The 288,358-nt window shown below is 38.3% G+C and overlaps 3 protein-coding genes across 8 annotated transcripts in view; 1 reads left to right on the plus strand and 2 right to left on the minus strand.

Annotated features, from left to right (window-relative positions):
- Positions 1-11,901: 11,901 nt before the first annotated feature.
- On the minus strand, positions 11,902-154,190 carry alien (COP9 signalosome complex subunit 2 alien). 3 transcript variants are annotated; one of them, XM_067157469.2, is made up of 10 exons: positions 154,034-154,098; positions 91,607-91,666; positions 83,811-84,005; positions 65,349-65,474; positions 65,071-65,238; positions 48,890-49,064; positions 48,622-48,760; positions 48,356-48,546; positions 22,182-22,323; positions 11,902-12,367 (listed from the first exon to the last, which is right to left on the minus strand). In XM_067157469.2, the coding sequence occupies exons 2-10, from the start codon at positions 91,643-91,645 to the stop codon at positions 12,223-12,225; spliced, it is 1,320 nt and encodes a 439-aa protein (XP_067013570.1). In that variant the 5' UTR covers positions 91,646-91,666; positions 154,034-154,098; the 3' UTR covers positions 11,902-12,222. The 3 variants fall into 3 exon arrangements, with proteins under 3 accessions (XP_067013570.1, XP_068086543.1, XP_067013560.1); XM_068230442.1 differs by lacking the exon at positions 91,607-91,666 and adding an exon at positions 131,989-132,113 and having other exon boundaries at positions 154,034-154,076; XM_067157459.2 differs by lacking the exon at positions 91,607-91,666 and having other exon boundaries at positions 154,034-154,190.
- A 279-nt stretch (positions 154,191-154,469) lies between these two features.
- On the plus strand, positions 154,470-156,394 carry LOC136885074 (ubiquitin-conjugating enzyme E2 N). The gene has a single exon (XM_067157491.2). It carries the CDS (start codon positions 154,632-154,634, stop codon positions 155,085-155,087), a length of 456 nt encoding a protein of 151 aa, XP_067013592.1. The 5' UTR covers positions 154,470-154,631; the 3' UTR covers positions 155,088-156,394.
- A 63,696-nt stretch (positions 156,395-220,090) lies between these two features.
- LOC136885079 (uncharacterized) overlaps positions 220,091-288,358 on the minus strand; it is a 1,401,330-nt gene continuing 1,333,062 nt past the window's right edge. Inside the window, exons 17-21 of one of the 4 annotated variants that reach the window (XM_067157511.2) lie at positions 286,195-286,377; positions 267,701-267,913; positions 246,107-246,226; positions 239,924-240,064; positions 220,091-222,206 (exon numbers count right to left, since the gene is read on the minus strand). In XM_067157511.2, coding sequence (XP_067013612.2) covers positions 222,135-222,206; positions 239,924-240,064; positions 246,107-246,226; positions 267,701-267,913; positions 286,195-286,377 — 729 coding nt within the window. In that variant the 3' untranslated portion in view covers positions 220,091-222,134. The remainder of the gene's footprint in view (positions 222,207-239,923; positions 240,065-246,106; positions 246,227-267,700; positions 267,914-286,194; positions 286,378-288,358) is intronic. The other 3 variants (XM_067157504.2, XM_067157532.2, XM_067157541.2) reach the window with 3 other exon arrangements.

The raw sequence follows: 288,358 nt of genomic DNA on the forward strand, positions 1-288,358 counted from the left end.
AGGTCATACCAAACTTTCATCCGGTCACTATCTATCTTTAGGAGTTGTCTGGCATATTCGAGGATGTTGTTGAGCTGCTCTTCTAGCTGACATCCACAGACAATTGCTAATCGTTCTTGCTCCGGGGTTGTCCCATTTTTCTCTCTTGAAGACCATATTGGTTGGTGTCACAACTGTAATTCCACAAGTGGATGCATGGTAGGCCATCCTCTCTTTCCAGTCTCTCTGGTATGCTGACACCACCTTCCTCAGATGTTTCTCGCCAGTATTCAAGAATCACTCTACCATGCCATCTGACACAGTTGTGGGATAACAGGCATGACACCCACTGATCCCAGTATGCCTTGTATATTGGACTCTGCGAAGCCCTTCCATGCTGGTTGCTGTCCCAACTCGACTTCTCACAGGATACATCCAACATCCTCGTCCCCAAACTGCTCCCGTCTCAAGGCGGCACAATTACAGCCTTCTGCTGTCACAGCTCCCACAGCTCACATATCCCACTCTACCTTCCTGCCTCTCAACCTTCTGACAGTGGGTACAGTTCTCAGCGCATAGTCTCCTAGACCACAGCAGTGTTTCCTTCCTGGTTGGTGTTCAACAGAAGTCGTGTTCTTGTAGGCATTGTACCCACCAAGTTGCCTGTTTTAAGGTTCGGGAGTCAAGTCAAGGCAGAATAGTCTGTACATGGATGGAACTGCTGACCATACAGGTATTTATGGAAGTGCTCCAGCATCATCACGGCGGCCAGTAATTCATGGAAGGTCATGCAGAGGTACATCTCGGCCTGGGATAATGTCTTGTTGTAGTATGCCATCACCTCTTCCTGTCCATCCTGGTTCTGTGAGAGCACACTCCAGTTCCCACATTGCAAGCATCGATGTTGAAAAACTTTTCTTAAGGCTTGGGTTAATCCAAAATAGGTGTTGAGCACAGCGAATCCTTAAGTGACTGGAATACGATCTCTACCTCTGGTGACCATTCAAATAGCCTGTTCTCTGTGAGCTGCATGAGTGGCTTTGAGATGTTGGCAAAGCTGGCAATGGACCTCCTCTAGTAGTTATACAGGCCAAGAAAACTCCTCAGCTTCTGCTTGTTTCCGCATATTCCAGTCTCTAATGACTTCTGCCTTTTCCCGATTGATGGTTACTTGCTCTGGTGAGGCAATGTAGCCTAGATAGCATACCTCCTGCTGGAACAGTTGGCATTTCCTGGGATTTCCTGGAATGAGTATCCTACCATGATTGATGTCACCTAGTAGACCAGGCAGGAATCGTGTGTAAGCCTCTCAACGTGGATTCCCATCAACCGCAGGTGCGCTATACAGAGTCCAAAACGCATAGCAGTTAAAAGCCAAGCCGGTAGAGAACGCCATCTTCTCCTTCTCCTCCTCTGAATGCAGCACCAACAGCCAATATCCAGAATTCAGGGTCCAGGGTTGAGAACTACTGGACTCTGGATGTGTCCAATGAGCCGTCAATTCAGGGTAACACAGCAATCCTTCTTGGCAATGTCATTCAGCTTCCGATAACTGACGCAAAAGTGGAGCTCACCATTCTTTACTAGCACTATAGCGGATGACTATAGACTTGGATTCTCTGATCACCACAGCTCTTTTGGCTCTGGGTTTCTCCAAGGATTACTCCCCCTCCTACCTCCCTGCTCTTACACAAGCAGGCTGTGTTACAGTGATGGAGATAATGGCTGTCTGAATCTTACCAAGTGTAGAATATACAGTATTATTACAAGACATTTCTCACTGAAAAATGACAATGCATTAACTTCCTGGTGACCAAGATTGATTACAGCACAACAACATAATTATCTTGATATATTGTCTCATAAGAAAATCATAGCACGAATGAAATAAAATTTATGTAAGTAACGTACGCGTAACATTGTATATGTTACAATCACCCCCTTTTGCTTTACTCGAGTTGAGAGCAAAGCAAAACACAATTAACATTTTTATTGACATCTTTATAAAGTTACACATTTGGTTGATATCTCTGTATAGTCATTCACTCCATAATTTTACATAAATGAATACATTTTTTAGAAATTAACAATGTTATCAGTTCCAAGGAAGGTATTATCAACAAGTTCATATACGCAAATTCCGCTCTAATTTATGTATAGTTTACTGTCAGCATTAGACTGATGTGAAACACATAACAGAACTTTGTCTCCTGTTTTCGAAAAATCCCGTGCCCCGCCCTTCTGTTGTCTCACTTTTTCCCAGACAATTAAATTCTCCCTAGCTAATCCAATATATACCTCCTTAGATATCACCTCCCCCAAACTTAAATTTAGAATCTTACCTCACACAAAAACTTCCCACTCTTTCACATACAAGTGTACAGACATTCATTCAGAATGTACATAAATATGCAATGAAGACATCATGCAAATCATTCACACAACTTTCAGCGTTAGATATTACATTAAACACACCTTTGAATTGATCTCCTGCCATCTCATGCGCCTTTCCACTGCCATTTTCCTTAAACTTTCCCAACACGCATAGTCCTCAAAACAATCATTCCTCATAATATCTTCAAACCCTGAATAACCATACAATTTATCATCCCTCCTATGAATCCCATTAGGCACAAAATATGACCCACAATCAGTTTCATACAATCCTTCACAAACAACAGTTAAAAGTTTCAGTCAACTCTTATCAAATATCTCAACTTCAATTGCCTCTAGCTCATTCACACAACAAATTCATACATTCAATCACTCACACTCACTCTATTACTGAAATTACCATCATATCCACTCTCAGGATATACATTATTTCTACCCAAAACCCCAACAACTACATCATCACTATATTTCTACTGAAAACCCCAATAACTACTACACCATCACTACCTTTCATATCAACCACCCCCTCCCACCACTCACATGTCTTTTATGTCAACAACACTTACTATCAACCCTCTAACCAGAAACTTCACTGATCTCAACACCACCATTCTGATACATCACTGAGCTAACACTACTCTTCACACGTACCACAAAATCCACATCACATATTTTACTCTAAGACTCCTCATTTGCCAAATAACCTTCCTCACCTTCATGAAAAACTTCAGTTTCAATTTCTGTACCTTCCACAAAAGCAATGGGCCACTGTGTTATCACTACCAACACTAGCACATAGGTCATCTGACAAATTTTCCCTAATTTCTTTATGCCCCCTACTCCCAAAATACCTCCGATTCTCTTCCCTCTGATCACCAATGTCCTTGCTTAATTTATGGTAATTCTCCAATCATGAATTGGTCTTAATATTTGACCACAATCACTAATTTTCTTACTGAACTCTTTACCTTGATCATCAAATTTCCTACTTAATTCCTCATTACCTTCCAGAATTTGCTTTAGAACAATGTTCAACATGTCAGTGCTACCCCCATTATACTCTAATTAACCAGTGCCAGGTTTTCGCTAGTTATACAATATTCCAGGGATGGCAAACCTAAGACACACGTGCCAGAGGGTGACACGCAAGCACGACTTCTATGGCACGTCATACAACATACTAACAAATTTTAATGTCTTTTAACACAGATCTAAAATCTAGCAACATAGCATCTTTTAACATTACGCTCAATTTCTAATGCCATATTTTTTACAAACATAATTAAGTTAAAGCAAAACTATACCTTATTCTGAAAATTTACCCGGTTTTAAATGTAATTTTCATTTATGTTTGCACAATAAAATCATGAAACATTAAGACAAATGGATTTGTATGTATTGCAATCTAATACCTAAATTAAGTCAAATGAGGGGTTCCATGATGATTTTAAAGGAAAATGACTGATGGCTCACTAGACAGTAAAAAGTAATAAACAAGGCCTTAACTGACACACTATAGTGCTATCAAAACAATGTGTGTGTTCTGACAGCTCCCAGCATGGCCGTTACTATGGCAACCAGTACACGCCTCCAGTTTAAGCCACTCCCAGCTCAACACGCGCTCTCCCTTTTCCTACCCCTCTGTCTTAAAGCTCTGAGAGGCGATTGGTCCGAGTTCCACGTTGCCAATAAAGTATATCGCAGCACATGTGGCTGGGCTATATAGCAGTGTCTGCTTTGAGCGATATGATTATCTGTATAGTGTGTTTTTGAAACCAGGTAAATATTTATAGTACTATTGTGTTCGTGTAAATAAGTGTATCATTTTTTTTTTTTTTTTCTACTGGTTGTATGTTGCACTGACACATAGGTCTGAAGGCAACGATGGGACAGGAAAGGGCTAGGACTGGGAAAGAAGCGGCCGTGGCCTTAATTAAGGGACAGCCCCAGCATTTGCCTGGTGTGAAAATGGGAAACCATGGAAAATCATCTTCAGGGCTGCAGACAGTGGGGTTCGAACCCACTATCTCCCAAATACTGGATACTGGCCGCACTTAAGCGACTGCAGCTATCGAGCTTGGTATCGTTATCAAGGCTGGTATTTTAGTGTAGTGCAAATTTTAGTACTGTGTAGTATAGTGTCATTTTAACACCTTGTCATTTGCTGAACTATAAAATGTTGCAACCCGTACAGAGTGCCGATAAATGCCAATGAGGGCGACCAAAAATTCATTCCCTAAAAAAAAACAGGCGTAATGAAGAGGCGTGGCTTAGTTATTCTTGGTCAAGCCCGCGATATGCTGTGTGCCTTACACTAAAGGCTGAAAGGGTAAATGGAGGCCCATTGATACATTAACAAAGTTGTAGAAAGAACAGCAGCAGCGTTAAAGATATCTCAAGTTACAGTAATTAGAATAGGGAAATAAAAAAAAAGAAAAAAGAACAGGAGCCCTGCAAACAAAGTTGAGGGGAAAGAGAGGGAATGAATGTATCTGGACCATCACATGATTGTGTTTCCAGCACCCTTCAAAATTTTGATATTATATTTTATTTTGTAAAATAATAATTATACATTTTTCTTCTTCTGTGCTTCCTTCTCAAAGGTGGACAAAGCATGTGAGATTTTAGAAATGAAGAATCATGACCTGTAGTTAGATTATAAGGCTCTTTGCTTCGGATTTCAATAAAAAAGAGGTCCCATGACTAATGATCACAAGCAAGTTTAAAGGCACTCGAAACGACACGGTGAAAGATGGACTTTTACTTTTTACAACTCTAATTTCAATCATAGCTGGCATTTTAAATTGTGCCGACGCCTATGACAGGGTCCGACGAATTTCTCCCCTTTATTTATACAAATATCTCTTAGATATTTCTCCCATCCTCACCAGGATTTGAACCCAGAATGTTGAGTGCAGGCCAGTCAAAGTGCCAATCAGCTACTGAAATCTACCTAAAAATGAAATAAATCCTCCAGGGATAGACTGATAAAGGCCTAAGAGGAAGGGGAATGAGGAGCATGTCTTACGATATTTGAGCTGATAAAATATCTGCTGAGCTACCTTGGTATAATAGCAACAATATTTAATGTTATTCTAACACTCTCATAATAGATATTATTTTATGCAGCGCCTAGCACAGTGCGAGAGGCTTTCCAGCCGGATCATATGGCAACACAGCACTCCCACTCCTTTGCTCGGCACCACGTGCTGCGAGCTGTCTGAACACGCACGTTGTTTTAATAGGACTGTAGCCAATCAATCAATCAATCAATCAATCAATCAATCAATCAATCAATCAATCAATCAATCAATCAATCCTGATCTGCATTTAGGGCAGTCGCCCAGGTGGCAGATTCCCTATCTGTTGTTTTCCTAGCCTTTTCCTAAATGATTTCAAAGAAATTGGAAATTTATTGAACGTCTCCCTTGGTAAGTTATTCCAATCCCTAACTCCCCTTCCTATAAATAAATATTTGCCCCAATTTGTCCTCTTGAATTCCAACTTTATCTTCATATTGTGATCTTTTATAAACGCCACTCAAACTTATTCGTCTACTAATGTCATTCCACGCCATCTCTCCGCTGACAGCTCGGAACATACCACTTATCAAAAAGGTGAAAGATTTTCAATTATTGTAACTCTCTGTGACATACCACTTAGTCGAACAGCTCTTCTTCTTTCTCTCAATTCCTCTCAACCCAAACTTTGCAACATTTAAAGGTTTGCCATCCCTGCTATATTCTATAACACTCTCCTGATTTCTGCCTGCAAATCATAATCCAATTACCATGACAACTCATTGTTAATTTCACTATCATTATCACCCCTTCCACAATCAACATTAGTTTCACTTGCCTACAATCTTGTTACATAGCTTTAATATTTCAGACTCGCTACAACTTCTATAATCAGGAAACACACTTCTTATTCAATGTTGTTTGAAATACATAGATACACAAACCTTACATATACTGCCAGCCCTGTGGTGTAGGGGTAGCGTGTCTGCCTCTGACCCGGAGGCCCTGGGTTCAATTCCTAGCCAAGTCAGGGATTTTCACCTGTACCTGAGGGCTGGTTTGAGGTCCACTCAGCCTATGTGATTATAACTGAGGAGCTATCTGATGGTTAGATGGCAGCCCCGGTCTGGGAAGCCAAGAATAACGGCTGAGAGGATTAGTCATGGTGACCACATGACACTTCATAATCTGCAGGCCTTCGGGCTGAGCAGCGGTCGCTTGGTAGGCCAGGGCCTTTTGGGGCTGTTGCACCATGTGGTTTGGTTTGGTTTGGTTTTACATATACTACTTACCCTATGAATATATGCATTTGAACAGGTACGCCAATAAACTATCAGCATTATTATGCTTCATGTTCGTGCACCAATTGTAACAATTCTATCATTCTAGCCCCACTGTTGGGCATCAGAATGTATGTGTAACATGCTATATGTTACAGATTCTGTAGCAGCATGCAAAGATTATTGTTGTATACAAGGAACTCGATATACAAAACAAAACATAAAAGTTTATTATTTGTAAATCTTTACACAGTATATACAAAAAACGAAAACGGACTTGATGCTTGAAGCGCTGCACTCGTTAAATAATGGTCTAAACTAGTAGACTGATAGTCTGTGAAAAAAATACAATCATTTATATTAATATTCATATGTATAACGCTGTCTATCTTGATAAGATAGGACGCTTTAAGTAACCAATGTCCGTGATAGCTGATGACTATCTGTAGTTTGTAGAATTATACAGGGAACTTGGATTAAAGTTCGTGGTAGCAGAATGCTAGGCCGAAGTTAGAGAACTTGCAGGGAACTTGTGGTAAAGTTCGTGAGTAGCAGAATTCTAGGACAGGATAGATAGATAGATAGATAGATAGATAGATAGATAGATAGACATGATTTATTTTAACTGGCAAAGTTAGGGACACGTGTCCCTGTCTTACACTTAACCAGTGAAATACATAATTAACATAAAAATATATAACATACTGAATAAATGAAAAAAGAGACTGAAACAAATTACTACGGTACTATGCTATCCTGCTGTACATAAAAATAACTATTATAATACACAATATAAATTAACATTTTGCTTCCTGCGAAGAAATTAACATACAACAAAGAACAAATTACAATTTCAATAATAATAATAATATAGATAAACCTACTAATAATTACAATTAATTTTCTCCAATTCCAGAAGTGTATCACATTGACGAATGTTCAGTTTACATGTGTTTACTGTGGGTGAAAAACATTGCAAAATGGGGATAGGGATAAGGATAACTATGCAGGAAAACCACAGCTGAGTACTTTCTAACACTACTGAATAATAATAATAATAATAATAATAATAATAATAATAATAATAATAATAATAATAATAATAATAATAATAATAATAATAATAATAATAATAATAATAATAATGCATGTCGGTGATACGGGAGGCAGGATATTTGAGGCGGAGATGTCCTGAGGTGAAACCTCCCGACCACAATTAGTCCACCTGTTCAGAACACTTTTTAAGAGGGTACCTCCGTGTCTGACATACGGTGCAGTCTGATTACTGGACACTGTGGGAGTGCCTTCAGTGGAGAAGACGTTGCCCAAATTATATCCGCTGACTGACGTCACACACGATTACGTCAGCGCGCTGCAGTCTACACCTCGTGGTATCTAGAAGTGTCGATGCTGGGCAGGTTGCGGAGCTTGCAGGCGGCAGAGGACACACACAACAATTATGATGCATTTCTTGAAAGAAATGTATACTGTATTTTATTTTGAGTACATCATTATTTCAAATTAATTTCTTTTAAAGAAATACAAGTTAAAACCATCATTCTTCTTAACTTTCCCTCCTAAAAATTAGGATGCACAGATTATTATTCAATGGTGCAGAGTATTCATGTATATACGGAAAGCAAATATACTAACTCAATCCGACAATACGATAAAGCTGACTCGTTTCCACATCCCCTTATTGTCACAATGAGAGTCCCAAGAAGGATAACGCATCACCAAGTCTGTGTTTGAAAGTAGCTGACTGATTTATAACTTCAGAACTGTTTTTCTATTGCCACAGTAAACGAAGTTCAGCCACATATTACAGAATCTATGAATGCTGGACAATATGTACTAGGTTAAGGACAATATATTTTCAATATAAAACAAAAAATTCCAATAGAATTAAGTTAATTGCCCATTCATTGTGTGTTGGTTGTAGACAGAGGAGTCCATCCACATGGGGCAACTGCCCCTCAAGGGAACAAATGACAGTGAAATCCAATCCAATGAAACATTTTCTCTAGGTAAGAGGCAGATACAAAGAATGTCAGGCTCCATGTATGGAGTAGTCAACATAAAATCCTAGTAGGAGGTATAAAATACAGTACCTTTGCAAGACATAATAATGTTATTTGCTTTACGTCCCATTAACTACTTTGACGGTTTTCGGAGACGCCGAGGTGCCGGAATTTTGTCCCGCAGGAGTTCTTTTACATGCCAGTAAATCTACCGACACGAGCCTGGCGTAATTGAGCATCTTCAAATACCACCGGACTGAGCCAGGATCGAACCTGCCAAGTTGGAGGTCGGAAGGCCAGTGCCTCAACCGTCTGAGCCACTCAGCCCGGCCTTTTGCAAGACAGGCAGAATGCAGTGGAGAGGAATTACGAGGGGCGTTTGAGAAGTCCGTGCAAAAATAAAAACTACGTATGTGTTTGGGGTAAACCTTTTTTATTTTTCGACATAGTCTCCTTTTAGGCTTATACACTTTGTCCAACGATGTTCTAGTTTGTTGATCCCTCCTGAATAATAGGATTTGTCCAAGTCTGCAAAATATCCATTAGTGTTTGCAATCACCTCCTCGTTTGAATAAAATCTTTGTCCCGCCAGCAATTTCTTCAAATTGGGGAACAAATAGTAGTCTGAGGGAGCCAAGACCGGAGAATAGGGGGGATGTGAAACGAGTTGGAATCCTATTTCCATTAATTTTGCGACCACAACTGCTGAGGTGTGTGCTGGTGCGTTGTCGTGATGGAAAAGGACGTTCTTGTGGGCCAATCACGGGCGTTTTTCTTGCAGCTCGGTTTTCAAACGGTCCAATAACGATGAATAATATGCACCTGTAATAGTTTTACCCTTTTTCAGATAGTCGATGAGGATTATCCCTTGTGAACCCCAAAAGACAGTCGCCATAACATTTCCGGCCGAAGGAACGGTCTTCACCTTTTTTGGTGCAGATTCCCCCTTGGTAACCCATTGTTTAGATTGTTGTTTGGTCTCAGGAGTGTAGTAATGTATCCAGGTTTCATCCACAGTGATGAAACGACGCTTAAAGTCCTCCGGATTCTTCTGGAACAGCTGCAAACCATCCTTGCAACACTTCACACGATTCCGTCTTTGGTCAAGCGTGAGCAATCGCGGCACCCATCTTGCAGATAGCTTTCTCATGTCCAAATATTTATGCAAAATATCATGTACCCGTTCAGTCGAGATGCCCACAGCACTAGCAATTTCACGCACCTTAACTCTTCTGTCATCCATCACCATATCATGGATTTGATCAGCGATTTCTGGATTCGTAACCTCCACAGGCCGTCCAGAACATTCAGTGTCACTTGTCCCATATGGCCAGTCTGAAAATTTTGAAACCACTTATAAACTGTTCTAATCGAAGGTGCAGTCACCATAATGTTTATCAAGCTTCTCTTTAGTCTCCTGAGGCGTTTTGCCTTTCATAAAGTAATGTTTAATCACCACACAAAATTCTTTTTCGTCCATTTCTTGAAAATCACTCGATTTCCTTGATTCACACAAATGCCCAACACAAACAAATAGACCAATATGGCTGAAACTTGGTGTGCATTCATTCAAGAGATGCTACTAACTAAACATGACCTTGATACGCGCCGGTGGTGCCATCTTTCGGACTTTGCACGGACTTTTAAAACCACCTTCGTATAATGTCTTGGCCCAAGTATGTTTGGATAAGAGTAAATGATGACGAATATGACCCTTAGGTAAAAGCATTTACATTTTTGAAACAATTATCTTGGATATTGATATTTAACTAAGATACGAAAATGACAACTTGAGTGGAGATTCTATGATCATTTAATCTCGTCAACTGACTTAAATTTTTTCCTTTTGCATGTGTTTTAATGTCGCACTAGCACATTGAAGAATTCTGGCAACGCAAGCATGGGAAAAGGCTAGGATGGGGAAGGTACCAACCATGACCTTAACTGAGGTACAGCCCCAGAATTTAGCTGGTATGAAAATGGGAAACCACAGAAAACTATCTTCAGTGTTACTGACAATAGGATTAGAACCCACCATTTCCCAATCAGTAAAAATAAAGTACTGGTATGATTAAGTACTGGCCCCTCATATTTATGTCATCACAGATTATCTTCAGCTTGACATTAATTAAAAAATAATGAATTCTATCCCCTTGGTGACATACATTTTAATAAGAAATGTTATATTTATTATCCCTGCATGGTACATAGCACAATTATGAATTGTAAATCTAGTACATGATGATGATGATAACGCAAAAATATCTTTAAAAATCACAACATTAGAAGATGCTTATAATTTTAAAAAAGGATGCTTTTTTTTTTCCAAGATGCTTTACGTGTTATAGATGTTGATTCCCATAGGGAATCTGAATTATTTGTCCCGAAGGAGTAAATTTACAATACCAATATAATAGTCCGTTATTGGACATTATAAATTTTCCAGCTAACTCATTCCTGGTGCCAGCGTTTTGCCCCCGTGTGCTAGGTTGGGCTCATCAGTTGGTACCTAGCACACCTACCAAGACACTGGCTAGTGCATACCGTGGAGGCCACTGCGTAAGCTACTTGAAGTCACCGGCAGTGCCAATGCACTATGAGAGATTGTCTCATTACAAAAAATTGATGCCTGCTTGGCCATCAGTAAAAAGTCTCTCATAGCGCATTGGCACTGCCGGTGGCTTCAAATAGCCTATGCAGTGGCCTCCACGGTATGCACTAGCCAGCGTTTTGGTAGGTATGCTAGGTACCAACTGATGAGCCCAATCTAGCACACGGGGGCAAAACGCTGGCACCAGGAATGAGTTAGCTGGAAAATTTATAATGTCCAATAACGGACCATTATATTGGCATTATAAGTTGCTTTATGTTGCACTGACACAGAAGGAAGTGGCCGTGGCCTTAATTAAGGTACAGCCCCAGCATCTGCCTGGTGTGAAAAATGGGAAACCATGGAAAACCATCTTCAGGGCTGCCGACAGTGGGGTTCGAACCCACTATCTCTCAAATACTGGCCGCACTTAAGCGACTACAGCTATCGAGCTTGGTATGATGCATCTTAAATATCACGTGTTACCAAAGGAGTAGTCTACAAAGAGTTCTTTATCCAAACAGAACTGAGGAAGTTAAGCTCAATTATCTCAGAATGAATATTCTTTTGTAGATGTGATTGTCTTGCACTAGAATAAACTAACTGTATTTGCACGATTATTATCCATAATTATTTTATTTAAGAAAATAAGATGATGTATTTATACATAAGTGAATCAATGAAGATAATTTACAAAAGTTGACATAAATGAACTTTGTTTTACTGAAAATAGAAACTGACACATGAACATCACAATAAAATAACATTAACAAAAATGTTGAAATAAACAAATTTAAAAAACTATTATAGAAGCATTGTCCAAAAACACGATAATGTTCTATTTTAAAACGTCTGGAGATATATACATATTTGCAATCACTGATAGGCCAGTAAGATCTGTTTTCTGTTTTAATCAGTTCTTTATTGATTAGCAGTCTCTATGCCATTTTATTCACCACAGCCAAATGAAGAGTTGCAAGTTGACTAGTCCATTTATCCAATGCATTGTATCTTGCTGCACAAAGAGACTGTTTATCCAACTCCAATACTTGATTCACTTGGTCTATCCGCCCTCGGATCGTACTGCAATAGAGAAAACAAGGTCATGATTAACACTGAAGGCATTACTATAGCTTATAACTAATTCCCTATGCACTATCAACTTGGCAGCACGGAGAGGCAAACAGCTGGGCTGAGTAGCTTAGATGGTAGAATGCTGGCTTTTTGAGCCAAAGAAGGCAAGTTCGATTCTTAGTATACTTTGGTATTTGAAGGCCCTCAAATATGGTAGCCTAATGTTTATAAATCTACAGGCATGTACTGTACATTAAACTCCTGCAAAACAAAATACTGGCACCTTAAACTCTACGAAAAAAAGTAGTTAATGGGCCATAAAACCAAGAAAAGCAACAAGGCCCTGGATGGAGTCTAGCACTGATTTCACTCACCTAAACCAGGCTGATCACTGATCACATTCATCCAATTTCCCCTCGTAATTCTCCTCCAAACCTGATGGCATTAGTTTTGCAAATCCTATAGAATATTTTATTTACACACCTTTCATCACCCTTCCTTTCTTTTCCTGAATCTTTCATTCCTTGACTTTTGCTCCTACGATTACAATTGAAAGGGGAGGACTATCTTGTATCTCCCTTGACACAATAGTCTAGATTCTTAATGCACCACCAACTCCTAAGTAACTTAACTCTGGTTTCATTCAAGATTCCGTTCATAACCAATCCCTAATGACTGAAGACTGGTTACAAATCCATTTTGGTCACATTTGTCTATGATTAGGATACAGCCCCAATAGACAAGCCTCATAGCTTTGTCTTTACATTATTAGCACCTTGGATGTATTGGTTAAAATGCAGAAAAAGAAAATCTGAATCCTCTTGATGTTAAAATTAGTACATTACATTGAGTCATGGGCAGACACTAAATGTGATGTTAATAACGAGTTGCCCTACGCGAGCCCTCAAAACGGCAACAGTACGGCAAGGCATTGACTCTACAAAGTGTTGGAATTGTTCTGGAAGGATCTGGAGCCCGCATCTTGCATTGCTACCCACAATTAGTCTTGTGTAGTTGGTGCGGGGTTCATGGAGCGTACACCAGCATCAACAGCATGCCATAAATGCTCAATTGGATTAAGATTAGGGGATCTGGAGGGCCAATTCATGGTCGTAACTTCACTGGAGCGCTCCTCCAACCACCTGCGTGCCACCACAGAGCGGTGACATGACGCATTGTCCTACTGAAACATGGCATCTCCATCAGAGTACTCTAGGACCACAAAGGGATGCAGATGGTTTGAAAGAATGTCCACGTAACGTGCACCTGTCAGCGCTCCCTGCAGCCGGACAATGGGCCCTAATTACGACCATGAGAACGCCATCCAGACCAGAACTGGGCCACCTTCTGCCTGGACGCGACCTTGTTGACACGCAGGATCCATAGCTTCATGGGGCATACGCCACACTCAAGCGCCCATCATCTCGATACAACTGGAACCAGGATTCATCAGACCATACCATACGCTGCCACTGTTCCACGGCCCATTGCCAATGTTCGTGGGCTCATGCACATCATTGAGCTCTGTGTCAAGGTGTCAGCAAAGGAACACGAATTGGTCGTCGGCTGGTGAAGTCTATGCAGTGCAGTTGCCTCCTTACAGTCCTGGTAGAAATGTGTTCCTGACTCCCAACATTCAACTGGGCAGTGAACTGACTCACAGTAATCCGTTGAGCACCCAGTACGGTTCCGCGGAGGCGACATGATGTCTGTTCGGTGAACACTTGTGGTCTTCTCATGTGGCAGTTTACGTGGGTGATAACATTCTCTCTGCAATACTGAAGATCTACCCTCGACACTGTTGACTTCGGAATCCCAAATTTGCGTGTAATCTCCGCAATGCTGTGACTCGTGCGCCAATGATCATCCCATGTTCAAAGTCTGTTAACTCAAGACGTGTTGCCATCTTGGTATACAGATTGGAACTTTCCACCTAATCAATACTATTATTTGATACTCTTATTTTAAGTTTAAAAACGTCTCAATACTAAGTTAAGAGGTACTGTGTTTTGTAAAACTTGCGTCAATAGGAAGTTTAGTAATAAATGATCACATATCTCGATGGGCTTGTACAATGAGACAGGTGCAAGTCGTGTGTTTTGAGTGAACAAATTTAAAATCATCTTGTGGTTTGCTCAGGGTCAAGTTATCTGGGTTTGATGTCCAATTAACTACAGTGAGAATGTTCCCTGCTTCACAACTGCAATCTGTTGGACTGTGTCAGATTATTTGCTGTCTTGGCCTGTCATCTGTGTGATTGTCAGGAGCGTGCTGTGCACTGCCAGTCACAGGCATACTGCCTCAGATTTGCTGCCAATGCCAAACTTTGTCCTAAGGAAAGGAAGGCTGGTGAATTAGACCTTCAAGAGTTACGTTCTGGACTATATGCATGTATCAAGAGCGTCCAAGCATCAGCATATGGTGCAGAGATTCACGCATGCTCTTTGGACTACAAAGGAGACTAGTATGAAGAGCAAGCTTATATCCCTTAATTCATTCCTCTGCAAGCAAGGACTTCCGAGTTGGTGACAGATTACAATGATCGAAACTTCCTTTTAACCAACATCAGATAATCTTGCCCCCAAGTCACCATCTAACTAAATTTATTATAGAGAACAAACACCGACGAATGTTACGCGCTGGCTGCTACTCTCTTTTCTTCGCCAGCAATATTGGATACCAAACGGAAGGAATACCATTCGGAAAATCAAACACCACTGCCTCATCTAACATAATTACAAGGCAAAAAATGCACAACTAATAGGTCAGTTGTCAAACAACCGAGTTGAGTCATCAGTCCATAGACTGGTTTGATGCAGCTCTCCATGCCACGCTATCCTGTGCTAACCTTTTCATTTCTACGTAACTACTGCATCCTACATCTGCTTGTCATATTCAAACCTTGGTCTACTCCTACTGTTCTTACCACCTACACTTCCTTCAAAAACCAACTGCACAAGTCCTGGGTGTCTTAAGATGTGTCCTATCATTCTATCTCTTCTTCTTGTCAAATTTAGCCAAATCGATCTCCTCTCACCAATTCGATTCAGTATCTCTTCATTCGTGATTCGATCTATCCATCTCACCTTCAGCATTCTTCTGTAACACCACACATTTCAAAAGCTTCTATTCTCTCTTTCTTTCTGAGCTAGTTATCATCCATGTTTCACTTCCATACAATGCCATACTCTACACGAAAGTCTTCAAAAACATCTTTCTAATTCCTATATCACTGTTTGAAGTGAGCAAATTTCTTTTCTTAAGAAAGCTCTTCCTTGCTTGTGCTAGTCTGCATCTTATGTCCTCCTTTACTTCTGCCACCGTTAGTTATTTTACTACCCAAGTAACAATATTCATCTACTTATTTTAAGACTTCATTTCCTAATTTAATATTTCCTGCATCACCTGCCTTCGTTCGACTGCACTCCATTACTTTTGTTTTGGACTTATTTATTTTCATCTTGTACTCCTTACCCAAGACTTCGTCCATACCATTCAGCAGCTTCTCGAGGTCCTCTGCAGTCGCAGATAAAATAACAATATCTTCGGCAAATCTCAAGGTTTTGATTTCCTCTCCTTGGATTGTGATTCCCTTTCCAAATTCCTCTTTTGATTTCCTTTTACTGTCTGTTCTATGTAAACATTGAAGAGGAGGGGGGACAAACTGCAGCCTTGCCTCACTACTTTCTGGATTGCTGCTTCGTTTTCAAAGCCCTCGATTCTTATCACCGCAGACTGATTTTCATACAGATTGTAGATAATTCTTCGTTCTCGGTATCTAAACCGAATCACCTTCAGAATCGTAAATAGCTTGGTCCAATAAACAGTATCGAATGCCTTTTCTAGATCTACGAATGCCATGTACGTGGGCTTGTCCTTCTTGATTCGATCCTCTAAGATCAGACGTAAAGTCAGGATTGCTTCACGTGTTCATTTCTTCTGAAGCCAAATTGATCTTCTCCCAACTCAGCCTCAACTTGTTTTTCCATTCTTCTGTAAATATATGTGTTAAAATTTTGCAGGCATGAGATACTAAACTAATGGTGCAGTAGTTTTCACACCGGTCAGCACCGGCTTTCTTGGGAATAGGTATAACAACATTCTGCCGAAAATCGGATGGGACTTCTCCTGTCTCATACATCTTACACACTAAATGGAATAACCTTGCCATGCTGCTTTCTCCTAAGGCAGTCAGTAATTCAGAAGGAATATCATCAATTCCAGGTGCCTTGTTCCTATTTAGGTCTCTCACAGCTCTGTCAAACTCTGACCTCAAAACTGGGTCTCCCATTTCATCAGCATCAACAGCCACTTCTTGTTCCAGAACCAAATTATCTACATCTTTACCTTGATACAACTGTTGGATATGTTCTTGCCATCTTTCTGCTTTGTCATCTTTCCCTAGAAGTGGCTTTCCATCTGAGCTCTTAATATTCATACACCTAGATTTCCTTTCTCCAAAGTTTTCCTTGATTTTCCTGTATGCAGCATCTATCTTTCCCAGGACCATACAACCCTCGGCATCCTTGCACTTCTCCTTCAGCCATTCTTCCTTAGCTACCTTGCACTTTCTAGCCACTTGATTCTTTAATCGCCTGTATTCTTTTCTGCCCTCTTCATTTCTAGCATTCTTGTATTTTCGTCGTTCATCAATCAGGTCTAGTATCTCCTGAGTCATCCACTGATTCTTAGTTGATCTTTTCTTCCTTCCTAACATCTCTTCAGCAGCCCTACTGACTTCATTTTTCATGACTATCCACTCTTCCTCTATTGTGTTTCCTTCAGCCTTTTCATTTAGCCCTTGTGCCACATGTTCCTTGAAACAATCCCTCACACTCTTTTCTTTCAACTTGTCTAGATCCCATCTTTTTGCATTCTTTCCTTTCTTCAATTTCTTCAACTTCAGATGGCATTTCATGACCAACAAGTTGTGGTCAGAGTCCACGTCTGCTCCTGGGAAAGTTTTGCAATCCAACACCTGGATTCTGAATCTCTGCCTAATCGTAATGAAGTCAATTTCATACCTTCCAGTGTCTCCAGGTCTCGTCCACGTATACAGCCATCGTTTGTGGTGTCTGAACCAAGTACTGGCAAGGATTAAATTACGATCAGTGCAGAATTCAAGCAGCCGAGTTCCTCTTTCGTTCCTTTGTCCCAATCCGAATTCTCCTACTGTACTACCTTCTCCTCCTTGGCCTACCACTGCATTCCAGTCTCCCATCACAATTAGATTCTCGTCGTCACTACCAAGTATCACCTGTAAATCCATTCTTACACTCTGGGATTGATTACGCTGGCCTACTGTACATAAAATCAGGCACTCATAAAAACAGTGCAAAGTTGAAATGTTATGTGTACATTTTTGTATGTTTGGCTACTAGGGCTATTCACATAGAAATTGTTAGCAGCATGAATACCCAGGCCTTTCTTACTGCTCTCAAATGTTCAGAGATGCCAACTTTCAAGAAAGGCAATTCGTAATGCAGCCGCTAGAGCACAGGGAGGGTGTGGTGTCGTAGATTATTATTATTATTTTTTTTTTTTAAGAGATCTTATAACGGTTCGGAGTTTACATTAGCGCGGGATTCAGTCTTGTTCTTTCTCATCATGCACGTCTGAAAAATCGCAGCTACACACACTCCAAAACACGTGTGAATTAGATTTTGAGGAACGCAGTAAACAGGACCATTCTTTCGAGTATTCCTCCCCAAATTTTTGAACTATTTTTGGTTTATTACTAGCACCACTAGTCACGGTAACGTAATCACACGTATTTTCCTGCACAAGAAATCGCTTCATTATTTCAAACCTTTTGCATTTCCTAACACACGATTACCATTTATCGCAGAAGAGCAATATATGTAAATTTGGCAACTAAAATAGTAATAAATACTTCTTCAACAGTCACGCACACAGTATTCACAATTAAACAGAGTTTGTCCCCACTTTGCCGCCAAAACAAAGACAAAAGAACTCGCAGACTTGCATGGAAGTCTGATCATGTGACGAACAAAAACAACTACTCCGCAAGATATACCAGTTCACAGGTGCCTATATTTCCGGTACCGGAAGCACACACTGCGTTCGACACGTGAAAACTCGAAATATTCTTAATCAAGGGACAGGTAAGGGGTATAAATGATTACTGAGAGATCCGGAAATAGTATTCTGAGAATTCAAGCTGTAATGGCATTCCTTGTGTATTTTTGAATACTTCATACACTTAGATTTAAAAATCAACAAAAATCGTAATTTGTGGTGTGTGATTCGTAAAGGCGTAATTATGATGGGTAATTTGTAATTAACCGGGCGAGTTGGCCGTGCGCGTAGAGGCGCGCGGCTGTGAGCTTGCATCTGGGAGATAGTAGGTTCGAATCCCACTATCGGCAGCCCTGAAAATGGTTTTCCGTGGTTTCCCATTTTCACACCAGGCAAATGCTGGGGCTGTACCTTAATTAAGGCCACGGCCGCTTCCTTCCAACTCCTAGGCTTTTCCTATCCCATCGTCGCCATAAGACCTATCTGTGTCGGTGCGACGTAAAGCCCCTAGCAAAAAAAAAATTGCAATTATTACGATTGAATCGTAATAGTTGGCATCTCTGAACGTTTTATCTCACGACGAGGGAGACATGCGCACATATATTCGGACAATGGCAGAAATTTCGTTGGCGCTGACAGAACTTCGGGAACTACAGAGATTGTTCAACGAAGATCATCATCAACAAGAGTTCTCAAACTTCGCTAGCACTGAAGGCATTCAGTAGCACTTCATTTCGCCTCAGGCTCCATACTTTGGAGGCATTTGTGAGGCTCGCATCAAATCATTAAAGCATCATCTTCGACGAGTGATGGGAACGGCATACCTTACCTTGGAAGAACTCGGAACACTCACAACACAAATCGAAGCACGTCTAAACTCCAGGTCTCTAGTTCCCCTATCCGATGATCCCAATGACTAGTTACTATCACTCCAGGTCACTTTGTAATTGGAAGACCGATCACTACCCTCCCACCTGCAGCAGAGGAATAAATGGACACTATCAAACAATAATGTGCAACCATGCACATTAGTGATCGTCAAGGAAAACAACACCGCCCCACTGCGTTGGAAGCTCGAGGTAATTGATCAGTTTCACCCCGGTGCTGATGGACTAGTACGTGTTGTCACTATCCATACTTCTGGAGTATTTAAAAGGCCCATTGCAAAAATTTGTCCACTTCCCACTTCTCAAGGAGATGATATATGAACATTGTGTGTTTTATATTGTAGTTTTCTTCATGTTTGTTCGTTTATTTTACTTTGTATGTGAAAAAAAAGTGTTTAACCCTTTTTTTGGCAGACGGCATGTTTGATCACCAAACTTAACTTTGTTGCTTTGCTTTTACTTTAATATTTGCAGGTCCTCACCAGAGGTCATATTAGGAGAGTGCTCTTTTGTATACCACTGTCCACTAGGTATGGGAGGTGACTACCTCTTACTTACTGTTGGCACCCTTAATCAGGGAGTCTCTAGGACGGAGCGGTGATAAACGGTCGCATGACTCTAAAGTGTAAACTGGCTGTCACTAGACCCAAACTTGTTGGTTTAATCTACTACAGTATATAATCAACAAAATTATCATTCATGTACAAAGCAAATATTGCCACCCTGCTAACACCAGCTGGTAAATTCACTCCAGGACCCAAGCCACTAACTCCAGTAGTGGGTGCTGTGTTGGTGTCGGAAGCTTTTACTCCCAATCCCATTCAACAACATCCCCGAAACTGCAACCAGTGTCATCCATAATTTCATCTGCCGCTGTCGTAGTGCTGTCAAGTTCTGTTTCACTTTCACTTTCTGTTGCACCACAACGACTGAAACGTATATGCATATTATCACCAGGATCTTCCTCATCATCACTGCTACTATAAACAGAGCCTAGAAGTTCGAAATAATGCATTAATTCTTCTTCATCCTTGCCACTAACGAACACATGCTTCTGTTCATCAGCCATTGTTTCCAAACAATCTGGTTTGGAGATCGCAAGTACTTTTACAAGCACCAATCAAGTGAAATAGTTCTTAAATCAGCCCTCAGGTGCAGGCTAACTCATCTCCGGTAAACAGCTGTTAAGAACTACCAAGCAGTCGAACAGGCCGACCAACAGAAAGTAGCATATCTCGTTTTTGGCGGACAAATGAGCACTGTGTACTAGTACGCTTATGGCTATAGAGCCTTTTGATACTGATCAACTGTCAATACAGACCATAATGAATTTCTTAACTTATGATATAGAGCCCTTTATCGCGTCAACGTACTGGTACGCTTACAGATGCAGTTGGGTTAAGTTTCTGATCAGGCCATGTCATGGGTAAATAAATATAATGTTGAAGGATGTTCCTCCTAAGCAATACAAGTTCAAATGAATACACTGTTATATTATTGTATACATGATACTAGTTTTGGCCCTGCATTTTAGGCCATCTTCAGCCATATAAGATACCTTAAAAATGAATTTTTTGCTATTTGTTTTACGTCGCACCGACACAGATAGATCTTATGGCGACGATGGGATAGGAAAGGCCTAGGAATAGGAAGGAAGTGGCCGTAGCCTTAATTAAGGTACAGCCCCAGCATTTGCCTGGTGTGAAAATGAGAAACCACGGAAAACCATCTTCAGGGCTGCCGGCAGTGGGGTTCGAACCCACTATCTCCCGAATACTAGATACTGGCCGTATAAAAACTAATTAGCCTATTCATAAAAATATTTCTGAAAGTATAAAATTAAAATCTTTATCAGTTTGTTACATTAGTGCATGATTAAAGGAGTCTGTGCTTATGTTGATGACATTAAAATAGTATAGCCTACACTTAATTTTTTTGTCCGTTTGTTACATTATTGCTAGATGAAATGAGCCTGTGCTTATGATGACAACGTTTTAAGTGCAGGCTATACTACTGTATATTAATGCCATCAACATAAGCACCATGTGTATCCCTCTGCCATCTGTTCGACATTATCTATTCTGCCCATTGTTTTCTTATAATCAGCATAAACTACAATAATTATTTCCTTGTGGTTCTCTAGTATTGTGCTGTCATGGTGCTGGGTTGACAGAAGTAACACATTTATTTGGTTTTGGTACATATGAAACTAGAGCTATGATGTCAGTGAATGAAAAACAAGAGATTTTTCAGTCGTTTTGTTACTAAGAAGCTTCACGGGTAAATCTTCCTTGTTCTTTCTCATTGTTCTTGTTAGACTGTCCCTGTTAGAATCAGTTTATCCTGAAGAAACTCCAATTGCCCAGATCCATACATATAAAGAATAAAATCAATAAGAACTCTTTTCCCTTGCCCTTTCTCAGGTTGTGAACCAATTTTCCCCGAATACACCTGAAAGTTTACAATGTAATAATACTTCACATCTGCTAACACCCAAATTTTTATTCTGTATCTTTCAGGTTTTGATTTCGTGTACTGAGATTGCTTTTACAATTCAATTCATTCTGGGACACCATCTCCCATTGGTAAATATCGCATTTCCAGGATGAACACATGATTCCAAAAAATTATCCGAGGCTTGTTCTTCCTTCAAAAGCAAAAGAACATTCCTCTACTGAGTGGCTAGGATGAACATGAACATTTTCTTTTGGGTTTACTCCCTATCCTTTGAGGATAGCAATTTTTAGCATACAAACTAAGCAATTTCTCTACTTTTAGGGAAATGGCTTGGCACTTTTAACAGAGAACTATGAAATATACGCCAGCAATCAAAGAGTTAAAATGTCAGTTCTTAAAAGTTGGAGCTGCACATCCAATATGCTACCATTCATTCTTACCTATCAAGTATACAGGAGACTAGGAGACTTTCCACTTCACAAGCATCTATGTTCAGTTCCTTTGAGATGAATGGAATGTGGATGCGCGTATATGGCTTGATAAGTTTGATCAAAACTTGGGTGCGAATATTCCGTAGAAGATCTGCAAACCAGGGAAGTTTAAGAAATTTAGAAACACATTTGGGATATACACACATTAAATAAAATAAAAACAATTTTGCATCACCTCCGACCAAAGGGTTCCTGTCTCTTTACAAAAAAAGGAGAGGCATACAGAGGTACCGTATGATAGTCAATAAACCTTATGAGCATCATAATTAAAAATTTTCCCCGAAGGGTAATAATATCGTTAGTATATACAAGCAAGACCTTAAGTCTATTAATCATTTTTAATATATCAGACAAAATTATCTTTACATTGTTCTGTTTTCATCAGACTGTCGTATGGGAGTGAAAGCTGGGTGGGTTCGGGATATCTTATTCATAAGCTTCCCAGGTATGAAAGCTTGCTAGTGGCTATACGTCGCACTGACACAGATAGGTCTTATGGCGACGATGGGATAGGAAAGGCCTAGGAGTTGGAAGCGTCCGTGGCCTTAATTAAGGTACAGCCCCAGCATTTGCCTGGTATGAAAATGGGAAACCATCTTCAGAGCCGCCGACAGTGGGATTCAAACCCACTATCTCCCGGATGTGAACTTACAGCCGCGCGCCCCTAACCACATGGCCGGCTCGCCCGGTCAGGTATGAAAGTGACAAGAATATTTGCTGATGCTAACAGGTGGGAACAAAGGCAGGAGGGCACTTCTCCTGAATAATTAAAGGGTAAGTTAGGAAAAATAATTAAAGGGTAAGTTAGGAATGAAGTTGACAGCTGAAGCCATACATATGAACAGGTTTCAGTGGTTCAGTCAAGTGAGGTGAATGGAGGAGAACTAACCGAGGATATTTTCATGGTCATGGAGGGTAAGAGACACAAAGGGAGACCAAGCCAATGATAGCTACATTCAGTTTTTTAATTATTTAAAGGCAAGAGATATGGCATTAAATGAGGCCATGGAACTAGTTGAAATTAGAGGATTGTAGAGGGGCTTAATTCAGTCAAAGAGGCTTACAGACTGAATGCTCAAATGTATAACAAAGATATGCATATGATGTTATTGCTAACAGTGATAATTTCAAACCATTAGTTTATGATACAAAATTATCTAATAATACTGTAATGATGACAAACTAACAGCAAACTTGCCTGTAGAATGACGTGACAATTAGCAAATTATTTTGTAAAATTTCTGTAGTCTCAATAAAATAGTCTGAATGGCCACTACGGAAGAAATCATATTTATGGACAGCACCTACTTAATTTCACATCAAAAGGTAACCATGAAATTTAAATTATAGGCCTAATTATTTAGGAAGTATTCGTCAACTATAAATTTTCCTTGTTGATATAGAACAAGACATCAAAGAAGAACTGGTCCTGCTCGTGAGGTTTGAGACTGGCCCAGATAGAGAAACCTATTCTTGCTAATCCTCTTCTTAGAATTCGTGAATTTTGATACTCGTAAGTTTTGAGACTCGTGGGTTCTGAGACGACACACTGATGGCCAATGGGTATTCTTTCTATAACTTTTGAAATGAATTCTGTAAAATTTCATTCGGATAAGATGTAGGTTGGCTGAAATACAAAAAAATGGAAATAGAAACATCACTACAGTCTAACTGGGGAACAAAAACCTTTGCCAGAATTATGATTTATAATTAGACTGGAGCTCGTTCATATAGTTTTATCTTTGAAATCACCACTACAGTATTCACAGACGAAGACTAGTAAAATCCTGAGGGAATGATTACACTGCCGTTACTTTCTGTACAATAATGAATAAAGTCATAAAAATTCAATCGTTTGTGTTCCTGGGTTAAAATACATGCTTGTACTGCCAGGGAACTGCTCCTTCATTAACAAAATGATTCCTGAGACGATCCCTCATGTTCTTGGCCAACTGTGTCGAGTTTGTCCCCCCATATTTCTCCAAATTGCCAAGTTCTCTCAGAATTAATGCCGATGCCCCGAGTGTATCTCTCCTACTAAGCCAGCCTCTTACCCATTCCCTTTTTTCCTCATTTACTTCTTCTAACGCTTCACTAACCTCTTGCAGTAATATGTTTGTAAATGTTTGTAAACGTCTTTAAACACTTCCTTACGATGTGCTTACATCTTGACATGGTGCTACTACTGTACTCTACTCTACTGTATGACTCTACTCCCGTATGAACGATATGAGTGTCAACTCTACCAGACAGCGGTAGAGTAGAGTAACGTGGCTACTCTACTAACTAATCTACTCACCTCGCTACTCTACCCGTGTAAACCAGCCCTAAGTATGGTACACGATTGTTTTTGCTTTTTGAGGTATTTAGCAGTTCCAGAGAAGATTCCTGACTTGACTGTAATAGTTTGGTGCTTTCTGTGTCCTGCTGAGTATTTCCTGCCTAACAGTGCTGACTTTCGAGATTGTGCTTCCGAGGTACTTGAATTGGGAAACTGATTTGATTTTTGCTCCTTCCAAGAATATATTTGAGCTTGTTCCTTCCTTGTTGATGGTCATTTCCAATGGCTTGGTTTGGCTCATCTTCAGTCCAAAATTCTTGAATGTATTGTTCCATTTGTTAAGTTTGAAGAACTTCAGCTTCTGCCTCACAACATAAAAGGACATCATCAGCAAATACCAGGGTGTTTGGTTCACTGTCCATTTTCTTGATAGATTTTATGACCTTGTCCTTACTATTATGAACAGGAGTGGTGATAGAGCACTTCCTTGTTGGACACCTCTCTTTGTTTCAAAACATTTTGATCGCCCGTTGCCTACTTGGACACAGCTGTAGCACTTCTGGTATAGCATCTTGACTTTGTCAATTAAGTACTTTGACACCTTTAGATTTTCCAGACATTCCCATATCTTGTTTCGAGAAACACTATCATATGATTTTTCAATGTCCACAAATGCAAATCACAAGATTTCTTCCATATTCCCAGTACTTTTCTGTCAGCATTTTTACTGCAAAGATAAGAACCACAGTACTTTGACCTTTCCTGAACCCGTGTTGTTCTTCCTCAAGCAAAGGTTCCACTATTTTCCTAAGTCTCATTTCTATGATCTTTTCCAGCAGCTTCAGTGTGCGTGACAACAGCGTGATGCCTCTGTAATTTACACATTTCTGTCGGTTGCCCTTTTTGAACAGTGGGATAATTACTCCTTTACTCCAATCGTCTGGGATTTTGTTTCTTTCCCAAATCACTGATAACACTCTATATAGTCAATTAAAGCCCGCTACTCCAGCTGCCTTTATCATGTCTGAGCTGAGGTCATCAAAGCCTGGGGACTTCCCATTTCACATGCTCTTTAGTGCTGTTTCTACCTCAAGCCATGTTAATGTTTTTTTTTTTTTTTTTTTGGCTTTATCCACCCTACAGTCATTGGTGGTGGTGTTGCCCTCATCTCCATTTAACAGCATGTTGAAGTACTTCTTCATTTCATCCCCGATTTCTTCCTTACCAAGCTTGATAGCTGCAGTCGCTTAAGTGCGGCCAGTATCCAGTAATCAGGAGATAGTGGGTTCGAGCCCCACTGTAGGCAGCCCTGAAGATGGTTTTCCGTGGTTTCCCATTTTCACACCAGGCAAATGCCTGGCTGTACCTTAATTAAGGACACGACCGCTTCCTTCCAATTCCTAGGCCTTTCCTATCCTATCGTCGCCGTAAGACATATCTGTGTTGGTGCAACGTAAAACAAAAAAAAAAAATACAAACAAAGATCCCTTCCTCTGTTTGTATTAAACTGCCATAATCTCTGTTTCCAGTGCAAGGATGTTTATATACTCATTTCTTTTACTGTTTACTATTTTGTATAGTAGTTTCTTACTTCCTTGACAGTCTTCCTCTATCCTTGTAGTAAAGTCATCCCAGCACTTTTACAGCCAGTTTCTTTTTTCGGTATTCCTGTGCTAGATGTTCAATTTCTAATTAATTTTGTCTATCATCTGTTTTCTGTTTTTGAAGGTCTAATTTTCTTTTCAGTGTGTCGTAATGCTAATGCAATGAGCTCGCAGTTGCGATCAACAGTATTCTGTAAGAAGGAAGTCAGCTCCCAGACGAAACTATTTTTACATCGGTCTGTTTTCAGACCAACTTTGCTTTACGGGAGCGAAAGCTGGGTGGACTCAGGATATCTTATTCATAAGATAGAAGTAACAGACATGAAAGTAGCAAGAAAGATTGCTGGTACAAACGGGTGGGAACAATGGCAGGAGGGTACTCGGAATGAGGATATAAAGGCTAATTTAGGAATGAACTCGATGGATGAAGCGGTACGCATAAACTGGCTTCGGTGGTGTGGTCATGTGAAGCGAATGGAGAAGGATAGGTTACCTAGGAGAATAATGGACTCTGTTATGAAGGGTAAGAGAAGTAGAGATAGACCAAGACTATGATTGTTAGACTCAGTTTCTAATGATTTAAAGATAAGAGGTATAGAACTAAATGAGGCCACAACACTAGTTGCAAATCGAGGATTGCGGCGATGTTTAGTAAATTCTCAGGGGCTTGCAGACTGAAAGCTGAAAGGCACAACAGTCTATAATGATAACGTATGTAATGTATGTATGTATGTATGTATGTATTTCTACATTTACTGCTGTCTTCACTGGGTCATTCCACCAAGGTGTTTCCTTCTCTTTTGGTGTGGCACTTGTTTTTACGCAAATTTCTGTGGCTTCTTTTACAAGGGTTTCTTTGAATAAGGACCTTCTTCTTCTACTATCCCTTTCTTAGTTTTGGGTAATTTGGCTGTTACCCTCGCTTCGTAGTTTCCTTTCTTTTCCGCGTCCTTCAGCAGCCATGTCTTAATCTTTGGCACTTTCTTTTGTTTAAATTTTGGGCACATGGACATCTTTTAGGTCAGCTATTAATAGCCGATGATCGCTATCTAGGCACTCGCTGGGTATGACTAACATCTGTAACATGCTGACCCGCTTTTCTATCCATGATGATAAAGTCGATCATAGTCTTGAGCTTTCCATCCCAGCTGTATCTCCTTATTTTATGGCTGTCCCTCTTCTGATACCAGAAATCAATTAGGTTCTCTCCTTCAGAGTTTCTATATGAAGGTCAAAATAAAACAAATGAACTTACGGAAATAGATTAAGATAAAATAAATATAACCATTACAGTGGAAGGGATGAATAAACAATCAGATGAAATAAGAAGAGAAGATCTACAAATGTCGGATGTAGAAAAAGCTGTATTAGAAATGCAAAATGGCAAAGCTCTTGGAATAGATGACATCACGGTGGAAATGATTAAAGCTGCAGAACCTATTGGAATTCAGTGGCTGTATAGAAGAAGATAGTATGGACTGAGACACAGATTCCTGATGAGTGGACAAGGGCAATTATTGTCCTATTTTAAAAAAAGGTAATAAGGCATTTTGTGAAAACTACAGAGGAATACCATTACTATGTCATTGCATGAAGATTTATGAAAAGATAACCTCTCAAAAAATCAAGAACAAAATATATTCACAATTAAGAGAAGAACAACAAGGATATAGACCTGGAAGATCAACTATTGATGCCATATTTACAGCTAGACAAATAGTAGGAAAAAATGGGAATTTGGGGAAAGACATCACAGTTGTATTCATGCTTGTGACAGGCTTATGACACGATTAGAAGAGAAGAAATATGGCAAGGGCTGAATCGAACGGAATTGTCAACAGAAATGCAATTCAGAATAAGAAACTTGTATAACAAATGTCTAAACTGTGTTATAATAGATGGCAAAAAATCAGAACGATTTAGAATAGACAGAGGAGTTTGACAAGGAAGTGTACTTTCACTAGTGCTCTTTAATATAGTGATGGGCAACATTATGAGGAAAGTTCAGCAAGGGTCAACAGCAAATGATATGAAGCATATGCAGATGACGTATGGGAAGAAAATGAAGAAAAATTGGAAGAACTAAAAACATGGCAGAGGGCAATTGAAGAAGCAGGCATGGAAATAAGTTTAACGAAAAGTGAGGTAATTAAAATCAGTAGAGAAAACAAAAAATGAAGGATGTTAGGTGTAATGGAAAAATTCATAAAGTAGTAGTAGATGCTTTTAAATACCTAGAAAGTAAGGTAACTGGGAAAGGAAACATCAAGGAAGAAATTTTGGAGAGGATAGGAAATTGCTCAAAATTTTATTACTGTGTATCAGAAATAATTAAAAATTGGAAAGTACCTACCAAAGCAAAATAATATATATATATCATATTATTTGCCAATAATGACCTATGGATCAGAATGTTGGACTTGGACAAAAAAACAGCTGAGTAAACTACAAGTGAAAGAGATGTATTTTCTGCGAGGGATCTTGGGTAAAACAAGAAGGGACAAGATAAGAAATGAAACCATATGAAACACGCTACAGATCGACCTTCTAAAAGAAACTTTGGAGAGAAATAGGCTGAAATGGTTTGGCCACATCAAAAGAATGGGACAAGAAAGATTACCAAGAAAAGCTCTGGAATGGACAGATTCTGGAAGAAGACCAATTGGAAGACCACGAACAAGATGGAGGGATCAGGTGGAGGATGACATAAATCAGAGAGGACTACAGTGGCAGACAGTGATGAACGATAGAATGTGGGGAAAAAAGAGAAGATTGGAAGAGGCTCTGCGAACGACCTGCATAAGCAGAAAGGCATCAGGAAGAAGAAGTCAGATTACATAGAAAAACTAAACAATTCTTCAGAGACAGCACATTTTCTGTAATCAAAAGAGACCCTACACTAAAAATTCAGCATCACCTTAAACGAACATTAAAAAATGCAAATTGTCTATTAACAAAGAAAGAAATAAGTTAATTAATATGAATTCAGGCTAGTCAACTGACAAAGCACTTTTCAAAATACATAAAACTGATGTTCATATCTGACCCATCATTAATTATAGGCCCAGTCCTTTATATAAAATTTCACAGTTCATCCAACATTTCCTCAAAAGAAATTGCCATTTTTTATCTGAGAATTCCATTAAGAACACTAATGAATTGGTTGAAGAAATAAATCATGTTACTATTCAACCCAAATTTTCTCTCAATTCCTTCGATATTGTTGACATGTACCCAAGCATCCCGATTTCAAAAATTTGTCACAATATTCACAACAATTTAAATAAATAGAGTGGCCTGAGCCCACTGGCAATTCGAGATTTCATTTCTATTCTAAAAATGGTTTTGAATAACTATTATTTCACATTTGACAATACCATTTATCAGCAAAATGGGTTAGCTATGGGATCGCCAGCATCAGGCATCCTAGCTGAAATCTATCTGGATCAATTAGAACACACCAAAATTAATAATGAAAACATCTTCAATAATATTATTTTTGGAACAAGGTATGTAGATGACACTCTTGTGATCATGAACGAAAGTGCAAATCATGTCATCACCACTCTATCCAAACTTAATCACATCGACCCACATATCAAGTTTACACTAGAATCAGAGAATGATAAAAAACTCAATTATTTAGGTCTAACAATTATCAGACAACCTCGTTCATTGAGCTCCGTGATTTTTAGAAAACCAACGCAAAGCACTAACACAATCTATCAAGATTACATACACCCACATGCCCATAAATGTGCAGCACACCACAGTATGGTACACCGTGCTTTTAGCATCCCGCTGTCTAAAAAAAAAAAATTTAAAAACAAATTAAACACCACTCGCAGTTAGCTAAATTTAATGGCAACAACAGCTCCTTTATAGAGAAAATCATTAATAAACATAAACACCATCCTTCAACAACCTTAACAAAAGGAAAATCTCTCAACAATTCTTTATCTACTTTTACGTTTAATAATAAACAAGTCTACCAAATCACAAACGTATTTAAAAAGCATGATGTCAAAATAGCCTTCAAAACTTGTAACAGAAACACAAATATCTTATACAATACCAATTCTATTAATCATAGCAATAAGTTCACCAAGTCACATACAAGATACTTAGACCGTGTTAACACCCTGAAATATAACATTTCTGGCAATGGGACAGCATATGGGTGATACTAACCATACGTTCACAAATATCAACCAAGACATGAAAGTTCTCAAAGTTATAGAAAAAGGCCCCTGATCAATATTACGGAAAATTGTTTTATCCATCTGGAACAGTTTTTCAATCCTAACTTCGATATAAATGAAATTTCAGAGAAATCAAGCATTTTATTTGACCTTTTAATTCTCATCTTTACTAATCATGTCTCAGATAAAAATAATTCTTTGTTTTATAATCTCTTTAAATTCCCCTTTCAGCAGCAGTTTTTCTTTCCGCATCCTTCAGCCCCACCTCAGACACACCTTCTCTCCTTTCCCCCTCCCTCCCCCTCTCACACCCTTCTTTACCCCTTCTCCTTATCTACTCCGTTGTTTACATTGCCTGCTTCCTACAACAAGTCAGTGTTGTTCCCTATCCACTCCTTTGTTTACATGGCCTGCCTGCTTCCTCCAGCAAGTCAGTGCTTGTTCTACATCAGACATTAGAGGTGAGTCTCATAAATAATTCTTCTCCTATTTAATTTCTTTTCAGTATGTTTGTTCATTCCTAATTAAGGCTATCATTTCCACATTTACTTCTTTGCCTGAGATCCTAAGTCAACTTAAAGGCATCAAAATATGACAAGATCATAACCATAATTTTTGTTATTGTATGTATTTTAATGTTATAATTATTCCTGCAACATTGTCTTTGTCTCGTATATGTTTTTGTTATCACATAATCTGTTTAATTTTTATTTGGCTGAAGATGGCCACTAAGTGGCTGAAACTAGTCCAAAACTTTCAGCAGTGTCGAAGCTGAAGATGCTCTTGTCCTTTCCCGAAAAATATTAAAAGAAGAGCACCTGAAAAATGACTACTGTGAATTCATTTAATTAGACTCATGTTTTGGGGGGCAACTGTGGACTTAAATTTAAATGTAAGGCCGCCTGGAGATTTGTATCATTCAAGATGGATGGTCAAAGGAATTTATTCATTAAAGATGATCCTCTTATTCTCAGCTGTCCTTCAGTGTCAGTGAACTGGATGACCAACATAACATTTTTTTGTTTGTTTGTTTGTTTGTTTGTTTGTCGTAAAAATATATGCAAAGTGGCAATTTCTGAGTCCATCAGCAATTGGAGCACTTTACAATGGCTTGTGCTTTTTGAAAGAGTTAGAAGAGTATGAAAAAGTAAATGCAAGGGCCTTCAAGTGCTCTAAAGAAGTTCTGTCAGCACTTATGGTATTTAAATAGAGAGATTGTATGGTATTACTATTTGATGACAAGGTTAACAATGATGCAAAAACATGTATGTTTGAAATCTGAAGCAGGAAACTTAGGGAACGGAAAGTAGGTATACTGTTCTACCAGGTGCAGTGTCAAAACTTTTGGGTAAATTTTTTCATATATATAATTCTATCAATTTAAATTTAGCATTTTTATACAAGTTATTCAGAATATAAAAAAGTCTATATTACTGGATTACATTTTAAATCTTTTTATCATCATTTCAGGTAAGGGAATTGGCGAGTTCATTTCAGCCAGAGTTTATACATGTTGAAGTAGATACGAATAGATGACTCCGCAAATTCAAGCGCGTGGTATCAAGTTGTTTCAGATTCTAGGAGGAAAAGTGTACTAGACAAAGAAAACTTTTTAAATGATACCAAAAATAGATTTTCAGCTCTGAGGGATGTAAGAGATACGCAAGGACTTATCCATATGGGAAACAGCCAAACCGATAGCACTAACTCCGTTATGAGATGCGGCAAAGTTAGGCCTAAAATCCCACACAGTGCACCGGTGAAAGTGTCGAACATTCTTATATTTGGTGATAGCCAGGTGAGAGGAATTGCGATGGAAATCACCAATGAAAATTTTGCAGCATCGACCGTCACCTATCCTGGGGCCCCAACCAAGAAGGCACTGGAAAATACGGAGCAGGAAGCAAGAAATCTCGGAAGTCGTGAAGCAGTAGTAATAACCGGCGGGACGAACGATGTAGCTCATGCCACCACTAAGAATGTCAGTTCTCAACTTAAATGTATACTAGGTAAGTTGACTCACACCAACACATTTGTAATGAACATGCCCAAAAGACATCATTTGAGTAGAGACTCGTATGTGAACACTGAAGTGGACAAAGTTAATACAGATATGGTTAAAATTTGTAAACATTTTTGTAATACTCAGGTAATTGAATTCAGCAGTTTCGGGAGACACTGTTACACAAAACATGGCCTTCATCTAAACAAATCAGGTATACGAAAGATTGTAAATACTGTTCTCAATTGTATTAATCATAAGATATGTACTGTAAAAAAAGGCAACTTCCCTGGGTTATAATACCGACCAGGAAAACTAGTAGGAAGAACCAGCTGTACTTCAAGCTGGCTCAGTCAACTAGAAAATGAAACTCAGGAAAGTTATCCAATTGCAACAGTCAAGTTTTAGGGAGGAACGGGGTCTGAGATAGCTCTTGGTAAACTGTCAAAGTGTAGTAAATAAGCAATTAAAATTTGGTAGATTGATGGAATCTTATGAGACTGATGTGGTGATAGGAGTGGAATCGTGGCTGAGAGAAGGGGTGGGTAATAGAGAAGTATTTCCAGAAGGGTATACAGTCTATCGTAGAGACCGAGGAGATAAAATGGGAGGGGAGGATGTTTATTCTGGTGAAGGAAACTTATTGTTCACATGAATGGTTTACTGATGAACGGGATGAAATATCAGGGATAAAATTAGTTTGTGATAATATAAAGGAGGTGGAAATCGTAGAAACATACAGGCCTCGAAAACAGGAAAGATACATGGAAATATTTGAGAAAATAATAGATTATACTCGTAAAAACAATAATAATGATATGGTAATAATTGGGGGAGATCTAAATTTGCTTGAAGTTGAATGGAAAGGAGCTGCAAGTGAAGCCCATGAACAGAAACTGGCAAATAAGTTAATTTGGGAGGGAGGATTTACACAAGTAGTACAAGAACCGACTCGTCTCAATAACTTACTAGATGTATTATTGGTTAAACCATGGGAAATTGTTGATAAAACTGAGGTAATTGAAGGAATAGGAGACCATAGGGCTGTAATAATGGATGTACGACTGGTACCAAAAAGGCTTAAGCGGTCGCACAAGAGAAGAAATAGTACAGAAAAACTAAAGTTGATGAATTCGGACCTTAAATCACAATTCAGTTGTTGGATAAGTGAAGGGAGTAATGTGGATACACTCTGGGCTAAATTTAAAGGAATCACTTGGGAAGGAGAGAAGAGATTTGCACCTGTTAAAAAGTGTAAAATGATCTCAGACCCTGTTTAATATTCAAGGAAAATTTTGGGTATTCAGCCCAAAGGCTGGTTTGATCCTCTTCAGTGACACGTAGGCTATCTATGAAAACTGTTGGTGGAGCATACTAGGGAAATGAGGAGTGAGGTAATGAGACAAAATCTCTCGTAGTGCAGTGGCATTGTCGGTGGCTACCGCCTACGCAGTGGTCTCCACGGTATGCACTAGCCAGCGTTTTGGTAGGTGTGCTAGGTACCAACTGATGAGCCCAGCCTAGCACACGGGGGCGAAATGCTGGCAACCAGGAATGAGTTAGCTGGACAATTTATAATGTCCAATAACGGACCATTTATATTGGTATTATAAATTTACTCATTTGGAACAAATATTTCAGATTCCCTATGGGAATCGACATCTATATCAACTGGAGTGTGTATCGTAGAGATAGGACAGGAATGGAGGAAGAGGGAGTATTCATTCGTGTTTGTTTGTTTAGCGTTTGGCTGCACATATCAATATTAGTCAGAAAAAAAAATACGTATTTACATTATTTACAGTTTGACTTTCAAGTCGTTAATAAAGTCTATTACAGCTGGACCTGCTTCCACAAAGTCACTGAAGTTGCCACTATAGGAATATGTCGGGCAGTCATTCACTATGTGCCGTATGGTCTGTCTGGGAGCACCACAACTACATTCTGGCGAAGGTATATGTCTCCACTTGTAGAGAAGATCTGCACATCTGCCATGGTTTGTTCTTATCCTGTTCAGTGTTGACCATGTTTTCCGGGGTAGGTGAAAGCCACTTGGTGGTGTTGTGACGTCTTGCAGCTGACATGGAATGTTTTTTACTAATTCATCCTTCCAGGTTTGCAAGAGGTTGAAATTATTGTTCACCAGGTGTCTCGCTGTCTGGATGGAGGGGTTCCGCGAACGTAAACGCCTGGCTTCAGCAGCAATGATGTTCTGGTGTATTGGTAGCTGGTCGTTTGCATTTATCTTCTTATACTTCCGGAGTAAGGCGTGTTTTCGTTTAAGTTCCGCTGGTGGAATTTGACTCATTGCTGGTAACCAGAATGTAGGTGTTGATTTTACTGTGCCAGATACAATTCTAATTGCCTGATTCAATTGGGCATCGACAAGTTTGGTATAGCTGCTATTGAGCCACACTGGAGAACAGTACTCAGCTGTTGAGTAGACCAGACTGAGGGCGGTGGTGCGTAAAGTGTCAGCTGACGAACCCCATGTAGTGCCACACAGTTTCTGAAGTATGTTGATTCTAGACTTCAGTTTTTCAGCCGTTTTCTTCAGGTGTTTCTTGAAGGAGAGGGTTCTATCTAATGTGATTCCCAGATAGTTTGCTTCATTGGTGTGGGTCAAGAGATTTTTACCCAGGTACACTTCTAGTTCACGATTAGCTAGCTTATTGCATAAGTGGAAACATGTCACTGTAGTTTTGTTTGGATTTGGCTTCAGTCTCCATTTTCAGAAGTATTCTTCAAGAGTGCATAAGTCAGTAGTTAGGGTATGTTCTGTGTTTTCGATCTGTCTATCCTGAATAGCAATTGCCCAGTCATCTGCATAACCAAACTCTCTTGATATGGTTGCAGGCATGGCAGAGATATAGAGGCTGAAGAGAAGTGGGGCCAAGACAGAGCCTTGAGGCAGCCCATTGTCAAGTTTCTTCTTATTACTGGTGGTGTTTCCCAAAATTACTTGGAATCTGCAATTCGTTAACATGTTATCACACTTCATTCTGGTGAAAGAAGAATTTGTAAGCTAGGAAAAAGTTAAAGATGACATACATGAAATTCTAGGGGTATGGCTCCTAAAGAAAATAGGCAACTTGATGTCTTTGGAGTGCACAGACCGGGAAAGGGTAGCGCTGACACTGATTCCGAATTATTTGATAAGATAATCAAGTATATGGGAAACAACATGGAAAGGAATTTAGCGGAAGATCTGAATTTACCAAATGTCAATTGGGAAGGTAATGCGAACAATAGGAAGCATGGCCAACAAATGGCAAATAAGTTAATATGGAAAGGACAGCTGATTCAGGAAGTGATGGAACCAACTAGAGGAAAAAATATCCTGGACGTGGTGCTGATAAAACCAATTAGCTCTATAGAGAAACCAAAGTAATAGATGGTATTAATGATCATGAAGCTGTTTTTGTCGTAGTTAAAAATAAATGTGATAGAAAGGAAGGTCTTTAAAGTAGGACTATTAGACAGTGCCATATGGCTGATAAAGCAGGCATGATGCAGTTTTTAAAAAGTAACTATGATCGGAGGAAAACGGTAAATAAAAATGTAAACTCACTCTGGGATGGGTTTAAAGCAATTTTTGAGGAATGTGAAAATATGTTTGTACCTTTAAAGGTAGTAATAAGGAACGGTAAAGACCCACCTTATTATAATAAAGAAATAAAGAGACTAAGGAGGTGGTGCAGACTGGAAATAAACAGAGCTAGAAATGGCTATGGAGGATAACAAATATATTGGTAAATGATCTGCCTAGTCAATACTATTTATTAATTTTATTTACCTTTCACCTCAATATTATGTCTAGTACAGGTTTCGAGAATATATATGCATTCTTCACCTAGTGAATTAAAATTCCAGTATACAATAAGACCTAGTAAAAGAGGGGAGCCCCCATTAAGAAATCTAAAACTATGACCATTACAATGTAATATTTAAAAAATTTGAAGGATAAAGACATCTTGTCACGTACAATAAAACACAATATGATAATGATATTGTATAAGCTTTTGGGCTTGTGCCGTGTCAAGAAAATAAGACGAAATTCTTAACGTTTCGCAGAAAACTGTGCTCTGTGTCCTCAGAAGAATTCTTGACTGTCCACGAGAAAGGCTTCTTAAACAATGACACTTTTGAATTTGGAACGTTATAATAGAAGTAGAAGTGGAAATGGTACGTTCATTCATCAACAGATGGCCCCTAGGACGTGGCACAACGCTAGCGTAGGAAGCGGAAGCTGACCGAACCATCACAATCAGACTAAGTGGTTCACATAACGTGTTTCCATAACATATGACAGGTGTAAGACATAAGCCTGGAATGAAACATCTGGTGACGAGGAACGTAAGAATTTGGAAAACACCGAGACGAAATAACAATAGTGAAGGGGCAGGGAAGGGAGCTACGTACGTAATTTCTTAATGGCTGGCAACCAGATATTACTTAATTGATAGCCGGTGTCCCTGTTGGTATTGTTAGGATTACTACGTATTTCCACAGCTTCCGATATAATCCTGGACCTGTTATGTCTAGTGTGGGTAAGAGCTCGAGCATCTTGGAACATGACATCATGACCCGACGATAGAGCATGCTCAGCTATTGCCGATTTGTCAGGTTGGTTGAGACGAATATTACGTTCATGTTCTTTGATACGGGTACCAATGGACCGGCATGTTTGGCCGATGTATACTTTACCGCACGTACAGGGAATTTCGTATAACCCAGGATGTAAAAGTGAGGACAATTTGTCCTTGGTTTCACTCAGACTGTGAGCAATTTTAGTGGTGGTGTCAAACACCAACCATAACCCTTCAACCTAATGCACTTTTGGCAAGTTCGATGTGGAGTCCTTGTTCACTAAAATGCCGATTGACTCAGTCATGTCTCTCATTGAATACCTGTTCCCTGAGGACATTACTAAGCTATTTTACCACTGCATGATGTCCAGCTATTTCTTGTGGGGTGAGAATGTTTACGGACAGACTGACGGAGTGGCTATGGGAAGTCCACTTTCGCCCGTAGTAGCTAATTTCTTTATGGAGCATTTTGAGGAGGAGGCTATTGCTTCGGCGCCCGTCAAGCCTATGATATGGTGGAGGTATGATGATGATGTATTTGTGATCTGGACAGAAGGTCCTGAGAAACTTCATCTATTTCTAGACCACCTAAATCAGCAACATCCGTCAATAAAATTCACTATGGAGATGGAGTTGGACGGATGACTTCCTTTCTTGGATGTTCTAGTAAGAAAGAAACCGAACGGCTCGTTAGGACATACCGTCTATCGTAAGCCTACCCACACAAATCGCTATCTTCATGCAGATTCTCACCACCATCCAGCACAAAAACAAGGCATCCTCACGACACTCGCCAAGAGGGCGAGACAAATTTGTAAGCCATCACATATCCGGACGAAGATGGACACGCTCACGTCGTGTTTAAGGGTAATGGTTACAGCGATTTGCAGATTCATAGAGCCCTACATCCCAGAGAAACGACCAAGCAAATCTCACAGAAGGAAGAAGTGAAGGGAACTGCCTACTTGCCTTACATTCAAAACACCACAGATCGAATTGCCAAGGTCCTCCGCAAACACAATATAAAAACCGTGTTTGGCACCGCCACTAAAATTGCTCACAGTTCGAGTAAAACCACGGACAAATTGTCCCCACTTTTACATCCTGGGGTATATGAAATCCCTGTACGTGCGATAAAGTATACATTGGCCAAACATGCCGGTCCATTGGTACCTGTATCAAAGAACATGAACGTAATATTCATCTCAACCAACCTGACAAATCGGCAATAGCTGCGCATGCTCTATCGTCGGGTCATGATGTCATGTTCGAAGATACTCGAGCTCTTACCCACACTAGACACAACAGGTCCAGGATTATACGGGAAGCTGTGGAAATACGTAGTAATCCTAACAATTTCAACAGGGACACCGGCTATCAATTAAGTAATACCTGGTTGCCAGCCATTAAGAAATTACGTACGTAGCTCCCTTCCCTGCCCCTTCACTATTGTTATTTCGTCTCCGTGTTTTCCAAATTCTTACATTCCTCGTCGCCAGATGTTTCATTCCAGGCTAATGTCTATGTCTTACACTTGTCATATGTTACGCAAACACGTATTGTGAACCGCTTAGTCTGATTGCGATGGTTCGGTCAGCTTCTGCTTCCTACGCTAGCGTTGTGCCACGTCCTAGGAGCCATCTGGTGATGAATGAACGTACCATGTTCACTTCTACTTCTATTATAACGTTCCAAATTCGAAAGTGTCATTGTTTAAGAAGCCTTTCTCGTGGACAGTCAAGAATTCTTCTGAGGATGCAGAGCACAGTTTTCTGCAAAACTGTTAAGAATTTCGCCTTATTTTCTTGACACGGCACAAGCCCAAAAGCCTATACAATATCATGTCTATAAGTACGGGCCGTGAAAGCATTAACGGCAACAATATGATAATATCTGTTTGAATTAAAATGTTGAGTACAGCGTCTTGTTGTGATGTGAGTTCACAGTATCCTTGATGTTGCAATGTTATCTTGTAAAGTTCAAATGGAGTGGTATTAAGAATAAAATGAGATTGCACTAAAACTTGTAGTCCTGCCGATACCCTCCGTTAATGGGTGTGTTATGCAGCCAGTTTGAAATAAAGTTAAAATGGTCAGTAAGAAGGAAAGGAAATAGAAATTAACTGAAAGACTACAACATGAACAAAATGAGAATACAACGCGCAAAAATATTAAAACTTACCAATATAATGATATAAATAGTGTGTGTGGCATGCATCTATTGAGGAGATATAAAAGCAACTGGGGTTGTACGGTGACTGATTATGGAGTTGCAGTGGGATGCACGGTGAATGGAAAGAGGGGTGGAGAGTACTGCCCCTGATGCCATCGTGATACTTCCCCCCTTAACGCGCTTTTCCTCATTCTCTTTTGCCCTTTTTGTAGGGTATTGGGTCACCAATTTAAACAACTGGTTGTCCTCTGCCATGTGCTCGTTAAGGCTATTTTCACTATCAAATTTTTGTAACTTGTAAATTTCTAACTTCTCAAGGGCATTCATTTGTTTACCTTTGTTCAACGGATGTAATAAAACCATGTCCCGTTCAATATTATTGAAATGGTGATTGTTTTCGTGCATGTGCTCGCACATTGCAGAATATCTAGAATGTCTTTGTGCATTCACATGCTCTTTATACCGTACCAACTCACTTCTACCCAACTGTCCGACATACTTTTTTTCGTAGTTTTGGCAAGACAATTTGTATACTCCTGATTTACTGAACCTACTGTTGCTGTTTACGCTATTCGAATTGAACAAACTTTTTTATTATTATTATAATCATCATCATCATCATCATCTGTCCTGAAGGATACATGGATATTGTGTTTCCTGAAGAGTTTAACCAAGCCGTATGATTGTTTATTAATATAAGTGAATGTAGCAAATTTCTTCTTTTCTTTCTTATTTACCAGTAGAGTGTTAGGTCTATTCATGACCTTACTCTTTATCCTATTGACATAGCTTGTAGGGTACCCATTTCTTCTGGCAATATCGTGGATGATTCATATCTTTATTAAAATCATTTTTGTCTAGTGGTGTTCTTACTGCTCTATTGATCAAACTATAAAATGCCACTTTCTTGTGTTCTCCCGGGTGGTTTGGGTCTTTCCTGACAATAACATCTGTATGTGTAGGTTTTCTGAATACTTGGTAAACCAGGTTTTTATTGCCTCTATTTACTATTACATCTAGGTAGTTTGGACTTTTATTATCTTCCAATTCTATTGTAAACGATGTAACCACTAGACGAATCACATTCTTTACCCGATACCTCCATTTTTTACTCGTCGTTGGGCAGCCTAGTTTGACGAAATGGAGTCGCTCAGCGGATACCTCAGGGTTTTCTTATGGCAAGTAAGACATGTAATCTTACTTTAGAATTCGCTTTACGTGAGTTAAAGAGAATCCCAACTCACGGGTGACACCTATCGTTACTCACGACATAATAATAATCATCGCCGACAACCTTAAGAGTATTGACTTCGAGAGAACTTACCATGGTTAAATGAACACTTAATTACACGGTACCTTTCTTAGCCATTGATTAACTTACGAACTAGACAGTAATTAAAGAATTCATGACACCAGCAATTATAAAAAATAAAAATAAAAGATATTTATTAATAAAATATTAAGTTATTAAATTTCCATATTATGCGATGCATTATTTAAAATTGACTGAAAATAAGTGTGAGAATGAGTTAGCGCTGGCTCGCAAAATAAATGAAAAATAATATTCAGTATTTTAAAATATTAAAATGATCAGTTCCTTTGTGAAGTAGAAGTTCAATATTTACACATTTACAATAGATCACTGGACACATTTGAGGTCCACCTCGCAATTGGAATGTAAGTATAACATCGACACAATTAACTAGTTCTGTTAATTCACTTTCTTTAGTCTGATTAAACCAGTCTCACTTGGATACAATATCCAGTCGTAATGCATTTCAAATACACTAATAAGTTAAGTCTGACTAAATTAACATACATGTAAATTAAGCCTGAATAAATCAAAGGAAATCGAAAATAGATCTAAAGAAATCAAGATATTTTTTGAGTGAAATCCGAAGTCATGATTTTGTTGCAACGATCTTGTTGTGCGTGGATAACTACTTACGAACTAAGGCATTCTTTCCTAGTGCCTGGTAAATGCGGCTCCTACTCTAGCCTTTCCCTAGCTGAAGTTCGTTACAGAAATATACGTTCTAACGGAGAATATTAATCGATCTAGCTATCTATCTAATTTCAACATAATTCTTGGCTGTAATACACATGTCCTTTTAGGTTCAATGTCCCTTTCTTTAGTTATATTCCAATAACATTCAACTACAATGCAAGCTACTTTTCTCTTATGCAGTTACTATGAAGCGCTATGCTGCAAGGTTTAGAAAACATTATTTCATATACATTGGTGTGTCGAAATGCATCTGGTTAACTACAGCTATTCAAAGTATCGTAATATTCTAATGTTCATTATAATCATCTACACTGACATACGATTACGTCACGAGCATACATCTATACTAATAAATCCAGTTCGTACCTTGGCTTGTGTAGCTCCAGCGGTGGGGGCACTCTTACGCAAATAAATCATAAAATAAACTTGTAGTGTGGCATGACTTAACTTGCAGGTACACGATGGTCCTGCATCGCGTAAAAACATCTCATATCACTATATATATAACTCAAATCTTTCATCCAATTACCATAATCATATTCTTATTACAACATCCATTTAATATTAACACCGTAGCCTCCATAATAATATATCGCGTTCCCAACTTCACGACTACGTTAAAATACCACACAGTTTCTTAATAATATTTACAAATCGCAGATTCTCATAACCTACGGACGAGTTCAATGCCCTTTCTATGAACCAAACAATGCGTAATTCCATTTGTTTCTTTCTACACCGCGCACAACCATTCGTGACGTCAACTTTAAGCATTACTTCAATGAAATCTCTATAATCTCCCAGTATGTCATTTCAATCAGCTGTTTCACATTTCTCTTCAAACCTCACACTTCCTACAAGTATTCTGGTCGATATAGCATAAACTATTGCTATATTACTAAATCGTAACTACGAACTTAATTATCTCACACATCGTTGGTAATCCTCACTTGCATTGTCATATTTATCGGTCTACAATTAGCCCATCGGCACATACCTAAGGTACATGTGTAGGCAAACCAAAAATTATGCAATAAAATATTATGAATGACTTAGCTCGCTCATGGTTGTCCCTGGTCCAGCTGTTCCGTTCCCAAATGTATGTGGTTGGGTCTTCGGTTCGGTCACGGGTTAGACATCTGGTACGTCATCCGCTCCTTCGTTCTGGAAGTACTATCTGGATTCCTGTTGCCTTCCTTCGTCATGGCTCGGTCAGATGGTTACCCGTCGCCTTCCTCGTCATTGCCTGGTCGTATGGTAAGATGAATTGTTCCCAGGTTGGTCCATCATGTGAATTTAGCACATCATCTTGATCATCTTCTTGTCAGTCTCAAAGTTGAAGATTATATTGCAGTATACAGCCATTTATGCTATTCTTCTCTGACGTCTTTAATCCTTAATTTTATTTATTTTTCTTTTTCTTTGTAGCTCTTCGACGTATCCGCAATTTCGTATGTAACGACTTCAGTACGTCTATTTTCGATTGAACTGCTTTTGAATCTCGACGAAAACTTATTCCTTTGCAAAGGAGCACATGGCAGAGGACAACCAGTTGTTTAAATTGGTGACCCAATACCCTACAAAGAGGGCAAAAGAGAATGAGGAAAAGCGCGTTAAGGGGGGAAGTATCACGATGGCATCAGGGGCGGTACTCTCCACCCCTCTTTCCATTCACCGCGCATCCCACTGCAACTCCGTAACCAGTCACCGTACAACCCCAGTTGCTTTTATATCTCCTCAATAGATGCATGCCACACACACTATTTATATCATTATATTGGTAAGTTTTAATATTTTTGCGCGTTGTATTCTCATTTTGTTCATGTTGTAGTCTTTCAGTTAATTTCTATTTCCTTTCCTTCTTACTGACCATTTTAACTTTATTTCAAACTGGCTGCATAACACACCCATTAACGGAGGGTATCGGCAGGACTACAAGTTTTAGTGCAATCTCATTTTATTCTTAATACCACTCCATTTGAACTTTACAAGATAACATTGCAACATCAAGGATACTGTGAACTCACATCACAACAAGACGCTGTGCTCAACATTTTAATTCAAACAGACATCATAATATTGTGTTTTATTGTACTTGACAAGATAGAATTTAATTCCATGTCTTTATCCTTCAAATTTTTTTAAATGTTACATTGTAATGGTCATAGTTTTAGATTTCTTAATGGGGGCCCCCCTCTTACTAGGTCTTATTGTATACTGGAATTTTAATTCACTAGTTGAAGAAGAGAATGCATTGCATATATATTCTCGAAACATGTACTAGACATAATGTTGAAAGGTAAATAAAATTAATAAATAGTATTGACTAGGCGGAGCATTTACCAATATATTTGTTGTGATTAAGTCAATACGGATCCAATACCGGCCACTATGGTCAAGATTATTAATAGTGGCTGTGGAAGTATGGAGAAATTGAAGGAACTTGCTAGGAAATTGAATCTAGCACAGAAGTCAGCTAAGGATAACATGATGGCAAGCATAATTGGCAGTCATACAAATTTCAGTGAAAAATGGAAGGGTATGTAGAGGTACCTTAAGACAGAAACAGGTTCATTCCAGGAATCATTAATGAACAAGGGGAGTATGTATGTGAGGATCTTCAAAAGGCAGCAGTAAGTAAAGATAATGTCCAGATAGAGGAGGTGACTAATACTAAAAAGTATCAAAACTTACCTGTGATAACAATGACATTTACAATAAGATACAAAAGTTGAAAACTAGAAAAGCAACTGTAATTGATAAGATTTCTGGGTATATACCAAAGACAATGGGTTGGGATATAGCTCCATATCTGAAGTACTTATTTGATTATTGTTTGCATGAAGGAGCTATACGAAATGAATGGTGAGTTGCTATAGTAGCCCCTGTGTATAAAGGAAAGGGTGACAGACAAAGCTGAAAATTACAGGCCAGTAAGTTTGACATGCTTTGCATGTAAGCTTTGGGAAGCATTCTTTCTGATTATATTAGACATGTTTGCAAAATTAATAACTAATTCGATAGAAGGCAGTTCAGGTTTAGGATAGGTTATTCCACTGAAGCTCAACTTGTAGGATTCCAGCAAGATAAAACAGATATCTTGGATTCAGGAGGTCAAATATACTGTATCACGATTGACCTATCTAAAGCATTTGATAAGGTGCTAAGTCAGGTTGTGAGTTTTACAAATAAAAGTCCTCTCTGTTTTAATTACTGCATTGATGGGATGAAGGTTCCTTTTGGGAATCATTGTAAGTATCTAAGTGTTAATATAAGGAAAGATCTTCATTGGGATAATCACACAAATGTGATCTCTGCAAAGGTTATATTGGTGTTTAGGGGTTGTAGTAAGGATGTAAAGAAGAGGGCATGTAAGTGATGAGACCCCAACTGGAGTATGGATCCAGTGTATGGGAGCCTCACCAGTATTACTTGATTCATGAACTGGAAAAAAATCCAAAGAAAAGCAGCTCGATTTGTTCTGGGTGATTTCCGACAAAAGAGTAGCGCTACAAAAATGATGCAAAGTTTGGGCTGGGAAGACTTGAGGGAAAGACGACGAGGTGCTAGACTACGTGGTATGTTCTGAGTTGTCAGCGGGGAGATGGCGTGGAATGACATTAATAGACGAATAAGTTTTGTGTGGTGTCTTTAATAGTAGGAAAGATCACATTATGAAGATAAAGTTGGAATTCAAGAGGACAAATTGCAGGCAAATATTCTATTATAGGAAGGGGAGTTGGGGATTGGAATAACTTACCAAGGGAGATGTTCAATAAATTTCCAATTTCTTTGATATCATTTAAGAAAAGGCTAGGAAACAACAGATAGGGAATCTGCCACCTGGGCGACTGCTCTAACTGCAGATCAGTATTGCCTGACTGAAAAGAGTTTACAGCAATAAAGAAAAGAAATGTTAGAGGTCATTCGACCTGTGCAGGTTATTGTAAATAAATAATTTTTGTGGATTGTGAATCAATTAATTCCATCTATGGAGATTTGACAGCGGCTCTGGTTAAGACACAGCAGGTCATTATGCTTGTTAGGTAAAAAAAAAAAAAAAAGCAACATTAATTTAAATCTTACAGCAGTTGTATAGTATTATTTGAAGTAATTCCACATACTGTGTATATAATTATGTTTGTAAGTACAGATGATATGAGTAGAATTTTGTAAATATTTTAAATTTATTAAGGATGAGCTGTGTGTTAAATAGAACAATTGTTAGTGTAAATTGTATAATATTGTAGTTTAGGAAAAAGACGTCTTCTTTTGTTAATTTAAAATTTCGTGCTTGATAATAATGTATTTCTGTGTACCATTTGCCACCAAGGTGGACACCTCATTTGCAAATAAAGCGATTTTGATTTGATTTTTTGCAAAATGATATGCCAAATGTTTCTCATATATATAGACTGTAATGCCTTTCAGTGTTCTGTTTACAAGCCTTTAAATGAGCTAACTGGCCTCCAGAATCCCAATATGCAACCTGTAGAGTGACCTCTTCTAGTTATTCATCTTTGACTATGAAATCACTAAAATCCAAGTGTAACTAATCCAGATGAATGCTGCTGAAGCACTTCTGATCTTAGCTATTGAAAGGTACCATATCTAAAGATGATGTTTAATATAATACTTTCTAATTTTAAACAAGTTTTCTGAAATCCAACAAATTTCACTCGTCAAGTTGTATCAACTTTTACAAAACCTATGACAGTCAACCTAATGGTAGAACCATAACCTGAAATAGAGCAGCAATACAACTTCTGATTAATTACAGATACAGATTTTAACCAACTCGTGTTTTAAACTTTGAAATTAACCTGTTAAACATCAGTTTACAAAGATTCTAATAGCCAAAATCATGAGGAATCGACTGCATTCAACTGTACGTTATAATTTCAAAACAGCATCCAAATTTATGTTTCTATACTAATTGTCAATGGAGGTGAGTTTTCGCAGTGCACACACATTATCCATCCTTTGGTGACGCATCTTTCAGTGTACCCATATCCTCAACATTTAATGTAAATTTTAAATTTCAGTTTTTCAACTGATTGAAATTGTTGCAATGCTGACAAACTGTTTGACAATTAACTAATGATTAATTTAGTGATATACATAATCTTCAACTACTGTTTCAAAAATTTTATCGAATTCTAGACATATTTTTGAAGACAATAATATCCTTAATATATGTCTAATTTATTTATTTCATATGGCAAAAATTCATGTTTCCTCTATTTGCTGGGATATCCGCAAGAACATTTCTTTTGGTCCAGCAGCCAATGTTGTTGCTTACTTAGCACCACCTGGGGGATATGTGTAGGGCACGTTAAGGTTATACCTATGAATGTAAAGCAACGATGTCCATAGCCAACCTATAGTTGCTCAAAGTGATCACCATTTGCCTTCACACAATCTCCAAGTATCTGTGGGCACTTGTCAGTGATGTGCAGAGCCTTGAATAGAAAATCCGCCAATGCCTTCACCAACAATCATTTAAAGCTATCGATATTGGGTATGTCTTCTTACATACCACTCCCTCAAGTATGGCCCACAATTTGTAGTCCAGCAGATTAACGTCACAGCAGCTGCTGAGCCAATCTGCTGGTGAGAAGTCAGGCACATTGCCCTGAAGCCACTCCTGTGTCATTCTTGCCTTGTGTGCTGGAAGTGAATCCTGCTGGAAGCTCCACTGTTGGTTTCTGAACAGGGTATTGCTCAGAGGCTTCACAATAGTCTCCAAAATGTACCCTGGTACACTTGGGCAGAAATTTTTACCCTCTTTTCACAGAAATGGAGCTCTATAATACCACCGTAGACCACTCCCTACCAAACCATGACTGAAGCAGGAAGATGAGCCCTCAGGGTACTATGAGCTTTCTCATGAGTTTCTCGTGAGTTGGAAACATATACCCAGTCATTCTGGTGGTTGAAGGATTCCTCAATGCTGAAAATCTTTTTCAGCTGTAAAAGGAATCCTCTTGTGACCAATGTGGGTGTAATGCCAAAGCAGACATTCTGATCTGAGCTGCTTCTGAAGCTTTGGCTGTAAAATGAGGAAGCAACATGTACTGCCTTGATAAGCCCTAACATTCCAGGTCACTTTGAGCATATGTGGCATCGAAATGTTTCAAATGTTCAGCTTCCTCGCCATGATTGATTGCTTTCAGACAGGATTTCTCTGAATATGAGCTGCTACTGCAGTATCTAGCTTCGTGGTCCTTACAATGTGTGGGCAAACCTGCCTCAGGTGGTCATTAACAGTCCCGTCTCAATGAACTGCTGCATGGTCCAGTAAACAAACATTCCACTTATCTTAAGCTTTTCAAGAGTTGTTTAAATGACTGAAGCTAATATCCCAGCCCTACGAAGAGCTATTACCGCCGAACAATTTTCATAATCAGTCCACTCCATTGCCAACACTTCCAAAAAAACTTTCTATTCTACTGCTCAACTCAGACCAACACTCCTAATATGTTTTGCAAGGATGGTATCTGGCCTTGAAAACTGGTTGTACAATCTTTGTTAAAATTTTGAAACGCTCCTTATGATGAGATTAGGTATAGAGAGATACGAACTCTCTCTATATGACTTAATACGTTTTGTTCCTTTCCAGTACTAACAAACTAATTTATATTTGCAATAACAAAAAATTCCAACCAAGAATACTTTTTTGATTCAAGCTTTCAGTTCTACGTTTTTTGAAAATAACATTAAAAAGTAAGTCCGTGACACTGCAGATGCCATTCATTATTGGTTGTTATTTTCAGTTACAATTGCAACTCGAACAACTAAAACACAACATTATGGACAAAATTCAAAACAACTGCTATCGTCTTACACATAGCCGTGTTGGATCATGGATCATATTTGTTACAACACGCAAATGAACTCTGGAAGTATTTTCAAGCGTTGACTTCACTCTGCAATTACTCAGGATTGAATCAACGTATTACACTGTAACAAACACCATCATCAATCTTTCCTTTTCCCCTGCTTTCAATTGTACTAAAGATAATAGGGGGTTTACATTTAAAAATACATACCTTTGTGTTGAAAATTATACTTCCATACATTTTTAAATTAATTGTACCACTAATTTCATGAGCCTCTATCCTAAAGTTCTGCCTGTGAAAGTTTTTTTCCTTGTTTAAAAAATATTGCCAGTGGTAATATTATGTGACTCACCCTGTATGATTAGATGATTATTTCATATATATTCATAAAAGTGAGACTTTCAAAGAGAATAAAAATCTTACCTTCAATGTGCTCCCGGATAAAAGGATCATCCATTATATTCCTCCTGTTTTGTTTCAGAATTGTTTCGAATTCATTAATATCATTGTTCTGATAAGAAGAAACTAGGTTTGTCATGGCCAAGATTTCAGGATCATTTTTGTAAGGTTTGGCTTCCTGAGAGTCGAATGGGTTAATTCCTGACTTCATTAGCCTGGAAATATAAAATTTACAGTTTCAATCCGAAAACAAAATCTCATCCATTAAATTATCTAGAATATCAACTTACATGTTTGCTAGTACGAGGTACTTTAGACATGTTGTACGTCGTGGACTACCCGATTCATCATAGTTCTTAAAAGCCTCAAAGAAGTCGGTATGTGCCTTTTCAAATTCTCCTTCTCTAAGGTGCATCTTACCACCACATTCTGCAAACAATTAAAATATCATTCTTCCTCAAAATAGTGAAGACAATTAAGGGAGTAGACAACATTTTTAAGTTGATTATATTAAAGCACCAATAATCAAAGAGAATTTAAACAAATATTTTTTCTTACCTCTAATTACTCCCATTATAAGTGGATGTGGGATAGCAGACTTAATATGTAAGGACTGTTCATAAAGGGTTTTCAACTTCTTATTGTTTTTCTGGGCTGTATACATCTGAATTTCAAGAGCATAGATCTCCAACAGCTGTGTACCTTTCTTGAGGTCATCCTCACCTTCATCAGTCTGAGTAAAGATAATTCAAAATTGCCAGATGCACAATAGGATTGCAATAAAAATGTAACAGTTAGTTCAATATAATCAATTTAACAGGAGAGTAAATAAAATCTAAGGAATCTGGAAAGAACAATAAGAACATGAGGAGGCCTATGTAGGATTCACAAAAGGCATCAAGGGATAAAAAGAGTACATTACATAAATATACAAAAGAAATTTCCCATTTTTTGTAACAGTCAAATGGGGTATATATTAAACACTATATACTGCCTTTCAACTTTTACTCTCACTTTCTGTCAGCATCAATATACAGTGCCTCTTTAAAGAGCCATTTCCAATTGATTTCAACACATGACCTAAGACATTCAGAACATGCTCTGACAAATACAATACCCAGACATGATGTATACAAATTCAGAACACTCACAACTTAACATATTGCAAGCAGGATAGAATCTGTATACAAGGTACTTACTTCCTATTTAGGTACTACTACTGTATAAGCAAATGGGTTAGTTCCTGAATTAATTACACTGGAAATAAATCTCATTTACAGATATGTATGGTTATTGATAGGAATAAATGGGAACAGGTTTTAAAATTACAGAATACAGGATGTAATCCATATCAGTGTTCCTCTGAACAGCTCAGGCATGACACACAGAATGTTTGTCTCGAAGAAGCACCAACAAACCACACTTTGAAGGACGTTCTCTGCATTACACGTGTTGGGAAACTGCTTGTTCATTGGGTTCTGACTGACAATAAAAAAGAACATCGAGTTGTAACATTCACAACTAAGTACATGTTTCGTATATTATAAACATCTTCAGTCACATAACACTGTTTAGATCTTCTTATGTTAATTTTAAGGACACTTCCTCTAAAGCATTGATACTTTGTCATTATATGAATTTTTCATCTAAACAATGTTATATGGCTGAAAATGTCTGCTAGTTGCTTTACGTTGCACCGACACAGATACGCCTTATGGCGATGGTGGGACAGGAAAGGATTACGAGTGGGAAGGAAGCGGCCATGGCCTTAATTGAGGTACAGCCCCAGCATTTGTCTGGTGTGAAAATGGGAAACCACGGAAAACCATTTTCAGGGCTGCCGACAGTGGGGTTCGAACCTACTATCTCCCGAATACTGGATACTGGCCGCATTTAAGCGACTCCAGCCATCGAGTTCGGTGCTGAAGATGTTTATAATATACGAAACATGTACCACTTTTAACCAATAAGTTGCCTTAGGCAATTTAGTGTATCGACAAGGTGGAAAATAAAAAATACTTAGTTGTGAATCTGTGTAAGTGGGATACGGACCATGAAGCTGATTTTTTATTTTTGAGTTGAAACATGCCGTGTTTTGAAACAACAGCTTGAAACTGATCCACATTTTCTGTCAAAGGTCATTACTGGTGATGAGTCATGGTGCTATAGTTATGACCCAGAAACAAAGCAACAGTCAAGCCAATGGAGGACGTCATTGTCTATTGTTACCCCATCTAAAAAAAAAAATCACAACAATGCTGATATTTTTATGGGAAGGGCGTAGTTCATTCAGAGTTTGTTCCCCCCGGTCAGACCATCAATCAAACCTTTTATTTGGCAGGTTTAAGAAGATTGCAGAACAGTGTTAGTAAAAAAAGACCTGGTTTGTGGCAGTGAGGAGACTGGTTCGTCCACCACGACAATGCACCTACACACACACAGCCACCTCTGTTAGGCAGTTTTGGGTAAAAAATGGCATGGTTCCGCTGCCCTACGCACCTTACTCACCTGACCTGGTTCCGTGCGACTTTTTCTTCTTTTCACGTATGAAAAGGGGCATGAAAGGACACAGATTTGACAACATTAAAGAGGTTAAGAAGAAAACGAGGGAGGAGCTGTCAGCTATTTCTAAAGATGACTACAACAATTTTTTGAACAGTGGAAGCACCGGTGGGACAAATGTATTAGTTGTAATGGAGAGTATTTTGAAGGGGATAAGGTTGTTTTGTAAAAAAAAATTGGAAATATACAGCTTCTAAAAAATAATTCAGTTTTTTGGTTACCTCCTCGTATATTGGAACTTTTGTCTCCCAACCTACCTTTTCACCATCCTGCAGTCCACCGCATCTTTGCTAGATGGTCATTTATCTTTCAGTGCACATGTCCTGCCCATCACAGTTGATTTTTCAAGAGAATAGCCTATATAACTGTGAAGTTGACCCACCACAGAACATTCCTCACATAATCAATTCACTTGATGTAAAGAAGTGTACTAAGGCATCTCAGATGGAAGGGGTCTAACTTCTTGATGTTATATCAATATGGACACCAAGTCTCTGAGGCATAAACAAGAAGTGGGATACTAACAGCCTTGTACACATCCAGTTTGTTATGTAACTGGACATTATGAGACATCCAAATGCACCCGCTTCTGCTCCAATGCAGCTATCAATTTCTACATCAAGCTGATTTTTGACATCACAGTACTATGCAGATACCCAAATTTCTTCACGGACTTCAGATAACACCACTTTAACAAACCTTGGCCCAGCTGATAACACTAAAACAGGCCCCATGCCACAATAATGTTAAGTCCTCGAGGATGGGTTCAGTGGAGAAATCCTTCAGTGCAACAAAACTCTGTAGAAGAAGTGACTCACATCTCACTGAAGTAATGCAGAAGTCTAATGAAGCCACACTTCTTGCTACAGCGCCTTGAATGAACTTTATTGCCTGTGGCTGTATGAAGTACAAACAAATAATAATATGCTACCATTGATACTATCACGGCCTGTACTTATAGGAATGATGTTGGCTTTTGAGCTTATGCTGTGTCAAGAAAATAAGGTGAAATTCTTTAAGTTTCACAGAGAACTTTGCTCTGCTTCTTAAGAAATTCTCGACTGTTTACAAAGAAGACTTCTTCCTTGACTTCTTGACTTGGAGAAGTCTTCTTTGTGAACAGTGAAGACTTCTTCCTTGACTTCTTGACTTGGAGAAGTCTTCTTTGTGAACAGTTGAGAATTTCTTCTGAAGAAGCAGAGCAAAGTTCTCTGTGAAACTTAAAGAATTTCACCTTATTTTCTTGACACACCATAAGTCCAAAAGCCTATATCATATCAATAATGATTTTTTTTAATGCACACAATGTGCATTATATTTGTTTAGCATAGTCACACAATGATTTTGATCTCTTTGTAAAACTGCAAGTGGTATCTTCCATAACTCGCACCAAACAGTTCACAGATACATGCATCACAAGGTTCATGGAATCTCTTATTGATGCAGATTGCATGATGGCAACCATGGCATGCAAACCTGGTGACCACACGTCTCAACTCTTAGTTAGACTTAGTCCATTCCCTTTTTGTCATCGCGTCAGTGCTGTAAAATTCCCACCAAATATCAATTCTTTTTTGTTCTCATCTTCTTAATGTATGCTGAAAGGCAGCCGTTGAAGGTAGAAGCATTTCATTTCTGATCTCCTGTGTTAGATAGTCTTTTGTTAGTAGGTATACAAGTCTCGATCAAGTGAATTTTGATACACCGAGTGTTCTCTTGAAGAATGATGCCTTCACTTTCTTCAGGGAAGAGATCGTGGGGAACAAGACGTCTTGGGTAAAGTATAATATACAATTTCAAACAATATCTACAAGTTTTTCTATTCCTGCAAGTTAAGAAACAAAATAATTACACCCACAAACATAAATACCAGTAAGTTACTTTTCTTGCAGCTTCTTCACAATTGCTTCTGGCAAGAGACTTGACGAGATCTCGGACAATTTTAAACAACATTGTGTTTTTCTATTCCACCCTGTTAAAAACAAAACAAAAATTACACACACACTAACATAACTAAGTTACTTTTTTTTTGCAGCATACACATAGGTTGCTTCTTTGATTCTCAGAAAACTGCTTTTGAAGCAGATCGCACAGCATGATAACATTTTTGTTTTTTCCAATAGCAGAGCACTAATTCTCGTAATCATATTTGGTTGAAAGTAAGTATGAATCTTCTGAACAATACTGAATATTCACTCAGTTGAAGCAATGCTGTGAGGTATCATTAAAATGGTAAGCATCACCCGAGGAAGAACTGAATATCTAATGTTTCCAGAAGCATTTTGCAGATTCAAAATTTTAGCCCAGGCTACATCCAGTGTTTCAAAGTTTGAAATGTCTTCATTTAATAGGTAGGCTTGGTAGGAAGCAAACACCACTTGCACTTTGTCTTGGTCAGTGTTCTCAATTATGTTTTGAAACAATTCAAGAAAAAACAAACAAAAAAGCACTGATGAAAATGAAGTAGTTGCTCTCAATGAAACATCCACTACTTCTAGATGCTTTACCACAGAGTAATGAAAAGGGAATTTGTCCAAGATGTAGTTGCATGTTGTAGTGAAGAAATTTCTTACCAATTTGAAGAACTCTCCCATGTAATCTCCAGATAACCTGCCAGCCTCACTTCCTCGCTTGATCTACTGTTTTGTTGTAATTACCAGAACGCCATCATCTTTCTAACTATTTCTGCTGTTGAACTCTATATCAGTTGGTCTAATGCATTTCAAACTTGCTTTTAATGGCTTTCCTATCCTTTCAGCTTTCACAAACCTCACCATTAAATCCATCAACAATCCATTTTCCAAAAACAGCTCATTATTTTAAAATTTAGGAATGGACTATATACTACGCGGATGGACGAAGAAGGTAGTGTTAAGCAACTGAAGTCACGTAGTTTTGTTTACACTTCCTTAATCTCTGGTTGGCCACTGCTGGGTTCCGTGGATCAAATCTGGGTCACGCCATGTGAGATTTGTGCTGGACAAAGCAGAGGTGGGACAGGTTTTTCTCTGGGTACTCTGTTTTTTTCCTGTCATATTTCATTCCAGCAACGCTCTCCGATATTTCATTCATCTGTCAGTCATTAATCATTGCCCCAGAGAAATGCGACAGGCTTCGGCAGCCAGCACAATTCCTATCCTTGCTGCTAGATGGGGGTTTCATTCATTCCATTCCTGACCTGGTTGAATGACTGGAAACAGGCTGTGGATTTTCAACTGCATTCCTGGGATGATACTGTTCCCATCAAAATTTCAGTCAATGGCACTGCATCTTAACATTCGCGAAGATGGAAAATGATGTGGTGATGTTACTTATTATGAATAGAGCCAACTGGAGAACTAGCGCAAACCAATCCAATACCAATTGGTATTAAGATGGAAAGTATCGTGCAGTTCTTATAAATATAATATATAAATTAGGGTTAGTCTGGAGGGTCAATGGCTTTAAGAATGAATACATTTTCCTCTTACAAGTATCTGTACATAACTTCACATTTGGACATGATAAAATGAGCTAGGCCTATAGTGAAGTTTTACCTCACTGAATTCGTAAAATCCATAATAATCAGTACCGCTTCTGTAGTGCTTTGGAACATGTAAGAAATCCGTAGAAACTATGGAAAATACATAGTGGTTGTCATCTCTGATAAGATATGAATTTCCATTATACTGCTATAATTTTTATTTAATGAATTAATTAATGCGAGTAAATGCAATATAACATCTGCAGTAAATACTGTACATAGCAAAAATTATGTTGAAAGTATTCAATCCATGGATTGGTCTGCGCCAGTTCTCCAGTCCGCTCTGTTCATAGCTTTCCTCTTCATCTCTTCTGCATCCAACATCCTACATATTTACATACTAGCTGTTGTACCCGTGCTTCGCTAGAGAATTCTACATTGTATACAGAATTCTAGGCTAGGTAGTGTACACGTTGTGAGCAAGATTGTATTAATTTGCATAGCTCTTAACGTTACCCTAGAAACGGGATGGGGAAGTCACTAAACATCTTTTCTCATATGAAGACTGTGTTAGGGAATTTTCATTGTAATGATTGGCCCGCTTGCCTACCATCAGTCACCACCAGGTTGGGGAGTTTTCATTATAATGGCAGACACTCACTCTCCACCAGCCATTTTACATCCTCAGAAAGACTGTCTTAGTGGTTTTTTCCAACTGAAATGAACATAGGTCATTGCAATGACGTCAGTAGGAATGGCGCGATTAAAAGCAATACTTTCATATGAAATACTCCATCAAATGAAAGACCACACACTTTCTCACTTTTAACGAACAGTACTATGCTGGAATGACCAAGTCGCAGACAGTTCTGATCCGTGAACACTCTTTGTCTTTTTTCTGGAGTGGGGGGGAAGGCGAATAGTGAAGAGTCCCAGGGCAAAAACTATGCCTTTTTACTAATCTGTTTCCGAGGAGTACCCGATGAGTCGGAAAATCTCAATTCACTACAATGGGAACGGAAAAACCTATCTGATTTGGAGGCAATTTTTTCCCCATCTTCACTGCTAACTTGGAATTAAATTAATGTAGAATTTAATAAAAGTGAAGAGGAAGAAGCTTTTCTGAAGAAACGGCTCTTTTCAGGGTTGACTTTTGAGTTATTTAGTGAATTGTGGTGGTATAATAGAAAATAGGCTTAAATAGTAATTCTAGACCAGGTCATACTACTACTACTACTACTAAGTTAGCCTCTGCCGTAAGTGTGCATACAGCTCATTCAAAACAGCGCATCAGAGTAGGGATCGAATAACTGGAATACTATGATGAACCAGTGTGTTACGTACCTGCAGTATCAGAAAATGTATGAACCAGAGGAAAATGAAAATGAAAACCTACAACCTGTTTTCCAGTCATTGATCGGGTCAGGAATGTAATAAATGAAGCATATATATAGGCTGTTAGTATGATGGGTTTGCCACTCCCAAAGTGATTTATTAATGACTGATAGATGCTATGAAATGAGAATGGAGAGTGTTGCTGGAATGAAAGATGACAGGGAAAACCGGAGTACCCGGAGAAAAACATGTCCCGCCTCCGCTTTGTCCAGCACAAATCTCACATGAAGTGACCAGGATTTGAACCACAGTTACCAGTGGTGAGAGGCCGTCTGAGCCACGGAGCCTACATGAACCAGAGAAATGGCATGCTAAAGAAGAAAGTTTTCCAACTCCCCAGCTATTTCCCGCTGATGTTCAGTCGGGCTGTTATACTCGGTACGCAGTAGTAATCCCATCAATCAGAGTTGAGTGGGACCATAAGAAACAAAGAACATCACAATTGGTCAATGTAAAGTTACTGTTGATCAGTAACAAACAATGGTCAATGTAAAGTTATTGTTGATCAGTGTTATGCGCTTTCGATATTGTAGGCCTTTTGAAATACCACATAGTCGGTACAGTAAAACTGAATGAAACATAAATGATCGGAAATTGTATTGTCTATAACTTTTGTTATGTAGTACTTTTCAATAGCACCAATAACATAGGTACCGGTATTTAAAAATTAAATTTTAGGCGCCTTCCCCTAAACTACCATTTCATCTCCGGCGAATATAATTATTTACAGCCTAGACTGTAGTTTCTTATTCCCCAACTCTATATAGCGGTTTTCATTAAATTCTGTTAACCCATTTTCTCGTGGCTCGGCTTTGATATGGACTTAGCAACAAAAATACAAATTAATTAATATCTGCGTCATCAGATCCGGTACGGTAAAAATGTATGACATAATTGATTGGAAATTTAATTCTATATAACTTTAGTTATATAGTATTTATTGATAGGACCGCTAATAATATAAATATTCGAGAATTAAATTTAAGGCCTTCCCCTAAACTACCATTTCACTCGGCGTGAATAAAATTATTTATAGCCTAGATTGTAGCGGTTCATCCCCCGACTTTACATACCGATTTTCATTAAATTCTCTTCATCCGTTTTCTCGTGATGCGTGTACATACATACATACATACATACAGACAGAAATTACGGAAAAGTAAAAAGTACATTTTCTTTTTACTATGGACATGACTGATACAGAAATGCCATTCTTTTCAAATTCTGAGCAATGTACAGACAAAACTCTTATTTTATATATATAGATTGTACATATTGTAGGCGTGGTCTTCCTCAACATCTTTTGCCTTCAACCATTCCCTCCAATACAGTTTTTAACAGGCTATTGTGTCTCAAAATATGTCCTATCAGTCTAGTCCTCCTCCTATTTATACAGGGAGAATAACTGAAGAGTTCAGACTTCTGCTCGCATGCCGTGGGATTTCCCGACCGAGCGCCATATGGCTTGTGTTAACACTGGCGAGATAAGAAATGTTCACGGCCAGCGCACAGCTGTTTAGCACTATGTCCCTCAGTTCGCTAGAAACTATTGGACTTTTAAGGAGTGTTGTGAGATTATTATCACAATGGTTAAATACACTATAGAGCAAAGAATATTTCTGGTCGAGTGTTATTTGCACAAGAAGAAGAAACCAGTTAAAAGGTGCCTTCAAAAATTCCGTAGACAATTTCCCGGTGCGACAGTACCATCAAAACGATAAGTGCATCAGCTCGTTTACAAGTGGAATAGTACTGGTTCTGTAAGCAATAAGAAAAAGAAGCGAAGGAGAACAGCTCTCACACGCGAGAGGTTAGAAGATATACAGGCAAGACTCCAGGTCAGTCCACATAAGTCGCTTCGGAGAGTAGCTCAGGAAAGTGGTATTTCACCTTCTTCAGCACTTAATGCAACAAAATTGTTACATTTACGGTCTTGTCGGACTCATTCAGTCCATAACGTACTGCCTCCAGATTTCAATGCAAGAATACAATTTTGCAATTGGCTAATGAATCGTGTCCATGACGGATCCGAACTTTTTTTTTATGAGCGACGAAGCCTGGTTTCATTTGAGTGGATACGTCAATTCACAGAACAACAGATCTGGGATACAGACAACCCGCACATTTTAGAGCGAAGATCTCTGCACGATGTGAAGGTGGGTGTGTGGTGCGTTATCAGTGCCCGACGAATTATCGGTCCGATATTTTTTCAGGACACTATTACTTCTGACTGTTATATTCACAACATTCTCGAACCATTTTTTGCTGAACTGACTGAAGAAGAGAAAAGGTACAGCTATTTCCAGCAGGATAGTGCAACGGAACACACGGCGCGTAGCTCTAGGCGACGGTTATGGGAAGTGCTCAATGATGATCAGATCATCAGTAAAGGCTTATGGCCCCCTCGTTCGCCTGATTTAAGCACATGATTTTTATCTATGGGGAAATCTTAAAGGAAAAGTTTACAGGAATAATCCTCGAACTGCAGAAGAATTAAAAATTGAAATTAGGAACACTGTGCATTCTATCGGTGTCCATGAACTACAAACTGTGTTTCGAAATCACATTACAAGGTGTGAAGTTTGCACTGCAGTTGAAGGAGATCACTTTCAGCATCGTCTGTAAATACTGGTGAGTTCAGTTTAATTTCCTAGTTGATTTATTTATTTATTACTGGTGAGTTCAGTTTAATTTCCTAGTTGATTTATTTATTTGTTTATTCATTTACTTATTTGTCCAGAGCATCTATGTAGCCGGCAAGTTCAGTTTCGTTTAGTTTCTATAGGTGTAATCATGCCACTTCTTTGAGCCGACTATGCCTGCTTATCATTGCGGGCACTGTGCTCGTTGTCTCTGCTTCCCAGAGCGCCTAATCCTAAGCACTCCGCTATGAACTTTTAAATTAATCACCCTGTACTTTTCCATAAGGTATAATTTTCCTCCACCTTCTTAAACACTTTAGCATTAATCATTTATTTTGTCCAGTGAATCTTCAGCATTCTTCTATAACACCATTGTTCAAAAAAATTTAACTTCCTTTTTTTTTTTTCCCCAATTGTCCACGTTATGCAACCATAAAGGGCAATGCTTCAAACATACGCTTTCAATAATCTTTTTATTGTTTTAAGATTAATGGAATTTGTAGTGAGTAAACGTTTCTTTTTGTGAAATGCTAATTTGGCTTGTAAGATTCTACTTTTGATTTCCTTCTTGCTTTTACTATCTTTGGTAATTTTGCTTCCAAGATATTTACATTCATTAACATTTTCCAGTTTTTTGTTGCCCACCAATATTTTCATACTTGAGTCTGCTTTCTTATCGCAGACCATAACTTTTGTCTTTGTCTTACTTACTTTCATGTTGTATTCATTACCTACGATTTCCTCCATTTTTACTATTATTTGTTTGAGATGTTAACTGTCTGCAAATATGGCATTGTCATCTGCAAATCTAATCATATTTATTTGTTCACCCTGTATCTTTATTCCTATGTTCAAAACCTAATGAACCTTATTCAATGCATTAACACATTGATACCCGTAAGCGCCTTAAGGCGATAAGAACTTGGGCGCAAAAATTTCAAGTTAAAAGCCGGATCGTAGTTCCTTCATTCTTTCATAGATGGTAGTTAGATGAACGTTCTGACCTTTGTTAACATATGTCAAAACATTAATTCCCGCCTACAAACACCCAGCAAAAAAAAATTTTCCCGGCACATTCCAAGCCCGCGCTCTTGCCCCCAGTGTTGTTGCGTCAGAGCCACTAGCAAGACACAGTATGGAGTGCAGTAAGTTTATATCTGTTGAAGAGGCTGTCAAAATGATTTATAACGATGATTCCGATGATGAACACATCCCAGATTTAGATAGTGAAAGTGATGAGGACAAAACAACAATGCGCGATAATACTGAAATACCAGACAGTGTTCCTCTATCTGACACCTCTCCGAGCTATTCTCCCCTGTTACCCAAGTTTTTAGGAAATGTAGGCCTAAATGTAGAGGTTACAAACAGTGAAGATATGTCTTTTGTAAATATATTTATCAGTGACAGTTTTTTTGGCATATGTGTGTGAGCAGACTAACTTACATGCACAGCAGGTTATCAGTAGCACACCGTGTCCATTCACTAAATATTCAATCTCTCAAACTTGGAAATCTGTGTCAATGATCGAAATGAAACAGTTTATCGGTTTGATGTTAATTAAATTCTAAATTCCCACGGAGGGAATTGGATATTTTTCACCAATAGAGCATGTCAAAAATTCAGGCATTTGCTCTATTAACCAGCGTTTTGTCCTAGGTCTGACATTAGACTCATCAGAGTGGGATGTGTCAGACCCAAATCAGAACAGCCTCTCCAGCTCTCTCCGACACGAGATCACTAGCATCCACCCCACCGCATTCCATTCACCAGGTCTCCCCCACGAAGAGCACCAGCTAAAGATCCCCCATCATGTCTGGATGAAAAAGTGAAGACCATATTCTGCTCAAGTTTCCACCACTGAAAACTGACCCTTACCTGTCAAGATGATGTAGAGTTTGTCACAAGAAGAAAAAAGTATGTGGCACAAGGTGGTCCTGCAGGAAGTGTAGCATCCCCCTGCACCCTGGAGCATGTGACACCATATGTCACACCTTGAAATCATACTAGAATCTCTTCCCCAGGTATGTTCAAATTTTCACATTATTTCAAAGCGTAATATAGGAGTAGTAAATATTTTTGTTCCACAGTGCAAAAGGCAGGACTGGCAGGCAAGGACTTTTGAAAATGGCTGGGCTGGAGGTGTAAATGCCCTGGCTACTTCCTGGTAGTCAAAGTGTTAAAAAGCATGGGAGACAAAGCACAACTTTGCCTAACTCCTTTCCTTATTTTTGCTTCCTCTTGTTCATTCACAATTTTAATTACTGCACTTTCATTTTTGTACAAATTCCAAATTATTCTTCTATCTCGATACGGGACTCCTATGTTTTTAAGAATTTCGAACAATTTTATCCACTGTACATTATCAAAAGCCTTTTCAATAACCACAAAGCATAAATTTCGTTTGTCTTTTTCTAATATTTTTTTCAAGTGTAAGTCTCAATGCCAGCATAGCTTCTCTTGTACCCTTACATTTAACAAACCCAAACTGGTCTTCAGTCAGATACTCTTCAATTTGCTTTTCAATTTGTCTTAATATTATGTTGGTGACAATTTTTGATGCATGAACGACTAAACTGATAGTGTGATATTGCTCACATTGTTTTGCTGCCATTTTCTTTGGTATAGGGATCGTGACACTTTTTTCAAAGTCAACAGGTAGTTCCTTCCATGTAGATGTTTTGTACAAGTTTAAGCAATCTCTCCTTCATACGAGGTCCGCTTTTCTTTAGGAATTTAGCTTTGATATTATCAATGCCTGGTGCTTTATTGTCGTTCAGTTTTCGTCGAGCTAATTCAAATTCCTTTCTCAGTATGCTGAAGCCTAAATTACCTTCTGTAACTTCATCTTCTTCCTCAAGAACTTCATTTTCTTGAAGATTTACATCCTCGTACAGGGTTTCAATGTAATTTTTCCACCTCTTTGCAATCTCACTAGATCGAGAATTATTCCCTCTGCATTACTTATAGCATTACTTTTGTTACACCTCTTTCCAAAGAAAATCTTCACCATCTGATACGCAGATTCTACATGTCCTTTGATAGTTTTTTCTTCTATCATTGAGCATATACCCTCATAATAATTTTCTCTTGCTTTCCTGTTTATAGCAATCCGCAATCTTCTATATTTTTTGTCTTCTGATCTTGTTGAGCTCTTGAGTAACCGTCTTTTATCTATCATATCTAAAATTTCTTTAGTGATCCATTCCTTTGTAGGTGGGATTTCTGTTTTCCCCAAAATTCCATCAGCTGCTTCCATCATTTCTTTTTAAATTTGAGTCCATGAATCTTCTATAGTATTATCTATTTCTGCTTTAGTTATCTAATCAGTTTTCTGCTGGTATGCCTCAACAATATTCTCATCTTTCAATTTACTTATTTGCCAAGATTCAGCATTTCTTTTCTGTATTCTTTTAAATTTCAGCCTGCTCTTTCATCACAACAAGATTATGATCTGTTTCCACATCAGCACCTAGATAGCTTCTGCTATCTTTTACTTGATTCATAAATCTCTTTTTAACTATTATATAATCAATTTGATATCACCTGGTGCTTACCAAGTGTACCTTATTCTTTTATGGTGTTTAAACCATGTATTAGTGATTACAAGTTAATTTTTAGCACAAAATTCTAATAGTCTTTCACCCCTTCCGTTCCTCGACCCCAGTCAATATTTTTCTACTATGTTATCTTCCGCTCCTTCTCCGACTACAGCATTCATGTCTCCTAGTATGATAAGGTTTTCCTCACCTTTTGCTCTACTAATAGCTTTTTCCATTTCTTCACACATGTGTTCTATTTCCTGATCGTCATAACCAGTTGTTGGCATGTAAACTTGTACTATTATTGTATCTCTTTGTTCTGTTTCTGGTCTAACCAGTATTAATCTTTTACTGAATTGGACATATCCTTTCACTCTCAAGCCCATTTCTTTATTTACGAATATTCCTACTCCCGCTTGACCTGGTTTGTCAGATGATGTTCCTGAATGAATTATTCTAATATTGCCACTCCCGGCCACCTTACTTCCGACACTCCTAAAAAGTCAATCTTCGTTCTTTTTATCTCATGTTTAAAATCTTCCATCATTGATTGCACATTTTATGTTGCTATTCTTTTCTCTCCTCCACTGTAATTCCTTCACTTCATCTCTTCAGTTGTTCTCGCCCGGAGATCCAAATGGAGGACTATTCCGGAATAATTTACTAAAGAGCCTTCCATCATACTGCCAATACTTGGGAAATCTTAATAGATCATTAACTTTTTAAGTGCTTGGTTACCAGTTGATTGTTCGGTATCTGAGTTCCTCATTTGTATGTAAAAAAATTGTAGGAGCCTCAATTTTTAACTTATCAGTGAGATGATTAGCTCAAAATGTTTATAAATGTTGGTTCTTTGTAAATCTAAATCCAAATGTAAAATCCTACACTTATGTTAAATATTATCAATTATTAATATAAAATTACACTTTTTGTGCCCACGCGTACATCGTCTTGATACAAAGAAAAGAGCCCCAAATGAAATTATTTCCTAAAAATCTGTAGGCAAATAATGAATTTAACTCCTTATAGGTACATAAGTTGACATTTTAAAATACTTTCTAAACCTGGAATGCGGTGCCAGCTCAATGTTTTCTACCAGTTGTTTGTGATACTGATTTGTTTCATCAACAACCAGCTGCACCAACTCCACTGGCAGAGTAGTTTCAAAAAATAATCGATTTTTGGGGTTGTCATCAAACACTACTTGGCTCTCAGAGTCTGTCACATTTACTTCGAAATCTGGTGGAGAAAAGACATCCGTTCGCGACAAAAATAATAATGAAATAGCTTTCGAACTCACAGTGTTTTTCTTCCTTCGTTTTGAAGGAGGCTCTGTTTCCTTCTCACTTACAATATTTTCAGCACTTTGTGTATTACTCTGACTTTCAAAATCGCTTAGCAGTTCATTAAAGTCATCAATTTTATCATCACTTTCCACTGTGGTTAATAACTGAAAGATTCTCTGATCTGTAAACACATCACTGCGATAGCAACTAGCTTGTTGTTCAGCCTTGCTTGTTTACATCACAGATGAGCTCCACAGACATCTACAATAAGCTCTATAAGTTACTTCCCGAAGCTATAACCCGTGGTCAATTACTTCTACATCATGCCTAACAGATGGCAGAACGTGCCGGAGATCAAGTCGGCACTTGAGAGAGAACTGGGAAACTCAAAAATTTAAAGTTATTGTGCACCGTGTATAGACAGGCGAAGCAGTGGTGGACCAGCCGCGTCAGCCCATCTATAGGCGGGTTAATGAAGTAGTTTCCCGTTGCTTTCTCCATCCTATACTGTTGACCAGCACTAAAGTGGCCACATTAATCTTTTCCCCATGTAAATGATGCTTTATTGCATGTTTCAATTCTTTTTGCAAATAAATCCCACAGCTAGTCCAAGAACCACACCTGCTGCTTGCCTCTCTTCCATTTTAAAACATGCTATCAAACCTTGCCAAATCTTTTCAAATCTTGTCAAAACTTCAGCAATGTTGAACAATCTTGGACAAGATTTGAAAAATGTTCTTGTGAAGTATTGAATTTAAAGCAACATTTGATGGTGTACAACAGTCATAAGTCTTTGTTGTAATAATTTGTTTTGGGAAAAAGAAAGTGGATGCCCATTAAACTGCATACTGCAATCTAAGGTGGAGACATGCTACACAAGGTAACAATGAAAATTCAGCCAATGTCTTAAAGACTTCCCATTACAAATCAGTTATTGCAACCTTCTGAGGACAGCAAATGCACCACGGATGCAAGTAAGTTTTTAGTTCTACAGTCTGATTTACAGAATAAAGGTAAACCATTTGTTATTCGGACATATTCAGTAATTAAGCCAGTACAGGGAAGTGATGACATATATACGGTACTGACCCACCTCTTCCTATAACACAAAAACTTCCCAGTCAACTAGTATTTTAACATCTGAAAGAAGTGACTCATGGCAAGTTCACACATTCTGTAAGGTGAATGTATGGAAACTGTGGAGTCCCACCATAATAAGTGCCACAACAAGTGCGGAGCATCCAAATTAAACACACAAACGGTCAAGTCTTAAAGGCAACTGAGAGCAATTTTCCAAGTATACCTCGTGGCATAAGCCTCCGTGGCTCAGACGGCAGCGCGTCGGCCTCTCACCGCTGGATACCGTGGTTCAAATCCCGGTCACTCCATGTGAGATTTGTGCTGGACAAAGCGGAGGCGGGACAGGTTTTTCTCTGGGTACTCCGGTTTTCCCTGTCATCTTACATTCCAGCAACACTCTCCATTATGATTTCATAGCATTTATCAGTCATTCATAAAAAATCACTTTGGGAGTGGCGACCCCATCGTACCAATAGCCTATATATGCTTCATTCATCCTATCCCCAACCCGGTCAAAGCCTGGAAGACAGGTTGTAGGTTTTCATTTTCAACTCGTGGCATATACAAATCTTGATGTCTATAAACAAAAAATGAGATGAGGAAAAGTCTATGAAGTTCTAGTTGCCTAGTTCATGAAATTTGCAGTAAGAGTATATAGCAATATTCTCACAATTTTAAAAGGAATTTTCAGGCACAGTATCTTCAGTACACCTTCCTGTTATACTGTATCAGCACAGTATTATAGCACTGAGACAATTGTTTCACTTACCTGACAAGACTGATGCAATTGTTTCAAAATCTTGGCCAGTTTATTGAAGTCATTACGATCAAAATAAAGTTTGCCAAGCTTTGTGTTGGTTTTGAACCACAGTCGATCATTCTTTGCATCCTTTAATGCCTCAAGTGTAGTTTCATAGAAGTCTTGAAGTAATTCCATCTATTAGAGAAGAGAAATAAATAAAAAAAAGAAATTTTAAAATGTACTTTTAAGAAAACGGACATAAAATAATGCAAAATAGGCTAAAACTATTATTAATTTACACTCACATTTTTGGATGTAGAAATGTAATCCAAGATAGAATTGATAGATTTCTCACTATGATTTCGAGTAACTGCACTTTTGATGTATGTCAGCAACTGCTTGTAACGTGCCATCATTTCCTTGTAATTGCCCTAAAAATTTAAAATAAACATTTTAAAAATAAATACAAGCAGATTCATACACTTAATACTGAATTGTCATACCCACATCAACACTGTATTATATTTTTCAGTCATACAGTCTTCATGGGGTTCATGGCAAAACGAGGTCTTTGGTATGATTCTAAGTAAATCCTTGACACCTATATTAACCATGTGTCCCTCGTATACTATATGAACAAACTGCTAAAAAACATATAAAAATGAAACAAAACTCAACAAAAGTACAGAGAATTGGCCAAACAGATGACAAAAAGTATGGTATTGTGGAATCAGGAAGCTCATTTCAGGAAACTTATTGCCCGTAAAACAGTTCTTCACAGAACATGCTTCATTCAATCAACCACTACTGATCTGCATTTAGAGCAGTAGCCCAGGTGGCAGATTCCCTATCTGTTGTTTCCAAGCCTTTCCTCAAATAAATTCAAAGAAATTGGAAATTTATAGAACATCTCCCTTGGTAAGTTATTCCAATCTAACTCCTCTTCCTATAAACAAATATTTGCCCCAATTTGTCCTCTTGAATTCCAACTTCATCTTCAAATTGTGATCTTTCCTACTTTTAAAGACACCACGCAAACTGATTTGTCTACTAATGTCATTTCACACCATCTCCCCACTGACAGCTCAGAACATATCACTTATAATAAAAATGTTGATTCCTATAGGAAACCTGAAATATTTGTTCTGAATGCATAAATTTATAATACCAATATCGTTGGTCCACTATTGGACAAGTGTCTTGGTAGGTGTGCTATTTATCAACTGATGAGTCCAATTTAGCACACTGGGGAAAAACGCTGGCAACCAGGAATGAGTTAGCTGGAAAATTTATAATGTCCAATAACGGACCAAATATATTGGTATTACCGTATTTTCTCACGCAATTAACACACTTTTAAGATGAAAAATACAGGCGAAACTTCGGGTGTGTAAATTATTCAAGGAATTTGGATATTAAAAAATTATTTACAATTCATTTACATTAAAAGATACATCAAATATAACATACACACAATTGGTTAAACTCATTTAAAGTTATCGTCATTTGGGCATAAAATTCCAACATGTGATTTTTTCTGAAATATCAAAAAGGGTACATCAGGGAAGTTGGACACGTGGGTTTGAAGTACCGACACTGGAAAATATTCTTCCTGTTACAAACTGGCAATGACCTATCAACTAATAAAAGTACAATTCATGTAAGTCCATAATAATGACATACCAGCAAGAAAGGAAACTGTCCAATATGAGAAGGGCCGGGAGTTGAAGGAGGGACCCTGCTAGATTTCCCCAAACTGTTCGTACCCAAACTTGTATGAAAGATATGTCCATTCACCCTTTTTCTTCGATATGAACGTGGATCCGTCGCAGAAATTTTACTTTAGGCACTGTTTTTCGTTTTAGAACTGAGTTTTAGGAACTGTTTTTTGTTTTAAAACTGAGTAAGGTACAAGCTTTCTGCCATCACTTGTTACAGCAAGCATTGCAGCACATTGTTGATTTTGCTTCCGGGAGGGTGTACGGTAACACTCGATATCCCTTTTTTAAGGATTGTTCGACTTTGTTCCATATGGAAACTGATTGGCGTCTGTCCTGAGGTTCCTATTCGGGAGAGCAAATATTCCTTCACTTTACGCTTCTCAATGACAAAGCGATGAAAATCAAATACTTTTCGGTTGAAATCATCAGCAATGTCATACCGGTAATGTTGTTCTTCGAACAGAAAGTCTATTTCTCTTCCTAAAATTAATCATCCACCCTCGGCTAACCTTCAAATCCAAGACTCTTATTCCATGTGCAGCAGCTATTTCTTGTCCTTTAAAACACAGCATTTCGTGAGAAATTCCATATCCAACGCTCCGTAACGAAATCATCTATTTAAGCAGATCCTCCTCTACTTTCGGAAACTTGCCACTTTTAGGTCCGTCAAATGCTTTGCAAGACTTGCTGGTTGCTTGAAGTGCACTTCTCTGTTGTCGTGGTAGCACAAGCTCCATTCAGACACTGAATACTTGCGGCCCGCTGCCCTATGCACTTATGTTCCGGCATAACTGATCACCAAGAGTTTATATGATAGAGTATTACTCAAATTCTTGCTCTCTGTGGACTAACAAACAATTTTGAGATCACAGAAAACACATGTCCAGTACCCAAAACACTCATAAAATATGTTGTATCAGACTGGAGAGTGTCATAGTCAATTCTACGCTGATTCTCTCATTGAACTGGTGCAGTGCTACTTCCTACCGGCTGATAACACGTTGCCCAGTTTTTGGAATGCCCAGTTTCGCAATAGGAAGGTTGCTAGCTGACTAATTGACATCTTTATTTAGAAACGCATCCGGAGCTGTGTGATGGATGTGTCAAATACGTGAACATTTATTTTTCTCTAATTTGGGCCTAAAAATATTGGGATACATAAATTATGCAAGGGCATTAATTGTGCAAGAAAATGCGGTGTAAATTTACTAATTCGGATCAAATATTTCAGGTTCCCTATGATAATCAACATCTTTAACATCTGATGGCCAGGCAGGCATCAATTTTAAAAAATGAGACAAAGTCTCTCATAGTGCATTTTTTTTTTTGCTAAGGGCTTTACGTCGCACCGACACAGATAGGTCTTATGGCGACGATGGGATAGGAAAGGCCTAGGAGTTGGAAGGAACCGGCCGTGGCCTTAATTAAGGTACAGCCCCAGCATTTGCCTGGTGTGAAAATGGGAAACCACGGAAAACCATCTTCAGGGCTGCCGATAGTAGGATTCGAACCTACTATCTCCCGGATGCAAGCTCACAGCCGCACGCCTCTACGCGCACGGCCAACTCGCCCGGTCTCATAGTGCATTAGCACTGCCGGTGGTCCCAAGTAGTCTAAGCAGTGGCCTCCACAGTACGCACTACCCATGCATCTTGGTAGGTGTGCTATTTATCAACTGATGAGCCCAACTTAGCACACTGGGGTGAAACACTGGGAACCAGGTATAAGTTAAACTAGAAAATTCATAATATCAAATAAGAGAAAAACTATACTGGTATTAGGCCTACATACTACTTAGTCGAGCCGCTTGTCTTCTTTCTCCAAAGTCTTGATCATGCAGTTAGGTACGCGCAGCTGTGAGCTTGCATCCGGGAGATACTGGGTTCGAGTCCCACTGTGGGTAGCCCCGAAGATGGTTTTCCATGGTCTCCCATTTTCACACCAGGCAAATACTGGGGCTGTACATCAATTACGGCCATGGCCGCATCCTTGGCATTCCTAGGCCTTTCCTATCCCATCGTCGCCATAAGAACTGTGTAGGTGCGATGTAAAGGCAATTTTAAAAAAATCTCCAAAGTCTTCCCAGCCCAAACTTTGCAACATTTTAATACCACTAATCTTTTGTCAGAAATCACCCAGAACAAATTGATCTGCTTTTCTTTGAATTTTTTCCAGTTCTCGAATCAGATAATCCTGGTGAGGGTCCCATACTCTGGAACCATACTCTAGTTGGGGTCTTACGAGAGACTTATAGGTCCTCTCCTTTACATCCTTACTACAACCCCTAAAAACCCTCATAACCATGTGCAGAGATCTATACCCTTTATTTACAATCCCATTTATGTGATTACCCCAATGAAGATATTTCCTTATATTAACACCTAGGTACTTATAATGATCCCCATAAGGAACTTTCACCCCATCAATGCAGTAATTAAAACTAAGGACTTTTCCTATTTGTGAAACTTACACCTGACTTTTAACACCATTTATCATCATACCATTGCTTGCTGTCCATCTCACAACAGTGAGGTCATTTTGCAGTTGCTTACAATCTTTTAACTTATTTATTACTCTACACAGAATAACATCATCCGCAAAAAGCCTTATTCTGATTCCACTTCTTTACTCACATCTTATATATATATATAAGAAAATATAAAGGTTCAATAATACTGCCATGAGGAATTCCCCTCTTAATTATTACAGGGTCAGATAAAGCTTCGTCTACTCTAATTATTCGAGTTCTATTTTCTAGATATATAGCCAACCATTCAGTCACTCTTTTTTCTAGTCCAATTGCACTAATTTTTACCAGTAGTTTTCCATGATCTACCCTATCAAATGCCTTATACAGGTCAATCACGATACAGTCCATTTGACCTCCTGATTCCAAGACAACTGCTACACCTGCTGGAATCCTACAAGTTGAGTTTCAGTGGAATAACCTTTCCTAAATCTGAACAGCCGTCTATCGAACCAGTTAATTTTGCAAACATGTCTAATATAATCAGAAAGAATGCTTTCCCAAAGCTTACATGCAATGCATGTGAAACTGACTGGCCTGTGATTTTCAGCTTTATATCTATCACCCTTTCCTTTATACACAGGGGCTATTATAGCAAGTCTTCATTCATTTAGTTTAGCTTCTTCATGCAAACAATAATCAAGTACTTCAGATATGGTAATACAGTAAAACCTTGTTAAATCAAAGCCACTGGGATGCAAAAATCGGATCTCGAATTACACGATTTCAAGTTAACACCAACTCATAATTCAGAATTGCAACCCTTGCGGCGTCACAAAATATTCTAAAATCCGTTACAGCATGTAATTAACGTTGATTCACGGTTTAAACCTGTCAAATGCCATGGAAAAAAGAAAAAAAAACTATTTCAAAAATGTATCCAACAAGGTACATTTACAGTATTCAAGTAATGCACTTGGATAACTCACTGGCAAACATAACCTCACGCAATGGAAAAAATAAAAATAAAACATGATCAAAGACGAGGAGTACTGTAATCTTTACTGGCTCCCCTATTCAAGTGCTTTATTTGTTGGATTAGTGTACTGTAAGCATTTTAGATGCCTTGTACTTGCACAGGAAGTACCCAATGCCACTAAAACATTGTTGCGTTCCTTAAAACGCTAAATACACTAATGTCCAAAAGTTAAGCATAATCACCAAACGAGGCCATACCACTTGATACGAATGTCAGGCAGATTGCTGAACAAACAGAAGCTGACTTGCACACCATATGTTGCACAACTTGTATAAAAATAAAATAAAAAACAGTGTCAGAAAGGTTCTCATAGCTAAGGTATACCTTTGATAACAACTAACAAAACTTGGCAATGTCTTCCCCTAATGGCCACACATGCTTTGCAGCAACACGTAATGCTCTATACGAGATGGTCCAAGAGCTCTTGTGGCAGTCGATCCCATTCCTCCGAAAGGGCAATGTGAAGGTTTTGGAGGGTCCTTGGTGGAGGCTGACGGGATGCAGTTTTCCTCCCCAATGCCTCCCAGGTATGTTCTATAGGATTCAGATCAGCAGACCTCGCTGGCCAGTCCATGCGATGAATGTCAGAAATTCATCCACCAGAGCAGTGCAGTCAGACATTATGGTCCATTAAAAGGAAGTCTGGACCAACCACACCTCTGAAGAGTCGAACATGTGGTCTCAGTACCTCATGCCTGCATCTCCGAGCGTTAACAGTGTTTCTTGGACCACCCATGAAGATGTGCAGGTCCGTATACAGCCATTCAATACGATGCCGCCCCACCTCACTACTGGTCCCATTCCACGATGTTCCTGTAGTTGTATCGGCTACCCGGTTCTCTTGCAGGTTATAATTGCAGATTAATGTACGACGAGAATCGTTCTGCAAAGTGAAGCGGAATTCATCTGTGAAGAGCACATGCCTCCATTCATTCATGGTCCAGTTTTGATGTTGACAGTTCCATAGTAAACGGGCCCGTCTGTGTGCTGGAGTGAGCAGGACGCACACCGCTGGACATTGGGCAAACAGCCCTGCTGTTCTGAGCCTCTGGTACACAGCTTGCCGGGAAACGGCAACCCCTGAGACAGCTGCAAGCTCCGCCAACAATTGTCTTGCAGGTGCACTCTGATTTCGTCGGGCGGTTAAGGCCAGATATCGGTCCTGCTGTGGGGTGGTTACCCTTGGTCGACCTGTTACTGGCCTACGACTAACATCTCCTGTGTCTCAAAAAAAACTCCAAAGCCTGGAAATGACACTTTGTGGCACACTCAAGGATACAGCGACTTCAGTCTGTGTCAGGCCTGCTTCCAGGCGGCTGAGTGTTCTACCCTGCAAAATGGGATCCAAATGGCGTCGTCGTGCCATTGTCACGTTCACGACGAAGCTACACTCCGCACACTATAACAGAGCAAACACGACTGAGGGAATATGGGGTGCAGGCACTGGCTGTGTTTACCTTGTAGTTACGCCGCTAGTCAAAGCAGGGAACACTCCTTTCCTATACAGAGCGAACATGTAAGGTTGGTAAGTGCATATGTCATGCGATTTGTGGCCTATTTCCTGATGCCCTGCTTACTCTTAACTTATGCTTAACTTTTGGACACTAGTGTACAAATAATTATGATTTCACTCAAACTTAGGTCCGACTCGTTGGCTGAATAGTCAGCGTACTGGCCTTCGGTTCAGAGGGTCCCGGGTTCGATTCCCGGCCGGGTCAGGGATTTTAACCTACATTGGTTAATTCCAATGGCCCGGGGGTTGAGTGTTTGTGCTGTCCCCAACATCCCTGCAACTCACACACCACACCTAACACTATCCTCCACCACAAAAACACGCAGTTACCTACACACGGCAGATGCCGCCCACCCTCATCGGAGGGTCTGCCTTACAAGGGCTGCACTCGGCTAGAAATAGCCACACGAAATTAAATTACTCAAACTTAGCAAATATGAAGCACACTGTACACACGTCGAAGTGAGTGAAAGTGCAGAAAGCTACCCCTGCACGTTCCGAAAGACGCATTCTTTCATGACACGGAGCAATTTTGAATCTAAATTACACCGTAAAATACTTTTTTTGTAAATGTAAAGGCAGGTTTGAATTAAAAGTCTGAATTTCAGTAATGGGACCGACATTGTTTTTCGAATGACAAAATATCCGTATTGCGAATTAAACAATTTAAATAACATGCAAAACTGTATCTCATGTTTCCAGGAATGAGAGCTGCTTCGAATTAGGCAAGATTTTGAATGAACCGATTTCAAATTATCGAGGTTCTACTGTATATCCCAACCCATTATCTTTAGTATATCCCCAGATATCTTATCAATTCCAGTTGCTTTTCTAGTTTTAACTTTTGTACCTTACTGTTCAGTCATGGCACTGGTTACACTGTTTGAAGCTAAGGTTTCAGTCAATCAGGGAGATTTTCACAAACCATCTTCAGCAACTAATTATGATTATTATCTATGTGGCCTACTCAGCTGCAGCTTTGTTGTGGTTGAGACTAAACAAATTGTTCCACCACAAAATCATGACCCCCACAACTGACTTCAAGAACTTTACGAGGATTGGAATGTTCCTGAAAAGTTACTATTTTGCAATAAAATGTCAGTTTCAGTCAATGAACACTCCCCCACAAACTACTCATAATGTTGCAACATCTTACTAATGAAAAGCGCACAGCAGTCTTATAGATAAGTAAAATTAAAAATCCACCTTTTCAATACTAATATTAACTAAATAAGTTATAACATTTACTTGGAACTAGTTTTGACGCTGGTGAGCGTCATCTTCAGCCACATATGAGATCAGGCAATTGTAAATATACATATTATCATTAAATCAATGCACATATAAACACTCCTAATATGGGACTTACGATGCCCCTAAAAGTATCTGGAGAATAAAACTTCAAATAATCACAATTTCACAATCTTGCAGTCACGATTAGAATGACACTTACCACAATGTAATTCTTTTCACTCAAGTCAGAACTTTGAAAGTATTGAATTTGACTTAGAACTGTAAGATTCTCAAATAAATAAAAAGCCTTGTCATAAATGAAATGTTATACAAAAGTCGAACCACATATAGAGTTTCTCTGTAAATATGACAGTCACAATTAGAATGACAATTATTTTACTCAAGATGGAATCTTGAAAGTTTTGGGGGATATGTTTTACCCCTCGTTGTAGCTTAATCGTGGTAAATGGAGAATGACCATAGGCCAACAGACGATTGGGAAAACACAGTAGGTTACGAACACAATTTTATGAAAGACTCTGTACTTAAAATACATGCAATCAACATTCCACTGTTTACATGACTGATTAGGTTCAATTTACCATTCACAGAGTACATGTTTTTTGTTTTGTTTGTGACATCACAGCACCAGCACTGAACTCAAGACTTAACTACGGGATTGTCTTATGTGTGTTGTGTTTGAGTCACCAGTCAATAGACTGGTTTGATGCAGCTCTCCATGCCACCCTATCATGTGCTAACCTTTTAATTTCTGCCTAACTACTGCATCCTACATCTGCTCTAATCTGCTTGTCATATTCATACCTTGGTCTACCCCTACCTTTCTTACCACCTACACTTCCTTCAAAAACCAAATGAACAGGTCTTGGGTGTCTTAAGATGTGTCTTATCGATCTCCTCTTGCCAATTTGATTCTGTATCTCTTCATTTGTGATCCGATCTATCCATCTCGCCTTCAGCATTCTTCTGTAATACCACATTTTAAAAGCTTCTAATCTCTTTCTTTCTTTCTTTCTGAGCTAGTTATTGTCCATGTTTCGATTGTCTGATAAAAGCTAAAAACCACTGTCACTTGTTTTGTAAGTGCGGGTGCAAAGAAACGAGCTCAAGCTGTTGAGGGGGATGGGGGGGACGGTCATCTTAACTTTCACCAGTGTACACCAATTGGTGGAGTTATGCATCAACAGACTAAGCGCCATTTGACGAAAATTGAGATTTTAGCACTATCTTGTAGAGGAAAGCTTGAACTACCTATAATAAATTCCCCCTGCGTTACAAGAAGGCATTGGTTGTCAGTTAACTGAAAACTTAAGCGACATATAGCGGAAATCAATTAAACTGTAAACTGCATCAGTAGACTATGTGACGTTCCAGTCTGCATCATTAGACCACGCACATCATTCCTCACATTGTGTCACGGATGACAGCGAGGGAGCCTGTGTTTATGATAGTGCTAAGTTATTCAGGTGGTGATACATTGAGTGGTTTATCAAGTGACGAAGTTCAGCGATGTATCAAGAACTTCCAAAAGTAAGGAGAAGGACAATGCTACTAATGCAGCTTGCTAAAAAAAAAGAAAGACTTTATTGGAGAATCATTCTCTAGAAGAACTTTCTAAGGTTAGTATCAAAATGAGATTGTTGTGCAGTATCTACTATGGTAGTCTGCAATGAAAGCAATATTTCTCTATCAATATATTTCTTTGAAGAAGCTGCGAAGGCTTCACTCTAACGATGTTTTAACATGTTATCCTACGTAATATGCACCAAATCAATGAATTCCAGATCAAAATAATGAAAGTAGTGACTTAGCAGATATTGAGCGTACCCTCAAATTTCATCAGTGTTTATACACAGTAGAGGGCTACATAAACGTAACGAGAAATTGAGGGCGGTAAAATGCCATTGTTGTTCACCAGATGGAAAACGCGCCATCATTCATTTCAGTAGAACTTGAAGAAAATGATCGTAAATCAGAAAACTGATGTCCATGGTTGCAGGATAAACTGGCTAAAACTAAAAGAAATCCAACTCTTGAAATCAAAGCCATTCACTAGGTACGTCAAAACTAAATTTGATGGTGAATCTCAGGAAGTAAATCTAGATAAGTCAAGACTGGAACGACCATGGGAAACTACAGTTCCCTTTCATCAGGCATTAATACCGTTATTGCCAAATGGAAAACCTATCTTTGCACTTAATACCCGCAGATGCCAAACAATTTTACCAGAAACTTCAAGGAGATACTGACATCGTGGAGATGGAGATCCTGATTTTGAAATTGAATGAAGTTGAGAGCAACAATCTTATTACCTGTCCAGTGTTTTGTGTGAATTTATGGGAGCAAAAATGTTTAATCACATTTTCTGTTCCTATTATGTTCGACTGAGTTAAATAATTTAAAAATTCAATACTTCCTATTAGAATCGCTTCATTTTTCTTCGAATAAGGTAATGACAACTACATATACCGAATTTCATATCATTCACTTCGTTAAGGGACTGCTATTCTGATGATGATGATGATTGTTTAAAGGGGCCTAACATCTAGGTCTCTGGCCCCTAATGGTATGAGAGACTGCCATTCTACTTAGCAACTAATATGTGTCTAAAGCAAGACAAAACTTACCCATAGGCTTGAAAATATCACGTCAGTATTGTGCTCTCAGAACGTAATAGGCAGATCGTGAAGGAAAATCCATAAGGAAATATGCATTGCATTGTATAGACTACAATGGCTCATTTCTTACCATTTGTATTTGACTCAGATCAGTTGAAATTCGTCAAATCAGTAAGTAGTTATAGCAATGACTTTCGAAGAATAGATCCCTTTCTAGAGTTTCTCCATCTAAAATTTGAATAATGTGCCAGAGTTGTGGCGCGGCTCGCAATGGTTCAAGCACTTGGCGCACCTGTCCGGACAGTAAGAGATTCAGGTATTAATCACGACTACGGTCACATTATATATTTTAAGTCTTACTCAGTAGATACTCAACAAAAAAGTTTATTGGTGTAGCACTGTGATGCATTATTCGCACGTGAGATATACCTTAACCGTTTTAGGACCGGGTATATTCAAGGAGAGTGCGCCTAAAAAGACCAGCTGTTTAGCATGTGGTATGGCGAAAAAGACCAAGGCATTTGAGACATATTTTTTACATTTCCCTTCAGAAACCTATAACTTAGTCTGTAATAAATGTTTCTTCACAATTCTTTTTTCAAAATTTTGAGAAAACAACCCTTTTTCTTATGAGATGTAACCGGAGGCAGTTTGAACCAAATTAATATTTAAAAATAAATAATACTTTATACATATACTAAAAATGTTTTTTAAATGTTAAAATGAAATATCTGTAGCTTCTAAACTAAGCAAAATTTATTTATGGCAAATGTATTATTTACGTTCCATACTTCATTTTCTGTATTATCACAAATAATTTTGGAGTTCGGATTGAAATTATTTAACAAAATATTGTTATTGTCAACTTGATCTGAAGTCTAAAAGAACTAGCACAACAGTAAGCACACATTGTTTGCCTACACTTTGTAGATACAAACCCAGAACCTCGAATAACACTAATACACACCTACAATATAACACACTGACCCCGTTTCCAGTTGTTTTCCACACTTACAAAAATTTATTTAAAAATATGTTTTGCAATGCACACACCATGGCATCCTTTTTGGCATTTGGTACGCACGGTTCTTCAGCTGGTCCTACAAAGGTTTATTTATTTACATAGTTTACGCCCACATTGGAGCACTTAAATCAAACCCAAATACATTTACGTTAACAAAGAATTAACTGAAGATTCAGCTTGCATCATCTTCTTCCTTTCCCAAAACCTCTTCATTCTGGCTGACCTGGCTGCCCTTTCTTCATCAGATATGACATATTGTTTGTGTTGTACAGTTTTTAATGACAATCTTATTTGTTTGTTCTTGAGAATCCTTTTTTCTTCTCTATTTTCAATTTGCTTCATTGTAATATTCAGCTCTTCTAAATCATTCTGAACTTCTTTAAACCAATTATTTTTTGTTTTACTTTTCCAAAAGTAATTAAATAGTTGTTTTATTATCCTATTATAATTTAATCTTGAAGGATGACAGAAAAAGGCAATTCTTCTTTTTCTCATCGTATCTATCGTATCGTCTATAAACCACTGCATTAGACAATAATCTCCATTGTCCATCCACCTGATGTTTTTTATTAATGATTGTTCTGAGTATCCTTCTGTCAACCTTTTGCAGTGTATCAGTTGTTGCTTTGGTGTTCAATTTAAATAGTGTTTCACAAGCATAAGTCGCTTCAGGTTTAATGACGGAACAGTAATGTTGTTTAGCATTTATTGAAAGAGATTTTTTCTTGTACGTTGGCCATGTAATTCATTGTGCTTTTTTTAACTTAAATGTTCTGCTTTCTATTGATGATTTTTCATTGGTGTTCCAAGTTATAATTTCACTAAGATATTTAAACTTATTCACAATTTTAATTTGTTTGATATTGGCTAAGGTAATGGTTGGCGCTGTAACAGGGAAGGTTGACATTATTTCTGTTTTTTCATATGAAATTTGCAATCCAACTTTTCTTGCTATGTTATCAAGTTCTTCTATTTGCAATTTAGCTTCTTCCACATCATCAGCAAGTAGTGCAAGATCATCAGCGAATGCTGAACAATTGAGTCTTATTTTTCTGCCAATCTTGATGTTAGGTTGACACATCTTCTTCCAATCCCGCATGATTTTTTCCATCACACAATTAAACAATAATGGTGAGAGTCCATCTCCCTGCCGAAGTCCAGTTTAATACTAATAATAATAATAATAATAATAATAATAATAATAATAATAATAATAATAATAATAATAGCAACAACAATAACAATAATAACCACCTTGTGACATGAGGCGGCAAGTAACCTAGTGCACTGTTTGGCTCCATGACTAAATGGTTAGCGTGCTGGCCATTGGTCGCAGGGGTCCTGGGTTTGATTCCTGGCAGGGTCGTGAATTTTAAATATCATTGGTTAATCTCTCTGGCACAGGTGCTGGGTGTGTTGTCTTCATCATCAGTTCATCCTCATCATGATGCGCAGGTCGCCTAAGGGCGTCAAATCGAAAGACCTACACCTGGCGAGCTGAACATGTCCTCGGACACTCCCGGCACTAAAAGCCATACGCCATTTCATCTTCACCTAGTGCACTCTTCTCAGTTTTATCATTGTTTGTTTGTTTGCTAATTTACGGCATCTCCTTTCCAAGTGGATAATTGTTTTGAATGTTGCTTCCCGTTTCAACTGATACAGCCATCGCCTTTGTAAATAATGTTGTTGTTGCTATTGGCTTTACGTCGCACCGACACAGATATGTCCTATGGCGACGATGGGGCAGGAAAGGGCTAGGAGTGGGATCGAAGCGGCCGTGGTCTTTATTAAGGTACAGTCCCAGCATTTGCCTGGTGTGAAAATGGGAAACCACGGAAAACCATCTTCAGGGCTGCCGACAGTGGGGTTCGAACCCACTATCTCCCGAATACTGGCCGCACTTAAGCGACTGCAGCTATCAAGCTCAGTTGTAAATAATGAGTGTTTCTCGTAAACGTATGACACGTGAATTGTAGGCAGAACTCTACAAGAACTGTGACGATGACTTGTTAGATTTATCAGATTTCTGGAAAGAAGTTACTGTAAATAAGGAAGCAAACAAACAACCAATAAAATTGAGAAGAGTGCACTACGTTACTTGCCGCCACACGTGGTTTATGTTGAAACAGCAACAGCAAAACTGCACAGCTCGGCGATAAGGTTAGCGCGGACTGGCGAGCGCGAGGTGGCGCTCTTCATTAGATGTGCTGCACTGTACTTATTGGTGTTTATTTCGTGCTTTGACTCTCATACTCAATCAACTTTAATCTAACAGCCCCAAAAGATCTTCAAGACACTTAATATAGCATCATATTATTCATGTGTTAAAATATTTGGCCAACAGATATCCTTTTATTCCACTGACGAAATATCGTCAGCTGGACTTTTTAGCCAGTGTGACCATTGACGGTATATCGTCAGTTGGTCTTTCTCGCAAGGACTGTCACTGACGATATATTGTCAGCTGGTCCTATAAGGGTTAAATTGCATCAGTAGACTAAGTGCTGTTTTTTTTTTTACAAGAAAATCTATGTACTGCGAGTATAAAAATGTTGAAATTTGGTGAAAAGGTACAATCTATTATCCTACAGCACCAGGAATACCATGTTTAGCAAAATTATGTTTGCACAAAAATTTTAAACATAACCTAAAGTTAAATTCTAATATCTCAAAACCAACTTTTGACGCTTGGACTAATTATGCATAACGGCATCCAATTGTTCATGTCGCGTCATTTCTGTGAAAAGGGAGGCACGCAATTTCAAAAAACCCATCCAGTCATTCCTTGAAGTTCTGTTTAGTCTGGAGTTGGTAACAGTTATAGATTGTAATGCAGAATCCTTCTATGCAGTTTGTTACTAAAAAATAAGAATTTTATTAATGACTTTTTTTTTACAGAGTCGTACTTTGTACTGCATTCAATCTGAAACCATGTTGAATCAGACCATATTTAACTGGACATTCACTGTACTTGCAACAGTTAAAGCAGTTTAGCAACTCAAAAGTCTCCATAGATAGATGTAGTATTTGCATTTCACTCGCACGTCCGACTATTCGCTTAGCCCTCTTCTACCCTGATAGTCCAAAATGATGAATCTAATAAAATGATTGTGTGGTCATATAGTCAATTTTCCGCTCCTTCTGATGATGTCAAATGTAAAGCCTATTTTTCACAATTATGTTATTTTGGTGGAAATCTATATTTTTGCAGATAAATAACTTACCCTACAATATATTCATAAAAAAACAATGATCAAAACAGATACAGATTTTTATTTCCTGATGTTGATAGAAAATACTCTCTTTCTCTGGGCAATAAATTTTATGCTACAAGAAAGCTATATTTTTTATATTAAATACTTTTGAAAAATCTTGGAAGGTAACAGAGAAAAGTTAAGTAGCGGCTAACCTGCTTTGTTACTGATTGTACATTAGTGACTAAACTAAAAAAATGGAAGAAATATTTATAATGTATGAAATTGTTTTTAAAATAAACCAGAGCACAGCATCAAACAGCATTCATAAGTTACTGCAACTGTGCCCAGCACTGGATGTTGCAGTCATGATTCAGTTGAAAGTTTTCTTTACTGAGGTGTTCCTTGTCTTGTCCTCCGATTGCTTTTAATGAAGGGAAGGAGAAGATTCCGTATTCCTCAGTGTTTGGCGTGTGAGGTTCAACTGTGAAGTTGAGTGACTCTTGTGTTCTTTATAAACTGCTTGAATTTTATATTTTATTATTATTATTATTATTATTATTATTATTATTATTATTATTATTATTATTATTATTATTATTGTTATGTTATATTAACCCTTTAAGCAGGGAGCTTGGTACACACCAGCTCACTCTCAGATGGGGAGAGATTTCCCTGATTGAAGAAAATATTTAATTACTTGAATAAAAACAATCTTAGACTAAAATGAACTATTGAAGGGCCCAAAGAGAAATATTTACTTGAATATAATGTATTTAATTGTTGAAAAATTAGATTATTTTAATTTTTCAATACTTTGTGCAAAAACGTACTAAGTGCTTTCATACTGTGATATCGAGATTGCTTCTTCCTAACAGCAAAGCTCTGGTTTTCGTTTATACAGTAACTTTTACCTGAATATTTTAGGCAGTTTACTATCAATCTCTGCCTGGAAAAAAATGTTTCTGTATATGTAAATTGTAGATTTACAAAGTTTACGTGTACTTAAAAGATTTAAAATGGAATAAATTATAATACAAATTTTTTAAAAATGTTGGTTAGCACTTTCAAGGGATCAAGTTTATATAGCCATCCTACAATTCATAAGCTACACAAACGGACTATATTACACTACAATACAGGTAATATTTACAGTATTTACAGTCTTCACAGTGTTATGTCTTTTACAGCTGTTCATTATGATACACACAGAAGCAGATCATGTTATATAACCTGTCTCGCCTTTGCATAATTTATGTGATTCCATTCCGAAATGCGATTGTTTTCTTGGTATGTAAACTTTCCACCCTAGCCACCCATTCCATAGGAAGATGTTCTCGTCAACTGACATTTTGCCATGAGGGGTGTAAGCTTCCGAAAATTTTGCTAACAGGTGGTCAAATACTGGATTTATCTTGTATATTTTGGGAGGAAGTTGTGCATTATTCACCTCATTGTCCGAGATATGTAAAAAGCTGTGGAGGAAAATATAATAATAATAATAATAATAATAATAATAATAATAATAATAATAATAATAATAATAATAATAATAATAATAATGTTATTGGCTTCATGTCCCACAAACTACTTTTACGGTTTTCAGAGGAGCTGAGGTGCCAGAATTTAGTCCCGCAGGAGTTCTTTTGCATGCCAGCAAATCTACTGACAAGAAGCCAACGTATTTGAGCACCTTCAAATACCACCGGTTTGAGAGAGAATCGAACCTGCCAAGTTGGGGTCAGAAGATCGACCACTCAATCTGGCAAGAACAAGTCTCTTCTGTGTCATCAGCTCATAGAAAATAGGTGTAGTGAACAAGCGTCCTAATATAGGTTTCTGTACAATCCCCTGCGGCAACAGTATGGCCATAAGAAGCTTCATTTCGTCCTTATTTGTTCGGACACTGTCTTGATCTCGATTCCTACCTTTCATCTTACTAAACTGGGTTTTATATGTGATTTCCTGCTCGGCATCTTTTGTCTGTTCAGCTATGTTCTGGCATATATTGTCATAAAAAAGTAATTAAAATATTTCGCTCAGTTTTGTTTTTCCTAAAAACTCTACATTTACATCACGATGGAATTTTGGATCAAAGCGGGACTTTCTTTGTCCATTTTCAGTATAAGTTGACGAAGAACTTGCAATGGTTCGATTGTAATCAGTATTATCGTCGCAACTGTCACTGTCATGATCGCTACTTGAACTGGAATCGAGCATGTGTTGTCTCTTTTGCGACTGCTGAACATTCACATCAGCTAGGCCAAAACCCTGTATATTCGAGCCTGCACTACTTATTCCAGGTAAGTTCCTGTCACTTATAAATTCCCCTTTGGCAGAACTTACTTCACTAACATCCAATTCTCTCCACTAAATTCCAATATTTTGTTTATCATGGCCCATAAATCATCTTCCTCTAACAGTGCGGGCCGGTAATTCGTTATAGATATTTTAGTGGAAAAAATGTAAGAAAAAGGATCGAATAGAGCCCTGGTCTCTGCAATTTGGACGGAAATCAAGAAGCAAGCCTGTATTATAGATGCGTATGATAATAAAATGTTGTGTAACTCGCAGTAAACACACACTCCAATCGTGAAGGAAGAACTCAAACTGGGGATAATAAATCAGGTCACAGTTTTAAAATGTCATCAAAGAGGTCTGTTCAGTGTCATAATCTCTAGAAATCCCTTCTACAGCAATATTATTACATCCGAGGGACGATTAGGCGATGAGCTAAAGCTTCAGCGCGAAACTGTTAGGCCTTAGGTCGTTTTTGCCCGGACGTTAGTTGCGTTCTTTATGTTGCAACTCATGGATGACACATTGGTATTGGGAGAACATAGTTGAAAAAATGCACATCAGAGGGCAGAATCATCCAGAATACGCTGCTGAACAGGAAATAAACATCTGCAGGCAGGCAACTGAGAAAAAAAATATCCGCGTTCTCCACCGAGCAAGCGATTTGTAGCCGCAGATCTCGCTGCATCGCCCACCGAACGGGTTAATTAAGAATACAGAAACTAGAAAGCATAGTAATGGTAAACTGTGCAGTAGGGAAAGAATTACTATACTGAATATATTTAATTATTTCTTAAAGAAAATAAACATTGCCGAAGCAGTTAAAGAGAGAGCAGAAGCTACTGGGGGTTCAAAAAGTTAAATCCATTTTAACTATTACTTTGCTAATATAATGATATTTGTGAAAATGTTGTTATAAAAAATATCATTATTGAAATTAAATTTAAAAATTATAATGCACGCATTTAAATCATACTTTCAACTTTGCTGTATAATACTTAGATAACTGTATTCAATCTAAAGGGCACGAGGTACAATTATAAGCGACAAACAAATACATAGGAAATTTTTACGTTTTTCACTAAAAAGTTGCCTGTACCGTATAAAAGTTTTGTCTCATCATGTGCCTGGTGTTGCACAACTTTATATGTGCAGTGAGTGCAGCATCAGTGCACCCCATTTATGCGTACTGTATTTTAAGGTAGAAATGTATTATAGCTGCTATTCTTACCAGTGTATCCATGAAAATACTCTCTGCATAAATAACAATAATTAGAAAACAGAAGACCTTCCAGATTCCTGAGAATCTCAGCACTGAGAAAGTTCACTGTCAAACTGAAGTACTGACATATACGAGTCAAACATTAATAGGAAAGAAGTAGATAACTTACTTCAGCCACAACACAAAATGCATTTTACAGACTATGATAAACTAAAGAAATGCAAGAACAACTTCTGAAGTACAAAGTAATATCTAAATACTAGATATAATTTGTACATGGCCAATAAAAGTGTATCCATAAACATTCCTGACTTCTCTAAGCACTCGAAAATAAAATAAGGTAGCTCCACTCTGAAAATACATTTTCACAAGGGATATCAATGCTATAAAATTGTTAGAATGAAGGTGGCTTACCAGTTTAAAATTGATTTTAATCATCTGCTTGAGTGCTTTAAAGCCCCACTCGCCTTTCTCTCCCCCTTCCAAATCCAGAACTTTCTGGAAAGATGCAAGAGCTCCTTTGGGGTCATCTTCCTTCAATGCCTTTGAATTGTAGTATTGGTTTTCTAAGTCGACATCAGGTTCAGAGTTGCTATCTTCAGAATACTCCTGAAAAACAAATAAAAATAAATAAATAAATAAATAAATAAATAAATAAATAAATAAATAAATAAATAAATAAATAAATAAATAAATAAATAAATAAATAAATAAATAAATAAATAAATAAATACACTTAGGGTCAAATCTATTGTATGCTCTTTTTCATGTTCCTACTTTCTATATTTGATTTGATTTGTCACTTGTTTGTTTCTTCCAATTACAGTTGAAAATGGTTTATAAATAACCTAGTTGTACTTCCAAATTAAGTGTAGGATTTTTACAAGTCCCTGTGAAACAGCACGGTATTAAAAATATTTTACCGAGTTACACACAACCAATTTAAACATAATTTTCACTTATGTGCTACATATTTTGAATCTCAAGGTTGAGTTGTATGTACTGTTTTTCCATTCTTGTTCTCAAAATACAACACGCAAGCTGTCGTGCAACATAACAGAACTAGCTCACAGAGAAAACAGAAACAGCATTAATTAGATTTGTTGAGGTGCGTTAATGCCACCATTTTGATATTTGGGACCAAAGATAATTTTTAATAATAATAATAATAATAATAATAATAATAATAATAATAATAATAAAATTAAAGGTAATGGTATACAAATAGGGGACAAATTCTGAGAAGTGCCGTTTACTACAATATGCCTACATGATACCTACACTACATAATGCAGGTATAACAGTTTGATAATTTTCACATCAATATAGATGATTGCTCACAGCATCTACAGCAGAAACAAAGTGACAGGAAATACCATCTCCCTAGAAGAAAAAGTGAGATTTATTCAAGAAAAGGAAGATAGCCCATAAAAGTCCAAAGCATACAGTTTACTGCAACTGGTCTTGTTCTATTGCACATTTATTAGCAGATTTTTCTCTGAATTTAGGAAATGTTTAAAGAAATCTTCCATTATGTAGACTAAGCAAGTATCAGAGTGAAAATGGAAAGGTCCAAGGTCCACCATAATACCAGAGGTGCGAAAGTAAGTTTAAAATCTTCATGAAAGTAAATTTCTTGCAAGAGTTTATTTTTCTTTTCACGCCAAGGTACCGCTAAGTGCATGAATGTGGACTATCTGGGCTAAACGTGTGAAAAGTGGTGTTGTTGTGAATTAATATAAGTGAATACTTGTTTAGTCTAGTGCTGATACTTGACTTCATTGTTGGTAGTGTTATCCAAGTCTGATTTCATGGTGGTATAGTGATCTTGAGCATTAATTAGATTTGTTGAGGTGCGTTAATGCCACCATTTTGATATTTGGGACCAAAGATAATTTTTAATAATAATAATAATAATAATAATAATAATAATAATAAAATTAATAATAATAATAATGTTATTGGCTTTACGGCCCACTAACTACTTTTATGGATTTTGGAGACGCCAAGGTACCGGAATTTTTTCCTGCAGGATTTATTTTTTACATGTCAGTAAATCTACCAACATGAGCCTGACGTATTTGAGCACCTTCAAATACCACCAGACTGAGCCAGGACAAAGATAATTTGCCAAAGAGTAATCATCGTGAGAGTAAGATACAGTGTTATTCATAAATCAGTGTCACATTTGAATAACATTTTGATGTTGCTGTATGAGATATGCGAGTCCGAATCATGTACATGTGGAAACAGAAAATCTGCAAGTTTGTGTCAAATAAAGACCGTGCATGGTGATGCCGTTGGCCGCTAGGCAGCACAAGTGTAGAAGTGTTCAAAATGGCACTCGCAGGCAACAAGAAGGCATTTTGTGTGATAGAATTTGCGAAAACAGAGGCTACTGTGACTGTTCAGCAGTGATTTCACACTCGTTTTCACAAGGACGCACCAGATCGCATGATGATCATAACGTGGTATCAAACATTTGTGTGCACGGGTTGTCTGTGTCCACCCAAACAACCCAGAAGGCCGGGACCGTCAGAGGCCACTGTCTCACGTGCTCTAGAGTCATTTCAGTGCAGCCCTCGGAAATCAACAACTCGTGGTAGTCTGCACCTGGGAATGCCACAAGCGACTGCGTGGCGGATTCTTCAGAAGCAACTGAGGGTAAAACCGTACACATAGCAACTCCTGCAGGCGCTCACAGATGGTGACAAAGAGGTTCGCACAGAATTTGCCACCGACATGCAGGCTGCAATAGCAGCTACTTTTGGTGACAGACTCATCTTCTGTGACAAAGAACATTTCATGTATCGGGGAAAGTTAACCGTCACAACGTACGCATTTGGGGGACAACGCTCACATGAGATAATCGAGCATGTGCACAACTCCCCAAAGATCAATGTGCTCTGCGCCCTGTCAAAGGACAAGCTTTACAAGCCCTATTTCTTCGTAAAATCGACAGTGGCTGGCATCAACTGGATATGTTAGAACAACGGCTTATGCTGCAACTGTGCACAGACAGTGGCGACTTCATTTTCTAACAGGACGGGGCCCCGTCCTATTTTCATCGACTTGTGCGCGCACAGCTGAACAAGAAATTACCACAACGCTGGATTGGACAAACAGCTGACCATGACGTCACATTGTTGCAGTGGCCACCCTGTTCCCCAGACCTAATCCATGTGATTTCTTTCTCTGGTGACATAAGGACAGAGTCTACATTCCACCACTTCCTGCTGACTTGAATAACCTCCGAGATTGCATTACACCAGTGATAGCAACGATCGACTGTAACATGCAGGCACGGGTGTTGGTGGATATGGACTATCGCCTGGATGTCTGCTGTGTATCCAAAAGCACACACATAGAACACTTGTAAGGTATGTCAAACTTGGAGAGACATTTACAATAAGAAAAAAAAAAAAAAGCTGAAAACTAGAAAAGTAGCTGGAATTGATAAGATTTCTGGAGATATACTAAAGATAATGAGTTGGGATATTCTACCCTATCTGCATTATAGACATAAAGCTGAAAATTACAGGGCAGTCAGTTTGACATGTGTTGCATATAAGATTTGGAAAAGCCTTCTTTTTGATTATATCAAGACATGTTTGTGAAATTAATAATGGGTTAGATAGAATTAGTTCAGGTCTAGGAAAGGTTATTCCACAGAAGCTCAACTTGTAGAATTCCCGCAAGATATAGCAGATATCTTGGATTCAGGAGGTCAAATGGACCGATCTAAGGCATTTGATAGGGTAGATCATGGGAGACAACTGGCAAAAAAGAGTGCTATTGGACTAGACAAAAGAGTGACTAAATGTGCGGCTATATTTCTAGAAAACAGAACAAAGAAAATTAAGAGTTGACAAAGCTTTATCTGATCCTGTAATCATTAAGAGGGGAATTCCTCAAGGCAGTATTATTAGGCTTTTATGTTTTCGTATATATATATATATATATATATATATATATATAAACGATATAAGTAAAGAACTGGAATCAGAGGTAACGCTTTTTGTGGATAATGTTATATTCTGATATAGAGTAATAAATAAGTTACAAGATTGTGAGCAACTGCAAAAAGAACTTGACAATGTTGTAAGATGGACGACAGGCAATGATATGATGATAAACAGAGTTAAAAGTCAGGTTGTGAGTTTCACTAATAGTTTTAATTACTGCATTGATGGAGTAAATGTTCCTTATGAGGATCACGTAAGTACCTAGATGTTAATATAAGGAAAGATCTTCATTGGTGTAATCACATAAATGGGATCGTAAATAAAGGGTACAGATCTCTGCACATAATTACAAGGGTATTTAGGGGTTGTAGTAAGGATGTAAAGGAGAGAGCATGTAAGTCTCTGGTAAGACCCCAACTAAAGTATAGTTCCAGTGTACGGGACCCTCACCACAATTGATTCGAGAATTGGAAAAAATCCAAACAAAAGCAGCCAATTTGTTCTGGGTGATTTCCAACAAAAGAGTAGCGTTACGAAAATGTTGGAAGGTCTGGGCTGGGAAGACTTGGGAGAAAAGAGACAAGATGCTCGACTAAGTGGTATATTTTTCCTGAATCATGTATGATAGAATAAATAATTTTTAATCATTAAAAGTTTATTAACAAGGTGGACCCAACATAAACTAATTTAAATAGTTTCTTTAATAGATTTAGACAAGTCAATACAGGATCAAATAAAATACCTGTTATGGTTAAGTTTATCAACAGTAAGTGGTATGTTCTGAGCTGTTAGTGGAAAGATTGTGTGGAATGACATCAGTACATGAATAAGTAGAAGTAGGAAAGATCACAATATGAAGATAAAGCTGGAAATCAAGAGAACAAATGGGGATAAATATTTGTTTATAGTTAGGGGAGTTAGGTTTTGCAATAATTTACCAATGGAGATGATCAATAAATTTCCAAATTCTTTGCCATCATTTAAGGAAAGGCTAGGAAAACAACAGATAGGGAATCCACCACCTGGGCGACTGCCCTAAATGCAGATCAATGTTGACTACTCGATAATCCAATTTACACTCAAATTCCACACATACTTAGACAACTCTGTAGAGAAAAACATTTAAAAAATAAACAAACCATCACTTCCCAACAACTTGTCCTCCAACTTAAAATCCCTCCGTGACCTTCACGATCCCCCTTCTCCTACGTGTTCTCCTCATGCCACAACACACAGATACAACACGTGTCAAGCTAGAGCTGCCAGTAAAGCAAGGCACTATCGTGAAGCAAGTTGGCTGCAGAACTGTTTAAAAAGGGGGTCAAGTCTTGTTAAAAAGTTTCTTCTCCCTTCAGCTCCTATTATTTAATATACACTTATTTCTCTCCCTCATTTCAGATCCTGTACAAGATAAGCACTTTGTGTTCGATTTATGCAACTAAGACAACATCGTCTTACTCAAATTTTAAAGAAGTCCCCTTCTCCATACAACTACATATTTTTACGCTTTATCAATCTTTGACACTTCAATTTTATTATAAGTTTACTCAATCCCAAAGCAGTGGCATTACTTACCGTATTTACTCGTGTATTAGACCCCCTTCCCCCCCCCCCACTTTTACAGCCAAAAATAATAAAGGGGGGGTCCAATATGTGATAACCTCAATATTTTGTGCAGCGATATCATGACTTCTAGGTCATAAAGAGCTATACATTGTACATGTAAACATTCTATACTATTATTTAACAAACTTAGAATGTACTTATGTTATACTGCCTATTTTCATCGGAAGGCAGTATTTCTAAATGTAAAAGGACAAAAAATGGTTAACATGACTTTCAGGCCTATGGTACATATAAAAGTCCATTTTAGTTACTCATATCACGTCATTCGTTACATCTCATTAATTCCTCTGGCGAGGTTGACGTCAGGAAGGGCATTACGGCCGTAAAAACTCGCAACGAAGATTTGTCTCACTTCATACTCGAAACCCGTAGAAGAAAGGGATAAGGGTATCGTGTTATATAATTAAATATTGATACAAAAGAACTTAATGGCCAGTCATTTGTCTCTTATCAGTTCAACAGTAGGCCTACCACACGGTAAACCGGATTACTGCTTTCATTTGAATTATCGCCTTATACCGCCAACTTCCCTGCCTTGCTACCGGCGTTTCAGCATTCTAAGTGACGTCATCTTCACTGCTCGTCAGTCGCGTCAGCCATGCTTCATTCTCTTTGAGCCATGCACTGCAATCAAGAGCATACGAAGTCCCGTAGTTTTGAACTTTTTAAAAATAATTTCTTTCCTGACTATAGAGTCTAAATAGTGTAAATCTATTCCCAGATAGTCTCTCATATTCCCAGCTGGTGTATATGTAGCAGAAGCCACTCCTTCCGAATAAAGCCGTCCTGTCGAAAGCATGCCAAACCATCAGCTGATAACTAGTGTATGTTACGAGTTGTACTTCCGAATGTAATACATAGTAAGTGAAAACATTCTTTTGATAACTGCGGCTGTTGAAACACAGACCCTTATTTTTATTTCATGCTTGTTCTCTACATTTATCACATCAAGATTTGCGTAAACACCTGTCCATGAGATAAGGCCCCAAGACAGACCACATTGTTTAGTTTGATATATTATCGCCCCGATAGTGCCAAAAGTTCGACAGAAAAAATAAATAACAGGAAAATATACCACATTTATGGATATCTACAGGTGTGGCGGTAATGCATTTTATTATCATAATGTTTAATTTTGTACGTTCGTTGTCTCTTTTTTTATTAACGCATACCCTAGTGTGTTTTGTTTGGCATCTCCGAAAATTGGTTAAAGTACATGGAGACATAAAATTATTATTATTATTATTATTTGTTAGGTACGTTGGCGAGTAAAACAATCTTTTTAATTGGATAGCTTTTATTACGTTTTAAACTTACTTCCCTCCAAATATATACCTATATTGGCCCGAGTTATGAGATATTAAACGACCACTTTGTTAATGATCTCGCCTGCTGTATAAACAGCAACAAGCGCGAATATTTCTCAACTAAAGTAAACTTGTTTCCTCATCCCGAGGTGGTACAGTTCTTTTTAGACACACCCCTAGTGGAGGGGAGTTACATGTACTGCTTTTAGCGCATATAAACCTTCCTGCTATTCGTAAATCTCTGGCAGTACGGTACCGGGAATCGAAGTCAGACCCAAAAACAGCAACTAATTGTGCTAACCATTAACTACAAAACACAGACATACAGCATGACTGATGCATGCCTTCAATGCGCGGGTTGGACACGAAGCTAGGCCTATTCATCTTTTTTGTGCAACGTCATCTGAGCTGCAGTAGACCTATACTACAGAGGCGGACATTTCTTAACTAGGAAACACAGATGTACCGCATGAATTTGACGTGTTTTCATTGCGTAGGTCTTACGGATGAAACTATTTACAAATTCGTGCGGTGTCATCAGAGCTGCAATAAGACTTGTACCAGCTTCGAAGCGGAATCGTCATCGTTCTCTGACGAATTACGTTGGGGGGTCTTATAGGCGAGATTTTTTTCTCTTCATTTTCTTCGTCTCGAAAACCCAGGGGGGTCTAATACGCGAGTAAATACAGTATTTTTAAGGGCAGCCCTATACAACAACAGATGAATTATATGTATTTCAATAAATATTTGAAAGTCGCGTGATAATCATTTTTATTATTTATACAGGTTCACGTGGTCCTTTTTTTTACAAACTTTTTAGGTGATCTCATGTTCATGTCTCCTGTTTTAAACACATTTTGAAGAAAATACTGTCCTCAAGAATTTTTAAGAACGCAACCCAAGTAGCCCAGTGTTTTTTAGTGAATTTAATCTTATTCAAACAGCTGAAGATGCACGATAAGAAGGCAAAACATGTCCTGTTTTACTCATTTTAATATCTATATGTAATTTAAATTATAATATGTTGTATCGATAAGGTGGACTTATTTAAAAGGAAAAAATCGTTTTGAGTGGAGAGTTTGTGTGGAATAGAAGGTAGATGAATAAACTTGAGTGGAGCTTTTAAAAGTAGGAAAGATCATAATATAGAAATAAAGCTGGAATTCAAGAGAACAAATTGGGTCAAATATTCATTTATAGGATGAGGAGTAAGGGATTGGAATAATTTATCAAGGAAAATGTTTGATTTATTTCCAAGTTCTTTGAAAATATTTAAGAAACAGCTAAGTACAATTGAGAAGGAATCTGATACCTGGGTGACAGCTCTAGATGCAGATGATTGAATGGGCATACCAGTGCTGCTTTACAGTGTCTGAGAATGAACACCAAAGGCTTCATTAGTGATTAGTAGGGCCCGAATTTTTATGTACCTGTACTATCAAAGTGCAGAATATGTACATAAAAATGTAGTAAATGAAATATGTTATTAAGTAATATTAATAAAATATGTAATAGTATTACTGCACTAAATTTACAAAAATATTCACATATTCCTTTTATTATGACTTACGATTATGATACAGTAAAATTGTTTTAAATATCTCCATACTTTATGACAAAGTCATTGTTGTTGATTTAGATAATCTACATAGTCTACTGTTTTCTAATTTTGACAGTATTAAATAATTAAAGGATAATCAAATTAATTAAAATGAATGTTATGCATTATAAATTCTGGAGTATATTGAAAATGAACAAATAATTGTTACTAAGTTAATAGAGAATCTGGCTTTAAACCTCTATTAAGTAACACAAATAGTACGGTAACTTTTGTTGTAATGCACAATGTGTCACCAAGAAAAAATCCCCGATTTCCAGTATGATATTTTGGCGCTGATCCGATAAAATTCTCTTGTAGTAGTCTGAGAAAGACCGTTCAACATCGCGGGGAAATCACCAGGATGTTTTTTTTTTTTTTTTTTTTTGCTAGTGGCTTTACGTCGCACCGACACAGATAGGTCTTATGGCAACGATGGGATAGGAAAGACCTAGGAGTTGGAAGCGACCGTGGCCTTAAGGTACAGCCCTAGTATTTGCCTGGTGTGAAAATGGGAAACCACGGAAAACCATATTCAGGGCTGCCAACAGTGGGATTCGAACCTATCTCCCGGATGCAAGCTTACAGAGAACGTATTTTAAAAGATGAAACTAGCAGAGTGAAGTATCTTCGTGGGTCTCTTCTTGTTAGCCACTAATGATCTTGCAAACTGATAAAGAGCTTGAATAACCTAGATTTCGTTTCCAGACTGCATGGAATATGTTAGAAACCCTGAATAGCGAAAGATACATAGTGAGCCCTTATTGAAGGTAGAAACGGGGACACTAGGCATAACAGATTCAGAGAAAGGATTAGTGCTCTTGTATGCAGTTGAGGCACTCGGATCTACTGCATTTCAGAGGCAAAGGGTTGAAAATCCCAATTTTAAAAGAATTTTAAAGCCAAATTCAGGAAATGAAATTGCCAATTATTTTACTATAGTCCAAAAATTATATGAGCTGACAAAATTTTTTATTTTTTAAATAATTACCTAGATATGTACAAAATGTTGCATTCCTCAAATAATATGTAAAAAATATGTTATATTAGTATGAATATGTAAAATGAAACAGGTATAACCACCACCACCACAAGAAATGAATTTCATAATTCATCTGTATTGTCAGCCTCAACAAGATAGTAGGTCTTAATAATTGAGTGACTCCACCTTTACAATATTGTACAATGTTATTCCTTTATACACTGACTGACAGAGCAAATGCAACACCAAGAAGGAGTGGTTCGAAAGGGATGAAAGTTGGGGAAAAAACAGAGACGGCACGGACGAATAATTGATGTTTATTTCAAACCGATATGCAGGTTACACAATGCGCACGGCATTGACTCAGTAGGATGTAGGACCAGCGCGAGCGGCGATGCACGCAGAAACACGTCGAGGTACAGAGTCAATAAGAGTGCGGATGGTGTCCTGAGGGATGGTTCTCCATTCTCTGTCAACCATTTGCCACAGTTGGTCGTCCGTACGAGGCTGGGGCAGAGTTTGCAAACGGCGTCCAATGAGATCCCACACGTGTTCGATTGGTGAGAGATCCGGAGAGTACGCTGGCCACGGAAGCATCTGTACACCTCGTAGAGCCTGTTGGGAGATGCGAGCAGTGTGTGGGCGGGCATTATCCTGCTGAAACAGAGCATTGGGCAGCCCTTGAAGGTACGGGAGTGCCACCGGCCGCAGCACATGCTGCACGTAGCGGTGGGCATTTAACGTGCCTTGAATACGCACTAGAGGTGACGTGGAATCATACGCAATAGCGCCCCAAACCATGATGCCGCGTTGTCTAGCGGTAGGGCGCTCCACAGTTACTGCCGGATTTGACCTTTCTCCACGCCGACGCCACACTCGTCTGCGGTGACTATCACTGACAGAACAGAAGCGTGACTCATCGGAGAACACGACGTTCCGCCATTCCCTCATCCAAGTCGCTCTAGCCCGGCACCATGCCAGGCGTGCACGTCTATGCTGTGGAGTCAATGGTAGTCTTCTGAGCGGACGCCGGGAGTGCAGGCCTCCTTCAACCAAACGACGGGAAATTGTTCTGGTCGATATTGGAACAGCCAGGGTGTCTTCACATGCTGAAGAATGGCGGTTGACGTGGTGTGCGGGGCTGCCACCGCTTGGCGGCGGATGCGCCGATCCTCGCGTCCTGACGTCACTCGGGCTGCGCCTGGACCCCTCGCACGTGCCACATGTCCCTGCGCCAACCATCTTCGCCACAGGCGCTGCACCGTGGACACATCCCTATGGGTATCGGCTGCGATTTGACGAAGCGACCAACCTGCCCTTCTCAGCCCGATCACCATACCCCTCGTAAAGTTGTCTGTCTGCTGGAAATGCCTCCGTTGATGGCGGCCTGGCATTCTTAGCTATACACGTGTCCTGTGGCACACGACAACACGTTCTACAATGACTGTCGGCTGAGAAATCACGGTACGAAGTGGGCCATTCGCCAACGCCGTGTCCCATTTATCGTTTGCTACGTGCACAGCACAGCGGCGCATTTCACATCATGAGCAGACCTCAGTGACCTCAGTCTACCCTGCAATTGGCATAAAGTTCTGACCACTCCTTCTTGGTGTTGCATTTGCTCTGTCAGTCAGTGTATTTTATTTTAAAAAGGGATATTTTTCATCTCTTCCTTGCAAGATATCTTCAGCCTAAAATTATTTTTATAACAAACGCATGATATTCTTAATAACACTAAAAAACAATGACATCCTTAAAATGTTTTAGAGTCAAGATGACTCAATCTGTCATATGTAAACACAGTTATTAAATGATGAAAGTTCCATTGAGTTTGATACTCAAAATAAAAATTAATATGATCACAATGTTCTAAAAACGGAAATAAATCTTGAATTAGGCTGAGTATGTATGTGTCTGTTTAAACAGGGCTTGTTTTTCTACATGGAATTACTCAATATGCTGGTTATGTAGCCGGACAAAGCATGCGATCTATATATTATTGGTACCGATATGTGAAAGATTCTAAAAAAGAAGAAAAAAGGTAAGAGACCTGTGCAAAATTCTACGGTAAATGAGATGCTTATGACGTCTGAATACCTACTTCTCCGCCCTGTTTATCTCTCTCTTGTCCAGCCGGCTCGGGTGCGGTCCTGTGTGGGACTGCTGCTTACTGTTGATTGTAAGCTAGGAGCAGCATGTTCCAGAGCGGGGATGAGGGGGGTGGTAGTAGGGGGAGACAAGTGGAAGGGAACGGAAGAATTAGAAGCATTAGAATTGTTCGTATACTGGCAATTTTTTTTTTTTTTACGATATCTTCAAAGAGAATGTTATAAGTTTCAGAGATTTCATTTTGATTACTGTTGAGACTAATTCTCTGATCGATATTAATAAAAATATTTTCATGTATGTTGAGGAAAGCGCCTTTATTATTTTTAGGAGTGAAAGATCTTGTTTAATGTCGGAAAGATGTGGGACTACTCATGGCTGAGAATTTACAATATTTTTTTGCGTTAATGTGCTCTAGATAATGAATAGAGATGTAACTAGTGGAACAGTGGGTACAAGTCAATTTGTAGACTCCTGAATTTGAGAATTTAGATCTAGTGTTGATTTTATGACAATTAAAAAACAAAGTGGAATTATTGTTGACAGTCTTAAAAGCTATATTAAAGTTCTGTCTTTTAAAAGGATTTGTGATTTGATATATCATTCATCATCATTATCACCATCATCATCATGTGTCCCACTCCAGTTGCCCAGGTGTGGTTAACAAGCCTCTTCTACTCCTTCCCGTACTTCCACTTTTCCTGCTCCATTACATCCGCCACATCCAATCCAGCTTCTCTAATGTCCTTCCAAACCTGATTCATCAATCTTCTTGGTCTTCCAACTGGTCTCTTTCCCTCAACTTCTCTTTCCAATTCCCTTCTTGCTACCCGTTCCTTTCCCATTCTTTTTACATGTCCGAACCATCTCAGTCTTGCTTTCTGTAAGTTCTGTACTAACGGTCCTATATTTAGCTCTTCTCTGATTTTAATATTTTGAATTCTATCTTATCATTATTATAAGTAAATGTGATGTAGTTCTCTCTTCTTTTTTTGGTTCTTTCACAGGAGTAGTCACAGGCTTATTTCTGATTTTATTGACAATTTTGTCAATGAATGATTTATTGAAACCATTCTTGATAGCTAGACTATAAACTATGTTAATTTCCTTCTTTAGATTGCTAGCCGATAAAGGGACACCGAAAGCTCTATGTATCAAACTGAAGTTGCTCTCTTTTGGACTTCAGGGTGAAAAGAATCCTGACTTATGGTAATATCTGTTTGTGTGGGTTTTCGGTAGATGTTATAGGTAAGTTTCTAATTAGTCCTAGTGAGTTTAATCTAGGAAATTCAGTGATTTGTCAACTTCTGATTCTAGAATAAATTTTATGGAAGGATCTATTTGGTTCAAATGATTGAGAACTGTTTCACCATTAGAGGCTCTCTGGTGAATTACAGTAAAACCGTTATCTACATAACGCGTCCAAAAGACTGTCAACATAGATCACTGCAAGAGTGCCCAAAGAGGGTACTTCCATTGAGAGGCCTTCCTGTCTATAAATTGTATTATAAAATGAGAAATAAATATCGGAAAGGACAAATTTCAAGATATTAATAAATTCGTCCATTTCATAATGTTTGAAGAGCTGTGTTTGTATAGGTTGTTCAATTAGGTTAATAGTTTTGTTGACAGGTACCGGTATATTAGAATACATATTAGTTATAAGGATGTATTGTATAATGGTGCTGTAATATGAGGTTTGAGGGAATTTGGCAAAATTCAACTGAATTTTTGATGGGGGTTCTTATTAAAAAATCAAGTGTTTCTTCAAAAAATCATGTATGAATTTGGATGTTTTGTAGGTAGTTTCTGTAGTTAATTGGTCTTATAGGAAACCATTTTTGTGGGTTTGGGCATGGCCCTCTCTAATGAGGTACTTGGATACATACTAATTAGCACTCATTAGCTTCCGAGCTTCATGTTCAAACAGGATGAACGATGTGTTTTTTAAGGATTTGTTTTAAGCCTCTTTTGAACTTTGTTAGTAGGATCTTTTTTTTATCTTTATGAACGAGATATCTGAGAAAAAAATTGTTTTTTCAATGAAATTTTGTTTGTACATAATGACAGTGATGTTCCCTTTATCAGCTTTAGTAACTATGATTTTATTTTCTTTAAGTTTGAGATTCTGTAAAGCTTTGTTAGGAATTTGGGGAGTTTTTTGAATTATATGAATTATGAGAAGTGGATAGGTTGGGTAATTTTTTCCGTATGTCATATTTAGTCTCCTTGTATTTCCAGAGGTAAATTAGAAATATTCTGTTTGTTTTCTGCTACTATGGTTATTAAATTCTCTGGTTTGTTTGAATGGGGCCAGTTATATTTTGGACCTCTTTCCAGTACATTAGCTTCAATGTTATTAAAATGTAATTATGTTAAGTTTTTGATGGGAGGATGACAGTCATGTTCGTTACTCGAAACTTTGGAGTTGTTAACTTTTGAGGGTAGTTACTATTGGACTTTTTACTGTGCCAAAGTCATCCTAATTTTTTACTTAAAGTATCTTATTTCTTGGAAAGGATGTTCTGGATTCTAATATTTGGAAGGAGTCCCATTCTAGCGGAATATATGGATCACATGATATGTCCGGCTACATAACCAGCATATTGAGTAATACCATTTAGAAAAACAAGCCCTGTTTAACTAGACACATACATTACTCAAGCTTCCAACTTAAGATGTCATTCAATGTAATTCAAGATTTATTTCCGATTTTAGAACATTGTGATCATCACATTAATTTTTATTTTGAGTATAAAACTCAATGGAACTTTCATTATTTGGTAATTGGTCTTATGACAATTTTTAACCACATGAATGGTTTTATAACTGTTTACATTTGATGGATTGAGTCATCTTGGCTCAAACATTTTAAGGATAAGTCATTGTTTTCTTTTTAGTGTTAAGAATATAATGTGTTTCTTATTTTTAGGCTGAAGATGTTTCACAAGGAAGAGACTAAACATGTCCCTTTTTAAAATAAAATAGGAATAACATTGTACAGTATTGTAAAGGTGGAGTCACTATTATTAAGACCTTCTACCTTGATCAGGTATAACCATATCAGAACCACAATTCACCAATATTTTTCATTTTCAGTTGACTACTAGTAAAGGAATGGAATATGTAATTACATAAGAATCCAGGCCCTAGTGATTAGAGACCTTCAAAATGTGAATGTATCGCCAAATTTCAAAGATTGCATGGGTGGATCACGACACCGAGGAGGTGGTACTCAGTCGTGCCGGGAAATCATATGAATATGAAGTCTTAATCTTTGCAAAACACAGGAAAGCAGCCTATTCTGGTCATATATACAGCCCGATACAACTGATCATAGAAAGAAAATGTGGACTTAAGTGGAGAATATCCTGGATGCAGAACCTCTAACAGTAGTTCGACATCCACAATAAAGCAAATGATATGGGAAACATAAAACAGTAAAAATTACTCTAACACAATTGCCAACCTTCTGTCAGGGGGGCTGTACAAGAAAAAGAAGAAAAGGAATAAGAAGCAAAAGAAGTAGAAAGCCTCTAATCAAATTTTTTCTATTTTTTAATTTTAAAATAATGTTCATAAACCAAATAGCTATCAAGGCCCAAACTCATTTATAAAGGTTTTACTTTCTTCCATATACCTCTGTTAATTTAAATCCAAAGAAAAAAGTACCCAACTCTATATAGCCTGTGATTGGTGTATCTGGATTTCTGTGGTTATGATGGAAATTTGTGTCCAGAAGGACACGTAAGTCACCATGATCCATAAGCCTCAACCACAGAGATGCCATAATGAGAACCATTAACACAGATATGGGGTTTCTGATACCGCTGCTATATTTAGTATTGTTGCAGACTCAAGAAGAAAAAAATTAATATGAAAAACATTGTGTGGTGTCCTAAATTCCTTTGCCACATTAATAAAAATAGGGATGGAATATATTGCAATCTTTAACTAATAATTTCATAAATTCTCATTCTTGTGCAAACTGCTGCTTGCAAATGTATGAATTGGCTGCACACACACATCAGCAAAAGTAAATTAGTGGAAAAACATACATTCAACAATGAAGTAAAAATTGAAATAAACACTGACTTTCTGCGAAGGTCCTTGTCTAGCATGCTTTGTGAGAATAAAAGTAATTGTGTCAACACAGATGTGCAGTCTATGTGACCACTTGGAAGTATACCATGTCTAACATCTCCAGTACAACATGAAATATCTGAACACCATTAAATGCACAACTAACTTCCCAGCAGAGAGTAGATGTGTGTTCACATTCGTAACTAACAGAAATAGTTTGATTTACATACATGAAATAGCGAGGCGATCAGAGAGACTGCATGTCTGTGGCTGAAGGGTAATCAAACCATTTAACTTTGGCTTCTTAGTCCTTTAATGATGCAAGTCTTATGTACAAGGCCATAGAGGAATGCTATTTGAGTTAGATGCCCACATCTGCTATTACAAATTAAGTTGCCTCCTAGAAAAGGACTGATATCATTTATACAAAATCCTACCAAGTCCTCCATTACAACAGCAAGCTCTCCATCTTGTTTCCAAGCAAACACTTCCTCACGCGTCAACAAAGACTCTCCGAGGACACAGATAGAATATAACAATTACAGCATCCTAAATAAAAATTATTTTGAATCTATGCATGAGGTACCATATTATTGCTTAAACAATACTCTGCTGTAACCACGGTACTTGAATTAATCTGGTATGGCACTATGGCTGAGTGGTGGTGGTGATTGTTTTTTAAAAATTTGCTTTACGTTGACCCAACACAGATAGATCTTATGGCGACGATGGGATAGGAAGGGGCTAGGAGTAGGAAGGAAGCAGCCGTGGCCTTAATTAAGGTACAGCCCCAGCATTTGCCTAGTGTGAAAATGGGAAACCATCTCTCGGATGCAAGCTCACAGCTGTGCGGCCCTAACCGTATGGCCAACTCGCTCGCTGGGGATTGTTTTAAGCAGAAGTATAACTGGGCAACCATCCCCTATTAACAAAAGAGGGAAAAAGTCTGACGCTTCGAAAAATGAAAGTATCGGCCGAAGAATGACTAGATCCACGAAGGGTGTTAGAATGAAAAACTCCCTAAGCCTCGACATCTAATACCATCGGGTCTGAAAAATACAACAGCTGACCAAGGGAGGTCGGATAGGATAGATGAAAGTGAAGAGCTTTCCACAAATAAGTGGAAGCAATCTCAGGACTTGGGTAAGGGCCCTGTGGTCGCCAACCCACACTCAAGTTAACCCGGCAGTGGTATAGTGGGGTGTGACATATTCCGCTGGGCCTCAAACTGTGGACTCCACATCAGCAAGCATCACTTCAGACCACTTCCCGTCCAGTTCATTATTGTACTGCATGACGTCACTCTTCACCTCAGTTTCAAGAAAGCACAGTACACTTTCTGACTCTACTGTTCACCCTTCAATTCACTTAAATCCGATTTTGCTTGGTCCTGGTTAGATCTCAGTTCAGATTTCAGTTCACTGATAAGTTCATCAAACCTAATTAGGAAAATCTGGAGCTGTTCAGAATTAATTTTCCACTCACAGAATTACAAAAGACACCACCAGATTCTTGATTCTGGCACCAATTTATCACACTCGTTCATCCCACTTCTTGACACCAGTTGTATGTGTAAATGGGGTAAATAAATGAAGATAGAACCTGGTAGTGTTTTACTTCTAAAATTTATTATCAAGTTACGAAAACTACATGTTAACACACAGGATTACCAAGCTCACAACTTAAAACAAGTACGCAGGACATACACTTGCACAGTTCACGCTCTTTTGTTTATTCTCACTGTTTATTTACACTGATACACACAGAATTTGGTCACTAGCACTTCAGTCTAACTCAGCTACTCAGTAACACTCGTCACAGTCCACAACCTGCGCATGACAGTCTCGCAGCTCAGGAAGATCTCATATGATATTAGTTCCATTTTCCATATTGATGATTCTACAGTTCTCAAGTGAAATTAAATGGCGTACGGCTTTTAGTGCCGGGAGTGTCCGAGGACATGTTCGGCTCGCCAGGTGCAGGTCTTTTGATTTGACCCCCATAGACGACCTACATGTTGTGATGAGTACCAAATGATGACAACACACACCCCCTGTCCGAGTCAGCTAAATTAACCAACGACAGTTAAAATTCCCGACCCTGCCAGGAATCGAACCCAGGACCCCCGTGACCAAAGACCATCACACTAACCATTTAGTCATGGAGCCGGACAGTTCTCAATTATAAAGGTTTGATGTGTCCACCTAATCAATAGTCTATGTAGTGACAAATATATATTTATGTATTAAAAAAAGATATCACAGGACTAGTTTTGATCTACATAGATCATCTTCAGCTGATACTCATACTACTAACTAAAATAGCATTCACTTATTAAAATGTCACTCTTCTTGTCTTAAAAACTTTTACACACTAATTCTGTCTGCTGTTACAAATCAATGTCATGGTAAAATGGGTCATTAAAATTCTTTGCACCAGTCAAACACTTGTGAAGTACAATCATGTTGATTTAACTAGTTGTGAAGCGATGTGTGATAGGCCATTGCTAGTCGTTGCATTTTGATTAGTTCTGACTAGGAGGGAACATCTCACATTTTGGTAGTCTGTATTCTATTGTTTATATATACTGTAGATGTGAACTGTAGAATAAGAAGCTTGTATATTGCGTGAAGTATAATAGATGTGTGATGTCTGGAAAAAAAAAAAAAAAATGAAAAAGAAAGAAAAGGTAGTGTTGGAGAATGCCTTGTTCAATGTGAACATGTGTAAAAAGGAATACTAATTTTGAGATTTAATCCAGTGGACTTGCTGATGTTGCACTGCGTATTGCCTCTCGTTTGTAGCGAGCCATTGTTTGGAGAGTGTGAGAGAGAGTAGAGGAGGGAGGGGGTCTGAAGGGACTGAAGCAGATGTTTTCGTCATTGATTGACAATTTTATCAGAATAAAATATTTTAATTAGGAGGATGGTGGCATATATAAAACATTTGTTCTTTTGGTTATTTCATTAAGATTGTAGTTAGGATTTATCTAGGTATATAAAACATTCGGTGATATAGAGTAGGATTCCTTTTTATATAATTTTTAGGATTTCCATGTTTTGTTTGATATTAGTAAAGTTGTGTTTGAAATTGTCCATATGTTGTTCCATAGCTGAAAAAACGATTGAGTTTAATTGCATTCACGTAACGTGTGATGAAATTTCTGCCAATTTGTCCCATGTAACTAGCCTTGCTAATTGGTGCATTTCAATCAATATATGCTTGAATGATTGTTGGATTTATTAACTGATTTAGAGTTATGGAAAATGGAGGAATTATTGTTGGAAGTTTTAGATGCTATATTCAAATTACGACTTTTAAATAAGTTAGTGATGTGGTAGATGCTGGTATTATTAAAAGTAAAAGATGCATACTCATTTTTGGGTTTATCTTCTTTAATTGGATTGGATATGAGTTTGTGTTTAATTTTTAAAATGATTTTGTTTATGTAGTTATTCTGAGCTACTGTGGGAATTTTATTTATTTATTTTTGAGGTTTTCGGCAGACAGCAGAATATTAAAGGCCCTATGGATCATACTGTAATAGGCAGCTCTTTTTTGGACATTCAGGTGGGTGGAACTTTTTTTTTTTGTAGCATTTGAGGTTTGAGTTTGTTTTCTGTAAAAGTTATACAATGAATGGTTGTCATGTCTGGTAACAGTATCATCAAGGTAGTCCAGTGTAGGATTTCTGTTCCTATTGTGAATTTTGTGTGTTGATCTAGGTTGTTCAATAGTTCCAAGATGGTATTACCATTAGTAAAGCGTTCATCTCTTATAGCAAAGACGTCATCCACATATTTGGACCAAAAAAAGTCAATTTTGTCGATTTTGGAGCGTTCCAAATGATCGAGGTAAATTTCCGCTAATATCTCCGAGGCCAGCGATCCCATGGGAAGTCCATGTTGTTGGTACATGGTGTTATTGAAACTAAAGTAGTTGTTATTAAGAGCAAATTTATAAATTCTTTGATTACTATGAGACTCAGTTTACCTTGTTTCTTCAGGTTGGTTTCTACTAAACTTTTTTTTTTTTTTTTTTGTGCAGGAATGCCTGGATACATGTTGGTGATATTGCATGAGACTAATGAGTGATACCATTGAAATTTTAAATCTTTGGTGTTGTTACAAAACTCTATGCTGTTTTATACTGTCCTTTTTGAGAGAAATGAATAATGCTTTTTTCAGAAATTTCTCGATAAAATGTGAGATTTTGTACATGGGGTTAAGTCTAAAGTTTAGAACGGGTCTTATGGGAATGATAAAGATGTCGATTCCCAAAGGGAACCTGAAATATTTGTTCCGAATGAGCTGGAGAATTTATAATGTCCAATAATAGACCAACTATATTGGTATTACCTCATGGGGAACCCCCTGTGGGTGGGGGCAGTAGAATAACACCCACGGTATCCCCTGCCTGTCGTAAGAGGCGACTAAAAGGGGCCTCAGGGGCTCTGAACTTTGGAGCGTGGGTTGGCGACCACAGGGCTCTTAGCCGAGTCCTGGCACTGCTTCCACTTACTTGTGCCAGGCTCCTCACTTTCATCTATCCTATCCGACCTCCCTTGGTCAACTCTTGTTCTTTTCCGACCCCGACTGCTATTAGGTTTGCGAGGGCTAGGGAGTCTTTCATTTTCATGCCCTTCGTGGCCCTTGTCTTACTTTGGCCGATATCTTCATTTTTCGAAGTGTCGGATCCCTTCCATTTTTCCCTCTGTTTAGTGTTATATAGAGGATGGTTGCCCAGTTGTACTTCCTCTTAAAACAATTATCACCACCACCACCACCTCATGGGGATGTCGACCTTGTGGATTTTACGGTATGCTTTAGCTGTGGTAAGTCTAGGATTCATGGTTATTAATTTGGAGGTTTCTTGTTCATTTAAAAGGAAATTTACTATCTTAAAGCATTGTTTTTAGATTCCATTGGTGGGATCTTTCTTGATGATTTGAAATGTTTTATCTGAAAAAATTGTTGGGTTTTAATTAGGTACGGTATTCATCTTTTTAGATAATAATGGTTGTGTTCCCTTTGCCAGCTCTGGTTATTAATAGGTAGTTATTTCTAATTTTTTCTTTGATTTCTTTCAGTTGTTATTGTGTTATATTTTTTGATACTATTAATATAATTAGGCAATCTTTTCTCAATATAAAGATAAAAATTTCATAATGTTCCGTATTGAACTGTATCACAATTAAACTGAAATAAGAAATTAAGTGGTTCAACCTATTCAATACAAGTAAATAAGAAATGTAGTGTTACATTCTTATTTGGTTAAAAGCGGTACCGGTTTCGACCACCAATCTGGGTCATCATCAGCCGATTAAAAATACAAAAACAATGCATAGGAAAACAAAGAATTAAAGCATAAGTCTTTCACAAAAGCAGTTCAAGAAGCAATATAAGACAATATATTTATATACCTATTTATAAAATTTACAATTTCATAAAACTGCGCAGTGCTAACCCCTATTGTCTTATATTGCTTCTTAACTGCTTTTGTGAAAGACTTATGCTTTAATTCTTTGCTTTCCAATGCATTGTTTTTGTATTTTTAATTGGCTGATGATGACCCAGATTGGTGGTCGAAACAGATACCGCTTTTAACCAAATAAGAATGTAACACTACATTTCTTATTTCCTTGTATTGAAGAGGTTGAACCACTTAATTTCTTATTTCAATTTAATTGCAATATTTTCTTTACGGTGTATCTTATTTCATTGCAGTGTTCAACTGAAAGTTTATAGATAGCTAGTTCCATTCCTGTGGCTGTTGCAAAAAGGTTATTTAATGCCGAGTTACTGTCCAATTGTTTTGGTCCCCTACTCAATATGTCGATTTCTTTTTTGTTTTTGATTGGAGGATGTAATTCTATCTTTTTACTTTCAAGAATGCGTTAAACTGGTTTGGTTTTAGGAGTTCAATTGGTGTTTCTCGTATGGTTGTAATGGGGTTGGATTGCTTGAGCCTGTTCAGTTTTTTATTGAACTTGTATTGTATTTTAGTTACAATGTATTCAAGTTTTTGGTAGGTTTGCCACTAGAAGTCATCCCGGTAGGATTGGGGTAACTCTCTGGAAACTTCCGAATGAGTTTCGTACAATTTCGTGTTGAGAAATTGTTTCTTTCTACATAAAATTTTTATTTAGTCTCTTAGCCAAACCCTGTTAGTTTTTTATTGTGAGATTCGTGTTTGGAATGTATTTCTAGGTTTCTTATTGTGACCTTTCAAAAAAGTTGAGTCAGATTTTTGGACACGCATTCTTTCAAAAATGTGATATTTTATTTATTTTAATTCTCAGGTTCAGATATTGATAAGCTTTGCTTTTTGCCTGGTTGGCTTTGATCTCATATGATGATAGTTTCATTTTCCATACTGATGACTCTAGAGTTTTCATTTATTAAGGTGTGATGTTTCCAACAAATCATTACTATATGTAGTGATGTTTTCTTTTAACTCATAGGTCTAGTTTTGGTCTATGTAGATCTTCAGCTGATACATCATACTACTAATAACTAAAGTAGGATTCATTTATTAAAATGTCACTCTTCTTTTCTTAGATATTTTAAAAAATTAATTCTGCTGTTACAAATCAATGCCATGGTAAAATGGGTCATTAAAACTATTTGCACCAGTGAAACACTTGTGAAGTACAATCACGTTGTCTTAACTCTAGTTGTGGAGCAATGTGTGATTGCTCACTGCTGGTTGTTGCTTTTTGTGGTAGTTCTAACTAGGAGGGAACATTTCTGATTTTGGCAGTTTGGCAGGAGAATTGAATCAAAATGTACTTAGTCCATAATAAATAACGTTTCAGTGGAGATAAAAAAACGAATATCTCCTAAGCTTAGATGAGTGAAGCAGAGAATATGGTCTTGAAATCAACAATAAAAAAGATCAAAGTGATGATTGTAGAACGTTTTAATAACAACAGACCTGCCATAACCAGAATTGATGATTACAAGGTTGTCAGTCGCTTCGAGTATCTGGGATCTATTGTCACAAATACCGGAGACTGTGAACCTGAGATCCGTAAGCACATTGTGATTGTGAGAAATTCAACAGAAAACTTACTTGCATCTGGAAGGCCACCTCCATCACTTCCAAGACAAAGCTCACCCTTTTTCGAACTACGATCTTCCCTATCGCGACCTATGCAGCAGAAACTTGGACGATGAAGATGGCGGATTGCCGCAGGATTGATGCTCTAGAAATGTGGTGCTATAGGATATTACTGTGAATACAACAATGAACAACACACCATACTAATGAATCGATCCTGCAACAGCTCGGCATCAGAACAAGACTGTTGACCCTTATCAACCAAAAACAACTCTGATATTTTGGTCATAATGCCAGGAGACTATAGAAATACTTATCATAGAGGGAAAAGTCGACGGCCAAAGACCTAGAGGACGTGCACCGTTAGGACGGATGGACCAGATCAAGAGCTTGACCAGGACGAGCTTCCAGCAAGGAAGTCACCATGCCTAAAACAGACTCCTGGAGGCAGATCACAAACTTGTGTAATGCCACTACACCCTTACGAAGGGTTGGATTCAAAAAGAGAGATTTCCTAAGCTTGCCAGAATTTTTTAAAACTTGAAATACCTAGCTGTAGTGTGATTTTCATACACCTACATAATAGAGATCAGAAAATCACTTTTTGCTTAACACCGTGATTACTGGAGATAATAGCTTGGATCAGTGCATTTTGAACCATTCACACTGACATTATTTTGGGCAAAAAGAAGAAATATTTCCATTATACTGTATTTGAAAATTTCAATGCAATACAATGAAACAGATTATTTGAGCTATTTAAAAACAAATTTAGGTTCCAAGTTTTTCATTTGTCACTTCTAATCTGAAAATTAAAAGAGAATTTTTTCAAAGTTTAAATTATTTGAGATTAAAATTAGACATCTGAAGTTGAATCGACTTACAGCATTTCAGATTAATATGAACCTTGAATCTAGTCTTCTTTTACGGGCTTATATATTTTAAACAATACTAACTTCTTCCGAACAGTCGCATTCTAAGTCGTTTTCATCGTCGAGTCAAGGCTCTTCATCTAAAGGCTGGTCTCCACTGATTAACATTTAACAACATGTTAAAAGTGTTAAATGTTAACTGGTGACACCATCAACATGTTAAATGTTAAATACTGTTTCATTTAACATTGTGTCCACACTTAAAAAATAAGTTAAACTTGACCTCCTTTGTTTATATACAGGTAGTTCATCATATCTGTTTGCGGTAATACATTCAGGTGGTGTCTTGTATTGTCAGTTCATTGTATCAATTTGTGGTAATAGATTTAGGTGGTGTCTAGTATTTTCAAACAAGGATAATGGACTCAGACGAAGAGGATTTGGCCTTTATTATTGCTACTGTTGCTTCTTACAAGATCTTGAGAAGGAAGGAAAGGAGAATGTGGGTACCACAATATCTCAATAAAAGGCACAAGATGACATTCTGAATGAGCTAAAAGTAGAAGACAGGTTTGGATTTAAAAACTTTCTGAGAATGTCTGAGCATGATTTTAATGTAGTTTTGGAAAAAATCCTTCCTATGATTGGAAAGGAGGACACACAGTTACAAGCAGCTATTCCACCTCACCTGCGTCTTGGGATAACTCTGCGTTTCCTGGCCTCAGGAGATTTTTACACGAGCATCATGTGCTTAGTGAAAGTGTCCAACAAACAAATCTCAAAAATTATCCCCGAAGTATGCAAAGCAATTATATCATCTTTAGTGGAAAAACACATGCAGGTAAATTTAACACATTGTAATCAATGTGAATAATTTTATCGAATTTGTATTACATTTTCACCAAATACAAAACTATCCTTCATTTTTTTTGCAACGTACGTAATTTCAGTAGACGGTACCGCAGTTAACCGAGATATTTTTGTCTCAAGAAACAGTTTCTGAATATTAATTAAATTTCACTGTTTCCTGGACCACTTTGTCCTTCATCTCTTGCAGTTGAGAGGCAACAAACTCTCCGAAAACATCACATTCATCTTTGCTTCTTTATTACTCTTCATTATCTCAAGACCCACAAAGAGAACTTCATCTTGAGGGTATTTCCTCTTTATTGGATGCCTGACTAGGGTAGACTCTAAAAAGGTTGAGGATGAGCTACGTCCTCAGTTTCCCTTACTAGATGATCATCATCACCACTACAGTGTTCTCCCTAGGATGTTTTTAATGGGCAAACTGCCCTGCCGTTTTTACAGACCGTCCGGCTAGTTTAACCTTGATATGTTCTAATCACATAATATTAATACGTATTTGAGTCATTGGATGCTCCAAATTAACATGTTAATACTGTAAAACTGTTAATTTAAATGATAATTATTGTCAGAGTAACTGATCAATTACATTGGAGATCAAATGTTTAGCTTGACCACCACGCAATGTCGTGCATGAGCGAGATCTGGATTAGTGTGGAATTGCATGCGAGTCCTCTATTCCGCATGATGTCACAAACCCATATGGCAGTCCATACGTCCACAGCAACCGAGTGGTAGGTATAAGTCTGCTGTTACATGATTGGGAAGGAACAGTAGAACAATTGAAGTTCAAAATACTCCGTTATGTCTTGTTCGTGATAATGCTCAAATAGTTTAATTTTGCAGTTTACCTGTCTGATATTACTGTTAATGCCCAGAGGGCAATGAATTTTATTTTTTCGTATTGAAGTTTTATGTAGTGTTTCCCGCCCGGATACTCATTCCTGACACCCGTCTGACAAAAATTTCTGGGGAGAACACTGCACTACCATCACCTACCACTTCCATTCGGAGAGACTGTTTCCTGCATTACAAAAGGGACAACACAATTAATGCAATTACAGCTATATTAAATTTTGTACAGTATATGTATATGATGTATATATTTGTTTCAGGTAAAATTCTCAGAATACTGGTCGGAAAAGGAATTTCATGAAAAATGGTATCTTCCTCATCGTGTTGGTGCGATGGATGGAAAACATGTGGTTCTTCAGGCACCAATCAACAGTGGAAGTCTCTATTACAATTACAAGAATCACTTCAGAATTGTTCTCCTAGCACTCGTGGACACTTAATATACCTAAGTTCATTTTTGTAGGCATTGGCTGGCAAGGGCGAATTTCTGATGCTTGAGTATTCAGGAATACAACACAATGTATACGTCACTTGAAAGCAATGGCCTAAACCTTCCGCAAGAGAAACTACTACCAGGCAGGCTGAATTCTGTACCGTCTTAAGGTACTCAGCAGTAACGGTTCATGACATAATGCTTTGGCAGCGCTGTGTCGCCATCTCTTTCCCCTCCTCAATCGGTCCAGTTTTCACTGACGATACTTTTAGATAAATAATAATAATAATAATAATAATAATAATAATAATAATATGATGATACTGGGTGAATAGAAATCTGATTGCACTACAACATTAATTAATTACACTACAATGGCATTTATGCACACACATTAACAGGCTAAGAGCTAATGCAATCCCGACTACTATAACACTGCACTGTTGCAATGATCACAATCACAAGTGATGAAATTCACAAAAACAAATAAATAGTGCACTCCTGAATTTTCTCTCTCCTTGCTCAAATTTCAAAGCATGACAACGTATTTAACAATCTCATCACCCTCAAAATAGTGCCATCAAGTAATGGTTACATTTTGAATCTTTATCTTAGCTTCTTCATAGAACTGAATCGTTTTAGTCAGTATAATGGAATTCATTGTTTCGTAAAATATTTTGGAATTAATCTGTAACAATGTGATGGGAAAAAGCCTAGGTACCTTGCAAAGTGGTTGGCGATGTTGCTGAGGGCTCCGCCGTTCAGCGCTTACACCCACCTGCACTCTTCCTTCCCCTAACAAGCCAATATTATCCTTCCAGGCTCCTCTCGGACCCCGCACACTTGTTAACTCGTGGGACCTACTGAGGGCTCTGCCAGACAGACATACACCCGGCTGCACTCTTTCTTCCCCTGACAAGCCAACCTCGTCCTTCAGGCTCCCTCGCACCCTGCACACTTGCAAAGTCTGGGGACCTACTCAGGGCTCTGCTGCCAGTCTGAGCACCTCACAACTAAAGAGAAAACATCGTGCTTGCTGGACAGCAGCCAAGATCTAAAAGCCTTTGCTATTTTCTTGAAAATAGAAAAGGAAAACGTTTACAGCCGAAATAATAAAGATAACATTGTAGAACTGAATATCACACCACGTAAGTTCAACTTCGTTACATTTGTCCATCTCTTTATGTAATGAATTACAGAGTGAAATAAAGTTAAATGTTTTTAAAAAGGCATCGGGGCGGCGTCAAAAAATCCATGTACGAACCGCCACTGGTACCTAGTACATATAAACAGGGGAATTTTCATCTAACGTTCAGAAAAGTACTAATTTAGAAGAAACATTCTCTTCAGATTAGTGAAATCATACGTGATATTGTGTGATACGAGTGCATATTGAATGAAAATTAAACCGAATATTACACATATTTAGAACATGCAAGTTATTGCATTATGAGTTTTTTCTTTGTTTTACTTTCTATTTCAAAGATTATGCCATTTTTTTTTAAGTTTTCTCAAATGGCTATGTTTCATTGAGTGCAAGGAATTTTTTTTACAGTCAATCTGATACGTATGTGGAATGCTGATGCAATCTTTCTTCAAACATTGATTTCTTGTTCAAAAAATTACACACATTTTAATGTTATGTATGGAATATTAACAAACCTCATGAATGATGTTCATTCGTGTCTTGTTGGGACTATTCCCGCCCCTCATCATGCTCATCGCCTTGAACACAAACCACTTAGAAAAGTATACTTCATCCGCACCGCTCCCATACCAATTGCTTTTCTGCAATGTTTGTAGTTCCCAGCTATACTGAGAACTTCGGGAGGCAATATTTCTCTCCACAATTTCTCAGGAACATTGAAATAGGGTCTGCTGGGGTAATTATGGGACAGAAATGAACATTTTTAAATTCTAGGGCATTAAATCTCAAAGTGGAAATTTGGCACAATGTTAAATTATTGTAATTTGGTACCCACAGTTCATTCCCAGGAAGAAATTGTATTAAAAATCATAACTGTTTAGCAATTCCACAAAAACTTCGTCCTACAATTACCCCTTGGTTTGAACCAATGTTGAAACAGGTGTGGGGCAAAAGAGGGATACAGTATTAACTCAATAAGAAATTTTGTTTGACAGATAATGAGTCAAAAGTGGGACAGAGCTTATCACTTTTACTTACTACCAAAATAGAGAAAACTTGCAATAAATAATAACCACTGTCCATACATATTGATCAATTACAATATAAGGCAACATTGATATCCAGGAAAAATTCCAAAGAAAAGCAGTTGGATTTGTTCTGGGTGATTTCCAACAAAAGTGTAGCGTTACAAAAATGTTGCAAAGTCTGGGCTGGGAAGACTTGGGAGAAAGGAGATGAGCTGCTTGACTAAGTGGTATGTACAATTTACGAAATTCATCGAATAGATCCGTATTGATACAGTTAAAACTAAGAAACATGTTAAGGGGACAATTTGGGGCAAATATTTGTTAATAGGAAAGGGGATTGGAATTACTTGCCAAGGGAGATGTTCAATACATTTCCAATTTCTTTGCAATCATTTACAAAAAGGCTATGAAAACAAGAGATGGGAAATCTGCCACCTGGGCGACTGCCCTAAATAGAGATCAGTAATGACTGAAATACTTCTCAAATAAAAAAACTTCACTCGCTGCACATCATCGATGTGAAATGCCATAGGGCACACAATAAAATACAAGTTGGACAAAAAGTATATGCTACTATTATAGTCTACAATATGTCAAAGTAATCCAATGACCTATTTTTTCTCCATTACACCTATGGCCTCTGTAAATTCATAACAGATACGATTTCCAGTACACACAAATTTAGGTTGCGGCAGTTTCTTAATACTCACATGGCTAATTAATGTCACATATCAGGCCTGATTATTGAAACAGAACACATGCATACCTGCATTCATTGATTTTCTGCTTTCTTGCTACTTCAAATTTCACCAAAACAAAGCCTGACTTTATCCTATGAATGACCCTGAATGCCCAAAGAAATATCCCAAAATTGCCCCGAAAATGAAGAGAATAATTTCCTGCTTACTACTGATCCTACAAATACACTACTTTAGAGGCAATTTCTGAAATACTCTCTTGCCCTCTCATGCATAAATTAATGGGATGTAGATAAAAAATTTAAATACAGTGTTTGTGTAATATTTGGGTTCCAATGGATCACCCAAAGCTTTATTTCAGTAATTTACGCCACCATGGAAATAACACCATGTCCACTGAAGTGGACTTCATGCATTAATAGATTCAACCTATACATATCATTTCATGTGAAAAATGGCAAAGCAGCCTGGACAAAGCAACACATTACACTCAGTACAAATGTACTTTGTTTTCCACTTGCATCGCTCATCACGGCGCCGAATTGCCTTTTTTACATCCATAAGTTTCGGAAGTGACTTCTCTAATAAAACCTGACTTCTGGTGTAGTTTGACAGACTTCCTGGCATTTCACTTTAGGAGAGATTAGGCTTGGACAACCTCTCTTGATACTTTTTTGGTCATGGGCAACAAGACTAATCACAGATCTACAGAAGCTTTGAAATCCAACAAAGGCAGAGAAGGAATTTCCTGCTTATCTGTGCAAAAACCAACAGTTGATACAACAGTTAGTTCAGCTTCAGTAAGACAGATTTTCCTTCCTGTTCTGCATCGCATACAGATTTGTTTGGAACACAATATTTGGTAACAGTTCAGGAGAAGAAACTGAAGTACAAAATCTATTGGACGTTCCCCTTGGATGTCCAATTTATGCTCTCCCAGAATGGAGGAGCAAAACCAGAAAATTTATTGCCTGTCCTTGTCCATGTATACCTGGGCTTATTTTTCTTATTCTGAGAAGTGGAGGGGGCTTCCTGGCCGACGCGGTAAAGGCGCTTTTTTCTGAGAAGTGGATGCCTGCATTGGGGATGTATCTGTAGCAGGGAGATCAAAAAGTAGTTCGCTCTCCTCCTCACCTATTCCTCTGAGCTGGACTTAGGAATAATGACAATGCAAGGGGACACAGGTTGTTACTTCCCAGTCTTCGTTTGCATCACTATCAGCAGCAAATGTACAGTAAGTCATCCGAAATTTCTTCCATTATCACCTGTATTGGGAAAAAGGTATTAATAATAATACTCCTGTCACGACCAACTGTCCCCAAGCTGCCTCAGACCCCAGGCCCTGAACTGATGTCAATGCACTTTCATCACTTACCAAGGAAACAGACGACATGGAGATGCCCAAATAAAATAGGAGAATCCCAAATAGACCATGTTGCTATATCTCGAAGATAGAGTCCGGAAATCATGAACGTTACCATAAAAAAGGGAATAAACATAGACTCAAATTACTACGTATCAGTAATCAAGTTTCGGCCAATCCCTCTCAACAAAAATAAGAAAGAATCTACTATAATTTGCTTTGACACAAAAAAGCTCAAAGAAAGAGAGAATTAATTCAAAGAACTTGCCCAATCAGTGGAAAACTACTTCAACAGCACAAGAAAGCAGACGATACAACCTGCAAAAGGAGTGGCCGAAATCAAGAAGAGGAAGAAGCACACGTGGTGGAAAGATAACTGCGAGAAGACCTTATGGGATTGCCTGAATGCCTGGAAAAAATATTACACCTTGAAAAAAGAAGAAGATTGGAAAATGTACAAAACACAACAGGCACAAACAGCAAAAATAATACGCAGTGAGAAACGCAAGTATGAAAAGGAACTACTGGACAAGATTGAACAAGACTGATAGAGGTGAGACCCGTGAATACTTCAGAAATTTTAAAAAGAAGGTACAAGGATACAAGCCACCTTCCCTTTGCTTTCTAAGGAAAGATGAAACTCTTGCAACATCAAATGAAGAAAACTGTGAAATCTTAGCTAAGTATTTTAATGACCTTCTAAACTGTGAAAAACCATTTAAAGTTACAAATTTCATTAACTAGATCGGCCTTTCCGAAAACCTGCTTGGTATTCCCCGAGTTTGTGTTCAACTTGTTGTTCTAGTCTTTCAAGGATGAATAGTGACAGGATCTTGTAGGCTACTGACAGAAGAGAAATTCCACGGTAATTGTTCACATCTCTTATATTTCCTTTCTTGTGTAAAGGATGGATCCAGTCCTCTGGTAGTTGTTCTTTTTCCCATATATCTACAACGGTTTGGTGTAGGATGTCATTTGCTTCTTCCGGGGCATGTTTCCACAGTTCCTTAATTATTGAGTCTTCACCAGGAGCCTTGTTATTTTTCAGTCTCTTTATGTGGCGTTTGTTTTCATTGCGATTTGGTGGAGAAGATGGCAGGTATATATATATATACACACACCATACTAACTACAGAAATCAGAATCATCCCGAGTACTGTGCACGCATGACGTACACCACAGTGGATACGGGTAAGCACAGGGTTGTGACCATTCATGCATATCGTCCACCAAAGTGGACGTAAACATATAGCACAATACACATTCACGGAGGAAGTTCTGAAGAAAGGAAATGTCTCACAACACCATACATACTATGATAAGAGATAATATAATTTCTTACCATATCTTTACTTCTTGCACAGAAGGATTTTGTTGTTATTGTGGGACCATGAACACAGCCATCCTTCCTCCCCGCCATTTTGGTCACACACATGTAGAACAAAGGCACCTACTGCTACAACAGTTTAATTTTCCGCCACGAGAGCGCTGCACTGAACAGAGCACGTCCACCAGAGTGGACTTAATGCAATAGGGGATACGTATAAAGTGATACCGAGCTCTAATATCAGCCAATAGTAGCCGTCCACTGCAGTGGACATGATGCATGAGAGGGATTTGGATTAAAAGAAATTAATTGTATCTACAACAATTTTTTCTCAGATTACAAATATTTCTAACCAGAAAGCTAATTCTTTCATGCTGAAAATAAGTGTAAGTCTCTCATTATTTTTGCTGCTCATAACATGGTCATTTTGGTCATCTAGTCATTGTCTGCAATTCTTATACATTCTTATATCATGTACCTTGTAAAAGTAACGCAAGCAACAGATCTCAAAAATTATTCCTGAAAGATGAGAAGCAATAATATATTTCCTGAAAGAACACATGTACGTAGGTAACTTACAATTCCACAAATAAATTAATAACTCAAGAGAATTTCAACAAACCAAATTTATTGATCTTGGTCTTGAACGACATATGTTATTCCACCAGAAAGCTGGCCAATTTTTGCTACAAAAATTAACCTTTGTATGTTGAATTTCAAAGTCTCCCTTGCTATGGGATCTTTTATTTGCCTCAACTCTGAAGAAACTTGTTCTCGAAATATATCGCACTCATCCCTATTTGCTGTGTGCAACTTTGACATTCGACTTTCTTTCACACATTTCAGAGTCTCAATAGCAGTTGCAAGGAATTCATTCTTACTCTTCTTTTTAACGGGATGCTTTATAGGGGTGAGTGCGATCACAGGACTTGAACGGCTCCCAGTTGCCTCGTCCTCGTCTGCCATACCTACGGCACTGGCATCATCTTAAATTTCTTCCAGAGGAATACATGGAGTGTCCTCTCCCTGTATAATGAAAAGAAACAAACTTCATTTCAGTGTATGCCTATTCATTATAATGCAATCTGTACACCTAGTTTTTACCACTTTCTTTTCAGGTAGAGTTCAGTGAGGAATATTGGGATGAAAAGGAATAGGAATTTTGTGTGAAATGGAATTTTCCTTATTATGTTGGTGCAATTGACAGGAAACATTAAAAACATTATTAAAAGATCTCTAAAAAAAATTGAATTTATGACAAAGCATTCTTGTGAAATCATCTTACGGGCACCTAACATTATGACAAATTCGCCATCATTCTGGTAGAGACCAGTGATATTATGAACTTTACTGCAGGGTGGCTAAATTTTATAAGAGGGAGTGAATCTCGAGGAAGGGGAGTTGAGAAATACATTATATGATTCACTCCAAAACAACAGATTCAAACTGCATGAAGGCAAACCATCACCTGGCAGGCAGAAATCTACCATACGTTGTAGTTGCAGATGAAGCATTTTCATTGAAAAGGAATATTACGAAGCCATTTTCAGGGTCATTTGATAAGGGGTCTCGAGAAAGAGGTGTATTACAGACTTTCAAGGGCTCATAATATTGTTGAGAATGCCTTCGGAATCCTCTCATCGGTGTTCAGTTTTCAAGAAACCTATGTTTTTAGGTGGAGTGGAGCCTCTGTGATTAAGACAAATAGGCCTACACTTCTGCATAACATTCTTAAACAAAGCAGTGCATCAAGAGCTATTTAATTTCCACCAGGGCCCATTTGACTTTGAAGATATGGACACCAGTGTCACTATCCCTGGAATGTGGAGAAATGAAAGAGAAGTGGAGGATCTTATCCGAAGGGTTCCAAAGAAGAACACTTCCTCTGCAAAGGAGGTGGGAGAAGAGTTTGTAGCTTTCTTCAAAACAGGAATGGTAGCTTGACAGAACAACATAGCTTGAGTTTAGGTTAAGTGAAATTATATTTTAGGTTAAGTGAGATTATATTTTTATATACAAGGAATAGTACCTTGACAGAAGAATGGAAGTTAGGCTAAGTGAGATACAGTAAGTTTTCTAAATGCCAGTGCTGATCAAGTTTATTATTGCAATTAGGCCTAACAAAATGTTTCAAGCAACATTTTACACAAGATATTTCTTGTTTGTGTATGATTTAGAAATGCAATTAAACTTACCTCTGGAGAAAGCAGGTTGGTGCAAGTTTTAGTAGGCACATTCCCATCCCTCATCCTGCTCATTGCTTCAAACGCAAACCACTTTGAAGTATAAACTTGGTCCGCTCCTGCTCCAGATTTCCAAATTTTCTGAACTTTTCGCAGTTCTCTACTGTATTGGGAGTGGAGGGACGCTAGTTTTTTTCTTTTTCGAAACACTCACGGGAACAATTGTAGATGATTTTGAGTTCCTGGAAACTGTCGGCTTTCTCAGTTTAGTCTCTGTATTCCTTTGATGAAACATCCCACAAACAAGGTCTTTCTATGATATCGTTAATCAAGTCCAGAGTAATCTCCTTGCTCCACTCCATTTCTGACTATAAATTTTTGTATAGTGCAGAGCAAAGAGAGAACGACACACGTGTGCATACTGTATTTATTAACAAAGAGAATGAGAGTTGTGGAGTGTTGTAACTAAAATCCTACTTCACGAGAAGCACGTTACGTTGTTTGCGCCATCTGTTGACATGGAAACATCGCGGAAGTTGCCAAAGCTGTGCCGACATCTCACGAAAAACAAACTGACTTGACAGCTTTTCCACTTGGAGTGGAAAACACGCCAACATGTTAAAAGTGTTAATCAGTGGAGACCGGCCTTAAGACTTGAACTGTGAATTACAGCCGTGCCTCACTTCTCCAACCTCTTCTTTAGTAAACTGTCAATATCTGCTATCTTTGCATCATTAGCCCTACTTTCCAAGGGTAAGTACTAGAGCTCCACTAGGCTTTCAAACTTACTCCCCGTTTCATAGGAGACAAACAGTTCTGAGGAATCATCAAAACTGTAAGTTGGTTCAATTTTAATACAGACAATCATCTGCCTGTTATCATAGTTCTTCTCAAAAGATACGTTTCATTTCACTTATGCCTGTAACTTTCTTTAGCCAATTACCCAACTGTTTGACATCTTTCAGATGCCAGTCAACCCCTAGAACCTTTAAAATGTAATTAGCTGCGTAGTTATTTGAGCTCCATCCATTGTCATGTGATCTCCTTCTACGTCTCTTTGGAATGGAGATAATCATTAGGGATGGCAATAGTTTATCCTGTTCCACTTTATTTGGTTTATTATACATCCGTTTCTTTGCTTGCTGGAGGTAAAAAGCTGTTATACTGCCACATTTGAACCTCCCTTCTTTATGATGTCAATGTGGGTTGAAGTTCATAAGGTTTGGATCTCTACCTGAATAATAAAGAAAAATGGAGTAAAATATCTGTGCTGCAGTCCAAGGTAAAATAAATAGCAAGTTATTTTATTAACCTCTTCAGGCATATTATTTGAAATGAATAACAGATTCAGTTTAACTTACCTAATTTGTACCTCTTTACATCACTTCGTCTTTTTTCTTTCTTTTCCAATTTTAATATTTTTCCATCCAGCTACTGTTGCCTGCCATAGGTACTTCACTTTCCACATTGTATTAATATAGTTATCAGTCTAGCAACTCTTCCTCTATCGCATTACCTATGAAATCTCCAACTGAACAGATTGTTTCCAGTTCATTCTTGACTGTAGCCTAATTTTTGACAGTAAAAGCATGTGATAAGATAACAGCTGCCAATTCCACCAACTGCAACAAGCTCTCAAGTTTGTATTCTTACCAATTCACAGCTGTCAAAACATGCAAGGTAAAGACTTAATAATTTTTTTTTTTAAATTTAATGTGACAAAGCGTATTTTGTTCTAATTGTCTCAGTGGACTTGGCGTTTTCTGAACCAAACACTGTATTTCAAAACTATTTTATGCCAGGAACGAGTTCTTTATGAAACACACTGATTGCATAGATCAATTCAGCGCTACCTAAATAGGGGGAATCTGTATCAAACAGCATTTTATCCAAGGATGGACTGAGCATGTTTTGATTCAATGCTTCTCAAATATAGATGTGAATAGAATAACAAGCTTGTCTGTTATTATTCTACAGTTCACATCTATATATAAACAAATTCCAACTACCAAAATCTGAGATGTTCTCCCCTAGTCAGAACTATTCAAAAAGCAACAAAAAGCAGCAGTGGGCCATCACACATTGCTTCACAACTAGAGTTAAGGACAACGTGATTGTACTTCACAAGTGTTCTAACAGGTGCCAACAGTTGTAATGACCAATTTTACCATGATATTGATTTGTAATCATTTGTAAGACAAGAAGAGTGACATTTTAATAAGTGAATGTTACTTTAGTTATTAGTAGTATAATGTATCAGCTGAAGATGATCTACGTAGATCAAAACTAGACATGTAATGTATTTCTTTTAAACTCACTACAAAGAGTTTCGATTTAGTGGAAACATCAAACCTTTATAATTGAAAACTGTAGAATCATTAATATGGAAAATTAAACTACCATCATATGAGACTACAGCCAACCAGGCAAAAAGCAAAGCTTATCAATATCTTGTTGTAACTACAAAGAAGCACACACGCGATGCTGTCAATTGTGTACACTGTTTTATTTACAAATTATATACACATTACACACGCACCACCCCAATGTCCAAAAAAGAGCTACCTATTACAGTATGATACACAGAGCCTTTAATATTCTGCTGACTGCTCAAAACCTCAAAACAGAAATAAATTCACACAGTAGCTAAGAATAATGGTTACAATAGAGAATACATAAACAAAATTATTTTCAAAATTAAACACAAACTCACATTCAATCTAATTAAAGAAGATAAACCTAAAAATGAGTATGCATCTTTTACTTTTAATAATACCAGCATTTACCACTTCCCTAAATTATTCAAAAGCCATAATTTAATAATAGCATCTAAAACTTTAAGCAATAATTCTTCCATTTTCCATAAATCTAAATCAGTTAATAAATCTAACAAATACAATCATTCAAGTACTTATTGATTGAAATGCACCAATTGCAAAGCTAATTACATAGCAAAAACAGGCAGAAATTTCAACACACGTTACACGAATACAATTAAACTTAATCGTTCTTCAGCTATGGAACAACATATGAATGACTTCAAACACAACTTTTCTAATATCAAACAAGACATGAAAATCTTAAAAATTATATCAAAAGGAACCCTCCTCAATATCACTGAAGAATGTTTTATATAATGCTACCATCCTTCTAATTAAAACTTTTATTCTAATAAAACTGTCAGCCAACACCAAAGGGAGTAAGGCTCAAAACTAGTATTCCTTTTTACACATGTTCACACTGAACAAGGCTTTCTCCAACACCACCGTTTCTTTTTTTCATTTTGTTAAGACATCACTCATTTATTATACTTCACACAGTAGACAAGCTTGTTATTCTACAGCTCACATCGATATATAATTAAGAGAATACAGACTACCAAAATCTGAGATGTTCCCTCCTAGTCAGAAATATTCAAAAAAGCAACAACAACTTTTTTTTCCCTAGTTGCTTTACGTCGAACCGACACAGATAGGTCTTATAGCGACGATGGGACAGGAAAGGGCTAGGAGTGGGAAGGAAGCAGCCGTGGCCTTAATTAAGGTACAGCCCCAGCATCTGCCTGGTGTGAAAATGGGAAACCACGGAAAACCATCTTCAGGGCTGTCGATAGTGGGGTTCGAACCTACTATCTCCCGAATACTGGATACTGCCACACTTAAGCGACTGCAGCTATTGAGCTCGGTGCAACAACAACTAGCAGTGGGCCATTACACATCGCTTCACAACAAGAGTTAAGTCAACGTGATTGTACTTCACAAGTCTTTGACTGGTGCAAAGAATTTTAATGACCCATGTTACCATGACATTGATTTGTAACATCAGAATTAATTTGTAAACATTTTTAACACGAGAAGAGTGACATTTTAATTATTAGTAGTATGATGTATCAGCTGAAGATTATCTACGCAGATCAAAACTAGTCCTGTGACATATTTTTTTTAAACAAATATATACATGGCTTATCTGTGATGTTACGAACTTTACGGATGATGGAGGATGGCAAATGGATCAATTTGAGATAAGGAACCGTAGTCCAGAAACATTTGAGTCAAAAGTTATTAATAATAATCCAAGTTGTTTAACGTCCGTTCTTAACAGATGCCGGGTGTCAGAATTTCATCCCGCAGTGATTCTTTAACGTACCAGAAGCCAATGATATGGGGTTGTCACCTCTAAACACACTTAAAAGGCACCAACCTCAGTTGGGTTTGAGCCCGTTAACTTTCGATTAGTAGAACACCGTATCCACTACACCACTGCAATGACGCCATGCCTACATTGACACAGGGGGGTGCCATTTCGAACTTTTTTGTAAATGGATCAGCTTGTGAAACTTGTGCAGATAAATGGACTTAAATTAATAGGATTTTGTTTAACTTTTTACTCAATAGTTTCCAGAATATGGTTCCTTATGTCAAATCGATCCATTTGCCGTCCTCCATAATTTATTTATCACTACATATAGTATTGATTCACCAGAAACATCATACCTTTATAATTATAATCTCAGGAAGATGTTCACCGTTCCGATGGAACTCAGTTCACAACCCCATGATGACATTCCAGTGTTCTACAACAGTGTTCTGCTGTGATGCTCTCATCCTGCAGCTGATTCCAAGAGATACAACTCATGCTGACAGAATGAGTCCACAGTTCGACAGAGAGACACTGTACAGACTGGCACACTATGCTGAGGCTGTAACTTACATGATCCTCGCTGGCCGAGCTCACACTGAGCTCCTTGCTAACTCACTGAACTGAACCACACCGACTCTTGTCCATATATACACATGACCAGCCCTTCAAGATACGCTGGCAGCTCAAAGCTCGTGGAAGCCTCCAGATATGGAAGACTCTCAGCCTGCGGTACTCGTAGTGTCTACACAACGCGGTGTCTCACTGACGTAACGGCCAATGATGGCACTGGGAGTGGAGTTTAAACACTGGGCGCCAACCTTACCCCATTGGATTGGCTCCGCAGCAACAAGTGGTACGATGACGTCACACAGGGCGGGAACATAACGCACCACTCCCCCTCCAAGCCCACACCGCAAAACAGCAAACACACCACTCTACTATAGTGATACCTCCTCCTGTCACTGCAAGCCAAACCAGATTAGGAGCAATGTCTCACTGCACTCTAGGGATGTGGATTTCCAATGAATACAGATAAGAATTATAGATCGTTACTTTATTTCACAGTTTTTAAACTGTGTACTGAACTTTTTGATGTTTAAATCTTCCTGATAATTGAAAGCTCGGATGATTATTCAGATATTTTGATTACCCATAGCAAATGCATAAAAATTACTAAATAATAATGCATCAACAAAGAAAAATTATTTTAAAACAAAAACAATGTAATAAGCTATTCACATTAATAAAATTGCGCAAAGTTGAAAAAAAAAACTAAAAGTAAAAAATGGCAAAAAGTGATTAAGAGTTACAGTAATCAGGGGACCATGATCAGGTTTCATGTATAAGTTTGCAGTCTGTATGATGCACCACTTAAAAATGTCATCAAAATCTGGATCCTGATCATCAATCATCATCATCATCATCATCATCATCATCATCATCATAGCTCGAAAATCCTGGAGGCCAGGTCACCATGGTGACTGGAATTAAAAGTCTGAAGCCCAGCTCTTTTAGATGTTAGTATTCTCAATTTTTATCAGGCAGATCTGATTTTAATCCATGGATTAAAATCAAATTACACTAAATTAGTTATTTACTTCAAAGTTCCAAATTTAATTTGAACCTAAAATATATTTAATTCCACTGAGTTACGAGTGTTAATTTACATTGCTTGCATACACAAAAATCAACCGGCGAGTTACAGAACGGCCGTGTACTCTTATTGTACACTTATGTACTGTGATCTTCCACTGTTATGAGCATATTTATTGTGGTTGTAGCATTTGGCTGCAGACAGGAGCACAAAGAAAGTTTCATACTACTTCTTTGTTTGTTGAGTCATCAGTCCATAGACTGGTTTGATGCAGCTCTCCATGCCACCCTATCCTGTGATAACCTTATCATTTCTACGTAACTATTGCATCCAACATCTGCTCTAATCTGTTTGTCATATTCATACCTTGGTCTACCCCTACCGTTCTTACCACCTACACTTCCTTCAAAAACCAACTGAACAAGTCCTGGGTGTCTTAAGATGTGTCCTATCATTCTATCTCTTCTTCTCGTCAAATTTAGCCAAATCGATCTCCTCTCACCAATTCGATTCAGTATCTCTTCATTCGTGATTCGATATATCCATCTCACCTTCAGCATTCTTCTGTAACACCACATTTAAAAAGCTTCTATTTTTCTTTCTGAGCTAGTAATCGTCCATGTTTCACTTCCATACAATGCCACGCTCCACACGAAAGTCTTCAAAAACATCTTTCTAATTCCGATATCAATGTTTGAAGTGAGCAAATTTCTTTTCTTAAGAAAGCTCTTCCTTGCTTGTGCTAGTCTCCATTTTATGTCGTCCTTACTTCTGCCATCGTTAGTTATTTTACTACCCAAGTAAAAATATTCATCTACTTCCTTTAAGACTTTGTTTCCTAATCTAATATTTCCTACATCACCTGCCTTCGTTCGACTGCACTCCATTACTTTTGTTTTGGACTTATTTATTTTCATCTTGTACTCCTTACTCAAGACTTCATCCATACCATTCAGCAACTTCTCGAGATCTTCTGCAGTCTCAGATAGAATAACAATATCATCGGCAAATCTCAAGGTTTTGATTTCCTCTCCTTGGACTGTGATTCCCTTTCCAAATTTATCTTTGATTTCCTTTACTGCCTGTTCTATGTAAACATTGAAAAGGAGAGGGGACAAACTGCAGCCATGCCTCACTCCTTTCTGGATTGCTGCTTCTTTTTCAAAGCCCTCGATTCTTATCACTGCAGACTGATTTTTATACAGGTTGTAGATAATTCTTCGTTCCCGGTATCTGATCCCTATCATCTTCAGAATCATAAATAGCTTGTTCCAATCAACATTATCGAATGCCTTTTCTAGATCTACGAATGCCATGTACGTGGGCTTGTCCTTCTTGATTCGATCCTCTAAGATCAGACGTAAAGTCAGGATTGCTTCACGTGTTCCTACATTTCTTCTGAAGCCGAATTGATCTTCTCCCTACTCAGCTTCAACTTGTTTTTCCATTCTTCCGTAAATAATACATGTTAAAATTTTGCAGGCATGAGATACTAAACTAATGGTGCGGTAGTTTTCGCACCTGTCAGCACCGGCTTTCTTGGGAATAGGTATAACAACATTCTGCCAAAAATCGGATGGGACTTCTCCTGTCTCATACATCCTGCGCACTAAATGAAATAACCTTACCATGCTGGTTTCTCCTAAGGCAGTCAGTAATTCAGACAGAATATCATCAATTCCAGGTGCCTTGTTCCTATTTAGGTCACTCACAGCTATGTCAAACTCTGACCTCAAAATTGGGTCTCCCATTTCATCAGCATCAACAGCTTCTTAATGTTCCAGAACCAAATTATCTACATCTTTACCTTGATACAACTGTTGGATATGCTCCTGCCATCTTTCTGCTTTGTCTTCTTTCCCTAGAAGTAGCTTTCCATCTGAGCGCTTAATATTCATGCACCTAGATTTCCTTTCTCCAAAGGTTTCCTTGATTTTCCTGTATGCAGCATCTACCTTTCCCAGGACCATACAGCCTTCGACATCCTTGCACTTCTCCTTCAGCCATTCTTCCTTAGCTACCTTGCACTTTCTATCCACTTGATTCTTTAATCGCCTGTATTCTTTTCTGCCCTCTTCATTTCTAGCCTTCTTGTATTTTCGTCGTTCATCAATCAGGTCTAGTATCTCCTGAGTTATCCACTGATTCTTAGTTGATCTTTTCTTCCTTCCTAACATTTCTTCAGCAGCCCTACTGACTTCATTTTTCATGACTCTCCACTCTTCCTCTATTGTGTTTCCTTCAGCCTTTTCATTTAGTCCTTGTGCAACATGTTCCTTGAAACAATCCCTCACACTCTTTTCTTTCAACTTGTCTAGTCCCATCTTTTTGCATTCTTTCCTTTCTTCAATTTCTTCAACTTCAGATGGCATTTCATGACCAACAAGTTGTGGTCAGAGTCCACGTCTGCTCCTGGGAAAGTTTTGCAATCCAACACCTGGTTTCTGAATCTCTGCCTAATCATAATGAAGTCTATTTGATACCTTCCAGTGTCTCCAGGTCTCGTCCACGTATACAGCCGTCGTTTGTGTGGTGTTTGAACCAAGTATTGACAAGGACTAAATTATGATCAGTGCAGAATTCAACCAGCCGACTTCCCCTTTCGTTCCTTTGTCCCAATCCAAATTCTCCTACTGTACTACCTTCTCTTCCTTGGCCTACCACTGCATTCCAGTCTCCCATCACAATTAGATTCTCTTCACCTTTTACATATTGTATTAAATCTTCTATCTCCTATATATTCTTTCAATTTCTTCATCATCCGCTGAACTAGTAGGCATAAAGAGTGACTGAATGGGTTGCTATATTTCTAGAAAATAGATCTCAGAGAATAAGGGTAAGTGAAGCTTTATCTGACCCTGTAATAATTAAGAGGGGAATTCCTCAAGGCAGTATTATCGGACCTTTATGTTTTCTTATATATATATATATATATATATATAAATGATATGAGTAAAGTAGTGGAATCGGAGGTAAGGTTTTTTGTGGATGATGTTATTCTCTATAGAGTGATAAATAAGTTACAAGACTGTGAGCAACTGCAACGTGACCTCGAAAATGTTGTGAGATGGAGAAAATGTTGTGAGATGGACAGCAGGCAATGGTATGTTGATAAACGGGGTTAAAAGTCAGGTAGTGAGTTTCACAAATAGGAAAAGTCCTCTCAGTTTTAATTACTGCGTTGATGGGGTGAAAGTTCCTTTTGGGGATCACTGTAAGTATCTAGGTGTTAATATAAGGAAAGATCTTCATTGGGGTAATCACATAAATGGGATTGTAAATAAAGGGTACAGATCTCTGCACATGGTTATGAGGGTGTTTAGGGGTTGTAGTAAGGATGTAAAGGAGAGGGCATATAAGTCTCTGGTAAGACCCCAACTAGAGTATTGTTCCAGTGTATGGGACCCTCGCCAGGATTACCTGATTCAAGAACTGGAAAAAATACAAAGAAAAGCAGCTAGATTTGTTCTGGGTGATTTCCGACAAAAGAGTAGCGTTACAAAAATGTTGCAATGTTTAGGTTGGGAAGAATTGAGAGAAAGAAGAAGAGCTGCTCGACTAAGTGGTATGTTCCGAGCTGTCAGCGGAGAGATGGCGTGGAATGACATTAGTAGACGAATAAGTTTGAATGGCGTTTATAAAAGTAGGAAAGATCACAATATGAAGACAAAGTTGGAATTCAAGAGGACAAACTGGGGCAAATATTCATTTATAGGAAGGGGAGTTAGGGATTGGAATAACTTACCAAGGGAGATGTTCAATAAATTTCCAATTTCTTTGAAATCATTTAGGAAAAGGGTAGGAAAGCAACAGATACGAAATCTGCCACCTGGGCGACTGCCCTAAATGCAGATCAGTATTGATTGATTGACACTATTGTGGTGGGCATTGGTTTGGTGTCTATCTTGACGACAATAATTCTTTCACTATGCTGGTCGTAGTAGCTTATCCGCTGCCCTATGACTACTATATACAACTTTATTCTATGCGAAGTGAGGGGTTGAATTTTCATAGTCAGACTAAGTTTTTCTTACAAAAATATAATGGATGCAGAAATGTTCTCACGGAACTGGAGTGCGTATCGTAGAGATAGGATAGGAATGGTAGGAGTGGGAGTATTAATTCTAGTGAAAGAAGATTTTGTAAGCTACGAAAAAGTTAGATGACAAACATGAAATTATAGGTGTAAGGCTCATCTCTAAAGATAATAGGCAACTTTATGTCTTTGGAGTGTACAGAATGAGAAAGGGTAGCACTGACGCTGATTCAGAATTATTTGATAAGATAATCAGCTATGTGAGAAACGATAAGGAAAGGAATGTGATTGTAGCGGGTGATCTCAATTTACCAAATGTCAATTGGGAAGGTAATGCGAACGACAGGAAGCATGACCAACAAATGACAAATAAGTTAACATGGGAAGGACATCTGATTCAGAAAGTGATGGAACCAACTAGAGGGAAGAATATCCTGGATGTGGTGCTGGTAAAACCAGATGAGCTCTATAGAGAAACCAAAGTAATTAGTGTTCACAAAGCTGTTATATGTTATATCATGTTATAAGTTATATCATGTTCAAGATCATGCTTTCACATCTCTGCAGAGTATTTAAAATACAATTTACCGTTGGTCTTTTATAGCTATTGTTGAGAGTGAAGGAGAATTTCCTGTTGTGTATGTTTATCAGGAACTCAAGGGAGACTTCATTATTAGTCGGAACATAGAAAAAATGATGAACTCTTCTCAGAAGAACTCTTAAGGTTTCACCTTACTTTTTCCTGCCTGCTGGCTCTTCAGAAGTGTGTGCGCGTGCGTTTTGTATTCAGGAATCATTCAAGGCAAATATTTTCGCACTGCAAGATGTGTGGTTAAGCTTATTTTTAATATGTATAGCTTTTGCTTTCTCAACGATGCATTTGTTTCTACATTCGTCCCTGTTTTTATCTCCTCGTAAGATGTGTATTGTTTAATGGTACACCTTGTGTAAAAAATTGGGTTAAATGAAGAAGTTATATCATGTTTCAAGATCATGCTTTCACGTCTCTGCACAATATTTAAAATGAAATTTACCGTTGGTCTTTATAGCTATTGTTGAGAGTGAAGGAGAATTTCCTGTTGTGTATGTTTATCAGGAACTCAAGGGAGACTTCATTAGTTAGTCGGAACATAGAAAAAATGATGAACTCTTCTCAGAAGAACTCTTAAGGTTTCACTTTACTTTTTCCTGCATGCTGGCTCTTGAGAAATGTGTGCCCATGGGTTTTGTATTCAGGAATCATTCAAGACGAATATTTTCGCACTGCAAGATATGTGGTTAAGGTTATTTTTAATATGTATAACTTTTGCTTTCTCAACGATTCATTTGCTTCTATATTCGTCCCTGTTTTTATCTCCTTGTAAGATGTGTATTGTTTAATGTAACGCCTTGTGTAATATAAATCCCTACATGCTAGCCTATTTCCCACATTTTGGCTGATGATGACGCCAAACAGCGTCAAAACTAGTTCCAAGTGCAAATATATGTTATAAATATTTTTTTTTTTGCTAGGGGCTTTACGTCGCACCGACACAGATAGGTCTTATGGCGACGATGGGATAGGAAAGGCCTAGGAGTTGGAAGGAAGCGGCCGTGGCCTTAATTAAGGTACAGCCCCAGCATTTGCCTGGTGTGAAAATGGGAAACCACGGAAAACCATCTTCAGGGCTGCCGATAGTGGGATTCGAACCTACTATCTCCCGGATGCAAGCTCACAGCCGCGCGCCTCTACGCGCACGGCCAACTCGCCCGGTATGTTATAAATAAACTATAACATTTTTGTATTGAAAAGGTGGACCCTTTTAAGTTTTCCTATCTTCCATTCTCAGTTCAATACGGACAAAAATGAAATTCTTAGATTTAAATAAATTTTTAAAAAAGCTGTTTTTGTAGTAGTTAAAAATAAATGTGAAAGGAAAGTATTAAAATTAGGACTATTAGGCAGTACCATATAGCTGATAAAACAGGCATGAGGGAGTTTAAAAAAGTAACTATGATAGGTGGAAAATGGTAATAAAAAAAAAAGTGAACAGACTCTGGGATGGATTTAAAGCAATCGTTGAGGAATGTAAAAATAAGTTTGTACTTTTAAAGGTGGTAAGGAAAGGTGAAGATCTACTATATTATAAAAGAGAAGTAAAGAGACTAAGAATAAGTGCAGCTTGGAAAGAAATAGAGTTAGAAACGGCTGTGGAAGTAAGGAGAAAATTGAATCTGGCATAGTGAGCCAAGGATAACATGCTGGCAAGCATAATTGGCAGTCTTAGAAATGAACAATCTCCATCTGATTTTTGACCCAAAAGATCTTGGTACTTTTCAATCAGCTGCATGGAATAGGGATTCCAATCCTGACCCGTGCTTTTTTTAGCTGCAATGAGGGAGGACAGCCCTTACATACCAGTTGCAAAGTGTTAAGACATTTTCCCCCCACAGTCAACATCGCCCCATTATAGTGGATATTGGCGTCAAAATTCCTGTTGTACGGTCAATACCACATGCTCTGTGGAACTTCAGAAAAGCAAATTGGTCAACATTCACCACTGAACTGGATAAATGTGTTCGGTGGATTGCTCCCAAGCACAACAATTACAAGTGTTTCGTAGGTGCAGTTATGATGGCAGCTAAGAAGAGTATGCCTTGAGAGCATAGAAAAAAATACATCCCTGGTTGGACTGTTGAGACTGATGCACTCTATAACAAATATCTGCAGAGTGGTGATGAAGACATAGCTGATGAACTTCTTTCCACCATGGATACTACCCAGAGAGAACGGTGGATTGAAACAGTGGGGTTTTTACTCGAAACTCATTCCGGTAGAAGAGCTCGGGGGCTCCTCAGAAAACTTGGAGGAAGCACACTTTTGGTGAATTAACAGCCTGGAGTTACTCCGGATGAAGTAGAATCTCACATCGTCACAACTTCCCAAACTCCATCATATAAGAAACATACCAAATACATACAGCGCCAACACCAAACTCTGAAATCAAGAACACCACCCACATCAAGGTATTTACAACCGTTTACAGTGCAATACATCAATGCTGCTCTCAAAGACATTAAACCGAATAAAGCTCCATGTTTTCATGGCATTTTCATGGCATTACAGAATGGACAACTCTCGGCAGAATTCAAACAAACGAAAGTGATTTTCATCTTGAAACCAGGTAAGCCCGCCAATGACCCAAGCAGTTATAGACCAATTGCCCTTCTTATTTGCTGTTATAAGCTTTTTGAGAGTCTAATCGACAATAGAATCAGCGCAACTATTTTTCAGCATATTCCAGTTGATCAAGCCGGATTCAGGCCAAATCACAGGTGCTGCGATCAAGTGCTTTCACTGACATCCCACATAGAAACAGGTTTCCAGAAACAACTCAAGACCTCAGCTGCATTCATTGATCTTACATCAGCATTTGACACAGTCTGGAGGGAAGGATTAATTTACAAGCTTCTCCGGACTGTACCCTGTAGGACCATCGTGCAGGTTATAAACAATATGCTCAATAACAGAAGATTTCAGTGTGTATGGGAAACAGTATGAGTAGAGAAAGGAAGCTCAAAAATGGATTACCTCAAGGATCGGTAGTGTCTCCCCTACTGTTCAATTTGTATATCTCCGATCTCCCAGAAACATCACGAAAATTCTGTTATGCTGATGATATAACACTAGCCACTCAACATCGAGACCTTAGTGTGATAGAAGAAGTGCTACAAAGAAACCTGATTTCACTTGAAACGTACTTCAAGAAATGGCGACTGAATCCTAACCCTAACAAAACAGAAGTGTCATGTTTTCACCTGAATAATTGCCAAGCTGGCATTAAACTTCACATATGTTTTTGTCATCGTGAACTTCGGCACAGCTGGTATCCAAAATATTTGGACATTACACTTGATCGCACACTATCTTACAAACAACATCTTATGAATCTGTCCAAAAAGCTCAAAACACGTAATAATATCCTTGAGAAATTGTGTGGCTCAAGTTGGGGTTCATCATCAAAGACTTTAAGATCTGCTTTGGGACTGGTTTTCTTGTGTGCTGAGTACTGTGCACCAGTTTGGCTGAATAGCCCATATACAAGACTCATGGATACTCGAATGCTAGCATGCGGTTAATATCTGGTACTATCCAGTCCACACCCCTTTATTGGCTCCCAATTCTGTCAGGTATAATGCCGCCTGATTTAAGAAGATCAAATGCTCTCATTTGAGAGTTCAAGAAGATAGAAATGAACCCTCAACTGCTTGTTCTGGATGATATTCCCGTTCCAGATAACGAGGCTCAAGTCACGTCATCCATCTTTGTGTGATGCTATCACACTGGCTGATGGGAATTTTTACCCTTTAGAAGAATGGAGAAGTCGCTCAAAAGTTGCCACAGACAGTTCCTTACACAACATCTTTTCTGGTGAACATGTTCTTGGTGGACATCATCTACCGCGTAAGATTTGGACCACTCTGAATCGGGTGAGAACAAATCATGGACGATGCAGGGATGCCCTTTATAAGTGGAAATATATTTCATCACCAGAGTGCTACTGTGGTGCATCTCAGCAGACGATCCCCCATATCGTAAGTGAATGTACACGACCTTCCTACACAGGTAGCCCAAGTGACTTTTTGGAACCAACAGAGGAAGCCATACAGTGGAACACTCAACTGGACATTCTGCTATAAAACATGTTTCTTGTCTGTATATATTTGTAAATATTATATACTTGTATATATGTATCTAACCTGTTGCCATATGCCAATAATAATAATAATAATAATAATAATAATAATAATAATAATAATAATAATAATAATAATAATAATAATAATAATAATAGGCAGTCATACAAATTTTAGTGAAAAATGGAAGCGTATGTATAGGTATTTTAAGGCAAAAACAGGTTCCAAGAAGGATATTCCAGGAATCATTAATGAACAAGGGGAGTGTGTATGCACGGATCTTCAAAAGGCAGAAGTATTCAGTCAGCAGTATGTAAAGATTGTTGGTTACAAGGATAATGTCCAGATAGAGGAGGTGACTAATATTAAAGAAGTATTAAAATTTATTTATGACAACAATGACATTTCAGTAAGACCATCAGACGAGTGAAAAGATCTTGCGATCGGTCAAGACTGGAGAAGTTAGATGAAGAATTCAAAATGTACAACACCAGAAACTTTTATCGGGCCTTCAAAGAGGAACTCTTGGGGTATAAACCACAATGCCTCACTTTATGAATACACCTGTAACCGCAGGAACGTGGAACTTTTGGCAAACTACTTTGAGCAGTTGCTCAATTGCGAAGAGCCCTCGGAAAGATTACCTGTTGATGATCCTCCAGAGATACACCTCCCATCTAACCCACCAACAATGCAGCAAGTTGCTAATGCCATCGGACATCTTAAGAACTGCAAGGCACCCGGGGAAGACGGCATCATTGTGGAAGCTCTAAAAGCAGGTGGAAATAAGATCACAGAGGCCATAAACCAGATCTTGGTCAACTGCTGGGAGACTAGCAGGATCCCTGATCAGCTATCATACACTCTTTACATAAGAAAGGTGACCGCAGTGACGTCAACAACTACCGAGGGATATCTCTGCTGTCAGTAGCATACAAAGTGCTATCAAGGATTTTACTGGATAATGTGGAAAGCCAATGTGATTGAACGACTCGTGAATATCAAGGAGGATTTCGGCGTGGAGGGTAATGTACCGAGCGGACCTTCAACCTAAAAACCATTCTCCAACTAAAACAAGTAAGGAGTATGAACATCGCTGTGGTTTTTATCGACTTTAAAAAGGCTTATGATTCCATTAACCGCCAGACACTCTTCTCCGTACTGCAAGAACAAGGTGTCGATTACAACACATGCACCCTCATTCAACAGACTCTTACGGATACAATATCTAAGGTGAAGTTTATGGGAGAACTATCTCGGAGTTTCGAAATAAAAACTGGAGTACAACAGGGTGATTCTGTTTAATCTAGTGCTTGATAAAGTCATCACGAACTGGGAATGTACACTGAGGAGTCTAGAAATCAAATCAATTGCCAATGGAGCCAGGACCCGAAAGAATGAGATCAGGTGCCTAGAATTCGCAGATGACATTGCAATCCTAACCAACAACTCTAAGGATGCTGCCTTTGCTATCGAAGCCCTGCGTGAGATAGCGGTGAAGGCAGGATTACAGATATCGTACGACAAAACAAAGTACTTTGAGACTCGGCATTCCGGAATCCCCCCCCCCTCTCTTTGACAACCATACATGGAACAACTGGGAGAATCAATCGCTTCTGCTATCTTGGTGAATGGGTCCAATGGAAGAGAAGGTATATCCATCTTAGAAAGATGTAACAAACTCAATGCAGCGTACCAACTATCCCACAACCATTATAATAAGAGATGCATTACAAAAAATGCTGCGACATGTCACTAAGAAACTGTTGTCAGACTAAAGTTTTTGTACGCCTCAGAAACCCTCCTGATGAACTAAAAAGGCAGCATGGATGATCTAGATAAAGCCAAAAGACGTATCCTCAGGAAAATTCATGGACCGAGATTGCTCCCAGATGGACCCACAGAATTAAATCGAATTCTGAGCTGTATCGACAGTTAGAATTAGCCAATACCAGCTTGCGACGCAGCAGGCTTAAGTTCTACAGACACCTACAACAAATGGACAGCAACCGGCTTACCAAGATGACCCTCTCTTTGGTTAAAACCTACAAGACGGGAAGCTTGTGGCTTAATGAAGTACAGAAGTACCTGGATTCAGCTGGGATTTGAGACACTGATATAGAAGATCGTACCAAATTTTGTGCTATGGTTCAGTCTTGGACCCCACCACCTAGAGTCCCTAGAAGTCGAAACCCTTTTCACAGGAAATGGAGAAATCATCAGCAGGGCTCAAGAGATATTGGGAACGAAGAAGAGCATCGAGGAAGAACTAGTCACAGAAGAGGAAAGAAAATGTCCACCTAATCAATACAAATTTATTATAAGCTACTATATTACAGTACCGGTTTCGACTCCTCACGAGTCATCTTCACCTGTACATTATCTTTTACATTACTATGTTTGTGAATATTTTAATATGTTTATATATCTATATCATTTGAAATAAGTTGATCAACACGATTTTAGACTCAGACACACTCGACACTGGATGTACCGGTATATATAGCCGGCCTTTGTATTTTAAAATATGCCTAATATTACTGTTTGTTGCAACCATTTTACTCAGCAAGGTATCTTAACTTAGACTAATGTAAAAGATATAGTACAGCTGAAGATGACTCATAAGGAGTCGAAACCGGTACTGTAATATAGTAGCTTATAGTAAATTTGTATTGATTAGGTGGACATTTTCTTTTCTCTTCTGTGATACATGATAACTATCAATACGGGAAAAATGAAACTAATAAATCAAGAACTAGTCATCAGCGCTCCTTAGTGGGCTTAAATCAATAATAATAATAATAATAATAATAATAATAATAATAATAATAATAATAATAACAACAATAATAATTATAGTAAGATACAAATGGTGAAAAAACTAAAAAAAGCAGCTGGAATTGATAAGGTTTAGGGAGATATACTAAAAACAATGGTTTGGGATATAGTACCATATCTGAAGTACTTATCTGATTATTGTTTGCATGAAGTAGATATATCAAATGAATGGAGAGTTGCTATAGTAGCCCCTGTATATAAAGGAAAGGGTGACAGACATAAAGCTGAAAATTACAGGCCAGTAAGTTTGACATGTATTGCATGTAAGCTTTGGGAAAGCATTATTTCTGATTATATTAGACATGTTTGCAAAATTAATAACTGGTTTGATAGAAGGCAGTTTGGGTTTAGGAAAGGTTGTTCCACTGAAGCTCAACTTGTAGGATTCCAGCAAGATATAGCAGATATCCTGGATTCAGGAGGTAAATGGACTGTACCGCGATTGACCTGTCTAAGGCATTTGATAGGGTAGATCATGGGAAACTACTGGCAAAAATTAGTGCAATTGGACTTGACAAAAGAGTGACTGAATGGGTGGCTATGTTTCTAAAAAACAGAACTCAGAGAATTAGAATAGACGAAGCTTTCTCTGTCCCTGTAATAATTAAGAGGGGAATTCCTCAAGGCAGTATTATTGGACCTTTATGTTTTCTTATATACACAAATGATATGCATAAAGAAGTGGAATCAGAGAAAAGGCTTTTTGCAGACGATGTTATTCTCTACAGATTAATAAATAAGTTACAAGATTGTGAGCAAATGCAAAATGACCTCGATAATGTTGTGAGATGGACAGTAGGCAATGGTTTGTTGTTTCTTTTTTCCTAATTGTTTTATACTGCACCGACACAGATAAGTCTTATGACGACGATGGGATAGGAAAGGCCTAGGAATGGGAAGGAAGTGGCTGTGGCCTTAATTAAGGTACAGCCCCAGCATTTGCCTGTTGTGAAAATGCGCAACCACGGAAAACCATCTTCAGGGCTGCCGACAGTGGGGTTTGAACCCACTCTCCCGGATGCAAGCTCACAGCTGCACGCCCTTAACCGCACAGCCAACTCGCCCGGTAAGAGGCAATGGTATGATGATAAACGGGTTAAAAGTCAGGTTGTGAGTTTCACAAATAGGAAAAGTCCTCTCAGTTTTAATTACTGTGTTGATAGGGTGAAAGTTCCTTTTGGGGATCATTGTAAGTACTTAGGTGTTAATATAAGGAAAGTTCTTCATTGGGGTAATCACATAAATGGGATTGTAAATAAATGGTACAGATCTCTGCACATGGTTATGAGAGTATTTAGGGGTTGTAGTAAGGATGTAAAGGAAAGGGCATATAAGTCTCTGGTAAGACCCCAACTAGAGTATGGTTCCAGTGTATGCAACCCTCACCAGAATTACTTGATTCAAGAACGGGAAAAGATCCAAAGAAAAGCAGCTCGATTTGTTCTGGGTTTGGCTGGGAAGTCTTGGGAGAAAGGAGTCGAGCTGCTCGACTAAGTGGTATGTTCGGAGCTGGCAGTGGAGAGATGGCGTGAAATGACATCAGTAGACGAATAAGTTTGAGTGGTGTCTTTGAAAGTAGGAAAGATCACAATATGAAGATGACAAATTGGGTCAAATATTTGTTTATAGGAAGGGGAGTTAAGGATTGGAATAACTTACCAAGGGAGCTGTTCAATAAATTTCCAATTTCTTTGCAATCATTTAAGAAAAGTCTAGGTAAACAACAGACAGGGAATCTGCCATCTGGGCGACTGCTTTAAATGCAGATCAGTAGTGACCGATTGATAGTAACATGCAAAGGTCAGAAATTTAAGGAAGAATGGTGCAACGAACTGAAGTGGCTCAAATTTGACTCGACTGAAGCCGCTGCAAGACAAGAAGTGTGTTGTTTGTTTTCTTCTATTTCAAACAGCAATTCCAAAATTTTTGTAAGATTTTACCAGTCTGTTTGCATAGGGAACTATCAAAAAACATGATAAATCATTTAAACATCAAAAGTGTGTTGGCATGGCAGCAACTTCACCAGAATCTAAAGATCGGGCCAGCTAGGAAAACGTCTAGTCGCGCATGAGCTCTTTGGGCGATCCAACATAGCACATCCCCTCCTAACAGAGCTCCTGCTACAAGGACAGTTCACTGCATAAGTTTACACTCAGCTGTCACGCGCTGCTTTGTAATTTCTAGTTATGTAGTAACTGTGATTAGTGGTGGCGTACGTTAGGCCTATCTGTGACAATATGGAAGGCGTTAAAAGTAGCCTGCATCGTAAGGTGCTAAGAGTCAGACTTGTGCAGCAATCTTGAACGTTATAGACTTTATGGAAAGGGATGCAGTGGAAGAAAAGTTTGTGATAGATTGTAAGAAAGTGCAGGAAAGAGTAACAGCAGCTGTTGGAGCGTCAGAAGTTCTGTGGCACGGATTAAGAGCGAAAAACGAAAAGCGATAGAATTAGGAAAACCTACGGACAGTCTGTTTGATACACCAAACAAAAAAAGAATGCGCACAAAGAATGTTACTGGATTAGACGACTTTGACGAAGGTGCCATACGTCGTATTGTTAACAATTTTTATTTAGTTGAAAAATGTTTACCTACAGTTTCAAAAATTCGTGCAAAGTTAGAAAAACTCTTCAAGTTCAAAGGATCCAATACTAGTGTCAAGCAAATCCTTCGATCATTAGGATATCGTTGGAAAAAAACTAACACTAGTAAGCGCATCCTGATGGAAAAGCATGACAAAATATAAAAGATTTATTTATTTTCAAAAAAATGCCTAGTATCGGGCGGAAGATAGGCCTATAGTGTACGCGGATGAAACCTATATACATATGTCCCACGTATCCAGCAAAGGCTGGTCTGATGATTCAATATTCAGTACATCAGCGCCCATGTCAAAAGCTATTCGTGCTGGCGGGGAAATGGGCTTCATTGAGAACTGTCTGCTAATCTGGAAGTCTGGCAGCAAGAGTGGCGACTACCACGATGACATGAATAGTGACAATTTTTTTAAGTGGGTGAAAGGTATGCTTACTCCTAATCTTCCGCCTCGCAGTGTTCTCATGATTGACAACGCTTCATATCAGAAGGAAGGAGATCGTGCTGCAACCTCCAATTCACGGAAAGTGACCAATGATCTCCTGGCTAGTGAATAGGAACATACCACACCGTGATATGATGTACAAACAAGAGCTTTATGAGCTTATCAAATTGCACAAGCCGGCACACAAAACTTACGTCCTAGATGAACTCGTGGAATAGTACAAACACTTGGTCCTTTGACTGCCCCCATATCACTCTGAATTAAACAGTATTGAAATAATGTGGGCAGAAGTGAAAAACTGGGTAGTTTCTCACGTCACCTTCACTATTGACAACGTAGAGAAACTCGCTAGACAGAAATTCGCGTCAGTATCAGCCGAATACTGGAAGCGTAAATGTGAACACACAAGGAGGGTGGAGAAAGATTTCATGAGGGATGAGGAACCTCTTGAAGACATTATCGAGTCCTCTGTGATACAGCTGGGAGCCGAGGACACGTCATCCGGTGAGGACGACAGAAGTGATGACGGAGGACTCAGTGGAATTGAAGAGCTCTAGAGGACATTTAAAACGCGTATGTGCTCATTTTTTAAATATAGTGTCATTATTTTATTATTTATTATTTCAAGTGTCATTTAAGTTATCTTTTTATACGTACATTGTTGCCTTTTACTCAGCATATGTAGACCCTTTACGGTGTTTCTTTTTTGAATTTTTTATTTTTTTCTGAACCTGAAAACCATTGTATCACTATATATGTCATATCGTTAAGTCGCATTTCTTATTTTACAAGAGGGCAACAAAATCTTGGCAGTAAGGAGCTAGGGACAAACAATCATATAGTCTAACCCTGCTTCTTCGCTTTATAGCAAAAGTTATTATTCCTCTCTCTCTGTGTGTTGTTCTTTTCTTAGTGCCCAGTATTTCTTCATTATTTCTGACCTTCGTTTCCTCTCATCTTCCGAGATAATAGATTTGGCTTTTAATGTAGATTTACCGGGCGAGTTGGCCGTGCGGTTAGGCGTGCGCGGCTATGAGCTTGCATCCGGGAGATAGTGGGTTCGAATCCCACTGTCGGCAGCCCTGAAGATGGTTTTCCGTGGTTTCCCATTTTCATAACAGGCAAATGTACAGGCTGTACCTTAATTAAGACCACGGCCACTTCCTTCCAATTCCTAGCCTTTCCTATCACATCGTCGCCGTAAGACCTAACTGTGTCGGTGCGACGTAAAGCCACTAGCGTTGGTGGTTAATGTAGATTCGTCTTGGAATATTACATTTTCTTCTTTAGTTATTACTTTAGCTGTTCGACCGAATAATGAACTTTCTGTAATTTTTAATTCTACCAGGTCTTTTTCAGTTTCTTTGAACCAGTTCAGTTTTGTTTTGCGGTTACGGAAGAAGTCAAAGATTTGTTTGGGTAATCTATTAGAGTTCATTCTGAGGAGATGATGACCGTAAAAAATTATTCTCCTTTTTCGCATAGTATCTGAGAGTTTTTCAATTTTCTTGTAGTGTTTTCATTCTTGATGTATATTATCATCTTCTTCATATTATTATTATTATTATTATTATTATTATTATCATCGACTTATTTTACATGATGTGGCTCAGGTTATGAAGCCTGCTGTTATAGCAAACCATATTCTACACTGTGCATCTACATCGTCGTAAAGTTAATTTTACATTAAATTATAATTTAAAATAATGATTACACTAATTGATACATGAAAGCGATTTTCACAGCTACTATAATAAGATGTTAAATTATGTTCTCCTTAAATCTATCTATCATCTGTAACACTTGTAAATAAATTCATTTCGGTTAGGTATGCCTGTAATTTACAGCTGACCGGGCGAGTTGGCCGTGCGCGTAGAGGCGCGCGGCTGTGAGCTTGCATCCGGGAGATAGTAGGTTCGAATCCCACTATCGGCAGCCCTGAAGATGGTTTTCCGTGGTTTCCCATTTTCACACCAGGCAAATGCTGGGGCTGTACCTTAATTAAGGCCACGGCCGCTTCCTTCCAACTCCTACGCCTTTCCCATCCCATCGTCGCCATAAGACCTATCTGTGTCGGAGCGACGTAAAGCCCCTAGCAAAAAAAAAAAAAATTTACAGCTGGAAGAGAATTTCACTAACTAAAAATCTGCAGAGTGTTACGTATCAGTTATAACAAATATTTCAGCTCAACTGTACATCGCCACAACAATGAGCGAGAAGGGGAAGTCAGCGTTCTCGCTCCCACAGCTGTGCTTTCTCACTCGCACACTTCCCCTCACTGGATGTCTTCCTAGCTGGCCCAATCTCTACTCCTTTAACAGTGTGTGCAAAGAAAGTAAAGAAGAGATGTTGGAACATTTGAAGAATATGAAAATTACAGAACAACCATGTACTCTTGCTGTGCACTTACATACTGTGATCTTACGATGTTCTGAGCACATTTGCTGTGGTTGTAGCATTTTGCAGCAGACAGTAGCATACAGAGACGTTCATTCATACTATACAGTTAAGAATAGACAGCTATTCTCTGATTTTAAAGATTTGTTGACATTGGCAGGCAAATTAGGTGTTGAAATTAAAAGCAAGAATGGAAACAACAAAATATGCACTGAATTTATCTCCCACATTGATCAGGTGCTAAGCAAAGAATTAACTAGTGAACTGCACAAAGTAAACTAGGCTAGTTTAATGTTAAATGCATCTACAGATTCAACGTCTGTTGAGAAAGAGGTGCTCTATGTATTGTACATAAAGGACTATGGAGAAAGAAGGCTTGTTGTCTGTTGATCCTCTTAAAGTGTTACAGCCTTTTTTTTTGCTAGGGGCTTTACGTCGCACCAACACAGATAGGTCTTATGGCGACGATGGGATAGGAAAGGCCTAGGAGTTGGAAGGAAGCGGCCGTGGCCTTAATTAAGGTACAGCCGCAGCATTTGCTTGGTGTGAAAATGGGGAAACCACGGAAAACCATCTTCAGGGCTGCCAATAGTGGGATTCGAACCTACTATCTCCCGTATGCAAGCTCACAGCCGCGAGCCTCTACGCGCACGGCCAACTCGCCCGGTAAAGTGTTACAGCTGAAGGCTATTTACAAACAAATAAAAATAAATTGAAGACGCATGAGTTATCACACAGGTTAAGTTCCAATCACTTAAATGGTATTGGAACTGATGGTACTGCCAACATGATTGGTACAGAAAACCAATTTGTAAAAAAAAATTCACCCAAATTTGAGTCACGTGATCAGTATTCACTGCACTGTTCAGAGGTTAAAACAGAGTGTTCAAACGCTGTTAAAAATGCACAATGTATTGATGACATACAAAGGTCGATCAAATATACACAGAATTTTTGTTCCTGAACATCCAACAGTTGGCAGAACTGGCCCCGCACTTCTGCAATGCTTAGGCGGGACTGTTAGGAGTGGGAAGAGCATGCTGTTAGATTTTTATGCCGTTTCGTTAGTAACGCTCACGAGGTTGGAGCAACAGGTGTACCCCTCCACTGCGCAATGCATAATTATAACATTTCTTGCTTGTGAAGACGTTACAGCGGTGGAAATTTGCCAGAGATTGACTGCACAGTTTGGTGATCAAACATTGTCAAGGACGCATTTGTTTGCCTGGCATAAAACGTTCAAGGAAGGATGGGAATGTGTGGAAAATCAGCAACACGATCCCCGTCCTCGGACCAGCATTACAGACGAAAACAGGTGTGCGGTTAAAGACATTATTGCTGATTGATTTTTTGCATGAGCGATGCACAATCAATGCTGCTTACTACTGCAAGCTGTTGGACAAGGCAAGGGTTGCATATTGCCGCAAAAGAAGAAACCGACCAATTCAACAATGCACGGTCCCATACTGCAGCTTCAGGATATGCACTGAACCACATTTGATCATCCTCCTTATAGCCCGGACTTACGCCCTGCGATTTCCATTTGTTTGGACCACTCAGAGAAGCTCTAGGAAGGCAACGATTTGAAGATGACGAGAGTGTGGAAGACTGTGTGCAACTGGCTGGTGGCACAACCCTGTTCTTTTTATGAGGGCATCAAAAAGCTGCCCATATGCTGGGAAAAATCCATTTCCAAAGCAGGAAACTATGTGGAAAAATAAATTGTAATTGCCTTGTTTTTCAATAAATGAATTTTAATAAAAAATAAAACCCCATTTATATTTGATCCCCCCTCCTAGATTCTGTATTGAAAAATTCATATAAATATTATCAATATTTTCCAAAGAGAATGCACCAGTTAATAGATGAATCTGGAATTCTGCAGACGAAACTTCTGTAAATTCAATATTTTCATGCTGCGAGATGGGTTGCCAAAAAAGCTGGTACAATAACTGCCTTAGTTAGAGTGAAAATGTCTCAATTCATCTTTTCTGCAAAGACAAATGCCCCAGCAATACTAAAGGACTTCACGAAAAGCTCAAAGATTTCATGATACATTTCCTTCTGGATTATTTTTTTAATATTTAGAACAAATCTGTCTCTTATTTCAAAGAGAAGATCTGTTGCTGAGCACTAAGCACTTTTGTGTAAAGCACACGGTAACAGCTTCGACAGGACTTTTGGAAACCCCAGTGTTCATGAGCAAATGTTTTTGGACCACCCATCTCTTCAGGGTAAATTTCATTCTATGCAACTAAAGGGATTGAATAGTAGCTGCTTTTTGTTCAGGCTGACAGAGAAACTTTGTTTCACACTGGAGCAAAATACATAAAAGGACCTTTTTTTAAAAATACACCTCACACCAACACAGTTAGGTGATGCTGGGAGAGGAAAGGGCTAGGAGGGAGAAGGAAGTGATCGTGGGGCTTTAATTAAGCTACAGCCCCAGCATTTGCCTAGTGCAAAAAAAGGGGGTTTGAACCCACTATCCCCTGAATGCAAGCTAAGGAAGGGTTTCTCAAGAGTGATTATAGCAGTGAAATGTTCACGAAGGTATTTGATACTTTCGTCTAGCCAGAAGAGAAGGAACTTGGTTGTGAAAGGGATGAAGTTAAGCAAGCTTTTGAGCAGTTGTGTAAAACAAAGAGAGATTCCGGATTTTAGACCAGCTGTTTCATATTGCATCAGTGTTACCTGTGTCCAGTGTTTCTTGAGAGAGGTTTTAGTTGAATGACCCTAATAAATAATAAAGTTACCAGGCGAGTTGATCGTGAGCTTGCATCTGGGAGATAAATGGGTTTGAATCCCACTGTCGGCAGCCCTGAAGATGGTTTTCCGTGGTTTCCCATTTTCACACCAAGCAAATGCTGGGGCTGTACCTTAATTAAGGCCACGGCCGCTTCCTTCCAACTCCTAGGCCTTTCCTATCCCATCGTCGCCATAAGACCTATCTGTGTCTGTGCGATGTAAAGCCACTAGTAAAAAAAAAAAAAAGAATAAGTTAAGGTCATCAATGGGGTCAGACAGCCTTAATAATTCTATAGGTCTACAGAGGATTTTGGATCTATGCAGAACAGTGGACAATTAACATTTTAGTGCTCAAGCTACAAGACATGTTCATAGACATTAAACACACAAACCACACACTGCTGCTTGGTAAAACTTCACTTATATTGCCTTTAATTGCTGTAATCTTTGAGGAATAGCCTGTCCATAGTCGTATATGCTTTGGCCTTAAATTACAGTTATTGATATAAAAAGTACAAGTTTACCTTAGTGGAATTGAGCCTGGCACAAGTAAGTGGAAGCAATGCCAGGACTCATCTAAGGGCCCCGTGGTCACCAACCCATGATCCCGAGAGCCTCTGGGGTCCCTTTTAGTTGTCTCTTATGACAGGCAGGGGATACCATGGGTGTTATTCTACCGCCCCCCACCCACAGGCGGAAGCTCTGTCGGGAAAAGAAATATTCCACGTACTTTTTCAGACCTGGAAGAATCTCTGAGAAGAAAAGCATACTCTGCTAACTTATTCTGGCTGAGGTCTGGAGCTAAGGCATAACCTGAGCATTATTTTACCTTAGCCATAATACAACAATGAATACTGTGTTTATGTATCCACCTAATAAGCAGGATAATTTAATTTTGTACTTCTTTCCTGAATGTCATGGGAAAAGAAGTAGACTGAGAATACACAAGATTGGCCTTCCACAAGAAAGAGTGCTTGCACCTTTGTGCTTCAATATTTATATTCATGACCAGCCACTACCTGAAGGAACATGGAGTTTTATCAACACAGATTATTGTGCTATTACTGCCCAGGCCAACCATTAAGAGACTACTGAACAGAAACTGACTGATGCCTTGAGACATCACTTACTACAGAGAAAATCAGTTGTAACAAAATCGTAGCAAAACCTAGCTGAGGAAGAGACAAGCCAGCTCCACGTCTCCAGATCATATGGGAAGAACGGGAAGAATGCAAAACACAAAAATATCTTTGAAAACACTAGATCCTGCTCTCCCCTAACAGAAACACTGCTCAAACACCAACCAGAAAGAGGCAGCCAGGAACAATGTTGTATGGAAGCTAACAGGAAGATGAAGATGATTGTTGTTTAAAGGGGCCTAACAGCTAGGCAATCGGATCCTAATGGTATGAGGTGCAATGAAATGAAAATTAAAACTTCAAAATGTATCCACTGACTAAAATCTAAAACGAATGATGAAAAAATGACCATGAATCCAAATCAGTCAGTGGATCCAATTCACAATGAATTATTTTCTGAGATGATGCTTGTCCAAAGGGGTCCAAAATCCTGGTCACCGGCCCCTCATAATAGTACTGGTAAAGCAAAACCATGGAGTTCCTCCCACAGTGGTACTAGTCACAGATTACGTAGACTCATGGTGTTAAATCATAGGTAATGTAGACCCATGGCACCACTCACAGGTAACAGAGATCCATGGTGTTCCTCACATAAGGGTACTACGCACAAGCAACGCAGACCCACAGTGTTCCTCACATAGTGGGAAATCATGGCCGCCGGCTAAATCCGTGGTGTTCCTCACTTAATCACAGGCCATGTATACTCATGGTGTTGCTCACATAGTGGTACTAATCATAAGCAATGTAGACCCATGGTGTATCGCACAGTATGGTACCACCCACAGGCAACACAGACCCATGGTGTTCCACACATAATGATACTACTCTCAGACAACAAAGACCCATGCAGTGTTCCTCACATAGTGGTTCTAATGACAAATAATGCTTAAACCTGTGGTGTTCCTCACCTAGTGGTACTAATCATAGGCAACGGAGATCCCTGGTGTTCCTCAAGTAGTGGTACAACTCATAGGTAACGCAGACCTATTTTGAACACAGTGGAATCAACACGTCTGAGCGCAGCACCTTCTTGCACTAGACACTAGTCTGTGCAGCCAAGTGCCCCCCGCCTCGGTGGGACGCACGCGATGATACTAATGACAGGCAACGCCCAGGCCCATGGTATTCCTCACATAATGGTACTGCTCCTAGGTAACATACACTAGACCCAAGGTGTTCCTCATATGGCGGTACTATGAGCATGCAATGTCGACCGATGGTGTTCCTCAAGTTATGGTACTAATCACAAGTAGTTTCATGGTTAGGGCTCGGAAGTTGAGGAAAAATCTTTTTTCTTGAGTGCCTGAAGATGAGGCCTAAAATCAATCAATCAATCAAATCAATACTGATCTGCATTTAGGGCAGTCGCCCACGCGGCAGATTCCCTATCTGTTGTTTTCCTAGACTTTTCTTAAATGCTTTCAAAGAAATTGGAAATTAACTGAACATCTCCCTTGGTAAGTTATTCCAATCCCTAACTCCCCTTCTTATAAATGAATATTTTCCCCAATTTGTCATCTTCACATTGTGATCTTTCCTACTTCTAAAGACGCCACTCAAACTTATTCGTATACTAATGTCATTACGCGCCATCTCTCTGCTGACAGCTCGGAACATACCACTTAGTCGAGCAGCTCATTTTCTTTCTCTCAGTTCTTCCCAGCCCAAACTTTGCAACATTTTTGTAACGCTACTCTTTTGTCGGAAATCACCCAGAACAAATCGAGCTGCTTTTCTTTAGATTTTTTCCAGTTCTTGAATCAAGTAATCCTGATGAGGGTCCCGTACACTGGAACCATACTCTAGTTGGGGTCTTACCAGAGACTTATATGCCCTCTCCTTTACATCCATACTACAACCCCTAAACACCCTAATTACCATGTGCAGAGATCTGTACCCTTTATTTACAATCTCATTTATGTGATTACATAATATATGTTCATTCTGGGTCATTGTAGGCCAATAAATGGTGGGGTTATTTGTCTTTGCCTTTTTTTAAGTGTTACTGGTCTTCTTTTAAGCCTTTTTTTGGGTCTCAATGACTTTTTTTGCAACTTCACCTTCTTTCGACTACATTTTTACTGCCCATTCTCAATTCGAAGCCGGCCCCGTGGTGTAGGGGTAGCATGGCTGCCTCTTACACGGAGGCCCCGGGTTCGATTCCCAGCCAGGTTGGGGATTTTTACCTATATCTGAGGGCTGGTTCGAGGTCCACTCAGCCTACATGATTACAATCGAGGAGCTGTCTGACTGTGAGATGGCGGTCCTGGTCTAGAAAGTCAAGAATAACGGCCGAGAGGATTTGTCGTGCTCACCATGCGACACGTCGCAATCTGCAGACCTTCGGGTTAAGCAGCAGTCGCTCGGTAGGCCATGGCCCTTCGGGGCTGTTGCGCTATGGGGTTTGGTTTTTTATTCTTAATTCGAATCATTAGTTTATCCATCATCTCTTAAACATCTTTTCACTAGTAAATACATATTTGAACCATATCTGAAAAGAGAGAAAATGAAATGAAAAAGTGGAACGTGCTTGAAAAAAAAAAAGGTATCAAAACTATGTGCAAGATAAGTGAAATATTGAAAGGAGAAAATGCCGAGCATCTATTTTTGACAAGGAAGATCTCATTTATTCAAGTATGAACGTTTAACATCGGTTGATGTGAAGAGAAGTTTCTTGATGTTTTGCAACATGCTGTCTGAAAACAGACAATCCTTTACACCTAAGAACCTGGAGCTGACTATTCAGATATACTGCAAAGCCAACTGAGGTAAGGTTGTAAGGTTTCCAAATTCCCGTTTCTGTAACCCTAGTATGGTTAAGCAAAATGTGATTCCAGTTATACCAATTTCAATTTCTTTCTCCAGTATGTCCATTGCGGGTTCCCTGAATTCATTTTAAATTCTGCAAGTACTTTGTTAAAAAAAAAAAAAAATGAAATTCTTTTCTTTTAAATTATGTTAATCCTAAAACATATACTATCGGAAAGACGTATTTCACTCATATTTTTTCACTGTAAGTTGCATACCACCAGAAATTTTGCATTGTTTCCTTCATTAAAAATTAAATTAAAACTAAAATTATGAATGAATTTGGATCACATTTTTTTGTCATCTTTGCCAGTTTTTAGGTTCTTTTTTGGTTATTTGTAGGTCTTTTAAAGTTCTTAGGCAATTTATAGGCTTCAACTTCTGAGCCCTACTAATGGTTCAAAGTCCATCATCCCTTGGTTGCCCCTTACGACAGGCAGGTGATACCGTGAGTGTATTCTTCAACTGCGTCCCCCACCCACAGGGGGTGCTAAGAGGATCAACATGGGGAGCACATGCATGCATAGGTAGAATCTCTACCCTCTGCAACTGAGTAAGCATGTGTGGTGTGGACCAACTCTAGACATACCACATGTGTGTGGCACTTAATGAGACTCATCACACAATTATGAAATGTCTATGGACTAAACATCTGGAGAAGGTACACTTGTCTCGCTACGATTGTATATCTGACATCTAGTTAGAGCGTGAAAAGAGAGTTGAAGAAGGAGTGGTTATCAGCTCACAACTAAAAATGAAGGAAAAGCTTTCTGAAGACAACAGAAGCATTATCAGAGACACTATATTAAACTCAAATTGAAATGTTGAATGCAAGATATAAGAATACTATGAACTGGCTGACATCAAATGAGACTTTTCTTCCCAGTCATACAGACAATTCTGAAAACAATGCAAGTAGTTAGTGGGACTTAAAATCATTAACATTAATTATCACACTGAGAAATGATCAAAATGGAAGTCGCCCAACAGGTTATGCTCAGGTCTTATGTGGTATAAAAGCAACCGACAGAAGTGGGGTTTCCATGTGCAGTCTGATGTGTGGATGTGGAACTGATCACACATCTTCCTTGCTCCAATACAGAGTATGTTCCTCTACATGCACAAGCCAAGTGTAACACCAGACACACTGAATGTTGCTAACTTCAGGTGAGTGGCATTTTGAAAACAAGCAAGCTTGTCATGATCTTAGCAACCGGACCTCCAGTTTTACGTAGAACCCAAACAACTAGGGCGTAACTTTTCATTTCAAAAATCCCATTTGCATTGGCCAGGATTTGAACTACAGCCACCTTGGTGAAAAGCCTAAGGTGACATCACTCTGCAATCATGCCTTCAACATCCTGAAATGTACAATCAATATATACAGTATAAACCAGTATAAATTTAATTTACAATAGCCTGTAGGTTTGTGATTCTGACAATTACATTGTATTTTTATTATGTTCAAAACAATTCCATTGCCAACTATTCCACCATCAGCTGTCACAGAAAACCCAGGTGCCACTGGAGAGGTGTTTACTTGGGAACTGAGAGTGAGGTAGTTTGCTGTGGCTTTCTGCACTGGGTCAGAAGATATCACATATCAGTCAGGGGTTTTTGGAGATGAAGATAACAATGGGGGGAGTTTCATGTTTTAAAAAATCACAAGTTTAAAATTCCAATAGTGTTCTTGCCTAACAAACAGAATTATGCTCAAGTTTGTTTGGATTCCCAAATAAATTTCAATGGTGGTGTGGCGTATGTCCCCCAGAAACAACAAAGACAGAGGTTCCAGTACAAAGGCAGAAATTATGACACTTTACACATGTACTAAGGGCAGAGTTGACAAATGTGACCAAATATATGGCAATTATAATGTTGGTCATAGAAAAAAGGTGGCGGTCATTGACACTGTTCTACCATTTTCTGAATATTCCAGCAATGAACTCATATGTTGTTTAAAAGATGAACACTAGAGAGAAGATACCAATATGAACATTTCTGAAGAACCTTTGTAATGAACTACTATCAATTTCTTTGGAATCATTTAAGAAAAGGCTTGGAAAACAACAGATAGGGTATCTGCCACCTGGGCGACTGCCCTAAATGCAGATCAGTAGCGATTGATTGATTAATGGAGAACGATATCAGGAGAATGAGTTAACTCATATATCGGAGACTTAGAATCAGGTTATTTCTAATGGAGAGAGGCACTGAAGAAGCAGCAAAACAACAGCAAAATGAAGAAACAAGAATAAGAAATGAACCTATACTTCAGAAAAGGAAGAGATGTTATGTATACCCGAGTACCAATAACAAACAATCAACACAATGTGCTTCATGCATGGGACATACGGAAAATACACTGCAAAACTCATCATCATCACTTTTCCACTCCAGTTGCCCGGGTGTGGTTTACGAGCACTCTCCACTTCTGTCTGTCCATGTACCACTCTTCTCTCAAGACGACATCCCAGCTTTTCCTCTTGTTCCCATGTCCTCTTTCACTTGGTCCAGCCACCTCTTCCTAGGTCTTCCTACCGGTCGTTTTCCGGCCACGACTGTGTGTAGCCATTGTTTTGCTGTCCTTCCATCGTCCATTCGTTTGACATGGCCAAACCATTTCAAACGGGCCCTTGTCACTTTTTCATTCAGGGATGGGTACACACCAGCTTGCTCCCTTATTCTTTCATTCCATACCCTGTCCCTTTTTGTCTTCTGTACCATAGTTCATAGGAACTTCATTTCTGCGGCTTGTAGTTTGCTGTCCACTTGTTGGGTTGTTGTGCAGGTTTCTAGGCCATATGTTATTATGGGGGTGAAGTACGATTGGAATAGAATCTGCTTTGATCTTAAGGGAACTTGTTCGTTCCAGAGGAGGTTCCGAACTTGATGGTAAAACAGCTGATTTTTGAATGCGGTTGTTAATCTCATGCTGTATTCTGTTATCACTTGAAATGATGCACCCAAGATATTTATATTGGTCTACTGTTTCCAGTTGTGTACCTTCCAACATTATTTTTCCTTTCTTCTTCTGCCTGTTGACAGACATACCGTAGTAACAGTTTTCGATTTATTTATTGTTAATCTGTGTGCTTTCAAATGTTCATTCCAGGTGTTCAGCCTCTCTTGGACTTCCTTCTCTGTATTTCCCCAAATTACTACATCATCTGCAAATGCAAATGCATTGATGTCCATATTGTTCTTCTGCTTAATTTCTTTCATGACTTCATCCATGACAGTGATAAAAAGTAATGGTGAAAGGGTACTGCCTTATTGCACTCCTTGAGTGGTTTGGAACCAATCAGAATTACCGTTTCTATCTGTACGCAACTGCAGCAGTCTTCGTAAAGCATTTTAACTTTCTGGATAAGCCCTTTGGGTACATTCTTCTTTCTTAAACATTCCCATATAGTCTTCCTTGGAACACTATCAAATGCTTTTTCGAAATCCAAAAACACTAGTGTTAAGTCTTTGCCCTTCTCCCAATGCTTTTTTAACAGTATTCTAAGTGCAAATATGAGATCGGTAGTTGATCGGTGTTCTCTGAATCCATATTGTTCTTCCTGTAGTTGTGGTTCTATTATTTTCCTTAGCCTTTTTTCAAGTATTTTCTCAAATATTTTCAAACCATGAGACAATAAAGTGATCCCTCTATAATTGCTGCAAAACTATCTGAGTAAAATGTGGAAAATATACAAGGAAAAAAGCCCCTTCAGCTTGCTGTGAAGGAAGAGCATGGTTTTAAGATTTCCAGCTCATGTTTCATTTTCTTCAGAAGAAATTGAGAAGTTATAGATTTGTTGTTCTATATACTTACTGGCTCTGGCTTTGCCTTGCAATGCAGTTTGTTTTGTGTTTCTATGTGGGCAACACCCGTGTGCAAAGTGGAAAGAGAATAAATGGAAATTAATAACAACAGCATACTTATTCTATTCCACATTGACTGTTTATTTATAATTCATATGTCTGTAAAGAATCCGCTCACACTGTTAGATTATTGCAAAAGAAATTCCCAGGTGTTAAGAGTTCCAAGTCATGGAACAGTTCATAGATTCCTATTTGTGAAACTGGAAATATTAAAGATAAGAAGCCAAGAAGGTAACATACAGCGCTAACAGAAGAAAATCCTGAAGACAATGAAATGCCTGAAAAATTCTAAGAAATCTATGTCATCTTTCTCAAACAGAAATTTCTTGTGGTTTCGTACAAAGGGCTATAACGTGGCTTAAGTTAAAACGAAACAAAAAAAGTACAAACTCACTCTAAAAGATAAAAAATGGCATCATGAACAAGAAGCAGAAAAATTAGTCGAAGAGGCGAACAGAGACCTGTTCGTTATCTTAAAACGGAACAAAGCCCAGCAAACTACGACGATACAAATGGACGTGTGGGAAAACCATTTCAATAACATCCTCAACCGGAGATGCACCACTCCAACCACAAGTATATCAGCACTAACGGGAAGTCAACCAAAGTTGCACCCAATCCCAATAACGACTTATGAGGTGAAACAAGCCGTATCAAAAACCAAAAGCAGGAAAGCTGCTGGTCCTGATGGGATCTACAACGAACTTATCAAGGCAACCAAAGACGTACTCCTAGGAGTGTGGACTGAGTTATTTAACGTGTGTCTAGTCAGTGCACAAATACCTGGCTCTTGAAGATGATAAAAATGATCTATACAGGAAAAGGAGATAACATGGACCCAAACTCATTTAGAGGCATCGCCCTAGAAAACAATGCTTTCAAGATCTTTATGAGAATAATCACGGACCGATTAGTGAGGGAAATAGATCACCTCCTCCCTGAACATCCGTATGGCTTCAGAAAACATCACTCAACACTGCAGGCAATAACGAACCTAATAAGTGAAATAGAACAGGCCTTAAGATTTCCAAAAGGAAAATACTATTCAGTATTCATCTACTACACGAAAGCCTTCAACATCCTAAAGAGAAAAGTAGTGATTGAGAAACTAGCACAAATGATTGGAGAAACACACAGCATTACAATCCTTCTAAAAAACACCCTAGAATACAACCTAGTTAACATAAGTGATGGAATCTCTCTTTCCCAATATATTTACCAGACCAATGGAGTAATACAGGGAGACCCAATTAGTCCAATACTATTCAACATTGCAACTGCAAACGTATCAAAAATAGTAGAATTCAGTGGAACAGTATAACGAACACATATGCTGACGACATGGTGATTGGGTCAACCATCCTAGAAGACTTTCAGGAAGTAGTGAACAAGCTGAAAACATGGGCAGAAAAAAAAAAAAACTACAGATAAACAAATCTAAGACAGTAATGATGATCTTCAGAAAAGAAGGAAGAGCTGCACAAAAAACAAAATTAAATTTCAGAACAGAGACCTAAACAACGAATTCCTTCAAGTACCTTGGAATAACCTTACAAACGACAATTAACTCCTACAGAATACACAGAAAGGAAAGGACAACAACAACCATCAAAGCGATATACAAAATTACAGACCTTCAAAAACATTCTTTAAAAACAACAATAGAGCTATTTCACCGAGCTTGATAGCTGTAGTCGCTTAAGTGCGGCCAGTATCCAGTATTCGGGAGATAGTAGGTTCGAGCCCTGAAAATGGTTTTCTGTGGTTTCCCATTTTCACACCAGGTAAATGCTGGGGCTGTACCTTAATTAAGGCCACGGCCGCTTCCTTCCCACTCCTAACCCTTCCCTGTCCCATCGTCGCCATAAGACCTATCTGTGTCGGAGCGACATAAAGCAACTAGCACAAAAAAAAAAAAAAAAAAAAAAAAAAGAAAGCTATTTCATGCTGCAATAAGCTTAATTGCCACCTATGGCATTTAAATTATTTGGGAAAAGTTATCTGTGGCTGACCTCAGGGCTCTAGAGAAACTAAAAGCCAGATTTCTAAAGCGAGTATTAGGGTGTACCTACGAACACAAAGTCCAGATTAGTGTACGAGCTTTGTAAAGATAAAGTGCAAAGATACTTGAAAGAGATAAGAATGAAACGAGCCCAAATCAGGCTTGAATTCTATGCCACTGACGCCATGTTGGAGCGGAAATGGACAGAAGCCAACTACGAACAGCGACATGTAGTTACAAGGATGGCAGTCCATGGCTTCCACCATAAGCTATGCGAGACTAAGCGATTGCATGAGATGAACAATGAGTGCGTGTGCTCTCTATGTGAGGAAGTGTATGACTGCTACCACATACTTAAGTGCAAAAAAAAGAACAAGATTAATCAATCAGTAAAGACAAATAACTGTTAAACTCTTCGCACATTTGTGCACATTTCACTTATTATTAAGCCCTACATGTACTGTAGTGCAAAAACTTAAACTGGGTGATCCTGTGTGTAGGATTAGATTTAGTGAATGGCCTGGATTTTTATTAAAGTGAATGACGGAGTAATTGATTCCGATCTCATTCTCTTCTCAGACAAAGCATGGTTTCACTTACCGTGGGTATGTAAATTCTCAAAGCAGCCAATATTAGAGCGATGAAAAATATAATCTAATCTCCATGAGGAACCTATTCATGATGAGAAATTAGGTTTTTTAAAAAGCATTAGCACATTATCAGGGAGTCAGACTAGCTTGCTCCTGTAATGCCCAGCCTGCAGGCCTCAGTTACTGTTCTGGGTTAACCGGATGAATGAACAGTTCTATGCAAGACTGTTTCTTTCACTTCAATTAAAAGAAACCATTTCCCCTCATATTACGCCTTGAATAAACACGTACTATCTTTTCATTTGCAACTATAGATCAAAAAAGACCTGACATGAGTATTTACATACCTTTCGATTTGCATTACGTCGCACCAGCACAGATAGGTCTTACGGTGACAATGGAATAGTAAAGGCCAAGTGGGAAGGAAGCAACCAAGGTACAGCCCCAGCATTTGCTTGGTGTAAAAATGGGAAACCACGGAAAGTCATATTCAGGGCTGCTGACAGTCGGATTCAAACTCACTATCTCCCGAATATGAACCTTTCTGTCATGAGTATTTATGGGTTAGGTTTAAAAATGTAATTTTTATACAGATGTAGGTAGGCTTACAATGATACTCAGCTTTCAGTGGTATTTCTAAAACATTTTTGTTAATGCACTTTTCATAAAGTTAATTAGATTTTGTGGGATTGAATGAGATGTTAAAGCACATTAAAAAGACCAAAGGAGCATCATTCAAGTTCTAGGTCAAGGACCTAGTTGAGATAACTTGAACTTTTAAAAGTCCATATGCCATAACCTCATAACAACTAAATGTATGTCATTCAAAACTATACCCTACATCATGAACTTTCCGTGATACTTAACTAAGAAATACACCTAAGTTAACCACTCACAGAATTTATTTAATTATGCCTCACAATAAATTTAGTTTCTATACCATATATGCGCAATAAATATTTTAAAAATTGTACATTAAACTGCTAACCTGAAAATATTAAATTTACACCTATTACACGAGAACTGAGGAAGAGTAAAATCGTAAGGACATAAATATGATTATTACTTGTATTAAACAGAAATGAATCAACTCCTCCACATAGCCAAACCATGCTCAAAAGACAATTTCCCTTTTTCAGCACCACAACAGTACTTATTCTTAACTGCAATGTTTGTTTTTAACACCGGCATTCAAAACAATGAGGGGCAGGATTTATATATGCATTAGCTAGATTGCAAGCTGATTAATTTATATTACCAATCCATAATCCTCCTCTTCCTCGCACATAAAATCATCTTCAACATCAGACATTCTTCACTTTAGTTTGACTTTTGCAACTTCAATCGGAAAGACAGATGGAGCTCAAAACTACGGAGCTACGGAGACGAGCCCCCCACAAGAGATATAAATACTGAAGCAGTATAACTAGTTCAAAGCAATACAATAAGAGAGCACTGCAATGACATGTTCCAGTAAAGGTATGTTCCAATGATACGCACGAATACAATCCGTTAAAATTAGGACTAAAGCTGGGAAAATAATTTAGAGATAAGTCATTCATGTGACTTAGGACAAATATAGATATCAGATTAGTTTAACGTTAAATACATTCCACTCCTGACCTTCAGCCTGATATTCGAGCTACTTTGACCACATCATCGTTTTCCAACGACATCTTCGCAAAATGTTGGAACCTCACTGACAAAAAAGAAACGTCAAGTTTTGTTGCGAGTTGCGAGTTCCGAATTTCGTCACCTGGAAAACTACAAAGCGGTGACTAGTTGACCAGTGCAGGCAAGTGAGAAGCTTGATTGATATAAATTCTGGAAGTGTAATAAGCCAATTGTAGTGCAATATGACAGCCTTACCTCGGAGAATAATCAAGGAAACTCAGCGCTTACTTCAGGAACCGGTACCTGGGATTAGTGCCGTGCCGGATGATAGTAACGCCCGATATTTCCATGTAATTGTCACCGGTCCAGAAGATTCGCCGTTTGAAGGAGGGTTATTTAAGCTGGAGTTGTTTCTGCCTGAAGATTATCCTATGTCTGCACCTAAAGTGCGATTTATCACTAAAATATATCATCCGAACATCGATAGACTTGGCCGTATATGTTTGGACATTTTAAAGGATAAGTGGAGTCCGGCACTTCAAATCCGAACGGTGCTCCTTTCAATACAAGCACTACTCAGTGCTCCTAATCCAGATGACCCGTTGGCTAACGATGTTGCAGAACTGTGGAAAGTAAATGAAGCGGAAGCTATTCGCAATGCGAAAGAGTGGACCCGAAGATATGCCATGGACAATTGATATGGAACATTTAAAACATACTATGATGTAGAGTCCTGTTTGGGGTTTTTTATGATCACGTATTTCCAGTGAGCTGCTGAAATGCAAGTAACTTTTAAAATTGAGAAGATTTGCTATGCTAAGAAGTTGCAGGTAGCAAACAACCCATTCAGCTTAGCATTACATATTCCTACCAGGGTTATCTCTCAACCCATGCAGGGCTCTCAACATTTACTTATGAGGGAATAATGAAATGTATAGCGTATCTATAAAAAAAATGATTGGGTCAGTTGCAAATGGTTTAAGATTTGGTTGATAGTTAAGCATGTATCCAGTATAACATATGCTTTTTACTTGTTATTCTTGTATAGTTTTAATGCTAAGTCCAAACCATTTTAGTATGACATAATTCAAAGTGGACACAATAGTATGGGGTCTCTTTTATCAGTGATTAAGTTACTAGTGTTCCTGTCTTTTGTGTGCCTGCAGTAAGCTCAGCTGTTCATGTGTACTGGGATGCTTTTTTGCAACTGACTCCAGAGGTTACTTTCAGCAGTTCGATCAAATATTATTTCAGATTTAAGAGCAGGGCAGAAATGGACAGCTGGTGGATCTTGGGGGAAGATTTATATTGTCATTGTTTTGTGATTTTAAGTGCGAGTTATGTCTCTACTGTGACTTTCTCTAGGACCCTTAAACGTTTATCAGCATTACTATTTATATTGGCCTAGTGTCAACTGGAAAGAGAATCATGCTAGGATTGTGTTTTTTTATTATTTTTGTTAGCCTAGTGGCTGAATTAATATGTAGCCAATTCATTTGGAATTGGTTTTACATAATATTTACTGTATATACATTTTTGATTCCCTTTGAAGTTTACACTCAAATTGTATGAGTGCCCAGAAGAATATTTATGTATATTTACAAGTATTCACAGATAACTGACCTGCAATCAAGTGCTGTCTGTGGTTTTGCACTTGTATAGTGGCATTTGCATAATCTCGCACAGTTGCAGGACAGGCTGCTCAATGTGTGCACATGCAAGTCTTCGCTATAACACCTGGGCTTTCTTCCTGGATTGCTTATGGAAAAAAAATTGAAAAACAAAGAAAAAACTTGGCTGATATTGCACTTCTGAAACAGAGAAGGTATGTTTGATTCCTGCCATTAAGTTTTCATTTTTTTGTCAGACATTATTTGCAAGAGTTGATTTGGCCATGTATTAGCATTGTAGGCTGGTGTAATTTAAAGATACCAACAATATGTGCCTGGTTCATCCATGTTGTACAGTTCTTAATCATTTGAATAAACTAGCCATAGGAAATGAATTGGATCTCAGTTTTTACTTTCATTACCTTCATTGAACTTGCACTGTTTAATAAAATTAGGTTTATCTATTCAACAATGTTAATACAAGTTCGTAAAATGCCACAAGAGGTACTTTCCAGTTTTCAGGGCCCTTTAAAGTCTTTGATTGTAGGTTGCACAAATTTATAGTGGCTTAGGACCTTAGACTTTTGTACAGTATGCGCAACTTTTAGTGATACCTGGTTTTGTGGGGGTGAGGAGTAAGGAGGGACTCTTCTGGTTCTGGTAATACTGCCAACTGAATGGAAATGAAATGTGAATTGAATGGATAGTATGATCGATTGATTTTCTAAACCTTTATTATCTAAGTCAACTGTGTCACGCACACATTATATAACATTTCTTGATGCGAATTGTGTTCCTGGCATGAATTATATGTTTTGGCTTTGCTGTGTAAACGACAGTAGTAGTACATAAAGTGTAAGCTAGATGTCTCTCGGCGATGCATAATTGCTTCATAGTTTGTGTGTCAAAGGTTGCCAATACGAATCTCGAAGATAATAGGGGTCTACCGATTCAGCATTAGAGGGCCCAGGTATCACTAAAAGTTTAATGATAAACTGTATTAACATAACCTATTAATTGACCTAAATGCTTTCAGTATTTGCATCTTCCCAGTTTGGTATGACATACCAATTAAAATGTTACCTATTAGTGTTATTTAGCTATTGTAGGAAAAAGACAAGTTTTATGGACTAATGTGAAGCAAGAGTAGTTTCATGGTATTATTTTGATGGATTGGTAGTTATATTACTTGCAATAAGCATAAAAAGTAATGAATGGGAGTTAAGAACTATTTCCAAACAAAATTGAACTGAAAACATTTAGCATAAGATTTGACTCCTAGTCTCCTTATAGATAAGACGGTCTTAATCATTGCTTTTGGTACCCAATTTTCTTGTCTTAAATGAGAAAATGATGTGAAGTGATACCTGAAGTAGCAGTGAGGAGAGGTTCTTCTTTAATGCTTCCCAGGGATTTTCCAACCTGCCCTTAGAAGCATTCTTGGTGATATAGAAAATTAAGACCATCAGTCTGGGAAATACAACCCTAATCTGTGTTTCTACTGGTTGGATCATTTTGGTATTGTCTCTGATAAAGCCACAGGGCTGTCATATTCTGTGAAAATAACTGTGAAGTTTGAAAGTGCTGTGACATGTACTAGATGTATTTTGGACATGATCATATTTGGTAGGTACAGAAGGAGAGAAATTCTTAGGTTTATTAGGCAAACGAATGGACTTGTCACTCGCCAGTGGTCTAACCAATCCAGACTAGTGGTCTTGTCACTAGCCAGTACTGTTGCTGGGGATACTAGAGGCCTGTGTGTTGCTTCCCAGTTCTTACCTGGGGCTTATGTCCCCAGACCTATCCAGACCAGTGCTCTTGTCACTAGCTAATGGTCTACTCAACCCAGACCAGTGATCTTGCCACTAGCCTATGGTCTTGTCACTAGCCAAGGGTCTAATCAATCCAGATCAATCTTGTCGATAGTTGCACTGTAACAGCCATGTGTTATGACACTGTTAGAGCAGCACAATGTTGATTCCTAACCTCTCTTTTTGCAATCTCGTTATTAAAGTTTTTACCAATTATTGGTTAATATTATTCTCTGAAATCCTTTGAGAGACTACAAAATAAATTTTATAAAAGGCTGGTTTTGTGATACCAGTTGTTGGTTCTTCATTGCAGCTTTGCTGTTTGGTTATAGTGGTAAAATATTTTCTTCATTAACTGAGTGACTTTATTCCACAATAGGCTAAGTCATCTTTTGGCTACTCCACAAATCTGTATAGCCTATGTCGTAATACAATAATTTCCGAAAGAATTTTGGAATATTGGAATTTTTTAGATTATGTTGGAGGAAGGAATAGTAAATATCTGAAAAAGCAGACCCATGGTGTAGGGGTACCGGTAGCATACCTGCTTTTTACTCGCAGACCTAGAGTTAGTTTAGACTGGCCAGTTTATGGTTTTCAGTTCTAGACTGAGGGCTGAAATGGGGTTCATTCAGTCTCAACTGAGAAACTGACTTATGAGACACAGTGAATCCAGTCACAAAAGCTGGGCAATTTGGCTGAGAATGTTGTTGTGCTGACCACATGTGCTCTAATACCTGCAGGCCATCTAGGCAGATTCATCTTTGTAGGTAAAGGCCTTGAAATGTAGTGTTAAAAGTTGGTTTAATAGCATAGAGAGGCAGAATCTGCTGGATGGCTGTGGTATTTGGAGAAAGTTATAGGTTAGGTGAAAGTAGGTAGGTTTCATTAGTGAATATCCATTGAAGTCTTTATAGGTCTATCCTTTGAATCCTGAAATATAGGGGGTCACGAATTAATTTTAATTGATCTCCAATTTGAAGGTAGCAACTTCATCATTGTTACTAAAAATTTGCCTATGAGAGATTGTGAGCATACCACAGATACTGTGTAGGCCTATCCTGCATTGTAGAATTCCAGATTGTTGGAAGAATTACCTGCAACAACTAAACGTTGATTATTTTCCATCTGCACATTTCATAAAGGATTCTAGCATTTTACTCCTGATGTGAAGAATGGTGCAGGTATTAGGAAGGAACTTTATATCATTAAAGGATAAATTTCAGATTTCGTAGTTCCTTTCATTGGACCTACAGGATTTGAATTTCCTTTGACACTAAAGCATATCCCTAGCAGTATGTATAATTGTTTGAAAAAAGTAATGTTTTAGAAGATGTTTCTCTCTTCATTTCTCTACTTGCACAATGTGCAGTCATTCCACAAACTGGTTGAAGGAAGTTACAAACAGCAGGGAAACAAGTCTTGGTTGTATTGAATAGTTCTGGATTCTGTGGCCTCAGTTATATGCTGTACCAAGCTTTCTATTAAGTTAACTGTGAAAACCATAACAGCAGTTGTTTCTAGTAAGCATTCATGATTTCAGCACAATCTTTATAGATGATATGATATGATCTTAATAGTATTGACTATGCAGGACTTCCATATTTAACAGTGATTTCAGAAGAGGACAGATTTGTTAGTATGGACCACAAACAATTAAAACCGCAATGGTTAAAAAATAAGTACGTTACTCTTTTGTTAGAAATCACCCAGAACAAATCGTGCTACTTTCCTTCTGGATTGTTGTGGTTGTTTGTACATTGTAAGAAGTTTGAAGAATTACCTGCAACTTCTAAAGGTTGAATATTTTTGACTTGCACATATTGAAAAGAATTCTAGTAGTTTTCTTATCCTCTGATATGAACTTGAATCAGATAATCCTCATGGGGCTCCTTTGTACTAGGTCATTGGGGTCTTACCAGTGATGTATACCCCCCTCTCCTTTACATCCTTACTACAAACTTGTTAATATCAATGATATCAATGATATGTGTAAAGAAGTAGAATCAGAGATAAGGCTGTTTGCAGATGATGTTATTTTGTACAGAGTAATAAATAAGTTACAAGATTGTGAGCAGCTGCAGGGTGACCTCAATAGTGTTGTGAGATAGACGGTGGGCAATGGTATGATGATAAACAGGGTTAAAAGTCAGGTTGTGAGTTTCACAAATAGAAAAAGTCCTCTCAGTTTTAATTACTGTGTTGATGGGGTGAAAGTTCCTTTTGGGGATCATTGTAAATACCTAGGTGTTAATATAAGAAAAGACCTTCATTGGGGTAATCACATAAATATGATTGTTAATAAAGGGTACAGATCTCTGCACTTGGTTATGAGGGTATTTAGGGGTTGTAGTAAGGATGTAAAGGAGAGAGCATATAAGTCTCTGGTAAGACCCCAATTAGAGTATGGTTCCAGGATTACTTGATTCAAGAACTGGAAAAAATCCAAAGAAAAGCAGCTCAATTTGTTCTGGGTGATTTCCGACAAAAGAGTAGCGTTACAAAAATGTTGCAAAGTTTGGCCTGGGATGAGTTGGGAGAAAGGAGACGAGCTGCTCGATTAAGTGGTATGTTCCGAGCTGTCAGTGGAGAGATGGCGTGGGAGGACATCAGTAGACGAATAAGTTTAAGTAGTGTCTTTAAAAGTAGGAAAGATCACAATATGAAGATAAAGTTGGAATTCAAGAGGACAAATTGGGGCAAATATTCGTTTATAGGAGGGGGGGTTAGGGATTGGAATAACTCACCAAGGAAAATGTTCAATAATTTTCCAATTTCTTTGCGATCATTTAAGAAAAGGCTAGGAAAACAACAGATAGGGAATCTACCACCTGGGCGACTGCCCTAAATGCAGATCAGCAGTGAGTGAGTGATTGATTGATTGATTGATTGATTGATTGATTGATTGATTGATTGATTGATTGATTGATTGATTGATTGATTGAATATGATTACCCCATATATTAATACCTAGGTACTTACTGGTCCCCATGAGCTACTTCCACTCCACACTGTAATTAATACTTGATGAAACAGCCTGACTTTTCACCCCGTTTACTGTCTTACCATTGTCTGCTGTCCATTTTTGCAATCCCTCAGTCATGTAAATTGCTTATACAACATCGTCCTCTCAGTCATTGCAGGATCACGTGATGCTTTACTATTCTAATTTTCTTAATCGGAACATTATACACATACCAGATGGTGGGAAGGGGATAATCTTGAGAAGTCTGTCATAGAATGGAAAATAGATGGCACAGGACCATGGGGAAGGACTGCCAAGAAATGGATACGACAGATGATATCATTTTATTGGTTGGGCTCTCCAATGTGCCCTGAAGAGAGCTGAGGGTTGTCCTGATGGCGTTGTTATATCAGTGGGATCACAACACTCGGTAATGAGCTCGACGGATGATAAGTTGAGTGGACTTTATAAAAGCATTTGTAATTCACATTAATGTTATTTCTTATTACACTTGGTCAGTTCCTCCTCACTTTTATCTATCCTATCTGACCTCCCTTGGTCAACTCTTGTTCTTTTCCGACCCGACGGTATTAGAGCATTCGAGGCCTAGGGAGTCTTTCGTTTTCACGCCCTTCATGGCCCTTGTCTTTCTTTAGCAGATACCTTCATTTTTCAAAGTGTCGGATCCCTTCCATTTTTTCTCTCGGATTAATGTTAAGAGGATGGTTGCCTAGTTGGTATTTCCATACCACCTCACTGCCTCCATGATTGATATGGGCATTCTGTATACCTTCTGTTGTATCATGATTTGGGTAGATTGATGCTCTGCTTAGCTTATAAAGGAGAATTAGTATTCAAGTTAGATTCATATGTTATTTTATTTTCTTACTCTTCATGATGTCATCAGATAGATAAATTTATCTGTGTATTATTTAGAGTAGTTACAAAAAACAGGGGTGGATTATTACACAGCAAAAATTAAGGCTTATGTTATGTACTAATAAACCTACAAAATATATTCTATAAACTAGCTGATGTAATCATGCTTCACTATGGAATTCTGCATTGTGTACAGAATTCTAGGTTAAGTAATTTACATGTTGTGAGTAGGATTGTATTAAATTGGATAGCTCTTAATGTTGCCCCAGGAACGCGATGGAGAATTCACCGTACATCTTTTCTCATGTGAAGACTGGGTTAGTGAACTTTCATTGTAAACACAGGCCCTCTTACCTTCTGTCAGTCAATAGAGTTGAGCAGTTTTCATTGTAATGGCAGACACATACTCTCCATCTGCCTTTTTACATCCTCAGAAAGACTGTCTTTGTGGTTTTCCTAACTGAAATCAACATAGGTCATTACTATGAAGTCGGTACAAATGTCGCGATTAAAAGCGATGCTATCATGTGAAATGCTCGATCAAATTAAAAACCACACATTTTCTCACTTTTAACAAACAGGATTACGCTGCCGATCTAACAGTCCAAAGTTCCCTGCCTGGAATGACCAGGTCGCAGACAACCATGAACACTTCTCTGCCATTATTCCTTTAAAAGACACAATCAGAAAATTTATTCTCTGTAACTTTCGCTATGTTGTACTTTTTGATAGGACAAATAACATAGGTGTTCAAACATTTAATTTCAGTTACCTTCCCCAGAACTACCATTTCATCCAGTGTGAATAAAATTATTTACAGCCTAGACTGTAGTTTCTTACTCCAACTTCACATACCGATAAATGCTCGCCCATTGTCTCGTGGCTCGACATTGATGTGGACTTGGAAACAAAAATCGAAATTAATGAATATCTCAGTTATCATAGCCAGTACAGTAAAAATTTATAAGACATAAATGATAGAAAATTTAATTCTGTACAACTTTAGTTATGTAGTATTTATTGACTGAACCACTAATAACACAAATATTTGAACATTAAATTTAGGCCTTCCCCTAAAATACCATTTCACATAGCGGAATAAAATTATTTATAGCCTAGATTGTAGTGGCTCATTCCCCGACTTAACATACTGATTTCATTAAATTCTCTTCGGCCATTTTCTCATGATGTGTGTATGTTCGTACATACAGACAGGGAAAATTAATAAGTTCCTTGTTACTGTATTGTAGACACAACTGATAGAGAAATACCTTTCTTTTCTACATTCTAAGCAATGTACAGACACTCTTAATTTATATATCTGAGAAGTAGTAGAGCACCCTCTCTATTTCCTAGATCGCGGTCCATTCGCCTTTTAGATAAATCAGAAACTGAAGAAACCTTCCTATGTGGTGCACCTTGCATACAGGGCAGCCTCATAACGGCATATTGACGAAACATTGACCGCTGATGGCATCCAACGCCTTTTCCATTTGCGATTGCCCCGTGCCATTACACACCATTTGGTATCGACAAGCAGTGAAACGTACATTGCCTTTGATTTCCAACGGACATCGTGGATGTCTCGGGCTGCAGCGTTATCGGACAATATAACATAGTTGCCCTGAGTTATGAAACTTACTCTGTATAAATGCAACTTTGTCATAATCACTGCCACCATCATTATCATCATCATCATATTATGAAGGAAGCTTGATGTTTGGATATACTGTTATAATGTCCACCTTCTTCATGTCAGATTATGTTTCACTAAATGCATAAATATCCTTTGACATATCTATGTTAACAACATTAATGTGACTATTATTGGCACGAATGTGCATGAATAGAGAGTGAAAGAATAGCATGTGGTACCAGGTAATGAATGTCATGTACGCTACTTCATGGAAGACGTACAAAGCTCTACAGCTATTACGTGCATTAGAGTTCTTTTGAGTTGACAAATCAATGGACTGTCTTTGAGATGACATAAGATGACATAAATAAGTGAAGAAGGTCTTCAGTTTCTGAATACTTCCAACCTGTCATTGACAAATTGTTTACTGACAAATTAATAGTATTTAAACAAATGGGAGTCAATATTCCAGGTATAATTCAGCTATAAATCTACACAATGAGTACAATGAATTTGTTCTATGTTCATTATTGTTATTTCAATTCTATTTGTATAAGTAAAATTGGATTGGGCTCATCCACGACTCAGTTTCTAGGCATATTCATTACAATCTTACGTGTGCTGATCGAGTTGGTTGCGCGGATCGAGCAGTTAGCCTGCATTCGGGAGATGGTGAATTCAAACCACACTGTCGGTGACACTTTAAAATGATTTTGCGTGGTTTCCCATTTTCAAACCAAACAAATTCTGGAGTTGTACATTCATAAAGGCCAAGGTCACTTGCTTCCCAGTTTTAGCCCTGTCCTATTCCAATTTCGCCATAACACCTCCCTGAGTCGGTGCGACTTATAAAAAGTTGTACTGCAGAATCATTACATTGCCTTAACGGCTGTTGAAATACACTATATCATGAAAATGAAAATCCACAACTCATTTCCAGTCATTTGACCGGATCAGGAATGGAATGAATGAAGCCCCCTTCTAGCGGCGAGGACGGGAATTGTGCTGGCTGCCGAGGCCTGTCGCACTCCTCTGGGGCAATGATTAATGAATGATTAATGACTGACAAATGAAATGATAGTGGAGAGTGTTGCTGGAATAAAAGATGACCGGGAAAACTGGAGTACTCGGAGAAAAAAACCTGTCCCGCCTCCGCTTTGTCCAGCACAAATCTCACATGGAGTGACTGTGATTTGAACCACAGTACCCAGAGGTGAGAGGCCGGCGCGCTGCCACCTGAGCCCCGGAGGCTCCCAGGAATGCACTATATTATAAAAGCAAAATTTTCCAAGTTTATGTCCCCATATATCTGAAATGTGACAGTCAGGAACTTTGAAATATTTATATTTCTTTTTGGTATTTATATCTTCACTGGACCAGAATTAAGTGATTTTATGGTTTAACTTAATATTGATTTTTCTTCTCCATTGAACATTATTTCAGGGGGAAAATATTCCATAAATGTGTCTAATTCAGACAGTGGGAACAGAGAGAAAATAATTATATTCGTCTGACTGTACTGCATATACAGTTGACCACAAGAATCAAGAGTAGGTACAAAATTATTACAATTTTTCATAAAAACCTGATGTCATAACACCGGCAAATCAATTATAAATATGTGAAACATTCTCTGGTAGTTTAAAATACAGATGGTGGTGCAAAATATTCAGAAAGCCCCTTATCATAGACACGTCGATATCACGTATGAAGTCTTGAGAGAAACCTAATTGTGACAGGATGCCTGCCACACACAAATTTTCTCATCTGCTTCTTGCTCTGAAGAGTAATCCATGCACCTTCCATTCTGATGATGGTTCAGTGACACTTCAATTCTTATAAAGAAAAGATGGAATTTCCAGTACTATTCGCGAGACAGTGATTGAGACACTTTGAAAGTGTCATATGCTTGAAACTACGATGAAAGTGAAAGTAATTCATTACTAATACTGAAGTACTGAATTACAAACCAAATAGCTTGCTCTCAATGTTGGCATTTGTCACGATAATATTGCGAATGTAAGGAATGTAGCTGTCTTTATAAATTCATATAAACCATAGAGTTATTTGCAGGTTGGTTTCAAAAATGCACAGGTTTTTTAATAACAGCATGGAGAAAATACAGCTATTACTGTATAATGCTCAATATAATATTTAATCAACAATCTAACCAGAAAATTCTAAATTATTTTGATGAACAGAAATCTAGAAATGTGAAAATTACCATTTATTGTTTTTCTACCGCTTTTCCCACTCTTGTGGGGTCGTGGGTGAGACCTGTATCGCACATGTGGATTTGGCCCTGTTTTACGGACGGGTGCTCTTCCTCGTGTTAACCCTGTATGGAAGAATGTAGTCACTATTGCTTTTTTCTCTGGTGGTTGGTAGTGTGTTGCGTTGTGTGAATATGAAGAGGAAAGTGTTGGAACAAGCACAAACACCCAGTCCCCGAGCCAGAAGATTTAATCAGACACGTTTAAAATCCGCGACCCAGCCGGGAATCGAACCCAGAACCCTCAACGCTGACCATACAGCCAAGAATTCAGATGTGAAAACGGTCATCTAACTCCTTTTAACTTATTGATATTGGAGTTATATATCAAGACTGATGCTCTAATTAGTTCCATTGTCTATTAAGTGTCTGTCAAGACATCAGACTTAGGGAGGTTTGATTCTCACATAACTACACTCAGTATTATGAGGTTATATAGAAACAGCATAAACTACAAAAATGAAGCATGCGAAACAAAATGAGGAGTGATATAGTTTATCATTGCTTTCCTCACCTGGCCAGACAGTGCTATTTCAGAGCGACTGTTTCTATGAGTAGTGCCTTTCATGCATATGGACTCGCTAGTCATGCTCAGCATCATAAATGCTGCAGCGGATTTTATACTGCCATAGCCAAGAACGAGACTGAGGCTTAAGTATTGCCACATTTTGCTCTGGCCTGTGCCAGTAGACAAACAGAAATGCTTCATCCACCAAAATGCAATAAGAAATGAATCCTATACATATGTAATAAATTCTCTGCAGGTGTGTGTCTGTGTTTGTGGGCTAATCTTGAGAACCACAGCACAGATATTTGTGGTTTTAAATGTTGTATAAAGCATTTATCAAGGAGCGTTCACATGCATAAAACATAAATTTATAACGAGAGGCATCCAATAACTGGCCGTTTTAATGAAAGAGAGAGAAAAGATGTGAACATGCGAATGATATTCTGGCTTACGTTGCCTAAACCGTTAAAGATAAAACCTAAGTTTGGTAGGGGAACTCTTGGACATAAAATACGATGGGCTATATATCTAAGTGGTAGTCCTAAATAATCACTTTTATAGTTGCAGTAAAAAGTCAAAGTAGAAATTAGAAATAATATTTCAAAATTATTCATGTAATCCTTATCGAAAAAAATTGTTTTTCCACCTTGATAATCTTATTAAGATACGGGTGGTATATAATTAACATGACTGATTTAGAAGTTTTAGTCGTTGTAGTGAAAGCGCAGGAGTGGTTTACACATCACATGGGGAGAAAGTCCTGTACACTGATCAATAAGCAAAAGGAGACGGACAAAAAACAAAAAACAGAAATATAAGTAAACTTATTTTCAACTTTTATAATCCTGATCTGAGATAACGGGAGATGGTAAGGGCTAGTATATATATATATGGATTACTAAAATTTTCTTTAAGAACAAAACAGCAAAAATACAAGAAAGACCGGGTGAGTTGGCCGTGCGGGTAGAGGCGTGCAGCTGTGAGCTTGCATCTGGGAGATAGTGGGTTCAAATCCCACTGTCGGCAGCCCTGAAGATGGTTTCCCGTGGTTTCCCTTTTCACACCAGGCATTTGCTGGGGCTGTACCTTAAGGCCACGGCTGCTTCCTTCCAACTCCTAGGCCTTTTCTATCCCATCGTCGTCATAAGACCTATCTGTGTCGGTGCAACGTAAAGCCCCTAGCAAAAAAATAACACAAGAAAGTCCTTAAAAGTTAAAAGTGGTTGCACTAAGCAACAGATTAGTTTTATTCATACCATTGCCATAAACAATTACATATTTTTTTCCTAAATGTTCAGTCAGATTGTTCTCTTGTCGGAGAGAATTATTGTATGAACTAAAAATATTCTTTGTGTGTCACAGGAAGTTACGGAACATTAGGCCTATCTTAAAAGTGGTAATTTAATTAGCAGAGTTCTTGGACATTTCTTGCTTCGTGTATATTCCACTTTCACATTGAAAGTTCATTCCCACATCTCATCCCTTACTGGGTCTAAATGTGGGAATTGCTATACTAGTTAGTCCTGCTGCAATATCCTTCATCAAAAGATTTCTAGTAGTGTGAGCTTGAGCTCGGCTCAGGCAGATGTCACAGCTCAAGGTAGATCAAGCCGTACTTGTAGGAGAATGCTTAGCTATCCTTGTACCCAAATATGAAGGCTGATCAACAAAGACTGAGACATCTTTACTGTAGCTTCCATGATAGTTTCCTATATGTAACATAAATATTTGAAAAAAGCTTGTTTTTATGTATTATATATGTAGGCGGCAGCACTCTCGTAGCGGTAGGTTAGTATTAATGCTCTATTCTGTAGACGCTACGTGCATTTCGCATACCAGACAATGGAGGTGACGTAAGAGGAGCAGTACAACGCAATCAAATTCTGTTTTCGTTTAAACCATACAGACACTTCAACTTATGAAAAGCTGAAGCAAACGTACGGTGAAGATGCACTACCTCGTGCAACAGTGTTTAGGTGGTTCAAGGACTTCAAAGAAGGCCGACTTGTCTGTGTTAAGCAAGGTGGGCCGGGTGTTTCGGCTTCTGTTGTGACTGAAGTCGACATCAACACAGCTGCTGTAATTGTCCGTGAGGATCGGCGGATAACATTACAAAACGTCAGTGAAGTGTTGAGAATTTCATATGGCAGTGTCTTTACAATTATGCACGATCATCTCCATATGACCAGAGTTTGTGCCCATTGGTTGCCACGTCTGTTGACTCCCGAACAAAAGGCTGTGCGAATGGAGCCAAGCCGTGGGATGCTGCTTCTCTTTGCTGATGGAGGAGGTGCGTTTTTGAAATTATCACCGGTGATGAGTCATGGCTGCATCATTATGATCCTGAAGGAAAACAAGCCAGCACAGCGTGGAAATCGCCAGGTTCTCCAACACCAAGAAAGGCAAAAGTTGTTCCATCTGCAGGGAAAGTGATGATCAAATTTTTTTACTGTAATGGAATGATTTTACCAGCATGCAGTTCCCCCTCACACTACTGTTACAGCAGCATACTACATGTCAGTATTGGCTACACTGAGGAAGCACATTGCAAACAAACGACCAGAGCTTTCTTGGACTGGGTGGCGACTTCATTATGACAATGCACGGCTTCATGTCGCAAATCAGGTTGTGCAGTTTCTGGCTCGATTCAACATTATCTGTGTACCGCATTCACCATATAGCCCTGATCTTGCACCCTGTGATTTTTTTTCATTCCCATCACTAAAGGCAAAGCTTAGGGGCATTCAGTTTGAGAACTTTGAAGCAGTGCTCAAGAAAAGTGAGGCGATTCTCAAGGACCTGACAAAGAATGGTCTCTAGCATATGTTCAAGGACTGGCAGAGATGCTATAAAAAGTGCATTGAAGTAGGAGGGGACTACTTTGAAAAAGATCATGTAAACCTTGAAATGGAGTAGTTTATTTAAACATCTGTGAAAAAAAATCTGTCTCGGTCTTTGTTGATCTGCCCTCGTACCAAATCAGATGTGTGACACTCTTCTTTGGTAATAGTACTGAAACTAGTGTGTGTACAGGAACACAAGTGAATGGAATTTAAATATTTTGAAAGTACTTCACTAGATTACTCTAGCATGCAGTACAGTCCCATAGTGAACACGTAGTACAACGAGCAAGCTGCCAGCTTCTTGCATGTGGTCTATGGATTGAAATAGATTTTTTTCATTACTATTTTTCACAGGCCTAGGGCATTCTCAACTCTATCAATGACATACAACATATATATGGATGAAGACTTACGAAAATTTACCCAAATCTTAAACTGAAATGGCTCAAATGCTGGGTATTCCATTGTTATACCAAACTCATAATTATCAGTTATAACTGTACCCAAGTAGTTCTTGAAACATTCAAAGTTTAACGATAATTTCAGTTCATAGCAATAGATTTCCCAAGGAGAAGCAGATGGCAATACGCACAATAGTGAACCATTATTTTAAAATACATATGATGCATATCTTTAATGTGCTTGTGATTAAAATAATGTAAAAACTTTACAATAAAACAAACTCGCAAAAACACTACAGAGGAGAGTTTCAGTCCATGAATTTCAAGCTTGTGAAGCAGAAAGCTTGTTCATTGTGCTGTGTGTTCTTGGTAAAAATGTACAATGTGCTGCTGGTCTTGTGATGCACTCTCAAAATACCATATTCAAAATCCAAATTCTCGGAATTGGGTGGGAATTACTCCTTGAATTTTGAACCAGGAAAGTTTTTGCCATGGCTTGCACGTATATTGAAACTGAATAAAATCAGTGGGAACATGTTGGCAAGGTCTCCATGTCAGAGTGCTTCGAGGGCACGCAAGTTTACATCATGAGGGAATTCTGGTGTACTCGATCTTGCTCGACCAGGCTAGACTTGCTGGTTCGCGACGTCCGTACTCGAACCTACTTGAGCAAGCAGCACATCTCTTTCTAGTGAAGCCAGCAAAAACTAACCCTGTTCCTTTATATGTGAAATAATAGACAATGTAACCCCAAACTGAATTTGATCACTGCAAGCTGGCATTCCAATACCTTCTGTGTTGCAAGTACCGGTACCAGAGTAAGAATTCACCTACTTTCTCATGTATGCAGACTGCTTAGTATCATCAAATAAATGAGTCAGCATTACTACTGCATGGCTATAAAATGTACATACCGTAATTGTTTCTTCTACTTGTTTTGCATGTTTGACATTCTCCCATGGTTGCAGTATTATAGAGCCTAAATTCAAGAATATATCTCTTAAATCATTAGCTATGTAGGTAAGCGGTTTCTGGTACACTCAAAATAGCACTGTAATAAAACTTTTCATATAATCTGCTTTACATCACACCAGTACAGATAAGTCTTATAACAATGATGGGATAGGAAAGGGCTAGGAGTGGGAAGGAGTTCCCGTGGCCTTAATTAAGGTACAGCTCCAGCAATAAAATTTTTTCTTGACAGTCAAAATGGCTCTCTATTTCCTAAACTATGATGAACATGTATCTTCTCAGCAACTCCGTGGAGTGCATGAGCAAGGATTGTGAGATGCATTAATGTTGAATAAAAAAGAACAAGATCTTCCTTGCTTTAAGCATGTATATTACTCTGTTGATAACTAAAAGTTTGTATTCTCTTTCTACAGAAGTTTATAAAACTCCAAAAATATAGTGAATCTGTTAAAATGTCATTTGGAATTATCAATAAACTTTAACCCTGGAGCAGGCACATGGCGGGGGAGACAGATGTCACCCACATACTTTTTTCTGTATTCTATTGATAGTTCACTTAATCCAGGCTTGTGTTCCTTTCAGTACCTTTCAAAGACATTGTCACCAATAATGTCTGAAAATTATCCTCTTCATCGTTGCATTCGTATTATAACCAGAGGACATTGAAAATAATTGGGTGACAAATGCCCACCATATGCCTGTTTTAAATCATGGTAAGTTTTATTCTTATTTCACTTGATCATCCTCTTCGCATTTTCCCATTTCTGAGGGATCTGCCTTTTTGCAATGTTTACTCTACTTCAGTTGATCCATAGCATCGTGGGGACTGAGTTTTATGAGTCACATGTTATCTCTTACCTGTCCAGTCAGCATCTTTGAGGTCAACAATCCTCTTATGTTCAGTTGAAGGGTAGTCTTTGCAACTGAGGTTTCACTGCTATGGAGTACATGCCCATATCATCGCCGGTGTTTTACGCGTTTTCTCTGTGATTGATGTAACCTTAAACTTCACACATCATTCCTGTATGGTGTAGTAGTGTCAAGTAGTTGGTCCATCGCAGAATCTTCATTTTGATTGCATAGAGGGCCTGTTCATGCTTCAATGTTATAGGCGAGCATTCAGCTCCATAAAGGGCCACTAGATGGCTAGAACTTGTAAAAATATAGGGGAATAATCCTAGAAAATTATTACTGTCTGGTAGACTTCAAATTTTAGATGCAATGGAATTTCTTACCGCACAGGACTCCAGTAACTTGGCACCATTTCATTTATATGGCACTGACTCTTGTTTTGACATTGGGAATGGTACTGCAGTCCGAGGTGATACATGACCCCAGGTATTTGAATTGGACCCTGCATACGGTGATTGTGCTGTATGTTTGGTTTCATTCCAGGTATTATTTTTTCAGATCTAATTTCATCCCAAATTCGAGATGGATATTCCACTCCCTTACTTGCTCGTCAAATCCTTGTGCATTTCCATAGCTAGCTGGAGATCATCTGTGTATAATATTGTCCAGGCATGCCCCAGAAGTACGTCACTTGCGACGATGTTTATTTCACTTATATATTTTAAATATGAATTTTGACTGTACATTGCTCAAAATTTTAAAAAGGATTGCATTTCTGTTTTCCGTGGTTTCCCATTTTTACACCAGGCAAATGCTGGGGCTGTACCTTAATTAAGGCCACGGCCGCTTCCTTCAAACTCCTAAGCCTTTCCTATCCCATCGTCGCCATAAGACCTATCTGTGTCGGTGCGACGTAAAGCCCCTAGCGAAAAAAAAATTAAAAAATGCATTTCTGTATCACCCATGTCCACAGAAAGAAGGAAATGCAATTTTAAATTCTCTGCCATATCTATACAGCATGATTCAGCCACCCCTTCCAATGTAGTTTTATGCAACCTACAATATTAATTCAGTCCCAAAAACATCTGCACTGCTGGTATGATCAGACAACACAGCCGGATATCTTGGTATTTACCACCTCACCATGATAGGATGCCGTAATGTTATAATTGTATTAAACACTGGAAGACATGCGCGTGCCTTCTAGATCATATGAACCTGACATGCCAGCGAAACATTAAATTGATATTGTGACCGCAGTAAATCTAATACTTGCTATAAGCTGCCCAGTATACCGTACAGAAACGTAGTGTAGTTGATAAAGGCGTGGTGGAGCGAGCTTGCACGTCAGGTGGGAGGTTCGAGTCCGGGGCGAAGATTACAAATTTTGTAAATATTTGTTTAATATGTACTGCATGCGTAATAGATCGTCTTGCGCGCTGATGCATTCCAGGTGTAATTGCTCAGCAGGCGTCCGTGATAAGTTGCCGAAACTGGTTGGGGTTTTCTGGCGCTTGAGTGTAAATAACGTTCTTCAAATGTCCCCACAAGAAGAAGTCTAACAGCGTTAAATCCGGTGATCTTGCGGGCCAAGAAACAGGGTCTCCTCGTCCCATCTATTTCCCTGGCAGTTCCTTGTTCATATGGTTACGAACGAGCAAAGTCAAGTGTGGTGGAACTCCATCCTGTTGCAACCACATCGTCAAACGATGATCCAAGGGCACTTCCTCCTCCATCAGCAGTGGGAGTTCCTGATGCAGAAAGTGCAGGTAGCGTGGGCCCGTCCAAATGGTCCTCAAAGAAATGAGGTCCAATCAGGCGATCCCCCAAGATTCCACACCAAACATTCACTCCCCTACATACTTGATGGGCCGCCTGCCGCACTAAGTGAGGATTGTCCGTACTCCAATTGTGCATGCTGCGGTGATTAGCGTTCCCATTATTGTGGAAGCGCGATTTGTCCAAGAACAAGATATGCGATACGAATCCTGCATCATTGTCCAGCCTGACTAATAGCCACCTACAGAACTCCATTTGAGCTTCGAAATCCCGCCCATGCAGCTCTTGGTGTAGCTCAAGATGGTATGGGTGAAATTTATGTTCATTCAGTATTCACCAGATGGGTGGCTGGCTGGTGTTCACCTTTACAGGTCATTATCCTCATGCATACCTGCCAACTTTCCCGATTTAGGCGGGAGACTCCCGATTTTCGATAGCTTTTCCCGATTCCCCATTATTCTGTTATTTCTCCTGATTTTAGCTAATTTTTTTGGTGAACTTCAAACATTTGTTTTCAAATCCCACCATTTCAGCTTTGTACACCAGTTTCCGGAAGTCCTTCTCTCATTGGCCATTAGCAAATGAAATATTGACGTTTATTAATACGACAAATGCGCGCAAGTGTGCGATGTTTATTGAAACCTGTATATCGCGATGCGTATATCCATTGTCAATCTCTCATTCTCGCGTGTTATGTTTGTGTTCGTTCACATTAGTCTAGTCGATTCTAGAGACTAGCTGCTGGATTTGTAGTCTTCTTAGTAATTTAATGACAGAATTTCAAAAAAAAATAGCGACTATTCACTATTCTAGAGATTTTGGGAGGCAGTTGGAGACACTTCTGGCAAATTTTAATTTATTACTTGATAAAAATAGCATTCCACTTCACATAATCACGCGGGTGCGTGATGTAACATATTAATCTATGCATTTGCTAAGTAATGGCATCTAAGTGCATGACTGATCCACACATGTGGAGCAAGAGTTCATACTATTTCAGAAGGCTTATCAGAGACCGATTATCTCACTCACTTCTTGTGAGGGAATAGAGATGTGTAATTTTTAGCCTTGTAGCCTCGTCTAGCTATAGTCGGGCTTTGAGATAATAAGTGTTATAATGTGTACCATAGTACTCCTGTATTGTGCAAGACATGTAGAATAAGCAGTTTTGACCAACTAAATCTGATTTTTTTTGTTTTGTAAAGTTGGCAGGTATTCTCATGGTTATTCCATATTGAATACTGTTATTAACAACAATTATAATAGGGAATTAATTATTGTACACCTATTCAATACTATCCACCTTTAGGTGGTTACAGTTTCATACAGTTTTATCTCTTTATGGGACATGTTTTGCTCACTTAATGAGCATCCTCAGCCTTAAATTAATCTTAAAATAATGACCTTGAACAATAGTGAACATATTAAAAAATAAATTGTCAGTATTAAAATTACATCAGTCTCTAAAACTAATTTACATTACATCTAAAAGACAACACTAAACACTTCTTAAAAAGGTGATAACTTCAGTGATTATTACATTGTCATTCCAAAGCCTTGTGTCTGAAACGAATAATAAGGCTATGGATTGACAATGTGGTAGTTTTAATCGCTCAAGTTATCACGTTTTTAAGAAGTGTTTAATGTTGTCTTTTAGATGTAATGCAAATTAGTTTTAGAGGCTACGATGTAGCCTAATTTTAATACTGACAATTGATTTTTTAATATGTTCACTATTGTTCAAGGTTCTCATTAAGATTAAGTTAAGGCTGAGGATGCTCATTAAGTGAGCGAAACATGTCCCATAAAGAAATATAATTGTATGAAATTGTAATCACCTAAAGGTAGATAGTATTGAATAGGTGGGCAATAAATAATTTCCTATTATAATTGTTGGTGTTCACCTGTCATGCAGTCACCCTTGTGTTGATGTGTAGATTATTACGAGCTGCCTCCAGAACGTCCTCTTCTGTTTCACCCGATGTAACGGGCCTATCACGGACTGGTGGCTGGTTGGATGTCACGCCTGTTGTCCTTAGGTGTCTTTCAACATGGTGGAATGTCGTAGCAGCCGGGTGTCGCCTGTCGGGATACCGTTCCTGGTACACTCGTAGTGCCTCGCACGCATTTTGTCTTGCTTCCCCATAAATGAGGAGCATGTCAACGTATTCCTCTGTGGAAAATATACCAGATGACAGCAGAGATTACAGTACATTCAGACCCTAACCATTGGAGTATGAGCAGGGCACGAGGTGAATAAGTCATTCTACTGCTTGAATGCGGCAAACGTGGGCCTGTGTTTACGTATTCAAACATTATACCGATGTAAAAATATTTGAACGATATAGGATTCAAACTGCCGCTGGCACATTCCGTCGAACGCCTAGCCACATCCGCTATGCTACACTGCTGGAAACATGCTGTAGTATGACGAGAGGAGAGTACATACGCCATCCGGTTCAGTGTTTAAGACATTAATTACTGCACTGTTAACTAGTTTTATGCATTGATTCCCATTTTCGTTACACCCAGTCACGAGGCACGATACATTAACATAGTTACTTGATAAAAGGACGTTGCTACACGATTTCAAGGCGCCATGTTTTGCGAACGGATGATATAACATTTCGCTAGGGTTCAGAATTGAGTGCAAAATGTGCTCACTGAACATCAGTACCATTCAGTACGCCTGCAGGGGAATAGCACTCCCATAACCATGTGCACGTTAGTTGGGCTGCAACAGACTGTATTGGAAGGGGCTGCTGAATCACACTGTATGTATGTTTGTGCATGATGAGAAAATGGCTGAACAGAATTTAATGAAAAACGGTATGTAAAGTTGTGGAATAAGACAGTATAACTAGGCTATAAATAATTTTATTCATGCTGGGTGAAATGGTAGTTTAGGGGAAGACCTACATTAAATCTTAATTCTCAAATATCTATGATATTAGTGGTCCTATCGATAAATACTACCTGCAAAAGTTCCAGAATACAATTTGCGGTCATTTGTCTTAGGCCTAAAAAATTTTACTGTACTGGTTATGATAACAGTTATTCATGAATGTACACTTTTGTTGCTTAGACCATATCAACAAGGAAATGTTCAGTTGTTTAACTGGCAGTCTTGGTGGTTTTTGTCATTGTCTAACTGCATGGTCATCAGCCCATACCAGCAATGAAAATTGTGAAGATCAATATCAAAATGAGAATTTATTTGTGAAGGAATGATCACTTGAAGAATAAGATGAGGAGTCATGAAAATAGGAAGGACTCCCTGTACATTGGATACCCTAAGATCACAGTTGAAAGGAAACATGTGAATCAAAGAATTTAATTCTATGCTACCTTGGTCAATATTAAATATACAGTAAATAAAATAAACATAAAGTTTATTTCACATCATACATGTTTTGAGAATCGTAATACTCTTTTTTTTTTTTTAGCAAAAATCATAATCTTCCAAAATCCAGTGATTTGATTAGAATGAGTGTTTATTACGGTATATTTAATATTGACCGGACAGGTTCAAATTAAATTGCTTGATTTGTTGTAAGTAATCCATACGAATCAATATAGGCTGTAAATATGGTCAAGTTCATAGATTCTAAATCCTACAATGTTTGCATTGTATCATGGGTCAGGCCAGTGCAAAGTGTAGCTTCCACCAAAGTCCCAGTCTCATTCATGGCTATGACAGTAAGAAAGCTGCTGAGGTGTGGGTGGTGCCAGGTACTAGCATTTGGAGCATAGCAAGTGCATCTGAGTCTTATGAAGGGTACTACTCATAGGGCTGTTCATGCTGCAATAGCGCTTTCTGGCACAGTGAGGAAAGCCATGGCAAACTACCTCACTCCTCATCCTGCCTAGTATGCCTTACTTTGATGCTACCATCAGTTATTGTGATTTCACTATAACTGCATGACCATTAGTAGTACTGTTTGACCAGGCCAGTTGGCCATGTGGTTAGGGGCGCGCTGCTGTAAGCTTGCATACAGGAAAGAGTGGGTTCGGATCCCAATGTCAGCATCACTGAAGATGGTTCTCCATGGTTTCCCATTTTCACATCAGGCAAATGCTGTGGATATACCTCAATTAAGGCCACGGTCGCTTCCTTCACTCTCATAGGCATTTCCTATCCTATCGTCGCCATAAGATCTATCTGCGTCGGAGCGATGTAAAGAAAAAAGAAAAAGTGCTGTTTGAGGATCCAATCAGCCTTTGGGCTGTTGATGTAACAGACAAGTCCTTCAATATCAAAAGGTGATAAAATTGATCAACAGGAACATTGCATTGGCTATTATTTGTTGTGATGTGCTTGGTCTCTTCTGCTGCCACTCTCTCAAACAGATAGCATTACTGCTGCATCTTGTGTGACCAGAGTACTACAGCCTGCCTGAATATTGATGGTAAGTAGCTGGGGAGTTAGATAACTTTCTATTTTTAGAACCCCATTCCTCTGTTCTGAAAACTGATAACTACAGGTATGTGACCTACTGGTTTATCATTGTATTCCAGCTATTACGATCCCTGCTATGAGCCACTGATTACAAAATATTAAAATCACACCATATTGATGGTTTTCACTTTACAAAGGAAATGATTTATTGCGCCCTCCTATTCAATATATATATATCCATCTTTAAATGGAGTAATTCTAATCAGACATGTTTCGACTCATTTTTGAGCCATCTTCAGTGAATATATTAAAATCTATTTTTTAATGTGTGTGTTGAATTGGACAACACAACCAATCCTTTCCTTTGTAAAATGAGCCACTGGTACTATTGGGGAGTGTGCACACTTAATGGAAAATAGCAGAGCAGTGTTCACCACTGTCTGTGGCCAGGTCATTCCAGCACTGTAACTTGGCATTGTTAGAATGCCAGGGTAGTACTGTTCATGAAAAGTGAGAAAATTTGCTGATTTTCATTTTTGATCGAGCATTTCAGATGATAGCATTGTTTTCACCACGACATTCCAGTCGGTTAATATTGTATTCTGATAAGAATACCGACATCATTCTAATGACTTGCAGTATGTCGAGTTCAGTTTAATGTTTGTTACAGCACCACAGAAAAAATGGATGGGTGGAATTTAATGAAACATGGTATTTCAGTTTAGAATTAAGTAGGATCTCTTCTGTGTTGTCGTGATCCTAAAGACTCGGCAGGCTGGAGACCATGTGTTCGGATTTTCGGGAGCTTAATTTTAAAATAATATTACCTTTACACACTCATGTTCTTCCCTTCACCTGTATTGAATAAAAGACACACATTACATATTTACACATATACATGAAACTCTTGGTTAGGTAGTCCTTCTCAAAGTCTTTGACTAACCAGTTACATTGCATTCTATATTACAATAAAATCGTACCATACAAGCTTGGTAGTTACTTAGCTTTTGATTGAAAATTTCTTCAATCTTCGGCATCGCCTTGTCTCTTGAATTCTTCTCTGCGCCCTCGGTACTGTAGTTGCATTGAATGATGCGATGTTTGGCTCACGCGAACGTGTAGCTCCGGGTTTCGAATACAACACCCTCAGACTCCGTCATTGACCAGATTAGTCTTTCTCCCAAACAATTCTGACTACTAGGTTAGGTATGCTGAAAGGACAGGCTCGCTATGACACCTGGCCTTCCTGTCAAACAGTTCGATATTCATGTTGTTGCAGCTCAAGTCTTTGCATTAGTAACCTGCTAATTATGCTGTACACAGTGTTACCCTCTGCCTCGTGGAACTCGATACATTTTCTAGGCTGTTTGCTAAGCCACATTCAACTGATCCTGCGGCTCACTGCTACGTAGATAACCTACAAGTCCTGAACTTTTGTCTCACAACCACACACACATTACTTGTACTGAAACTAGGCAGTTTATCTCCCTTGTAGCGCTCGACCACAAACACACAAGTTGCTATCACGGTGGTTAGTCACATTCTCCCTTGTGGTGCTCAGCCACAAACACGCAAGTTGCTACAATGGTGGTCAGTCAGATTCTCCTCGATCTCCGAAGTATCATTCCGTATATCTTACATTCTGACGTTTCTCGAATCTTTTCCCTCTCTACTCCCGTAGAATAAGATGTTTTTAAGTCTGATTGGTTCATAAGATTTTCTCACTAACTGAAGGGGTGTGTCATAGAATTAACTCAATTTCCTTCTTGCTGCGTCAACAATCTAAGCGATATTTACTTCGATTTGCTTCTTGAAACATTTACAGAACTTCTTTTGCGTTCTCTGATTCACACTGATGTCGTGTAGCTGACTTTTGCGCAATGTTACACATAAACAGACTTCATATTGCACCAACTTGCTTCAAGTAAAACTTGTATCACGTCTTATGCTTTGAATACCTATAACTCTCTTCCACTAAATAAAATTATTATTCAATATTTGAAACACTATAACTCCTTGCCACTGTTACATGATCATATTAACCTTATATCAGTACTTAATATTCTTATTCTTGGAGGTCGCGGATTCGAGATTCGCTTGAGTCCATTCACTCGGCACGGAGACATGAAAGGGGCACGTCGTGACACGTGGTCGTGACAATGTGTCATTGAAAAAATTTCTGCAGGAGGGAATGCTTCAGAAGAGGCCTAAAGCATAAAGCTCTTTGTGCAGGGAGTATAGTTTAAGATTTCACACTTCTGTTCACAGGCTGCGGGAATCCCCAAACAGGCGCCATGTGGCTAGTGTCAAGCTTGACATTATAAGAAGTTTTGACAGCTGACGTAGCAGTTTGCTAGTAACTATTGAAGTTTTAAGGTGTATTATGAGGCTATTACCGCAATGGTTTAGTACTCTACAGCACAGGGAATCTTTTTGGCCAAGTGTTATTTGCACAGGAAGAAGAAACCAGTTAACAGGTGCCTTTGAAAATTCTGTAGACTTTTCTACAATACCATCAAAATATTACGTGCAACAACTTGTTCATACATGGCATAGTACTGGATCCATAAGTAATTAAAAAAAACAGTAAAGGAGAATAGCTCTCACGCAGGGGATGTTGGAGGATATTTAGGCAAGACAGCAAGTCAGTTCACATAAATTGCCTCAGAGAGTAGATCAGGAAAGTGGTATTTTTTAGATTCGACAAATTTGACCATTTTCGGTCATTAGTTGGTCCGTATTGACAAAGTTCATATAAATATACTACGTATAATGGTTTGGTCTGCCCTGTCAGTATATTACCAAGTTCCTAATTTTGTACAATTATTCCATTTGTACGTGTTTCAGGAACCCCAACTCCCTTCATGCACATTTAGATCTTATGATGTCTAATAATTCTATGGTATATAAGTTAATTCTAGGGAGTATTCTAACAACAAGGTGAAGATTTTAACTTTGGTAGTATATCGGTTGACTTTTAATACACTTAAAGTGGGCTACTATAGTAAACATTTACAGAACAAATAGTAGCAAGAAGTTTTGTCTTTGTCTCCTTTTTCCAAGGAAACGTAGCTCAAGTTTGCATATGTTTAAAAAAATGTTATATAAATTAAGAATAACCAGCTGAACTTTTCATAATTTTCTAAAAGTGTTCTATTACATAATAAATATTCTCAAGAAACGTTTATTGTGTGTGTATGTGTTAAAAATAATGTTATATATTGATAGTATTTTATGTATAGCTGAATGATGTTGGAATTTAAGATATGGGGAACCTTGCTTTATGAGGTAGAAATCGCTGATGAAGGAAGTTGGGGCACCCGAAACTTGTACGAGTGAAATAATTGTACAAAATTAGGAACATAATATGTTGACAGGGTGGACCAAACCTTTACCCATAGTACATTTATATGGTATTTCACATTCGTCAGCACGTAATACAACAAAATTATGATTGCTATCTTACCAAACTCTAGATGTAGCGTGCCTGCCTCTCACCTGAAGCCCCAGTTTGATTCCCAGCCAGGTTAGGGATTTTTGCTTGGTCCTGAGGGTTTGTTCGAGGTCCACTCACCCCACATGATTACAAGGAGCTATCTGATGGTGAGATTACGACCCCTATCTAGAAAACCAAGAATAACGACTATGAGGATTCGTCACACTGACCATGTGTCACCTCGTAATCTTCAGGCCTTTGGGCTGAACAGCATTGCTTGGTAGACAAAGGCCCATCAGGGCTGTAGTGCCAAGGGGTTTTTGTTTAAAGAATAGTGTCCACAATGGTGTCATAGATCTGAACTTTCTTTTTATGAGTGACGAAGCATGGTTTCATTTGAGTGGATACCGTATACCAGTTCACAGTACAGTAGGATCTGGATAGAACCCACACATTTAACAGAAGAGACCTCTGCACAAAAATGAAAGTGAGTGTATGCTGCGCTATTACTGCCCGTCAAATTATCAGTCGGGTGAGTTAGCCGTGCGCGTAGAGGCACACGGCTGTGAGCTTGCATCTGGGAGATAGTAGGTTCGAATCCCACCATCGGCAGCCCTGAAGATGGTTTTCCGTGGTTTCCCATTTTCACGCCAGGCAAATGCTGGGGCTGTACCTTAATTAAGGCCACGGCCGCTTCCTTCCAACTCCTAGGCCTTTCCAATCCCATCGTCGCCATAAGACCTATCTGTGTCGGTGCGACGTAAAGCCACTACCAAAAAAAAAAATTATCAGTCGGATATTTTTTCAGGACGCAATTACTTCCGGCCATTATTCGCTTTATTCTCAAACCATTTTTAGCTTAACTGACTGAAGAAGAAAAAAGATACAGCTATATTCAGTCGGATGGTGTGACTGCCCTTAGAGTGCATAGATCTACGCGACAGTTGTAGAAAGTGTTCGATGATAATCAGATTATCAGTAAAGGTCTTTGGTCCTTTTGTTCACCTTATTTAAGCACATGAAAATTTTATCTATGGGGAACTCTCAAAGGAGAAGTTCACAGGAATAAATCTGGAACTGCAGAAGAATTGAAAATTGAAATTAGGAACAGTGTGCATTCCATAAGTGTTCATGAACTGCAAAGTGTGTTTCAAAATCTCATATGACATGAAAATTGTATCACACCTCAAGGACAAAACTTTCAACATCTTCTACAAATACTGGTGAGCTCAGTTTCATTTACTAGTATATTTATTTATTTGTCCTGAGCATGAATATAGCTGGCGAGTTTGGTTTCTAAAGGTATAATCATGCCCTTCTTTGAGGCGGCTACGTCCTCTCGCCATTGTGGGCACACCGCTCACTGTCGCTGTTTCTCTACTCTCCTATGCCTTGGTACTCTGCTATGAAACCTTAAATTATACTCTCTGTATCTCTCATAGAGTAAGTTTTATACAAAAACAGCACCTGGCAACATATATTTAGAATTTTTTCTATACTTTTCCCAATACGCCAAAAAATAAGGGAAATATCAGTATCGGTGGCAGTGTGAAAGTTTGATGATGATGATCATCATCATCATCGTTTAAATGTGTCATCGGCCCCTGTGTGTAAGTTTGAGCCAGTAACTAACTATAGGCTGGAAAGGGAGTTGCTATAGAGATCGTTCCAGGAACATTTTAAAGGCTTTGTACATCTGTCAGTATTTTTAAAAATATTACCCTGATACTTGGCTTTTTTTTTTATCCAGGAAGGGAGAGATCAAATTAAGGTCGGTAATAATACAAATATTGGCCGAGCTGTTAGAGGCGCGCTGCTGTGAGCTTGCATCCGGGAGGTATGTTGTGGGTTCAAACCCCACTGTTGGCAGCCCTGAAGATGGTTTTCTGTGGTTTCCCATTTTCACACCAGGCAAATGCTGGGGTTGTACCTTAATTAAGGCCATGGCTGCTTCCTTCCCACTCCTAGTCATTTCCTATCCCATCATCGCCATAAAACATATCTGTCGGTGCGACATAAAGCAAATCATAAAATATATATAAAATTGCAAAGGGCCACGGAAAGAATAAATCACAAGAAGTCACTGATGGGGAGAGGCATGCCCGCTCATGGCCTCAGAATCTGGGGAACATTATGAGGTGTGGACAAAAATGTCATCTTGCACATGTTAAGTGATTGTCCTGTCAATGACAAGTGCTACAGCTAGTCTGTAATAAATCTAATGGAACCTAGACATCCATCTTAATCTCATCAATTTACACTAAATGTTAAGGTCCCTGTCTTTCTGCAGTCATGGTCTTGCATACTGTTGTGGTGGCATCAGCAATTTCTACTTCCTGTCATGCCAGTACCTAGGAAATTAATGAATAAATCCTGTAGTGATCAGGATGGAATTCCCTTTTGATGTGAAGAAAGTGGCAGTGAAGAGGAACATACAGTTATTGTTCATGGCCATCAAACGGAATTTCAGCAGGAAGAGGAGACGAATGAACACACGTCAGATGAAAGGAAGCAGGTTCAATTTTGGAGATTTTATATAGAACAGAAATGGAGAAAGGGAATGCCAATTATTAATATTCTAACCCACTGATACAATATAATAACACATTTACCGAATGTTAAGGGTAGTACTTAACGAGTATAACATAATTTGAACTTAAAAATTTTAGTGCTTAAATGAATTGGTCTATTAGAAAGGGGAATCATCACAGAGAACATCTACAGCCCAGTCTGCATCACAAGAAGCTACCCTGTCGACAACAATTTTGAGGTATCCAGGTTGGAGTAGGTGTACATCCTGTCTACAATTATCAACCAATTATACAGGGTTATTTGGCTAAAATGTCCATATCAAATAACTTGTGAACCGTTTAAGATACTGACATTCTGTTTTCACTTTCGTTAATGGTATTACGGGCCTCATAGTTGAACATGCAGTACTTTTCCAGGCTTTTGACAAAATTTATCAGCACACAAGTTTCCGTATGAGAACATTATTTCATGTAATAACTGCTGATGAAATACTATAAGGTTATGCTCATAGTTAATGGGATGTCACACAGACCACAGCACAGGAGAATCATTCTTGAGATTCCTGTGAGAGTCTTGAAATACAAGACATCAGGCTCGAGCAAGAGTATTGCCCATCACCTTTTTATTTAATTGTGTGAGTATAATGAAAAATAAAGTTAGTATAGTGAAAACTAAAGTAAAATGATAAATGTCTGTCAAGACATCCAAACAGAAGACATTTTACATGTTCCAAATGTTGTGTGTCAAACACCAATCATTTTTCATAGCCGTTCTGCAAATTGTTAATCGTAGCTGTAGTTGTGTCCCGTACTGTCATCGGCTGCAACTCGTATCCAAATAAACATATTCTTCAGCGGTTCACATTTTCATACTCTCATTGCTTTGTGAATATATTTCTTATGACTTGGTATAACTGAATATAATAAGTTTGTGTTCATTTTCAACTAACTGATCAATATCACAAGGCACCGGATCGTGGTAGACACATTCCTTCAGCATCCCCCATGGGTAAGCATCAGGTGGGGGTGAGATAAGGTGAGTTGACAGGGTAAGGAAGAACTGTGTAGTAATTTGAATCAGTTGGCGCAAACTTTTCCTCTTTTTTATTTTTTTTTAAAATTATTTGCTTCACATCGCACCAACACAGATAGTTCTTGTGGCGGCAATGGGATGATAAAGCGTTAGGAGCAGGAAGGAAGCAACCATGGCCTTTTTGAGTTGATGCACTGCTGAAAGAGATGCTGCACAGACTGTAATGAATTTCCTAGCAGTGTGTGATGTCAATTTGTCCTGCTGAAACCATTTTGTGACAAAACAGATTTCAAACCCAACAAAAATGTTTCAAATTACACACAGACCTTGAGATGACCAATTCTCCCTACCTCTCTTGAGTAACACTAAGTCAATTTCCTTGATCATCCTTGGCAAAGTAGGGATCAATTATGCCATTACCAGAGGTGGTACATCACACAGGAACTTTTGTAGATGAATAATATTAATACTTCAGTTGGTCATTCAAATCCTAGAAGGTGCACCACTGCAGTGTATGTAAGTTTGCTCCACAGTTCTTCCTTTTTGCGAATGATGTAAACTTGGAAACTGTTCCTGTTCATAGTATCTCTGGGTGGCTGCGTAAGAGTTCACCAATCAGAGTCACAGTTCTATGAAGCCAACACACAATGTGGCATGGGCTTTTATTCCACTGAGATACTCTCTCTCCACGTGCAAGAGAGACAGACATTTATGAATACTTACAATGTCCAAAATACAGATGCCACAAGACTAGAAGTTCATAAAACAGGTGTGAAGTCCTGTTGTGTTTAAGCAAAGAAACTAAAAAGTATGTGGCATGGGTATAGAAAATAACTTTTCTGGCTTTTATATCCGATACATTTCTTTTGCGTATTGCGTTATGTCGCACTGACAGATAGATTTATGACAATGATAGCATAGAAGTGGAAAGGAGCATTTTTGGTCTTGATTAAGGTCCAGCCTGGTGTGAAAATGGGAAACCAGAGAAAACCATCTTCAGAGCTGCGGACAGTGGGATTTGAACCCACTATCTTCTGAATGCAAGCTGACCGCTCCATGACCCAAACCGCACAGCCAATCACTCAGTAATGATACGTTTTTAATGTTCAAACTGTAATAATGGAGATATTCATGAATTTAGATTTCATTGCCAAGTCCATCAACAGCAAGCATTGTTGGTGAATAAGTATTGTTTATTTGGTATAGTAACAAACTGACAATGGTGGTGGTTGCCATGATTGTTTTTAAAAACTGAAAAACTGCCCCTATTGATCTGAAAGATGATGACTATCACATTGAGAAGAAAAACACGAAGGGACAATAACTCAAAGAAAGAATCTTCGGGAGAGGGAGGGACCTCAAATGCCCCTTACTAACAGTAACATTATACTGACTGAAAATTGTTGGGTTGTGCTTTGTCTTTTCTAATGCCATTTATCTCCACTAGGTAATATTATTGCTGCAATTACTGAAATTAACTCGTCAGTGATAGTCTTAAATAGATACTCTTAAAATATTTCTTGATTAAGTATACCAGATACACTCTGGAAAAGTATGATATGATATGATATGATGCAGAGTAAAATGACTAAAATCAGTATGATTTCAGACCACAAAAGTATCTGCATGATCATATTTTCAGCATGTACCAAACATTCTTGGTTATTCAACACTTTCTGCTCTGCTAATTTCTATGCAGCCATTAATATATGAAAAATAAGCAATAACAATAAAGGATGTTCCCTTCCAAAATAATAACCCTATGTTACGTTAATTTAGTAATAACACATTAACATCAAATAGGAGTGGGTACAGAACCTGAATATAGAATTCATTTTCCTACAAACATAATCAAAAGGACTTTTTAATAGATATTGTGAGCAAGTGTTAAGTACTTGTTCATTAATTTTTTCTTTTGCAATAGATTATTTATACATCACCTTCAATAGGTTTTAGATTTTTATGAACACTTTTATTTAGAAATGGCTTTACATTGCACTGACTCAGAAAGGTCTTATGGCGACGATAAGGATAGTCCTAGGAGTGGAAAGGAGGCGGCCATGGCACTAAGGTACAGCCCCAGCATTTACCTGCTGTGAAAATGGGGAAACCACAGAAAACCATCTTTAGGGCTTGCCGACAGTGGGGTTCAAACCCACTATCTCCCGGATGCAAGCTCACAGCTGCGTGCCCCTAACCGCATGGCTAACTCACCCGGTTTTATGAACGATACTATACCAACGAACAATATCAAGACAACCTGTACATTTTCCATATATGTGATTGTGGGAACATGTAATTAGAGAAAGTATTTTCACAACATGATGAACAATAGATTGCAAGAAACATGTTATGGACACATCGGTGATGAACATTTCTGTCAAGTATTCATTGTTTATGATGAAATTAAATTCTAGTGAAGTGTGAATTTTTAAAGAAATTTAAATATGTTTTTTGTATGTATGTGAGCTTTTTTTTTTTTTTTTTTGCTAGGGGCTTTACGTCGCACCGACACAGATAGGTCTTATGGCGACGATGGGATAGGAAAGGCCTAGGAGTTGGAAGGAAGTGGCCGTGGCCTTAATTAAGGTACAGCCCCAGCATTTGCCTGGTGTGAAAATGGGAAACCACGGAAAACCATTTTCAGGGCTGCCGTATTTGTTTTTTAAGTTTGTGTATGTTAGCTGAAGATGGTCCTAAATAGGACTGAAATTAGTTCTGAAATTTTAAAAAAATGGGCTATTTAATAAAACTGATATAGTGTTGATTAAGTGGTACATCCTCTAATGGACCTTCATTGAAATTAGGAAATCATGAACACGGAGCATAAAAATCATAAATTACGATAAAGGTTAATTACTCGGATATATAACAAATCAAATCTATCACTTACCTATAGCTCGTTCCACGTTAAGAAAACAGTATTGCTCTTATGGACCTGCAAAGAGTGAACACACCCTCTCCGAGACACCCATAATTCTTCGTGACTAAGGGACATTATACTGTACTTTATAATGTATTTTTAAAGACAGATAAAAAGGAGGAGGCATTTTTGCCCGTGAGTTATTAAAATAATTACATAACATTATCTTTTTCATAAATACAGTATATTCGTAGGGATGAAGCACAATGGCTGGAACAGCCATCGCTTCATTGCCTTCCTTCAGTTTCTTTCTTCTGACACAAGCATCGTGTAGTTCCTCACTTTGTGAACAGCCAGCAGCTCACTTCTGTAGTGGTCATCTACAGTATTTATTTGTTGCGTGTGTGGCTTTAAATCAGTGCGTACTTGTATTGAGCGAGAGTTAGTTGTACAACCTGTGACAATAAAGTTCGCTCCCAATGTTGTTCAGTTGAGCATCGTGTCTGTGCTGTTTAAGACCGGTTTGACACAGTGCATGTTTAGTGTGTTGGTTCTGAACTGTGAATAGAAACATGAACGACTAAAAGATTTTGACCCGTTTCATGAAACATCTCGCAGGGTACGACCCCAGTACGCACAACAAGTTTCATGGTTTCTTGTCCATGACAACGGTCGCCCACACACAGCCAATATTGTCAAACAGTTCATGCCAAAAAAAAGGGGTGGTGCAACTTGAACATCCCCCATACTCGCCAGATCTCAATACTCCAGACTTCTTCCTATTCCCACGACTCAAACTCGCTTTGAAAGGAAAGAGATTTGGCGATTTTCCTGACATCCAACGAAACGTGATGAGGCTTTTGAACACCATCCCAAAGGAAGCATTCTTGCAAAGTTTCCAGGACATGTATCGCCGATCTCAGCAGTGAATAATTATGGGAGGGGACTATTTCGAAGGACAGTAAGGTCACTGTCATGCATTGTTCATCTATGTTGATAGTTCAGGACTATACACTGAACTTTATTGTCACAGGCTGTATATTGCATATTATTTGTTTGTGTTCTATTATTTTCGTACTGTACATAAGTTGTTACTGAAGATTTTGGTATTGTGGTGTGCAGCAATACGTCATGGCATAACGTTTACTGATAAAACAATAGCCGTGTGTATTATTTGTGCTTGGTTTTGTTATTTAGCTGCTCTTTCTTCAGCACATTTTAATTTTAGCTTTTTTTTACCACCGCATTTAATTTTTACTATTGTTTTTGTGAACAATACGACAGCACAGTAGTACCCCGCATTGCGTGGGGAAATTTATTAAATGCATTCCTCAACCCTCGAGCCCGATTGTAGCAGGTAAAAGAAAAAAAAAAAGGCGTTCGGCTCGCCAGGTGCAGGTCTTTTGATTTGACACCCGTAGGTGACCTGCGCGTCGTGATGAGAATGAAATGATGATGAAGGCGACACATACACCCAGCCCCTGTGCCAGAGGAATTAACCAATGATGGTTAAAATTCCCGACCCTGCTGGGGATCGAACCCAGGACCCCTGTGACCAAAGACCAGCACGCTAACCATTTACCCATGGAGCCGAACATTGTAGCAGGTGATCTCAATTTACCAAAAGTCAATTGGGAAGGTAATGCAAATGACATGAAGCATGGCCAATAAATAGCAAATAAGTTAATATAGGAAGGTCAGAAAGTGATGGAACCAACTAGACAGAAGAATATTCTGGATGTGGTGCTGGTAAAATCAGATGAGCTCTATAGAGAAACCGAAGTAATAGACGATATTAGTGATCACAGAGCTGTTTTTGTCGTAGTTAAAAATAAATGTGAAAGAAAGGAAGGTATTCAAATTAGGAGTATTAGGCAGTATCATATGGCTGATAAGTTATAAAACAGGCATGAGGGAGTTTTTAAAAAAATAACTATGATCGGTGGAAAACTGTACATAATAATGTAAACTGACTCTGGGATGGGTTTAAAGCAATTGTTGAGGAATGTAAAAACAAGTTTGTACCTTTAAAGGTGGTAAAGTATGGTAAAGACCCACTATATTATAACAGAGAATAAAGAGACCAAGAAGGAGGTGCAGGTTGGAATGAAATAGTTAGAAATGGCTGTGCAAGTAAGGAGAAATTGAGGGAACTTACTATGAAATTGAATCTAGCAAAGGAGTCAGATAAGGATAACATGATGAAAAACATAATTGGCAGTCATACAAATTTTAATGAAAAATGGAAGGGTATGTATAGGTACTTTAAGGCAAAACAGGTTCCAAGAAGGACAGGACATTCCAGGAATCATAAATGAACAAGGGGAGTGTCTATGCGAGGATCTTCAAAAGGCAGAAGTATTCAGTTAGCAGTATGTAAAGATTGTTGGTTACGAGGAAAATGTCCAGATAAAGGAGGTGACTAATACTAAGAAGTATTAAAATTTACCTATGACAACAACATTTACAATAAAATACAAAAGTTGAAAACTAGAAAAACAGCTGAAATTGATAAGATTATGGGGAATTTACTAAAGATAATGGGTTTGGATATAGTACCATATCTGGAGTACTTATTTGATTATTGTTTGCATGAAGGAGCTACCCCAAATGAATGGAGTGTTGCTATAGTAAGCCCTGTGTATAAAGGAAAGAGTGATAGACATAAAGCTGATAATTACAGGATGATTTTCTGTGATTTCCCATTTTCACACCAGGCAAATGCTGGGGCTGTACCTTTATTAAGGCCACGGCCGCTTTCTTCCAGCTCCTAGGCCTTTCCTATCCCATCATCACCATAAGACCTATCTGTGTCGATGTGACGTAAAATAACCAGCAAAAGCAAGATAATTACAGGCCAGTCAGTTTGACATGCATTGCATGTGAGCTTTGGTTCGACAGAAGGTAGTTTGGGTTTAGGAAAGGTTATTCCACTGAAGCTCAACTTGTGGTGATTCCAGCAAGATATAGCAGACTAACTGATGTACGCATGCTTCGCAATGGAATTCTCAGAAAGACTGTCGTGGTTATCCCAACTGAAATAGACATAGGTCATTACAATGATGTCAGTAGGAATGTGGTGTCTAAAAAGCAATGTTATCATATAAAATATTCTATCAAATGAAAAACCGCACATTTCCTCACTTTTAACAAACAGTACTACGGTGCTGATCTAACAGTCCACATTTCCAGTGCTAGAATGACCAAGCCGCAGACTGCCGCAAACACTCCTCTGCCGTTATTCCGATAAATGTGCACACTGCTCATTCTAACCAGTACCTCAGAGTTGGGATTGAATAGCTGGAATGCTATGATGAATAAGTGTGTTGCGTACCAGTAGTATCAGAAAATTTATGAACCAGAGGAATGGCATGCTAAAGAAGAGAGAGGTCTAACTTCCTACCTACTTCCTGCCAAAGTTCAGTCAGGCTGTTATACTCGGTACACAGTGGTAATCCCAACTATTGGAGATGAGTGGCAACAGAAGACACAAAGCACATCACAACAAACAATAGTCAATGTAATGTTATTCTTGATCAATTTTATGAGCTTTCTATATTGTAGGCCTTCACATTTAGTTTTCTACCGACTCTTGATATTAGGGCATCTTATAAAATTATTTATAGAGTAGACTGTAGTTCCTTATTCCCCGATTTTCGTTAAAAACTGTTCACCCATTTTCTTGTGACTTGGCGCTGATATAGACTTAGCAACAACAACAAATAAAAAAAGAAGAAGAAATTCACGAATATCTCCATCATAGCCAGTAGAGTAAAAATGAATAAGATATAAATGTTTGGAAAATTAATATTATATAACTTAAGTTATGTAGTATTTGTCGATAGGACCATTAATAACATAAATATTTGAGAATTAAATTTTAGGCCTTCCCCTAAACTACCATTTCATTCAGCATGAATAAAAATATTTATGGCCTAGATTCTCGAGACGTTTTCCCCGACATTACACACCAATTTTCATTAAATTGTCTTCTGCTGTTTTCTCGTGAGGCGCGTACAGACAGGTAGAAATTATGGAAAATTAAAATTTCCTTTTAACAGTGGAGATGACCAATACAGAAATACCATTCTTTTTAAATTCTTAGCAATTTACAGACAAAACTCTTATTTATATGTATATATATATATATATATATAGGTACCTTGAATTCAGGAAGTCAAATGGACTATATCGCGATTGACCTCTCTAAGGCATTTGATAGGGTAGATCATGGGAGATTACTGACAAAAATGAGTGCAATTGGACTTGACAAAAGAGTGACTGAATGGGTGGCTATATTTCTAGAAAATAGAATTAGAGTAGGCAAAGCTTTATCTGACCCTGTAATAATTAAGACGGGAATTCCTCAATGCAGTATTATTGGATCTTTGTTTTTTATATATATATAAATGATATGATTAACACATTGAGTGCCAAGCCGACTGTAGCAAACTATTCCACTGGTGCCAGGCATGAATTTCAATAATATTCCGCTGGTGCCACAGCAATTATACGTCTTGTAGGCTGTTTATATAATCTGGGATATATTAATATGATGTACTAAGTAAACTTTATCAAATCATACCAAGGTCATATGTGACGCCATATGGTGTCACATCAGTTTTTACTAAGCATAATATATAGCGTGACGCCATACGGTGTCACAGAATTTTTTGATGTTTTATGTGGAATGTACAACACAAATTTCAAATATGTCAAATTTGTGTGATAATTCAAAGAACACCATATTTACGAAAACCTGCTGAAATGCAAAACAATTCCTTATATTACATTACATATTGTTACCCCCTGTGGGTGGGGGATGCAGATAAAGAATGCACCTCCGGTATACCCTGCCTGTCGTAAAAGGCAACTGAAAAGGGGCGACCTAGGCGCGGACACGGATTGTGGTTTGGTACCATCTGTTGGACCACCTGTGAATGGCAAGAGTTGAATAAATCGTCGTAGAAGGCGACTAAAAGGGTCATGTGGCCATCAGTCTGCTGTTTCTTTTTGAGGGTTAGTTGTAGACCGATTCAAAATTCTTGATGTGCTCGCTCCTGTGGCTGAAGAAGTATCAATTTGAAGATTTAGATGCTCCTGGCTTGTAAATGGAATATATTTCTGTGTTCCTACACAAGAACTACAGTCATCATTGTTCACATGATTGTGTACACCATTTGCACCAACATCGACCCAACCTATAAATGTCACTATCAGTATCGCCATTGTCTTCCACATCACTCGATACATTCATCATGCTGTCAGGGCACTCATCGTCACTAGCGTTATATTCACTGCCATCAACACTTACATCTTTCTCTCCATCAGAATCCATAAGTAATTCACAAATATCCAATTCACTAATTCTCTTCTTGGTAAGTCACCATTTCTACCAAGAATATTACCAATATCTTCCATTTCTTTATATTTTTGCACAGCTATACAAACATTATGATAATTCGCACGTAAACGAGGAACACCATATTTACGAAAACCTGCTGAAATGCAAAACAATTCCTTATATTACATTACATATTGTTACCCCCTGTGGGTGGGGGATGCAGATAAAGAATGCACCTCCGGTATACCCTGCCTGTCGTAAAAGGCAACTGAAAAGGGGCGACCTAGGCGCGGACACGGATTGTGGTTTGGTACCATCTGTTGGACCACCTGTGAATGGGGGTGTGCCTGGGGTGCTTTCACTTGTAAGAATGATCACGGGCCAATCAGTGGTTATGGAAGAATACTGTGGTGCCATACGGTGGCACATAGTAGCAATACATAGCTGGAATAGACCCTGTAGTTTGCACTTCATGTAGTACCAATTTTACGCACATAGATGTCACAGCTTATTTCTACAGCGCATCGCCCAAAACTCTGCTGTGCCACCATATGGCATCACGCCAATCTGATTTCAAGACCTGTGTGGCGCCCAACATGTTAAAGAAGTGGAATCATAGATAAGGTTGTTTGTGGATGATGTTATTCTGTATAGAGTAATAAGTAAGTTACAAGATTGTGAGAAACTGCAAAGTGACCTCGATAATCTGAGATGGACAGTAGGCAATGATATGATTATAAATGGGGTTGAAAGTCAGGTTGTGAGTTTTAGAAGTAGGAAAAGTCCTCTCAGTTTTAATTACTGCATTGATGGGGTGAAAGTTCCTTTTGGGGATCATTGTAGAAAGTACCTAGGTGTTCATATAAGGAAAGATCTTCATTGGGTAATCACATAAATGGGATTGTAAATAAAGGGTATAGATCTCTGTACATGGTTATGAGCATAATTAGGGTCTGCAGTAAAGATGTAAAAGAGAGAGCATGTAAGTCTCTGGTAAGACCCCAACTAGAATATGATTCCAATGTACGGGGCCCTTGCCAGGATTATTTGGTTCAAGAACTGGAAAAAAATACAAAGAAAGGCAGCTCGATTTGTTCTGGGTGATTTCCGACAAAAGAGTAGTGTTACAAAAATGGTGCAAATTTGGACTGGGAAGAATTTTGAGAAAAGAGACAAGCTGCTCTACTAAGTGGTATGTTCCGAGCTGTCAGTAAAGAGATGGTGTAGAATGATATTAGTAGACAAATAAGTTTGAGTGGTGTCTTTAAAAGTAGGAAAGATCACAATATGAAGATAAAGTTGGAATTCAAGAGGACAAATTGGAGAAAATATTTGTTTACTGAAGGGGAGTTAGGCATTAGAATAACTTACCAAGGGAGATGTACAATAAATTTCCAATTTCCTTGCAATCATTTAAGAAAATCCTAGGAAAATAACAGATAAGGAATCTGGCACCTGGGCAACTGCCTTAAATGCAGATCAGGATTGATTGATTGATTGATTGATTGATTGATTGATTGATTGATTGATTGTATGATTGATCGATCCTCCACTGCTTTGGGTTGTAAACAAGTTTGAGGTCACATTTAGTACAATGCACAAGTGTCAATCAATATTTTTCATCAATTTCCAAATATTCCCTCAATTTTTTAGTTAAGATCACCAAATGACAAACCATGATAAAATTTAATTGTTGTCCACCTCCACAGCTGAATGGTCAACTACTTGGTGTATGACCCTTGGAGTCCTAGGTTAGATTCCTGGTTGGGTCAGATGATTTTAAAAACAATTAATTTCTTTAGTTTGAGGACTGGGTGTTTGCTGTCCCCAACATTCCTGCAGCAACAACAACAACTACTACTCTTTATTTTTGTCTACTCCCTAACTTCTTGGAGTGATTAAGCTGTATTTCTGTTTGGGTGACTGACTGACCAATTTGTATAGTTCCTGGATTATTATTATTGTTATCCGATTGTTTCAGCATAGAGGCAATACGGTATTATAAATTGTTTTTCCAACAGTATGGAACATATGCCTCCATGATAGAGCATACAGTATCAACAAAGGTACTTTTGTATTCGTGGCTATATTTTAATCTAATTTGACACATAACAACAAAGATATACATCCGTTCTCATTATAACATCTCCTTAATATATTGTCCACTAGTTTCTGTGCCACAAAGGGTGAACTTCACACCAAGAGAAGCCAGATTTGTGATGTTAAGAAGCCTTACTAGTCAAATATCTTCAGGGTGTGTTGTAAGGAATCAATACAAGGAAGACATGATTTAAGAACAGAAGTCAATATGACACCAGAGGGTGCTACAAAATGACACAATACGTAAAGAGAAGTTCTCACAACATGAGTATGGTGATATGTTGAGTCTGTTTAATATAAATTACCAGGTGATACAGTGTGTTGTTGTTTGAGTCATCAGTCCATAGACTGGTTTGATGCAGCTCTCCATGCCACCCTATCCTGTGCTAACCTTTTCATTTCTACGTAACAACTGCATCTTACATCTGCTCTAATCTGCTTGTCATATTCATACCTTGGTCTACCCCTACCATTCTTACTGCCTACATTTCCTTCAAAAACCAACTGAACAAGTCCTGGGTGTCTTAAGATGTATCCTATCATTCTATCTCTTCTTCTTGTCAAATTTAGCCAAATCAATCTCCTCCCACCAATTCGATTCAGTATCTCTTCATTTGTGATTCGATCTATCCATCTCACCTTCAGCATTCTTCTGTAACACCACTTTTCAAAAGCTTCTATTCTCTGTCTTTCTGAGCTAGTTATCGTCCATGTTTCACTTCCATACAGTGCCACACTCCATCTACATAGCGTATCCACAAATCAAGCCCTTTAATGTGGTCTACAATACGAGAATGTTCCAAGTGATCCAAATATATATTAGCTAATATGCCTGAGGCTGGTGTTCCCATGGGGAGGCCATCTTGTTGGTATATCTTGTTGTTAAATAAAAAGTAGTTCTGGTTAAGTATGAATTTAAGGATTATCATGAACATATGCTATAATTAATAAGGATCTCAATGATAGTCTTAGTATTTTGAACGTCCTGAACACTTTAGATCCTAATATACAGTTTACTATTGAAAAAGAGAAAAAAGATTCAATCAACATTTTAGACATTACATCAACTAGAAAAGGGAACCAATTTTACTTTTGAATTCATAGGAAGCCTACATTCAGTCCAACCATGATTCATAATAATTCTCTACATCCGACTCACAGAAAAAATCTGCATATTATAGTTTTATTAATAGGGCCTTTGAAATTCTGTTAACCAACAAAGAGAGGAATAAAGAACTTGCTTTCATCCAACAACAGGCCTTCATTAATGGTTTTAGTCTAAAAACTATTAACGGTTTAATTACTAAACGTAAATGTAAACAACAAACAAATTTATAAAACAGTCAGAGCAAACAAAAAAGTACCTGAGGTTCACCTACAACAATCCTAACATTTATGTAATTACTAATTTATTTAAGAAATACGACATCAAGGTAGCATTTTCAACAAACAATATCTGTAGGCATAGGTTTTTCAACCATAACATGGTTAATAAGAAAAAAGAAAAATGTTTCCAGGATTCAGGAATTTATAAGTTGATATGCAACCAGTGTGCCTTTGCTGGCGGGACCTAGTGTTTACATTGCGCTATGTCTTCTGGTATGGGCTAGAGCAATTTTGTTACTTTCATTGATCTGTCTCAGCTTTATCCTTGGCCTTGATAAAATGAAAGTGACTGAGGTATGAGTGATGCTAGTAATGCCATTCCTTCTGCAGCCAGTCCCTGCTATGAATGGTGTGAAAATATTGCTCATAGGGTCAGTTGGTGTATGCATTTTAGTGGGCTTGGCAGACTGATATGTAATAGCAACTTCTGGCTCGGTGAGGAAAGCAACGGGAAACTACCTCACTCCTCATTTCCCTAGTACGCCTCTTCAGTGATGCCTAGGCCGTCTATGACAGTTGATGGCGGAACTGATGAGGATCCAACCAGCCTTCGGGCTGAGGACTAAACATACAACATGCAACCAGTGTAAGGCCACGTATGTCAGGCAATCCGGACGGAACTTTGGAATAAGGTATCAAGAACACTTCAATGCGGAAAAACGTCCTAGTAACAACCACCCCCCTCCGCACACTACCCCCCCCCCCCTTCCAACCCATACGTGCCTTACTAACACCAGGTTTTTTATATTCTTTTAAATGTCAACTATGTGATTGTTGTATGCTGTTTTTATCTAAGCTTTTAAGTAAGCAGCTGATGATGATCGCAAAGCGATTGAAACATGTCCTGATATTATTAATGTTTTTATAAGTAGCCAAAGGCTAAATAGAAAGGTATCGATTAGGTGGAAACATTTTTCATATATTGATTAGATATTCTGAACTGGTCAGGAATTGTACCCGGGGCCCTTGGAACCAAAGAGTACTATGCTGACCATCCAGCCAAGGAGCCGGACAATTTGCTGATAATACGCTTCAACTTGCATCCAGCAGAAGAGAAGCTAGTAATTAAAAATTTAGGACATCCCACACCAGAAATAAACAAAATAAACATAGAGAAGACTGTGCAAAATAAAGCAAACAGTTTACATGCAATTTCAATTCGTCTGTTTATGATAAACATAATTGGATTTGTGGCTATGAAAAGAATAATAATCCATTGTACTGTTTTCCATATTTGTTGTTTGGTGGGGAGGATAAATGGACCAAAACAGGAATGACAGATTTAAATAATCTAGCAGACAAGATGAAAAGAGCACAAAACCTTGAAGGTACACTTCAAAAATGCTTTGTTTGGGAAATTGATAATTACCAAACAGTTAGACTGTGAATACAGAAAATCAGTGCATATATGTATAAAGGTTTAAACCAACTGATCCTCTAGATAGATGTTTTATTCACAATTTAACTGCAAAGAGAAACTTCCTAGATCTTATTTTCAGAATTTAAAGTTTTCACTTATACATTTAAAATAAACTGCAACCACCTATCACACACTGCCATTTCCAAAACTACGAAGTATTATGTAGAGAGTTTGGTTGACTGTAGAAGGGCCACATGTGTATCATGTTGTAGAATAATCTGATGCAGGGAGACAGTGAGACCTCTGAAATGTCAAATAGCAATAATAATATAATACTGGGAGACCCAATTTTTAGGTCAGAGTTTGACAGAGCTGTGAGCAACCTGAATAGGAACAAGGCACCTGGATGATGACATTCCCTCTGAATTACTGACTGCCTAGGAGAAACCAGCATGGCAAGGTTATTCCGTTTAGTGTGTAAGATGTATGAGACAGGAGATTCCCATCTGATTTTCGGCAGAATGTTGTTATACCTATTCCCAAGAAAGCCGGTGCTGACAGGTGTGAAAACTACCTCACCATTAGTTTAGTATCTCATGCCTGCAAAATTTTAACACGTATTATTTTCAGAAGAATGGAAAAACAAGTTGAAGTTGAGTTGGGAGAAGATCAACTTGGCTTCAGAAGAAACGTGGGAACACGTGAAGCAATCCTGACTTTACGTCTGATCTTAGAGGATCGAATCAAGAAGGACAAGCCCACGTACATGGCATTCGTAGATCTAGAAAAGACATTCGATAATGTTGATTGGACCAAGCTATTTAAGATTCCGAAGGTGATTGGGATCAGATACCGAGAATGAAGAATTATCTACAATCTGAATAAAAATCAGTCTGCAGTGATAAGACTCGAGGGCTTTGAAAAAGAAGCAGCAATCCAGAAAGGAGTGAGGCAAGGCTATCCCCCCCTCCTTTTCAATGTTTACATAGAACAGGCAGTAAAGGAAATCAAAGAGGAATTTGGAAAGGGAGAGGAAATCAAAACCTTGAGATTTGCCGATGATATTGTTATTTTATCTGAGACTGCAGAAGATCTCGAGCAGCTGCTGAATGGTATGGATGAAGTCTTGGGTAAGGAGTACAAGATGAAAATAAAGAAGTCCAAAACAAAAGTAATGGAGTGGAGTCGAACGAAGCTAGGTGATGCAGGAAATATTAAATTAGGAAATGAAGTCTTAAAGGAACTAGATGAATATTGTTAATTGGGTAGTAAAATAACTAACGATGGCAGAAGTAAGGAGGACATAAAATGCAGATTAGCACAAGCAAGGAAGGGCTTTCTTAAGAAAAGAAATTAGCTCACTTCTAACATTGATATAGGAATTAGAAAGATGTTTTTGAAGACTTTCGTGTGGAGCATGGCATTGTATGGAAGTGAAACATGGACGATAACTAGCTCAGAAAGACAGAGAATAGAAGCTTTTGAAAAGTGGTGTTACAGAAGAATGCTGAAGGTGAGATAGATAGATCGAATCACAAATGAAGAGATACTGAATCGAATTGGTGGGAGGAGATTGATTTGGCTAAATTTGACGAGAAGAAGAGATAGAATGATAGGACACATCTTAAGACACCCAGGACTTGTTCAGTTGGTTTTTGAAGGAAATGTAGGCAGTAAGAATGGTAGGGGTAGACCAAGGTATGAATATGACAAGCAGATTAGAGCAGATGTAAGATGCAGTTGTTACGTAGAAATGAAAAGGTTAGCACAGGATAGGGTGGCACGGAGAGCTGCATCAAACCAGTCTATGGACTGATGACTCAAACAACAACACACTGTATCACCTGGTAATTTATATTAAACAGACTCAACATATCACCATACTCATGTTGTGAGAACTTCTCTTTAAGTATTGTGTCATTTTGTAGCACCCTCTGGTGTCATATTGACTTCTGTTCTTAAATCATGTCTTCCTTGTATTGATTCCTTTCAACACACCCTGAAGATATTTCACTAGTAAGGCTTCTTGACATCACAAAACTGGCTTCTCTTGGTGTGAAGTTCACCCTTTGTGGCACAGAAACTAGTGGACAATATATTAAGGAGATGTTATAATGAGAACGGATGTATATCTTTGTTGTTATGTGTCAAATTAGATTAAAATATAGCCACGAATACAGAAGTACCTTTGTTGATACTGTATGCTCTATCATGGAGGCATATGTTCCATTTAACTGTTGGAAAAACAATTTATAACACCGTATTGCCTCTATGCTGAAACAATCGGATAACAATAATAATAATCCAGGAACTATACAAATTGGTCAGCCAGTCACCCAAACATAAATACAGCTTAATCACTCCAAGAAGTTAGGGAGTAGACAAAAATAAAGAGTAGTAGTAGTTGTTGTTGTTGCAGGAATGTTGGGGACAGCAAACACCCAGTCCTCAAACTAAAGAAATTAATTGTTTTTAAAATCATCTGACCCAACCAGGAATCTAACCTAGGACTCCAAGGGTCATACACCAAGTAGTTGACCATTCAGCCGTGCAGGTGGACAACAATTACATTTTATCATGGTTTGTCATTTGGTGATCTTAACTAAAAAATTGAGGGAATATTTGGAAATTGATGAAAAATATTGATTGACACTTGTGCATTGTACTAAATGTGACCTCAAACTTGTTTACAACCCAAAACAGTGGAGGATCGATCAATCAATCAATCAGTCTCCATTGATTTGCATTTAGGGCAGTCACCCAGGTGACAGATCCCATAATTGTTGTGTACCTAGTCTTTTCTTAAATAATTTCAAACAGTTTGGAAATTTATTGAACATCTCCCTTGATACTATAAATTATTCGAATCCCTAACTCCTCTTCCTATAAACGAATATTAGCCCCAATTTGTCCTCTTGAATTTCAACTTTATCTTAATATTGTGATTTTTCATACTATTAATAACACCATTCAAACTTATTCATCTACTAATGTCATTCCACGCCACCTCCCCACCAACAATTTGGAACATATCATTTAGTCCAGCAGTTCGTCTCCTTTCTCCCAAGTCTTCCCAGCCCATACTTTGCAACATTTTAATAACACTAGGAGTTATGCCTTTGCTGGCGAGATGTAGTTTTTACAGTGCACTATGTCTTCTGGTATGGGCTATATCAAATTTGTTACTTTCATTGACCTGTCTCAGTCTCATCCTTGGCTTTGACAATATGAAAGTGACTGAGGTATGAGTGATGCTAGTAATACCATTCCTTATGCAGCCAGTCCCTGTTATGAATGGTGTGAAAATATCGCTCATAGGGTCAGTTGGTGCATGCATTTCAGTGGGCTTGGCAGACTGATCTGTAATAGCAACAGCTGGCTCGGTGAGGAAAGCAACGGGAAACTACCTCACTCCTCATTTCCCTAGTACGCCTCTTCAGTGACGCCTAGGCTATTTATGACAGCTGTTGGCGGAGCTGCAGAGGATAAAACCAGCCTTCGGGCTGAATACCCAACATACATAGGAGTTATCATCCAGACAAGATCTTTGGCAGTTAGAGAATTGCTGAACTGTGTGTATACATTGTTATTCAATTACTACTACTATGCTCCATGACGCTCAGAGAGTCTTAGCCCCTTTTTTGCTGTCCCTTAATAATATTATGCAATGCAAATAATTTGACATTGGTATTTACATAGGAGGAAAATGAAATCATGGAACAAATCATACAACTTTATTATTCCAAGATCAGTACAAATTGGACAGTCTGTTAGCCAAAAAATGTAATTACAAGATTACTTCTCCAGGACCAGTACAGATTGTCTGATCAGTTAGCCAAATACAACTTTATTACTCCAGGATCAGTACAGATTATCCAATCAGTTACCCAAACAAACATGAATATAAATTTATTACTTCATGAACAGTACAAATTGGCCGAAAAGTTACGGAGTAGACAAAAAACAAACATAAGGATGAAAAAGACTGTCTGTTAGTCTGGGAAGGTTGTCATTCCAACAGCTTGCCTTGACCCAACAGATCTACAGCTGTAGTGCTGCTGTAAAAAAGCAAAAGCAAAGTCATCTCCGTACAGGCCATGAAGGCCCTGGGAGGGGTGGAAGGTAAAGGCTTCCACTATCTGTAACATCGGCACTTGGTGGGGTAGAGTGGCTAGCTCTACGCCTGACCGCCTTTGCCCCCAGGATTTAACCTGGTACTCATTTTTGTTGTAGGCTGAGTGAACCTCAGGACCATATGCACCTCGGGAAGTGGAAATCTCATTTCTTAAATTTTCGACTTCCTGACGGGGAATTGAACCCATGTCCTTCTGGGTGAACTGACCATGACTTTACCGCCTCGGCCAGGCAGCCCCTTACCTTCACCGTAAATGTTCTGAGGACACTCTAGGAGAGATGACAGGTCGCTGAGGCAGTCAAAGTGTGCCTTTTGCTTACGAGGAATCTTGTAGTTGTTCCTGCCAATGACTTGCATTATTTCAATGAGACAGGACTCCAAAGTTGTTAAGTTTGTCATATGTCAGGTCAAAGAAAGATGTTGCAACAATGGCAATCAACTCATCAATAGTTTGTGAAGCTGCCTGATGCAGGAGAGACCGAATTGCCCAGAAGTGTCCTGGATATAGAACATTCATATCCTGAATGTTGGTGGTTGGCATACGAGATCTAAACTGATTCCACTGGCTGCTGCAGCATCCATCCAGCCAGGTGTGCTGTTTGGGAACGATATGTGGATGCATATTGTACTGTTGAATAGACACTTGATTTCTTCCCATGCACAATCCATGTAGCCATATATTCCATTTATTGCTGGTATTAATTTGCAGATGAGCATGTCCCAATAAACATCTTTGGTAATAATAATAATAATAATTTCATGTGGCTATTTCTAGCTGAGTGCAGCCCTTGTAAGGTAGACCCTCTGATGAGGGTAGACGGCATCTGCCACATGTAGGTAACTGCGTGTTATTGTGGTGGAGGATAGTGTTGTGTGTGGTGTGTGAGTTGCAGGGATGTTGGGGATAGCACAAACACCCAGCCTCCGAGCCACTGGAATTAACCAATGAAGGTTAAAATCCCCAACCCGGCCGGGAATCGAACCCGGACCCTCGGAACTGAACATCAGTATACTGACCATTCAGCCAATGAGCCGGACAACATTTTTGGTGACAGTAAATGATTTGGTGACCATTGGACCAGCAGAATGATTCCTACTGTTCCTCTTGGCAGGCTCCTTGCTAATGAATGGCCAAATGCTTAATTTACCATCAAACCACTGATTGTGACCAATATCTCACTGAGGCTGGGTTGACAATATACAGTTTGCTTTTGGATGTTTGTTGCGGGTCTGGTTCATCGGGCAGTAAGTACAATTGGATGGTGTTATTCATCGCTTGACCAAGCACCAAAAATAGATTTTGAGATATTTACACAAATGCAAAATATTTTGTATTAATTCATTAATCTTTTCTGTGAAATGTAAAGTACTATATCAAAAATGAAGATAAAAACATGAATTCTTTTGTTAATGTATCAGAATTAATTTTTTTTAAATACACAGTTCACAAAAATTAGGGGAGCATGTTTTGTAACGTCTGGTATGTGAACGTTAATTTGGTAGATGGGGTTCCAATGGTCGTACAGCATACCTTGAGACCTTAGCTACTCAGGGTATGTCAAATTGAAGTTATACTTCATCTGTAGGCGTAGCCATGCATTAAACTGTCAGGTGACCCCTCAAAACAAAGTGAATAGCGGTGCATCCGTGTGTCATTGTGAGGTACAAAGACTACTGCGGTCATTTGAGCACGTTGTACGTCAACCAGACATCTTAACGAGGTTCAAGTCACAAGGGCCGTCACTTTGATCCAGAAAGGATGGAATTTTCATCGTGTTGCTGTGGATCTCAATGTCTCTCCATCAGTTATTCACCTCTTGTGGAATCACTACGAGACATGCCAGTCCACAAGGAGCTTTGGACAAGGTCGTGGACACATGACAACCCCACAACATGACGGATATCTGACCATCTGTGTGTTGCAGCGTTGTTCAGCAACTGCCAAAGAAGTACAACAAGACCTCAGTAGGGTCACTGGAGTCACGTTGTCTGACCAGACAGTAAGGAACAGGTTAAGAGAAGTGTCCTTATGACCCAGACGTCCTGTTCGACTACCCCATTTAACGCAGCAACAACGTGCATCTCGTCTTCTGTTTGTCGGTACCCATGTCAACTGGCAACTTCGCCAATGGTGACCTGTATTGTTCACAGACAAGTCCAGATATCCCCTGACACAGCGTGATGGACGTCAACGTGTATGGAGACACCGTGGTGAGCAGTACATGCCAAATGTTGTCCAGGAAGGCGACCGATTCGGACAAGGTTCTGTGATCACAATAATAATTATTAAATTAATGTTGTATGGTCCACCTTTTTCAATACTATATTATGCAATATTATTGAATTACATTACTAAACTGGGGACTAGATTCGGCCGAAAGCTAACCATTTAGCCATGGAACCGGACTTAAGTACAGGATTATATTATGTCAATCACCACATTGCAAGTACAGGATTATATTATGTCAATCACCACATTGCATGTTATATTAATCATCTCTTTCACAAATGCCTGCAATTTTACAACTAAATAGAACAGAATGTTTCGAACTCAAGAATTACACCATAAATTGCGCTTGGTCAAGTTTCGGCTGAAACTAGACCCTAGTTTAGTGATGTAATTCAATAATATTGCATAAAATAGTATTGAAAAAGGTGAACCATACAACATTAATTTAATAATTATAATTTGATCACAATTCAATATGGATCAAAACCATGAAGTTTATATCCTATGATAAGGTTCTGTGATGGTGTGGGGTGGCATCAGTATTGATGGCCGTACGGATCTTGTCATCGTCCGTGGTAATCTTACCGCTGCGGGGTGCATCAAGCAGATACTGCTACAGCATGTGTTGGTTGCTGCATGCGGTGTTGGCCCTGAATTCATACTTGTGCACGACAATGCTAGGGCTCATGTAGCGCGCATCACCAGAGCTGTCTTGTGAGAACTGGACATTCAAGAGATGAAATGGCCAGCAGCAAGTCTCGACCTTCATCCCATCGAGCATGCGTGGAATAGGCTTGACAGAAGTGTTTGTGGACGTCCTGTTCCACCACAGACTCTCCAAGACCTCAAACGTTGATGGAACATGCCACGTAGGTGCCAAGCTGTGATAAATGCTCATGGAGGACATACACCATACTGAAGCTCTCCAACTGTCATAAAAATCCACCCTGGAGGACTGTTATCACTTTGTTTTCGCCCTATTTGGACATTTCCGTTTGTGTTCTGAAAATAAATGCAAATCCATCAATGTTCTTTTGTATACTTCAATGGTAAAGAATAAAGGTTTAGTTTGTAATATACCTGGGTGTGAGGTATTGTTTTGTGGAGCATGGCATACGTTCAAAAACATGATAGCCTAATTTTTTTGAACTGTGTGTATTGTGGTAATCTGAGATAATGGCACTTGGTCTTATGATGCTTTATTGTGGTTCCTTTTTGTTTTGCATCACTTGAATATCCAACAAAGCTATCATTTAGTGTTTTGATAAAACGCTCAATACAGTGTAGGATTTAAAAAATTTATTGCCTACATAAGTAGAAGCAAAAGCAAAGAAAAGTCATCTCTTTACAAGCCATGCAAGCCCGTGGATGGGTGGTGGAAGGCAAAGGCTTCCACTGTACATAACCTCGGCACTTGGTGGGGTAGAGTGATTGGCTCTATGCCCGGCCACCTTTGCCCCCAGGAATTAACCTGGTACTCATTTTTGGTATAAGCGGAGTGAACCTCAGGGCCAAGTGCACCTCTGGAAGTGGAAATCTCGTTTCTTAATTTTTTTTTACTTTCCAACGGGGAATCAAACATGTCCTGGGTGAACCAAGCACAACCTTTACTGCCTCGGCCAGGCAGCCCCTTGCCAATTAAATTACAGGAAACGGCATATGGCTTTTAGTGCCTGGAGTGTCCGAGGACATGTTGAGCTCGCCAGGTGCAGGTCTTTTGATTTGACACCCGTGGGCAACCTGCATGTCTTGATGATGAAATGATGATGAAAACGACACATACACCCAGCCTCCATGCCAGCAAAATTAACCAATGATGGTTAAAATTCCTGACCCTGCCAGGAATCAAATCCAGGACCCCTGTGACCAAAGGTCAGCACGCTAACCATTTAGCCTGTACTTAAGTACAGGATTATATTATGTCAATTACCATATTGCATGTTATACTAATCATATTTGTCTACAGATCTCTTTCACAAATGCCTGCAATTTTACAACTTTTTTTTTTTTTTGCTACTTGCTTTACGTTGCACTGACACAGATAGGTCTTATGGCGATGATGGGACAGGAAAGGCCTAGGAGTGGGAAGGAAGCGGCCGTGGCCTTAATTAAGGTACAGCCCCATCATTTGCCTGGTGTGAAAATGGGAAACCACGGAAAACCATTTTCAGGGTTGCCGACAGTGGGGTTCGAACCTACTATCTCCCGAATACTGGATACTTGCCGCACTTAAGCGACTGCAGCTATCGAGTTCGGTAATTTTACAACTAAATAGAATAGAATGTTTCAAATGCCAATATAAATGGTCCGTTATTGGACATTATAAATTTTCTAGCTAATTAATTCCTGGTTGCCTGGTATGTGTTTCAAACTCGAGAATTACACCATAAATTGCTTATATAAAATGTTCCAAAACAATACTGTACATAATAATAACAGCATACAACATGAAATAGCATAATTCAGACCCAAAACTTTAATTTAATGATTGAGGAGTTGACGTTTCGTCAAAATTAATTTCCCATGAAATCATGTTGAGAAGAATATACTGTACTGTTTTCACCTTTAGCTACCAGATGGAGCAATAATCCTAACAAGTAAATTTTGGCGCTTGGTCAAGTAATGTATAACACCATCCAATTTCTGGCTTGTGCAGAGATGACTTTTCTTTGCTTTGCTTTTGCTTTTACTTATATAGGCAATAAAATTTGTTAATCCTACGCTGTACTGAACTTTTTATCGAAACACTAAATGACAACTTTGTTGGATGCTCAAGTGATGCAAAACTAAAAGGAACCACAATATATCATCAAATGACCAAGTGCCATTATCTCAGATTACAATAATATATTTAAAAATCATTAATTTTGATACATTAACAAGAAAATGAATGTTTTATCTTCATTCTTGTATATAGTACTGTACATTTCACAGAAAAGATGAATTAATTAATACAGAGTATTTTGCGTTTGTGTAAATATCTCAAAATCTATTTTTGGCGCTTGGTCAAACAATGCATAACACCATCCAATTGTACTTACTGCTCGATGAACCAGACCCACAGTAAACATCCAAAAGCAAATCGTGTGTTCTCAACATGTTTCTGCTGTAACCCAGCCTTGGTGAGATATTGGTCACAATCAGTGGTTTGATGGTAAATTCAGCATTTGGCCATTCATTAGCAAGGAGCCTGCCAAGACGAACAGTAGGAATCATTCTGCTGGTCCAATGGTCACCAAATCAGTTACTGTCAATTTCTGATCAACCATCAAGGTAGAACCATTTTTCATCCACATTAATTATCTCCATCATATTGAATTTCAGGTTTTCATCTTGTGGATTGTCATCTATGGTAGGATGTAGCATTAATAAGGCAAATTTTAGATGTTCCCTTATGTTGTCATAGTCAGTGTGTTCAGTGCATTCTGATCCTTCCTGCCTTCACTTGTCTGTGAGGGCTACTGTTAGGGACATTTAGCTTCACTATAACTGAATGAATATTCTGCTGCCTTCACAGTGGCAGATGCTGTAGTCATTGTAGGATCTTTCTCCTTTTTTACCGATGTTGCCTTTCATCCAAGATGAAACTACAGCACAAATGGATCAACTTTCCAAAGATTGCTGCACCTGTCATAGCACCTACCATCATCACACCAGCCGTACTGTTTTCAAACAGAAGCTTGTATGCCACCTGCTTTTCACTGTCCGTAAGGTTCTGGTTACCTGTGTCACTCACTACAATGGATTGTGTTCCCAGGGTATTCGTGTCTGTTCTTTTCAAACATACTCACTGTAGGATTATGCTCTACTAACAATTTCCAGTGTGCCTTACTATTTCTGTTTTCATACAATGGCACACCAATATGTTGAAAACCAACACCCCGTTTCAGTAATAATCTGGGTGGTGAAAAATGGAATGTTGAAATTGACATGTAGGCAGCTGAGGTGGCATTGGATCGAAATGCCTACACACACCAGCTGTGGCATTTTATTATTATTATTATTATTATTATTATTATTATTATTATTATTATTATTATTATTATTATTATTGTGTACTCCATCTACATATCATAATGACTTTTCATGACATAAAGAAAAGAAGATTGGATATTGTGCCAACTATAAGGCCTCTCCCTAGCGGTAGGAAACACCTTAAACGTCTTAAGTGTGGTGAAGTCTCATGGTGACATGCTGAACTTTCACAAAACAATATAAATTTTAAGGTTATTAATAGATGTCGTTACTTTGGTTTGAGGTGCCTCCTAGGGAATTGGAATGAACATTCTTAAGTGGAAAATTGTTATAGTTAGGGGTTGCTACTCTCTGACTTATTTCTTTTGTTCTTAAGTTGCCTCTACTGTAATTTCAAATTTAAGTCTACCAATCACAGCCCAGCTCCCCATTATAAATTTGACTGATCTTGGACCTTCAGTATCCATCTTGATTAGTGCATCGATTTGTAAGGGCCTTCCTCATATAAGACAGCAGACGAGCAGGGACAACTTTTCAGGTAGGTGGCTAAAACTTATCCTTACTTGTGAACTTACTTGTGTGTGATGACCAGAAGATTCCAGCATTCCCCTCTAGCATGTAACTGTTACGGTTGTGCTGTGGATACTTTATGCTAATGTAAGATTTTCTAACTAAACTTAGTTTTGTAAAATGTAGGTTTCTAGGTTTTCTGGCTATGAATGCAACCACCTGAGTGGGTGCCAGGTCATATGGAAGCACGAGTGTGGACCCTCATTTCCCTTGTTCATTTTTGAGTTCTGGTGACTAAGTTTTTCCATATTTAAATTTTTTCCTTGCATTTTTCGTTGTTAATTTCCCCTTGCTTAGTCACAAGGTAGAGTGGATTATCTACTGCATTATGGGGCCTTCTGCCCTGTTAGGTTTTAGTGGGATCATGTCATGGGATTGCTTGAATGGGTCCTGCATCTCCTTCTCTTGTGTTTGGCCTATTTTCCTTTAAGCTCTACTTTCCTCTTTCTCTAGGCCTTGTAGTATGAGCTTCTGCTCCTCTTTTTTCTGGATCCTCCTGATCTGAGTGATTTTTTTTTGTTTTTGTTTGTTTCCCTGTGAAATAAGGACAGCGAGTGTCTTAAGGCTTATCTTTTCCCTCTATGAATGTTTTAAGAAGGTGCCTTGTTGTTGGTACTAGGCTCTTAGGGACTTGAAGGTTGGGAGTTTGATCTCCCTGAGCAGTGTAAATTATACTGTATGTCACTCTTCCTGGTTGTACTATACTGGTATGCCAGAGATTTTTCTTACCATAGTAAAGGCTAAGAAGTCTTGAAAATCTGCTCATTCTCCCATGTTATAAATGAAGCTCTACAGTTAATTATCACTGTTAAACCTTTCTAAACATTTATTATTATTATTATTATTATTATTATTATTATTATTATTATCTACTATTGTTATTGTTGACTGTAAAAGGGAAAAATAAATGAAAAGGAAGAAAGAAAGAAAGAAAGAAAGAGAGGTATAGGAAATACATTCAAAATTTGAAGTTCTCGTGTGGTCATTTGTCCAGGATCCTTGGCCCCGCTGCTTCTTTCCCTCTGCTGCCCTTGTTGGGTAACAGATATATATATATTTTTTTTTTCTTTGCAAGTTGCTTTACGCCGCACCAAAACAGATAGGTCTTATTGCGACGATGGAACAGGAAAGGGCTAGGAGTGGGAAGGAAGCGGCCGTGGCCCCCCAGCATTTGCCTGGTGTGAAACTGGGAAACCACGGAAAACCATCTTCAGGGCTGCCGACAGTGGGTTCAACTGACTATCTCCCGAATATTGCAGCTATAGAGCTTGGTAACAGATATCTTGTAAAAAATATTATACCTCTCTTGCTAGCTTTCTTACCTGATCATTTACATCAGTCCAAGTGTTTTAAGCATTGCCTACACCTCATATTTAAGGCCTCATAATCACAGTTCACAACTGAAAATGTAACGATTCATTTCAAGGCCAATCTTCTATTCTTCAATTTGATGTTAAACTGGAGATTACTTTGACAAAGCCAAGACCAATTGCTTCCAGTGATGTGATAGCTTCAGGATTACATTGTAAAAGGGCCAATGTAAACACAAGGTTATTTTCTCACTTTTGACTCTAGTGTAGCTGGAGATTATTTTTTACAACTTGCTTTTCTGCGAGATATCAACTTCATATCCATATTGACAGTATCAATTGTACAATATAATATTGTTTAATGTATTGAATAGGACTCTATTAAACAATTATATTGTACAAGTTGCTTTACGCCTTACTGACACAGGTAGGTCTTATGGCGATGATGGGATAGGAAAGTGCTAGGAGTGGGAAGGAAGCGGCTGTAGCCGTAAGGTACAGCTCCAGCATTTGCCTGCTGAGAAAATGGGAAACCATGGAAAACCATCTTCAGGGCTGCCAACAGTGGGGTTTGAACCCACTATCCTCTAAATGCAAGCTCACAGCTGCGCGCCCCTAACTACATGGCCAACTCGCTTGGTGTGGAGATTATTACCATAAGGAAAGTACAAGTGAGCAACCATCTTCCATTAACGCTAAAGTCATCTTCTTACAGGCCTCAAAAGGCTCTTGGAAGAGTGAAAGTTGAACGCTTCAACTACACTAGAGTCCCGTTAATCCAAACTCCGTTAATCCGAAAGTCCAGTTAATTCGAACTGAAATATTAAATTTTAAATAAAAATTCCCCTTATTGAAATGAAAGAACATATTATAGAATGAAGATTTACTTGCATTTTATTAGTCATATTTTACTAGAATAACTTAATGTAAACATAATTACACATCATAAACCATCGATCAATGATCGTTTTCTTTAATGGGCGAGTTGGCCGGCGGTTAGGGTCGTGCAGCTGTGAGCTTGCATCCGGGAGATAGTGGGTTCAAAACCCACTGTCAGCAGCCCTGAAGATGGTTTTCCGTGGTTTTCCATTTTCACACCAGGCAAATGTTGGGGCTGTACCTTAATGAAGGCCACGGCCACTTCCTTCCCACTCCTAGGCCTTTCCTATCCCATCGTCGCCATAAGACCTATCTGTGTCAGTGTGACGTAAAGCAAATAGCGTTTATCTTTAAAAAGTCTGTTAATTTCTTTTGCCATAGTAATTGGAATCTACTCGAAGATGCAGTGTTAAACCAGCATCTCGTAAACATCACATCAGTGGGCGTAGCAGCAGTGTTGCTTGACGTAGCATATGGCATGTTCTAAAGCGTCCGCAGCATCTGAATGTGACACTAGTTTTAGTTGTTTTCTCCTCTACGGGTTCTTAACTACCCTACTGTAACTTTTATACAGTATTTTATTAATGTAACTGCTAAAGAATGGACATTTCATGTTACAGTATGTACTGTATTGTATTGTAGAAACTATTTTCCTCAGACGGTTGAGGCGCTGGCCTTCTGACCCCTACTTGGCAGGTTCGATCCTGGCTCAGTCCGGTGGTATTTGAAGGTGCTCAAATATGTCAGCGTCGTGTAAGTAGATTTACTGGCAAGTAAAATAACTCCTGCGGGAGGAAATCCCGACACCTAGACATCTCTGGAAACAGTAAAAGTAGTTAGCGGGATGTAAAAACATTAACATTATTATTAGAAAATATTTTACGGCTATTCCGAAAATTTCGTAATCCGAACAGAATCTGGTCCCAATTAGTTATGATTAACGAGACTCTGGTGTATATGTAACATCTGTACTAACTGGGATTAGAGTGGTTAACTATGTCTAGTATTCATTTTTTGGTCTAGGCTGAGTGAACGTCAGGGTCATGTGCCTCTCGTGGAAACCTCATTTCTAAATTTTTTGATTTTCTGACAAGCAATCAAACCCATGTCTTTCTGGGTGAACTGAGCACGCCTTTAGCTAAGCAGCCCCTCCTCTGTTAACAGTAAACAGAGGAAAAATGAACGAGGTCCGGTTCTTTGAAGAAATGGAAGGGCTGCAAAAAGTGTGAAAATGAAAGACTTACTAGGCCTTGTAAACCTAATACCATTGGGGCTGGAAGAGAACAAGAGTTGACGAGGATACATCAGATAGGAAAACAGAAAAAGAGCCCAGCACAAGTTATTGGATTTTGACAGTAGTTTGTGTTAATTCAAAAGACACTGCCTAATTACAAATTTAAGAACTTCATAAATTCTTTATACTTTGCAAACTTATGTCACGTCTGAACAAAAGAGAAGTGGCAATGGCAATAGGAAAATATCTACTGCTATTGTTTTAAATAGTTGAAATATGGTTTAATGCTTTATCAAATATGGTACTTTTTCTATATGATCTTTAATATACACAGTTCAAAAAAATTAGGGGAACATGTTTTTGAACGTATGCCATGCTCCATAAAACAATACCTCATATCCAGGTATATTACCAACTAAATCTTTATTCTTTACCATTGCAGTACACAAAAGAACATCAATGGATTCACGTTCATTTTCAGAATACAAACGGAAATGTCCAAATAGGGGCAAAAACAAAGTGATAACAGTACTCCAGGGTAGATTTTTACCGCAGTTGAAGAGCTTCAGTATGGTGTACGTCCTCCATGTGCATTTATCACAGCTTGGCACCTATGTGGCATGCTCCGTATAAGTCGACGCAGGTCACGTTGTGGTATCGGGTTCCATTCTTCAATGAGAGAGTGTTCGAGGTCTTGGAGAGTCTGCGGTGGAACAGGAAGTCCACGAACACTTCTGTCAAGCCTATCCCACACATGCTCGATGGGATTAAGGTCGGGTCTCGCTGCCGGCCATTCCATATCTTGAATGTCCAGTTCTCGCAAGACAGCTCTGGTGATGCGCGCTACATGAGCTCTAGCATTGTCATGCATGAGTACGAATTCAGAGCCAACACCGTATGCAGCAACCAACACATGCTGTAGCAGTATCTGCTCGATGTACCTCGCAGTGGTAAGATTACCACGAACGACGACAAGATCCGTACGGCCATCGATACTGATGCCACCGCACACCATCACAGAACCTTGTCCGAATTGGTCGCCTTCCTGGAAAACATTTGGCATGTACTGCTCACCACGACGTCTCCATACATGATGACGTCCATCACCCTGTGTCAGGGGAAATCTGGACTCGTCTGTGAACAACATAGGTCTCCATTGGCGAAGTTGCCAGTTGATATGGGTACGGGCAAATAGAAGGCAAGATGCGTGATGATGCTGCGTTAAACGGGGTATGAATTAATTTTATTTCAGTAAAGCAATGGCAAACTATGTAGTCACTGCTGTGTACACTCCTAGTTCTCTCTGTGGTTAGTACAGTACAGTAAGCATGGCAGACTTCAAACTGAAGTCCCAGCATATGTCTTAATTAATACAAGCATTTATCAATATGTATTTTCAATAGAGGAATAATTTTCTTTTCAAGGATTTAACATTGCATTATATGTCATAATGGAGATTATTAGAAATATATTAAAAGGAAACTGTCCCAACATTGTATCTAAACATAGTTTATTCATTAATATGCTCTGACATTTGTAACAATTCAGAAAACAGTTATAAAAGCATTCTTTAGTCTACTCCAAATCAAAAATACATTCAAAAAAGTAATGGAGGATAAGTTAGGACCCATTTGTCTATCAGCCAACTGACAGAGAACCACTATATCACAAAGGTAACTACTGCCAAGTATGTAGTTCACTGTCCTCGACAAGAAGACAAGCAAGTTCCATCCAGTCCATTCAATTGTCTGATATGAATTGTCTTCTGAATGAAATATTGATGAAATGAAAATATCTTCATATAAGTTTTACAATTATTTATTTAATTACAATTGGCAGCAAACTATTTATACTGGATTCAGTTCAGAATATTTCATAATTTTATTTTTAATGTATCGTACTTTGAAGTGAGGAAAATGCTCCACTGACTCTTACACCTTTCCTTTTCTGTGAAGATATTAGGTAATGATATTGTACACAATTATTAGTGCATGATAGTTCTGTATTTCTATTCAACATAAATACCGCATTATACTAGAGTAGATATCAGACTGCAATTTCTATAACCCTGCTAAAAGACTGAAGTCATAGGAAAGAAAGATTCCTTCTGAAGGTGTGACCAGACTGTGATTTAATGTTAGTCCAATGTATATTTTTTATAGAATTGTTATGAGAGGAGAGATATGGAAGCTATAGACTGATGGCTAATTTATATTTGAGAATAAATACTGTTAATAAGACATCATAAATATCATGAAATACTATCACCTACAGTTGTGCATAATTTATCAGAGTCTTGTAATTTATCTTTTTCATCACCATAAAAAAATCAATGTTACAAATCTTATTTAATCAGACCCTTGTATTTCTCCATACCAGAACATAAGGAAGAAAAATTCAAGCAGTATGGGAAAGCTAGCCATGATATTTTCATAATATGCACCAAGAAAAGAGGAGAATGCACAACTTATATTTTAAGGCAACATTACAAATTTTGACAAAACTTACAAGGGATTAGTCTTGGAAGAAATGAGTGAAGTACAATAGACTACCTCAGATGAACCTTAGAAGTGCAACTGTGCATCATTACGGATATCCCAAAACACAGTTATAAACTTTTAATTTACTCCATTATTTATCTTTCCTTGTAGTCTGCTTAACAATTTAAACACGATTTTACATAATTTAAAAATCTATCATTGTGATTTGAGTGATACAAAATAAAGTTATGGTCATCTTCTGCAGTATAGTAATATCTGATGACAACAAAATGGAAGTTTCTATCTTCATCATGGATACACTGAAGGAAGCAAAGAAAATATCAACAAATTTAAAAGAATTCTAGTATACTTTAACACTGTCCTTGACAAGATGACAAGTAAATTCCATCCAGTCCATTCAATTGTCTGATATGAATTTTCTTCTGAATGAAATATTGATGAAATGAAAATATCTTCATATAAGTTTTACAATTATTTATTTAATTACAATTGGCATTACTTGTCTGCAACTGTTAAGAAAGTCAAGGTGATAAGTGGTTTACTGCAGTTCATCCCCACTGTAAGTAAGAGATGATGTTAATCATAGGGGCTCAAGCTGAGTTTTAGTGCTTTAATTTATTTTTATCAGACTATTAACTTAAATGGTTAACTATTGTTTCTCTCAATCGCAGTGTGATTAATGTTTTAAAATGTTATGGTATTTTTCATTTTCTTGTCTTCCATGATCTTACACTATCTGATGCAGTACACTCATTTTACACAATTGACGTTGGTAATGTAAATGTTAAGTCCCTCCTACTCAATCATCACTCTGCTAATTTAGCACAATTCTGCACACAAATGTACAGCAAAACAAAATATATTCAGAAATGGTCATGTTGTTCTTTCTGTTTAAATAAAGTACAGTGAAACTTTTAAAACATAAAGCTAGTGTTAACAGAGAACTAAAATAACTAACATTTCAGATTAAAACAGCTATCCATATTTTAAAATGAAGACCAATGGTAGATTCACTGGCTAGTAGGCAGCTATGAAATAAACTATAAAACTGTATCAATAACCAAGACTGTTTTGCTTCCATACAGGTGAACATTTTTGGTAAAGAGACCACCTTTTTGTTATTTCAAGGTTTGGTTCACAGCCAATTTACTGTGCCACGATTAAGGAATCTGACATCTTTTTTCAAGAGTAGATAACAGAAGGAACATCCAGCTTCATTTGAACAACTATTAAAATATTGCTTTGAAGGAGATTCACTGACAATTGCACATTTAATGCCTGCAAGCTTGTAGCATTTATCAGATGTATAAATTGTGATAAATTGTGAGAAATCAATGTGTAGAATGTTGTCTGACACAGTTTTTTTTTTTTTTTTTTAGCAGATATTATGCCTGCAGTACTGTTCACTGTTGAAGATGTCAGACTGTATGTACCGGTACAGTATGTATCACGCGTGCTGTGGAGTTTTCAATTGATCTGATTGCGTGCTTGTTTTTCACCTGATTTCTGTGGGGGTGGTGAGGGGCAGGTGAACAAGTTCTCACAATATCTAAATACACAATAAATTATTGATCATAAACACAATATTAATTTAAAATCTTAAATAGAGTTTCAATCTTTAAATACCCACTATTTGAATATCATCACTTTCAGTTTAACTTGAGTTTTTTTTTAATACCCTTTGCATCTCACTTCAAGTTTGTAAGTAACATCACTCACCAGATCTAAAAGCTTAAATTATCTCTACTACAATTTGCAGGATATTCCACACAGCTATGTATGTATGTATGTATGTATGTATGTATGTATGTGCGCTGGCCCCACATTTTCGAGGTAGTGAGCCTGCCTCTTGACTGGAGACCCTGGATTTGATTACCAGTCAGAACAGAGATTTTAAACTGGATCTGAGGGCCGGTTTAAGGTCCATTCTGTCTACATGACAACAATTGAGGAGTGAGGCCCCAATGTAGAATGCAAAGAATAATGTCCAAGAGGATTTTTCAAACTGACCAGGTGTCACTTTGTAATCTGGAAGCCTTTTGGCTGAGCAGCAGCCACTTTGTAGGCCAAGGCTCATCAGGCCTGCATGACCATGTAGAAGAGGGGAGTATGTATGTATGTATGTATGTATGTATGTATGTATGTATGTATGTATGTATGTATGTATGTATGTATGTATGTATGTATGTATGTATGTAGATAAAGATTTGTGTGTTTCAAAATCATTCCTGATGAACATCTAATACAACAGGATGACTAAAATGTCTGGGAATCAATTTAGATTTTCATGAGTTGTGAATAATGCATACCTGCCAAGTATTCCAGTTTTTCTGTAAAATGTATGGATTTTGAGTGTGTTTTACGGTTATACGGATGAACAATGTTATTGTACGGATTTTGAATATCCACGCTTGGTTTCGCTTTCTGCGGTTAAATCAGATTGTTTTTACTTTCGATAGTAGCTGTTAATACGAGATGCAGTGTTTGAAATTTGACCGTAAATGTATTGATAGTCGCCGTGCTTTTGTCACCTGTTCTACCTCAACTGCTACTTCATTCAATGAGATGTTCCCAAACAAGTGGCAGGCTGCAATTTCGAAGAAAATAAATCCGTGAAAAGTAGCAGGCTGTGAATTTATACAAAACAACTTCAGTAACTGCGTCGTGCTTCGTAGGAGCTGAAAGGCTTTGTTTGTTTGCGTGTGTAACATTGGCGGTAGTTCTGAAACTCGTGGAATTGTGTGATGAATTTCTAAGCGATTTAGTATTTTTAGTGGTGTTCGTAATGAGTTCAACTAAGAAACGATATCAGTCTTTTCGGGAGGCATATTCTGCTTTATTTCCTTGTTTTCTTACGATCACGGAAAGTGTTCCCAGTATTAAGTGAAAACAGATGAGCACTCGTCAAGATGTTACTTTGTGTAAGTATTTAATTTCAGGGGTGATCATAACATATACAGTAAAACTTCGATGCATCGTTTTTCAAGGGACGGGGGAAATTGACGACGGATGCGGGAAAACTATAAATGCGAGCAACATAAAAAATAGGGGGAAAGCAAAATAATAAAATACGGGTACTGTATTGGGACTTTTTTGTTATGTAAATATATTATTATTATAAAAACAACAACAACAATAATGGTGCGTGGCCTCCGGAGCCGAGTGCAGGTCTTTCAAGTTGTCGCGTGGTAGGCATTCTACACGCATATTGAAAATTCGGCAAACAGACAGCCCCCAAACCATTGGAATTAACCAAGGAAAGTTAAAATCCTCGACCCAATCGAGACCCCTTGAACCGAAGGCCAACATGTGCTAACCATTTAGCTCATACTATTCATACTGGTACCGGTATCAAAATATTGCAACCATGATATAGGCCTACGAGACGAAAATAAAAAGCATAACTTTTATGCCGTTTCATTTCACATTTTGTAATAATTGAGAACCTTTAAGTCCAGTTCTCTTAATGCAAATTAAAGATACACATGGATATTACGGCGACAACCTGTATTTAGGAAAAGATTCTGTAGACTCTTTGCGAACGATAGGTTAGATACCCAACATGGCGCGGCTCCCGCAGCTCAGCTCAGATGATGTCACAGAGGTTAGAAATTCAACGCAGCGCGTCTCGAATAATGTCACAGTGGCTTGTGTGAAGCTGCCAACTTAGGAACTAGTTACAAGACTAGGCTATGAGAAAAGATTATTAGTCTGGCTTGGTTAGGTCCGGCTTGTAACAAGACTGTTGGGCAGAGGGCAACAAAGCGGTCAACAGGCCTCTAGCATCCCACACGACGCGATTAATCACCCTGTGACTAATTAAAACGTATCTGGTGCACTGTGCGATTTTCTGTTTTTTCAACGAAGTTGGCAGCCCTAGCCAGCCTATACTAACACAGAAAATTGTGGCAAATTTGAGTTTTACGCTGTCTACGTTTTAATTCTTGTAAATAAGAATACTTCTAGGGGTTGGTTAGTGGGCTGAGGAGAACCGTTGGCACCAGGAGGCTTTAGTGAGGTTGCGCGTGAATAACCTGCGCACAGCACTACAAGATCCTTGTTCAAGACTAGCATCTCCGAATCGCTCGTACATTCCCGCATAACAGGTTGCCGCTATTATATGCTGAGAGTATTGAGCAGTCCCTCTAAATTCAAAAAACGTTTGCATATCTTTTTCTTACGTACGATCGATCAATGCGGCAAAATTGTGACAGAGGACAAATAATTTTTTGACGATAGATGCGACAAAACAATAGTTCGAGGAACGATAGATGCAGGGAAATTTAACATTGGTTTATATGGAACATTTTTGGGACCGAATAAATTCAACGATGAATACGGGAAAACGACAGTTCTGGGAACGATGCATCGGGTTCTACTGTATTTGACTTGTCCTGCCGTCCTTTTTCATTGTGTCTCAAGACTGTTACGCATACTCATGATGTTAAAAATTCTCCACTTGAGGATCTTCCGGATTTCTCTTTTTGAAAGTTGGCAGGTATGATAATGAAACAAACTAGATTAAGATGAAAATATTTATCTCCCACAAGACTCAAAACCATGATGTCCCAATATATAATTTCTTGCAATATTATTGTGCATAGAAAGTGTCTTATCCAAATGTGAATGTCAGCAACCTAGTCAGTGCATCTCTCACCAGCTGTCCCTCTGTGGGTGTGCGCAGTAGAATAACACCCTTGGTATCCCCTGCCTGTCATAAGAGGAGACTAAAAGGGGCCCAAGAGGCTCTTAAATTTGGAGCATGGGATGGTGACCACAGGGCCCTTAGCTGAGTCCTGGCATTGCTGCTGCTGCTGCTGCTGCTGCTGCTGCTGCTTACTTGTGCCAGGCTTCTCACTTTCATTGATCCTATCCAACCTCACTTGGTCAGTTCTTTTTCTTTTCCAACTCTGACGGTATTAGAACATTCGAGGACTAGAGAGTCTTTCATTTTCATGCTCTTCATTGCCCTTGTATTTCTTTAGTTGATGCCTTCATTTTTCAAAGTGTCAGACCCGTTCCACTTTTCTCCCTCTGATTGGTGTTATAGAGGATGGTCACCCAGTTGTACTTCCTCTTAAAACAACAAGCACCACTACCTCTCACCAGCTGTTGTTTAACTTACTTGGATAAGGTGATTGGTTCCTTCTCATGCCTTTACCAACTATTTAGTAAAAGTTTATAATAACTTAAAAGATCTAATAAGATTCGATAGTTTGAAAAATGCGTCACCAGCCTCTCTGAGATGTTTGTATTTTGGTGGTGGTGATTGCTGTTTTAAGAGGAAGTAGGAAAATGTAAGGGCCTCCTTCCACTACTGTTGCTCAGGCCCTTGTACTTGCCCACCCTATTGTTAGTAGGTGTGTACTCCCTCATAAAACCACTACTATCTCTTCCTCAGCCCATCCCTGCAAAACTATATTTTAAAAAAAAATTTTGGTACCTAAACAGCTTTTTGCGTCTGAAGAAGTACTGGGAGGACCGCAAAGCCTGAACAATCCCTTCAAAGAGACCTGAACGACAGACTGACTAAAGTGATCCTATGTGGTCATAAAAGAAGAAGATGATGATGATGAAGAAGAAACAGCTTTTTGAATATCATTGTTGGACATTCTTCCAGTTTCTGTTGTTGACTGTAAAAGGATTCTGCCTCCAAGATTTGAGTTTTCTTATTGACAATGTGATCTTTTCTTCCATGTTACTCAATGTAAACTTGAAGTGACCAATGGCAATATTCTTTATAGCTTTCATTTTTTCATTCCTTAAAAAAAAAAACACAGATGTTTAAGTTAATTTCACACCCTATTCATTTACTTGATACCAGTGATATTGTTTTGCGACAAAATTAGAAGGAAAAAACTGAAAACATTGAATAAAAATGGGTAAGAACTATAGTGATAACGGAGTTTATAATTTTTTTTAGGAAAAAAAGAACAAGAGTATGTCTCAAAAGAAGTACATAATTAAGGGTTTTATTTTATTTCAGCAGAGTTTCAAAAGATAAGTATGGGAATTTACAGGTGAAAAAGAAAGGATAGTGGATAGAAATTCTGTTAAGGATACAATTTAGAGAGGACTAGTTATTAAAAAAACTAAGTACATGAATACAAGATATATAATCCAGACAGTAAACTGTTTCCATCTTTTAAAAGGTTACAGAAGAGAAATAGTTAGCAACTACATTAAACAAAATGAACACTTTCTTTTAAATTTCATTCCTAATCTTTCTCACTGCATATGATTCCAACAACAAAAGCAAATGAATAAAGACTTACATTTCATGATAAGTATAATGTCAAAAAATTTGGAAGTTTTTATGGAGATACATGTTCCATCAGTACTGGAAACACTCCAACATTTTTGTCACCTTGCTTAGAAGTTAAAATTGATAGCAGTCTAATAAAGGCACAACAGTTCTTAGAACCAATACCCACTTTTAGAACTTTCTTACCCTCCATTGAACAAAGAAAGTATGAAGACCAAGTGAGAGCTAAACCAAAGAGCAGCTCAATGCTTGAAAGGAAAATGCCCTGGTCATACACAGCAAAAAGATGTTTGATTAGCCTACATATTGCAAGTGTCAGAACCTGCACTATATCCTTATTTTAATTTTGAAGAGCTAATTACAGATTTATGCATACTAGAAGATTTTTAACCAATTTTATTTTTATATGTATATATATGGCCCCATCTTATTTTAAAATACAAATTTATATATTCTTTTAGTTTTAGCTAGAGCCAATATTATTTTCCTCTAAACACAAGCTCATATGTTTGAGGTTAACATTAAGGAATCAATCACTTATATGCTTATTTCTTTTACTGGATATAGCAAAAGCTGTTTAATAAACATGTAAGTGCCTGGTAAATGTGACATGTCCTCTGTCAATGATGCAGTGTGTAGGCACTTCTACTCTTGCAAGGTACCAGAATCTACTGCCATTCCTCAATATTAAAATTAAAATGATAGCAGATATTGTGACTAGGGTCTACAGCTCCTGCAAATCAGTCATAAGAGAAGAATAGACAATCTTGGAGAAGGCTTCTGATTCTGACAACAGACAAGTATTAGTATAGTAGTTGGGTAGCGAGCTAGAACCACACATTATACAAACAATCATCACTTGGCACCATTCAACATTAGACTTATATAGAGTATTCTTCTTTTCACCACTTGCGTGATATTTATAAATTTCTTCTTCATCCACCTTAATACGTTCTTCTTATGCACCACTTCAAGTTTTAAATCACCCGTGTTCTTCCAACATAATACATAAAAAACGAGTCTTTCTTTCAGAAATCCTTTTGCTGAGGAACGTACCATTAATTGGAACAAGATTCTCACTCCAGTACACATTTACATTTGATGTATCTCTATAGCATTTTACATCACTTCGATAAAATTCACGATATATTCTGTGCTTGATGGAATGCTCCATTGTGTTTACAGTTCACAAATAATCTCTCAAGGGATATTGATAAATGACTAGAAACACACTTCTTGTAATCCATGGCTCAAATTAATTATCTATATTTTGCAGTTAGGATAGGCACTGCACTGTTTTCATTTGGTATGCACCTCTGGTATCTTTGGTTTTTAAATTCCAGACAGAGAGACCTGATACCTCCCCACATTTGAGGTTCTGCTTCATTAACTTTGTCTGTTTTAATCGCTGCTTAAGCAGATTTCTGCAGTCTTAAATCATATGAATGCAGCAGCACTCTTTCCTTTAGAAATGCACTCATGTTTTGCGATGACTGGATATTCAACTAATAATTATTGAACAAACCAGTAAGCATAAATAAAACATTCGCAAAAAGAATGTTTGTTCAGTCTTTTCTTGGCGATGAATTTGAGTAAACTCATCACAGACTGAACTCTGGTTTTGAAAATACAGGCAATGTCCATATAACCTGTATAGATTATTCTAAATATAAACAGGTGTCTCCTGACCCGTCAGAAGGCGAAACATTGAAGTTGGCATAGTCTTCATGAGAATCTGCAAATTAAAAAAAAGGAGAATTACAGGTCAACAAATAAAAATACCAGTAAATGACAGATCACATAGTTACCAATTTGGCAGTTCATGCATTTAAAAAAATAATTCATACACAAAGTCCAGAAAACAGGCTTGATTTTCTTTCAGGATGGTAGCATAATACGAGAAATTAAATCAAGCTGTAGGAAAGCTAAGGTAGCTGTTCCGGGCTGTTAGTGGAGAAATGGCGTATAACGACGTTAATAGATGAAGCCTGAGTGGAGCTTTTAAAGGTAGGGAAGATCATCATAATGATAAAGCTGGAATTCAAAATGACAAATTGGTGCAAGTATTTGTTTACAGTAAAAAGAATTAGGGATTGGAATACTTTATCAAGAAAGATGTGTGGTAAATTTTCAACTTCTTTGAAATAATTTTAGAACAGACTAGGTGAAGAACTTATATGGAATTTGCTACCTGGGTGATAGCCCTAAAAGAAAGAAAGAAAGAAAGAAAGAAAGAAAGAAAGAAAGAAAGATTGATTATTAGTTTATTTATTTATTTATTTGGATGTAAAAGAGGGTATTATATTATGCTGTTCTATGTAAAATATACAACACCAAGTTACTACTTAATAAACTAATTGATCAGAGCAGATACATATTCAGTCCAATATGGCAGCTCAATCAATAATAATGTTTCAAAACAAAGAAAAGGAAATCCAAAATATCAACAGATCCCCTCACATAGTGGGGTAAATAAAATGGCTAGGAGAGGTGCTAGTTTCCACAGAAATTTATAAATCACAATTTCTGTTGAGCAAAATGTAAATACCATGTTCAAGAATCGGCTGAAAGAAATGCCCACAAAAAATGTAGAGACCAGATTTTATCAAAGGAGTCACATGATGAATGAAACTGTAAATTTCAATCAATTGCCACTGATCTGCATTTTTAGAGTTGCTGCCCAGGTGGCAGATTTCATATCAGTTGTTTACCTTAGAGGTTCTTTCCAACAGTAAGAAATTGTGACTAAGCTTCCTTTATAATTAACGAACGGCAATCAGCTTCAAGGTTCTGCATTATACTCAATTTAAAATATATTAAGTAAGCTCAAAACAAACACAGCCAACTTGGAAGGAGAGAAAGAAGTGAACATTCAACAATATTTAGAACAGTGACAAGGAGTCATACATATTAACAAAAACTTTTTAACAGGAAGACAAGCACAATAATTTTAGTGTAACAGAGTTTGAAACTTTTTAACAACAACTATTCAAATGAATAGATATAGTTTTTAAGTAGGCTAACTATGTATCCATCCCATCTCATTTCACTCATTTAACCACCACATAGTTTTAATTAATTTAAGTACATGTACTTTGTTTCGAATTTAGGTTTAAGAAATACTTTAGGTAATAATATTAACTTTTAAAACAATATTTTTAAATATCTGTAGGTTCTTTGGTATAATACTTACAAAGGCAGATTATCATAAGGAGTTGTAACTCATTGTAATTTCCGCCGCTACTTTTTCAATATTTCATACAGATATCCGTTCAAACTATCACGAAGGTAATAATTTATTACATTAAATAACACGATAAGCCTGTAAACATCGTTTTAAAGAGAAGTTAAAGAGGATTCACGGTAATTTCACTGGATAATTATGATGCTTAACAGTTTTTTGGATTGTTGATGATTGTTGCTACATGCACATGATAGTTGTGTAAATAAATACAAAGTCAGCTAATTCATTATTCCAATATTTTGTAGTCTTAGTTTCCTGCATACTTTGTACTTTCCACCTTCGTTTATTCATCGAGTAAAAGTTAAGTTAATAATCAAATTCCTAAATCCAAATAATACCGTATTGCACTTCAAGCCTCCGGCGTGATTTTGACAGAAATTATAGTAGACAACCTCTTATTCTCAGCATTTAAGGACACTTTTATTCTCCGTCCCGCCTAGTAGGGAAAATAATACTAATCCACCAGCGGTAAAAGTTCATATAACCACACTTCAGCTGAAAATTGTTGTGTAGATACATTGTAGTGTAGATACAGTATATTTAGACGGTGCCGTATCTTGCCTGCTATATTCGTGTGTTATCTTTCGTGTGTATCTATTACAGCATAGTACTAATAACAATTTGTCTGAGCATTTAGCTTTGTTGGTAATCTTTGAGTACAGTAGTTCTTGCAAATTTCATTTCTGTTTGTGCTTAGTAGTGACATACGGTACCAGTATTGTTATTAGGATATGTCTGAAAGTAATTAAAAAATTACTGTAGTGTACTGTACAGTAGTATACGAGTAGCCTAATATCCTATCAGAATTGAGTGTGCTTATTTTATTATTGTAAAATATTTGTGTAGTACTGGTGTAGTAGAGGTATCCGTAGAAACACTTACTAAAATTCTGTTGTTGTAATTAGGATAGGCTTAATTGCAGTTTGGAATTGTGTAGTTCTTGTGTATTCCTTTCGATATTCAGTAATTAACAGCAGTTTTTATCCTGTTAGGGGTTGTAGGATAAAAAATAGAGTACGACTAAGTAGTATTGCATGTAGTTGTATATTAATTACCTTATTGTTGTGTGATATTTGAGTACTATCCCAGGCAATATATCCCTCCGTTCATTTATTTTTTTGCAAATAAATTATTTTATTTTTATTTTTTCCGTAAAAAAAAATGGCTAAGGAGCACAAGTGTACGAACTCTGGGTGTGGCGAGGCATTGAGGGGTATGAGGGAGGAGTTGGAGAGTTTGAGGGAGATAATTAGGATTCTAACAGAAGACAGGAAGGAAGATAGGACTCCCTCAAACAATGTACAGGTTACAGTAGGTGTACAAGAGGAAGGGGAAGGAAAGGGGGTAGTTGTAGAAGACAGGTGGTCTAATGATCTAAGGGGAAGGAGATTGCAGGCTAAGGGCTCTATTGGGGATCAGAATTCAGGACAGGTGTCTGCACGAAATTGGAACGAATCACTCCAGGTAGAACAACAGAGGGAAGATGAGGGACAGGGAACTGTTGCTGAGATGTGTGGAAGTAGGAGGAAGGGAAAAGGTAGGAAAGGGAAATGTAGAGTAGAGGATAGGAAAAGACAGGTGGAACAGGGTCATGGGAAGGAGAAAAGGGAGAAGGAAGTAGCTTCTGCAGCTATCAGGAAAGATAGGGCTGACCAGGAGGGGAGAGGATCAAATGAGGTGAGTAGGGTTGAGACTCTGGTCATGGGGGATTCCATTGTTAGACATGTGGGCAAAGTGTGTGGAGGAAAGGGAACCAGGGTAGAATGTTATCCAGGAATTAGGTTGAGGCAGATGTTGAGGAAAGTAGAAGAGAGGGAGGAGGTGAAGGAGAAGGTGGTAGTGTTTCACGTTGGTACCAATACTTAAGGCAAGCGGATATAAGTACCAACATAGTTGGAGATGTGTGGGATCTGGTAAATGCAGCATGGGTGAAGTTTAAGAAAGCAGAGATTGTTATTAGTGGAATACTGTGTAGGAGGGATACTGACTGGAGGGTGATTGGGGATTTAAATGAGACTATGGAGTGGGTATATGGGAAACTGGGAGTGAAATTTTCTAGATCCTAATGGGTGGGTAGGAGATAGGGATCTATGCTCAGATGACCTTCACTTAAACTGCAGTGGTACGTATAAGTTAGGAAATTTGTTTGGAAGGGTAATAGGGAGGTACATTCAGAGAAACGGGGTGGCCTAGGGAGTGGTGATAAGGGAACAGGGAACTGGAAATCAAGTAGGGATGACATAAAATAGTTAGTCTTGAACTGTAGAAGTATTGTAAAGAAAGGAATAGAATTGAGCAATTTAATAGATATATACTTACCAGATATTGTAATAGGAGTTGAATCATGGCTGAGAAATGATATAGTGAATGCAGAAATTTTCTCACGGAACTGGAGTGTGTATTGTAGAGATAGGATAGGAATGGTGGGAGGGGGAGTATTCATTCTGGTGAAAGAAGAATTTGTAAGCTACGAAAAAGTTAAAGATGAGACACATGAAATTCTAGGTGTAAGGCTCATTTCTAAAGATAATAGGCAACTTGATATATTTGGAGTGTACAGACCGGGAAATGGTAGCACTGACACGGATTCAGAATTATTTGATAAGATAATCAGCTACGTAGGAAACGACATGGAAAGAAATGTGATTGTAGCGGGAGATCTGAATTTACCAGATGTCAATTGGGAAGGAAATGAGAACGACAGGAAGCATGACCAACAAATGGCAAATAATTTAATATGGGGAGGACAGCTGATTCAGAAAGTGATGGAACCAACCAGAGGGAAAAATATCCTGGATGTGGTGCTGATAAAACCAGATGAGCTCTATAGAGAAACTGAAGTAATAGATGGTATTAGTGATCATGAAGCTGTTTTTGTCGTAGTTAAAAATAAATGTGATAGAAAGGAAGGTCTTAAAAGTAGGACTATTAGGCAGTACCATATGGCTGATAAAGCAGGCATGAGGCAGTTTCTAAAAAGTAACTATGATCGGTGGAAAAAGGTAAATAAAAATGTAAACAGACTCTGGGATGGGTTTAAAGAAATTGTTGAGGAATGCGAAAACAGGTTTGTACCTTTAAGGGAGGTAAGGAATGGTAAAGACTCACCTTATTATAATAGAGAAATAAAGAGACTAAGAAGGAGGTGCAGAATGGAAAGAAATAGAGTTAGAAATGGCTGTGGAAGTAGGAGAAATTGAAGGAACTTACTAGAAAATTGAATCTAGCAAAGAAGGCAGCTAAGGATAACATGATGGCAAGCATAATTGGCAGTCATACAAATTTTAGTGAAAAATGGAAGGGTATGTATAGGTATTTTAAGGCAGAAACAGGTTCCAAGAAGGACATTCCAGGAATAATTAATGAACAAGGGGAGTGTGTATGTGAGGATCTTCAAAAGGCAGAAGTATTCAGTCAGCAGTACGGTATGTAAAGATTGTTGGTTACAAGGATAATGTCCAGATAGAGGAGGAGACAAAGGCTAAAGAGGTATTTTAAAAAAATTGTTAAAAATATGTTGGTCTAGACAATTATAAAGAAATTGTGTGTCTAATGAGAAGAGTGTATTTTCACTTAAGAGTCAGCACTGAGCAGTTGGTTCCTTCAAACAGTACCAACAGTAAGTTCTAAAGAACATTGGTGGGAGTACACCAATCACTAGTCACAATTTCCAATTTGGCGAAGAAGCTGGTGAAAATGGTAAGCATGATTTCTGTGCACAAAGGTGGATGGCCTGAAATAATAGTGTACAATACAGGATATGAAGTAGTGGTTATTGTGTTGTCCACAAAAATTACTTATAGGGAAGTCCCAAAAGACTGGATGATTGTATTCAAGCTGTCAAAGGTCAAATGAAATAGGCTAAGATTAATCATGCATGAATCACAGCCACTCAATCTTGCGAAGCAACTAGTGTTCTGTTGATGGTTTGCTCAATGTTTCAATGAAAACCTCGCCCTGTTGGATGTGTATGGTCTCATTTATCAGGCTATGTAAGTTCACAAAACAGCATACAAGTGTGGGTCACTATTAATTCCCAAGCTATCTACTACATGATGCAATAAAAATTGATGCCTGGTGCATAGTGTCTCTTGCCCTATCATTACACCAATCTCCTGATCTGATATCCTTAAATTTATTTTGCTGGGAACATTTTAAAAGTAAAGTTTATGCTCACAGGCTGAAGTTGATTGAGGAAAGGAAATACATTTACCAATTTTGAGAACTAGGTAAATTATTAGCACATGCTAACCTCTGTTGGAGTACATTACTTCTTTCATCCATCAAGGCATACAAGCTGCAAGACTCCAGAAGGTTTCCTCAACATCTGACATGATCTCACTCATCAGATACAAGGTCCTAGAGAGAATCTCATGATGTGGAACCAGCTGCAATCAGTTTGACTGCATATAACACAACCTCACTGCAGATGTGTTCAATAAGATTTTAGTCTAAATCTGAAGCAGACTAATTTACAAGTTCATTGTGTGTCTGTCTAACATACAAATCTTGAATGATATGACTGGTGTGAATTGGAGAGAGGTCCTGCTAAAATTAGATCACCTCACTAGGATAGCACATTTAGAGCCTAATGCTTTGCATCATCATCATCATCATTATCATCATCATCATTTCCCTCATTAGGATGTTTATGGCACATTTCCAGCTTCCTCTATTCAACCACCATTGCACCTCCCTAACTGTGTTCCTATCCATGTTTCTTCTAATTATACTATTCTAGATCTTTTCCACCACCTTATTCTGGTTCTCCCTCTTGCCCTCCTATCTGGGTCTCCATTGTCTACTTCAGTATCCGTTTTCCCTCCATCCTCTTAACAACATGTCCAAACCATGTAAGTTTATCCCTCTCCATTCAGTTGTAGAGCTTTTCCATTCCAATTTCATTCCTGATGTTCTCACTTCTTGCCTTTCCTATCATATTTCTTAAAAATTTCATTTCACTGGCCTGGATATTTTTCTCCTGCTTTTGTTAAGTGTCCAGGTCTGTGCTGCATATGTTAGTACTAGCAAGATACCCGTGCTTCGCTACGGTATTATACTCAAATTTATAATTGAATGCTTATTGTTTTAGATATATAATCCGCCGAAATTCGCGATCTGACTCGTTTTCTGCAAGAATCCGCCAAAATTCGCGATCTGACTCGTTTTCTAATAGATTACGGCAAGTTTCCGCCCATTTTTCAATCTTTCTTTCCAACAATCGATTTCGTACTTCCCGGGCTAGGTCCAGGTATTCCACCCCGTCAGTTGGGTCCCGAAATCCTTGCCATCTTTTCCTATAAGCATTTTTAATATGGATCAAATACTTCAGGAGATCCGGCGTGGTGTCGTCTTGGGTGCCTTGGCGGTACTGAACCCGCGGCCAGACTGCATTCTTAGTCATTACCCCCCATGACGCGTTTCCAGCGCGGTCCGCACATTTGACGACGACCCAGAACATTATTATTATTATTATTATTATTATTATTATTATTATTATTATTATTATTATTATTATTATAGATGTTCTGGACCCCACAGCAAGATGCAAGACCGCCACTTGACGGTAAATTATATCTGCTGACACTGTCATTGTTGACAACGTGACCAGTACCATTGTCGCGCGTAGGCAAGTGTGCAAGATTTCTGGCAATACGAATGACATACTTCCGTGCATTATTGACCTTATTATAGAGGTGAACAATTTGACGATCAATATTATACCTTTAGTTTATTTCAAATGGGTAATTTTTTATTTATATGCCAGGAGAATCTACTGTAATCTAAGAACGTTCTCTGAAGGAAAAGATGGCTGTTGAAAACGAATGCAGGAAGATTAAAAATGATCGGTTTATGATCAGAATAAGTACATCGAAAATCTACAGCCTGTTTTCAGTCATTCGACAGGGTCAGGAATGGAATGAATAAAGCCCCATCTAGCGGTGACAATAGGAATTGTGCCGGCTGCCGAAGGACTCCTCTGGGGCAATGATCGATGAATGACAAATGAAATGAAATATTGGACAGTGTTGCTGGAATTAATGTTGACAGGGAAAACTGGAGTATCCAGAGAAAAACCTGTCCCACCTCCGTTTTGTCCAGCACGAATGTCACATGGAAGGACCGAGATTTGAACTACGCAACCCAGCTGTGAGAGGCCGGCGTGCTGCCACCAGAGCAACGGAGGCTCCTTATAAGTACATTATGAACAGTAAAATCAATTGGTCTCACCTCCTTTTACACCCCACTGCCTTTAAGTTTATTTACCCCCCCCCAAAAAAAATTAAAAGATGCCGTGTTTCTTTATGTTTAAAGGAGATTCCAAACACCAATGTTCACGTCTATTACCTTAAGTTTTGGGATATAAGTATCCCCATAAAAATAATTCACTCTTTTCACTTCGTTTCACACTCCTCCCCCCCCCCCCCCCCAGTTTATTTTTCGGCAAAATATACTTGTTTCTTTAATAGTAAAGGATCTTCTAAATACCAATTATCATGACTAACTTTTTCAGTTTTTGATTTATGTGGCCTCATGAAAGGAATTCAACTCCTTTTCACTCCCGCTCCCAAGATGGTTTTCCTCCCAAAACACGTTTTTCTTTATTTTTAAAGGAGATCCAATTACCAATTTTCACGTCTGTAACAACTTTAGTTTTTATTAGATGTATGTATTCTCATACAATTAAGTCAATTAATTTTTCAATTCCTTCACCCCTCCCCCCTTCATTGGATTTTCCGAGAATACGTGTTTCTTTACTTTTAAAGCAGATTCCAAATATCAAATTTCACGTCTGTAACATTTTCATTTTTGAGATATCAGTAGCCTAATTAAAAGAATTCAACACCATTTTCAGTTATGTTTACCCCCCCTCCCCCCTTCCACCCAAGTGGTATTTCCGAAAACTAAAAATATACTTTCTTTCTTTTTAATAGAGATAAAAATACCATTTTTCACTTCTGTAACATGTTAAGCTTTTTGAGATGTACTGTAGAAATTCTCATTTTAAAATTTCACCCCTTTTTAGTTCCCCTTAAGTGGAGTTTCTAAAAACAAATCACCTATGTTTCTTTACATTTACAGGACATTCCAAATACCCACTTTTTACATCTGTAACATTTTACGTTTCTCAGATATTCTGTAGATATAGTCTTTCAAAAAATTCACCCCAATTTGGTACTCCTGTCTAACCGCCATTAATTGGATTTTCTAAAAACAAAAAAATACATATTACTTTATTTTTAAAGGAGATCCCACATGCAAATTTTCAGTTCTGTAATATCTTCAGTTTTTGAGATATATGTATCCTCATTAAAGGCATTCAACCCATTATTCACCCTATTAGGATTTACAGAAAACAAAAAATGCGTGTTCCTTTATTATTAAACGAGATTCTAAATACCCATTTTTACATGTGTAAACTTTTAAAGTTTTAAGATGTAGACACACTCATTTTAAAAATTCACCCCCCCCCCCATCAATTGGATTTTCCAAAAACAAAAAAATACGTGTTTCTTTATTTTTAAAGGAGATCCCAAACACCAATTTTCAGGTCTGTAATATCTTCAGGTTCTGAAATATAAGTAGCCTCATTAAAGGCATTCAACCCCATTTTTGACCCTTTTCCAGCCTTCCTATTAGGATTTTCCAAAAAGAAAAAAATACGTGTTCCTTTATTTTTAAAAGAGATTAAAATTACCAATTTTCAGGTCTGTAATATCTTCAGTTTCTGAGATATAAGTACCAGTATCCTGTTAAAGGCATTCAACCAATTTTTCACCATTTTTACCCCTCCTATTGGGATTTTCTGAAAACAAAAGCAAAATGTGTTTTGTTATTTTTAAAGAAGATTCGAAATACCAATTTTTACATCTGTAAACTTTTAAAGTTTTGAGATATAGATACACTCATTTTAAAATGTCACCCCCCTTTTCACCCCCTTAGCGACGGAATATCCAAAAATCCTCTCTTAGCGAGCACCTACATTTTATATGAATGTATCCCCAAAATTTCATTTCTTTATGTCCATTTCTTTGGCTCAGCGATGATGAATCAGTCAGTCAGTCAGTCAGTCGGGACAAGTTACTTTATATATATAGATTGGGCGGTAGTTATTATTATTATTATTATTATTATTATTATTATTATTATTATTATTATTATTATTATTATTATTATTGAATTTCTCATACAGAAAAGAACCCTATTTTGCATGGTATATTAGGGTTATAGATGAACAAATCAGAATATATATTATTTACACAGATAGAGTATTATCATGAAAGCTTACTGAAGATGTAATGAATGACTGTGTGAAAATGAGAATAACAACATTGTCTTTTAAAGACCGAGTACACAGGTTTAGCCAGTTCATTATTACACAAGTTTAAATGGCATTCTAGAGTAAATCTTGCTCTTCCAAAAACAGGACAGTCAAATAGAAGATGATGCACAGTTTGACATGATCCACGAAAGCAAGAGCAACCATCTGCAGTCTTAATCTTAAATCGCTCGAAGTATGACTTCAATTTACCATGGCCAGATAGGAACTGAGTAAACACAAAGTTTGGTATAAGATTTTCACACTGGAGTCAATGCTGGATTTCAGAAAAAAATCATTATCTTGTAACGGATCCTTTCGAAGTAGCGGTCCAGACATTATTCCACTGAGAAGTAGTATATTCTTTAATCTTCCTCTTCAGGAAACATATTAGAGCTTTGTTGTACGAAACTTCCAACGTAGATTCTGCAGCTTGTTTTGCTTCGAAATCTGCCTTTTCATTTCCAGTAGACCCTGTGTGTCCATGAACCCAGGACAGACAAGCGTGCATACTTTGTTGAGTCAATGCCCTTATATCAGCAACTATCTGGTTCATATTGTACCTGTTGTTTATTGCATTAAGTGCAGCCTGTGAATCACTGTACAGCTTTGCATTTTTATTATTATTATCTTTACACCACTGTAATGCTGATTTTATGGCCCAAAGTTCAGCTTGAAAAATTGAACAATATGAGGAGAGCTTGTATTGTGCTGAAAATATTTCGATGTCATTTTTGTATACAACAAAAGCGCATTAAACCTGGTCAGTATCAACACCAGGAATTCCAGAACCATTTGTGTAGATGATGGAGTTGTGATAGCTTGAGCAACAATTGTTAACAAGTCTTTTGAAAGTGCTAGGATGTCCAAATTAAAGAAAATTGCTTTCTTTGTTCCAACGTAATCTTGAAAATTGGCGCCAGTGATGTTTTATTTTTCTTGAGTGTTGCTAGCTCAGCTTTATGAACTGCAGTTAGAAAGAGAGGCTTAATTCCTGCGATGACAAGTGCAGCATCAGTGGATGTAGTGCTGTAGGTGCGGGAGATACGAAGAGCGAAACCTTGTTGAAGTTGCATCAGTTTTCTTTGAGCCCACTTCTTATCCAACGTAGAGCAGAATGAAGCACAATGTAAAATCAATGGTATGAAAGCTGTGTGGTGAATTACTCTTAGTACCTCAGAGTTGAGGTCCCAGGATGGCCTACAGGCAATGGTTATACCTTATAAATACTTACTTGCTTTAATTTCTAGTCTGTTAAAATGAGCTCTAAAAGTCATACGTTTTTCAACCATAATGCTCAAATATTAGATATTAAGGAGTTGTAGACTTATTTGAAAAGATGGCAACTCAAATCATAGTCTTCATTCAACTGAGTAAATGCAAGTTGTTAAAGCTTATGGTCATCAGAGGGATTCTGCTTTTCAGCAGGTCTGTGGTAACTGAAGTCAGTATGATGTAATAAGGTGCAGATACTGTATTCTGAGAATATTCTAGGAAATTGGTAGTTTCTTTAATCTGGGCTCTGTTTAAAAATGGAGTCTTCTCTGAGACAGCAGTGAAACGCTACTTAAAACTGTCCTTCAATGCTGACCAATTACCCTGATCACTGCTTCACAAGCCTTCAAACTACTATGCTAAATGACAGGCAGAAAATGTCTTCTCTGAGTCTATGTGTATCAAGGTGTGCTGAGAAAGGTTGTGGACTTAAAAAAAATTCCCATTCATGACTGCACAATACTATTTCATATCTCTACACTGTGAATGTTGTTAGTATATTTGATTTCTGTATGAGACTTGGTCAAGTATATAATGTGTGTTGGATTTTTGGAATGTGTACATACATACCTGTACATAACTACAGCCACTCAAATACCATGAGGCATGTAAAGTACTAATAGTTGAATAAGCTTGAAAGGAGTTTTTAAAGAGCTTTTAAAGGTATGAAGATAAAGTTGGAATTCAAGGGGTTGAATTGGAGAAAATATTTGTTTATAGCAAGAGGAATTAAGGATTGGAATAATTTACAAAGGGAGATGTTTGATAATTAATCAATCAATCAATCTATCTTTGCATTTAGGGCAGTTGCCCAGGTGGCAGATTCCCTAATCTGTTGTTTTCCTAGCATTTTCTTAAATGCTTGCAAAGAAATTGGAAATTTGTTGAACATTTCCCTTGGTAAGTTATATTCCAGTACCTAACTCCCCTTCATATAAATGAATAATTGCCCCAATTTATCCTCCTGAATTCCAACTGTGTCTTCATATTGTGATCTTTCCTACTTTTAGAGACCACACTCAAATTTATTCGTCTACTAATGTCATTCCACACCACCTTTCCACTGACAGCTTGGAACATACCACTTGGTCAAGCAGTTCGTCTCCTTTCTCCCAAGTCTTCTCAGCCCAAACTTTGCAACATTTTCGTAATACTACACTTTTGTTGAAAATCATCCAGAACAAATCAAGCCGCTTTTCTTTGGACTTTTTCCAGTTCTTGAATCAACTAACCCTGGAGAGGGTCCCATACACTGCAACCATACTCTAGTTGGGGTCTTACCAGAGACTTATATGCCCTTTCCTTTACATCCTTACTACAACCCCTAAATATCCTCATAACCATGTGTAGAGATCTGTACCATTTATTTACAATCCCATTTATGTGATTACCCCAATGAAGAACTTTCCTTATATTAACACCTAAGTACTTACAATGATCCCCATAAGGAACTTTCACTCCATCAATGCAGTAATTAAAACTGAGAGGACTTTTCCTATTTGTGAAACTCATAACCTAACTTTTAACCCCATTTATCATCATACCATTGCCTGCTGTCTATCTCACAACATTATCGAGGTCATTTTGCAGTTGCTCACAATCTTGTAATGTATTTATTACTCTATACAGAATAACATCACCCGCAAGAAGCCTTATCTCTGATTCCACTTCTTCACTCATCAGTTGTATATGTAAGAAAACATGAACATAATACTGCCTTATCTTGCTATATCTTGCTAGAATTCTACAAGTTGAGCCTCAGTGGAATAAACTTTCCTAAACCCAAACTGGCTTCTATCGAACCAGTCTGATATAATCAGGAATCATGTGTTCCCAAAGCTTATATGCAATGCATGTCAAACCAAATGGCCTATACATTTCAGCTTTATGTCTATCACTCTTTCCTTTATACACAGGAGCTACTACAGCAACTTTCCATTCATTTGGTATAGCTCCATCATGTAAAAAATAATCAAATAAGTACTTCAGACATGGTGCTATATACCATCCCATTTTCTTTAGTGTATCCCCAGAAATCTTATCAATTCCAGCCGCTTTTCTAGTTTTCAACTCTATCTGACTGTAAATGTCATTGTTAGCATATGTAAAATTTAATACTTCTTTAGCATTAGTCACCTCCTCTGTCTCGACATTATCCTTGTAACAAACAATCTTTATATACTGCTGTCTGAATACTTCCGCCTTCTGAAGATCCTCACATACACACTCCCCTTGTTCATTAATGATTTCTCAGATATAATCTTCTTGGAACCTGTGTCTGCCTTAAGCTACAAATACATACCCTTCCATTTTTCACTAAAATCTGTATGACCATTAGTTATGCTTGCCATTATGTTATCCTTAACCAACTTCTTTGCTAGAATCAATTTCCTAGTAAGTTCCTTAAATTTCTCCTTACTTCCACAGCCATTTCTAACTCTATTTCTTTCCAATCTGCACGTCCTTGTTAGTCTCTTTAGTTCTCCGTTATAATATAGTGGGTCTTTACCATTCTTTCCCACTTTTAAAGGTACAAACCTGTTTTCACATTCCTCAACAACTGCTTTAAATCCATCCCAGAGTCTGTTTACATTTTTACTTACCGTTTTCCACCGATCATAGTTACATTTTAAAACTCCCTTATGGCTGTTTTATCAGCCATATTGTACTGTCTAATAGTCCTACTTGTAAGATCTTTCTTCCTATCACATTTACTTTTAAGTATGACAAAAACAGTTTTGTGATCACTAATACCATCTATTACTTCGGTTTCTCCATAGAGCTCATCCGGTTTTACTAGCACCACATCCAGAATATTCTTCTCTATAGTTGGTTCCATCATTTTCTGAATCAGCTGTTCCTCCCATAGTAACTTATTTGCGATTTGTTGGTCATGCTTCCTGTCATTCACATTACCTTCCCAATTGACATTTGGTAAATTGAGATCTCCCGCTACAATCCCATTCCTTTCCATATTGTTTACCACACAATTCTGAATCAACATCAGTGCTACCCTTTCCCGGTCTGCACACTCCAAAGACATCAAGTTGCCTATTTTCTTCAGAGATTAGCCTTACACCTAGAATTTCATGTTTGTCATCTTTAACTTTTTTGTAGCTTACAAATTCTTCTTTCACCAGAATGAATACCCCCTACCATTCCTATCCTATCTCTACGATACACACTCCAGTTCTGTGAGAAAATTTCTGCATTCATTATATCATTTCTCAGCCATGATTCAACTCCTATTACAATATCTGGTAAGTTTATATCTATTAAATTACTTAATTCTATTCCTTTCTTTACAATACTTCTACAGTATGTATAGAGTATGTATAGGTACTTTAGGGCAGAAACAGGTTCCAAGAAGGACATTCCAGGAATAATTAATGAACAAGGGGAGTGTGTATGCGAGGATCTTCAAAAGGCTGAAGTATTCAGTCAGCAGTATGTAAAGATTGTTGGTTACAAGGATAATGTCCAGATAGAGGAGGTGACTAATACTATCGAAGTATTAAAAACAGCAATGACATTTACAGTAAGATACAAAAGTTGAAAAGTAGAAAAACAGCTGGAATTGATAAGGTTTCGGGGGATATACTAAAGACAATGGGTTGGGATATAGTACCATAACTGAAGTACTTGTTTGATTTTTGTTTGCATGAAGGAACTTTACCAAATGAATGGGGAGTTGCTATAGTAGCCCCTGTATATAAAGGAAAGGGTGATAGGCATAAAGCTGAAAATTACTGGCCAGTCAGTTTGACATACATTGTATGTAAGCTTTGGGAAAGCATTCTTTCTGATTATATAAGACATGTTTGCAAAATTAATAATTGGTTTGACAGAAGGCAGTTTGGGTTTAGGAAAGGTTATTCCACTGAAGCCCAACTTGTAGGATTCCAGCAAGATATAGCAGATATCCTGGATTCAGGAGGTCAGTTGGACTGTATTGTGATTGACTTATCTAAGGCATTTGATAGGGTAGATCATGGGAAACTACTGGCAAAAATGAGTACAATTGGACTTCACGAAAGAGTGACTGAATGGGTGGCTCTATTTCTAAAAAATAGAACTCAGAGAATTAGAGTAGGTGAAGCTTTATCTGTCCCTGTAAAAATTAAGATGGGAATTCCTCAAGGCAGTATTATTGGACCTTTATGTTTTCTTATATATATCAATGATATGTGTAAAGAAGTGGAATCAGAGATAAGGCTTTTTGCAGATGATGTTATTCTGTACAGAGTAATAAATAAGTTACAAGATTGTGAGCAACTGCAAAAATTTTTTTTTGCTATTTGCTTTACGTCGCACCGACACAGATAGGTCTTATGGTGACGATGGCATAGGATAGGCCTAGGAATTGGAAGGAAGCGGCCGTGGCCTTAATTAAGGTACAGCCCCGGCATTGGCCTGGTGTGAAAATGGGAAACCGCGGAAAACCATCTTCAGGGCTGCCGACAGTGGGGCTCGAACCCACTATCTCCCGATTACTGGATACTGGCCGCATTTAAGCGACTGCAGCTATCGAGCTCGGTCAACAACTGCAAAATGACCTCGATAATGTTGTGAGATGGATAGTAGGCAATGGTATGATGATGAATGGGAATAAAAGTCAGGTTGTGAGTTTCACAAATAGGAAAAGTCCTCTCAGTTTAAATTACTGCGTTGATGGGGTGAGAGTTCCCTTTGGGGATCATTGTAAATACCTAGGTATAAATATAAGGAAAGAACTTCATTGGGATAATCACATAAATATGATTGTAAATAAAAGGTACAAATCTCTACACATGGTTATGAGAGTATTTAGGGGTTGTAGTAAGGATGTAAAGGAGAGAGCATATTTGTCTCTGGTGAGACCTCAACTTGAGTATGGTTCCAGTGTATGGGACCCTTACCAGGATTACTTGATTCAGGAACTGGAAAAAATCCAAAGAAAAGCAGCTCGATTTGTTCTGGGCGATTTCCGACAGAAGAGTAGCGTTACAAAAATGTTGCAAAGTTTGGGCTGGGAAGACTTGGTAGAAAGGAGACAAACTGCTCGACTAAGTGGTATGTAAATACAAAGTATGTTACAAGTGTTTATTTATATATCCACCTATTCAATACAAAGAGATCTTTTTAGAAATTAAATATTATTATAAAATGTTAAGGGACATGTTTCGCCCATATTAAGGGCATCATCAGCCTCAAATTCAAACCTGTATGGTGAAAAATCATGATCCTAATTGCTCTTACAAGCCATAAAAACAGGATATCATTATAGGTGTCAGTCTAAACATACAAAATATTAGAATATCCTTGGCTAAAATTGCAGTATCAAGCTGCATGTCATAAGTTCACATGAATATACTTTCCGGAGCGTTGAAAGTATATTCATGTGAACTTATGACATGCAGCTTGATACTGCAATTTTAGCCAAGGATATTCTAATATTTTGTATGTTTAGACTGACACCTATAATGATATCCTCTTTTTATGGCTTGTAAGAGCAATTAGGATCCTGATTTTTCACCATACAGGTTTGAATTTGAGGCTGATGATGCCTTTAATATGGGCGAAACATGTCCCTTAAAATTTATAATAATATTTAATTTCTAAAAAAATCTCTTTGTATTGAATAGGTGGATATATAAATAAACACTTGTAACATACTTTGTATTTACGTACATTTCAATACGGACCTAACATGAGAATTATAACATGTAAGTGGTATGTTCCGAGCTGTCAGTGGAGAGATGGCATGGGAGGACATCAGTAGACGAATAAGTTTGGATGGTGTCTTTAAAAGTAGGAAAGATCACAATATGAAGATAAAGTTGGAATTCAAGAGGACAAATTGGGGCAAATATTCGTTTATAGGAAGGGGAGTTAGGGATTGGAATAACTTACCAAGGGAGATGTTCAATAAATTTCCAATTTCTTTGCTATCATTTAAGAAAAGGCTAGGAAAACAACATATAGGGAATCTGCCACCTGGGCGACTGCCCTAAATGCAGATCAGTAGTGAATGATTGATTGATTGATTGATTGATTGATTGATTGACTGATTGATTGATTGATCGATCGATCTTGGTACAGTTGAGCACTAACATTTTTATGTCATCCCTACTTGACTTCCAGATCCCTGTACCCTTATCACCACTCCCTAGACCACTCCGTTTCCCTGAATGTACCTCCCTACAACCCTTCTAAACCAATTTCCTAACTTATATGTATCACTGCAGTTTAAGTGAAGACCATCTGAACCCAGATCCCTATCTCGTACCCACCCATTAATATCTAGAAATCTCACTCCCAGTTTCCCACATAACCACTCCATAGTCTCATTTAAATCCCCAATCACCTTCCAGTCAGCACCTGTACTGCTTCCAACTTCTTTGAAATCATTTAAGAAAAGACTAGGTAAACAACTGACAGGGAATATGCCACCTGGGCAACAGTTCTGAACGCAGATTAATGGCGAGTGACAATTTTTTTTCTAGGAACCCAAAACCTTTCATTAGAAGGATGAATTGTTCTTTATTTCAATTTGTGAGGTGACAATATAATAGGAAATGTAGATCTAGTATTGTGTATAAATAAACAGCAACTATTAAAAGACAAAGCTCACCTCGCCGACTGACGTTGCCAGAAGATTAACAATCTTTTCATGGGGTACCGCAACCACGCTCTGATTGTTTATCTCAATGATTCGGTGTCCAACTCTCACTCCTCCTCGTTCAGCAATACCACCTCTCAGAAGACTGCATATCTAATAAAATTTCAAGTACATGTCAGAAAATATCTTCTATGATGTACAAATAATAGACAACAAGAGAAAATAGGAGGTAGATGGTATTAAATATTTTGTATAGTCACCACTGCAACGAAATAGATTAAGATAGCGACCATCAATGTGGTGACACTAACAGGGAAAGTGGAAGAAATTGTAGATTTTATTGTTGACAAAGATATAGCATTGCTGGGAATCGGTAAGACCAAATGGAAAGGAAAAGGTGGGAGGAACCTAAAGAAAGGATACACCTTATACTATAGTAGAGGAAGAGAAGCAAAAAATGGTGTAGGTCTCATAATTAGAAAAGACCTAAAGGAATACCTAGAATTGGTGGAAAACATAAATGACAGGTTGTTTAAGGTCAGATTGAGACTTGAAACTGGTGTCACAGATATAATTCAAGGGTATGCTCCACAAACAGGAAATACAGATATGGATCTAGAGGAATATCTGGAAGGCCATATACAGCACAAACAAGTTGTGATCATAGGATACATGAATGCCCAAGTAGGTCAGGAAAGGAAAGGAGATGAAGAGATACCACACATAAAAATCTTCAAAATCCTCAAACATATAAGAAAACACTTCAAAAATATAAAATAATCTAATAAATTCCATAAAATGGCTAAATAATGATGTATAATTTTTAAAATGACCTAAAATACAAAATGGCAAAAAGGACAAAAAATGACCTAATAAATTAGCATTTCTACAATGTGGGAACTATTATCAGGATTTCTGTACAAGTTAGCAATGTCTGTTGTGAACCAATGAAAAGATGACATGTCATCAAAATCCTAGCCCTTGTCGTCAATGATGGAGGTGTTCTGAATGTACATTGAGGTATTAACATAACATGTAGGTAGTCTCTTTTGCTCCATTTGTTGGCAAAAACTTCAAACTGATGCATAACACCACCAGCCCCCACACTGTCTGTTGTGAGTCAGAATATCTTCGTGATGTTAGAATGCAAGCCCTAAACTGGCCAATATGTAGCACACAACTCTATCTCAGTGAACATCTATGGGATATGCTTGGGCAAAATGTCCAACACCCTGGACTATTGAAGGAGTGATGTGCATCCCTCAGGACATGATCCAGGACCTTATAGGTAGCGTGGTGCGAAGCATGGAGTCTGCTGTTGCCATGGGTGAAAAAACACAATAGTTGTGTGAGAAAATTGATCAGTGACAGCAAGAGAACGTTCAGTCGGAAGATCATGAATCAGATATGCCAGTGTCCCTTTAATTATATAGAGTGAAATTCAGCAAAAACTTGTAACTTTTGAAAAATGTAATAAAATATTATTAAAAAAAGCATTGAACTTTGATGATGAGAATAAGGTGCACAAGGCACAATGCAATGTGTTGTGTAATCAGTAAAAAACAAGGTTTCAGGTAAATAAATGCAACATTAAATTGATTTTTAAATGATCACTTTTTTTTGCCGGTCATTGTGGTAAATCAAATGTATATAGGATATATTCAGACATCCAGTCAGAAAATGGTAAGATCATAGACAAAGGCATACAGCTGAGGAGATACAGTACTGAGCAATGCTTCTGGATTTTTAAAGTATCATGGATTGAGTTAAAAGATGAACTCTTCAAACAAATACAGTAGAAGTCTGTTATAGCAAGAATTCATGACGGCAAAATATTTACTCACTATAACGGATTTTCGTTACATCCGATTTATGTAAAAGTTGGGAAAAACTCCATACACATTAAAATCAGTATGAAACTCCAATTAGTTTGTTCAAAACTTGTGTTTTTGCAGATGGTATCCACACTACTGCTTACTCGTTTGTGTTTTTTTCGAAATCCAATACTACTTGAAAGTGTATGTTTAATTTCAATCCAAAAAAAATTATAGTATCACTCCAGAGGCCTCTGTGGCAAATGTTCCAGTTTTCTTCTTCAAACACAGTCACCTAACCTAACCAAATATTATGTATCTAAGTATCAAAAATTTCATTTTTAGGTTCCGTATTGAATCAAGATTTATATTCAAAATTGTTTGGTATGGGGATCCACCTATTCAATACAAGAAATAGTGATAATTACAAAGTCATCCCAGATTCATTTTTATTTGGGACCGGTTTTGGCAATAGGGTATGCCATCATCAGTCTAGGAATTAAGACAAAGACATTGGACATAGAGTACATTACACTTCTTAAAATTATTAAATGTAAATTAAATGTATGTGCTTTAACTGAAATACTTTACATATGTACAAGGGTTTTTTATCATTAAAATTGAGTATAGAAAGGTGAACACCAAAATGTTTGTACAGTTAAAATTCCTAGATTGGAATGAGCTTTTTTCACATTGTAAGAACAATATGGGTTGTAGCTATTATGTAGTCATAATGGTATATATGAAATTGAGTTCGGTAAAGCCTTAGATGTGGGAGAATTCGCAATGTGGCGTGCGTTGAAAACCCTAGTGTTGACAGAGAGTTGACTAGCCTTGTTGGTTGTTTGAGACGACCGTCTATTTGTTGAATCTATGCTAGACAGCTCACGACTTCAATCTGTTACAAAGATTATTCTAGAAAGAGACACAACACTTCTATACTGATGCTTCAAGCGCCTTTTGACCTTATTATGCAACCACTTGGAGTCAACAACTCTACTGTAATTCTACGTACCTGATTCTCATTCAACAGCATTCGAAGATTTATTTTCTGCTATTTTAATTAATCCACGCTTCATTAATATCAAATAATTTGTACAATCCAATTGTATGTCAGATCATTATGACTATGTTTCGTTCTACAAATAACCAACTTGTACTTTTTTAGACAAACACTGGTATTCATTCCATGTACATAAAATACTATAACAAGTTTATTATTGAATTTTAGTTACATTTAAACATCGCTTTCTCGACAGACTAGATTTTTATGACTGTTTTATCTTGTATTAAAGCATGTATTATATTTTAATGAGGAACCCAATTCAGGGCCCTGACTTAGCATTAGATTAAGTGTGACTGAAGATGCTTGCATAGCTTAAGCGAAACATGTCCCATTTTAACATCTATGTAATATTTGTATCTTAAACTTAAAGATTGTAAAGTATTGGAATGGTAGTTTTTAATAAATTTGTTTGAACCTTTTTACATTCTGTACTCCAATACGGCTATCATAATGAGACTCATAACATGTAATAAGTGGTATGTTCTGAGCTGTCAGCGGAGAGATGGCGTGGAATGACATTAGTAGACGAATAAGTTTGAGTGGCGTCTTTAAAAGTAGGAAAGATCACAATATGAAGATAAAGTTGGAATTCAAGAGGACAAATTGGGGAAAATATTCATTTATAGGAAGGGGAGTTAGGGATTGGAATAACTTACCAAGGGAGATGTTCAATAAATTTCCAATGTCATTGAAATCATTTAAGAAAAGGCTAGGAAAACAACAGATAGGGAATCTGCCACCTGGGTGACTGCCCTAAATGCAGATCAGTATTTATTGATTGATTGATATTGTTCTTACAATGTGAAGAAAGCTCATTCCAATCTAGTAATTTTAACTGTTTAAACATTTTGGTGTACACCTTTCTATACTCAATTTTAATGATAAAAAACCCTTGTACATATGTAAAGTATTTCAGTTCCAGCACGTACATTTAAAAAAAAGTATTGTTAATAATTTTAAGAAATGTAATGTACTCTATGTCCAATGTCTTTGTCTTAATTCCTAGGCTGACGATGGCATACATTATTGCTGAAACCAGTCCCAAATAAAAATGAATATGTGATGACTTTGTAATTATCACTATTTCTTGTATTAAATAGGTAGATCCTCTTCCCTAACAATTTTGAATGTATATATTATGTATCATGAAAACATATTTCAAGTGTACATAGAGAAGTGATAACCTCCTTGCTACAAATTTACATGGGAACAAAAACACCCAAACCCCATGGCACAACAGCCCCGAAGGGCCATGGCCTACCAAGCAACCGCTGCTCAGCCCAAAGGCCTGCAGATTACGAGGTGTCGTGTGGACGCGAGAAATTATAAACTATCCTCTGAAATCAGTGGTGTACTCTGCCATATCTTGAGGTGTATCTCATTCTTACTTAATTTCAGTATATAACATTAAAATTAAGCAATCGTTTACTTCAGCCTTTATTTCTAAGGAGTTAACAACTGTTATTGGCAACGTTATTTACACATTTATTACGAAAACGTGTTATCCTCTTTCATTTTGAATTTTCTTTTAGAGAACTGCAGTTGACGGGTATTACTAATCGACTCCGACATCGCCCTTGAATGTCGACGAGAGAGCTTGCAAGTGTACATAGCGAAAAAACAATATGGTACCATACCGAAGATGATCGATCGCATTTTGTGGCAAATGTTTCAGTTTTCTTATTCAAACAGCATCACTTAACCTAACTTAACCGTACTATATGTATCATGAAAGCATATTCCAAGCGCCAGCAGAGAAATAACATTCTCGCTATAAATTTACATGGGAATAGCCTCTCCGAAATTTTTTTTTTTTTTTGCTAGGGGCTTTACGTCGCACCGACACAGATAGGTCTTATGGCGACGATGGGATAGGAAAGGCCTAGGAGTTGGAAGGAAGCAGCCGTGGCCTTAATTAAGGTACAGCCCCAGCATTTGCCTGGTGTGAAAATGGGAAACCACGGAAAACCATCTTCAGGGCTGCCGATAGTGGGATTCGAACCTACTATCTCCCGGATGCAAGCTCACAGCCGCGCGCCTCTACACGCACGGCCAACTCGCCCGGTCTCTCCGAAATTTAACCAGTCGCGAGAAGATATAAACTAACATCAGTGATGTACTCAGTCATATCATGAGGTGTATCACATTCTTACTTAATTTCAGTGTAGAGTATCAAAATTAAATGATTGTTTACTAGGTCTCGTTACCGTGTTGTGGAATGCTCTAAGAGAAATAGGCCTATAGTAGACTTATGTTTAAATGACATGTAATTGTTTTATATACACAAATTGTGTGCTCTATTAAATTATTATTATTATTATTATTATTATTATTATTATTATATGTACCATGAAAACATATTGCTGTAAATTTAGATGGGAATAGTCTTACCAAAATTTAACCAGATGCGAGAAAATATAAACTAACCTCTGAAATCAATTCTGCACTTTGCCATATCTTGAGGTGTATCCCATTCTTACTTATTTGCAGTATTTTACAATAAAATTAATCAATCGTTTATTCAGCCTTTATTTTTAACAAATTAACAACTGCTATCGGACAAGTTATTTACGCATTTATTACGAAAACATGTTACCCTCTTTCATTTCAAATTTTCTTTACGGAACAGCAGTCGATGGGTATTACTGATTGACTCCGACATCACCTTCGAATGATACAGATGTTGATTCCCATGGGGAATCTGGAATATTTCCCCATGGGAATCAACATCTATATCATCTGATGGCCAAGCAGGCATCAATTTTTTGTAAGGAGACAAAGTCTCACATAGTGCACTGGCACTGCCGGTGGCTACAAGTTGCCTACGCAGTGGTCTCCACGGTGTGCACTGGCCATGCGTCTTGGTAGGTGTCCTAGGTACCAACTGATGAGCCCAGCCTAGCACATGGGGGCGAAACGCTGGCAACCAGGAATGAGTTAGCAGGAAAATTTATAATGTCCAATAACGGACCATTTATATTGGTATTATTGCCTTCAAATGTTGACTATAGACCTCGCTAGTGGAAATAGCATAAACAATACTGAAAATGATCGATCGCATGCAATACAATAGCTGGGTGCATAAATATTGGTAACGGAAAATATCGTGCACGCTTCATTGCTTGCAATAACAGATGTATCAGTGACAGGGCTCTCACTATAACCAAACAATAATACACAGTTTAATATAGGAATTTCAAAGGGACAGAAAAAAAAACCTGTCGTTATAGCGAGGTTCTCGTTATATGCGTACTCGTTATAACAGACTTCTACTGCAGTTTCATGAACAGAAAAATTGAATATAAAATAACTTACCACTCCATTTTGAACACTGAAACCAAGCTGATATTTCGTATCAGGACGCTTTATCTTTACTTCAACAACTGGAGCACATGGAACTACCGTCAACTTTACCACCGTTTGATTCTTTGTGTTCTGTAATCAAGAAGGTAATGAAATTAACACAAATAAAAGTAAAATCTGCGCATGGATATAACAAAACTTCCCCACATGATATGGATACATTTTCTTCAAAAAGCCTTTTCAAACAATTAAAGGAAGCTGTAATATAAACCTTTCCTTATAGTGATGACCAGCATTGCATGTGATGAGTTTTCCTCAGAGTAGGATACATTCCATATATGGCAGTGTTACATGTGCACTACTTCACTACACTTCTGTTATCATCATCAGCTGATAATCGTATCCAGGTGTACGTTTCACACCTGTTCCTTTTATTTATTTATAATAGTGCCGATAATGACTTAGAAGGCCAATCCTTGCACAAAACGTGTGATCACACATGTTGCACCTAATGGAGGGTGGAGGTTGTGGCTGAATTTGATGAAGTTTCCATCTTTCATGAGCCTATGTTTCATCTCTTCAACATTACTTACTAACTGGTTGCTTTACGTTGCACCGACACAGGTAGGTCTTTTGGCAATGATGGGACAGGAAAGGGCTAGGAGTGGGAAGGAAGTGACCGTGGCCTTAATTAAAGTACAACCCCAGCATTTTCCTGGTGTGAAAATGGGAAACTGCAAAAAACCATCTTCAGGGCTGCTGTCAGGGGGGTTCGAACCCACTATCTTCCGAATACTGGATACTGGTCGTACTTAAGCAACTGCAGCTATCGAGCTTGGTACTTACTTACTTAATTCCTTTCACTCTGGTGTGGAGTATAGGGCACATTTTAGAGCTCTCCATCTAACCCTGTTCATTGCCATCATCTTGATGTTAGTCCAGGAGTACCCAATGGCCATCACTTCTGCTTCATGGTCCTGCGCCAGGTCATCCTCTGTCTACCTCTCCTCCTTGCTCCTTGAGGGTTCCATTCCAGTGCCTGCTTTGGAATATGTTGTGGGCCTCTTCTCAAAATGTGTCCGATCCATTTCCATTTGCTTTCTTTTATGACTACCCTCTTCAACATACTTCGTCAAATTGTACACCAGCTGAGGTATTTGCATGCCAGCAAGCGTGGTATTCTGCCTGAGCATGCCAGGTATTCAGATTTATGTCTTCTTGAGCATATCTTTAGAAGAGCAACACACGGCCTCTTGCCAATGTTCACTGTACAGGATTTGTTGAGGGAGGCGGTTGTCATTCATACATTAGATGTGACCAGTTCATCTGAGGTTTCTATGTTGCTCATCTGTGCTCTTTCAAGAACAGACATCAGTTACTTAATCCTTCCATCTAATCTTCATAATGGTCCATAGCTTTTGGTGGTGATGGAGTTCCAGTTTTGTTATGTCATGGCAGTAGAGGGTTGAGGTTTCCCATCCATAATGTTTAAACAATAGTTTGATACAACATCTAGCTTGGTGCATAACCACAGATCTCTATTCAGGAAAACCCCATGGGAAAGATGTTCAAAAGCTACACGGGCAGCACGGATTCTGTTTTCCTTGTCCTTCTCTGAAGTACTCTATCAAGAGGATTCTTCCAAGACAGAAGTGTTCTACTTGCTCCAGACACAAGATGGAAAATCTTGGAAGGTAATTCCAGGGGCAGGTTGTGCAAGCACCTTAGCTTTTTGTGTGTTTATGGTCAGACCAAAACTGTTCATATGCATTCTTTTTTTTTTGGTTAGTTTCTTTACGTCGCATATGCATTCTTGAAGCAGCTGATTGATAGCTGCAGTTCTGTAGATGCAAGAGTTGGAGAAGCACTGTCTTCTGTATGCTGTAATTCAGTTATCCGGGTGAACTTGGTTAGTCGTTTTGAAAGGAGCCTGGCCTGATTAAAAAGTCCACCATCAAAGCAATATTTGATTTCCACATTTACCTTGTGAACTGATGATATATCAGAGCATGGAAGTGTAGGAACAGGGACACAGTCTTGCTTAAGCCTGTTAGGAATTCTTCTGATATCTCATTTCTGTACAGAACATGTCCAACCACACCATTGTGAAATGCTCTGACTAGTCCTAAAAAACTTTCAGGACAGCCAATGTGCTGTAAAACCACCCACATAGCTTCTGTAGGCACAGTATGAAAGGCCTTTTCCAAATCATAGAACACTAAAATAAGAGGTATTTGTTATTTGTTACTCTCTACTCTTCTCTTGCAGCTGTCTTCCAGAAAATCTCATGCTTATAAGGCTTCTAGATACATAAAACCCACACTGTGATTCTGGAAGTATCTTCTCTAAAACAGTTGAGTTGATTCAACAGGATTCTAGCAAATTGCCCTGCTATGGAGAGCAAGAAAATTCATGATAATTACCACAAATGGTTTGATCACTTTTCTTGAAGATGGTGACTATAGTGGACCTTTTCATATTAGCAGGTACTGTTATGGGTTTCCATTATTAATAGGATTAAGGAAAAGAGCCTCACCCTAGGATAAGTTTTAGAGGCATGTTGATCTGGGAGCCTTTCTTAGTTTGAGACTGTGAAGGGCTTTGTTGTATTCTTGGAAAGTTGGTGGCTGCCATCCAAGGTTGTGAAGGATGTTGTAGGACATTTCAAAGAAAGTCATCAGCAGCAGTGGAGTTATGGTTTAAAAACTATCTGAAGTGTTTTTTCCAGTACATCAAGATGTCTTGGCTGTCAGAAAGGACAGTAGTATTATCAGCAGTTTCCAGAGGTCCAGAAGAGGAGCAAATGGGTCCATAGAGATCTTTTAGACCTAAATCAAAAAAAAAAAAATTAGGTCCCTGGCATCTGACAAGCTTTGTACTGTAGTTCCTTTCATTTTTGTTGCCACATCATCATCATCATCATCATCATTATAATCATGAATTCCTTCCAGCAAACCAGGTAGGATGTTTAAGAATGATGTGCCTCCATTTATATGCTTCTTGGTATGCTTCTTTTCTCTCTGGGGCATCCCATGTTTATCCTCTCTTCTCTAGGTCTTCTCTTATCTGATCTAACCACATTTTTTAGGGTGTCCAATTGGTTTTCGTCCCAGAATGATCTTTCCAAGATACTTCCTTGGTGTTCGAGTCTCCTACATCTGCTTAACGTGTCCTAGCCACTTCAGCCTTACAACATTCAGCCTTTCTTCCATGGTCAGGTTGACCTGCAGGTCTCTTCGTATCTGATCATTACTAATTCTGACCTTCCTTGTTTTCTGTTCAGCTGATCTAAGGAACTTCATTTCAACAGTTTGCAGTTGATTTACTTCTCTTTTATGTATGATGCAACTCTTCAGACTACACGTCATGATGGACAGGAGATAAGTCTTAAACAGGGTCTGTTTAGCCCTCTGAGGAACTCCCTTGTCCCAGACTACGTTCAGTACTTGATGGAAGAAGTTGGACCCTTTTTGTACCCTGTTCAACACTTCGTTCTTGGCACTTCCATCATTTGATATTGTACTCCCCAGATATTTAAAGGTATTCACACATTCTATCTTCTCTCCTTCGAGGGTGAGGTTACAAGGTGTATTTGTCCTACTAACTATCATTACCACAGTTTTGCTCTTGCTCACAGTTAACTTATATTCTTTAAACTTGGTGTTCCAAAGATCCAGTCACCTCTGACATCTCTCTCAGTTTCTCCCCAAATGGCAACATCATCAGCAAAAACAATTGCATTAAGATCTTCCTTATCTATTTATTTGAGTTCCTTTATAATAGTATCCATGAGTGAAATAAAGAGCAATGGGGAAAGAGAACTCTCTTGTTGGACACCTCTTCTTGTTTTAAACCAGTGAGATTTTCCATCTCCTACTTGCACACTACTTTCACAACCATCATACAACATTTTTTTAATTAGTGCTTCTGCCGGCTCCATGGCTAAATGGTTAGCGTGCTGGCCTTTGGTCACAGGGGTCCCAGGTTCGATTCCCGGCAGGGTCGGGAATTTTAACCATCATTGGTTAACTTCCCTGGCACGGGGGCTGGGTGTATGTGTTGTCTTCAACATCATTTCATCCTCATCACGACGAGCAGGTCGCCTACGAGCTTCAAATCAAAAGACCAGCACCTGGCGAGCCGAACCCGTCCTGGGATCTCTCGGCACTAAACGCCATACGCCATTTCATTTCTGGGATGTTATGTTTTTCTAAACATTCCTATATTTTTCTTCTCTCCACCCTGTCATATGCTTTCTGCAAATCCAAAAACCCTATTATCAAGTCCTTCCCTTTTTTCAAACTTTTTTTCATTACCTGCCTGAGTGAAAAAGTTAGGCCTGTGCTTCCTCTATTTCTTCTACCTCCATGTTCCTCTTCAAACTTATCTTTCATTACTTCTCTGAGTCTATGTTCTATAATCTTCTCCAGCATCTTAAGGCAGTGTGACAAAAGGGTGATACCTCTATAATTGGCGCCCTTCTTTCTACTTCCCTTTTTAAACAATGGCATTATAATTCCTTTTTTCCAGTCATCTGGCAACTTGTTCTCTTTCCATATGACTCCCAGTATTTGATGTAGTCACTGTATTCCAGGGATTCCAGCTGCCTTAATCATGTCTGTTGTCTAATTCTAGTCTGACATCTCTGCTCGGGTTCTAAAAAGCATGTTTTCTTCACCTTGGAGGATGGATCTTGAGGAAGGGATAAGTAGGCAGTCTAGCTTGAGCAACCGAGGAGTGAAGTCGCGTGGTGCAGTGCGTGCTGTCAACATGGTCGGTATTGAGCAGTACCGAGCTGCGATTGGGAAATGGCAGGTGAAGCAGAGGAAGGAGACCAAGAATGGACAGGTGTTAAGAAAAGAAGGAGTAAAAATGGGTGAAGCGGTGCCAGTAGTGACAGTGATAGCGATGCTACTGGTTATTGGGGGGGTGGAATTAAACCCAGTTCCAAATACCAGCGGAAAATTCAGCATGGAGGACTTGGCAGCACTTAAGGTGGTAGTGAGTGAAGTAATATAGGAAAAGTGTCAATAGGATAAGGTACAGGAAATAAAGGACATGATGGAGGAGCAGAGAAAGGAGATAGGGAACATGAAGAAATGGCTAGAAACGACGAATTGAACAGGAGAATGGGCAACAATGAGAAGGAAATAGAATTATGAAGAGGGAAAGTGAAACATCTGGAAGAGGAGGTGATGATGATGAAGAGAGAAGCAGAGGGATACAGGCAGGAGAGAATGAAGAAAGCCATATTTATATATGGTGTGGAAGAAAGTGAGAGGGAAGGCAAGATTGATCTGATATCCAAGGTGGTAGAGGTCATACGGGATAGGATGAAGATAAATTTCAGTGAAGTGGACATAGACGATGTGGAGAGAGTGGGAAAAACTAAAGGACGGAGGCCAATTAGGGTAAAATTTTTCTCAACCCTAATGGCAGAAATTGTAATAAGAAACAGTAACAATTTACAGGGCCAGAAAGTAGGGGTGAAAAGAGACATGGGAAAGGAAGGAAGTGAAAATATGAAGATGCTGAACAGACACCTGTGGAAAGTAAGATATCAGGGACTAAAGGCCCAAATAAGAGGTCAGAGGTTGGTGGTGACAAATGGAAGATGGGTTAGGGAGCACTCAGTGGCGAAGCTGAAGGAGATGGACGTACACATTAGTTCCGAGGGAGGAGAGATGACAAGGCAAGATGGAAGGAAGAAAGAAGTAACAACGAGGAGTGGAGCCGAGGAAGGAGAAGAGATCAACTCAGGTGAGAATGGACAGTACAGTGTAGATACAGAAGATCAGAACAGTGAAGGGGTGAGTGAGGGTGAGCAGCAAGGGATGAGGAGAGCAGAGTGCAGTGGTTTAGTGAGCAAGAAAGGACATGAGAAGACTGATCGACGGGAAGGTAAAGCAGTTGTGAGTAAAGGAAGAAGTAGTAGTTTAAAAGACCTTTGGGGTAAAGTTTGCAAAGGGATGGAGGGCATGGAACGGAATAGGTTGCTAAAAAAGGGTGAATGGAGATAGGGGATGAGGGGGCGAGAACTACAAGGAGTAAGATTAAAGAAGGAAACTTAGAAGGGAGGGAGGGAAAGTTATAACTATATTGGAAAATAGGATGTGTGAATATTGAGGGACTAATAAGCAAATTAGGAAATAAGAAAGTTCGGGAAGTAATAGAAAGTTTCGATGTTGTGGCACTCTTGGAGACGTGGCTGGAAACAGGGAGGAAGATCTCATGGAAGGAGTTTGTGATTAAATATAAATATAGAAGGAAGGAGAGGACTAAGGGACGCGCACCAGGAGGGATGATAGTACTAATTAGGGAAGAAATTAGTGAACTGGTGGAGGATACAGAGACAGATATGAAAGAAACAATATGGTTGAGATTGTATATGGGATGGGTAGAGGGAAGGGTGAAGAAAATAAATCTAGCGTTCATATATTACCATCCTAGTAGTTCAGCATATGCAAATAAGTATCTTTTTGAAGAGCTATTAGTGGATATTAGTATGATAAGAGAGAAGTTTGCAGGAGAAGAGGATATGTTGTTATTCGGAGATTGGAACGCGAGAATAGGGGAACAGAGCCCAGTATATAGTAGGGAGGATGGAATGTGTATGTTGAAAAGTAGAAGTAGTGAGGATAAAATGATAAACAGTTATGGGGAGAAGCTCCTAGAGATGTGCGCTGCAGGAAATTTGTATATTCTGAATGGATGGATGGAGGGTGACAGTACGGGGAATTGACCTATGTTACCGAGAATGGAGGTAGTGTGATAGATATGGTTTTAAGCTCGGAAGGAGTGTTGGAGGATATTGTAAGGATGGAAGTAGGAGACTGGATTGAATCACACCATTTCCCAGTGTGGGTTATGTTGAAAAGGGGGGAAGAGAAGCATAAAATGAAGGAAGCTGACACGAAGGATAAACAAGGGAGTGAATATAACAAGTATAAATGGTCAGAGAAAGTGGGATAGGATAGCAAAAGAGGAATTACAATTTCTGAAATATGGTTGGAAAGGTGCGTTAGAGGAGAATAATACTGACAAAGCCTTGGAATTGCTGCTACACCCAATAAAGATGATAGCACAGAAGGTAGAATGTAGGAGGAGGAAAAAGAAAGAGGGTGAAGAATGGTTTAATAGAGAGTGTGAAGGAATGCAGAGGAGGGTACTGGGTGCGTTAGGAGAGTATAGAAAGAAAGATGGGAGTGCAGAAATGGAGGTTTTCTGTAAGTTGAGGAAGGAGTATAAAAAGAACATTTGTGAGGTAAAAAAGGCATGGTTAGAGGAACAAACTGAAGCCATAAATAAAGATTGTAAGACTAACAGCATTGAAAAAGTATGGGAAAGGATTAATAGAATAATTAAGGGTGGAAGGAGTATAGAGAGAATGAGCATTGAGGAAGTTCAGTGGGTAAGGCATTTTGGCGAATTACTCGGTGGTAAGGGGGAAGAACGGTGGAGAGGGACGGGGGAAAAAGTAATTTGGATTGTTATATTATTGTGTTATTGTTTTCAATTATAATACAATGTGACTTCTCTTGTTAAACTGTGAATTTATGTTAGTTACAGATAGCCTATAGGACTGTACAACGTATTAAACATGAGTGCTGTTGCTTCCACCTCGAAAATAATTGAGTTGGCAGGCCCAGAATGTTCATGTATAATAGAAAGCTTAATGAACCCCATATTCGTTAACAACTTTTGAAGAAAAGGAAAACATAATTGAAAAAGGTAGATTTGACTGGGTCTCCCATAAGTCCAACCCCTCGTCCACATCGTGGGAGATGGGCAACATCATAAAGTAAGGGATCGCCTGGTGGGGTGATGTACAGTGGGGACTGTGTGTGTCCCGTGACTGCTTCGGTAGCTGGGAAGGCCCAGCAGGAACCTTAAAAAGTGGCAGCTAATGGGGCTATGGTGAAGATGCTGCTGCCTTGTAGTATATGGGGTTGGTTCTCCAAAGGCTAAGGGAAGAAAACCCTGATTAAAAATTAACCGTCCTCCGGAAGAGGTTGGACGTAGGGCTGACTCCCCGCTCTGTAAAAAAGGTCAAGTTGAGAAACTTCAACGAAAGAAAGCCGGACTGATCAATGGTGACAAACTTGGCGTGGAAAAGGACAATGATAATCGACCATCAGTGCATGAAAGAAAGAGAAGAAATATAAAGCGTAAGTCAGACTTATATATTGGAACCTGGAATGTGAGATCCTTGTATCTCCCAAGAGCCCTGAAGGTGCTGCTGAACCAAACAATGAAGCTGAAACAGAGCTCTACAAGAAGTAAGGTGGACCGGAAGTGGAATTCTAGAAAAGCGAGAAGCCAGTATATTCTATAGCTGTAGCGAGGAAAAGCACAAGTTCGGCAGGATTTGTGGTACACCACCAGCTAAAGCACGTTGTAATTGGGTTTACACCTATTAGTCCGAGAATGTCAGTACTCAGGATAAAGGGTAAATTCTTTAATTACTCTATAATTAACGCCCATGCACCAACAGAAGAATCTGAGGAAGAAGAGAAAGAGTTGTTGTATGAACTTTTGGAAAGAACATATGACGGTTGCCCAGGCCATGACATTAAAATAGTTGCTGGCGATCTAAATGCTCAGGTGGGAAGGGAACAGATATATAAGCCAACAATTGGTCCCCACAGCAAACATACTGTAAGTAATGATAATGATACGAGACTAATATTATTTGCAGCATCTAGAAATATGGTTGTGGGCTCCTCATTGTTCCCACACACAGATATACATAAAGGAACGTGGACATCGCTGGACGGAAACATAGTTAACCAGATTGATCATGTGTTGATAGATGCAAGGCACAAGTCAGATCTCCTGGATGTGAGGAGTCTCAGATACCCAAATATAGACTCAGACAACTTCCTGGTACGTGCGCGAATTAGGGCTAGGATCTCCAGTGCATTCAAAGGAATCCGAACCAACATACCAAATTACAATATAACAGCTCTAGAATCATCTGAAGTTAAAAAGCAATACCAGGAGAGGCTAATACAGATCCTTGAAAATACTGAAGAATGCAACGACATTGAGAATCAGTGAGAAATGATAAAAAAATGCAGTGGAGACGTCAGCAAATGAAACATTGGGGATTGAAACAAGATATAAAAGATCTCCTTGGTTTGACACTGAGTGTGAAATAGCAACAGAAGAGAAGAACATGGCATACAGAAGGACATTACAATCAAATTGTACAAGAAGAATGAAGGAAGTCTGTAAAGAAAAATGGAGGATTGAAAAGAAGATCCATCAGAGGAAAAAAAAAAGAGAGTGGATGAAGGCAAATATCGAAGAAATGGAGCTTCTGAGAAATCAAAATGAGGCGAGGAAATTTTACAGAGAGGCAAATGCTGCACGGAAACCCTTCTGTGGCAAAACTAGACTGATAAAGGATGAAACAGGAAAAATTGTTAGCGAGGGGAAAGAGATATGTGAAAGATGGTGGCGACATTTTGATAGACTCCTGAATTTCAGAATGATAACAAGACACTCAATTGATGCGCAAGGAGAAAATGACCCTGACGAAAATACAGGTCCACCAACTTTAGAAGAGATGATAACTGCCATGAAGAAATTTAAGAATAACAAGGCAACAGGAACAGATTATATTCCAGCGGAACTGCTCATGCAAGGTGGCAATGAATTGGAATGGACTTTCCTAAAAATAGCCATTTCAGTATGGGATGAGGAGAAAATGCCTCAGCAATGGGAAGAAGGAATTATATGTCCTGTATATATAAGAAAGGTGATCAGCTTGAGTGTGATAGAGGAATTATGCTACTTAACTTGGGATGTAAAGTATTCTCCAACATTCTATTTGACCGTCTTCTCCCAATTGTTCAGAGAGAGACTGGGATTTATCAGTGTGGATTTATCCCAGGAAAGTCCACTATAGATCAGATTTTCACCTTAAGGCAAATTTTAGAGAAGACAATCGAATTTGGGATTGGCACGCATCACCTCTTCATTGACTACAAAGGAGCGTATGACAGTATAGAGAGAGAGCAATTGTACCATGCTATGATTGAACTGGGAATTCCTAGAAAATTGGTAAGGTTGGTGAGAATGACAATGAGTGGGACACGAAGTAGCATAAGAACGGGAGGATGATGTCTGAGACATTAAATATACAAAATGGGGTATGGCAGGGAGACGCGCTGGCATGTCTCCTTTTTAATGTTGCCCTGGAGAAGGTGATGAGAGATGCAAACCTCCTGAATAGGGGAACAATTTTCTATAGATCAGTGCAGATACTTGCTTATGCCGATGGTATATAGTGGCAAGAACTCGAAGCAATGGAAGGGACATTCATCGCCCTTGAACAGGCCAGTAGGAAAATGGGATTGAACATCAACCATCAGAAAACTAAATATATGGCTGCTGGGAAAGCACATAAGGAGAACATGCCACCCTCAATAACTGTGGGCAATTACACCTTTGAGAGAGTTGAGCAGTTTAAATATCTGGGATCAACAGTCACCTACTCAAATGATACCTCTCATGAAATTAAACAGAGATTAATAGCAGCCAACAGAGCCTATTTTGCTATAACAAGGCTTCTCTCCTCAAGGCCCTTGACCCGTACCACTAAATTAACCATCTATAAAACACTTATAAGACCTGTGCTTACATATACCTTGGAAACTTGACCATTAACAGCAAAAGATTCTGGAATGCTGAATGCCTTCGTAAGAAAGATACTTTGAAGAATCATTGGCCCAGTCTGTGAAAGAGGAACATGGAGGAGGAGGTACAATCATGAATTGTACAACATTTATAAAGACCCACCTATTAGAAGAATAGTGAAACCAGCCAGATTGAGGTGGGCCGGGCATGTAGCACAGATGAGTGATACGGAAGTACCTAAAAAGATATTAAATGGAAATCCAGGGGGACAGACACGACAAGGTCGACCAATCACCAGATGGATGGATGGAGTTACTGAAGATCTTTGGGAAATGGGCTATAGGAACTGGAAAGTTTTAGCGTTGAATTGAGATAAATGGCGGAAGATTGTTGAAGAGGCCAAGGTTCACAATGAACTGTAGAGCCAAAGAAGAAGAAGATTTGACTGGACTTCGCACACATACAAAAAAACACTTCTGAATATTATGGGCTGATGGCTCCTCGTGTCGCAGACCGAAAATGGCTTCCTACTCAATGGACTTACAATCCGAGGAATACTACTTCGCCCGCGGCATTCCCAGTCATGATGGTGGCTTCAATAATATTCATCATCAGTTTCAGAGTAGTGTTCATTGCAGAGGGAAGGATTCATATTCCTGAGAAGGATAATCAGTGCCACAATCGTCCACTCCAAGATGTTCGAGGGTACTCCAGGTGACTCCAAATTGTTCAAAATCTCTGTCGTGTAGTTGACAGTCTCATCTGTATGACATGTCGTGTCGATAGACTTTTCAATTTATAGAAAACCGGATAATTCTTGTGAGTGCTGCTTGTTGATGACATTGACAGCTTCATGTCTTGGTGCAAGAATAGCTTTTAGACACAGCCATACATCTTAGGTGAAAACCTATGCCCACCTATGACAAACATTTCAAATCTTTGTTTGCCGTAGATTTGGCTGGGCATCGCACAGAAACAGACAGACATCATGGACTGAAGGAAAATGGCTACCTATTCCATGGACTTAAAATGGCATCTTCACTAATATAATTATGTATTACTCCTTGTTTATTATGATCGTCTATCTTGTGTCCTATATGTTTCCTCTAAATGTATACATGTCCAACCCTTGTCCTTTTTCTCTATGGGGTTTGGGTATGAAGTGAGATGAATCTTCGTAGGGAGCTTTTATGACCAGATGACTTTCATGACGTCAACCTAATCAGAGTCGTCGCGCGTGAGACTTTCTCTCACATTAAAATAAATATGAAATTTTTCACAGTTTTGTGGGGCGTAAGACTGAAATTTACTACTGAAATGAAACGCAAGTTCTACCTTATATATTTTAAATAAAAATGAAATGATTAACTGTGAGAGAGAGAAATGGCATATGGCTTTTAGCGCCGGGACTGTCTGAGGACAAGTTCGGCTCGCCAGATACAGGTCTTTTGATTTGACGCCAGTAGGTGACCTGCATGTCATGAGGAGGATGAAATGATAATGAAGACGATACATACACTCAGCCCCCGTGGCAGTGAAATTAACCAATTAAGGTAAAAATTCCCGACCCCGCCGGGAATCGAACCCGGGACTTCTGTGACCAAAGGCCAGCACGCTAACCATTTAGCCATGGAGACAGACATGATTAGCTGTTTATTAAAGACACAAATTACTACTTAAAATAACATATACAATGTACATAAAAATAACTTCCGTCCTGAAGTTGTAAAAAATAAAATCTCACACATGCATTTTATCTAGTAATATTTAGGTACAAAGCAAGGTTTCTGAGCACAATAACATTTTTAAAAACGAGGAGTGCTCATAATACAAATATTAATGCGTACAACGGGAATAAGTTTCCCACTCCACTTCAAAATAACACCAATGTCATTAGTCGCACGATGAGAAAAACTCTCACGCAGCGTGCACGGACACATAGGAACCTTTGTTCTGACTAGGGGAGGGGGTGCTTACCCTTCAAATGTGAATCGCTCTACTCACGACAGTTATAAACTCAAAAGAGGTAACAGTCACCTCCCTTTTATCACTGTGTAGTAATATCACAATAAAAAATAATGTGAGAGAAAATCTCATACAGCGACCACTTGGGGATTAATGAGATGAAATGAATGACATGATATATGATAGTAAGAATGAAGAAGATGAAACCCGGTGCCGGCACATAGCCCACTCCTCTCGAATAGCTCAAGACTTTATGTCCCCATGATGGACGAATCACCATCAACAGCATCATATGCCCTCACACCATATAAGACTAAAAACGGCTTCCTGCGCCATGGACGTAAAATAGCTCCTTGAATTCTGTTCTCTATCTATCTTATGTACGTTGCCTAGCGACAGTGACTCTACGCATTTAATCTTGGTGTCAGCATGTTGGATTATCATATTCCGATAAACGTTTTCCAATAGTTCTTCATTCATAACTCACTAACAAAAGCGAAAATGAATATTCCGGCTTCGAGGTTTCCATCTCAGATCTCTGTGTGCTGTAGATTTTGCTGGGCATGGCGCACGTGCAAAACACACATGAACAGACAAACACTTTCTTTTATTTTTATATTATTTTATATTATATTGTATTATATTATTATTATTATTATTATTATTATTATTATTATTTGTGAGATGAAATTGTTTACACCTATTAGTATTATTATTATTTACTGTATGTAGTTATGTACAAACTTTATTTGGTATAAATCATGAATGTATTATTTGTGAGGTTATGTCATGAAACATCGTTTGTCCAACCCTTGTCCCGTTTCTCTATGGGGTCGGGTGTGAGGTGAGATGAATCTGTCATGGCGGCTTTTTATGGCCGCATGCCCTACCTGGCGTCAACCTCATCAGAGGAGTTATGGAATGAAATGAATGACGTGGTATGTGATAGTAGGAAGGGAGAGGGTGAAACCCGGTGCTGGCACATAGCCTACTCCTGTTGAATAGCACCAACGGGTCTGCACAAGGCTTTATGTCCCCATCTGACGGACGAATCACCATCAACAGTGTCATATGCCCTCACTCCATATGAGCACTGTGGAGAGGTTTGAAATTTAATCCAGGCTTTTGGCACACAATCTAGTGATTAGAAATTGTATACCACCACCTCCTCTATCCTGCTGGCCAACATTCTGATGGTGAAAATTTTTTCGACCAATGGGACTCGAACTGGCTAACCTCGGTGTCAGACCGTTTAGACTTCAACGCGTGAACGATCATGGCCACCAGACAGGCTTTTGTCATGAAAACATCTGCTGTATGTATATTAATGTGAGTTTATTTAATGTAAGAACACGTAATTAATAGTATGTCATTCATTATTACCTGTATATGATGTATAAATCCAATGCAATGTTGTGCAACACACGGTAATAGTCCAGAACAACGTATCTTTGGCACTAGAAAGTTACAAAAAAAATCCATTCATTGTAAATAGGCTATTGGAGACTCTCAAAATTATGAGAAATCATGTTGTGTCATATTCTTCTAGAATAGGCAATGTATATAAATGTATATAAAGAGGCAGTCTTGAGGGTTGAGTGGAGTTGTTAACGAGAGTTGCCAGTGAAAGTCGTGAACGCATGTTGTGAGTTTGGTGACATGCTAACGGAGCCTTCTTTTTCATAGTGTTTTGTTCAAGATGGCAGTTTATTAGTGCGTGTGTGTAGAATATGTATATATAATTTGTAAATAAAATAGTGTACACAATTGGCAGCATTTCATGTGGTAACAATACCCAGCACCCAAGCCATCGGAATTAACCAATGAAGGTTAAAATCCTCAACACCACCGGGAATCGAACCCAGGACCCCTTGGACCAAAGGCCAGCATGGAGCCGGATAATATAAGTAATGAAAAGGAACAAGTGACAAAAAATGAAGAGGCTCTCTTTGATGCTGCCCTTTGATGTAATGAATAAAACACTATGCCAATTTCTCAATACTGTAAGAAAGGTTTGTGCTGAAGTCTTTTAGCATACAGTTACAAATATCTTCAAATAATTTTGACAAATATAACATGGTGGAAAATCAATATCAGCTGCAATGATGGTTGAGGCAATTGTTATCATGGCAAAATAACAAGAATGTCAACTTGTAGTGGAATGACAGTGTCAACTTGTAGTGGAATGACAGAAGAATGCACGATTACTGTTAGGACAAGGTTAAATCTTTACATTCATCTTGTGCCATAACTATATGGGTAACATTCATTCAAAAGATACTACGGTTATTAACTTCTGTAGTTATGTTCTGTTCACGGAACATTCAAGGGAAGTACATATATTAGTTCTATACAGAACTCCTTGCTTTTAGACAAATTAGTGGTAAAAATAATATTCAGTGCTACATATAGTGTCTAACAAACTACCTGTTGCCAGACTTAACTACTTGCAAAATGGTTTGGCAGAAAAGTAGAATGAACTAAATACAAAACTTGACCCCTAAAATAAAATAATTCTTAAACATGCAGGATAACTTTTAACTTTTTTTCTTTCCAAGATGGCGTCAGCAAAGGATGTAAGTGAAGATAGCTCCCGGTTCTCTTGTGAAATAAAGGGAATAAGTGTGGTGAAAACAAGAAGCGAGTGAAGAATGGTATCCAGTGTGAAAAGTGTTTAATTTGGTACCATTTTGAGTGTATATGTAGTGCTGATTTTGCTAAAAATGAAGATACTTGGACCTGTGTGAGCTGTGGCGAGAGCAGTTTGAATAGCGGTAACAAACTTAGGCCTACAACAGTCAACGAATCGCTGGGGTCTCATTCCTTGGAGGATGGAGGTAATGATAATGTACTTGTAATTCTGTCTTTATTGCAACAGGATTTACAAGTATTAAAAGCAGAGAATGAGATTTTGAAGAAGGTACGTTTACTGGAATCGAAAGTACCAGTACCAGTAAACATTCAGAACACAGGTGGCTCCGTGAATTCTAGCACGTGGTGTCAAGTTGCTTCAGATTCTAGGAGGAAAAGTGTACAGTTAAATAAGGACAACTTTGTAATTGACATCAAAAATAGATTTTCAGCCCTGAGGGAAGTAAGCGATACACAAGGACTTATCCGTATGGGAAGCAGTCAAACGTATAGCGCAAAATCAGTTACAAAAAGCGGCAAAGTTAGGCCTAAAATCCCACACAGTGCACCGGCGAAAGTGTCGAACATTCTTATATTTGGTGATAGCCAGGCGAGGGGAATTGCAGAGAAAATGAACAATGAAGATATTGCAGCATCGGCCGTCATCTATCCTGGGGCCCCAATCAAGAAGGTATTGGAAAACACGGAACAGGCAGCAAGAAATCTCGGAAGTCGTGATGCAGTAGTGATCATCAGCGGGACGAACGACGTAGGTCACAACGACGCTAAGAATGTCATTTCTAAATTTAAATGTACACTAGGTAAGCTGACTCACACTAACATCTTTGTAGTGAACGTGCCCCACAGTGCATGATTTGATTAGAGACTCGTGTGTGAACACTGAAGTGGACAAAGTTAATACAGATATGGTTAAAATTTGTAAACATTTTTGTAATACACAGGTAACTGATAACAGCAGTTTTGAGAGACACTATTACACAAAGCATGGCCTTCATCAAAACAATTCAGGTAAATGAAAGATGGGAAATATTGTTCTAGATTTTATTAATCTTAAGATATGTACTGTAAAAAAGGCAACTCCCTTGAGTTATAATACCGACCAGAAAAACTAGTAGAAAGAGCCAGCTGTACTTCAAGCTGGCTCTGTCAACTAGAAAATGAAACTCAGGAAAGTAAGAAATTTCAAGTTACCCAATTGCAACAGTCAAGTTTTAGGGAGGAAGGGGGTCTGAGATTGCTCTTGGTAAACTGTCAGAGTGTAGTAAATAAACAATTAAAATTCGGTACATTGATGGAATCTTATAAGACTGATGTGGTGATAGAAGTGGAATCGTGCTTGAGAGAAGGGGTGGGTAATAGAGAAGTATTTCCAGAAGGGTACACAGTCTATCGTAGAGACCGAGGAGATAAAAAAGGAGGGGGGGGGGTTGTGCGTGTTTATTCTGGTGAAGGAAACTTATTGCTCACATGAATGGTTTACCGATGAAAGGGATGAAATATTAGGGATAAAATTAGTATGTGATAATATGAAGGAGGTGGGAATTATAGGAACATACAGGCCTGGAAGAGAGGAAAGAGACATGGAAATATTTGAGAAAATAATAGATTATACTCATAAAAACAATAATAATGATATGGTAATAATTGGGGGAGATCTAAACTTGCCTGAAGTTGAATGGAATGGAGCTGCAAGTGAAGCCCATGAACAGAAACTGGCAAATAAGTTAATTTGGGAGGGAGGATTTACACAAGTAGTACAAGAACCAACTCGTCTCAATAACTTACTAGATGTATTCTTGGTTAAACCATGGGAAATTGTTGATAAAACTGAGGTAATTGAAGGAATAGGTGACATTAAGGCTGTAATAACGGATGTAGGACTGGTACCAAAAAGGCTTAATAAGAGGGTCGCACAAGACAAGAAATTGTACAGAAAAACTAAAGTTGATGAATTTGGGACTTACCTTAAATCACAATTCAGTTGTTGGATAAGTGAAGGGAGTAATGTGGATACACTTCGGGCTAAATTTAAAGGAATCATTTGGGAATGAGAGAACAAATTTGTACCTGTTAAGAAGGGTAAAATGACCTCAGACCCTGTTTTATTATACAAGGGAAATAAGAAAATTAAAAAGAAAATGTAGAATAGTAAACAGGAAAATCAAAGAGGGTAGGGAGAGTAGAGAAACTAGAAAACAGCTAATGAGGGAACTGACTAGAGTGAAAAAGGAAGCAAAAGAGAATTATATGAATGGCATACTTCAAGAGGGTAATGACCACAGAGGGAAATGGAAAAAGCTGTATTCATATATCAGGAATCAGAAAGGAAAAGTAATCCAGGAGGGTGTGAACACTATTTAACAGATACTGAGAAAGCAAACCTATTTAGTAGGGAATTCAGAGATTCAGTAGATGATTGTCAGGAGTTGGAAACCGAAACAGAAGATAGAGAGGGAGAGACACAGAGGGAAACAAGAAGCTTCTCATTCACAAATGAAGATATTTTCAGAGAAATCAAACTGGAAAAGCAAGGAAAAGCAGCAGGAAGTGATCAAATTACTGGGGAGGTGTTAAAGACAATGGGGTGGTACATAGTGTCTTATTTAAAATTTCTTTTTGACTATGTCATAAATAATAGTGTAATACCAAAGGAATGGAAGGAATCTATAATAATACCAATTTATAAAGGAAAGGGTGATAAAAGGAAACCAGAGAACTACAGACCAATCAGCCTGACCAGAATAGTTTGTAAAATACTGGAGAGTTTAATATCAAAGTACATCAGAGAGATATGTGATGATAAAAATTGGTTCATGAGGAGCCAGTATGGATTTAGAACGAAATTTTCTTGCGAGGCACAACTGATGGGATTTCAGCAAGACATATCAGATCAATTGGATTCAGGAGGCCAGTCAGATTGCATAGCCATAGATATTTCCAAAGCTTTTGATAGAGTGGAACATGGAATATTATTAAAGAAATTGAAGGGAATAGGATTGGACGTAAGGGTTACACGTTGGATAAAAACATTTCTAAATTCAAGGGTTCAGAAAGTCAAAATAGGAAATAATGTATCACAGGAAGAGAAAGTTTGCAAGGGAATTGCCCAGGAATCGGTCCGTTACTTTTCTTAATGTACGTAAATGATTTAGGGAATAATATAACATCAAAAATCAAATTGTTTACAGGGAAATAAATAACATTGAGGATTGTTCAAAATTACAAAGGAACCTTGAGTGTATCCAGCAATGGGTTGAAGAGAATAATATGAAGGTTAATGGAGGCAAATCAACTGTTACAACATTTACAAACAGAAGTTTAAAACTGAATTTGAATATACTTTGGATGAGGTAGTTATCCCAAAAGATGGCAAGTGCAAATACTTAGCTGTGAGATTTGAAAGTAATTTGCACCGGAAGGGTCATGTGAATGACATTGTTGGGAAAGCATACAGATCGTTACATGTCATAATGAGGCTACTTAAAGGATGCAACAAAGAATTAAAAAAGAAAAGTTACTTAAGTATGGTTTGTCCATTATTGGAATATGCAAACAGTGTTTGGGATCCTCACCAAGAATACCTAATAAAAGAAATAGATAGTGTGCAGAGGAAAGCAGCAAGATTTGTAACAGGGGATTTCAGGAGAAAGAGTAGTGTATCAGAAATGTTAAAGGAACTTGGTTGGGAAACTTTCAGTAAGAGAAGGGAGAAAACTAGACTTATAGGATTATATAGAGCCTATACAGGAGAAGCAGCATGGGGAGATATCCGTGAGAGGCTTCAGTTGGAAAATAATTATATCGGCAGGACTGACCACAAATATAAAATTAGAAGGAATTTTAGCAGAAGTGATTGGGATAAATTTTCATTCATTGGGAAGGGTGTGAAGGAGTGGAACAGTTTACCAGGGCTAGTGTTTGATCCTTTTCCAAAATCTGTACAGATATTCAAGAAGAGAATAAACAGCAACAGAGAAAATAAATGAAATCTTAGAGGGCATTCGACCAGTACAGGTTAATATAAATAAAAAATGTGTGTGAATAAATTAATTCCATCCCCTGGTCTAAGGAGTTTGGACAGCCAAAGTAGGGGACTGCCTGTAGGGGTGAAGTACAGTGGGGACTTCGAGGGCCCTGGGACCGCTACGGTAGCTATGAAGGCCCTTCAGGAACTCTGAAAAGTGGTGGCAAAAGGGGCTCTGGTTAAGATGCAGCAGGTCGTTATGCTACTTAGGTTCCAGAATGGGTGAAAAAAAGAAAAAAAGTAAATAAATGCAATGTAAATTTTAATCTTATACCAGTTGTATAGTATCATTTGAAGTAATTCCACATACTGTATATCAGTTGACTATATTTGTAAGTAGTTCAGGAGATATTATAAGTAGAATTTTGTAAACAATATAAATTTATTAAGGATGAGCTGTGTGTTTAATAGAAAAAATTGTTAGCGTAAATTGTGTAATATTGTATTATGGGAAAATTTTCTTCTCTTGTTAATTTAATATTTAGTGCTTTACAATAATGTATTTTAGTGTACCATTTTCCACCTAGGTAGACACCTCATTTGCAAATAAAGAGATTTTGATTTGATTTTGTTTCGATTTGACTATCAACTTCTTCTTTCTTGGCCATATATGTACCCATAAAATAGGCACCTGAGCTAACTCAGGGTCTCCTCATCTGACTCAGAGAGAGTAGGTCAGACCTTTTTGTGTTAGATCTAGTGGCACTTCACTTTTACTTAAAGCAGCTTTAGCAGTTCAGTTCTGTGTTGCCTAGGGCCGCCCTCTTCCTCTCTTCTGCTCTCTGATGGCAAGAGCTTTCTCTCCTGGGTGGTGTTCACCACTTCTAATGTGACCATACCAACAAAGCTGTTTTTATTCTACCTTGTCACCAATGGGCACACTTTAAAAGATCCTTGCACATGCTCATTTTGCACTTTGTCATGCAGAGCGATGCCTGCCAACCAACATATCATCCGCATCTCTGACATGCATTTAATGATCATGCTTCTTCTGTCTTGCCCAGCATTTGGAGCCATACACGAGGGTAAGCCAGATAGTAGTTTTGTACACTTTGCCCTTCAATTCGACTGGCATCTGCTTATCACACAGAACACCAGTAAGAGACTGCCATTTCGTCCAACCAACACTGATACGTTGCTTGACATCTGCGTCAATATTATCATCAGTTGTGATGACTGATCCAAGATATTTGAACATGTTGGCCATCACATTATGTTGTCAAGGACATACAGAAGAATGGCGACACACCAGATCAAATGTGGGAGAGATTCCAAAGGTACTGTACCAGCAGGGCAAAGCATCATCTTAGAGTTTTTAATGGCAGACTGAAAATATACAATGTACAATATAAGTGCCAATGTCATCAATGAGTGGCTGTACTCTTTTATCCCACAGCTGAAACCACTTAATCTTCGTAGTTGGTCTGACTAACGGATGGCATAGTTCAAGCTTGCTGATCAAAGGTTCTTCTAGGATGATGGTGGTGGTGGTGGTGATTATTGTTTTAAGAGGAAGTACAACTAGGCAACCATCCTCTTTATAACATTGATCAGAGAAAAAGTGGAAGGGATCAGACACTTCGAAAAATGAAGGTATTGGCCAAAGGAAGACGAGGGCCACGAAGGGCATGAAAATGAAAGACTCCCTAGGCCTCCATACGTAATACCGTTGGGGTCTGAAAAGAACAAGAGTTGACCAAGAGAGGTCAAATAGGATAGATGAAAGTGAGGAGCCTGGCACAAGTAAGTGGAAGCAATGCCAGGACTCAGCTGAGGGCCTCGTGGTCGCCAACCCACGCTCCAAAGTTCAGAGCCCCTGAGGCCCCTTTTAGTTGCCTCTTACGACAGGCAGGGGATACCGTGGGTGTTATTCTACCGCCCCCACCCACAGGGGGGTCTTCTGGAATGACCTTGCAGTCAAATTGTTTCAGCAGACCACAGTTGCAAAGAATGTAGTCAGTCTGCATACATGACTCTCTCCTCCACTCAGTTTTTTTTAACCATGGATGAGGTCTTCACCTTGTACATACTTCTTCAGAAATAATAATAATAATAATAATAATAATAATAATAATAATAATCATCATCATCATCCTTCAGGCTAGCAACCCATCGGAAGGACATTTGATTGCTTTCAAGTCTTGCAAAAAGAAAAAGGCATGACCATAACGGGACACATTATTATTATTATTATTATTATTATTATTATTATTATTATTATTATTATTATTATTATTATTATTATTATTATTAAATTTGCTCTCAAAGTTATCATGTAACATATATGAAGAGTAAATGATAATACATGCTTTGCTACAAACCTTGATATAGTTTTGGCAAGTAGATAATGGTAACCCCACAAGGCTGACACCATTTATTGCAATGATCTGGTCACCAATGTTTAGCTGCCCACATCGAGCTGCTGCACCTGCAGGGGCTAGATTGGCAATCACCACAGTAGGTAACATTGAACCCCAGCCAGATTCCACAATGACAACACCCAGAATTTCTCCTTTTGCTTTAGGCACCACCACCTGCAACATAAACATAAACATAACATACAACATAACATGTAACATAACATTTCTCCTCACAACTACAGATTTTTTTCCTGACGTTCCCACCTAAAATCTAGTAGGCACTACGGTCAATTAAAAATTCCGAGAAGAGTGTTTGGAGGCAACATAATTACATGATTCCGACGGACTTATGGCTTCCCATTCAACAGATATAAATGTCAGTGAAATGAAACAGATATTTTATTAGACGTTAAAAAGGATTTTAATGACTGTGATTGTACTCTTTCAATCAACAGCATAACAGATTAAACTAACAGTTCACTAGATTTTAAAACAGTGAATTTTTCAGAGCTCAAGAAGAGTGTTTTAATTCAACAGATACATGGACGGTTATTAGATTTTAAGATGCAATTTACAACAATCTCAAGAAGTGGTTTTGATGGTGATGATGCTTGCTGTTTAAAGGGGCCTAACATTGAGGTCATCAGCCCCTAATGGTACGAAATGAGACAAAATGGAACAACAAATTAAAAGTCCAAGATTCTCCACTGACCAGAATTCAAAACATGAGGACGAAGAATGAATGGATGGAGATGAATTTAAAACAATCAGTGGATGTGACCTGCAATGCCTTACATTCACAGAAACTGACGTAAAACAATAGGATTACTGACCAAGGGACTGCTGCTATAGCATAACACTGAATCGATGATGCTTGCAGTCTAAAGGGGGCCCAAAATCCAAGTTATTGGTCCCTCATAATGGTACTTATCGCTAGGAAAGTAGAACCATGGTATTTGTCATGTTGCGGTACTAATCAAAAGTAGCAGAGACTCGCGGTGTTCCACATATTATGGTACTACTTACAGGTTATGACATTTGACATATAATACAAACCTATGGTTTTTCTCACTTTGCGGCACCATTTACAAGCAACACACACCTATGGTGTTCATCACATAAGAGTACTAAGCACAGGGACCTACATTATTCCGTGGTGTTCTTCATATAGTGGGTACTAATCATAGGCAAGGCAGAACCATGGTAGCTATCATTCAGGGTCCTGCTCATATGGTGGTACTAATCACAGGTACTGCAAAAGCCGACCGCACGGTGCTCCCGTGTGCTACTAATCACAAACCTATTTGGTACCCAATATAGTGGTACTACGCGCAAGTAAAAGCGACCTATGATGTTCCCCGCGTGGTGGTACTAATCACAAGTAGTTTCATGGTTCCAAGACAATCATCCCTTGGTCACCCCTTTTACTCGCCTCTTATGACAGGCAGTGGATACCGTGGGTGTATTCTTCGTCTGCATCCCCCACCCACAGGGGGTTGTAAGTTTGGTCCGCAAGAGGTATTTTATTTCCCTCAAGTCCGCCGGCAAGCCGGTTAGGACCCCCCTATCCGCCACCTGGGATGCGCCACGTGGGAGTATCACCTTTCTCCCTGCTATGCCAGTGTAGTAGGTTCGTGGAGAAGTGGTTTTTAATGATTGGGTGTACTATTTTAATTGTTAATGTAAACAACTGAGGATGATCCATGGATGGAAACTAGTATTGTAGTTTAGATGTTAATAAATTAATTTTATAACATTGATTAGGTGGGAACGTCACAAAAAAAATAATTCTAATTGCGAGTCGAAAACCATCAATGTGTAAAAATGAAACTAATTGCACATGATAACATAACATGAGATAAATGAATGTAGAAGAAACGGGACTGATAAGAAGAGACCCTTCTATTGGAAGACGGTCATGTATGAAAATGTGGACAATGTTTTTTTGTTTTTTTACACTTTGCTTTACGTCGCACCAACACAGATGGGTCTTATGGCAACGATGTAATAGAAAAGGCCTAGGAGTGGAGAAGAAACAGCCATGGCCTTAAGGTACAGCCCAAGCATTTACCTGGTGTGAAAATAGCAAAATGATGGAAAACCATCTTCAGGGCTGCCAACAGTGGGGTTCGAATCCACTATCTTCCGGATGAAAGCTCATAGCTGCGCTCCAGCATGGCCAATTCACCCAATGTTTGGATATTGTCCTGGTCCTTTTGTGCTTTCATGTTTGTCCTTGGCTCCTTTCCTATAGCTTCCTCTTTCCTCTTCTGATGCTGACCTGTCGTGGTGTGTATCCCATTATTTGTTCCTATTCATGTTCCTTTCTATATGTGAATTGATTTTTCAAATGTTTATTCCATTCAATGAATATTTAATTTTCAAGATCGCATTGTACTCGAATGAGCTTTTAACTTATAAGGTTGTGTTCAGCATAGTACATATCAAAGAGATGTTAAGTACAGAACAAAAAATGACCAATTGGACACCAGTCCTGATTTTGCATCGGTTGCTCTATCCAACTGAGCTATGGTGACCTAGGTCAAATTTGTTCTGCAGTAATGCCAGACCTGTAGTTTAGATCCTTTCCAACAGAACAAATAAGGATCCATTCCTCCTTTTGTGTTTGTCATCAATCAATCATCAGTGATCTGAATTTAGGGCTATCACCCAGCTGGCAGATTCTCTATCAATTGTGTACCTAGCTTTTTCTTAAAATGTTCAAAGAACTTAGAAATTTATTGAACATTTCCCTTGATAATTCCAATCCCTTAATCCTCATCCTTCAAATGAATATTTGCTCCAATTTTTCCTCATGAATTCCAACATTATCTTCATATTATAATCTTTTCTACTTTTAAAAGCTCCACTCATGCTTATCTGTCTACTAACGTCATTTCATGCCATCTCTACTCTGACAACTCAAAACATACCACATATTGCATGCTATAAACTTAATTTTTTGGTCTGTATTGACAAAATATTATTGAAATGTTTTACAGATACCCCTGAGGTTCCACCTATTCAATACAACTTATAATCTTATAGATTAAATATGTTTTACTTTCTTAATATTAAAATATGGGCTATGTTTTGCCTTGTCTTTGAGATATCCTCAGCCATAAAAATGTCATTAAGATTAAAATATAATACTGCACTGGCCGTTGAGAGTGTTCTTATTATACATTTAATATTTGTTTTTAATCTTCCTTGTACAGTTTTCCTCTGTGGAAAAAGTCCTCAGATACCAGCACCTTAAAAACAATGTTAACTAAACATATACTTTTTAATTAAATCACTTATTCAAACACCCCTTCGTATGTTAAAAACTGGATTTGAGTTTACATAAAATTGGACGTGTTTTTATATACAACTATTCAATAATTTTCTGAATACACTACTGATGTTTTTGTCGTCTTATTGCAAGTTGTAGAGAAGAGGGAACATCTCAGGGTGTGTTGTGAACCAGCACGGACCTAGCGAATCTCAGTAGATATACAGTATGTTGTTCAGATATTGTAAAAGTACCTCTCTTCCTCCACACAGCTGACTACCTTAAGTAACTTCACCCGCCCTGTTGGCCGCTGCTGTTCATCTCGTGTGAGAGAGACTTTTACAATATCTGAACACCATATATCTACTGAGATCCTTAACACACAACACACCCTGGGATGTCCCCTGTTCCTTTCAGCTTGCAATAAGACTACAACAAAAACATTAATTGTGCATTCAGCAAATTATTGAAGAGTCGTATATAAAAATTTGTCCAATTTTATGTAAACTCAAGTCCAGCTTTTAACAAGACATACTAAATGTGTTTTAATAAGTGTTTTAAATTAAAATGTGCATGTTTAGTTAACATTGTTTTTAAGGTGCTGGTACGTGAGAGGGACTTTTTCCACAGAGAAAAACTCTACAAGGAAGATTAAAAACAAATATTAAATGTATAATAAGAACACTAGAGCTTCCATGGCTCAGACGGCAGCGCGTCGGACTCTCACCGCTGGATACCATGGTTCAAATCCCAGTCACTCCATGTGAGATTTGTGCTGGACAAAGCGCAGGCGGTACAGGTTTTTCTCCGGGTACTCCGGTTTTCCCTGTCATCTTTCATTCCAGCAACACTTTCCAATATCATTTCATACCATCTATCAGTCATTCATAAATCACTTTGGGAGTGGTGACCCCATCGTACTAATAGACTATATGATTCACTCATTACATCCCTGACCCGGTCAATGACTGGAAAACAGGCTGTAGGTTTTCATTTTCAATAAGAACACACTCAATGGCCATTCTAGTATTATATTTTAATCTTAACAATTTTTTTATGGCTGAGGATGTCTCAAAGACGAGTCGAAACATGTCACACGTTTTAATATTAAGAAAATGGAACATATGTAATCTATAAGATTATAAGTTGTACTGAATAGGTGGAACCTCAGGGTAACTGTTAAAACATTTCAGTAACATACCACATATTCTAGCATCTCGTCTCCTTACTCCCAAGTCTTCCCAGCACAAAGTTTGCAATGTTTTCATAACACTACTCTTTGTCAGAAATAATCATCATCATCATCATCATCATCATCATCATTATTTCCCATTTCCAGCATTCCGGATTGGGTTGTAAATCAAGGACCTCCATCGCTGCCTGTCTTTTCATCACTCTTCTCCTTTTATAAGTACATCTTCTGGTTTTCCTCCCCTTCTTCTCTATGCACTCCCACACTAAATCTGTCCACCTCTTTCGGGGTCTTCCTCGTGGTCTCTCTCCTGTTAACTTCTTTCAAAAAGCTTTTTTTGGCACTCTCTCTTCTCCCATTCTCATCATATGCCCATACCACTTTAGCTTTGTTGTTTCTATCCTGACTTGAAGTTTCAAGATTCCTGTCCTTTTCCTTATCTCTTCATTTCTAATTCTATCCTTTCTGGTCTTGCCCTCGATATCTCTTAGGAATTTCATCTCCGCTGCCTGTATTCTACTCTCTTCTCATTTTGTTGTAGTCCACGATCCAGCTGCATAGGTTAGCCCTCTACTGCATACTGTTGCCATTAGGCAACAAATAACTTTTCACCTGTGTAAATGGATAAATATTATAGACAGAGGTAGTTTTACGGCACACCTTCAACTGTACAGTCAATTAAACACATACCCCAGTGATGCCTTGTTTTTTTTTTTTTACATAACAAGACAAAACAGCCCTACAGCCAAAGGTACTCCTTCCACCCTGTCAACATCCACGCGAACCAACCACCGTTTATTTTACGTAGGCCCTCCCCATTATATTACCACAGGCTTCAGGAGTACCTCTGGCTCAACCTCAAATACATTACCGACCTACGGTCGTGCAAGTATACTTGCGCCTTGCAATACGTACCCGTGGCCAGTAGGCAGTAATGTTCGGTCTTTGAATGTTAAAAGCTTAGCGTAAAATCGTGAAAAATCGTATATATATTCCAATATGGCAATATATGGCAATCCATATCACATACGAGTGTTAAGCTATTAGGCCCAGTTAAGAATTGCTGGTATATCTAAAACAGTGAGCGTATGTTGAACAAGGCTTGAAATTTTCTTCACCAAACGGAAACGAAAAATAATTCATGCAGTAGAGGGTTAGTATGGGTTCATAATAGGTTGAATATAATACTTTCTTACATTTCTTCGGGACATCATGGTTCCACAAAATACATCTTACACTCTGGTAGAAGCTGTTTTCTTATTGTATTCTTTTCCCAATTTCCTCGGTTATCTTTCCATCTTCTGTGATCACACTTCCCAAGTACTTGAAACATTTAACCACTTCCAGAATTTTAGCATTCAGTTTTATCTTTCCACTTCCTTTCTTCCTTCCTTCCTCCCTCCCTCCCTCCCTTCCTTCCTTCCTTCCTTCCTTCTCCTTGTTATCACTATTGTTTTACTTTTCTCTGTGCTTACTTTCATCCCAAATTTCTCTCTCTTGATTCCATGCATCTATTTGTTTTTGCACTTCCGTTTCATCCTCACCCCATATCACTATATCATCTGCAAACAACACGGCTTTTGTTGCCTGTCTTCCCAATCTCTGTTTAATGTTCTTATGAATTTCACCCATGACAAATGATGAATAGTATGGGGGATAGTACACTTCTCTGTCGGAGACCAGTTTCAAATTTAAACCATTTTGTTTTTCCTATACACCCTACTAACACAATTTTTGTTCATAGCTTTTATCAATTGCACTTCCACTCTGTTAACTTGTTTTTTTCCTTAATGTGTCCCATACCAACTGTCTGGGCACACTGTCATAAGCTTTCTTAATGTCAATAAATGTCATCACTATGTCTTTTCCAAACTCCCATCGTTTCTCCATCATATGTCTTAATGTAAAGATCAGGTCAAACGTTGATCTATCTTTCCTAAAACCATACTCTTCTTCTTCCATTTCTCCTTCTAGCTTCCTCCTCAGTCTTCCTTCCAATACTCTCTCAAATATCTTAGCTACATGGGCAATAAGGGTGATCCCTCTCTAGTTATTACATTCCTTTTTATCACCTCTTTTAAATATCGGGATAATGAAACCCTTTTCCCACTCTTCTGGGATCTCTTTCTTCCTCCATATTATTCTAAATAATCTATACAGCCACTGTAGCCCTATTGGTCCTGCTGCTTTTATCATTTCCTTAGTTACCCTATCCACTCCTGCTATTTTACCGCTCTTTATCTTTTGTATGGCTTCCTCTAACATCTATATCTCCTTTTCTTGTTCTTCTTTCCCCATTGTTTCTTCTTGCTCCTTCTCATCTACCAGTTCACTATATTTAATATTTAGCAATTCTGAGAAGTATTCTTCCTATCTTTTTAGGATGTCATCTCTTTGCATCTATATCTGCCCTGTTTCAGTTTTAACAAATTTTGAATCCTCACTATTTTGTAAACTATTCTTCACCAAACCATACAAAACCTTTTTACTTCCCTTTATATTCTCCTGTAAAGTTTCACAGAAACTTTCCCAGCTCTTCCTGTAGCATTTTCTTACGTACCTTTCTGGCTTTTTTATATTTCTGCCAATCCTCCGTACTATTGTTGCCTATCCACTTCCTCCAAACCATTTGTTTCTCTTTAACCGCTTCCTTTACCCTACTGTTCCACCAAGGAGTCTCATTTTCCTTTTACCTCCATGATAGTCTACCACAGATGTTTACTGGACACTTTACAAAACCATTTCTGAAACATGTCCATTCCTCTTCCACACTGTTCATGCCATCTTTGGGAATTTCTTTCTTCAGATCCTCTTGAAGCTTTTGCCTTATTTCTTTCTCTTTTACCTTCCATCCCTTTATTTTTCTTTCCCTTTTTTCTATTAACTTCATTATTTTACCCAGTCTTAATTTGGCTACCACCACTTTATGGTCTCCTTCGAAATCTGCTCTTGGCATTGCTGTCACATCTTCCAGTTGTCTACGTTTCTCCTTCTCCACCAGAATAAGATCAATCATTGTCTTTGTCTTCCTATCTCCCCAACCATATGTAATAAAAAAATTTAAAAAACAGAAATCACCCAGAATAAATCAAGCTGATTTCCTTTGAATTTTTCTGGTTCTTGTATCAAGTAGTCCTGGTGAGGGTCCCATATAATGGAACCATACTCTAACTGTTGTCTTACCAGAGACTTCTATGCCCTCTCCTTTATATCCTTACTACAACCCCTATATGCTCTCATAACTACATTTATGTGAAGAGATCTGTAACCTTTCTTAACAACCTCATTAATATGATTACCCCAATGAAGATCATTTCTTATGTTAACACCTAGGTACTTACAGTGTTCCCCATGATATGTTATCACTCCAACAATACAATAATTAAAACTGAGCAGACTTTTCCTCTTGGTGAAACTTACAACTTGACTCTTCATCCCATTTACATTCATACCATTGTCCTCTGTCCATCTCACAACATTGTTTAACCTTCTGTTGGTCGCAATATATAAAGTTTCAAGGCAGGTCGCAATGTACCTGAGAGATCCCCCCACGTATAAGTTTCAGGAAGTTCAAGTGGGCAGCTATGAAGTACTCCTTATGTTTAGCAAAATTCTGATCCCAAAATAAGCCACATTTTATAACCAACTATTTTCTTCAAAATTTTAGGTATCTTTGCAGTATTTACAATTTTAATCGCAAAGAAAATCTTATATTGGTGGAAACTATGTTCATACGTCTCAGCAATAACAACAAACATGGGAAATATCATAAACAGGGCTAAACAGGTCATATATTCTTCAGTAAGGATTCTACAAAAACACTCATATTTTGCAAAGGCACTAGCCAATCATGTTCCTTTCTTTCTTCATGGGTTTGGCGGTCATCAAATCTTAAACAACGAATCAAGAGCTTAAATCTCCTGAGACTCATTACCAGTGCAAACTTTTCTATACCATCTCCATCAGTGCCCCAGAGATCTTCAAGGCTATGCCTATTCCCTCTGTAAGATCCTGCCAAGTACAATAGGCCAAAGAATGCTTTTATCTCTATCTGGTCTGTATGCTCAGCATCCCTTTCACGAGTAAAATTTTGTTTTACGTAGTCCACGTATTGATTTGTGTAAGTTACAATAGTGTCTATTATTTCCTCCGTAAATAAACACTGCCAGGAGTAAAGCGATGATTTAGCTTGCTTTGCTTGTCCTATAAGTCCAGGTAGATGTCGTACGAGAGTGTGCTTCCTGGTGTTGACCTGTTGGGATTGTGGCACCATACACCATTTTGTCTTGTCATTCCCTTCATAATAATTAGCACTGGCCTCTAATTCTCCTTGTTCATCAGCATCACCGTTGCCATCTTCTTGTTCTGTTTTGCGAGTCACCATCTCTTGATTCCAGAAGATCGTCACTGTTTGTGTCACTTTCGTCTTCAAAATTCTCATGTGAGGCATCATCTTCATCCAGCAAAAGTCGTTGGACATCCTCCACATCTTCTGCTCTGTCTGAGTTAAAATATTCCTTCCTACTGGCCATAATGTATGGTAAATCTAAAATAAAGAGAAATTGGGACGTAAGTAGTCGCAATGTGCCTGTGAGGCACTGGGCTTATATTGCACTATCTACATGCTTACATGGGAAATTACACCAAATTTAGGGTAAACAAATAATTTAACTACTTACAAAACAACAATTGTTTGCATCTCTTTGAAACACCAATCGCAACGGGAACAGTCGCAATGATCTACCAGATCAGATGGAACACTCCCGGCTTATGGAGCGAGCGAACACAGCCTGCCTGTCACATAAATAACAAACGTGGCAAGGAGCGAGGCTATTCAGAATGATGAAAATTGTAGGTCGACGCATTGGAGCGGTAGCGACCGATGACTACAGCCTGTGCCTGTCAGATCAGTTGCGACCGACGGAAAGTTAAGCACCCCTGCTGTCGCTCACAATCCTGCAACTCACTTACAGCCTAGTTGTACGTCCTCTTAAAACAATCACCACCACCACCACCACCACCACCACCACAACCCTGGAGGAAGTATGTAATACCTACAATGAATAGTTACATTATATTCCTAATCTTCACTCCGTATCTCTATGCGATATAATGCAAAAATGCAAACTCATGTCTTCATCCCGAAGTGGCGGAGCTCCTTTCAGGAAAACCCCCCATTGCAGGTGAGCTGCATGCACCATTTCAACCACATACCAGCCCTCCTGATATTTTAAAATTTCTAGCGGTACTGGGAATCGAACTCAGGCCCCTAAGGGTAGCAGCTAATAACACTATCCATTATGCTACAGAGGCACTGTAATGAGGGAGCCCAACTAAATAGAGATGAAGGAGGAAAAGAAGAATGGCACTGTGTGACAAACTAAACGAATGGCATTTCGAAATAAATATGTTACGGTCTTACATTTGCGTGTTTCACGTTATGGTCGTCATTTACTTAGCTGTTGTCATAGTACTTAATGACTGGAGTATTTATTCTGACTGCTCGGCAACAGGTCGCAGTTACGGATCGTGACGTCACCGTGGAGACTCGAGTACTTCGCACGGGTTACTCCGAGAGGCTCGGACTCGCCAGACTTGATTCTCGTGAGTCCAAGCGTCACTCGCGCACATCACTATTTCGCATGCCTTCTACAGCATGGCTTCATTCGGAAGGAGTGGCTTCTGCTACATATACACCAACTGGGAATATCAGAGACCATCTTGGAATAGATTTACACTGTTTAGACTCTATTGTCGGGAACAAAATAATTTTTAAAAGGTTCAAAAAGACGGAACCTCATATGCTCTTGATTGCAGTGCACGGCTCAAAGAGAATGAAGCATGGCTGACGCGACTAATGAGAGATAGCAGTGAAGATGACGTCACTTAGAATGCAGACACGCCAGTAGCAAGGCAGGGAAGTTGGTGGCGCAAGGCGATAATTCAGATGAAAGCAGTGATCAGGTTTACTGTGTGGTAGGCCTACTGCTGAACTGACAGAGACAAATGACTGGCCATTAAGTTGTTTTGTATCAATATTTAATTATATGATAACACGATACCCTTATCCCTTTCTTCTACGGGATCAAGTATGAAGTGAGACAAATCTTCGTAGCGAGTTTTTACGGCCGTATGCCCTTCCTGACATCAACCTCACCAGAGGAATTAATGAGATGTAACGAATGACGTGATATGAGTAACTAAAACAGACTTTTATATGTACTATAGGCCTAAGAGTCGTGTTCACCATTTTTTATCTTTTTACCTTTAGAAATACTGCCTTCCGACGAAAATAGCCAGTATAACTTAAATACATTCTAAGTCTGTTAAATAATAGTATAGAATGTTTACACATACAATTTATAGCTCTTTATAACCTAGAAATCATGTGTTCGCTGTACAAATTTTTGAGGTTATCGCATATTGGATCCCCCTTTGTTATTTTTGGCTGTAAAAGTGGGAAAAAAGGGGGTCTAATACGTGAGTAAATACGGTATTACATACATACTGTCCCTGCAGGATCCCACTTTTAATCATTACAGGATCATATAATTCTTCAACTACTCTTAATTCTCTGAGTTCTATTTTCTATAAATGTAGCCACCCATTTAACCTTTCTTTTGTCTAGTCTAATAGCCCTCATTTTCATCAGTAATCTCCCATTATCTACCCTTTGTCCTATCTTGTTATTCTTTTACCACTTATCTTCATCTTTATTTACTTGTCTCTTCCTATTTCCTGTTTTTATCTGACTTTCTTCTTATCCCACACTACCCACATCAGGACTGAAGAACTGTCAAGTTGGCCTATCAAAGGAGTGTTAGAGCCCACCCACCTGATGAAGCTAAGAAGCAGAAACAAACTTGTTGGGAGCCAGTAAGATAAGAAAATGGATCCAGAAGAACTGGGATCGATCAGAGAGCTTGTTTTCTATTGCTCCCTCTTCTGAGGGAGAGAGGGAGAGAGACAGAGGGAAACAAGAAGCTTCTCATTCACAAACGAAGATATTTTCAGAGAAATCCAACTGCTTCAGCAAGGAAAAGCTGCAGGAAGTGATCAAATTACTGGGGAGGTATTAAAGACAATGGGGTGGTACATAGTGCCTTATTTAAAATTTCTCTTTGACTATGTCATAAATAATAGTCTGATACCAAAGGAATGGAAGGAATCTATAATAATACCAATTTATAAAGGAAAGGGTGATAAAAGGAAACCAGAGAACTACAGACCAATCAGCCTGACCAGTATAGTTTGTAAAATTCTGGAGAGTTTAATATCGAAGTACATCAGAGGGATATGTGATGATAAAAATTGGTTCATGAGGAGCCACTATGGATTTAGAAAGAAATTTTCTTGTGAGGCACAACTGGTGGGATTTCAGCAGGACATATCAGATCAGTTGGATTCAGGAGGTCAGTTAGATTGCATAGCCATAGATCTTTCCAAAGCCTTTGATAGAGTGGAACATGGAATATTATTAAAGAAATTGGAGGGAATAGGATTGGACGTAAGGGTTACACGTTGGATAAAAGCATTTCTAAATTCAAGGGTTCAGAAAGTCAAAGTAGGAAATAATGTATCGCAGGAAGAGAAAGTTTGGAAGGGAATTGCACAGGGTAGTATAATCGGTCCGTTACTTTTCTTAATATACGCAAATGATTTAGGGAACAATATAACATCAAAAATAAGATTGTATGCAGATGACATAATTGTTTATAGAGAAATAAACAACATTGAGGATTGTTCAGAATTACAAAGGGACCTTGAAAGTATCCAACAATGGGTTGAAGAAAATAATATGAAGGTTAATGGAGGCAAATCAACTGTTACAACTTTTACAAACAGGAGCTTGAAAACTGAATTTGAATATACTTTGGATGAGGTAGTTATCCCAAAAGATGGCAAGTGCAAATACTTAGGTGTGAGATTTGAAAGTAATTTGCACTGGAAGGGTCATATTGATGACATTGTTGGGAAAGCATACAGATCATTACATGTCATAATGAGGCTACTTAAAGGATGCAACAAAGAATTAAAAGAAAAAAAGTTACTTGAGTATGGTTCGTCCGTTATTGGAATATGCAAACAGTGTTTGGGATCCTCACCAAGAACACCTAATAAAAGAAATAGATAGTGTGCAGAGGAAAGCAGCAAGATTTGTAACAGGGGATTTCAGGAGAAAGAGTAGTGTATCAGAAATGTTAAAGGAACTTGGGTGGGAAACTTTAAGTAAGAGAAGGGAGAAAACTAGACTTACAGGATTATATAGAGCCTATACAGGAGAAACAGCATGGGGAGATATCCGTGAGAGGCTTCAGTTGGAAAATAATTATATCGGCAGGACTGACCACAAATATAAAATTAGAAGGAATTTTAGCAGAAGCGATTGGGGTAAATTTTCATTCATTGGGAAGGGTGTGAATGAGTGGAACAGTTTACCAGGGGTAGTGTTTGATCCCTTTCCAAAATCTGTACAGATATTCAAGAAGAGAATAAACAGCAACAGAGAAAATAAATGAAGTGTTAGAGGGCATTCGACCGGTGCAGGTTATTGTAAATAAAAAAATGTGTGTGAATAAATTAATTCCATCCCCTGGTCTAAGGAGTTTGGACAGCCAAAGTAAGGGACTGCCTGTAGGGGTGAAGTACAGTGGGGACTTCGAGGGCCCTGGGACCGCTACGGTAGCTGTGAAGGCCCTTCAGGAACTCTGAAAAGTGGTGGCAAAAGGGGCTCTGGTTAAGACGCAGCAGGTCGTTATGCTACTTAGGATCCAGAACGGGTAAAAAAAAAAAAATTGTAAATAAATAAATGCAATGTAAATATTATTGTTATACCAGTTTTATAGTATCATTTGAAGCAATTCCACATACTGTATATCAGTTGACTATATTTGTAAGTAGTACAGGAGATATTATAATTAGAATTTTGTAAACAATATAAATTTATTAAGGATGAGCTGTGTGTTTAATAGAAAACATTGTTAGCGTAAATTGTATAATATTGTATTATAGGAAAAATTTTCTTCTCTTGTTAATTTAATATTTAGTGCTTGACAATAATGTATTTTAGTGTACCATTTGCCACCGAGGTAGACACCTCATTTGCAAATAAAGAGATTTTGATTTGATTTTGATTTGATTTGATGCTAATCTGTCATTGTGCTCATTCTATTATGTGTTCATTTTCATGTTCCCATATTTCTATATATCTTGTTTTGTTACTAGTTTTGATGCAAGTGTGATAAACTGATATAACTTGAAAGCAATATTCTCTCACCCATGGGTAAATAATACAAGTATCAAGCTCAAATTATTATTATTATTATTATTATTATTATTATTATTATTATTATTATTATTATTATTATTATTATTACTTGTGATGTACATCCACTTATTAGTATCATTATTAGTTTACGATCACATTATTTGTGAGGTTATGTTATGTAACATTTGTTGTATATAGATGTTATTATTTTTATTTTTACAAGTTGCTTTACGTTGCACCGACACAGACAGGTCTTATGGCGATGATGGGATAGGACGGGACTAGGAGTGTGAGGGAAGCGGCCGTGGCCTTAATTAAGGTACTGCCCCAATATTTGTCAATCAATACTGATCTGCATTTAGGGCAGTCGCCCAGGTGGCAGATTCCCTATCTGTTGCTTTCCTAGCCTTTTCCGAAATGATTTCAAAGAAATTGGAAATTTATTGAACATCTCCCTTGGTAAGTTATTCCAATCCCTAACTCCCCTTCCTATAAATGAATATTTGCCCCAATTTGTCCTCTTGAATTCCAACTTTATCTTCATATTGTGATCTTTCCTACTTTTATAGACGCCATTCAAACCTATTCGTCTACTAATGTCATTCCACGCCATCTCTCCGCTGACAGCTCGGAACATACCACTTAGTCGAGCAGCTCTTCTTCTTTCTCTCAATTCTTCCCAACCCAAACATTGCAACATTTTTGTAACGCTACTCTTTTGTCGGAAATCACCCAGAACAAATCGAGCTGCTTTTCTTTGGATTTTTTCCAGTTCTTGAATCAGGTAATCCTGGTGAGGGTCCCATACACTGGAACCATACTCTAGTTGGGGTCTTACCAGAGACTTATATGCCCTCTCCTTCACATCCTTACTACAACCCCTAAACACCCTCATAACCATGTGCAGAGATCGGTACCCTTTATTTACAATCCCATTTATGTGATTACCCCAGTGAAGATCTTTCCTTATATTAACACCTAGATACTTACAATGATCCCCGAAAGGAACTTTCACCCCATCAACGCAGTAATTAAAACTGAGAGGACTTTTCCTATTTGTGAAACTCACCACCTGACTTTTAGCCCCGTTTATCAACATACCATTGCCTGCTGTCCATCTCACAATATTTTCAAGGTCACGTTGCAGTTGCTCACAATCTTGTAACTTATTTATCACTCTATAGAGAATAACATCATCCGCAAAAAGCCTTACCTCCGATTCCACTCCTTTACTCATATCATTTATATATATAAGAAAACATAAAGGTCCGATAACACTGCCCTGAGGAACTCCCCTCTCAACTATTACAGGGTCAGACAAAGCTTCACCTACTCTAACTCTCTGAGATGTATTTTCTAGAAATATAGCAACCCATTCAGTCACTCTTTTGTCTAGTCCAATTGCACTCATTTTTGCCAGTAGTCTCCCAGGGGTCTTACCAGAGACTTATATGCCTGGTGTGAAAATGGGAAACCACGGAAAAACATCTTCAGGGCTGCCAACAGTGGGGTTCAAACCCAGTATCTCCCGAATACTGGATACTGGCCACACTTAAGCGACTGCAACTATCGAGCTCGGTAATATAGACATATATATATACACACACACACACACACACACACACACACGAGTTCAGTTAATGTAAGAATCTGTAAATAATTTATTATTACCTGAATATTTGATTTGTAATCCCCTACAGAATTGTGAAACACACTGTAACATCCAGAATGGTACTGGGTAGACGAGAACTTTGTAGAATATTCTGTAGGCTACCTTATATCTGGGCCTTAAGCACTCTAGAATTTACAACAAAATGTATCTTTCTAGAAGCCTGGCCAGGCACATGTATAAAAAGGTGGTCTTGATGGTAAAGAGGAGTTACTGTTTAGTTGGAGTTATGGTTTAACAGGAGTCTACTTGTGACCACACCTGTGTTGTGGGTGATATGCTGTTAGCAGTCAACTGTTTCAACTGTGTTTCAAGCATTGCCTACGCTATAATACAAGGCCTTGAAATGCACTCGTGGAAACGGGTTGCTTTCTAGTTCACCATTCAGCCGCTAAGATCACGGTCTTGCCCCCTTGTATTCGCATGGCCGTATATGTCAATAAGTAAAGTATATCCTAAATAAAAAGAACTGAATGTTTTTGCAAGTATTGACAGTACTTTATTTATAGAGCGGTGCTGCATTGGCTTGGATATGTCATTGAAGTTTCAAAACTTTCCTTCAATTTTTTTTTTTTTTTTTGCTAGTTGCTTTACGTCGCACCAACACAGATAGGTCTTATGGCGACGATGGGACAGGAACGGGCTAGGAGTGGGAAGGAAGCGGCCGAGGCCTTAAGGTACAGCCCCAGCATTTGCCTGGTATGAAAATGGGAAACCACAGAAAATCATTTTCAGGGCTGCCGACAGTGGGGTTCGATTCTACTATCTCCCGAATACTGGATACTGGCCGCACTTAAGCGACTGCAGCTATCGAGCTCGGCAAACTTTTCTTCTGAGGGGCTTCTTATGAAGTTTCAAAAACTTTCTCTCTTCTACTTGTGTGGCTCAAAGCAATGTTGTCTAACAGAAGTCTCAGAAATGTTCATAGCAGAAAAAGAGGTGGTTTGTCGCCTTTACACTTTCCACACTTAATTTCACTGTTGAACATGTCTTTCGGAAAAATCAACGTACACCTTTTAGTAACTCTCTTCGGGACAAGTACTGCGTAGCGGAAGTGACAAATTCCGTCGTTCATTGCAGAAGTGCCACAGACGATGATTTTCGGTATCTAAGGGCTGCTCGATCTTGAAAACGAATAAGACACAATGTTGGACTTCGAGTAGCTGGAGAACAGATATGTTCTAAACAGCCTTTACAGTCTGTTTTTTCTTTTGCCACATGAACCACAATGTCATTGTATTCCGCTTGGCATCTTAGGTAGCTGAAGAAGAGCTCGTTGTCATAGCTCGTTAGGTTCCCCATCAATGCATAATGCAAATGTATACTTACGAGGTATTTTACGCAGGCCACAGTGGACTGGGTAGTCAAGCTTTATGCCTGATACATTTCTCTCATGATTCTTTTTACTTTCTCTGAATGCATTTTAAGTTTCTTAATATATGACAGAAAATCATTAGTTAACCAACTGAGGAGTTCATCTTCAGTACTAAAAGATGCTTTTTTTTTTTTTTTTTGCTAGTGACTTTACATTGCACCGACACAGATAGGTATTATGGCGACGATGGGATAGGAAAGGCCTAGGAGTTGGAAGGAAGCGGCCATGGCCTTAATTAAGGTACAGCCCCAGCATTTGCCTGGTGTCAGAACAGGAAACCACGGAAAACCATCTTCAGGGCTGCCGACAGTGAGATTCGAACCCCGGATGCAAGCTCACAGCCGCGAGCCCCTAACCGTACGACCAACTCGCCCGGTTAAAAGATGCTCGTTTGTTCTCGTTCCTGAATATATCCCATGTGAGGTGTTGCAGACATTATGCGCATTGAACAATTTAATAAAATGCTCCATAAAACAAATGGCTTATTTTAAACTGTATTTTATGATCTCGGGACAAAACCACCTCCATACTTTTCAAACCAGAGATTGTTTCAGGGGAAAATACAATATGTTTAGCTCTTGCTACATTCATTTTCGTGAAATTTGTTGGGCAAATTATTTTCCTCGTTGGTTTCCTAATTTAAGATTTCTGAGTTTGAAGATACCTCTCAAATGATTGCCGGTCACGGCAGCATAGTTTAAAAAATGTCCAGTGACAAATTTTGGGATCGCCCGATTCTTATGACATAACTCGGATCAAAACTTAGGAACAGAGGCCTACTTTGATCAGCTTGAAGTCGTATCTCATGCGTAATACTTCCTCTGTATAATGTTTCGAACAATGAACATTCATTGGAAACTTGTGAAACGAAATTCCACTACCTTTAATTTCTTGTGAATAAACCATGACTGGAACTGCGAATGCTTAACATCAGACAAATACATAATACATTCACAACCAACTCAGTTAATGAACACATTTAAAGGCGTGAGCCTGGTAGACAGGGGGCAAGATAGCGATCCTAGCGGCCCGGCATTGAACTTCAGTGTAACCACTTCCATGGCGTTTTACGGGCTCTATTTCCAGGCTTTGTATTATAACGTAGGCAACGGTTTTAAGGTTGCAATCTCCATGTGACGTGTGCTCAGTGACAGGCATTTGTTAAAAATGGCGGTGTGTTGATGTGTATATTTTGTTTGTGACAGCAGTGATTAAGGTTATGTGTACATTTATGTGAAGTTGGTGAAATAAATAAGTGTACCAACTGGCAGCATTTTGTGTGCATCTTTGTGGATACTTCAGTTTGTTCCTTTCTATTACCATACTTACAACATAATATAAATGTAGAGGAATAAAATTGCAATGTTATCACTACTACTATGGTGGAGAGGATGGAGAAAATGGAAGTTCTATCCTCCATGTAAAAAATGCTTAAAACAAATTCCATATAAATGGAGTGGCTACAATGACTGCATCTAACCCTAGCGAAATGGCATATATATCAAAAGTTTCAAGCCAAGATTAACCTGGTACACCAAAAAATCCTGGGCATGTTACTGTCTGTCAAATATACATCTTGCAAGTAGTCATCATACAATGATGTGTTCAGCAAGCAAGTTAACATCTAAAATTAGAAAGAAAAGAAAAAGAAAGATAGAAAATTCTACAGTCCCTTACTTCTTTCTGCATTTCTTTCTTGGCAAACATCTGCAATTCATCACCAAAAATTTCTTGCGAGTTCAGTACTTCTTGGTAGTCCATTTCCTTAACAAAGCTATGGTCTTCGATACCATTAGCCTTAAGGAATTCCATGTACGCCACTTGAAATGCTTGACCTATTGACTGGGCAATGAATTGAGCCTGTAAATATAAAAATTAACAAATGGAATTTTAAAAATTTAAACTAATGCCCTGAAATTCCAATAGTCTTATGACACAAAATGAAAAAGAAGGATCCTGTAGGATCTTTTCCTAAAAAGCTATTTATAGTATAACTATAGTGAAGAAAAAAGTTCATTTCTAATCTAAATAAATAAATAAATAAATAAATAAATAAAGGGGCAGACGACGACAAAAACACAGCTAGAACACAAGCACCGTGGTCCACAGATAGCCTAAACGCAAAGAATAAATAAATAAATAAATAAATAAATAAATAAATAAATAAATAAATAAATAAATAAATAAAATTAAATAAGTAATTAATTAAATAAATACAGCTTCGTAGTAAACAAACCTTGAAACATACGCTTTGGCTTCTATTCAGAGCTTTGAAATTCATACCACTGTAGCAAAACCCCAGGGTGATCTTATCCACATAGATATTTTGAAAAACTTTAAATTCTTGTACTTTTCAGGCTCTTCAAATGTTTTAATATATACAGCAGAATTATTGCAAGAAGAAATCCCTTCAGTACTGTTGACACAAGTCATAATGAACCTCATGTGACCCATAATTTTTTCAACAACTTCCACCATCAATCTAACCTCACAGACCAAATTTTGTGTATCCTTATAAATCAAATTGTCAGTTAAGTGAACTGTAAATTTTTCCATATCTTCAGAACTTCCAGCTTTTCCAGGAAATATTCCCCAAATTACTCATTTTAACTCTACTGGATAATGAGTTAACATACAGGGATTTACAATGTGATGTACAGGAATTGGTACAGTGGGGTTGTAGAGAAGAAGTCTTTTGATTTTGTATTATACTTGTGATTCAATAAAATCAGTTGCACAGAATTGACGTAGCAAACAGAAACCCAAATACCACCATCATTATAATCATCATCATCATCATCATCATCATCATCATCTGCTTGGTGATTAATGTAACAATTATCTTCCAAATGCATAAATACTCCTGATTGTACATTTTGGATGGCTGAACAGACCAATTCTAGAACTGCAAGTTCTGGCGCAATGTTGGCACATTATATTACATTACCAAAGCTCCTTGTTGTAGTAGTGTCTGTCAATGATTTCTTCTCCGATTTCCCCATTCTTTTCTACTTAACTGGTCTTGTGTGTTTGTTGTCAAGGTTCAATATGTTGTAGATCCTCTCAATCCAGAAAAATGTGTTAAAATCCTGATCTGCCTAAATGACCATGAGCTTACCTATAGGTATGAAATAAATGGCACTCCACTAAATGCTGTTACTCAGCTCTAAAATCTTGGTTTAATTCATGAAAGCAAGCTAAATTTCTCTTTTCATGAAAATTCTGTGCCATGAGGTCTTTCGGACTTTTGTTCAGATTTATTGAAATTCATGAATTCAGGGCAGCATACTTGCCAACTAATGCTAGAAATTCTGTAAGGAGTGTTTGAAATATTCTATTGTTGGCTCATAGATGGCTCTTTTTTCTTGATCTATCTTCTCAGGCTGGTTCGAGCTCACTTGAAGTCTGATGGATTGATCCAAGGTCACAATGCTATCCTTTCTGTGATCGATGGTGATAATGTTGATCTGTTTGTTGTTCCCTCCCACTGCAATACATGGAACTTCTTCATACACTTCCAGACCTTAATGGGTAAGGGCAGTTGTGATCTTTGTCCAGATTCTGTGATGTCTGGTGTGTCTAAGGAACACCCCTCTTGGACAAGAACTAAGAACATGTGCAAGGTTTTCATTCTCATTGCAGTATCTGCAGCAGATTCTGTCTCTGCTTCATCCTGGGCCGGTACTTACTGGAATGACATTATACTGTAGCTTGAGGGCTTCTGTCCACTCAGATATCAACAAACCATTCAGGGTCTCAATCCATCAGTTTGATGGCATATGTTTGTGATCAAGTATAGTTCCTTTCAAAGAACACTCAGTTCACATCATTTATTGTACTC

This window comes from Anabrus simplex, chromosome 1 (genome assembly GCF_040414725.1).
Source record: "Anabrus simplex isolate iqAnaSimp1 chromosome 1, ASM4041472v1, whole genome shotgun sequence".
NCBI classification, from domain to species: Eukaryota; Metazoa; Arthropoda; class Insecta; order Orthoptera; family Tettigoniidae; genus Anabrus; species Anabrus simplex.

Excerpts from the sequence above, each read along its gene's own strand:
- alien (XM_067157459.2), bottom strand. The coding sequence starts at position 154,087 with ATGTCTGATGTTGAAGATGATTTTATGTGCGAGGAAGAGGAGGATTAT. Across the intron at positions 48,547-48,621 it reads TACCTCGTACTAGCAAACAT|GCTAATGAAGTCAGGAATTA; the intron begins GTAAGTTGATAT and ends TTATATTTCCAG. Across the intron at positions 22,324-48,355 it reads TATCCGGGAGCACATTGAAG|ATCTTCTACGGAATATTCGC; the intron begins GTAAGATTTTTA and ends CCTGGTTTGCAG.
- LOC136885074 (XM_067157491.2), top strand. The coding sequence starts at position 154,632 with ATGACAGCCTTACCTCGGAGAATAATCAAGGAAACTCAGCGCTTACTT.